This window comes from Erpetoichthys calabaricus, chromosome 12 (genome assembly GCF_900747795.2).
Source record: "Erpetoichthys calabaricus chromosome 12, fErpCal1.3, whole genome shotgun sequence".
Lineage (NCBI taxonomy): Eukaryota > Metazoa > Chordata > Cladistia > Polypteriformes > Polypteridae > Erpetoichthys > Erpetoichthys calabaricus.
In genome coordinates, this window is record NC_041405.2 from 24,163,608 (window position 1) to 24,381,231 (window position 217,624).

Consider the following 217,624-nt stretch of genomic DNA (forward strand, 5'->3'; position numbering starts at 1 on the left):
CCTAATTCACAGTACATTTAATGCTTACGGAAGTTCTTACTAAGTTTATATCTAGCCATGGCAATACATGACTCTTTATTTTCTATACCACAAGACCTTTTCCCAGAATTCTGTAGGCTCTTTTTTTCTCATACTGTAATCTGGCCATCCTTTTTTTTGGCTAATTACATAAAGGCTACTAGTGGTTTGCATCTTGCAGTGTGTCCTCTGTATTTCGGTTCATGAAGTCTTCTTCTGATAGTCGTCTCTGACACACACACATCGGCCCACTGAAGACTGTTTCTGATCTGTCAGACAGGCATTGGGGGCTTTTCCTTTACCACAGTGAGGATCCTTCTGTCATCAGCAGTGGAGGTCTTCTTTGGCCTACAAGTCTCTTTGTGATGTGATTACTGAGCTCACCAGTGTGTTCTTTCTTCTTAATGACTAGGGGGCTTCGCTCGCCAACACCCCTAATAATAATAAAATAATAATTCATTACATTTGTATAGCGCTTTTCTCAGTACTCAAAGCGCTATCCACACAGGGAGGAACTGGGAAGTGAACCCGCAATCTTCCACAGTCTCCTTACTAGCCTGCCCCCCCGCCCAACCTGCGCTACGCGCCGGCCACTTCACGTTTCTGCCACTCGCGTTGTGAAGAGGCGAGTCGCCTAAGAAGACGCGGTCGCTCCTCTGAAACCCCCTCTTAAATGGTGGGAAACAAATACAGTTTTTTTACCTCCTCTTTGCTCGATCAGCTGCTGGCTTGCTGCTGCCATGCTGCATGATCTGCATCTCGTGTGGTGCTTCGAACATTTAAAAGCCCGTACAGCAGCTGTCCTTTTGTCTCACTGCCTTGTCTCTCTTCTCCCCCAGACATCCTCTGCTCCTGTTGGAGGTGCCACTCCTGAGGCGCGCCACCTATGAAGAGGAAGATTTTCTATTCTTTTACTTAAGAGACAGAACTGTCCCCTCCAACTACACATGGAGCTCGATTCACTCCTGAAAGAGACTTATGTTTGTTTGAAGTGTTTGAATTACGTTTCTGTCTCTAAAATCTCCTGCGTATCTCTGCAACTCTGTGACCCAAGCGTGACAGCGTATGTGGATTTCACTTTCACCAAACAACAAATCTTTTAATTCTCACGGATACGCCTCTTCATTGGGAAGAAATGCTACTTTTCCCTGATGGCAACACAAATTAGACAATCCACAAGCCTCCAACTTAAAGTTTAAATCCGAACAATATATTTGATCTCTTTTCGCTGTTCTGTTATTTCACCGAGTAATAATTTCCATTTGTTTGTGCTAATGCGATCTTTACTATCATTTTAATGAGACTTTCAAATTTTAGTACTTTCATTATCTCTAACCTGCTGTGCATGTGTATCATGCCAACGTTTTGAATTCTTTATGACGTTCTACTTTGTCATCTACTCTTTGTCTTTTATTTCTGGCCCTGGATGTGGTTAAACTCACAGGACATGAAAGTATCTCTCTGAGAAAGTCATGTCACTTCTCTCTGAAAAGGTCTGGTCTCGTCCCAAGATTTTTTTATATAATAGAGAGAAATACCAGATAGTTGATTTAGGTAACCCTAAGGTTCTACCGATTTCTCTAATTGTTTTATTCTTGTTTTTTAGCCTCATAATGGCACAGCTCTTGTCCTCATGTTGAACAATGGCAACCACAGACTCCAAAGGGTAGGAGCTGAGGCAACTTATGAAGCAATCACAAACACCAATTGTCCTAAACCAGCGTTTCTCAACCTTTAAGTATTTGCGATCCGAGTTTTCATAACAGTTTTAATCGTGCCCCCCCTAACGTTTTTTTGAAACCTTAATAAAATTTATTCCTATATTTTTTGCTGCCGATACACAGCTACAAGTTTAAAATTTTCCTACGAATAGCGAAATTACGCCACATATGGCAACATTTGCGCCCCCTTTTTTGTGACTTCGGGGGGCGCACCCTACAGTTTGGGAACTGCTGTCCTAAACATTATGGTGCCCTGAATTGGGGGGGACATGCATAAACTAGATGATTGAAATGTATGCAAATATATAAAATATGGCAGAAATGTATGCAAATCCCCTTAAATGAAAGACTGCAATGTCTGAATTGTCCATCCATCCATTTTCCAACCCGCTGAATCCGAACACAGGGTCACGGGGGTCTGCTGGAGCCAATCCCAGCCAACACAGGGCACAAGGCAGGAACCAATCCCGGGCATGGTGCCAACCCACTGCAGATGTCTGAATTGTAGGATTTGTAATTTTAAACTGTGGAGCAGAGGGGTAAATCAAAGAAAAATGTGTCTTTCACCCAAACATTACCAAGGGCACCGTGTTTGCTTATAATAAACAGAATTTCTGTGTTGTCATAATCTGCAAAACTGTTTCCTCTAACTAGGAAGCAATGAAAAGAAGTGAAGAGAATGACAGCTTTGAAATGACAAGACACCATAACAGTTTGGGAATAACAGTGTGTGTTTAACACTAGCTTTGTGGGGCAGTGTTTATTTACAATACAATACAATACAGTTTATTTTTGTATAGCCCAAAATCACACAGGAAGTGCCGCAATGAGCTTTAACAGGCCCTGCCTCTTGACAGCCCCCCAGCCTTGACTCTCTAAGAAGAGAGTAACATTGTCATGTAACATTACAATAATTAACCCTTCCAGCCCTGACATCCTATTACTAGTACATAAATATACAGCCGATTTTCTAAAGCACAGGTACGTTTGCAGCTGTTGGCTACTATTTGCGCAGACTGGAGAGACTGGCATAAGGTCCGCAAAACACAAAAGTGAAAATGGATGCTTCCGGACTGTGCACACCACATAGTAAGTTAGTTCCACTTTCAATTTTATTTCCTCAAGAAGATTAAAGTACAGAGCTATTCAAAATGAAAGAGCAGATTTCAAAAATTTATTTCGAACAGACTGTATAAGACAGAAACACATTCCACACATCACTGGATAGAGGAAAATTCAAAGTTTTGTCCTGTGGTCCTTGAAGTTGCATGCACTCAACATGAGCACCATGTGTGGCATGACAAACATCAAAACGGTAGACCATTTCTTGCCACACAAAAGTCAACTAGTCTTGCAGTTGGGGAAACAACCAGTTTTGTAGCATGTCCAGGTATGAAAATCCAGTCACAGTTTGCTCCACAAAAAAGAATGGTCCATAAACTTTGCTTACAGAAATGGCACAAAACACATATACCTTCGGTGAGTCTCTTTCATGTTTCGACAATTATGCAAGGATTTTCATTCCCCCAAATTCTAACATTGTGGTGATTAACCTTACCAGAGAGATGGAAAGTTGATTCAATTTGAAAAGATGAGTTGTTTGGGAAAAACTGTCCTCTTCCATGTCCTCCAGAATTGCAGTACAAAATTCAAACCTTTTTTCATGGTCGTCAGGATGCAATGCCTGCACTAATTGCAACTTGTAAGGCTTCATATACAGATACCGTCTAATACCATTGTTTGAGGAATTCCAAGTTCAATGCTTGCCTGTGATGTGAATTTCCGAGGGCTCCGTTCGAACACACCTCGGATACACTCGACATTTTCATCTGACATACGTGGACGACCAGTGCTTTTACGTTTGCATATACAACCTTCTACATATGTTTTTATGCCACTCGTAAATTTGCTTGTGACGAGGCGGCTGTTTGTTGAACCGTCAGCGGAATTCACGTTGCACTTGAACAATGGACTCACACTTCGCAAACTGCAGCACACAAAATGATTTCTCTTGTGGTGTTGTCGCAATTTTACTATAAACAAGAAACAGCGCTCGATGGCATTCACTGGTACTTTTAGGTGGGCTTTTAAACTTTGAATTTTCCTCTATCCGGTGATGTGCAGAATGTGTTTCTGTCTTATGCAGTTTGTTTGAAATCTGCTCTTTCATTTTGAATAGCCCTGCATTTGGCAGCTATTGTTTAATAATAGTGATCATTTTATTGTTTTTTTCATTTCACCCTAACCCTAACCCTAACCCTAATTTCCTAGACACCCCAAAGACAGAATATCTCACAAAATAATTCTTTCTCATAAAAACAGAAAATCCAGGACCGAAAGGGTAAAAAATAAACACCAATACAATTAATAGTAACAAGATTGTCTTGTGCTTTTAAAACATTTGTGTAATTTGCGTTGCAAACTGCTTTGAAATGACAGGACACTGTTTCATTGTGTGTATAACGGTGAGTGTGAGCCAAAATAAAAACCATAAATAAATCTCCTGTCGTTTGTAAAAACATTGCATGAGCAGTTAGATATGTGCCAATAAAACTGGTGAGAACAAAAACAAAAATTTAATGCACGCAAGAAAATATTCATCCATAGCAGACTCTCTCTGTTTTGAGTTCTAAAATGCATAAATTCAAAATAAATACAATAAATATTAGAGTATCCAAGAAAATTCGATTTAACGCTAGTGATGTGGGCAGTGTTTATTTGCTCATGAAAACATTATGTAACATTACAATAATTAAAAATAAACATTGATGCAATAAAAAGTAACAAGAATGCCTTGTGCTTTTAAAACAAGTCAGCCATTTGTGATGCATACCTTGGCAGGAAAACCTCAATTCAGCAGTTTGCTAATTCATTCAAGTCATCTCAGGGTGATTTCTTCCAAGCTTTTGGCAGGATTCACCATAACTCCTCTTCTTCTAAATTTATTTGCTTTTTGTTCTTTTCCCCTCACACACATTGGGGGCCTTAAAGGAATGCTCGACCCAGAAATCATATACTCTTATTACTCTTAGTTGTTATTTGTAGCTTGTGTAGAAAATGGACATAACTAAGTTTCTGATATAATTGGCCTCTATGGGGACCAGTACTGAGCAAACAATCTAAGATGAAAACCTCAGTTTACTGATGTCAAGTAATCCACATATCAAATATCCAGTCGCATGCTCACATAATAAACCACTTCAAAAAATGCCACTCATGAACAGCTTTGGTGCAAGTTCACTTGGGTTTGAGGTTTTGAACTGAAGACCCACCTCTCCCCTTATGTGTTGGTCATTAAGCAACAACACCATATTTCTGGTTTTATTTGTGAACCTGTAGTGCTGAACTGATCTTCTACTTGTTGTAGCACCTTGATTATGAACAAATACAAGGTTTACTTTTGTAGATACCACATGGGCTGGTCGGGCATCCCAACCAGAAGAGGGGATGGTTCCTTACCCAGACGGGAGGCTCCTAACAGGCATCCTGGCCAGGGAGGAGAAGGGGATCAGACTCAGAAGGAAAGACTAGAAGGGATGGATGGACAGCCCACCGAAAGGGGAAGATGTCACTGGGGGCTTTTTACTCCCCCAGCATGTTAGATGGCAGTGCCCAGTAGGAAGCCAGCAGGGCATGCCGGGAGATGTAGTTCAGTAGAGCAGCCCTGCTGGGATCACTGGGTGCCTCAAGAGGGTGCTGCAGGGAGACAGGCTTCCTGTTGTAATGGACTTTCACATGACCCGGAAGTGCTTTCAGTGGCCCTGGCACAGGAAGTACTCCCAGGTCCTTACCCAGGTGAGTCGGAGCTGGGAGGACGTGCGGCAACATTCGGTTGGAGGTGGTGGTGAGAGAGAAAAAGAGAATCTTGTGCTTATGTTAACTTTGTGTTACATTTTGTTAATTTTCTTGAGGAGTGTGTGTAATAAACGCATTGTTATTTTCACCCAGGACTCTTTGCGTTTTCGTGTTGGGGTTTGGGGCTCGCTGACACCCTGTTTTGTATCACACCTTTTAACTAATAATTTTCCCATTTCTTCACCTCTTTGCAACATCACGTCACACATGTGTGTTAATGGATCACCTTAGACCAGGTATGCGATACCATTCTGGGACAAGAGGTGGCACTGTCACTAACAGTCATATCTCTTCCCTCTGAAGACACCCGTTGAGGACGAGTGTCCCCTCCCTCACCTCTGCAAGACGCCTCGCCTCTGGTTACCAAATCATATAATATAAAAGTGTCTGTTTCCAGAAGGAAGCATCTCAGTCTTGACCTGAGCCTACTTCAGGATGGAGCTCCATGGACAGAACCTTAGCAGATAGCCATCAGTTCATACGCTTTATTTTCTGTGCTTGTGTTACCCACTTCAGGCCCAGGGGAAGCTCGTGTTGCTACAGGGTGTAGCTGTAATGGTAAGGTGCTGAAAGCATAAAAGAAGCAGGCAGCAGTTAGGAATCTTCTTCTCCATCCTTTATACTTGCAGCCAGAAGTCTGAAATTATTTATAATCCAGCAAGATTAATTTCCTGTGGATATCCAAGATCAGCACCTTCTGTGGTCCGGTCATTGCCATCTCCCTTCTGTACCGGAAGCTGAGCTCTATGAATGACACACTTACAGATGTTCACCCTGAAGCTCCACAACAGGATTTACCTGGCATACTAACAACTTTCCCCACAATAGGGTACTGATCCCGAGTTGTTACCAGCCTCAGGCCTTGGGGAACCTGGCCTAGTTACAAGCGATTGATACTACAGGGTATAAGGTGCTGAAAGCATGAACGAAACAGGCAGCAGTTAGGAATCTCTGACCATTCTCGATTCTATTCTGATTTTCCCAGAGATATTTAACTGTTTCAATCTCTGGCAAGATCGACAAGTTGATTGGTTAAACAATGGGACACACCAGTTTCCTTTGCTTAACAAGAATGTATTCACATTTTCATTGGTTAAACAATAGTATTGTTGCTAACCTTTAAGAAGTGCATATACCACTGTATGTTGATTACAGACCAATATCTCCAGAACGTGTTAAGTTTCAAACCAAATACAAATATTTCCAAATGAAATGGTTACTTCGGTTATCACAGTAAGTTTGTTGAGGTTATAATAAACACAAAGCAGTTTGATCTTCAAAGCAGGTGACTCTTTTGCGAGACAGGCACGTAAATGTCTATGTCACGTACAGTAAATGGCAATCAATAATAACCTGCAACAGTGTTACTCAGGATATTTGCCTCTTCTCTTATCATCTCTTGGCGTAGTGGTAGTGCTGCTGCTTTGCAGTAAGGAGACTGTGGAAGATTGTGGGTTCGCTTCCCGGTTCCTCCCTGTGTGGATAGCGCTTTGAGTACTGAGAAAAGCGCTATAATAATGAAATGAATTATTATTATTATCTCTTATTACGGAGTGGCTCTGAGGCTAGGGATTTGCACTAGTAATTATCGGTAGGTTGCTGGTTCAAATCCTGTAAATGCCAAAAGTGACCCTACTCCGTTGGGCCCTTGAGCAAAGCCCTTAACCTGCAATTGCTCTGTCCTGGGTATGATGTTAATCTGCATCCAGCCCTGCAAGTTGGCACTCCAACCGGTAGAGAAAAAAAAATCCTGAGAGTTGGTGGCAGAATTGGCACTCCGGCCACCAAAAAACCCTCACATTGATTCCGTTATATCTGAACTTTTGTGGTGCTGAGGTGTTACCTGTTGCATGGCTGCACCCGGGTCCTAATCTGGGATGCTGAGTTGGTTTGTCATGTAGTGTCATGTAGTCCTTTCTTTCTCTCTCTCTTATCATCCAAGTGTCAGACATTACCACCTATTGGCTTTTACATTTGCTATTTCCATGTTTCTTTTTTCTACAAAACAACACACAGAACTGTCCCCTTTTTAATACACTGATTTTAGTCCATTACGCTTAGACCATTATTTTGCTGCCAAGAGATGTTTTTTCATTGATGTGTTTTTTAAACGGATTTGAACCCCCCAACTTGTCTTTGGATATTTTGTCTGTCACTCATACCCGACAGTTAATATGACGTGAAACACTATGGTAGCCAAAGAATGAGCTATTACAAGGAAGGACCCCTGACCAATGAAATAACTCAATTCAAAATTTAATTCTCATTTGAAAGTGCTACCCAGCAATTTTCTGGAAGTGGTTAATTTTATTAATATTTTAACCTAAATGCATATGTTTCTGTGCACACAGCTGGATATCTGAAACATGGATTATGCAGCCTGAGTAAATTGAGATTTATTTTTATGAACACTTTGATATTATTTGGCATCTTTTTCAGAATTGGTCTCTATTGGTTGCTCATTGCAGAAGTCACGTGCTGAGTGTCCAGTTACTTAATGGCCCTTCTCGGGGAAGGTCTGAGACAAGAGCCAATCATCTTTCCTTGCAGGGTATCACCTGATAAGGGTGGAGTGGTGGTTCTGTGGCTAAGGATCTCCACTGGTATCTGGAATGGGATTTCAACCAGAAAGGATTCTACTCTGTTGGAACCTGAGCCCTTAAGCTGAAAATTGCTCCGGGGTGCTGTACTCTGTGCTCTGACCCACCAGAAGGTCATACGAAAAGACAATTTCCTCTTGAGGATTAACAAAGTATGTCAAATTAGAAATCATAGATGTTTATTATCTTTATTATCTCCGTTTACCATAAAAACAAAAGATTTGCATTTTTTCTCCTCCATTACTATGTAGCGGTCCGGTGCCGCTAAGATTCACACCATCAAGAAGATGGTGATTTATTTATTTTTATGGTGGAGATTCTGGGGATGCACCCAGCCTTGGCCCAACCTTCACGCACTCACAAACAAAGACAAAAACCCAACGGCAGAAAAACAGCAAATAAAGAATGTATTAACACTAATAATAAAAACAACAATACCATCCCTGTTCCCCTTAAATACACAAAGCACAAACAAAACACATACGGCAAAGTCCATGAGAAACGGCAACAGATGAAATATAATGATGAGAATAGATAGTCCAGAGATCTGCATATTGAATGGAAATGTAAAGATAGTCATACCGGTAGTTCCTGAAATGGTGAAGACAGGTAGACAGGTTCAGGAGCATTCCTTTCCTTGCAGGATGGCCATGAATTCACTTCCAGTCCTCAGGTACACAGGCAAACGGCAGACAATCCAGACCCCAACAATGAAATGATGCAGGAAAAAACGAATAAGTACAGGAAACCCAACAGGAGTCAGACAGACAGGAACTTGGAACACAGATTACAAAAAAACACCTCCTTCCTTTTGGTCACCGGACCCTTTTTAAAAGCCGTGCTGACCTCCTTTGACCCCAACAGCCCCTGCACCTTTGACAGAAGACCAATCAGAGCCACCGCAGGGACTGCTGGGAATTGCAGTCTTAACTTCTAGTAGTACCGCTACAACTACAAAAAACACAGGGTAAGTAACAGATGGAAAATAATCATTTTTGCGTTGAGAATGCCTTAAAGTGTCCATACTAATACTGTTAGTGTTCTGTCTATAGAGTTAAGTAAGTCTAAATGTTTTTTGTTTTCATTATTGTGCCAAAAGATAACATTTTTGCCAATAATTAATTTTTTCAAAGAAACAGTATGAAGAATCAAAATCTGCTTATAATTCTCACTAGTCATTATTCCATAAATTTTGACAAGATCCCCTACACCATTGGCTAAAATGCACCCCAGCCCATAGCAGAGCAGCCACGATACTTCACAGAAGTCAGCAGATGGGTATCAATATGCATCTTGCCGAATCTTCTTCTGATTCACTCGTGTCTTTGTGAACAATAAAATTCTGTTTTTTGCTGGTTGTCCCACCAGTTTTTATGGTCTTCCGTATATTAGAGTCTTCTTCTGCTTGTTTTCTTTCTGCAAGAATGGTTTCTTAGTTCTTAGTGGACTTCTTTGCATGGTTTAAACATCTCCATTGGGCCAGATTACTCTACTAGACACTGAGCAGAAATCACTAGATTTTGTTTTGTCTCTTAAGAAATTGGAATGCCTGGGTTGCCCACAGCCATGGCATATTCTTTAACCTGGGATATTGATAGTTATCACCAGGACATACCAGTGCAATGAGAACACACAACAAGAAGGTTGGTGTAAAAAGTTTGTTGAGCATTTTATTCAATCATTCAGTGTCCAACATTAAATAAGGCGAGGTGCCAGTTCTTCAATAAATGAATTAATAAGCAACAAAATAAAGTGCTCTTTGTGGGAGTAAAAACAGTCATAAATAATAAATGCAAAGGAATGTCAAAACAGGAATAAAATCAAGTTAACTCTCTCTCTAATCAATACCCTTAGTGCCTGTCTTTCTGCTCTTGACCCCATTCACCCATCAGGTCTATTCAACCGGAGCCGAGACTCAGGCAAACATGGTCAACCTTTGAAGCAAGCCGCATCCCAGCCACCTCAGTTGGCCACCTGCTGGGACACCCAAACCTATCTCTGTCATCCTACCATCCTTAGGCATCCGTACAGTGACCCTCAAAGCCCTTCAACCACTCCAGCTCACCTGGCAAACAGTGTGGCATAGTAGATAAGGCTTTGGACTTCAAACCCTGAGGTCATGTGTTCAAATCTCGCTACTGACGCTGTGTGACCCTGACCAAAAGTCACTTGACCTGCCTGTGCTCCAATTGGAAAACAAAAAGAAATAGAACCAATTTTATCATAAATGTTGTAAGGCGTCAGCCAAATAAGTAAATATGAATGGATATCCTGCCCCAGGAGCATCATCCCTCTTGCTTGCTGCAGAGCCTCTTCCCGAATGCCATGCCTCATGTACACTGCAGCGGTTCACAATCCCAATCTCACTCTTGACTCTCCAACCCATCTCTCTTTTTCCTTCCTCTTTCAGTCCTTTCACCTTCCAGTTCTTTCTTCTTCTCTCTATCCGATTCAGGATTCTTAATGCTCTGTGGGTGCAAATGCTTAGTCTAATGACCCACAGAGTGTCACTGAGAAACAGTTGCGTTGATCGTGCCTGCACATTGACCAGCAGTCAGCTCATTTCCTCACTGAACACCCCACGGCAGCGCGGCTTTCCGGCAACACACAACCACGGCCACTGAACCTAAAGCACACTGTTTATTATTTAAAATCCTGGCAACCATCACAGACCTACATAAAACTTGCCTCACCACAGGAAGTGACGTTGAAATTCTATTAATCACTTGCCAACGATTTAATGAGAAATTCATTTAGGATTGAAGCTAGAAAGCACTTTTTTACGCAAAGAGTGGGACTCTGGAACAAACTACCAAGACATGGAGTAGAAGGAGACACTTTGACAACCTTCAAGAAGAATCTGGATGAGATATTGAGACGGATTAGCTATTAGCAAAACAAACAAGCTTGGTGGACCAAATAATCTTCTCTCATTTGTCGATTTTCTTATGTAACGGGATTTTGGATTTTCCACTGCATTTCTTTATGTCTTAATTGAAAAACCTATTTGAGCTCATTAGAATTTTTTTTCCTTTACATAATTTTTTTCATTTTCTTAAGATTTTAATATTTGAAAAACTGAATTTTCAAGTTTTATTTTCATGTGTATCTTAATTTTTATTTTCTTACATTAGAAAGGTTTTTAATTGTGTTGCACTACCATTTTAGAATCTCTGCAAGTGCATCATTTCTTGCTAAGAAACCTTCCGTGGTTGCTAAGGCCTTCCTCCCAAGCGACTCCTTGATTCGTGTCACAGAGACTCGCTTTTAGGTTCTTACACAACTCCATGTTATGGATTTGACCTGTGAACAAGTGTTGGTAAGTGAAACCATTCTGGCTTATAATTCATAGCTTTCTTGTTGTGGTAAGACAACTCCAAGAGTATTTTTATTGGATTTGTGTATTATTGATTTTAAAAGGTTTTAAGCATGACTCACATGGGTTTGGTTAATTATGGTATGAGAGAAGTCACGTCATTAACTAAGGAAAGCAAGTTAATTCTTAGAGATAAAGTCATTTGAGATAGAATGAGAATGAGAATGGAGAAGACATAAGAGTGATCACTCATTAGAATTCTGGCTTGATGAGTATTCCAGGTTGGAAGGACAGGACTAGCAGCATGAGTTTAGCTGAGCTACAAAGAGGGAGCAGGACTAGTAGCTGGCGTGGAGGTTCCAGGCCGTTGCGATGTCCATGTCTTTTGATTTACAGAAAGACAGTAGATGAGGATGGAGAAAGGCCTCAGGAACAATACATGGACTCATACCATTAAACCAGTAGTTGTAGAAGTTCCTTTGCAGAAGTCTTCTTGGGTAAGTCTCTAAAAGCTTGTACACTTGGATTTGGGCAGTTTAAACCATTCTTCCTGGAAAACCATCCCAGCTTCAATTAGAATAAATGAGAAGCATAAGTAAACTGCCATCTTCATGTCTCTCTACAGTGTGGCACATGGCTGGGGGTGGTACCCAATTGGGATACCCAAGGGCTCACGCCTCCTCCAGACCACGAGGGGGCGACCGCCCTGGTTGCTTCGGGGGCCACGTGGTCAATCCAGTAGGGGCCCATGGTCACCGCCAGGGGGCACCCGGATGCCTTGGCAGCCCTGGACCTCAGCACTTCCGCCACATCAGGAAGTGCTGGGGGGAAGAGGAGCAGGGACACCCGGAGTGCTTCCGGGGATGCAGCCGGCACTTCCGCCACACTGGGGCGTGTCGGTGGAAGATTGCCGGGACACACCTGGAGCAGATCCGGGGACCTATAAAAGGGGCCGCCTCCCTTCATTCAAGGCTGGAGTCGGGTGGAAGAGGACGAGGTCTGGGAGAGGAAAGAGGCGGCCTGAAGGAAAAGGCAGAGTGTGGTTTTGGCCTGGACTTGTAGGGTGATTGGTGCTGCGGCACTGGGTTTGTGCACTTTCATTCTGTAAATAAACGTGTGTTGGACTTTTAAAAGATGTCCATCTGTCTGTGTCCGGGCTTTTTCCCACAACAAACTTGTCCCGAATCCTCTCCAGCATGGCTTTGGTTGTATGCTTCAGGCCATTGTCCTGCTGAAAGGTGAACCATCTCCCCAGTATGAGGTCACGTACACTCTAGAGTAGGTTTTCTTCAAAAACGTCTCCATAGTTGGCTGTATTCATCCTTCCCTCAGTTCTAACCAGTCACAGTCCCTGTTGCTGAGATACACCTCCATAGCGTGATGTAGCCATCACAAGGTTCATCATAAGTATGCCTGGTCTTCGGTAGACACACTACATGGAGTTCCGCCCAAAGAGTTTAATTTTTGTCTCATCAGACCAGAGAATCTTTTTTCCTTAAGCCCTCAGAGTCCATTAAATGCCATTTGGCAAACTCCAAGTGTTAGCTACTGTACCGTGAATGTCTGATGGATGGAGTGCTGCTGAGATGGTCATCCTTCCGACAGTTTACAGCAGAGGATTTCTGAAGCTTCCTTCAGAACGGCCATTGGTTCTCCTTACTAACTAAGGCTGTTCTTGCCCGGTTACTCAGTTTGGCTGGATGGCCAACTCTAGAAAGAGCCCTTGTGGTCCCAAACCGCTCCCATAACAGACACTCAAAGCTTCAGAAATGGTTTTCTATCCTTGCCCTGATCTGCGCCTCACCACAAGTTGATCATGGAGGTCTACATAGAGTATTTTGGACTTCATTGCTTGTTTTTTGTCCTCACATGCATTGTGAATTATGTGACCTTAGATGTGTGTCTTTCTAAATGATGTCCAATCAATTCAATGTGCCAGAAGAGGACTCCAATCAAATTCTAGACACATCTCATGGAGAATCAAAACAATCAGAGGGCACCTAAGTGCAATTTTAGTGCCAAAGGGTCTGAATAAGTCTATGAATGAGAGTTTTCAGTTTTTGATTTTTAATAAATTTGTAAGCTTTTCTGGAGAAAAGGCATCACAATGCTGCTTGGTATCATCATGTGTTATTGAGTGTGGATTGACGGGCAAAGATGACAAATGTATCCACTTAAAATTAAATCTACAACACAATAAAGTGTGCAGAAAGTGAAGGAGTCTGAATACTTTCTGAGCCCACTATATCCACCCACACCGCACATGCTTACTCAGTCCACTTTTAATTGTATTTGTTCTGGTAAAACTAACCCATATTATACCTATAAAAAGAACAGTTTTAATAATGATGTTAAGGAAATGGCTCTTAATATTCATACTCAGTCTGGTTCCCTTGGAGGCATAGTTTTGTTTTAGAAAAAAATAAAAAATAGAGAACATTTTCAGCTTGTTTTCAAAACCCACCATGTGCCCTTAGCAAGATGGGCATAAAGCTTGACAGTTTAATTACTTAGCATATTTTCCAACATTAAAGAATCTTTTAGCATATTTTTAATAGACACTGTTTAACTTGCTGTTCAATAAGGGTCTATGAATTTTAATATATTTCTGAAAGGATAGCTTCATATTAATTTTGCATCCAGGAAAGGCGTTATTCATATCCAGTAATGGATTTCTGAACCTAAATGAGAAGAAGTAAGGAATAAAAATCCTTAAAAAGAGGAAAATCTGCATAGCTACTTCTATTGGTGCATTTTTCGGAACTTACTTTTCCATTAGAGGATCGTGTGAGGCTGAAGAAAACTCTAGAAGAGATGCCAAAGTGTCACAAAGCACACGTATCAAATCAAATCAAATAGCCTTTTATTGTCAATTCACTATATGTGCAGAACATACAGGAGAATCGAAATACTGTTTCTCTCTCATCTTCGTAGTACAATAAAATATAAAAAGTATAAAAGTATAACATATAAGATAAATAACATTAGAGCTTGTAAGTAGACCTGTGTACAATGTGCAATAGTCATTAGTGCAAAAGCCAATTACAGTAAAACAAAAATGAGAAGGTGCATTATACAGTAGCTTATGAGATGTACAAAAAGACAAACAGTTAGCAGCAGATGTAATATTGAGTCTTTATATAATACCAGCTGAGGTAGGGTACTTGGTAGATAGTGACTCTTGTTCCAGTACAGTTTGGGAGGTAATGGACAGAGTTCAGCATCCTGACAGCTTGGTGGATGGAGCTGTTAGATAGTCTTCTGGAGCTGGTCCAGAGGCTTTTCCCTGAGGGGAGGAGGCTAAAAAGGGAGTAAAAGGGATGGGAGGAGTCACCGGCAATGCTAATTGGGGTGAGACGGGTGTAGAAATTGTCCTTGAAGGAGGGCAGTGGGGCACCAATGATCTTACTGGCCGCATCCACTATGCGTTGCAGGGACTTCCTGCAAGGACAACGTTGGTATGATCTCTCAGTCTTGTAGATTCACTCTGTACAATATCTGCAAGATCAGAACATGTCTGACAGAGTATGCAGAGCACAACGTCAGGTCCTGTCATGGCTGGACTATTATAACTCTCTGCTGGCAGGAGTACTGGCTTGGGTCACCAAGCTGCTGCAGATGGTTCAAAATGCAGTGGCATGTCAGTGTTCAACCAGCCAAAGTGGCCACATGTAACTCATCTTTTCAGATCACCACATTGGTTCCTGTAACAACATGTATTAAGTTCAAATCCTTGATGCTTGCCGAAGAGAATCAATGCCTATGCACCTATATATACTGCTCATAAAAATTAAAGGACCACTTTTGAATCCGAGTATAGCATCAAGTCAATGAAACTTCTGGGCTATTGATCTGGTCAGTTAAGTAGCAGAGGGGCTTGTTAATCAGTTTTAGCTGCTTTGGTGTTAATGAAATGAACAACAGGTGCACTAGATGGGCAACAATGAATGGTTTAACAGGTGGAGGCCACTGACATTTTTCCCTCCTCATCTGTTTTTTCACTTGTTTTGCATTTGGCTATGGTCAGTGTCACTACTGGTAGCATGAGGCAATACCTGGACCCTACAGAGGTGGCACAGGTAGTCCAACTTCTCCAGGATGGCAGGCACATCAATGCGTGTCATTGTCAGAAGGTTTGCTGTGTCTCCCAGCACAGTCTCAAGGGCATGGAGGACATTGCAGGAGACAGGCACTTACTCGAGGAAAGCTGGACAGGGCCCCTCGTAGAAGGTCTTTAACCTATCAGCAGGACCCACCGGTATCTGCTCCTATGGACAAGAAGGAAGAGGATGAGCACTGCTAGAGCCTACAAAATGACCTCCAGCAGGCCACTGGTTTGAATATCTCTGACCAAACAATCAGAAACAGACTTCATGAGGGTGGCCTGAGGGCCCAACGTCCTCTAGTGGGCCCTGTGCTCAATGCCCGCCCAGCACCATGGAGCTCCATTAGCATTTGCCATAGAATACCAGAATTGACAGGTTCACCACTGGCGCCCTGTCCTTTTTACAGATGAGGTCAGGTTTACCCTGAGCACATGTGACAGAGGTGAAAGGGTCTGGAGAAGCCGTGGAGAATATTATGCTGCCTGTAACATCATTCAGCATGACCGGTTTGGTGGAGGATCAATGATGGTCTGGGGAGGCATATCCATGGAGGGACGCACAGATCTCTACAGGCTAGACAACAGCACCTTGACTGCCATTAGGTATTGGGATGAAATCCTTGGACCCATTGTCAGACCCTATGCTGGTGCAGTGGGCCCTGGGTTCCTCCTGGTGGACGACACTGCCCGGCCTCATGTGGCGAGAGTATGCAGGCAGTTCCTGGATGATGAAGTAATTGATACCATTGACTGGCCCGCATGCTCACTCGCCTGACCTCAATCCAATAGAACACCTCTGGGTGGGACATTATGTTTCAGTCCATCCGACGCCGCCAGGTTGCACCTCAGACTGTCCAGGAGGTCAGTGATGCTCTGGTCCAGATCTGGAAGGAGATTCCCCAGGACACCATCCATCCAATCTCATTAGGATGCTGTCAGGCATGCATTCAAGCACGTGGGGGCCATACAAACTACTGAGTACAGTTTGTAGTTGCTGCAATGAAATTTTGGCAAAATGGAGTAGCCTGCCACTGCATCATTTTTTGACTTTGATTTTCGGGGTCTCTTTGAATTCAGCCCTCTGTAGGTTGATCATTTTCATTTCCATCAAACGATGTGCCATCCTTTCATTCCTAACACATTACTCAGTCTATATCAGTAGAGATAGCCAGCAGGATCTTTTTCCCATTGAGATCTGATTTGTTTTCAAAGGGTTCTTTTAATTTTTTTGAGCAGTTTATGTGGAGACATTTGTGAGGTCCCATGATCCTTTATAACCACTTATATTTGCTGATGAATGGCATCTGGTCGATGCCACGCTCTCCATGCTATCAAATATCAATCCAGACTCTTATCACATGTAGCTCCTAGCTGGTGGAATGAGCTGCCCACCTCCATTTGAGCTGCTGAATCCCTTAAATTGTTCAAGAAGCATTTGAAGACTCTGTTCTTGGGTGAATTTATAACTGATAGCTTGTAAGGTTTTGTAAATCTAGGAATTGTAATTCACTTATATTTTGTTTTTGAGTTCTTCATTTGCGATGACCAATTTTGTACCCTTGTCCTGTCACGCTTGTTCCCAGACATCCCCCAGATTGCTGTTTATGTTAAATATGTTGACCTTTTGTAAGTCACTTTGGATAAAAGCATCTACTACGCAAATAAATGTAAATGTAAATAATGGATGGGATATAGGAAAATATAAACTGGAAAAACAGAAATGTCAAAAAATAATCAAGGCTCAGAATACAAGAACAAAACTAATCAATAAATCCTATTCTCAAAATAAAAGAGAGAGAAAAGAAGGAAAGATTTTATAATGAATCCAATGCTAAAATGTTTAGTAGTATGTCACAGCACCATCTTAAATAAGGATATCAAAAAGTGATATGTCCCAGTGCTACCTAAGCGATGGATGCTATTACAATCCCCTTAAATAAAAGGTCAGGTGTTTGTGTGTCTCTCTCCCTTTGCAATGTCTCTCTTATATGCCATTTACTGTAGCTAGTGTTTGTGATGCACCATCTGTTGGAATGAAAAACACAATGCATTTTATTACTACGTGCATTATAAAATACATTCCTATGGATGGCACATTGCAAACTTAGATCTTAGTAAGCAATATGGCTACCTCACATTTTATTGTTGTACAACATTGAATCAAAGTGGATTTAATTTTGCTCTTTTGACATTGATTAATAGATAAAGAAAATGGCCAGATCACTGAATATCCCTTAGATAACAATTAAATCAATCTTCAAAGAAATGGAAGGAGTATTGCACAGCTATAAATCTGCAAGAGCAGGCCATCCACAAAAAATGGAGAGATCATGAAAGGAGAAGGTGGTATGTGAAGGAGTCCACCAAGAGACCTATGGGAACTCTGAAGGGGTTACAAACAGCAGTGGATGAGACTGGAGAGACTGTACAGACAATAACTGTCAGCCCGGGTGCTTAACCAGTCGCAACTTAATGGGAGAGTGACAAATAGAAAAAAATAAGCGCATGACATCTCTGAGTGAAGTCACACTGGGGACTCGGAAGTCAGTTGGAGGGGGTCCCGTGGTCTAATTAGACTACAACTGAGCTTTTTGGTCATCGGAGCAAAATGCCACATTCATGTTTTACATATTGACCATTATTTATATTTGAACCATCCATCCAAATTCTAACCTGCTTATCCATTTCAGAGTCACAGGGATCCAAAAGCTCAATCCTGCAATACTGGGCAAACTCTGGATGAGGTGCCACTCCATCACGGGGCATGTGGTGATGCAGGTCCGCTCCATGCTCCCATCTTGCGTTTGGGAGCCCTGAACCCGACACCGTCTGTAATGTCACTGAGATGAGCTGACAAATGACACTTCTCAAATGAAGCCAGGGGATAGTGCAATCAGTGCAAAGGTGCTTTTATTAAAAATCAGCAAACAAAAACAGTTAGTGCAGTGCTCCACAGTTCCAATAAATAAATCCAAAAAAACCAAGTGTTCAGTGGGGATAAAAACATTAAACAAATAAATCCATTAAAATCCGAGGTTAAAATGCAGTGTCTCTTATTATGATCACAGCCCACCCCCGTCTCTCATTCTCCTCGGCTCACCCATTCCTCCCACAGCCGGCGGAGACCCAACAGCCACGAGCTCCTTTTGGCCGACCTCCGTCTTGGCTTTCCTACGGACATCACTGCCAGACCGTCCAAGGTCGACTATCCTCCCTTCATCCTTTGCGCTCACACAGTCGCTCCTCAGATCCCTTAGGAGGACACCTACCTTGCTCACCCTACTCCAACTGAACATTCAGTGGGACAAACTAGCCCCTAGAACACCACAACCTAACGCTTCTTCGCGGGGCCCCAGCTTGTGCTGTCTCCTCCTTACAGGTGGCCGGATCGTACTTCCAAAACCACCATTCATGTCCTTTAACCTCCTGCTTTCTTTCTCGATTCATCTATCCATTCCACCCTTCCTGGTGCCGACCCGTATATATAAATCTCCTGCGCCTCCGTGGGTGCAACGCCTTAATCACACTCCGCAGGATGCCAATGAAGCAATTGAGAACGATCGCACCCACATGTGCAGGTGCGACTCGCTCCAACTACCTCATTAACTCCCCGAGGTCGTGTAATTGCGCCCCATGGAGAACGACACGGCTATACGGATTAAAACCTGGCCCTTTTTTTTGAAGCCGCCGACCCGCTATACCACAGGGCACGCCTCACATCCACAGTCGCACCCACACATATGATGGCTTGTTATCCTTAACATAAAATGTTTCAATTATTTTTTTCCCCTCTAAACATATTAATATAGCCAAGCTTTGTTCCATCAGCATGGATTATGGCCTCTCTTTGGGTTTAAATGATCTTCAGGAAAACTTTTGATGAAATTGTTTTCAAATGTATAATTTATTACCAAAATGAGTGAAGAACTATTTACATTTTTGAGTCAATTTGATATAAAGTGTACACCAGAACTAAAAAGACTTAATATAGAATATTTCTGCCCACTCTTTGTTTCACATTATGACACACATAATAAAAATGCATTTATGCAATAATACTGACAATATATTACAATATATAATCTATTATTAAAACGAAGACATATAACACTAATGCAGTATATTAGGAAAATATACACAGTTGCAGATTTACCACTTCGATGTTCAGATTATTTTCTGTATTCCAACTCACAGAAACTATCAAAATGTTTTTGAATTTCTTAAAACATTTTTTTAATGCAGTTTTTTTTTTTTTTTTTTTGCTTAAACCATTTTCTTAAAAAGTGCATCCACAAAGTTAAATTAGGTAAAGTCAAAATCATGCCCACGCGAATGGGGACAAGTACAATCGCACACAAAGCTGGTCCCCACTTCTTTCCATGCTGTTTTGTGTCAATAGCATTTCAGGTCAAGTTCTTATTTTCAGTCGTTCTCAAATTGTCTTCCTAAAGCGGGCTTTCCTGCTGTGCTCAAGGTGTGTGGGGTGGGGTGATGGTGGATTTGTTTTGACTTTAGAAACGTGTCCATGAAGACTTCTGACTTCCTCATTAATTCTGCGCTGCGCGGCTGATCACTTTCTTCTTTCTTACTGAAACTAGGTCATAGAATGGATCTTTGGTTATGCTGGCCCTGTTAAAAGAGAAAAAAAAAGAAAGAAATAGGAAATGATTTAGATGACTTATTAAATGGAGCAGCTGAAGATCTAGAACTGACTTTTCTCTTTACGCAAGCAAGCATGAATCAGTGTGGCCACAAGACAAAAAAAGCAAAATTGCACATTGGGATTCCTGTATGTGCTGCGGAGTGAGTCATAAACTGGAGCAACAGCAGATTATTCATTCTGAAAAAAGCACTGAAGGCAATCAAGATCACCATCTGCATGCCAATAATGAATGCCCCTCAGCCGGTATCCTCGTGACATTAGAACAGTCTAGACGAGAACAAGCCACTCAGCCAAACAAAGCTCGACAGTCCTATCCATCAATTTATCTAAATAAACATCAAGTCGAGTTTTAAAAGTCCTGCTGTCTACCACACTACTTTGTAACTTATTCCAAGTGTCTGTGGTTCTCTGTGTAAAGACAAAATTCCTAATGCTTGTGTGAAATTTACCCTTAACTAGTTTCTAACTGTGCCCACGTGTTCTTGATGAACTTGTTTTAAAGTCACAGTCTCGATTCGCTGGACTAATTCCCTTCATAAATTAGATAGATAGATAGATAGATAGATAGATAGATAGATAGATAGATAGATAGATAGATAGATAGATAGATAGATAGATAGATAGATAGATAGATAGATAGATAGATAGATAGATAGATAGATAGATAGATAGATAGATAGGGAAATTCACATACTCCAGCAGCAGCATACTGATAAAGAACAATATTAAATTAAAGAGTGATAACAATGCCGATAACAATGCAGGTATACAGACAGACAGTAACTTTGTATAATTTTAACGTTTACCCCCCCCGGGTGGAATTGAAGAGTCGCATAGTGTGGGGGAGAAACGATCTCAGTCTGTGAGTGGAGCAGGACATTGACAGCAGTCTGTCGCTGAAGCTGCTCCTCTGTCTGGAGATGATCCTGTTTAGTGGATGCAGTGGATTCTCCATGATTGACAGGAGCCTGCTAAGCGCCCGTCGCTCTGCCACGGATGTCAAACTGTCCAGTTCCGTGCCTACAATAGAGCCTGCCTTCCTCACCATTTTGTCCAGGCGTGAGGCGTCCCTCTTCTTTATGCTGCTTCCCCAGCACACCACTGCGTAGAAGAGGGCGCTCGCCACAACCGTCTGATAGAACATCTGCAGCATCTTATTGCAGATGTTGAAGGACGCCAGCCTTCTAAGGAAGTATAGTCAGCTCTGTCCTTTCTTACACAGAGCATTAGTATTGGCAGCCCAGTATTGGCACTTAAATTAAACACTTCAGTCAGGTCTCCTGTTAATTTCCTTTTGCTTAAATTGATTTTAATTTTTTCCTCATAACTCATCCCCTGTAGCCCTGGAATTGGCCTAGTTACTCTTCTCTGGACTTTCTCCAGCGCTGCCATGTCTTTATTTGAAGACCAAAACTGCACCCAGTACTCCAGATGAGGCCCCACCAGTGCATTATAAAAATGAGAAGAACCTCCTGTGACTTGTGTTTCACACATCAGGGCGCTATATAACCTAACATTCTATTAGCCTTCTTAATGACTTCTGAACACTGTGTTGAGTCCATTATGACTCCATTATAAGTCCTTCTCATAAGGTGTACTCTTGATTTTATGATCGCCCATTGTGTATTCGAACCTAACATTTTTACTTCCTATGTGTAATACTTTATATTTACCGACATTAAATATCATCTGCCACAAATCTGCCCAAGCCTGTATGCTATCCAAGTCCCTCTATGATGATTCAATGGACTATCTGCTAATCAACCTAGCTTGATAGCATCTGCAAACTTAACCAGCTTGTTATTTATATTCCTATACAAACTGTTTATATATTGTGGCAGACGGCTAGGACCCTTGCCCAGCTGGGACACCCCTGTGATGGAAGGACCGGGGCAGAAGACAGGTACATGGCAATACCTCCCCCAGAACATGGGAGGGTGACCCCCCTGGATTGCATCAGGGCCATGGGCTTGGAGCATAGAAGCTCAACCCTACTGGGCCCCGTGGCCACTGCCAGGGGGCGCCTGGGCAGTCCCGGAGACCCCTGGGCTGCAGCATTTCCTCCACAGCAGGGTGTACTATAAAAGAGGCCGCCTCACTCCGTTCGAGGAGCCAGAGTTGGGAGTTGGTGGACAAAGCTTGTGTGGAGAGGATTGGAGGCGGCTGAAGAGAAAGAAAGAGAAGAGAAGGGACTGAGCAGTATTTTGTGCTATTTACTTATGTACTGTGCTCTGAAGTGGGGAGCTGGGGAATAGAACCGCCTCACAAGAAAATAAAAAGCGTGTCTCTGTGCCTGTCTGTGTCCGGGTTCGGGGAGCAGCACGCCCCCCGTTATTTCCAATATATATATATATATATATATATATATATATATATATATATATATATAGTCACAGATGACTGGGGGTCCCTGGAGGGACCGGAAAGGGACAGGAACAGCTTCCGGGGCACAAGGGGGCAGCCGCCCTGGATAAAAAGAGGACCACGGGAAAGGGACAAAGAGGTTTTGACCTGTTGGGAACCGTGGCGACCGCCAGGGGGCACTTTAAGCCTCATGGGACCTGGGGAATTGTCACTTCCGCCACACCAGGCAAGATGGCGGATGAACCTGCAAAGGGCAACACCAGGAAGTGTGGCTGGAAGATTGTATGCAGCCACCTGTAGCACATCCGGGCAGGAATAAAAGGAACCACCTCCTAACAATTGGGGAGCCAGAGTCGGGAGTGGGAGTTGAACGAAGCTCCCAGGAGGAGAGTAGAGGCGGCTAAGGACATTGTGAAGTCTGGAATTGGGGTGATTATTGCTGAGTGCATTGTGTGGTGTTTGGGACTGTGTTTATTTGTGATGAATAAACGTGTGAAATTGATAAAGATGTGGTTTCCGACTCATGGTGTCCAGGCAAATCTCACAATATATATATATATATATATATATATATATATATATATATATATATATATATATATATATATATATATATATATATATATATATATAAATATATATATATATATATATTAAAAATAGCAGCTGCAGGAAACCACTCTTAACCTCAGCCAGTTCTGATAAGGTTCCCCATAACCCTCTGCTTCCTGTGTCTGAGCCAATTTTACACCCATCTACACACACCATACTGGACTCCCATTCCTTTTAATTTTATGCCCAACCGCTCATGTGGCACCTCATCAAATGCTTTCTAAAATTCAACATAAAAAATATCATATATTTCACTTCGATCATATCCTTCTGTCGCTTCTTCATACAATTCTAGCATGTTGGTAAAACCTGACCTCCCTCATCTGAACCCATTCTGACTGTTGCTCAATCTTTCCCTTAGTGATTCCTTCCATTTGTTTACCTGTGATGAATTTTAAACTTACTGGCCTATATTTGCTTAGATCTGCCAAGTCACCCTTTGTATATAACAGGATAATATTTGATAATATATCCTAAAAATGTGTCAAATGTTCTTTAAATGTACTTGCTATCCTCCTCAAGAACTTAAGGTTTAATAATATCTGGTCCTGGTGATTTGTTTGATTTCAGCTTGTTTAATCTATGCAGTACTTCTCCCTCTACAATTTCCAGATCACTCAGTACTTCCTTCTTCGTCCCTTTTACCAATATGGGTATACTGTATAGGATGAACGTCTGGACCAGCAGGACATATCCACAAACTTAAGAATAGATCATACAGGGGTAATACCACCTGTCCGTCTCTGTTTGGTCCATTATTGGTTCACATCCATTCGGTGAGAAGTTCATCATAGAGGATGTGCTGCTTACCTGATGGATTTGATCCACTCGTCCCTTTCCTCTGCTGAAGAGGCACAGATCTTGTAAGATTGATGTTTTCCTTCAACCACCCTGCCATCAGTTTCTGTTTTGCATGCTTTGATTTTCTGAACTTTGTTGTTGGGATTGTACAGCTCCAAACAGTTCTGGAAATACCATAGCATGTTATTAGTACTTGAACTTGAAATGGCAACAAACATTGAAAACACCTCACAGGATGTGAAAGAAAGACTTCTGCCCTCTTGAACTCTTGTTTCTTACTCTTGTATGGTTTTCCCCTTTGTTTCAGCACCAATTTTTATTTTAAGAGCATTGCACAACCATTTTCCACAGAGTCGGCCAATCCATTAGGTGACATAAATGGCCACCTAGGGTGGTGTCAACTGAAGGACGCCATTTATGAAACCATGGATTTAGAAACCCCAGGGTTTAATCTCCGCAGTATGTACACAAAGCGATGCCGTTTGTGTTTTTTGAAGGCATGTGCACTCCCCGCATCTAGGTCATCAAACTATGATGAAGATGAGTGGGTGCCGTTTAATGAAAGAAAATCCAAGGTGGGAATGGATGATAAACTCTGATGATACTGAGTGGGAGCCATTACCGGCTTGTCACTGTTTATGAAAGAAAAAGTCCACACGCTCCGTACACCAAGGGGTATGTGCTCCTATGGTCAATCGTATATGTACAAGGTGCTGCCATTTGTGCTATTGAAGGGATGCACACTCTGGACGCCGAGGGGGGCACCCCTTCTCACCCCCCACAGGTCTTCAGCTACCTACTATGGATATAAAGGGGCAACGTCTGTCAACCTCACCTAGGGGTCCAAGTGGGCTTCAACTGCCACTGATCTACCACCATTGTATTCTTCTCTCTATATGCTGTTCTTCCTAAATAGAGTCAATGGAATCCTTGTAATGTAATATAAGCCCCCTTCACACATGGCATGGATGTTATTTATTTATATTTGGATTGTACCCTGATATCATTTAGCCACATTACATTAGCACCTGACATTAAGACCCATAGCTTCTCCAGATAGAAACCGATTTTGTTGGATGGTGGAATGTGGCCGTTTTTTTGTAAAAGGTCGGAGAACAGAGCCATGTCTTTTGTCGAATTATTGGCCAATGGTAATATAACGGAGTGGTTAACTGACACTTATGCAAATGACTGACAGCTCCTACACCTCTTTTCTGAGATGTTCTTATTTTTTGCATCTGACGTAGCAAGGCAGAGATAGACGTTTGGTGGAGGTCGGAGGCAGAAAGGAGGACTGCATTTTGTCAGAAATGTGGGTGTTTTCTGTGAAAGATCGTGTACTCTTTTCTAATGACTGGCCAATAATAACAAAATTAGAGGGCTTAAGTCCATCTTTGAAGAACTGATTGATAGCTACCACAACCCTTCTGAAGTATCCAGCTGGTGTTTTTCTAATCTCTGTGTATGAGGTCGGAAGGAAGAGACAGATTTTTGGTGGAGTCAAGAAGGAGGATGGTGTTTTGTCTTGGATTTTCTTTGTCGATGCTTTTAGGATGGACGCCATTTTGAAAGAGTTAGGCGGGGAGAATGGAGTTTTAACAGAAGAAATTTTGCATTTTGGTGAAGGAAGGAGAGGAGAGAGAGAGAGAGAGGTTAGGAGCGTGAACCGATACAGTGTGTTGCTGCACCCACCACATGACAAACCACCTCTGGATCCCAGATTTGGACCCGAGTTCAGCCATGCGATGGGTGATACCCCAGCACAACACTAGCTCAGATGGAATGGAACAGTGTAAGGTTTTTTTTATGGTGGCAGGAGTGCCAATTCCGCCACCAACCCCCAGGTTTTTCCCTGCAGGTTGGAGGGCCTACTTGCAGGGCTAGATTGCAGATTAACATCATACCCAGGATGGAGCAACTGTAGGTTAAGGGCCCTGCTCAAGTAAAGTACAATCACTTCTGACATTTATGGTATTTGCCACCACTCCGCCTGAAGGGAGGAAGATGACCTAAAATGAGTACCACACACCACAAGCATGTTTAGACTCAGCTTTTAAGTATGTGCTATTAAAAACATATTTGATATACTGTACTAATCCATGTAATTACATTCTGTTATCACTGTTATTTGTGTGTATGATTCGTTGTTAAAAAATTTAATAAACAAAAACATGATATGTCCCCTGCGGTGGGCTGGCGCCCTACCCAGGGTTTGTTTACTGCCTTGTGCCCTGTGTTGGCTGGGATTGGCTCCAGCAAACCCCCATGACCCTGTAGTTAGGATATAGTGGGTTGGATAATGGATGGATGGGTGATATAATAATAATAATAATTCATTACATTTATATAGCGCTTTTCTCAGTACTCAAAGCGCTATCCACACAGGGAGGAACTGGGAAGCAAACCCACAATCTTCCACAGTCTCCTTACTACAAAGCAGCAGCACTACCACTGCACCACCTGTGAGGACATGTCCCTGATGAAGTAAATAAACAAGATATAAAATGCTCAAGCTTTCAAAACAGTTAACCAAGTCTCAGAATGCATTTCCTAAACTCTTTTTTTTGCATAAAGGAGCATAGAGTATGGCTAGATCTTCCCATTCACCAATTATGCATAATCATCAATGCTTTATTGCATTCATTTGTCTGAACTGTTTTGTGCAGGCATTGGACAAAAAGATGGAAAGCACCACAAAGTCACTCAATAGTGTGCCGGTCCGTGACATGCAACCAGAACAGAACAGATGAATCCTGGTTTTTAGATCAAGTGTCGTTGCTTACAAGAAGTGGAGAACATTGCCTCAGGCAATAATTCAGGAGGCCACACTCATTTTTGAATTGGGGCATGAGCAAACTGTGGACTGGCTCAACGAGGCACTGGGGTGCCTACTCACTGTCAACAAGAACATCACCATTTTAGATGACACATCAGCAAAGAAGGTCAGGTTAGAAATGTATCAGAAATGTTAGTCTGCCCTGCATGTTCTCACTGCTTCTTTCAAATGGACCTCTTAGATGAAGTGGACATAAATCTTTTATGCCAAGAGTGACAGACAACGTCAAGCAGTTTCAAATGTCTGTAATATGTGAGGGGGGTATTGTCAGCAGACAATTGGTCATTGTGCACCTGACGTAAATAGTAAAAAAAAGGGTTCAACAGCCAGTGTGATGCATTTTCATGATGTTTTTGAATGTTTTCACCTTTTAAATTGGTTTCTTACCATTTCCTCGCATGTAGTTCTGTGTTTTCACTTTACACAGGAGAGTCATATTTTTGTGATGACACTGTTCCATTAGTCTCGTGGGGACAGACGTGATTCTACACATCCAAGGTCAACCCATTAAAAAGTGTGTATTGAATAGCTGAAAAATCCTACACTGTAATGTCTACACCTACAGGGCTTCTTCCTTAAACACCCATCCTCAATTCCTCCAGTCCATGCATTTTAAGCTGTCACCGGGGTTTCAGGGAGACAGCAAAAGACTTGACGATGAGAGAAAATAAAAAGGTATAACTGCAGTTATCCATTATATCCTTAATAATTCATTTGCATGTTGTAATGAGCACTGCCACAGTGAAAACAGACAGACAGACGTTTAAGAAGTGCCACTGTCTGCTATGATATCTTTCTGTCGTTTTAACTATTGCATCAATGTATGACATAACAACTGCTAATAGAGTTTAGCATTGTGATCTACGGATATACAACGGATGAAAGCACTGCAACTACATTATCAAGGTATTTTTGCATTTCCAATTAGACAGTAATGTTAAATTTCTTTTGTTATTGTTAAGACGTGCAGTCCGAAGGTGGATGTTGTGCAGCCTCATTTTGCTTCTACTGTTATTGTTCGTCAGATTTGTTAATTTGGTTGTTTTGAGTGCTGAAATCTCCATCGTCTGTGGGTCTTTGTTAGAAACTCTGTTAACACTTGTCCTTTTGATGGGGTGTGACACACCATTTACTTTAAATGCATATTTTCACAAGCATAGCTGTCAATTCTTTCAAGTTAAATCAACTCCCGCACTATCGTCATAACGCTGAACAGCAGAGAGTACACACAGAATCCGCGAAAAGTATCATCCACATTTACCATTTGTCCATTGATGCTGTCAAATGCCAATGAACGAGGGACTTTCAAAAAGTTCCCACACTTTTTTTTAACTTTATATATTAAGAATTTCAAAAACAAATTACATCACTTTTCTAAATAGTCGCCTTCCTTTGCGATGCAATTTTCCCAGTCACATGACACTCTCAGACATGACCAATTACTACTCCTCCCACCTTCACCGTGTTCAACGAAAATATAAAAGTGCAGAAACGTTTTGAATGTCCCTCATACAATCTGATGCTACAGTAAGGTTTCTCCCTTTATTTTTAAAACATGTAATGTGCTCTCTGCACATGTGACGCACATTTATATGTCTAATAAGGTTTTTTTTTTTTGAGAGACTTCTTGACGCAGATGGTTCATCATAAACAGAACCTCACTCTCTGTTGGCCCAGATTAACGAGAGCACCTCCGATGTTTGTAGTTCAAAATCACCACCCCTACTTTTATCACCCCCTTCATGAGTTTAGAAATGTGACATTCAGTGAGCCATCTATGTGTTTCCATCCAGTTTTCAGTAAAATTCACTCATGGCTTGCTCCTGACGTTTATATTATACGTTGTGATGGACGGCTGGCAGCTCAAACTGGCCGGGATGCCCTGAAAAGGAAAAAATGGGGGAAGGCAGCAACTTTTGGACACTGCCTCCCCCAAGACACTAGATGGCAGCTCCCCTAGAGTATAGTGGTGCACCAGATTCCTGCACGGTAACCTGGGACTTGGAGTTCGGTTTCACAGCCCTGTTGGGTGCCATGGGTACCACCAGGGGGAGCTGTCAAAGGACCGGGGGAGTCATACTTTTCCTATAGCCCAGAAGTACTAATGGATCACGTGGACAGGAGCCTCAAAGTACATAAGAGCTGACTAAAGAATTTGAGTTCTCCATCTGACCTGGAAGTGCTGGCAAGTCACCTGGAAGGAAGTACAGAAGCATTTCCGGGACAGGCACTATATAAAGGACTGCTGAAGACCCAGCACGTGAGCCTGAGTCGGGAGGAGGTTGACAACGCTTGCTAGGAGGTGTGGAGGAGAAGAGTATTGTGCTTATTACTTGTTTATTGTGGCTGTGATGCTTTGGAGGCACTATTTTGGAAAAGAAAAATTAATGAAATACTTATTAGTGCTTTTAACCTGTGTCCAGAGCGTCTGCATGTTGGGAAAAAGGTGGGCAACAGTGCCACCTAGCGTCCACTCATTGACAACGTCTACTGTTTCATTTGTCACACCAATTCTCATGTACTTGTGTTTGGAGTGTGGAGGATAAAGTATTTGCGACCCGAGTTTTCATAACAGTTTTAATCGCGCCCCCCCTAGCACTTTTTTGAAAGGAGCCCACTAATACCAATTTGTTCTTTTTTAATTAATGATATATCATAGATGCATATTTTATTATACCTACTTAACTTTTATTGACATTTATCTTTCTAGTATCAGAATCTGTTTTGGTTTCAATAGATGTATTTTTCATATTTTCGATTCTTGCTTTCTTTTTTCACATCTTTGCGCCCCCCCTTTCTGTTAATTCGTGCCCCCCTAAAGGGCCCGCCTCACAGTTTGAGAACTACTGCATTAAGACATGGAGACAACATGCAAACTAATTGCTGACAGTGTACCAGCATGCAAGTAGATGGGTGTTAATCTGTGGTATCATTTTTGGATTGAGAGAGATAAGAAACAGAGTTCCCAAAAAACAGAAGCCACGTACAAAGGTGGAGGTCATGCAAACCTCACACAGAGCAACCAAGGATTTGAATCCTGAGCTTTGGAGCCGAGAGGCAACAGTACTAACTACAATGTCACCTTATATTCCAAAATGGCAAAGAAATTTGGAAAAAAAGGTAAAAAAGTATAATTTTGTAGAAACCTACTTGTTTTCGGGGATAGTCCACCTCTCGGACACACAGGTTTTCAAGAGGAATGATTCCTCTGGGTTCCTTATCCTAGAAAAAAAAAGGATAAACTAGCACTCAAATGTTCGGAATCACTCAGATATCGTCACATTTTTAATAGAAACTAATACTTTTTTTTAAATCAATGTACAATATAATTGATTAGACATTCCTAATATTTTATATTGCTTGAAATGACTGCTTTATAATTTATCATTCATTTATGACTGCAAAGCCATTGCTCCAGTCCTAATGGTAGACTCTCTTAGCTCATCCTTATTTAATCATATTTAAATGTAAGATCATGTTTAAATGCTAATTGGTTATTAAAGAAACAGCTGGAAGATATTATACTGTTCAATAAAGCAAGTAAATTGTCATTCCTTGATTTACAGAGTACTGGTATTCCTAAACTTTAATTCTGGGTTCAAAAAAAGTGCCGAAATGCAAAAGCTTTCTCAAGAAACGTTGTTTTGCAAAATGAAGGTGACTGACTGGCAAAAAACTGAAGATTTCTGGTGTGGATGCCAGTAACTTTGCACATCAAATGCAGTTGCAATGTTTTTTGAGAAGTGACCTTCCTGTTTGAATTATTTGTTCTGGAAAGTTCCTCCACAAAACAGTCATGTCCACTCCTCTACATTACCTGATGTCTAGTCTGAGCTCATTTTATTAATTCAGCCTTATAAAGACTTACTGTGGTGTATTCAAAGTAATAGAGACAGCTGTCAGTTAAAATGAACCATCGTCGCTTCCAGGTTTTGATTTGTCCACCTGAGAGAAAAACACAAGTTAAACAAACAAAACATAAATAAATCAATGACACAAGCCATGTGAAAAAGATGCAAGTTACTTTTGGATTATAAAGTGCAAGCATAAATGTGTGGGTTGCCGTGCATTTGCGTCCGAGGGTCACCTTCTGGGATCATCTGAGGTAAGCGCTACCACTCCAGCACACCAGGGGGCACAATCAGTAACTCTTGAATCTCTCTTATCACCCACAGCTCTGAGAAGATGTACAACTGAGGGCAACTGACCATGCCACGTCAAATCTATTTAAAAGCGAGGCAGTTCTGAAAGGTGGCATCTCATTCAGGAGATGAGTGCACCACCTTACGGAGCTCCAACCCCGTAACCAGACCACTCCAGTTTGAAGCCAATGACTAAAACTTTACTTTTGTTAACAAGTTCCTGTTATTTTCAAGTAAATGGGTTGGTCTGTTGGGCACCACAACATCCAGTCTTTTCCTAGGATTGCCAGACGTCCCTTATATACGGGACATGTCCCATATTTGATAATTTTGTCCCCTGTCCTATACTGACCTTTCAGGGTCACCCAAATGTCCCATATATAGTTCATTTTCAAATTTCATAATAAAAATATATTTTTACTACCTTCCTACAGTACTTAGTTGTAACTTTATAAGTAATTATATTTTTTTTTCTCAGATTCTCTTCATGAAAATAACCCAAATGTAATGAGGAAACGACTGTTTGCTGCCTGTTTGCAACTTGTTCAGTTGCTGTGGTTGGCTGAAGACAGCGACACTCTTACCATTTTGCTCTCCAGCCACGCTGCTGTGCAGTTCTCTATCAGCATTGCAACATACAGCGACTGTCAACAAAGTGTATTGTTACTACTTGCCACGGCCCAATATATTTTCTAACTGCCTGTATTAAATAATAATAATATTTCTTCGTTGTCTGTATTAAATAAATATTTTCAAATGATTTCACTTTTACAGAATTTTTTTAGCTTGTATTAAATCATTTTCAAATGATTTTACTTTTGTTTTCCTCATAACCCATTAAAATCCTTGCTAAAGTATCTATCTATCTATCTATCTATCTATCTATCTATCTATCTATCTATCTATCTATCTATCTATCTATCTATCTATCTATCTATCTATCTATCTTTATGTTTTTAACTTTAGATAGATAGATAGATAGATAGATAGATAGATAGATAGATAGATAGATAGATAGATAGATAGATAGATAGATAGATAGATAGATAGATAGATAGATAGATACTTTATTAATCCCGATGGGAAATTCACAGTATTCACTTACAGTATGCCTGTACTTTTATATAATATATTGGTCTGGGTGTGTAGGGGGCATGCATAAATTTAAATATATAGTAATATAGAGAGAGATTTTAAGAGTGTCCCGTATTTCTAATTTTCTAATCTGGCAAACCTAGTCTTTCCCTCAACTGGCGACAATGTCATGATATAGGCATTGTGTGCGTGCTATTTTCCTGTATGACTACCATACATACTGTACATGCTCTATGAGCACAATATAATGTACAAGTAAGCCCGCGATTCGCTAGCGAATCGGAAATCCAAGAATGGCAATCAGTTTCTGTTCCATCCGATATCTGGATGGGTGACATATCATGGAGGGTGGGTGCGTCTGGGGAAATGTCATTTACTGTAACTACATAAGCATATCTGTAGTAAAGCGGTCTCGTTTTGTGGAGACGTGATTCCGTTGCCTTTGCTGACACCGACTGCTGGCAGAGTGGAGCACAGCAAGTTCAGTGTACAGGTTGTGTTGTTCGTGTGCCAGCCACTGAGTCTGGGAAGCCGCTGGGTTAGAGTATGTGACCGTTATGTGATCTATATTACTGGCAAAGTGAATTAGAGCAAGTGTAGCTCACAGGTTGTGTTGTTTGGGCGCCACGTACTGACTCTGGGAAGTCGCTGCGTTTTGGGAAGCCACTATGTTTGACTCTGGGGCGGGCACCACGGCGCATTACGTTGTGTTATTTGGGCGCTACCTACTGACTCTGGGAACCCGCCGCGTTTTGGGACGCCGCTGCGTGTGACTCTGGACTCTGGGGCAGGCACCAAACTGAATGACCATTATGTGATCTACATTACTGGCACAGTGGATTAGAGCAAGTCTAGTTTACAGGTGGCGGGCTCGTTGCAGTGCGGCAGTGCGCGTGACATCTGGTTTACAACCTTCTCATTTCTGTGTTTTCTGTGGCTGTCTCTGTGGCGGGCTCGTTGCAGTGCGGCAGTGCGCGTGTGCCTCCATGCGCCCAGCGCCCTGCGTCCATATCCGGTTTACAACCTTCGGTTAGTAATATGAATGACCAGGACAAAACCAAAAATGACTAGTGAGAGAAAAGATAGATGATAAAGTAATAAATAATAAATGTCAGCTAATGAAGGTTTGAAATGTTTGCCAATGACAGGCAGGAGACACATCACGTTTGGCAGCATTAGTAGTGCAGTGCCAATTAGGTATGAAATTGTGAATGGGGGAAAAATGAAAGATCTGTTGCTTTTCTCATATGCTTTTCAAAATGCTTACTCAAGTCAAATCACAAATTAACACTTGTCATGCACGTGTGCACAGGAGGAAGCTGAATGGACCAAATGAAGGTAATTCCATGCTAAACCAGGGGGTGGCAGGGTGCACTAAACCTTCCTCTGTTATTTCTGCAGACCAAATATGGGAAACTCTGCCTGATTCAACCCTAACGACACCACTGCCGGTTTCAGCCCTATGAACAGCACTTCCGGTTCCGGGGTCCAAGGATGACGTCACTTCTGGTTCCCTGCCCTAAAAGACCAGTCAACTGCCATGCACCTCAGTTCACTCTTGGACTCCAATTTATGTACACCAGCTCAATTTTCATGAGCCTTTTGTAGTACGGGTGGCTTCCCAAAACTCTTTGTGTGTGTTGAGACTGGTTCTTTCACACACTTTAAAAACGTTAATATACTTCTGAAAGGTTGCAAGCCATAAACTTAATGAAACTCATTCAATTGTCACATTGGGAATTTTCAAAAACTAACTTTTATATACTTTTATATAGCTTTAAATTAATATAAACTAAATTAAATTAAATTTAACCTTTATGTACATTTACCAGAAGTTTAATATGCAGCAAAGGTTTTATGCATGAGCCGACCAGGGTTCAGAATTTCGTAGGACAGCTCCTTAGATCGTCGTTAGATGTGATTAACATCTCACTGCAGTATCACATTTCACAGTTTGCACATAACTTGCTGCTAGCTGATGCATTATGTTTAATCACCGGTCACATCAGTTCTTCTCAGAACAGACAAGATCTGACCGTTCAGATGTCCGGCGACCGAGACACTCGCATCTGTAACAACGCTTGTGCTGGCCAGCTAGCTTGCTTTAGGCACATAAGTAACCCGGGAAAGGCCACTTCTAATGACAATTATAGACTTCAGCCAGAGGACGTGCAGACAAACATCTCAACTCAAGAAAGAACATTTTCAAAACCCGTTCAAGTAATTTATATTACTGCTGCTTGTGTCACTGTTGATTAGTTTTGAAATAAGAATTTACTATTTACGGGTGCTGTTGTTGCTCTCATAATGAGCTGCATACAGATAAAGGTTGATTATTTGAGATTATTGTTGTCAGTATTGTTATAATTATTGTTAACTGCTACAAAAGTGCTATGTTTGTTGAATATGTTCCTGTAACTTCAGCATGTGGTCAGTTTAGATAAACTGTTTTTTTTTCCCAGTGCCCCATGATGCTTTGCAAGGCCAGTGTGACTTCAGAGAGCTGTAAGTAGCCACTGTTTAGTGTACAGTTAGGTCCATAAATATTTGGACAGAGACAACCTTTTTCTAATTTTGGTTCTGTACATTACCACAATGAATTTTAAATGAAACAACTCAGATGCAGTTGAAGTGCAGACTTTCAGGGGTGAACAAAACAATTGCATAAAAATGTGAGGCAACTAAAGCATTTTTTGAATACAATCCCTTCATTTCAGAGGCTCAAAAGTAATTGGACAATTGACTCAAAGGCTATTTCATGGGCAGGTGTGGTCAAGTCCGTCGTTATGTCATTATCAATTAAGCGGATAAAAGGCCTGGAGTTGATTTGAGGTGTGGTGCTTGCATGTGGAAGATTTTGCTGTGAACAGACAACATGAGGTCAAAGGAGCTCTCCATGCAGGTGAAAGAAGCCATCCTTAAACTGCAAAAACAGAAAAAACCCATCCAAGAAATTGCTACAATATTATGAGTGGCAAAATCTACAGTTTGGTACATCCTGAGAAAGAAAGCAAGCACTGGTGAACTCAGCAACACAAAAAGACCTGGACGTCCACGGAAGACAACAGTGGTGGATGATCGCAGAATCATTTCCATGGTGAAGAGAAACCCCTTCACAACAGCCAACCAAGTGAACAACACTCTCTAGGGAGTAGGCGTATCGATATCCAAGTCTACCATAAAGAGAAGACTACATGAAAGTAAATACAGAGGGTGCACTGCAAGGTGCAAGCCACTCATAAGCCTCAAGAATAGAAAGGCTAGATTGGACTTTGCTAAAGAACATCTAAAAAAGCCAGCACAGTTCTGGAAAAACATTCTTTGGACAGATGAGACCAAGATCAACCTCTACCAGAATAATGGCAAGAAAAAAGTATGGAGAAGGAGTGGAACAGCTCATCATCCAAAGCATACCACATCATCTGTAGAACACGGTTGAGGCAGTGTGATGGCTTGGGCGTGCATGGCTGCCAGTGGCACTGGGACACTAGTGTTTATTGATGATGTAACACAGGACAGAAGCAGCCAAATGAATTCTGAGGTGTTCAGAGACATACTGTCTGCTCAAATCCAGCTAATTGCAGTCAAATTGATTGAGCAGCGTTTCATGATACAGATGGACAATGACCCAAAACATACAGCCAATGCAACCCAGGAGTTTATTAAAGCAAAGAAGTGGAAAATTCTTGAATGGCCAAGTCAGTCACCTGATTTTAACCCAATTGAGCAGGCATTTCACTTGTTGAAGACTAAACTTCAGACAGAAAGGCCCACAAACAAACAGCAACTGAAAGCCGCTGCAGTAAAGGACTGGCAGAGCATTAAAAAGGAGGAAACCCAGCATCTGGTGATGTCCAGGAGTTCAAGACTTCAGGCTGTCATTGCCAGCAAAGGGTTTTCAACCAAGTATTAGAAATGAACATTTTATTTCCAGTTATTTAATTTGTCCAATTACTTTTGAGCCCCTGAAATGAAGGGATTGTGTTCAAAAAATGCTTTAGTTGCTTCATATTTTTTATGCAATCGCTTTGTTCACCCCATTGAATTAAAGCTGAAAGTCTGCACTTCAACTGCATCTGAATTGTTTCATTTAAAATTCATTGTGGTAAAGTACAGAACCAAAATTAGAAAAAAGTTGTCTCTGTCCAAATATTTATGGACCTAACTGTATATTACACTAACCCTAGTAATAGGCTAACAATTAGCAAATATATTTAAAACACAAAAAGCACACGGAAAAAGAAGCTGGAAATGTGTCTGTGTTTTTGTGTCTTAAAGGTAATGTGTTTTTGTTAGGACTTGTATGTGATCTGTGTGTAATACTGAGCCTGCATTTATATAATATTACCCAGAGTGCAGTGCAGTTGATGCAAACAGCAAGAAGTCAAGAATCCACTTGTGTGTCCTGCAGTAGCAGTGAACGAGTAAAACATACAGGAAAAACAAGACTACTTTATGGTTTAAGGGAGGTGAGTATCTACTATGGAATCTGAGGAGGGTCAACCCCTCGTAAATTCTTTCTTCTTGCCTGCCACAGTCAGCAAGTAATTTTATTTTCCTGATATGTAATTCTATTCATTTAATCTCAGGGAGGCATGGTGGTGCAGTGTAAGGGCTTTGCTGCCTCACAACATGCTTTTCTGTGCACAATAATCAGTCCAGCATACTTGGCAGACGTTTTCCAGGCAGGTCAGGGTCACTTAAAAGACCACTGCACCATGACACTCCACTCTAAACTAGTTTAATTCCTCTTTCTTCATTGACTTCAATGCATTTTGATGAATTTACCAAAGTTTCTGAACATTTCCCCGATTTTGCCAAACAGGAGGTGAAGCAAATTCAGCAGGTTTTGCTCATCGCTACTTGCAAACAGAGAGCATATCTGTGGATTGGAGGAAACCTGCTTGTTCTCAGCAGACATGGACTACTCGGAGAAGAGGGTACTGGGAAATCCCTAAGAAGAACCTGAAGGCTGTTACTAAGGTGAAGGAGATCTAGTTGTTAATTATTAGTATTATTATTATCAATTCTAAACCTACCTTTCCTTTAAAGGGTTGCTGGGAGCTGAACCTATCCCCGTTATACCAGTGACCCTAGGCTCAAAGCTGGATCCACACTTAAATATGAAGGCAAAAGGCTTCCATCAGTAATTAATTATTATTATTATTATTATTATTATTATTATTATTATTATTATAAAGGATTCTGTTTAATCTAGTCCAGGGTCATGGAGTGCAGGTACCTATCCAGGCAGCCATTGACACTAAATAGAAGCCAGCCTAGGATTGAGTACTTACTCATCACAGGGTCGGCCCTATGCAGATCAACACCTACTTTTATGTGCTGATTTATGATCACCAATTAATCCAATATTATTATTAATATTAGTTGTAGTAAAATGTCCTCACACATGTATGTATATATATATATATATATATATATAAACGTGTTTGAATGTCTTTTAACTGGAGGTGGGTGTTGACTTATAATGACATATAGTAGTTTCTTCATGCAGCTGCCACCTGCTACATGAACGCATTCAGCACTACGATCAGCTGGAGTCCGATCAACCGATGCTGGTACATCACTTTCGTTTTCGATCTCCAGATCTCGAGTATCAAAATCGGAGAGCGATAAAGTCAGAGTCTGATTCATCAATAATACACAAAATGTTGTCTACGATGGATTTTGCTTTGTGCATTCACTTTGCTGTCTTGCCAGATTCGCCTTCAGCTCCGGCATCTGGCAACTTCTCTGCTGTGCATTTCTGCCAGCCATCGAAAAACTTATTCAGCACTCAAAGAGTTCAATTCCATGTCTGTTAGTTAGTTCGTCTGCTGTTCTCTCATGACCCTAAGTCATGTCGTGTCATGTCGCGTCATTTTATCACCCGCTTAATCCAAACCAGGGTCGCGGAGAGATATTGGAGCCTATCCTAGTGAGTATGGGACACAAGGCAGGAACAAACTCTGGAGTGGGCACCCATCCATTGCTGGGCAAACACACACATGGGCAAATTTTGAGTCACCAATTAACCTGAATGTCTTAATGTAGTGGGAGGAAACCGATGCAGCCATGGGGAGAAAATGCAAAATCAATGAAGGGAGGACCCAGAAAGTGAACCCTGTTCTCCATACTGTGAGGGAGCAGCACTATCACTATGCCACCGTGCCACCCTAAGCAGCAAAGGTGATCTAAAGAATACTTCAATAGGCACAAATATATTTGTTTTACTTTCTCAACCTTTGATTTTTTCATACGTTGCCACTCAGGTGCCACAACTAACCACCGTTAAAACCGGAATCAACCAGTCAGCACCCCCAGGTCTGATACACGCTTCGCTCCCATTCCAAACTTGGCTGAACTCCACCTAAATTGACTCACCCAGTTTCATTAACCAGCCCTCACGGTCAGGGTTGAAGAAGGTGTGGGTCAAGTCATTCCCATCGTCATCAGGAATTTTGAAGGGCTCATTCTTAATGCTGTCATAAAGTTTCTAGAAGAAAAATGCAAAATAAGTCATTCAGCTGGGTGGCTTTAAAGGTGTCAGCCAAGGAAAGCCGGCTGTTGTCTGTGAACAGCTAATCAAGCTATTAAAGTGCTGAAGGCACAGCCAGAGGAAAGTAGGCAAGAATTAGACAAGAGGTTTGTGTTGGGGACCGAGCAGCGAGGTAACTCATGAAAAGCAAAACGCCCGGTGCTCCTGGAGCTGTCAACACCAACAAGAGGATGGAAAAGAAAAAAGGGACAGCTGCCTACATAGAGAAGTTGTGTGACAAAGTTGCTGTTTGGATTCTCTTCTTTTCTATTACTACTGACCCGCAGCTATAGGCCGATGATAATCATTTATCAGTCCTTTGTGCTGTTCTGCCTTTATGGATTTTTGAAAACCTTTTGTAGCTGGCAGGCTGGTACTTTGTGTCCATTAGGAGTGCCCTGCGCCGCATGCTACAAAAGCTTTTGGAGAAATATTGTATGCCAACTCTGCGTGACTTGCATATTAAGAAGGAAACCTTTGCCAGAATAACGGCGGTCTTCCATTAGGTTGAAAAAGAAAAGAAAAAAATGATTAAAAAAATCAAGAAGGAGTGCAATTTTCCAGACATTTCTGTGTTCTTTGTGGGTTCTTTTGGAAGAAATTCTTTTCAACTTCTCATTCATTGGGTAGCACAGACAGAAAGACAGACAGCCTATAAAAAGTATGCCATTAGGGGGAGCTGCTGGAGACGTGCAAAGCTGACAAAGAACTCGTTATAAAGGTATGCTTATGATATAAAGGCAGAGAAAATGTATCTAAGCAGTTATTTTGTGTGTTTGACTTACTGAGTTAATATTTGCAATTAATTTAGACCCTGCTGTGGGTTGGCACCCTGCCCGGGATTGGTTCCTGCCTTGTGCCCTGTGTTGGCTGGGATTGGTTCCAGCAGACCCCCGTGACCCTGTGTTCGGATTCAGCGGGTTGGAAAATGGATGGATGGATGGATTACTTTAGACCACTTTGCAAAGATTGGTTTTCATTTTGACATTAAAGAGTATTTCTGTTGATCAAAGTCAAAAACGCCAAATGAAAACCACTGTGATGTAATGTTCTATGAAAATAAAATATGAACACTTCAGTGGGGATGAATACTTTTTTTAAAGGCAATCATATAGGGTCTATCTATCTATCTATCTATCTATCTATCTATCTATCTATCTATCTATCTATCTATCTATCTATCTATCTATCTATCTATCTATGATAACAGACAACATGGATTCCCTGGCAGGTTAGATGGCTCCTTTCCAGGCCAGGAAGCTCTTTTAATCGGAGGTTGTGGATGAACATGCATCCTGACCAGGTTGGTTTGTGGTACTTTTCCTGGTTGGGAGGCTTTTATAAGGGATGGATAGTGGGAGACTGCTTCCATGGGCTATGTACTTCCCCAGTACACTAAGTGGCAACATCCCTCTGGCGTGCATCCTGTTTGGACCCCCACAGGGCTGCACAGGAGCTGTACTATTGGTAGGCAAACCCTGTTGAGGCCCTTGGGTGCCATTAGGGGGAGCTGCTATGGCAGGCTCTCCTGAAATGATGGAGATTCTGTCTGACCCCGAAGTGCTTCATGGAAGCAATGCAATTACACCGGAAGCATTCGTGGGTCCGGAATAAAGGAAGCTGCTAAGCTTAACCTGGGTGAGTCAAAGTCAGGAGAGTAGTCGGACGAAGTTCACCTGGGTGGAGTGGAGAAGGGGAGTCTTATTGTTGGAGCTGTACAGTATGTTAAGGTATTTGTGGCAATAAATCTATTTATTGGCCTTAAAAACAGTGTCTGTGCTGTTTTGTCTGAGGTTTGGGGGGCTGCAACACCCCGTAGTGGTTCACAGTAGATAGATAGATAGATAGATAGATAGATAGATAGATAGATAGATAGATAGATAGATAGATAGATAGATAGATAGATAGATAGATAGATAGATAGATAGATAGATAGATAGATAGATAGATAGCCTATAAAAACTATTCACAGTTTTTACATTTTATTGATCAAGAGAAAAATACCATTTAATATCAAAGTGAAAAAAGATCTTAAAGTGTATTGAAATAATTACAGATATAAAACATAAAATAATTGATTCCATAAGTATTAATATAAACTCCTAAATCATCAGCTATGCAGCCAGTTGGTTTTAGAAGTCCCAGAATTAGTTAGAAAGAAAGAAAGAAAGAAAGAAAGAAAGAAAGAAAGAAAGAAAGATAGATAGATAGATAGATAGATAGATAGATAGATAGATAGATAGATAGATAGATAGATAGATAGATAGATAGATAGATAGATAGATAGATTTTGGTATAGTCAGCAGGATAAAGAAAGCAAGAAAGAAAGAAAGAAAGAAAGAAAGAAAGAAAGAAAGAAAGAAAGAAAGAAAGATAGATAGATAGATAGATAGATAGATAGATTTTAGTGTAGTAGGCAGAATTAGATAGATAGATAGATAGATAGATAGATAGATAGATAGATAGATAGATAGATAGATAGATAGATAGATAGATAGATAGATAGATAGATTTTAGTGTAGTAGGCAGAATTAGATAGATAGATAGATAGATAGATAGATAGATAGATAGATAGATAGATAGATAGATAGATAGATAGATAGATAGATAGATAGATAGATAGATAGATTTTAGTGTAGTAGGCAGAATTAGATAGATAGATAGATAGATAGATAGATAGATAGATAGATAGATAGATAGATAGATAGATAGATAGATAGATAGATAGATAGATAGATAGATAGATAGATAGATAGATAGATTCTTTCCTGCTGCAGCCTTCAGTAGAGTCAGCTTGCTGTGTTATTTTTTTCCCAAACTCTGCAGCTCCGCTAAGTGAGAAGGTTACTGACAGTACGCCTGGATGTTAATGAGAAGTGGACTCATTTTTCCACAGTGTATCAGTTCTTCCCCCTGCGGTTGTCTGATTAGGCAGTGATGTGCAATTGCGAGCATCCTGTTTCTCTGATATATCAGTTTAATCAGATCAAAGTTCAATAATAATAATAGCAACTGATTTATTTGTTTATTTTATTTTTTATTTTAACTTTTCTAGATGCAGTTTATCCCAGAGGGACATGGACATGACACACACCAAAGCCTAATGAAAACCATGAACCGAAGTTGAAAGCGACACATTTCAGCTTGTTTTTATGCCTTGATGTTTGATCAAGCAAATCACATCTTTTTGCAATTATTGATCCTGGCAGTCGCTCTTTTCACATTATTTAAGAATCATTATCAACACCAAGAAGGTTGTTTTTTCCTTCTCTGTAGGGTGTTAATGATCAGCTCATTCTGCTGTTTTAGAAAGCACATAAAACGTATTCCTCATTGTACAGATTCTTGGACTATAATTCTGTCAGACTACTTATACCACTAACCCAGTGCTATAGCAGATTTCAACAAAATTACTGGGATATGATAAACTTTAAAACGTCTCCAGTTAAAAGCACACAGCAAATTAAAAGTGTATTTGCCCCTTCTTTTTTTCTTTGCACTGACTGATTGAATGAGGCCTCTCAGCTTGTGTTGCTTTCTTCATGCATGAAGCAGAGACCTCTGTGATAATATGGTAACACAGTTCATTAACAATTCTGGCCTCACCTCTAGGAGCCCCTGAGGTAGGTCTCCTCCATTGTTGATGCCTCTGTTCATGGCCACAAACCTTTCCAGCGATGGCTTATCTTTGACATTAGGGTTGTGCAAACTGGTGTTCAGCATGATGATCGAGAAAGACAACACGTAGCATGTATCTGGAACAAGAAGAATTTTGTTACTTGGTGGGCATAACTCTTTATATGCCAGTGATTTTCTTTATGATACCCACATTATGTCTGTAGAGGGCCTTTGCAGTTTGTTCAGAAATGAGACACTACAGACTCAAATCTATGAAACACTCACTTGGGCAAAGGGTTAGCTGTTATTGTTGAAGATCTAATATTAATAAGCTAGTTGGGCAGGGTACAAAAGGGCGTTTATTTGTCAGCCTTTTCATCCTCCTATTTACTATGAAGACATAATAAAATCTTAGGGTCACAGAGGGCTGCAACCTGTGCTAACAGAAACCCTGCCTCACAGAGGTGCCAGTCCAGCAGTCTCTGAAGATGTAATCTTCTTCTTCACCATCACAATTTCTGAATAGAAGTTCTTCACAGGTTTAGTATAAATGTTGTAAAAAGCATGGATTAAGTAGGAAATGTATGCTGATTTGTACGGAGCATTTTCAAACTGGCTTAACGTAATGCTCAGCAGGGTGCTAAACATGTATTATTAGCTTTAAGGGGCAACTAAAAACCTCAGTAAACCTAGAAAATGGATGTTAAAGCAATGACAATAATGATGATAATTATTATTATTCATCCATTTTCATCTCCACTTATTGCAATCCATTGTCACCTGCATGCCAAATCCTACTCTGGCAATGCCAGAAGCACAACAGTTGCCAGTGTTCAATGGGGTACACTCGGTATTAATAGGCCAAGGCAGATTCAGCAATTTAATTAATTTGCAAATTTTTCAAATTTTGAAGGAAAATAAAAAACACCCTGAATACTGACATGGGGCCAGAAGGAGTCAATCCTTGGATAAGGGTAACACACTGGAGCATCACAAGGAACAGTCCTGTCTCTTTTTTCTTTTTTTTCACTCAGCAGAATTTGAACAATAAACAGCATTATGCCATATGATGTGTAGAAATTCTGATGATTCTGCGCTAATGCAGTGTATTGACAGGGGAGTGTGACAGAGCATAGGGGTCAGGTGGAGAACTTTAAGAATGGTCCACAGCTCAGCATCAGCAAAACCAAGGAACTGGATCTTGACTTTCACCGCACCAAAGGGACCTCTATGCCCTGTCAGCATTCACACAGTGGATGTAGAGGTGGTCTTCTCCTGCAAGTACTTTGGGGTCCACATTAATGACAGACTGGACTGGCCTCATCACACAGAGGAACTTTATGAAAAAGGGCAGAGCTGGGTATGTTTCTTAAATGTGGGTAATGACATCCATTACATGTTCTATAACTCTGAGGTGGCCATTGCCATTTTTAATGGTGTGGTTTCCTGGGCCTGTAACTTCACTTCAAGGGAGGCCACCAAAATGAACAAACTGATTAAGACGGCAGGCTCAGTTATGGGACACACTCTCAGCCCACTGGAGGAGATAATGAAGACAAAACAGAGTGCCATTATGAACAATTCTACACAACCTCTCTCTGGCACACCGACGGTGAGGACTTTTAGCCAATTAATTATTCAGCAGAAGCGCGTCAAGAAATGTTACAGGGGCTCCTTTATATTGACAGTACTATGACTGTGTAACGCCTTACACTGGGACTGTCTCTTTTATCTTTAGCCAAGTCAGAAGCTTTCTTTATTTTTACATTTTGTGTTTATAGTTATTCTGATGTATATTTGAGAGGAGATTTGTTGTTTTTCATAATATAATAATATTTATTAACTTATTTATTCTTTATCTATTTTATGAGCTTCTGTAAAAAAAAGCCAGATTTCTCTGTAGGGTCAAAAGTGCTATCAATCTTTGTTATCCTGCCAACTATACTAAAATGATCTATCTATCTATCTATCTATCTATCTATCTATCTATCTATCTATCTATCTATCTATCTATCTATCTATCTATCTATCTATCTATCTATCTATTGTAGTGGGCAGCCAGCAGCTCAACCCAGCCGGGACGCCCCTGAGATGGACGGATGGGGGAAGGCAGCTTTTCCAGGACACTGCTTCCACCAAAACACTAGATGGCAGCTCCCCTGGAGTATGGTGGTGCCCCGGATTCCTGGAGTCCAGTTTCTCAGCCCTGTTGGGTGCCATAGGTGCTTCCAGGGGGGATCTGTGAAAGGACCTGGGGAGTCATACTGCTTTTATAACCCAGAAGTACTAGGAAGTCATGAGGACAGAAGCCCCAAAATACTTCCGGGCTGATTAATGAATTGGGATTCTCCATCTGACCCGGACATGCTGGCAAGTCACATGGGAGGAAGAACAGAAGCACTTTTGGGTTAAGGACTATTTAAAGGACTGTGGAGGACCCAGCAAGTGAGCCAGAGTCAGGAGGAGGTGGACAACGCTTGCTGGGAAGTGTGGAGGAGAAAGAGCATTGTGCTTATTATTGATTTAATTGTGTTTATTGTGGCTGTGGTGCTTTGGAGGCATTGTGCAAGATGAAAATAATTGAAGAATAATTCTTGGTGTTTTTACCCTGTGTCCTGAGTGTCTGTTGGGATTAAAGGGGCAATAGCGACCCCTGGTGTTTACACTATCTATTTTATCCTGCCAACTATACTAAAATTAATATCTATCTATCTATCTATCTATCTTGCTCTGTCCTGGGTATGACGTTAATCTGCATCCAGTCCCGCATGTACAGTGCATCCAGAAAGTATTCACAGCGCATCACATTTTCCACATTTTGTTATGTTACAGCCTTATTCCAAAATGGATTAAATTCATTTTTTCCTCAGAATTCTACACACAACACCCCATAATGACAATGTGAAAAAAGTTTACTTGAGGTTTTTGCAAATTTATTAAAAATAAAAAAACTGAGAAATCCCATGTACATAAGTATTCACAGCCTTTGCTCAATACTTTGTCGATGCACCTTTGGCAGCAATTACAGCCTCAAGTCTTCTTGAATATGATGCCACAAGCTTGGCACACCTATCCTTGGCCAGTTTCGCCCATTCCTCTTTGCAGCACCTCTCAAGCTCCATCAAGTTGGATGGGAAGCGTCGGTGCACAGCCATTTTAAGATCTCTCCAGAGATGTTCAATCGGATTCAAGTCTGGGCTCTGGCTGGACCACTCAAGGACATTCACAGAGTTGTCCTGAAGCCACTCCTTTGATATCTTGGCTGTGTGCTTAGGGTCGTTGTCCTGCTGAAAGATGAATCGTCGCCCCAGTCTGAGGTCAAGAGCGCTCTGGAGCAGGTTTTCATCCAGGATGTCTCTGTACATTGCTGCAGTCGTCTTTCCTTTATCCTGACTAGTCTCCCAGTCCCTGCCACTGAAAAACATCCCCACAGCATGATGCTGCCACCACCATGCTTCACTGTAGGGATGGTGCCAGGTTTCTTCCAAACGTGACACCTGGCATTCACACCAAGGAGTTCAAACTTTGTCTCAACAGACCAGAGAATTTTCTTTCTCATGGTCTGAGAGTCCTTCAGGTGCCTTTTGACAAACTCCAGGTGGGCTGCCATGTGCCTTTTACTAAGGAGTGGCTTCCGTCTGGCCACTCTACCATACAGGCCTGATTGGTGGATTGCTTCAGAGATGGTTGTCCTTCTGGAAGGTTCTCCTCTCTCCACAGAGGACCTCTGGAGCTCTGACAGAGTGACCATTGGGTTCTTGGTCACCTCCCTGACTAAGGCCCTTCTCCCCCGATCGCTCAGTTTAGATGGCCGGCCAGCTCTAGGAAGAGTCTTTGTGGTTTTGAACTTCTTCCACTTATGGATGATGGAGGCCACTGTGCTCATTGGGAGCTTCAAAGCAGCAGAAATTTTTCTGTAACCTTCCCCAGATTTGTGCCTCGAGATAATCCTGTCTCGGAGGTCTACAGACAATTCCTTTGACTTCATGCTTGGTTTGTGCTCTGACATGAACTGTCAACTGTGGGACCTTATATAGACAGGTGTGTGCCTTTCCAAATCATGTCCAGTCAACTGAATTTACCACAGGTGGACTCCAATTAAGCTGCAGAAACATCTCAAGGATGATCAGGGGAAACAGGATGCACCTGAGCTCAATTTTGAGCTTCACGGCAAAGGCTGTGAATACTTATGTACATGTGCTTTCTCAATTTTTTTATTTTTAATAAATTTGCAAAAACCTCAAGTAACCTTTTTTCACGTTGTCATTATGGGGTGTTGTGTGTAGAATTCTGAGGAAAAAAATGAATTTAATCCATTTTGGAATAAGGCTGTAACATAACAAAATGTGGAAAAAGTGATGCGCTGTGAATACTTTCTGGATGTACTGTAGGCCCTCCAACCTGCAGGGAAAAAAAAACAGCCACCCTACCAGACAGAGACAGGCAAAGACACATGTGCAGGTGCAACACACGTATATTGTTTCTTTCTGCTGTGGGAAATGCCTTCCCCTGTTTCCCACGTGTACAGCACAGTTTGATACAAACACACTTTTTTTCTTTCTTTCTTTCTTTCTTTCTTTCTTTCTTTCTTTCTTTCTTTCTTTCTTTCTTTCTTTCTTTCTTTCTTTCTTTCTTTCTTTCCTGCATGTCTGTCTGTCTGTCTAGAGAATATGCAAAACAAACTTGGGCAACAGTTGGTTCAGAATTCCAAACCATCATCCTGGAGATGAAAGACAACAGGAGCCGGACGCATTGCACCACTGTGCTGACGCCTTGTTCATCTACTTATTAGTATTACTGTTTATTTGTTGGATGTTCTTACCCACGGTGACCCTTTCACTTTGTCTCTCTTTATAGTACGTGTATGGTAGGTGATGGGGTGGAGAGAGTGGTTTGCTTTATTATTCTTTTATGTTTATTATAATACTACACAGATTTTTTAGCCACATACTTTACATACATTTAAATGTTTATTGACATTTCTACTACAAATCTGAGAATAAAACATGAAGATAAGGGTACATTAAAATTGTTCATTCATATCACTTGTTGCCAAGTAATTTATTGAGAAGGATCTGCAGAGAGAAAGTAGACTTTGCAATCAGGTTAAGTGTTTTCAGATTTTAGCAATTACAAAATCATATGTCAACCAGCAACAAATTTAATGACTTTCAGTGATGAATGAAGTCACTAATAATTTTTATCCTTAACTGAACTTCCTACGACTGGCAGCATTCCAAAACTGAACATAATGCATACCCTATAAGAAGTATATGACACATATGAACAAATTATACTGTATATACCCTGCAATGGACGGGCACCCTATTCAGGGATTGTCCGTGTCTTGTGCCTTCTTCTTAATGTGATACGCTTCAGCTTCCTAGAGGTAGTGCTGCTGGCTCACAACAAGAAGACCAGGGTTCAGGTCCCAGATGCTCCTTAAACAGAGTTTGCATGTTCAGGAGCTCCGCTGAGCAGCCAATCAGATTGCATGTTTATGTCACATGGTTTACTAGATCAGATTGAGGATTATTTTTTGACACACCCTTCAGCAAAAGTGCTGACTGCTGAGCTTCACTCATGTTTATGCTACTCAACCAGTTGTCAACGTGTTTCATAAATTCATCGAAATTTTACCCTATGAATACCTGCACACCATAATCTTAAAAACAAAAAAAGAACTTAATGAAGTTTATTGTTTGAATGCGTGTTTAATTTTTTTGCTTGCAAATTTATACATCCAACAATTCTTATTAATGAGTGTGCCCTTCATCACCTCAGACTTTTCACCATGATCTTTTTATGTAAAACTTTTCCAGGTTTTAAGAAAATGTTAACTCACAAAAGAACAGATGGCAGCCAGAGAGAGGCTGTCAGTCCATCAGATGACGGCACCCGAGGGACACTGTTTATGTGTTCTCAAGTGGTGTGTTCTCTGGACACCGAGGGGGACCCCTGTCAAGGGACCTCAAAGTCTAGCGATACTGAGTGTCTGCTGTGAACACTGAGGTGCAACAAAAATAAAACTTTGGAACTTCTAGCTGCTATTGATGCTAGTGGGAGGAAACAGAGAGTTTGTCATTACGCAGTCAGCTTTGTCAACTCTGTGTGCCCAAGGACTACACCATGTTCCAGTTCCATTGAAGTAAAATAATAAATTTTGCTTATAACAAAGTTTGTTTTCATTCCTGAGCACTTTCTTCTAATGGAATTTGACCTGTATATATCCAGTAAGTAAGAAAGTAAGGTGTGAGTGAAAAAAGAGATGGACGGGCATCCCATAGGGTTATTCCTTGCCCAGATGGGATGCAACGATTACAGAAACTGAAAGGACAGGGTCTCCGATTGGATGGAAACAAGAAATCTTACCTGGCAGGAAGGCCACGGGAGACAACAGCACGTAGGTACTGTATCCCCCGATACTCTAGGGGGCAGTGTTCCTGGGATTCAGGTCCCTTTTGGATAGCCACAGGATATCATGGGAGTTGGAGTCACGGAGATTAGCCCTGTTGGGTTTCATGTGTACCGGTACAGGGCACTGCGGGGGGATATGGTCCCTACGTTGTGGGACTTCGATCTGACCCAGTAGTGCTTCCGACGGATCATGTCCTTGGCATGGAAGTACTCCCTGGTCAAAAAAAAAGGAGCTGCTTCCCCTTGACCGGGAAGTTGGGAGGTGGTGGAAATGGCTTGATGGAAGGAGAGTTAAAGGGGAGGATTGCATTTCTGTACTACTTACACTTTGATCGTGCTTACCTGTTTGTTACAGTAACATTAATAAAAGGCACAATATTTGAACCTGTGACTGTGATGGGTGTTATTGTGTCTGGGGTTTGGCCCCCATTTGTTACAAAGGATTTATTTAGTAGGCAAGCATTAGCAACTTATTATACAACTGGTCATAAAAAATAGGAAGGCCTTGCTGGTCTGACTGTGAACAAGCTCTTTCATTTCTTCAACTTCTCTAACCCTGACCATACAAACAGAATCCAGCTGGGTGTTTAATCAAGATCTACTTAAATCTACCATAAGTAGCACTTTAACAAAACTGCTCATCTAATTGTGGAATCCAGACAGAAGCTGACCTGATGTACTTGGTGAGCTTGTTAGGTTAATAACTAGCCGTCCCATGCAACTTCACCCACGTAGTAGTGAAACAGGACAGTGAAGAGGGCCCTGCCTGGCTCCCTACTCCTGACGTTACGATTACCCCTCCCCTCGGCCCGCACCCTGCCTCGGATTAATGCAAATATATCACTCCTGCAAGTGAACTATGATTCGTAGCGCGATGAGAGAATTCGCAATATCAACTGGAATGTTCAAGCAAATTATGGAAAAAAAACAGATATAAATCCGTTAAGTAGTTCTCTCGTTTCGCTAACTAAGCGGAGGTAAGGTATGCCACAAGGCTGGCTCATGAGGAGGGCCCCGCCACCCTCCCCTTGGCCTTCTGTATGTCTCTCGGATTCGCGCAAATAAATCAGTGCCGCAACTGAGCTGTAACACTTTTTTGTGACTTCTCTCATCGCACGTCAACCGGAATTTTCAAGCAAATTCTAGAAAAAAGCTTGATCCAAATACGTTTAGTAGTTCTCTCGTTTGCTAGCTAAGCGGATATATGAAACGCCTCAAGGCTGGCTTCCCCTCCCTTCGGCCAGCTCGATCTCTCTCGGATTCACGTAAATAAATCAGTACCGCAAACGAACTATGATACTTAGCGTGATGAGAGATGTCGCAAAATCAGCCGAAATGTTCAAGCAAATTATAGAAAAAAGCCCGATCTAAATCCATTAAGTAGTTCTCTCAGACAGACAGACAGATGGACAGATTTTATATAGAGAGAGACTAGTTGTGTGGGGTCACGTTTTCATGTGACACGTAAACTCCTCTTCCTTGTCTGCTCTGTCTTGGTTGATACTTTTTCTTTTGGTTACACCTAGTGAAATTTCATCCTACCAGCTATAATTATTTATCAGACAAACCATAAATTAAATTAATTTTTAGTTTTTCAAGTACACAACTTACCAGTAGATTGGAAAACATTAAGGTTGCATATGCAGTAGCGGGTGGCAAAAGCCTCCATCATTCTGTCAATCTTCTGAGCTTCACCAGGTAGCCTAAAGCTCCACAAGAACTGCCTGGGAATAAAATATATTTTATTATAAGGTGAAAAACATTCATCAGTTAAATTTTAGTTATTAAAAAATGTGTCATTCTCCTACCTGAGCGCCTGGACCAAGTTTAAGTCAGAAAATTCATGAAGCTCAACAAATGCATGGAGAATTTTAATATTCATATCCTCTCTACAATGGAAAAGAAAACAAACATTTTTAAAGACTGTAAGCACTTTCTAGTGCCAGCTCTACCAAATGTTAACCAAATTCATTTAGTTTAACGAAGATCTAAGAATCAACGCCTCAATTTACAAAAATAAGTTAAAGGATATAACTTTCTAAAAATGTGTTTGCAGTATAATATTAGTGTGTGCCTCCCATAGTATTAGCGAACACAAGGGTTAAAGTTCTGAAATACTCAGGGATGCCAAGGACGTTGCACCAGGATGGTGTGGTTTGTGAATCTTGGCTGTCCTGGATTATAAAGTGCCTTGAAGGTTACAGGTAAAGGTGTCAAAAGGGTAGTCGGGTGGGGATTGAGTGCCGAGTTCCATAGATTGAACTTGCCACATCACTTGTTTGTTTTATTGGATTCTGCTTTGTTACTGCGGCCCTCTTTTGAAATAAAATGATGATTAAAAACCAAAAATGACTTAGAATATGTGCGCGATACTCAGGTGCACTTGGTGACTTAGTTAACCGAGTTGAAAGTTGGAGCATGTTAATTTTTTTTTCAAAAAGAGTTAGTTATTACATTTTTTGTTTATTAGATATTTTTGTAACAATGAGGCATATTCAAAAATAACAGCAAGGAAAGAATTCAATTCAGTGTGTTAGTCGACTACATTAAATGGATGCTTTTTAACAGCACTTTACAATATCACGTAGTTAAAGGGGTATCCAAATGGAACTTTGGCAGCTCGGTAGCTTTCACAGAGAGCAGATTTCAAGTCAAGTGACGTACAAATGGCATCGATTGATGTCCTATTGCTGACTGTTGGTTCTGGAGAGTCTGTGACCAATTGAAGCATTTTGAAAGACGCAGAAAAAAATCTCCGTTGAAGTATCGTGGCAAAATTACAGACTGATTTGGACGTTGAAGAAGTGTAGGTCTGGAGCTTTTCCAATAAATGATATCATAAAAACACTAAATCATCTCTAATGAACAGATAATGCGACTGTTGAGGTTGGTTTTAGCGCAATGCAAATACCGAGCACATATCTGATTGCTGTAGACATGCAGGAATTCCTTTCCTCTTACATTCATTTATAGATTAGTGACTTTTTTGCAGTAGAAGATGTGAGCTGCTGTAGCAGAAGCTCAGTTTGTGCCCAAATCTCTCCCATTATGTGACTAAGTTGCCATCAGGAGCCACTATCAGGGCAAGTGAAAGAGGAAAATGTACAAAATATATGTTAAAGTGACCTATTTCAAGGTAAATTTGAAACAGTAAACTAATCTGTAACTGAACTCACACCAAATGTTTCTGTTTTAAAATGAACTAGAGAGCAAATTCACAGATGCGTTTCTAAGGGGGATTTTGAAATTTCACAAATTTGTATGGCATGATCTATTAGAAATACGAGTATCTCAGACATATACATACAGCTTTCCTGATAAATTTTCTATAAGAATAAGGGTGCCAAATTTTAATAAAATTGGCCCACTGAGAGCCAAGTTATTTCAAGTGGACAGAAAGACGTGGCAACCACAGTAGGTGCTTTTTTGCATTAAAGGCGAATGCACTTAAAAAGGCTATCGTGATCTATGAAAGATTATTCCTGCCAAAGTTCCATGCAATCTAGTGTGTTAACATCATTGCAATGAAACTATAACTTTAGAGTATTTTTATTGCGTCATAATTTAAAACATATCAACCAATTGATCAATTGCTTTGTGTCAGTTTAAAATGCAATACAAAGTCATATTGCACTTTAATTCATGTCCATAGATATCCTGTTATAAATAAAAGCAAATTGTATTTCGCTTTGCAGCTGCGTAACAATTAAAGACCATGCATTAAATGTGCCAAAACCGAATATTGTGACAGTGCGGGCTAGCTCCACGCTACCAGTTCATGCACCACCATCGATAACATTACCGAGGTGAGCCAGACAGATGAGGCCACATGCAGAGCAACAAGAGGTAGGTGCAAAAAGGTGCCAAAGTGCTTTTATTTAAAACAATCCAAAAACAAATCAGCATCCAAATTAAAGTGCAATGCACCATCCATCATAATGTAACCGTGAATGTGGAGGTAAATATTGAGACATATGATTTGAGCCAGGTGAAGGAATGATGTAATCACCTGGGGCCTCATTTATAATGCCGTGCGTAGAACTCACACTATAACATGGTGTAAGCACAAAAGCAGGAATGTGCGTACGCACAGAAAAATCCAGATGCAGGAATCTGTACGTACGCAAACTTTCACGTTCTTCCGCTACATAAATCCCGATCAGCATGAAAAGTAACGCACGTGCACGCGCCTTCTGTCCCGCCCCAACTCCTCCCAGAATTACGCCTCTTTGAATATGCAAATCAATATAAATAGCCCTTAAGATCAGCCTTCTGTGAAAAGACAATGGGAAAAACACAGAGGAAAACAGAAGAATTTCAGCGAATACAAAGTGGAGGCAAGGAAAAATGTACTATTTGTTGGTTTAAACAGTGGTATAAACAAGAAAAGGAAATTGATCAAGTGACAGAGAGTGTTGGAGAAACTCGAAAGCTGAAGTTCACAAAGTCGCACAGTGCCCGAAATAAAAAAGAAGCTGTCACATATCAAAGTCGCAGTGAAAAGCCGAGTCATAGCCCACTGTGTGAGTTTCATATGAAAGCTTATTAGGGTACAGAGAAAAAAAAATAGGCACACAGTGGGGAAAAAAGCACGAAATGTCAACTTTAATCTCGAAATTTCCACTTTGATCATGTAGTTTATTTTGTCATTAAAGTAGAACATCACAAACTTCATCTTAAAATCATTTAATTTACTAGTTTCTCAAATCCCATCGTAACTAAAGTAGCACGTTAAATGCTTTGTTTTGTATTTGATCTTCTATGTGCTCCGTGTGTGTGAATCACTACATGCTTACTGGCTTTCTCTTCCTCCGACAGGACACAGAATCCATTACATTCGGAATATTACAGCTGTCTGAATAATTAAAATACTGAGATGTATACTTGATATAATTTTCATGATGATAGGAGTTAAAGCATGTTATTAAACATGGGAACACAGTGATTGTGCGCGACCTTCGATGAAATAATTTATTGCAGCAGTACTGTCTCTTTCAAACGTACTAACCCCCAATTCCTGTCCTTCCTTTTCTTTCTCCAAATACCCAATCGTCACACAATCAGCACTGTAATAGACGTTAAGCCTTCTGTAAGCTTAGAATGCCGATTCTTCAAAACTTTTAAGGAACGTTGAAATATCTTCCTAGTACATGTTTAATTATTCTATCCTTCACGCCAGTCCCAGTGAAGCATACAGTGCGAGGCAGGAACAATCCGTGAATGGAGTGCCAGATCCTTGCTACCGTAGCGACACAGTGTCCTTTAATTATTAACAATATAGATTATTTAAATTAAGTTAAAGTTTTATCTGTATAATATAATAAACATATTTTGCTGCATTTCATCTTAAAAATGATATCATCCTCATATGTAAATACACACTTTATAAAGTGGCTCAGGTTGTGCAAAATTATAACTGTATCACAAGTTTTCAGTGAGGTGATTGTACTTATACGTACAAACAGTTCTACAAGGAGCACTTGATGGACTGATTGAGTGCGTTTAGAGCTCTTGGGATGGAACTCTTTCTGAATCGTGAGGTCCGTACAGGAATGGTTTTGAAACTTTTGCCGTGTAAGAAGCAGTTCAAATAGGAAATATGGCTGAAGCAGCGTGTGCTTGATGTTGTATACCGATAATTCTCTTTCCGATCAGCTGCTCCAAGTGGTGCAGTGAGAGTAATAGGGAAAAAGATGATCCGCTATGGCAACACCTAATGGGAGCAGCTGAAAGAAGAAAATAAAGGTGCAGTGAGAGTAACAACGCTACAGCAGCTATGGTATTTGGAATAGTTTGACCATTCAGTGGACCATTATATTGTTACTGGTTAATTACAATCAGATGCATTAAACTAATAAACAATATGCGGTTAATTTCAGTGTATTTATAAAGCCGCGTCAGGGATGTGGATCTAAAAAAGAAAAGGAATCCACACAGAAACAGTAGCACTGCTTTGACACTGGGTGTCGCCAGTCTGCAAAACCAAGCAGAGAACTTGCGTATGCCAGGGTATGAGGTACCGTGGAAATGTGCGTGGCTTTACGCCAAGTTTAGGTTTTATGCATCGCGATTTGAGCGTGGAAACGTTCGTACGCAACATTTCTGTGCATATGCACCGTTTATACATGAGGCCCCTGGACACTTGTCTCTGGAAGTTTATTTTGTGGACGCTTGTATGAGTGGTTGATGAAAGGGGGCACAAATCAAATACATACATAGGGTAACAGAGTTCTAATGGACATGCACAGACTACATAATCCTTAATTTAACCCGGTTAAGGGTTATTCATGGCTGTATAATCAGGACACTCAAGGAGAAATCTACCAGTGTTCACCAGGTTTCTCAGAGTCCAACGACCTGATTTCTCAAATCAGAATAAAGTGTTTACATGGCATTTTAGAAAACAGGTTTCTCTAAATAACCGGGTTATTGAAGTGTATTGTGGGAGATCCAGGTACATATTTCAAACCCCAAATTCCTGAATTCCTTTAAAATAAACACAGATAGACTGTGGGTAGCAGACAGACTTGATTTGAACCAAAACAAATAAAGTCAGGTACCTCTCCCCCAGAAAATCTCCAATGGCTGTTTTATTCAGGCCATCTTCCTTGTAGAGAAATTCTGCAACAGCTTTGGCTTCCCAAACCAGGAGATTATTATTGATCAAATATTCAATTCCCTAAAAAAAATAAAATAAAATAAATCAATTCTAAAGCTGTGAGGCCAAAAGTGACAAGAAAATAAATCTTTTTTCAGCTTGACCTCTAATCTGACAGAGTCACGTTAAATCACTTTTCAGAAATTCTCAGCACAAACATTGGCGTGCCAGCCTACATTGTGAGCTGTCAGTGATAATGCAAGGCCATTGAACCTTAAAAGATACTGCTCTCCTCGGCATGATTTATTTGAATCCTTTCACTTGTGCTTTCATTAACCCTCAGACCAGCTTACAGTAGAAGGGCAGAATAAAAAACAGACTTGCACAGCACCAATTTTCCACTCAATCACAACGACTTCTAAATAAAAGAGAAGAAGCTGAACATATATTAACAAGAGACAATTGAACTGACTTGATAACAAAATAAAACCAAACTTGTTACACATTGTAAAGAATTAAAAGGCACAGATATATACTTTAAGAAAATAAAAGAAGCCATGCCACGGCCATAGCATACACTATCTCAGAAGCAGGTGGAGAACCAGACGAGACTGAATAGAAGTGTTACACACACGCACCGTGTCCGAGGATTATGGGGAAAGCAATTGAACCAGGAGATGACTTTGGAGACCAAGAGGTGGAGTCAGGCTGAGCAAGGGGGTCAAGACTGGGAGTATGAAATAAAAACAGGCAATCGACGATCTAACAGACAAGAGAGGATTGTGAATCAAAGTCAGAAGGAGGTTGCAGCAGGAATTCAAAATCCCAACGCTAATGGCCTTCTTAGGGGAAAAAAATGGCTCACTAACACTAAAAAACAGAAGAAGGTGTTGAGTCCTACAAGGAATAAGGAATAGTGAGATCACCATAATATTTATATCATCAATTCCTGTGATGTCATCAGTACCCATCTGCAGTCACATGACCAGAATCAAACTACCGCTAATTCAACAATTCATGAACCCAACATTAAAAGTAGAAGCTGCATGCATGAAAACCCCACCCTAAGCAAAAATAGATAAGTATATATTTGAATATATTACGGAAAGAAATGATGCATAAGATGAACATCGATAAATCATAGTCAGGTCAAATTAAGTCAAGTAGAGCTTTATCGTCATCTCAACCATATACATTAAAGCACACAGTAAGACGATATAATGTCGTCCAGGACCAAAGGTGCAACGTACATCACAACAGCGCAATCAGACAGGTTACGTTTAAGCTAGGGTTGCTCCAACGGCTTATATTTAAATGGCTTCTTTTCATTATTTTTTATAATATGGTTCTGCTACTGCGGTGGGTTGGCACCCTGCCCAGGATTGGTTCCCTGCCTTGTGCCCTGTGTTGGCTGGGATTGGCTCCAGCAGACCCCCGTGACCCTGTGTTCGGATTCAGCGGGTTGGAAAATGGATGGATGGATGGATGGTTCTGCTAATTTGTTATATGTTTGATTATCTATAACTAGTTAATTCTGCTCTATTTACTTATTACGCATTATCTTTGTATGTGACTTGGTTCTCTTATGTTCCTTGCATTTTGTGGGTGGTGCCTCCCATTCATTACCATGACAGGGACCACCCCCAACTATATAAAGGCAGGTTGGGAAATGAAGTCCAGGGCGGTTCATTTTAAATGCGCTCTGGTGGATCTTGGTGAGATTTGCGAACACTGCATTTTCATTGATTTTTGACTATTTTGTTTTGTTCTCAAACTTGGATTTTCTTGTGGGTTTTGTTTAGGGACTTACCTGTTAGACAAGTTCTTTTTGTAATTTCTTTACTCCGGTGAACTATTTAGTCGTGTTTTTCCTATTACTCCAATAAATCTTTTGTTTTATTTTTATTTTTTAAAGTTTTTTCATTGCCTTGCACTGTACAAGCCAGGGTTTAGTGGTGATCCCCTCCCTTGATTGGCATTTTGCATGATTTTTTTGGGGCATTTCATAATATATTTTTTGAACTTTGATTTTTTTTTATACGAAAGGACACTGTGTGCCTTTAATATGGATAATGACATCCTTTACTTCTACAACTCTGTGATGGCCAGTGAGATTTTCTACACTGTGGTGTTTTGGGTTGGTAACATCATTTCAAGAGAAGCCCACCGAATGGACCCCCTGTAGGTCATAGAGAAGGAGAGAATTAAAACAAAACTGAGTGCCGTTATGAACAATGCTGCATATCCTCTTACTGACACACCAATATGGAGGACTTTCAGCCAACAAATCATTCAACAGAAGTGTGTCAAGAAACGTGACTGGGGCTCATTTATACCAACAGCAATACGTCTGCATAATGTCTCACTGGGACTGGGACTGCCAATCAGAAATGTTCTTTCCTTTTAATTTGCTTGCTTTATAGTCATTTTGATGTGTGTTCAGACCATAGTGTGTGTGTATTTATTTATTTTTCTATTTATGTTTTTATTTAAAGAGCTAGTGTAAAATGCCAAATTTCTCCCTGGGGACAAATAAAGTTCCATCTATCCATTCATCCAGGCATCCTTAGTGAGGCAAAGATAATCAGCATTAAAGCTGTGATCCGGTCCCTGCTGGTTGAGCCAGTTATCAGAACACTTCACTATCGTCTTCCTAGACAAGTCCTAAACTCCAAAGTCAGAGAACACTGGTGAACCCGAGGAAATGGTTCAAAAAACAACACTTAAGGCCTAACATAGATAAGACTGAATTAACATCACTAGTAGAGAGAGCCTGATCGTGGAATGTCCCTGCCACATGATTCATTAACTGTCACTTCATTTTGAGATTGACAAATGACACGTAAGAATTACAGGAGACACCAGATTTGTGGAAGGTCTCCTATTCCTGTTGTCTTAAGGTCTGTGGTCTAAAGTCACACATACAATGACAGTTTATGCCCTTATTTGATTGTCCAGAAAAACGAGAGTGAAAGACTTAAACTTGGAGTTCTGAATGTACTGTAGAATCTTTGTTCACAGTTTAGCAATATATCTTGCACTCTTACTTTGTCCCTATTACTTTTGCAATGTCCCCTTCTTCTTTGATTAATATTGTACAAGTGTTTTGTAAAGCACTATGTAATATTTAAAAAGATAATTTGGTAAACAGAGAAACGCTCTTCACTAAAACTAAAAGAAGCGGCCAAAAAAATAAAAATCTGTCAACAATGAACACCCACCTCTACATAATCCACCACCAACGCTGCTCTTATCTTGCGCTCATGTAGCAGGAAATAATTGGTACAATACCACACAAGAAATAAATAACAAAAAATTTCCAGCACCTTAATGAATATGCATACTGCAGGCAAAATGAAGATGAAGAAAATCAGAAATCCACCTTATTTAAAAAGATTATCCATTCTCCCAGCAAGAATCTCACCCCATTTTTTTAGTATGAGGGGGCGTCAAGCTAAAGTTAGAAAATGTAATGCACCTTATCAAAACTGATCTTGTAATTTCTCAATGGAGACTCCACCCTTCTCAATGCACTTGTGCCACCCTGCCTAGAAGTGCCAGTAGAATAAAAGTTTTTGTCTTGTCCTCGCAACCACTCGTGCACCCGAGTTATCGTAGGACACTACATGCCAAGGGGTACTACAGTCACTACTACAAGTCACTTGCTGAAGACCAATGAGAAGCCTTCTATTCGATCCAAGTGGTGGGGACTGCTGTCTCAAGGGGTCCTTTTGCGGCAAGACAATGACACACACTGCTAAGAACACCAAGGTTTGTCTGGAGAAACTGAAGTTTGAGGTATTGCCACATCCTCCTTATTGGCACTGTGTGATTTCCACCTTTTTGGACCGCTAAAAAAAACATCAGGGTGGTCATCGATTCATGACAGATGACAACGTGAAGAAAGCGGTGCACGAGTGGTTGCGAGGACAAGACAACACCTTTTATTCTGCTGGAATCCAGGCACTTCCAGGCAGATGGTGCAAGTGCATCGAGAAGGCTGGAGACTCCGTTGAGAAATGACATGATCAGTTTTATTGAGGTGCATTCCATTTTCTGATAAATCCCATATTCTAACTTTAGCTTGACTTCCCCTCGTATTCAATTTATAGTGCACTGATTACCTGCACACAGTCTGTGTGTGTCAAAGCTGTTTCCAGCTCTTTGGATGTTCACATATAGATAAGCTTAGCCAAGTTTAAAACCGGTGCCGTGGCCAGGTGTCTGCAGGCTGACGGACGGACTCACATTGATCGTTGGGGAGCAACGGTTTAAGGAAGTCCGGTTTTGGTTTAACTTTTTGGTTAGTGGTTCTTTGTTTGAGTGTCTTTATTTTCTGGAATATGTGTATGTCTTTTGTTTAATGACTTAGTACTATGGGTAATGCAAAGATGGAAACCATTGCCCACCTTGGTAATTGGTGACACTCAGAAGCTGAAGTAGGATAGAAGAGCAAGAAAAAGCATTGCTTTTAAAAAGGCGGTGATCGTCTGAGAACGGGGTCGAGCGATCTGTAGAGTAGAGAAGTGTGTTTGGTGTGAACAGAGCTGGCCAGCTGAAGAGAAACGGGCTGCCATAGAGGAGCTATACGTTTTCTCCTGTGAGCCATTTTATTCGACTCCTATGGCAGGAGACTTCAGCAGGGTATGCCCACAGATCACTTCATTCATCATAGCAGTTTTTGGAAGTTTTAATTTTTGGAACTTTCTAGATTAAACAACCCCCTACCCCAGAAACCCCACCATCCTCCAATAGTTTTGATCCACAGTTGGTTGACTCTGTGGTTTGTGGAACCCAAGGGTACAGAGGGCCGAATGTAGTATTGTGTGTTTTCTGGACGACCTGCACACATTTATTGTTGTGTGTTGCCATCTTTTTTGTAATTTTACAGAATAACAGCTTCAAAGTCACTAGTGCTACTGACTAATCTTACACTTCCAGTTTTTAAAACTGGTTCATATGTAGTTTTGTGCAAGTAGAATAACTTAGTTGTGAAAAGCAAAGAAAGAAAAAATCAAACACACGCATACTGACTGAAACAAAGCGGGACTTGAAACTCGTGGTAAACTGGGGCAGGAAGGACTGTGTTTAACCCCACCACAATTTCCTACCTTTGTATGTTTACCAAGAAATATGAACACATTATGTCTTACCCTGAAATGGAATAAGTCAAGCTACAGATGGATGGTTGGGGGTATGAAATGCACAACTAATGTACGATTTGCAAGCAACAGATATAATCAATTTGTTTCCTTGCTCTGTCCATTCTTATACACAATCTTCTGTTCACTGAAAATGCAATTTTAGTTTATTTCACCCTTGGGCTTTTTTTCCTCTCATGCTGTTATAGTGCCATCTAAGTGAAGAAGTGTATAAATCTGCAGCATTGTAATGCAGAAAATTTTAAATGCTATTACTACTGTTAAAAATACACACATGGAAGCATACACATACCCAAATGCAAACCTGCCAGGCTAAATGATGTCTAACAGGAGCTTTTATAAAAATCGGGAGTAGTCTCCCCTCGACTTTCGCGTATACTCAGATATGGGGATGGATATCTGAGGAGTAAACCGCAAGACAATGATGATATTTTTATATTATGTACATTAAAGAATTAATAATATATTGAACAATTATTATAAAAGTAAAGTTGAATAAATCGGACTCTGACAGTGCATAAATAAAAGGTAAAGTACCACTTCCGGTTAACTCTTTTAGGGCTAATTTTTCTCCCAGGGCTGACTATTTTCCCAAAAAGTAACTTTTTTTTAGAAAAAGAACACAAAGCAATGGTTTAACATATCAAACCAACAAAAAAATATTTATTTTTGACAAATGAGCCTGCATACTATATGTTTTCACATACTGTACATGATACACGGCAAAGTCCTGCAAAGTATGATATCACTCAAAGCAGCCAATTGCATGCATTGCCACATTGCACTGCTTACCACAGCGTTTCTCAACCTTTAAGTTTTTGCGACAGTTTTAATCGCACCCCCCTAGCTTTTTTTGAAAGGAGCCTACTAATACCAATTTGTTCTTTTTATTTTATTATACCTACTTTACTTTTATCGACATTTATCTAACTCTATATTTATTTTTCTAGTATCAGAATGTAGTTTAAGTTAATTTGTTTTGGTTTCAATAGATGTATTTTTCATATTTTCGATTCTTGTTTTCTTTTTTCACATCTTCGTGCCCCCCTTTTTGTTATTTCACGCCCCCCTAGGGGGGCCCGCCTCACAGTTTGAGAACTACTGGCTTTACAATATTTTCAATTGTCTGTTGCTGCACACAACATAGTCAGGTTTGTATTTTTTGTCCTCATATGTTGCAGGAAAGTCACCCGTTTGACATTGTGCCATGCCAATGCCACCAAGTTATCCACCCGCATGAAAACCGGATTGTCACCTCTTTTCATCTTCAATTGTGAAGGCCTGTGTCTCCTGTTCACCCTCACTGTGCCACAAGCTCCAATTCCCCTGCTCTGTAGCTCCATGAACAATTCTGGACATGTGTAAAAATTGTCTATGTACACAACATGACACAAATGTTCATAGCCCTGAAGCAGCTCCAGCACAACCTGACTTGTCAAGGGACAGTTCTCTGTTTGAAAGAAATACTTTCCTGTATATGTGATTACTTTTAGGCAGAAACCAGTGTTTACTTCTGCCAGTACAAAATCCTTTATGTCATACTTTGTGGACTTGTCTGGCATATATTGGCTGAAAAAAAGGTGCCCCTTGTATTTTATCATAAATTCATGCACAGACAAATCACGGCCAGGCTGATAAAATTGTTTATATGTTGGTTCCACAATGTCAATGTCAAGCAGGGGCTGAACTTTATACATGGGGTTATAGCCTGGCTCACCCCTTGGAATTTGCTTCTGGTTATCACAGAAGTGAATAAAACTTTGCAGGAGCATGTACCTATCACGCGGCATAACCTGTGACGTAACAGTGAGTTTTGTCGCCATTAAAAGCTGACTGTCGCCATCTACCCATGGATGTCGACTTTTGTCGACATGCGCCCTCAACCCCTCCTGTCGACAAAAGTCGATATACGCCCTAAAAGAGTTAACAGAAATAGCCCAAAAGTTGATAGAAATCTACCTTTTGCTCCTAATACTTGTTTGCAAAATTTGGTTGACCTAAGTGAAAGCGTACTCAAGTTATCGTGTTTACATACACAAACACAGACAAACACACAGACGTAATTCCAAAAATAGTATTTTTTGACTCAGGGAGGTTTTAAATGTTGAGATTCATTAAAAAATCTCAAAATCATATTTTTGGACAATTACAAAACTTTCCCTACAAGAAAGTAAAGCGGACTCAGAGAGGTTTAATACGGCAAGATTCATCAAAATCTCAAAATCTAATTTTTGGACGATTACAATATTTTCCCTACGAGAAAGTAAAGTGGACTCGGGGAAGTCTAAAACGTCGAGATTCATCAAAATTGCATTTTTGGATGATTACAATACTTTCCCTACGAGATACTAAACCGGACTCAGGGAGGTCTAAAACGTCATGATTCATCAAAATCTCAAAATCAAATTTTTGGACGATTATAAATATTTTCTCTACGAGAAAGTAAAAAGGACTCAGGGAGGTCTAAAACGTTGAGATTCATCAAAATCTCCACATCGAATTTTGGGACGATTACAAATATTTTCTCTACATTTTGTATATGAGAAAGTAAAAAGAAAACAGGAGTCACTAGGGGGCAGTAAATCAATTATTAACACTAGAATTACCAGAGTCTACGAAAAAAACTCGTAGATCAGGCCCACCTTAAAACTGTTCGCACCTCTCCGCTAGTGTCTTTTGTCATCTAAATGTGCAGATAAAGACAAGCTGTAAGCAACCGGCTAGGCCATCCCCCCCACCGACTTAGAACGTGCACGAACTTCTCCCAGCTCATGCTTTCATTGATTATCTGGGAGTGAAGTGGAGTTTTAGAGTGGAAATAATAGATTGTTATTTGGAAAACACGCATTTCATGTGTGTTCCGTTTCTACAGTAATCTGTGTAAACACATTGTTAAAACAGAAACTTTTTCATATTTTAGTAATAAATGTTACAAAATGTAGGAATAAACTATAAAATGTGTGAAGCCTGAAGTCCAAAGATCAAATAAACACTTTCGCAAACGGTTCAAGAGCAATACAACAGCTTCCGTGGCGTAGCGGTAAGATTTGCTGACTTAGAGCGCAGCAGACTTTCTGTGCCTCAGAGACCCGAGTTCGATTTCCCGCTGAGGAGAGAGTGTTGTTTTTTTTCTTTCTAACCTTCGCCACTCTGCCTGCCTGCCTGAACTCCCTGTCTATCTATATAGTAATAACAGTAATTTTATTATTATATAGCAGCTTCCCTGTCTGCCTATCATATAGTGCCTTTCCTTCCTATCTATCTACTGTATATATCTATCCCCTTAGCTGTTTTTTTTATATATCTATTATACAGTGCCTTCCCTGTTTATTTATATACAGTATCTAGTGACTTCTCTGCCTGTCTGTCTGTCTGATTGCATATAGCACTGAAAATAAACACGCGGTCACTGATTACAAACCGCAAGATGAAAGAAAGAGACTATATATATATGTATATATATATAAATATACAGTATATATGTGTGAAAACATCATCGCACTAATGCAATATTATTTGAAAACGAACAGCTGCAGATCGGGTTTGAATATACGCGCAATCTGACGCTGTTCATTTTCAAATAATATTACATGTACTGTGTGTTGAAACTGCTGCACTGAATAAGCTGACGCCTTCTGTAACAGCGTCAGTGTGTATTCATACCCAATCTGATGCTGTTCGTTTTCAAATAATATTGCATTGTCAGAAAGGCGCTATATTGCACAGACTTGACACAGGAGGCACGTATAAAATACAAATATTTTATTATTCTTCAGCTGGAGGGCATGTCTTCCCCGTAAACCCCCCAGCCACAACACAGTCCCAAGCACTTATAACTACCAGTACAAGCACAAACACTTCTCCTTGGCACCACCACTCCTCTCTAGCAACCTTGTCGTCATCCTCCTCCACCCGACTCTGGCCCCTGAGTGGTGGTCGCTGGCTCCTTTTATAGGTCACCTGGAAGTGCTCCAGGTGCTTGATCACCGAGTTCTGGCAGCACCTCCAGGTGTGATGAATCTGTTGCCCACACAGGCTCAGGAGTCCCAAACACAGCACCCCCTGGCGGTACCTGCGGGACCCAACAGGGCTGCCCCCAACTCCAGTTCCCAGGGAGCCCTGTGGGAAACCCAGGCACTACTCCAGCCCAGGGGGGTGGCCATCTAGCGTCCAGGGGGAGATATTGCACTGTCCAGGGCAGTGTGCAGGGGCGTCCTGGCTGGGTATGGATGCCAGCTGCCTGCCACAGCATGTACTGCACTATTTTAGAATAAAAACATACATTTGATTTCAGTCAGTCTGTAACAGCCAGTGTAAATGTATGATAATTGTAAAGGTTAGCTTTTTTTTTTAAAATTCAGTTTCATTCTCTCAGTCGCGTTCACGATTCCCCCCCTCCCCATCTGACACTGCTGTTTTCACATAAAGATGTGGTATAGCTCGAATGTTATTTATTTGGAGACGCGCTATAGCGCGAATGTTATTTATGTAGGGAAGAATGCCACAAAAAGTGCACGCAGAGCTATAGCGCGTCTTTATGTGAAAATTGCAGTTTCAGATGGGGAGGGGGGGAATTGTGAATGCGACTGAGAGAATGAAACTGAATTTAAAAAAAAAAAAAGCTAACCTTTACAATTATCATACATTTACACTGGCTGTTACAGACTGACTGAAATCAAATGTATGTTTTTATTCTAAAACAGTAAGAATAAGAGCAGTTCTCAAAACGGAGTCGTTTTGGGATCAAACTCATGACCTTTTGATTACCAGTCAGTTGCTGATACCATTACACCACAGAAGCAGTTGTAGTAAATGTGTCAATGTGGCATGCTAAGGCGGCTATTTTTTCTGCAGTTATATTTTTGAATAAAAGCGCACTTGTTCTGTTATATTTGTACCTTCTGTGAAAGTGTTTCTTTGATATTTGGACATCAGGCTTCATACATTATATTGTTTATGCCTACATTTTGTCATTTACTACTAGAATATGAAAAATGTTTCTGTTTTAAAAATGTGTTTACACAGATTACTGTAGAAATGGAACACACATGAAATGCGTGTGTTCCAAATAACTATCTATTATTTCCACTCTAAAACTCCACTTCACTCCCAGATAATCAATCAAGGCATGAGCTGGGAGAAGTTCGCTCACGTTCTAAGTCGGTGGGGGTATGGAATAGCCGGTTGCTTGCAGCTTGTCTTTATCAGTACATTTAGATGACAAAAGACACTGGCGGAGAGGTGAGAACGGATTTAAGAAGCGATTTAAGGTTGGACGGATCTACGAGTTTTTTCATAGGCTCTGGTAATTCTAGTGTTAAGGGGCCTGAGTTGCCTCGAAAGCTTGCATATTGAAATCATTTTAGTTAGCCAATAAAAGGTGTCATTTTGCTTGACTTCTGACTAAAGAGTGCACAATAATCAAACTACAAACTTCAGATGGAAGTCATAGTGAAACAAGAGAAAGTCCAATTTTTACCCAAATTGCTAGACTGTAGACACATTTTGCAAATTAGATGTTCTGAAGTGATAAAGGATTTTGGGTTTCAACAGACCCGAAAAATACATTTTGTGACAAACATCTCTCTTTAAGTGAACCATGGGGTTTCACAGGCACTGCCAGAAGAGGACTTTGGCCTGATTGTCTGTGGACTTTATAAAGCATCACAACACTTGCAATTATTCAAGCGGGCTGAACAAGAGTGGTCCCAAGAGAAGCCATAAATAGGCGCTGCTGCCAGTGCTCGCCAAGTTTTAAAGTCAAAAGGTGAGGTGGATGTAAGTGCACTGGTAGGGGAAAACAAAATTATGTGAGAAGATTTCAGGGCAAATAAATGAGTCACTCCATTGTGATAAAGGAGCTCATGTTTACTCAAGTCAAGTAGAGTAGCCAATGTTTCTCTTATAATTTGATTAAAAAAGCTAAAGTTTAAAGTTGGCCAGTATGCTCTGGTATGCTCTAGTACTCCGTACTGGCATTTCTCCATTTTGCTGACAGTTTATGTATGCATACTGGTGTATACTGGCACTACTACCATCCCATATTTATTAAAAAAATTCTCACTTAGCGCATTTGGCAAGATTTAATTAATAACATTTTAGAATAGGCATATTTATCCTTTAGGGCGGCATTTTCCCATCCGTTTTTTCTAGCTGTTCTTACCTATGCTGTCGGCTTTCTTCTCTTACTCTCAGATGGGGGTTGAAGTCTGTTTTGCTGCTCTCCTTTTAACAATCTGACATATATTTTGTTTTCTTTTCATTTTTGTTTTTATAGTTTTTGCTTTCTTGTGTTTATGTGCTCGCTATGAAGTCATTTGTTGTATATGTTTGATTTGATTGTTTGTAATTTTATCTACTTTAAAAAAAAACACAAAATAAAAAAGACTTGTCACTTAATGAGAAAGTCAAATGTGCTGTTAATCGTCTTGATAATCGCGCATTTCCTTCCTTTAGCTTGGCAGGATGTTGCTGGTAAAAAGACAATAGATCATTTGAGTCAAGTCATTATTTCATTGTTTACCACTCTGTAGATGTTATTTATGATGTGATTAACTAATTGGATTTAGACATATTCTTCTGCAGAGAATTATGTTTTGGGAAATGCCTTCCAGAGAAAGAGTGATATCTAAATAATCTCTTTCTGCACAGTCAGTTACACACTGTATCTGATCAAATGTTCCCATTTATTTGCATTTCAGTTATACTTCAGTCCAGAATTTGCATGACTGACCTTAGAAAGAGTCATGAATGTTGGATTTTTCCTAAACAAAATAGTCCATCTTTTTCTTGCTTACTATTTAAAGATTTTAAACATCACCATAAAGTGAAAAAATACAAGGTATCCTTTCAAAGACCCATCTTGAGTAAGTAGCATCCATGGGGAGGGGATAAGGGAGGGTTAAGGAGTGGTTCAAAGCGTATGGTTCATATTGTAATGGACAGCAAGGACTCTTACCCGGCCAAGGATGCCTTCTTAAGGGAAGGACCAGGGGAAAGACCCTTCACTGGGCAGTACCTCCCCCAGGATGACAGAGGGCAGTCCCCCTGGCTTGCTATGGTGCCACAGGTTTAATGCATGGTGCCTGTGGACACTGCCAGGGGGCCCATGAGGAATGGCTGAGCCCTTCTCTGCTGGACTGCCGCCATACCCGGAGGTAGATCACGGGACACTGGGGCACTTCCGGGTGTTCTATAAAAGGAGTCACCTCTCTCCATTTTGGGAGCCAGAGTAGGGAGGAAACAGACGAGACTTGAGGGAGGAGTGGACATGGAAGAAAGAGAGAGGGGTGACAAAGTGCTGTGATTTATTGGTGCTTATTGTACTGAATATAGGTGGGAAACCAAAAAGGAAAGTGTTTCCCACGCTGTAACGAAAGCCTTGTGTGAGTCTGGAGGAGGAGGACGAAGCTTGCCAGAGGAGGAGTGGATGTGGAAGAGAGAGTGAGGCGAAGAGAAGGAAGTACTGTATATTGATGCTCTGTGGTGTATTGTGCTACGGTATTGGTGGGAAACATAGGGGAAGAGTTTCCCACACCTAAATAAAATTGTGTGTATTGCTAGATTTGTGTCTGGTGTCTGTTGTGTCAGGGGTTGAGGAACTGGCGCGCCCCCTGGTGGTCACAATATAGGCTTGGGCTCTGATTATTACAAGGGACATTGAAAAACTTTTATATTTTCATCGTAGTACTAGGGTGTTGTACCGTGTTAGCCATTATGAATGTAGAGACAAGCCAAGCAATATGACACCTTTTATTGGCTAACTAAAAAGATTACAATATGCAAGCTTTCGAGGCAACTCAGGCCCCTTTACATCTTGCCTGAAGAAGGGGCCTGAGTTGCCTCGAAAGCTTACATATTGTAATCTTTTTAGTTAGCCAATAAAAGGTGTCATTTTGCTTGGCTTGTCTCTATATTTTCATCGGGAACGGTGAAGGTGGGAGGAGTAGTAATTGGGCATTAAAAGTTACTATGATGCTGGGAAAATTACATCGCAAATGAAGGTGACTATGTAGAAAAATGATGTAATTTGTTTTTGAAATTCTTAATGAATAGAGTTTAAAAAAGTGCGGAAACTTTTTGAACATCCCTTGTATTACTTCCCTAACCCTACTGATTGCTACTGTTACTCCCTTTGTTCTGCCACAGAAGCAATAGGCAAACAAAAATTTTTAACACAAGGCGCAGGAGATGAGAGAGAGAGTGAGGTCAAAAACAAAGTGTGCCAAAAGCCAGAAAAGCACAAATGAAACCAAATGCCGAAGCCAAATGCATAAACCAGAATCAAAGTTAAAACAAACATGAAAAGTCCTGACTCCCTAAAAGATTTTCAAATAAATGCAACCATGGTTTATTTACTTTAAATAATACAAGGCTCTGGACAGCTGCCTTGCCGTAAGGAGATTAGGGTCCTCCACGTGTTTTCGTGTTCTCCTCATGTCCATGTTGGTTTGCTCTGACAGTCCAAAGACATGCAGGTTTGGTGGACTGAAGATACTAAACTGCCCAATGTGTGTGTGTGTGTGTGTGTGTGTCCAGAGGTCTCTTTCTACCTTGTGCCTGATGCTTGCTGGGATAGACTCCAGCCCTCCGATGACCCTGGCTTAGATTAAGTGGGTTAGAAAATGACATGACATGATGCTCATGAGCCTGATACATTTTTGTGCTTACAGCAACTCATTCTTTCGGTGTGACCACCTATTCAATAATTGAACCCCAGTATTTTTTTTTAGTGTTTTTAACTCAAGATGAAGTAGTATAATAACCTCTGGGGAACTGTGACTTTAATTTCCTCAGATCACATTCAGAGATCCCACTTATTGAAAAACTGCCTTTTCAACTAACAGAGCAAAAATAGCATACATCTCTTTAATGGCCGGGTGTTGTTTTTGTGTTATTGTTCTTTGAAACAAAAAGCATGGTCATTGGGAGAATTTGTCATTATTTTTAAATTAACTTCATGCTGTCTTTGACGATTAGAATAGAAGTGCATTAACATCCCAAAAATGAACTGCATGTACCTCAGGGCCATCAACATATTACTGCTCCTGGTATCTGTGACCAGCTAGTATGCCCTTCCATAAAAAGAGCATATGATTGATTGTATTTCATGTTTTTCCAGGGGGAAGAAGTTAAAAAATCAGAACCATAGAAACATGAGGACAATAATTAATTGTGCAAACTACCATAATGGGGGATAAACAAAAAAAAAAAAAAAGAAAGAATAGATGCTTGTTCAGGAACCTGAAATTCATAACAAGTGACATTCATAACAAATCTTACTGAAGAGCCAACATGTGTGTTTTTTAGCATTTTCTAGTGACCACAGGGTGACACTAGTGACATGGCAGCAATATCCAAAATGTGGCAGGATGGCAGAATGCAGCCTGTTAAACAAGTCAACAAAACAAAACAAAAACTGATTAACTGGCATGAAAGCTGAAAGGGATCAATGAGAAGAAGTCAGCTCTGTTATGTTACTTAATTTAACAGAACGGAGTCCACAGAACATTCTATATTAAGTGCCTTGAGCATGGGAAAGGTGCTATATAAATAACATGCATTGTAGATGCGTTTACCCAAAATTACCAAAATTCTGCAGCTCCATATTGTAAATGGGATTCAGCAAAAACCTGACGCGTCAAAAAGATTCCACAGACAAAATATCTTAATTTTTAAAAGTTTTAGTTAAAATTCAAAGTAAAACAGTTCACACAAAAAAGAAAAAAATTAAAATAACAAAACTTGTTTAAGAGAAGTTCTGTTCAAAGCTTATAAATCTTGTTACATTTCTAATAGTTATAAATCACTTCTAAACGTTTCTGAACCATTTAAGAACGGTTTGAAAACTGTATGTCTATCCCATTTCTATGTTGAAAATGGGTCTTTTAAGTCCCTGTGCACTGGGACCTGTTCAAAACAACAACTGACTCAATTAGCACACTGTATCTTAGTTATAGCAAAAACGTTCTATCTCATACTAACTTACAGAGGGAAAAAGGCTATACCATTGTCTATGGCTATGGAAGAAATTTATATTCCATTCAAATTAAGCAAACACTAACTGAAAGCTTTAACTTTCTAAGATTGGCTCTTGCATGTATTATCCATATCACTAACCGAGAATGGTAAACCGGATATGGACGCAGGGACCTGCCCGTGGACGCAGGAGACATAGTGTGCAGGCGTCACACAAAGCCCCCCTCTCCAGAGTGAAACAGGAGAGACTACGCACGTGCGCAGGTGCCACACAAAGCCCCCCCGCCCCAGAGCAAAACAGGAGAGACTACGAACCGTCTGACATGCCGCAAGCAGGATAAAGTGAGGTCAGAAATAAAAGACAGAGTAGGAAACAAAGTAAAACGCCATAAAGAGGTTAAAGAATGGGGCCAAACACATGGAGAGCAGGTTACAGATGATGAAAACTGGAATGCAACAGCTTCAAAAAAAAAACCTAGGCACGAAACACATGCACAGCGAGATACAGAATATAAAGGCAGAAAAAACGACAGTTAAACGTCCACACCACACAGCGGAGGCAGACCCGGAAGGTGCAGGCGCCTACATCAGGCGTGGGAAGGTACGAAAGGCAAAGGCGCCTAAACAGCATGGTAAAACCCGACATAATACGGAAGGCACAGGCGTCGCCACCATATTGTGAGTGGCACTACTGCGTAGTGAAGGCGCAGGCGTCACCGCCATATTGTGCGTGGCACTACTGCGGAGTGAAGTTAGGAATAATGTGCTGCTTGGGATCGAACAAAACGCTGAACGCGACCCAACGTCTGAAACTGCGGAGGCAAAGCACGCATGGGTTCAAACCAAACGAGCTCGACTGACGGATATATGCCTACAACGCACGTCTCAAACCGCAGAAGCAGGGCAAGCACGGGTTCAAAATAACGCAAGCTCCTACAATGCGCATCTGAAACTACGGCTGCCCAGTGGGCATGGGTTCAAAATGCCGGGGGTAGGCGAGCGAAGCCCCCTTGTTATTATCTATATTACTAAACGAAGGTTGTATATATGCACGGATACCAGACGCACCGTAAGCGCACATGCACTGCTCCTCAGCGCCCCAGAGTCAAACCCAGCGGCTTCCCAGAGTCAGTAGGTGGCGCCCAAACAACACAACACGACCTGTAAACTAAACTGGAGGTAAAGCGTGCACGCTGGGTTGTATATATGCACTGATGCCAGAGGCCACAAGCAAGCCGTACAGAGTACAACCGCCGCCCCCTTTGTTTGATAATGTAGATCTACAAGCCCGGATCCGCCGCCGTCAGCAAACGACTTCTAGCTAATGACACAGCTGTAGAAAAACAAAAACGAGACCACATGGATAAAAACAATGAACATAGACACCTACAAAACACACTTCTGAAACACCAGAACCAGATGAGTAACGGCTCCAAAAAGAAACCGCTTTAATACAAATATATTTATTTAATTAAATGAAAAATTTCCCAGGACGCACCCACCCTTCATGATTTTTCTTCCCTCCAAATATCGGAGGGAACAGAAAGTGATTACCATTCTTGGATTTGCGATTCTTTCGAGAATCGCAGGTTTGCTGGTTATTACTAGGAGGCTCTACCCCCCTGATCGCTTTGCTCACTAACTCCCTGGGCCACTTCATGTCTCTGCCGCTCATGTATGTGGGTTTCACTTTCACCAAACAACAAATCTTTTAATTCTTGCGGATACGAATCTTCATTGGGAAGAAACACTGCTTGTCCCTGATGGCAACACAAATCAGAAGATCTACAAGTTTCCGACTTAAAGTTTAAAGCCGAACAAGATCTACATACTTCTGTCATATCAGATCTCTTTTCGCTGTTCCGTTATTTCATCGAGTAATAATTTCCATTTGTTAGCACTAATGCGATCTTTACTATCAGTTTTTTCAGTCTTTCGAATTTTTAGTACTTTCATAATCTCTAACCTGCTCTGCATGTGTATCGCGCCAACATTTTTGAACCTCTTTATGAAATTCTACTTTGTCTTCTACTCTTTGTCTTTTATTTCCAACCCCGCTTGGAGCTGAGTGCGAGGAGCTGTGTCTGACAATAGCATTTACACGAATGAGAAGTGATTGGACCGTGGGCATTGTTGTAAATGTTTGAGAGGAGGACGGGACATGTCAAAATCTCTTGGCAAAATGGCTTCTCTCGCAGGACCTGAAATTATGTCTCGCAGGAGTTGAAATTATTCCGAGAATGTCTCGTCTCTCGTCTCGCCTTTTATAATAGAGAGATTATTATTATTATAATGAATATTATTATTAATATTATTACTATTATTATTATGTTTATATATGCATTGTGGCCACAAGGGGGCGCACCAGTTCTCCAAACCCTACACAGACAGACACCAGGCACAAGTCCAGCAACACACACAGTTTATTTTCCACGGTGAACCCCTTTATTTTGTTCCCCAATGCAAAGCACAGTGCAAATGTACCAATAAACAGCACTGTACAACAGTCTCAGTTGTAGTGCGACGCAATCTCGTCGTCGTAAGTGGCTGTCCTCCCATGCGAATGTTACCATAGGCGCAGAACCTACTCGAAGGTTTTCTGCACCACAATTAGCTGATGCTGGTACCTGACTTTAATTTTCAAATCTCCAGATCATTTGCATCAAAATCGAAGTCCGACAAGTCAGAGTCCGATTCAGTGATGATGCACAAAATGTTATCCAGAGAGTATTTTACTTTTGCTTTTGTCTCTTGCCAGGTAATTATGTATGTGCAGGGAATCAAGGTCAAATCAATGAAGGTAACTTTCCTCCTAGTGAAGAGAGTCGAACTAAAACATACACTGCCCTCTACCCCTGAATTTTGACAAAAGTCGACCTCCACCCTGTTAGCGTCTTGCTAGGTAGCCTACAATACATTAAAGACTGCAGTTTATTCCCTACATGTTAGAAAGTGTTTCAAAGCACAAAGAACCAACTTCATATGTAAAGAACCCATTCCAGAATGAAATGGTGTTTAGTCAAGCAATAGTTCTATGAGGAACCACAAAGTGTGAAAATAAAAATTATTCACCCCCATGAAAGATTCCACACATTGAATCGCAGTGGATTTAAGCAGTCTTTTTTTGAGATAGATCAATGGAAAAAGACTCTTTAATTTTAAAGTGAAACAAGATCTCTATAAAATAATCTAAGTTTATTACAATTATAAAACACAAAATAACTGATCCCTTAATTATTCGCTTCTTCATGTCTGCATTTAATAGATGTCCTTTGGCAGCCATAACAGCCTTTTTTAGTGCGGTCACAGGTCTCTATCAGCTTTAGACACTTTCATATTTTCCCCTTTCTTCTTTGCAAAATGGCTCAAGCTCTGTCATGTTGCACGCTGATTGTAAGTGAACAACTCTCGTCAAGTCCGGCCACAAATTCTCAATTGGATTGAGATGTGGACTCTGACTTGGCCACTCCAGGACATGAACGCCGTTACTGTGTAGCTTTGGCTTTATGTTTAGGGTCATTGCCATGCTGGAAAACTAATCTTCTCCCAAAGAGATTTCTTGCAGACTGCATCAGGTTTTTGTTTCATTTTATCATCACAAGTCATTGAGGGTTGCTGCCACCACCATGCCTCACTTTGAAAATGGCGAGGTTTTGATAATGTGCAGTGTTCAAACATAGCATTTAGTTTGAAGGACAAAAAGCTCAATTTAGATTTTATCAGATCATAGATCTTTTGTCAGAGCGATGTTGATTGCTTAATCTCATGGCAGTAGCCCACCGTGACCCACTCTGCAAACCATCCATGACCCATTTACCATTAAATATAACAGTAACTCACAATCCAACTGGGGCAATCCACAACCCAAATAGTTTAAGAACCCCTGATTTATAGTATTGTAGAGTTCCTTACCTATGTTATACTTGTCCTTTGTTTATGTATATCCCATGAGCCTCCTGGCAAACTCTAGCCAGGGTGTTGTTTCTTTTTTTTAGCAGTGGCGTCCACTTTCCAACTCTCTCATAAACCTGTGACTTTCGAAGCTCTCAGGCAGTAATTGTTGACTGTGCAGACTCTTCAGTTATCCACTGTAGCTTCTCATAGGTTTCCTGGTGGCCTCCCTCACTTGTCGTCTTCTTCTTGCACAATCACTCAGTTTTTGTGGCTGGCCTGCTCTGGCAAATTTCCAGCTGTTCCATACTTTTTCCAGTTCTTAATGACTGATTTAACTGGATATCCAGTGACTTGGATATTTTCTTGTCTCCTCCCCGTGACTTGTGCTTTTCAATCCCCTTCATGGAGTTACCAGAAGTGTTCTTTTGTCTTCATTGTGTAGGTTAGGCCACCATACTGACTGGCCACTTGTTAGACCTATCAGATAAGTACCAGAACTGATTTAACTGGACTCCAAGGGATATTCAGTGACTTGGAGGTTTTCTTCTCCCCGTCCCCTGACTTGTGCTTTTCGGAGAGTTGCTTGGAGTGCTCTTTTGTCTTCATGGTGTAGGTCAGTCCACCATACCGACTCGCCGCAAGATAGACCTTTCAGATGAGATACATTTATGCTAACAATCAACTGAAACCCCAGGCAGGTAATCACCATTGAGCTAATTCTATGACTTCTAAAACCAAATGGCTGCACCAGTGATGAATTTGGTGTGTCATGTTATTAATTATTATTTTTTACGTTAAATATTTGTAGTTAAATGAGGTCACATTGCAGAGATTTGACATTAAAGAATCTTTTTCTGTTGATCAGTATCAAAATTTATTGTGATTCAATGTCATATAACAATAAAATATAAAAACTTCTAAAGGGTGAACACTTTGTATAGGCGAACTATATCAATGCATATCATTATATTACACTACATTGTATGTTACAGTTATTAAATGACTGAGGGGTGCACTTTCAAGCCACAAATGCTGGGATGGAAAATGCTAGGGAAATGGGGTGCATTTTTGGGAAACAGATCATCAAATATGGGTTCACGTCCCTCTCTTTCCATTGCTGACTTTCATTTGCTTTTGCCAGGTTTTGGTTGGTCCCATTATGGTAATAATAACAGAAATCCTAAGAAAATGAAGCAGGCTTAAACTGTACTTTGTCTGATATTTAACTAGTCAAAAGAATGAGTGTTGTAATTCCATCACAAATTTCACATCGATTTGACCAGAGCATTTAGGCAGCTCGCGTAAACACATTTGTTTTCTTTATCATCCCATGAGCACTGTCTCATGTCTAACAGTGTTTGTTCTCCTCTGGTACAAATTTCAGCATAAATATCTCTAAACGATTTACATCTTGAACACAGGCTTTAAGATTTGTTTTTGCATTTTATTTTACTTGCCTGATGGAAACCAAGATAAAGAAGTGTTTTCTCTCTTCGGGCAAATAACATTTAGAGTGAAAACACAAGGAAAAAACATTAAACTCCTGTCAGGGGAAAGCACTGGCTTATAAAGCATCAGAGCTTTTTTTTTTGTAATAATTTAATAAAACGGCAACAAAAAATAATAACTGTAATGAAACATAATCATAACTAGAGGGGGAAATGACGTTTGCAGCTTCCTAGATAGCAATCATAATCTAATGCCTAAAATAATGTAGCAGACATAATTTCAATATTTTCCATAGCCACCTTAATAGGTTTGAATTTAAATGACTAATTTTTTGGACCATTAAAGAAATGTTTTGGTTGCTATTAAAAGAAGACAAGGAAAAGTCACATCTCCGAGAGTAACCAAGTTCAAAACATGACATTTCATTCTCAGTTCTATTCAGTGCAATCATAGGGGCTTATCTGCCCACAAGGCTGGGACCAACCCCGGACAAGGCGACAGTCCATTACTGTATGAACTGATGCCACGCAGTGGCAATTTATAGTTTATACATGCCATACATGTACACGAGCAATGGTACTCAGAATGCATTCAGACTTCTTTTTTTGGGCACATACACTGTCAGCATGGCACTACCAGATCTAAACACCACACAGGAAGCTCTGCAGTCTACTTGTGACTTTATGCTGTAGGAAGATAAGTAAATAAATCAAGGTAAATAGGTAAACAACATTCAATGTGGCATTTATAAAAGTAACATATTAATTGTTTTCATATAAAGACCATCAAGAAACATAATTTCAAACAGAACATTGCACGATACATTGGCGAGCTCTGTAAACCGTGCTGTTTCATTGAATGACACATGTGGCAGATTGATTGGCAGGATGTTGTTGCATCCAAACAGCGCCATCTTTTGCCTTTACTCCTGGTGCAGCTGCGATGTTCCAATGTGTGATTGGACTTTTCTCTTTCTCCGATGTAGAACCCTCATCCTCATCTGAGTTCACCTCTGTTATAGCACATCTTTATTTGAAAACAGCAGTGTCAGATTGGGGTGCGCGTGAAAACGACTAAGAGAATAAAACTGAATAAAAAAACAAAACAAAACACTAACCTGTGCAAGTACCATAAATTTACACCGGCTGTTACAGACTCAAATTAAATGAATGTTTTTATTCTATAATAGTAACAATTAGAGCAGCTCACTACTCAAAATGGTAAATCTAGGAAGGGCCAGGAATCAAACTCACAACTTCTTGATTATGAGTCAGCAGTTCTTACCGCTGCACCACCCAAGCGGTCGTGTCACCATCGTACCCAAACCCAATTTCTTTTTCTTCGATTATATTCTTGAATACATGCGCACTTTTTTTGATATGCGTGTACCTTTTGTGAAAATTTTTATTTGATATTTGCACTTCAGTCTTCCTGCGGTGGGTTGGCACCCTGCCCGGGATTGGTTCCTCGCCTTGTGCCCTGTGTTGGCTGGGATTGGCTCCAGCAGACCCCCGTGACCCTGTGTTCGGATTCAGCGGGTTGGATAATGGATGGATGGATGGACTTCAGTCTTCACACATTACATACTTCATGTCAAAATTCTCTCATTAGTACTATAACATGAAAAAATGTTCTGCTTTAGCTATGTGTTCCACATTTCTTGCCTTGCATTTCCTGTCATCCTATAATTACAAAGATCGTTGTTGACATGAAATGTATGTGTTCCAAATAACAATATATTATTTACCCTCTACAACTACGGGCGCCTCACACCCAGATAAACAGACTTGAGCTGGGAGAACTTTTTGTCAGACTTGAGCTGCGACAGTGGGGGAGATGAGATAGCAGTCTGCTTGCTGCTTGTGCTGATCAACATATTTGCAAAACAAAAGACACTAAATGGAGAGGTGCAAAGGAATTTAAGGTGTCCCGGGATTATGACTTTTTTCAGGGATTCTAGTGTTAAATTATTACATCACTTCCCACTCATAACCTTACAAAATTGAAGTTTCCAGCCATTGTAAGTAAAACATCTATAACTGTAGTGCTAATTCCACAGTTTACCTACACCTTATTGTTTTGAAGCCATCGGGCGGGACTGAACAATACTGCAAAATGTTAAAAAATAAAATAAAAAAAATCAACTATTACATTATTGTTATAAAGTATGGCGTTTGGCTGTTAAAATGCTATATTGCATTCCTCAATACCACATGGTAATGTTTTTCATTCTTCCCTCAAAGATGGCCGTACTGCTGTATCACAACAACAGTTTGTCTTTCTGGAATGTCCAAGTTCAATTGTGTACAATTTGATGGACAGACTATTATCTACCAAATGAGAGCATGTTTCAACTTTCACATGACACCACTTTCCACTTCCTATGTTTTCCACCTTTTATATTTTTTATATTTTTTTGTATAAATCTTTTTGAATTTTGCAGTTATCGATGTTGTAATTTGGATACACATTATAATGTCTTTCCCATTTATATATGTAAGATCTGCCCTTTAATATGATACATAGGCCATGGGTCTTCAACGACAGATAAGTACTCTATGGATACTTATCTGTAAAAAGTAAAAGAATCTTTTTTTTTGTACTGCTTCAATATTAGATATATTACTTGTAAATATTTTATAACATTTTAATGGCCATCCTGACAGATATTTGGAAGCTAAGCCTATGGAAGCCTATGGAAATAAGAATAACTTTCAAAGTGTATGTTTGCTGTCAAAATGTTACTCTATTTTGTCATTTATTCTGCTCTAAAATATTTGCACAATTTACCAAATTATCATGCTATAAAAATGATGAAGAAGAAGTGTTTTTATTTGGAGGGGTAGAACAGGACTATTGAGTGAAGGATGACGAAGTTATAGCCAATTAAAACAAAACAAAAATGGAAGAAAACGGGGAGAAAATTAGGCCAAGTTTAAAAAGTTAAGGATCACAATTTCTCTGACCCATGTAGATATTCAAAATTAGAGAGGATGTTCTTTCTTCTCATCAGCACATTATAGTTACTCAAATTATTTTTTATTGATAATAACTTATTATACCAAAGCTATCGATAATGTCAGACCAAGTTCCTCGTATTTGGGAGTGCAGATCATTATGCCTCATAAACCCAAGTTATAACTGATGAACTTACTTTATTGATGAAAGTCGATGAGAAGAACACAATGATGATGACAGCATTACATTTGTATAGCACTTTTCTCACTACTCAGAGTTTTACATAGTCAATTGGGAGCCACGTCAACCACCACCAATGCATAGCACCCACCTGGATGATGCCATGGCAACTATTTTTGTGCCAGTTTTCCGACCATACATTAGCTATTAGGTGGTGAAGTGGTGAGAGAGAAAGAGATAGTTAACCAGTTAGAGACAAGGGATGATTACGGAGCCAGAATGACTAAGCCGTGGTGGACAATTTAGCTAAGGACATTAGGAAACACCCTGTGCCCTGGAACCTTTTATGAAAACACACCACAGTTTTACATCTATTCAAACAACGGCGCAATTTTTAAAGCAGAGTGTCCCTGTCACTTGCACTGAGGTACTGGGATCTATGCATAGACCACAGTGGAAGTGCACCCTGCTGGCCTCACCAACACCTCTTCCAGCAGCAACCCCTGCTTTTCCTAGATGGTCTCCCATTCAAGTATTGGCCAGGCCCAAACATGCTTAGCTTTTGTTATGAAGTGTATGTGGTATGAGGACATTAAAAAAATAATTTCCACACAAATTGATATTTTAACTCTTTCAGGGCGGATATCGACTTCTGTCAAACGGAGGTGGCAATTAACTGTAAATGGTGACAAAACCCACCGTTACATTTTACCTGGTAGTAGGAAAGTTAGCTACATTGGTTTGACTGAGATTCCCTGAGCTGATGGCAAAAATGGCATCGACATCTGGCGAGAGATCGAAGCGAACGTGTACAGCAAAATACTTCATAGATGACATTTTGCATGTTATCGTTGAATTGGACTCTTACTTGTCAGACTCCGATTTTGATACAAGTGATCAAAAACGAACGTGAGTTACCAGCATCAGCTTATCACACTGCTGAACCACCACTTAAAATGAGATTGCGACGTACTATGATAGAATACAGCTCCAGCCTGGCACGCATTCCTGACTGATGACCACAGCGTGTAGCAACAAATGTTTTATGTTGATTTCTGTGTGTAACCATTGCTTTGTGTGCTTTTCAGAAAAGTAGTTTTTTGGAAAAAAATATTCAGCCCTCAAAGAGTTAATAGAGACCGATGCTTTGCAGAACATTTCTGTAGGAACATTGAAGGCAGCTTTAAACAACAAACAATCCAATGTGTTTTAACATAAAGATAAAATGCAGAATTGAAAATCATCAAAGCTGATAAATGAGATTTTTAGAACTGATCTGGAAAATGCTGGATTGCCAAGTCAGACAATCTATAGGAAAAGTTTACAAAATACAAAAAAAAAACTCTTGACAATTTTTCATTAATTTTATCACCATGATTGTGAACATGGAGAGAAAATATCAATAAGATTTTATCATAACAAATACATAAACAGGAGGCCTAGAATGCAGGTATGGAGATCAAGAGTGTAGTAGGAAATACAATTTGAGAAATAACAAACACATTTAAGGTATACTATAAATCCTTATATTCCTCACAGTGAAAAGATGGTTTTATAGTGTGTATTTATTTTTTGTAATGCCATTCAAAATCCAAAACTTAAACCATCTATATCTATATATATATATATATATATATATATATATATATATATATATATATATATATATATCTCTCTCTCTCTCTCTCTCTCTCTCTATATATATATATATATATATATATATATATATATATATATATATATATATCCATGGTTTTAACACATTTCTATAAGGGAATTCAATAATGAAGGCATTTATTGTTCAGCATCCAAAGAGCTATTATGCACAGTTCCAACTGGTTTGTCTCTAAAGCAATCCCATGATTACAAGCACATTTTATCAAACACTGCAGACCTGAATGTAGTGTATGATTATTTCTCTCTATGGGCTAAATGCAGAAAAACAGTTGAAAGAACGGCACAGTCTGCTATTGGCTTTCCAGACCAGCGGTGCCTTGGGGTGCCTTTTGTTTTAATTTTAAATTGGTGCTTTCTGTTTTATTCAATATGTTTTAATGAAATTTGGTTCATGCTGAAGGGAAGACAAATTTTATCTGTTGTGAGTAAAACTGTATTGTCAGAGTTCATTGCAGCTGCTTATGTAGAGCATCAGGGGAGCACCAGGGAATGCTTATAAGGTGCAGATTGGAACTGCCGCTACTTCAAAGCCCTTTACAGGTAGGAACTGTACAGAGACGGGGGCACAACTGAGAGGGGAAAAAGCAACCACCAGAGGACTGGCAGAACCATGTGTAAGAAGGGCAATCAGAGGTATGTTCCATACTCCCACTTCCAACCCAACACCGTTGGTAATGTAACCAGATGAGCTGGTCTGATGGGGACAAATCAAACTGAACAAGGGGATGGTGCAAAAGGTGCAAGTACTTTTATTAACAACAATCCAAAAAAAAATCAGTGTCCAAATAAATTGGGCAGTGCCAATAAATAATCCATAAAAAGGTAAAAAATCCCAAATGTTTAAAACAAGGCTAAAATACGAGAGTAAAATCCTACAGCACTCATTGGGGTCACACCATCCAAACACAGCTCCTTCCCAGTCTCTCCAGCTCACCCAAGGTTTGCTTAGCTGAAGAGACTTCAGCAGTCGAGGTCCCCTTGCTACCGACCCTCGTCTTGGCTGCCTTCGCCAGCATCTGCCAGACCGCTCAGGTTCGGTTATCCTCCCGTCTTCCTGCTCGTACACGTAGTCATCCCTCAGATCCCTAGGAAGGACTCCACCTCAATCATACCCACTCCTACGCATTGTCAGTGGGCGCGATTCGTCCCTTGACTGCTGATTCTTCGCTCCACCCGGGACTCCTACCCACAGTGACCTCTCTCTTTAAGCTGGCTGGCTTGTCCACTCTGTTTCACCCCAATGCCTCTCTCACTCTTGTTCTCCAAGCCTTTCCTTCATTTTTCTTTACCATTTTTCCTTTTTCTGTGGTGGCCTGTTCTTATATGGCTCCGTGAGTGTAGTGTGTCAATCACGCACCGCTGGAAGCCAATCAAGCAACTCAGAAAGATCACACCCTCACCCCAATTACCTCATCCACTCCCTGCGGCTGCACGATTGCATCCATGGAGACTAACACGGCCAAATGGATTATTTTAAAAACTGCCGTTCTTTTGGAACTGCGGACTCGCTATATCACAAGGTTCCACTAATTTCTAGAAAAGGGTTAAATGGCTACTCTTTTCACTTACACCCTCCTAATAGGATACAATTCAGTTCACTTATATTCATCCTTGGAAACAAACTTACTGGACTGAAAACTCAAGATGCATTTTTGGAAGTATAGTTTAGGAGAATGAACCTCCTAACCTCCGGGAGGGTAGCAGGCCCGGATGGCATTCTACTGTAGGGTGCGTTTTCAAGATCTGTGCTGATCAGCTCGCCTGACAGGATTGAAAAAAAAAAAAAGATCTCCCATAGTATCTTATTTATTTCTTGTGGACAACAATAAGATGAAAAAGAGATAAAATGGAGACATTTTCTATTACCTCATGCTTCTCTGATTTTTCTCCTGCGAAATAAAACAGTGTTCTGTGTGAGACTGTGACTCTTCTTGAGTCTCCACCGAGATGTCAGCAAAGTAAAACACTGGGCTCAGATTTTCTAAGTAATGTCTTGACTAATTTTATTTTTAAACTTCCTGACAGGCAGACTTCAGGTGGTTTAAGTGTATGGCCACAGTTTGTTATCCTTCACTCTCAACACAGGAGCTCCACAGGGCTGTGTTCTGAGTCCTCTGCAATGTCTTTTATCCATTCTTGCTGCTTGCTTTCAGTGTCACTTGTTGAACTGTTCCTTCTTATAACTGAAGTGTTATACCTGGGCTTTGGTTTCCTGAGGTCTGCATTGATTTATCGTTATTTTCATTCATCCATTGCCCACCATGGGAAGTTATCAGTCAACAGCATTACAGCTATAAACCTTGTTCACTTGGTCTGAGAGGTGTGCAAGAAAGTCACTACCATACTGCTCTTGCAGGTATATAACATCAGACAATGGAATAGCCCTGTAAGACCACTTTTCTTATTTTTAAGGCCCTTATTTGGAATTCCTATTATCATTTTTGATTTTTTTTTTTACCGTTCTGCTACATTTTATGTCTATTTTTAGAGTTTTCTTCCTAACCCCTGCAATTGAATGGAAACACAAATGCACAGACACACACATAGACACTTGTCCTTTTATTAAGGTGGACCGGACAAGCTGCCATAGCGCCATAGTGCAATGTATCAAAATTATCAAAATCTACTATATCTTTCAAAAACTATATAATAAGAGCAACTCAATATGAATAAAATCAGATAAAATTTATTTGATAAGTTATATGAAATAGCTGATAAAGTTAATTACACTAAAATTTTACAACTTCGCACAAAATGATTCACATACACATGTACTCCAGTCAATGTCATCAACTTTTATCTGCCTTTAATATAACAAATTACACAAAAAAGTCTCAGGCCCTCTATTTGATAAATATATATATATATATATTTTGGCAGTCATGCAGGAAATAATGAAGCCATTCATATCTTTAGTATCACTGAATCTGGGAGGGTGTGGTAGGCATGACATAGTGTAGACTCAGTATATAGTTGACTCAGTGTAGATTCAGTGTATAGCAGACTAAGTATCGACTCAGCATATAATCGAGTAAGCGTAGACTAAGTATATAGTACACTAAGTGTAGATTCAGTGTATAGTCAAGTCAGCATAGACTCAATTCAGTATAAGCTGTCTACATTCAAGTGAGTGTAGACTCGTATATAGTCGACTCAGCATAGTACACTAAGTGTAGATTCAGTATACTGTATAGTCAAGTCAGTGTAGACTAAGTATAGACTCTGTATATAATCAAGTTAGTGTAGACTCCTATATAGTTGATTCATCATGTTTTTTATCAGTTTGAGCCGGTGACTCTATCTTATTTACATGAGATTGTTGGTCAATCGAAGCCCTCAGGTTTCTCCTTTTGATGTTGTCCCACCTTCTCTTTTTAAAGAGATTATTTCTGTTTTAGGGCCATCTGTTCTTGCTATTATCAATAGCAGCCTTTCCTCAGGCGTAGTTCCTAATTTGTTTAAACATGCCATAGTGCAACCATTGATCAAAAAACCAAGCCTAGATCCTACTGTTCTATCCAATTTTAGACCAATTTCCAAGCTTCCATTTCTGTCCAAAATTTTGGAGAGAAGTGTGTATATTCAATTGAAAGCCTTTTTAGATAAAAGTGATGTGCTCGAAGTGTTTCAATCTGGTTTTAAGCCGCTTCACAGTACTGAAACCGCATTACTGAAGGTTTTTAATGACATCCTTTTGGCAACAGACTCAGGGGATTATGTGATTTTAGTTCTGCTCGATTTAACAGCTGCTTTTGATACTATAGATCATAGTATTTTATTATCTCGTCTGGAGCATTGTGTGGGCATTCGTGGTACTGCCTTGGCGTGGTTTAAATCATACTTGACTCAAAGAACTTTTTCAGTGAGGCTAGATGAATTTAGATCCTCCTCTGCTTCACTATCATGTGGGGTTCCGCAAGGCTCCATACTTGGTCCTCTGCTATTTTCTTTGTATCTCCTGCCTCTTGGCTCTATTCTTAGAAAGCATAAAATTGCTTTCCATTGTTATGCAGACGATACTCAGGTTTATGTACCCCTCAAACGCAAGGATGCTTACTCCATACAAACTTTGGTTATGTGCCTAGAAGAGGTGAAAGCTTGGAAGGCAGTAAACTTCTTAAATTTTAATGAAAATAAGACAGAGGTTATAGTTTTTGGTCCTGGGGGCACCAGTGGGTCTATTTCTACTTCTGCTCCTGTGGATTTGGGTCCCCTTGCACAATATGGTACACCTGTTATTACAAATCTGGGTTTTAGGATAGATGAGGATTTTAGACTGGACGGTCAGATCAGCGCGGTGGTGAAATCTTGTTTTTTTCAGCTGAGACATTTGGCGAAGATAAAAAACATTCTTTCCAAAGATCAATTTACAACAGTAATCCACGCTTTCATTACAACCCGGTTGGACTATTGTAATTCATTGTATGTTGGTGTTAGCCAGTCCACCCTGTCTCGGCTCCAGCTGGTGCAAAATGCTGCTGCACGTTTTTTAACTGGCACACGAAAAAATGAGCACATTACACCTGTGTTATCCTCACTGCACTGGCTGCCTGTTCAGTTTAGAGTTCATTTTAAGATTCTTTTATTTGTTTTTAAGTCCTTAAATGGGCTTGCTCCGCCCTACCTCGCTGAGCTGCTGCATATGCACTCTCCTTCCCGCTCACTCAGATCAGCTGGTCAGCTGCTTCTGGATGTGCCTAGGACTCAGCGAAAGCTCAGGGGGATAGGGCTTTTTCCGTTGTGGCTCCAAGGCTCTGGAATTCACTGCCGATCCACATTAGACAGGCCTCCTCACTGCCCATTTTTAAGTCTGCTCTTAAGACTTACCTCTTTGGTTTGGCGTTTGATCCTGTGTGAGCAATTGATTTTACTCTGTTTTAACTCTGTTTAGTTGTGTTTACTATGTTTTAATTAGTTTCATTTATTGTATTTTATTTTACTTATTTATTATTTTGTTTTTGTTTAAAATTTATTTTAGCCTATGTTCTGCACTTTGGTCAGCGGCTGTTGTATGTAAAGTGCTTTATAAATAAAGTTGACTTGACTTGACATCCACCCATCCATTATTCAACCCACTATATCCTAACTACAGGGTCACGGGGGTCTGCAGGAGCAAATCCCAGCCAACATAGGGTGCAAGGCAGGAAACAAACCCCGGGCAGGGCACCAGCCCATTGCAGGGCACACACACACACACCCACACACCAAGCACACACTAGGGACAATTTAGGATCGCCAATGCACCTAACCTGCATGTCTTTGGATTGTGGGAGGAAACCGGAGCACCCAGAGGAAACCCACGCAGACATGGGGAGAATATACAAACTCGAGAACAACCGAACCCGGGTCTCCTAACTGCGTAGACTAAGTATAGACTCTGTATATAATCAAGTCAGTATAGGCTGTCTACAGTCAAGTGAGTGTAGATTCATATATAGTCAACTCAGCATAGTACACTAAGTGTAGACTCAGTATATAGTCAAGTCAGAATAGACTCAGAATCTCTACACAGATACAGAAAATCTACACTAAGTGTAGATTTAGTGTATACTCAAGTCAGCGTAGACAAAGTATAGACTAGATCAAGTCAGTGTAGACTCGTATATAGTTGATTCAGCGTAGACTAAGTATATAGAAAACTAAGTGTAGATTCAGTATATAGTCAAGTCAGAGTAGACTCAATATATAGTGGACTAAGTGTAGACTCAATGTATAGTGAAGTCAGCACAGATTAAGCATAGACTCAGTATATAATCAAGTCAGTATAGGCTCTGTATTTAGTAGACTGAGCGTAGACTCTGTATATAGTTAAGTTAGTTCTCACACATACATGTCTGTGGGTTGCCTTCCAGGCTCTCTTCCAGTATGTAGTACCATTGCAAAGCAAAAGGCAACACTGTTGCTAATCTTTGGACCTGTTTCTACCTCCACAGCTCTGACAAAACACTCACTGAGGGCAATTGACCCCACTCCTTATGAGGGAATTCTTATAAAGCCACACTTCGCTGCAGGAAGCCATCTGACTTGGACCGGAGCTAACAGCAAAGACGAAGCTCCACAGACAAGAAAGAAATGTTCAGATGAGCGACATTCCATTTAAAGGGAGAGACAACTGCCTATGTTTCCGGATTTTGCACTGTTATCACGTGTTATTTTATTTTGAAGTGGAAGAATTAAACTGGACAACCAAGTTGGTGTTCTGTTTCTCCAACATTTCATGTTTGATCCCAGGTTTCACTGACATTTGACCACGCAGTGTAGACTCGGTTTATAGTCAAGTCACCAATGCAGACTCCAATCTTCTTTTTGGAATGCATACATATTGTAAATCCATGAAGCCATCAGTATCTGAAGCATCCCTGAATCTGAGAGGGTGTAGTAAGAGGAATGACTCTTGAATGTGTAGTCTCAGTATTAAACATTTGATATGTCTTGTAAATTTATTACAGCAAAATTAAATGTGATTTCATTATTTGTAAATGTGATTTGATAACAGACCTGCATAGCCTTAACTTATTCATTTCTTTTACAACAGATCCCTGAAGAGGACAGAGTTCTTCTTTATGAATCTTTATAAGGTGCAAAAAAGTGTAGCACAAGTGACAGGTTTGAGTAGCTATGCTCCAAAGTGACAGTAGACTCACATTCGTCACACATTTAACAGCACATGTCAGTGTCACATGTATCCAAAATGAGTGGATCATCTTGTGCCAATTTGCTATAGAATTCCATAACCGTTTAGACTTTAATGCACAAGTCATGCAACATTATTTTTAAAACAATTATTAACTTGGTGAATCACACATGGAATAACATTAGAGGTGAGTTTGAACGGCACTGCACAAAACACAAGACTATAGTTCATTCAGATAAGTGACAGAAGAAGATGAGGCATTGTGACAGTGGGGTCCCATTTACTGCATGCATGGCGCACTGATTAGTCCATTCATTAGCGCCATGTGTATGTGCTGAAGTGAAACAGCAATTGCTTAGCAACCGGAATACTGAAATCCTTAAAAGATCGCTGGCTGAGGAAAATTGGCTTTAGTGAATGAAAAGACAGCACTGCCATTACTATTAAACAGAGCACATGGCCCGCAACTGTTACTAATGTAGTAATAATAATAATAATTCATTACATTTATATAGCGCTTTTTTTTCTCAGTACTCAAAGCGCTAGATAGATAGATAGATAGATAGATAGATAGATAGATAGATAGATAGATAGATAGATAGATAGATAGATAGATAGATAGATAGATAGATAGATAGATAGATAGATACTTTATTAATCCCAAGGCGAAATTCACATACTCCAGCAGCAGCATACCGATAAAGAAAATATTAAATTAAAGAGTGATAACAATGCAGGTATACAGACAGACAATAACTTTGAATAATGTTAACGTTTACCCCCCCCCGGGTGGAATTGAAGAGTCGCATAGTGTGGAGAAGGGGACTATATTTGTATATACTATAAATATAGTGGGACTATATTTGCAGACAATTTTGGCTTCATAAATAAATTAATTACTTATATAAATACAGTATATTCTTTTTTTTAATGTTTCTCCATTTCAGTTTTAGAAGTGAACGGTGCCCACGGTGGTGCAGTGGTAGCACTGCCACCTCGCAATAAGGAGACCAGGGTTCATGTCCCTTGTCCTCTCTGCGTGCAGTTTCCACATTTTCCTCGTGTCTGTGTGGGTATTCTCTAGTTTCCTGCCACCATCCAAAGACCTGCAGGTGTTGTGAATTGGTGATGCTAAATTTGCCTCTGTGTATGTGTGTGTTTGCCCTGAAATGGACTGGTGTACTGCCCAGGGTTTTTTAACCTGCCTTTCGTCCTATGCATGCTGGGATAGGCTCCAGTACCCCCTGCGACCCTGGTGATTGAGAAAATGACAAGTGAATATGATAGTTTTCAATGCTTAAATGTGGAAGACAAGCTGAATATGCAGTTCTGTACACACAAGTCTGGTGAGTCACTTATGGAGGGCACACCCGGGTGTATGTGGAATGGTGGAATGCTTGGTCATTCATTTTCTGTTCCCTTCCATTGGAGAAACACAAAGAGGAGAAAGTCTGGCGTCATTCATGCTCTCATCTTTCACTACGTCTTTTCCAGCAGACAAAAAAAACACATATAGTACAACCAATGTAGTCAGTTAACCAGAAGTAACCCCTTGCAGCAAGCACTGTTTCCAATTTCTGACAGCAGAGGGCACCATATCCTGAAATTGCTTGATTTTCTAACATTTCTTGAAAGTGGCAGCTTGCCAGTTAAACCCCCTGTTCAATTCACATACGTTACATTCAGATACAGATGCCCTTAGTGGTGTTTGATTCAATATCTTGTGCTCACCAATAGATCATAATATACTGTGAATAATTACAGTCATCACTTGTGATACCACTTTGACCACAAAGAAAGACAGCACAAGATTCAATGCATTTCAAAGTTGTAGATCTTTATGAGGCACAACACTTCCAAAGACAAGCAAAAGAAAAAGGCAAGCAGAGTGATGTCAACTGCACTCGAGATGCAGACTTCAGCCTCTGGGAACCGTAATTGGCTAACTCAGATTGAACAGGTCTAGTGCATAACAAATCTTCAAGGTGAATGACTTCAAACCACTTCTGTTATAATGCATACAAATAAAGAAGCAACGTTCAAAGTCCTACAGTCCTCCATAGACCCAATATGATAGTTTATCTGTATTCGAATCCCAGCTGATTTAAGTTTCCAAAGTATCTTTGATAGATGACAATAGAAAGAAACACATTGTTTACTTCTATCTATGCATCCATTTTTTGAGCCTCTTTTTACATTATAGGGTTATGATAAGCAGTTATATAGGAGCAACCCTGGGTATTAGATTAGCCCACTATAGGGCATTTCCTCTTCCTCTTCCTCCTTTCTCACTTCTACGTAGGGTCGATGTTCCTCCATACAACTCAGTCCTGCACCTCCTCTCTAGTCAGACCCTTTTCCGTCAAATTTTCTATAAATCCCTACCTCGCTTTCTCTTCCCTGTTCTTCCACTCAGATCACTCTTTTGCCCACGTATTGATTTTGTCTTCGCATCACGTCCATACCTCTTCAGAATATTTTCCTGTACTTTCTTAGATATCTCTCCTACTATTATTGTACATCCAATTGTCCCATTTCTTATTCTGTGCTTCTTTGCCAACCTCAACATTTTCATTTCTGCCAAATCCAACTTCTTCTCCTGTGCTCCCTTTACTGGTCAGCATCATTGTTACACCTAGTTACTCTGTAATTATACAGGTAATTACTTGGTAAGTACAATGTAATTAGGGACACCTAAAGTGATACCAATAAATATCATAAAATAATTTGAAACAATTTTGCCATATTTTCGATAGTACATTATTATAGAAGAACTGCTTCCACACTGTATCATGACCCTGCGAGAGCTGTAAACAGGATGTCATTGGTCACTAGTGACCCAAAGTATGCATATAAAAGGGTTATTAGTGGGTGGAAGGTTTCCTTGTTAGTTTTTGGACAGTAATTACCAATACTGTTATAGGAAGTACTTGGGATCTGCTTCATCATCAAACACAGAGCAGAAAGGGGGATCGATCTGGCAACCTTTAGTTTTAGGTTTCAGAGTCTTACTTTACACAATTGCAGCTAGCCTTAATGATACAGAAGCATTCATATTGTAAGTACAGCGTAATTAGGGACACCTAAAGTGAGACCAATAAATCATAATAAAATAATTTGAAGCAATTTTGCCATATTTTCAGTAGTAAATTATTACAGATGAACTGCTTTCACACTGTATCATGACCATGCGAGAGCTGTAAACAGGATGTCATGGGTCACTAGTGACCCCAGGTATGTACGTATACAATGTTTCAGCTTGATGCATCATTGCTGGCCTTACCACCGTCTTAAAAAACTTACCTTTAACCTTCTCCTTAATTCCTCATTCACACAACGCTCCTGACACCTTCCTCTAGTTGTTTCTTCCACACTGCACTCTAAGGATTATCTCAGCATCTAATTTTTCCATCTCAGACTACCAATGATCCTAGATATTTAAATTTATCCACTCTTTTAAACAGGTCCTCAAACTTGCAAGGAGAACTCTGGGGTTGGTGGCAGGGATCGGAACTCCAGCCCCATTAAAACCACACACTGTTCCATTCCATTTGAACTAGTGTGGGTGCTGAGGTGCCACCCATCGCACAGCTGTGCTCAGGTCCTAATTTGGAATCCTGAGGTTGTTCGTTGTGTGGTGGGTGCAGCAACATGTTGTATCAGTGCATGCTCCTAAACTCTCCCTCTCTTTTTAATAACCTTCCCGGCAGGCTAACTTCTGAATCCTGATCATCATTAAAGTACCACAGTGCACTTCTGCTCCCACATATTGGAAAGATCAAAGGCAGACCTTCATTTTGGGGGCCCTGAGGTATCAGCTGTTATGGGAGTCCCTTCGTAACCAACAACAAGGTCTGGGTAACCACTGTTATCTTCTTCAATGGCGCTGTTCTACAACAGATCACCGCATTTTTTTTTTTAATGCAACCACTACATGTACAATACAATACAATACAGTTTATTTTTGTATAGCCCAAAATCACACAGGAAGTGTCGCAATGGGCTTTAACAGGCCCTGCCTCTTGACAGCCCCTCAGCCTTGACTCTCTAAGAAGACAAGGAAAAACTCCCAAAAAAACTTTGTAGGGAAAAAATGGAAGACACCTTGGGAAAGGCAGTTCAAAGAGATGTTCATGTCATGCAATAGACACCAAAAATGTTTCAGCATTGTGGACAAGGTCACTTCTGGAGCCTTTCCAGTATTAGAGGCTCAAGAGATTAAGCTTCATTAGTTTTGTAGTAGATCTGTCTCAGGGGAAATAGTCTTAGGGGTGTAAGAGAAAACCAGAGAGTCTGCAGAAAATGCAGAGAATGTTTTAAATACAAACAGTTGACACCCCAGCCAAGAATCAAATTCATATTTCTCAGTGTGTAAGGTAAGAGCTTAACACAGCATCACTGTCAACAATCTACTATCTGTTGTTAAATAATAAAAAAAAAAATGCTTGTTTAATAAAAAGTACTCTTCCATTTTAGTGCGCCCAATTCCCAATTAATTAGACCAAACCTGTGGATAAATAATCCTTTAAAATTTCACAAACAAAAGGCATCTACATAAATTGCCCAAGATTGTGCTGAGCATGTATGAGTTACACAGCTATTATGAAACATTTGGGGGAAACACACTATACATCATCATCCATCCATCCATTTTTCAACCCGCTGAATCCGAACACAGGGTCACGGGGGTCTGCTGGAGCCAATCCCAGCCAACACAGGGCACAAGGCAGGAACCAATCCCGGGCAGGGTGCCAACCCACCGCAGATACATCATCATGCCAAAATATAAAAAATACATACTTTTACAAAAGTAATTAGTATCCTTCCTCTGAGGAAATTGCTTTTCTTCCTTTAAATAACTCACCCACCACTAACCCAAGTAATGGCCATAAAACACTGGACCATTAAGGCGTACAAACCCAACCCTTTGTCTTTCAACCTGTACTGGTCTAATGCAGAACAGAGAGAGGTGGATAAACAAGGGATGAACAGAATTAAAATATTGCACATTTATGTAAAAATAACTAGGGGACTAATTAATGAACACTTTACCTTTTTGGGGTCCATGTTAAACTTCTTTTTCCCATTGTAAAGCTGTTTTCCACGCTCAAGGTTTTTACTGTGGATGAGAGAAAAGACATTTCAGACAGAGAGAAACTGATAGCACAATATGAAGGTTACAGGATGGCGTGACAACTTCATTAGAAATATTATTATTAATGTAGTAAATGCTAAGGGTCGCTGTTGCCCCTTTAAACCCAACAGACAGACACTCAGGACAAAGGGTAAAAGCACCTAGAAGTATTTAAATACTTTTTCTTCTTGAAAGCAGTGCTCAAAACACCACTGTAGCAGTGCTACTTTATAAGAACTGCATCTCCCAGCAGTCCTTGCTGGGGCTGCTGGGGTCAAAGGTGGCCACAGGTAGTTAAAAGGAGGGCAGAGGGCAAAAGGAGAGGAGGAAAAAGTTTGTTTTGTTTTGGTGCAGTGTGTGTTGCGGTTATCTGTCGTTTCAGCCTGCTGTTATTGGAACTCTAATCTTTGTGTCCTGGACAGTATTCGTTTGTTGGGGTCTGGATCGTCTGTCTACCTGTGCACTGAGAACTGTGTTGGATTCTGTGGTTTTCCGGAAGAGTGGAGCGCTCCTGAATCAATCATCTGATTTCATCCTCATCATCAGTAACTACCGGTAGGACTGTATTTTTCCTTCTCCCTTTCAACATACAGATTGCTGGACTTAACTTGGTCACTTTTCATCTTCATCCGGTTTGGTTTATATGGACTTTGCTATGTGGTGTTTGTGTTTATATGTAATATCGCCGAAGGGGTCAGGGGTGATATTACTGTTTTCATTAATTATTTTGGGTCATTACATTTGTAATTGTTTGCCTTTCCCAGTGTGCTTTATTGTCTCTGTTGTGAGTGTGTGTGGGTCGATCCAAGGCTGGGGATGTTCCTGGGATCTCTTCTATTAAAATAAATAAATCACCGTCAGACAGTGTGAATCTTAGCGGCCCCTGACCGCTACACCACAGCCACAATAAACAGGCAATAAAATACAATAAACAAGACAATTCTCTCTCTTTCTATCTCCTCCACACTTCCCAGCAAACGTTGTCTTCTACCTCCTGACTCTGGCTCTTTTGCTGTGTTCCCATCAGTCCTTCATATAGCCTTCGATCTAATGAAGAACTGGAAATACTTCAGGGCTTCTGTCCTCATGACTACCTCGTACTTCCGGGCTATAGGGAAAGGATGAGTCCCCAGGTCCTTTGACAGCTCCCCCTGGCGGCACCCATGGCACCCAACAGGGCTGTTCCAAGTTCTAGGATGCCCTGTGGGAATCCGGGGCACCGCTACACTCCAGGGGAGCTGCCATCTAGCGTTTTGAGGGAGACAGTGTCCCAAAATATCTGCCTTCCCTCCTTTCGGCATCCTGGCTGGGTTGAACTGTTGGCCGTCCCTCACAATGTTTATAGCCATATTATTATTATCATTTGTATACATGGGGCTTCTATTACATACCATGGGTCGTTAGAGACCTGGCATATATTGATATTTGAATCAAGCCGAACATAATTATAAACTTCTTCCCTGAACACTTTACTTCTGATTTTTAACACCTAATTACTTTTACTTTTGAATATTTACATATACAGTAATTACACAATTATAGTCTGTTACTCAGCAAAATAATCCCACGTACATACTCTCACACACGTGCAAATAGGAGGCAGCTGAATGGCTTAAAGAATACTGTTAACACGTCCACCATGGGGGTGGCGGGGTGCACTGACTCTTTTTCTAAGTCTTCTGCAGACCTTTCCTGGGAAATCCCGCCAGTAGCCGGTGCCTCAACTCAGAGCATGTCACTTCTGGCCCCGATCCCGAGGACGACATCACTTCCGGTCCCGGCCCCAAGGATGACATCACTTCCCCCAAACTCCCTATAAAGCCTCTTTCCCCTCCTCTGGATTTCAGTTCTGTTTTGGACTCAGTCTTGTAAACTACTCTGGTCTTACAATTCTTTACTTTTGCAGCCAGGAACATATTATACGGGTGGCTGCCCCAAACCTTTATTATGTCTGGAGTCTCATTTTGTACTATACATATAAAAATTGTAGCACAAATATTACAATTGAGTACTTAATTATAGTGTTACACTGTATTACACACTAAGTATAAAGTAATAACACCTAGTTACTCGGTAATTATACAAGTAATTACTTGATAAGCACAGCATAATTAGGGACACCTAAACTGATACCAACAAATAAAGTAATTATAAACAATTTTGCCATATTTTCAGTAGTAAATTATTATAGATGAACTGCTTCCCCACTGTATCATAACCCTACGACAGGTGTAAACAAGATGTCATGGGTCACTAGTGACCCAAGGTATGTATACAAGAGTTATTAGTGGGTGGAAGGTTTCCCTGTTAGTTTTTGGCTTGTAATTAGCAATACTGTTATAGGAAGGGTACCGCTGCTGCCTCGCAGTTAGGAGACCCGGGTTCGCTTCCCGGGTCCACCCTGCGTGGAGTTTGCATGTTCTCCCCGTGTTAGCGTGGGTTTCCTCCGGGCGCTCCGGTTTCCTCCCACAGTCCAAAGACATGCAGGTTAGGTGGATTGGCGATTCTAAATTGGCCCTAGTGTGTGCTTGGTGTGTTTGTGTGTGTCCTGCGGTGGGTTGGCACCCTGCCCGGGATTGGTTCCCTGCCTTGTGCCCTGTGTTGGCTGGGATTGGCTCCAGCAGACCCCCGTGACCCTGTGTTCGGATTCAGCGGGTTGGAAAATGGATGGATGGATGTTATAGGAAGTACTTGGGGTCTGCTTCAGCATCAAACATAGAGCAGAAAGGGGGATCAATCTGGCAACCTTTAGTTTTAGGTTCAGAGTCTTAGTTCACACAATTGCAGCTAGCCTTAACAATACAAAAGCATTCATATTGGACCAAATGTGGTCATTTATCATCTCTAAGCAGTATGAGCAGACAAGCAAATTTACTTTGTGTCCATCTTCTGTTTGTTTCTTTAACAAGAACTAAGTATTAAAATATTATTTTTTTCCTGCACTGCATTTGAATGACTACTTAAACATCAGTGAGAATGGGGATGCCCAAAACCTAAGTTTCATTCTTTCATGAAACTGTAATCCTAAAACACAAGTATTAATCATGGCAACCATAAAATAACAAAATGAAGAAAATGTGACTATACTCCTAACCAAAAAGTGAAGCACCATGAAAATAGCTTCCCCTTTACGCTAAATGTTCTTGTTGACCTAAAAGCAGGAATTTCTTAAATGAACTTATTTTTTCTTTGCATTTACTCAATTTTTTAACTAATGAAAACTGGTCATGAACAAAGAAGGTTGCATCAGCTATGGCATAGGTTTTACTTTTAAACAGTGCTATAATTACCTGAAAACCTCAACCCTATTTTTTAATACTTTAATTAAGCACCCATGTTATTAATTGGTTTTCTTTACAGAATACATAACTCAACACAACTAGAACAACTGATATTTTCATTGATGTTCTATGATTCATTAACTCTTAGAAAGAGGCATGGCTCCTCTGTTAAACCAATATTATCACAAGTTATATCTACTGTGGAATACCGTGGCACTCCAGCCACCCCAACCCTGACACAGACAGGCAGAGACACAAATCTTGCACGGCACACCTTTATTTTCACTTGGAGAAGCGCTTTCTTCACTCCCCGCAATAGCACAATATCCACAGCAAAACACAGGACCAAAGCACAGTCCGTTCATCTCCAGTCCTCCTCAGCAGCTTCGTTCTTCTTCATCCCGACTCTGGCCGATGAGTAGTGGCGACTGGCCCCTTTTACAGGAACACCTGGAAGGACTCCAGGCATCCAGCGACCTTCTTCTGGAAGTGCTTCCTGGTGTGGTGGAAGTGCTGCCAAACAGGGTCCTGTAAACATTTAGGCACCACCTGGTTGTGGCCACACGCCCCAGCAGGGTTGAGCTTCCATGTTCCAAACCTGTGACCCCACTGTAAGCCAACGGGGGCAGAGAAATGTCCTGGAAAAGCTCTCTCCCCCAGTCCTTCCATTGTCGGAGCATCCCGGCCGGGGCCACACTAGTGTCTTTAATAAATATTCAGAACCGTTCACTTTTCTCATGTTTTGTTATGTTACAGACTTGTACTAATCTCATTTAATTATTTTTTCCCCCTCATCAAGCACCACTCATTATCCCAGAATGACAAAGTGAAAACAGGATCTTTCATATTTTTGCAAATGTATCAAAATTTAAAAACTGAAAAATCATATTGACACAAGCATTCAGACCCTTTACTCAGTACTTAGTTGAAGCCCCTTTGGCAGTGATTACAGGCAGGAGTCTTCTTGAATTTGACATGACAAACTTTGCACGTCTGGATTTGGGGATTTTCTACCCTTCTTCTCTACAGATCTTCTCAAGCTTTGTCAGGTTGGATGGAGACTATCAGCAGACAGGTATTTTCAGGTCTCTCCAGAGATATTCAATTGGATTCAAGCCCAGGCTCCTAGAGATGTTCATATCCATTGCTGTGTTTGCATTGCCTTGTGCTTGGCATCATTGTTCTTCTGGAAGATAAACCTTCAGCCCAGTATGCTCTGGAGCAGGTTTTCCTTATGGGTACAGTATCTCTGCATTTTGCTTTCCCTCAACCCTGTTCCATGACCAAGTCCACAATATCACAGCCCTATTGGAATGGTACTGCACAGGTGAGGAGCCGTGCCTGGTTCCCTTAAACATGACCCTAACCTTAGTTTCATCAGACCAGAGAATCCTGTTTATCATAGTCTGAGAGTCCTTTAGGTGCCTTTTTGCAAACTCCAAGTGGAATTCCATTTGTCTTACTGAAGAGATATTTCTGTCTAGCCACTATGTCATAGAGCAGAGAGTGCTGCAGTGATGGTTGTCTTTCTAGTAGTTTTACCCATATGCACATATGAGCTCAACCAGAATAATCATTGTGTTCTTAGTCACCTCTCTTACTATCTCCTTTCTCCCCCATCTGCTTGTTTTAGTCGGGTGGCCAGATCTAGGAACAGTTATAGTTGTTCTAAACTTCTTCCATTTAAGAAGTATGGAGGCTACTGTGCTCGCAGGATTCTTTAATGCTGCAGGATGTTTTTATAGCCTTCCATAGATCTGTCCTGCGACACAATCCTGTCTCTAAGCCTGCAGGCAACTCATTTGACCTCTTGGCTTGGTTTTTCCTCTGATATACATTGTCAAGAGCAACAGCTCTTTGACTTTCCTATTTATGTCTAATCATTTGAGTTGACCACAGGTGAAATCCAAAGAAGGTGTAGAAACATCTCAACGATGACCAATAGAATGGGATGCAACCTGAGCAAAATTTCAACTGTCACAGGAAAGGGTCTAAATACCTGTGTCAGTGGAATATTTCAGTATTTTTTATTTTTGTGTATTGTGTGTTGCTTGATATGGGGAAAAATTTAGATGCTGCTGGAGTATGTGAATTTCCCCTTGGGATTAATAAAGTATCTATCTATCTATCTATCTATCTATCTATCTATCTATCTATCTATCTATCTATCTATCTATCTATCTATCTATCTATCTATCTATCTATCTATCAGTGGCAACTGCTCTAAGACTACAAGGGAAGCTCCGCTTCCTCTACTATGTCAGAAAATAAATGCTCATATATGCACTGTCGTATTTATATTGGTTTTAATAAAAGTGCGCTAGAACGTGTTCAACTTCATGACTAGCTCGTTCAGAATCAGGTATTTATTGTAGATTGTTTGACGCGATTTTCTTGTCATACATTTCCGTGCAGCACAGCACGCTAAACCCTCCTGAATCCCAGCTTCACTGGAGCTCTATGGGCAAGCTGCACAGAGGAGCTTTTTTCACTGCAGAAAAGCTGGACAGTAATTGGATAAATGCACCAAAATCGTCACTCTGAGCTTCCCTGGGAGTGAATGGAGCAGTGGGCGGGCCAGGACGCTGGGCTGCTGCATGATGATTGGAGGAGCTGTTTAAAGGGCGGAACCCATTTTTTTAATTGACAGCATTTGAAAGTGTGCTGAAAAGTTATGGCCATTTCTTTGACTCAGGGAGACTGAGATCTGAACTTCAAGTACTATATTCAGATCATGGCTTACAGGGAAGCAGAGGTAAGCTGTGTGATTTCTTGGTGTTTTTTAAAGACATGGAGTTGGATAGTGCAATGCCTCAGCTCTACAAGCTGTTGTCGTTAGTGGCAACAATTGGCGCTACATCAGCAGGTGTAGAGAGGAGCGTCTCCTGTTTAAAACAGGTCAAGTCATACACCCGCAACACGATGGGCCAAGATCGTTTGAGCAACCTTGCTCTCCTGGCCATTGAGAGGTAACTGGTTAAGTCCCTGGAAAAGATGGCCAATTGGTACAACAGGGTCACAGACCATTTTGTGCAAAAGGAATGGAGGGCAGAATTTACGTACAAATAACATAATGAATTTTATGATGAAGGCCTAATATGAGCTTCACCTGTTTCAAAAGCTAGCAGCCGCCACTGCTATCTATCTATCTATCTATCTATCTATCTATCTATCTATCTATCTATCTATCTATCTATCTATCTATCTATCTATCTATCTATCTATCTATCTAGATTATTTGTTAGCCTGAGGCTGCAACATAACAAAATGCGAAAAAATGAAGGGGTCTGTATACTTTCTGAAGGTACAGTGTATATTGTCAAGCATGTATGTCTGTGGATCACCCTCATGAGTAGTCTTGGGTAAGCAATCCCACTCCAGGATGAGAGAGGGCACTGTCGCTAACGACATCATCACTTTCTATTTCCACTGTGGAAGAAGACACTCAGTGAGGACCACTGACTCCACTCCTTCTGGTGAGAGGACTATAGAACCAAGGCACTCACAGAAAGCTGCATTCTAGACAGATGTTCAAGAGAGATGGAGCTCCTAACCAGACCTGATCACTTTAAGCAACCAGCTAAATTCTAGCTATGCTTTTTTAGGAGTGCCATTGTGCTCCATTTTTGTTTGAATCTTCCCGTTTCTATTAAACAGGATGTCCCGGCTGGCACCCCAACATTTCTTGGGATCAGTTGTCATACCTTGCACGATCACAATATACTGAATGTGTATATTGGGAAATACCAGCAAAAGATTGGCCTAATTAAGAGATCACTTCTCATCTGCCTTTTGTGCTGGCGTTGAAACTGGCAGCAAACACAATATGCTGTCAATGACAGGAGGCTCTAAGTTCAACGAGAGATGCGGGAGGCCTTCTATTCATTCCTCCTAGATGACTTGACAGTTACAGGAAAATGTCAAAAGCCAAACAGAACTTCTGTGGCCACAACTGTTCTGAAGAATGAAAATGGGTTTGCAAGTGTGACCTTCACCTGAGTTCTCTTCTGCCAATAAACTACATGGAGCAACTTTAAGATTCTCTGGATTGCAACATCTGGAAACATGACTCTCATATTGCCAATGGCAAGAAACCTTGTTGGGCCCTTCAGGAGGAATGGGATACAATCTCCCACTAGTCGATTCAGAGGCTTGTTGGCTGTATGCACCAGTTGTCTCAAGGAGTGGTGGCTACAAGAGGTGGTCAAGCTTGGTACTGTTGATCTTGGCTTCCTGTTTTTGTACGGTTATGTTTTCCTGTTACTGTCATTTGTTTACCGTTATGTCTGCAACGAAGGTTGAAATTGCAATCCAGCAAAGAGTGTTGCATTTAGATTTTAGTAAAAATAACAAATTGTATATGAGGATTTGTAAAAATATGCACTGGAGGCTGAGGTCAGAGAAACCATGGAGTAACAGCAGAAATGGGCATGAAGAAATGACCAAGAAGACAATGGCAGGAAGAACTTGGACGTTTAAGTGAATCAAATAGCTAATCCAGGCCATGCTATTTTGGGTGGTGGGTTACAATGCTGTCTGCTTGTGACTTTCATTTGTGAAGCTTTCATCTGGTGTTAGTTGCTAAAATTAAATTTTGGTCGCTTCACTCATTGTGAAACTCAGTTTGGGGCTGAGTGAAGAGCTGGTAAAAGACATTCACATCACTGTGGCAGTCTTTCTGAAAATTGGCAGAGATCATGCTATGTTTCTTCAACAGCAAAACATTTATTTTCAGAGTCAATCCAGTACTGCCCAAATTAAAGTATCATTTTGATTGATACTCTGATATTAAGTGGACAGTTATGAAACTTCAAAATGGACCTGAAAAAACTAAAAAAAGAAAAAAGGGGCCTTCTGAACAAACACATAACAACAACAAGCTGTGACCACTGCATACTAAGATTACAAGTGGTGCACGGCCATTATTAAGTCATGCTCTTTATAGATTTGTATCTCGACAGAAATGGAAAAAATGACATCTTGCAAGCATACGGTAGCTCCCATAACCAGTAAAAACACACAACTCATCAAGGTATTTAAAACAGAAAGGTATATTTTAAAATTTAAAAATACGTATGTGTAATCATTCAAGTTCCTGAACTTACTTCGAGTGACATGATAAAAATGTGGATGGATGAAGATGTTCAGGATGATTTGGTTGTGACCTATGCCCTGTCTCAATTCCTTGCCTTAACACCAGTTTCTACAGTACTAGGGTGTTGTACCATGTTAGCCATAACACCTTTTATTGGATATCTAGAAAGATTACAATATGCAAGTTTTCGAGGCCACTCAGGCACCTTCTTCAGGCAAGATGGCATAATCTACTAATAAGGCATATAAAACTAATGACTGCAAAGTGAATCGTAGAGCATATGAGAACATGAGAGCAACCATTAAGAAGGATATCAGGGAGGCTAAAAGACAGTTGGAGAGGAATATAGCAAATAAGGCGAAATAAGACCCTAAGAGATTCTTTCAGTATTTTAGTAGTTAAAGAACAATCAAGGAGGAGATGAAGAGCATCAGAAATAGTAAAGGGGAATTAAAAGATACCACAATGAAATAACAAATACCCTAAACTTACATTTTTCTGAGGTGTTCACAAATGAGCAAGTGGATAACCTCCCAGAGGTAACAGGGACTACTAAGGAGGTACTGAGGGATTTGGAAATTGTAGAGGGAGAAGTGCTGCTCAGATTAAATAGGCTGAAATCAAACAAATCGCCAGGACCAGATAATCTTTACCCTCGCGTTCTTAAGGAGGCTAGCGAGTACATATATAAACCCTTAACACATATCTTTAGGAAGTCACTGCACGCTGGAGAGATTCCAAAAGACTGAAAAATGGCAAATATCATCCCATTATATAAAAAAGGGTGACAGGGCAGATTCAAGCAACTATAGACCAGTAAGTTTAACATGCATCACATGAAAATTAATGGAAGGAATTATTAAGGATAAGTTTGAGCAACACCTGGCAAGGAAAGGAGTTACAGTAATCCCTCGCTACTTCGCGGTTCACTTTTCGCGGATTCACGACTTCGCGGATTTTATATGTAAGCATATCTAAATATATAACGCGGATTTTTCGCTGCTTCGCGGGTTTCTGCGGACAATGGGTCTTTTTACTTCTGGTACTTGCTTCCTAAGTTGGTTTGCCCAGTTGATTTCATACAAGAGATGCTATTGACGGATGGCTGAGAAGCTACCCAATCAGAGCACGCAGTTAAGTTCCTGTATGCTGCTGATTGGCTCAGCGACGGAGTGCTGCATTAACCAGGAAGTCTCATCTCAGTCATTCAGCATTAACGTGCTATTGCTTCAGGGGCCGTGTCCAAGCGCCAACAGAAGATGCAAATGATTGAAGAAAAGGTAAAAGTTTTGGATATGTTGAAGGAAGGGAACAGCTACACCGCTGCAGGACACCATTACAGCATCAATGAGTCCACGATGCTTTTTATTTAAAAAGGAGGAAAAGCATATAAGATCTACGGCCGCAGTGTCCTTTAACCAGGGCGCAAAACGAGTTGCAAGTGGATGTGATAAGGCAGTAGTCTGGATGGAATCTGCTTTAGGAATCTTTGCAACAAGGTCGACGACATCATGACCACCTACAAGCTGCTACGTGTACTTTGCTATACAGTAAGTGTAAACTTATCTACCGATTTCATATTGCTTAGCAGTTGTCCCTGTTATTAATAGAGTAAAGGGTGGGTTGTAAACAATACAGGGAGGGTTTAAAAACGTCCAAATACACGTTAAATAATTAAATAAATATGGTGTCCCTACTTCGCGAAAATTCAGTTATCGCGGTCGGCCTTGGAACCTATCTCCCGCGATAAGTGAGGGATTACTGTATTAGGAACAGTCAGCATGGGTTCTGAAGAAGGAGGTCGTGTTTTACTAACATGCTGGAATTCTATGAGGAGGCAAGAAAAGCATATGATCAAAGTGGAGCAGATGAGATTATTTATCTGGACTTTCAGAAAGCATTTGATAAGGTGCCACATGAGAGGTTGGGCATCAAATTAATAAGAAGTGGGAGTTCAAGGTGATGTTTTTAGATGGGTGCAGAATTGGCTCAGACACAGGAAGCAGAGGGTGATGGTGCGAGGAAACTCATCAGAACTGGCCGATGTTAAGTGTGGTGTTCCACTGGGGTCAGTGCTAAGGCCACTGCTGTTTTTAATATATATATAAATGATTTAGATGGGAATATAAGTAACAAGCTGGTTAAGTTTACAGATGATACCAAGTTAGGTGGATTAGCAGATAATCTGGAATCCGTTATATCATTACAGAAGGACTTGGATAGCATACAGGCTTGGGCAGATTTGTGACAGATGAAATTTAATGTCAGTAAATGTAAAGTATTATACATAGGAAGTAAAAATGTGAGGTTTGAATACACAATGTGTGGTCTGAAAATCGAGAGTACACCTTATGAAAAGGATTTAGGAGTCATAGTGGATTCTAAGCTCTCAATTGTCAGACAGTGTTCAGAAGCCATTAAGAAGGCAAACAGAATATCAGGTTATATAGTGCTCTGATGTGTGGAGTACAAGTCCAACGAGGTTCTGCTCAAGCTTTATACTGTAACGCACTGGTGAGGCCTTGTCTGGAGTACTGTGTGCAGTTTTGGTCTCCAGGCTACAAAAAGGACATAGCAGCACTAGAAAAGGTCCAGAGAAGAGCAACTAGGCTGATTCCAGGGGTACAGGGGATGAGTTATGAGGAAAGATTAAAAGAGCTGAGCCTTTACAGTTTAAGCAAAAGAAGATTAACAGGTGAGATGATTGAAGTGTTTAAAATTATGAAGGGAATCAGTACAGTGGTTCGAGACTGTTATTTTAAAATGAGTTCATCAAGAACATGGGGACACAGTTGAAAACTTGTTAAGGGTAAATTTTGCACAAACTTTAAGGCATTTTTCTTTACACAAAGTACGATAGACACTTGGAATAAGTTACAAAGTAGCGTGGTAGACAGTAGGATTTTAGGGACTTTCAAAACTCAACTTGATGTTTTTTTGGAAGAAATAAGTGGATAGGACTGGCAAGCTTTGTTGGGCTGAATAGCCTGTTCTCGTCTAGAGTGTTCTAATGTTCTAATGTAATGTAACTAATGTACATTTTGCCAGAAGAAGGGGCATGAGCTGCCTCAAAAGCTTGCATATTGTGATCTTTCTAGTTAGCTAATTAAAGGTGTCATTTTGCATAACATCTTACTACACCAATATCTGCTAAACAGTGAAAAGTTCAGAGATGTGTATTTCACCAAAACATCCATCCATCCATCCATTTTCCATTTTCCGCTGGAACCAAAACACCACACCATAAAATATACATATACATATCAACCAATAAAAAAAGGTATAGTAGAATTGGGGACTTCATGCTATGCTGAAGAGGAGTCTCTCTCTCCCTGTATTCACCAGAGAATACCACAACTGGCAGCTCTGCCATTGGCACCCAGTTCTCTTTACAGATGAGAACAGGTTCACACTGAGTGTAGGTTTCAAACTGCACGGTGATGGGTTGTGTGCACCGGTCCCAGTAGTGGATATTGGGCCCTCATGTCACCATCTTAAAGTCTGTTTATGACAGTTTGGACAGAAACATGCACACCAGTAGCCACTTTGAGGTAATTTTATAGGGCTCTGGCAATGCTCCTCCTGTTCCTCCTCGTACAAAGGATCAGATACCAATCCTGCTGCTGGGTTCATGCCCCTCTACAGCCCTGTCCAGCTCTCCTTGTGTAACGGCCTGTCTGCTGGTATCTCCTCCATCCTCTTCAGACCTTCTTGTGATGGCACATATGGATGTGCCATCCTGGAGGAGCTGGACTACCTGTGCACTCTGGATTGGCTGCAGGTACCACCTCATCTTCCCAGTAGTGACAAGAACACTAGCAAAACACAAAACTAGAGAAGAATCAGTCAGGAGGGATAAGGAGAGAAGAACTGTCTGTGGCCACCATTCCCTTTTTGGGGGTTGTCTTGCTGTTGCCTCTTCAGTGCACCAGTTGTCACTTTCCTTTGCACCAAAGCAGGTGAAGATGATTCACAATTGCTTGTGCTTCCTAACTGGACAGACTGATATCCCTGAAGCTTAACTGACTTGGTGTTAGACTGTGATGATTAAGTGTTCCCTCAAACTATTTGAAAAGTACATACAGTATACATACATATGTACACACTATACACATACATACACACACACTATATTTAAATACACAAAACACTCACACACACATATAATGTGAATGCATCATGATTAAGAAATCCCACCAGTGCTTCACTCCCTCACCCACCTTAAACAATAATTGAAACTTAAACACCACAATGAACCACCATACCAATCTAAAGTTCAAAATGTCAGTAGACATTAAAATAGAGTTGAGAATCTGGGACACATAAGAATGAAACTAACTTGTATGATGAATACTGTGGTCACATCCAAATCTGGATATAATCAGTTAGCATACCTTTACCATAGCTGATGAACACCAGTTTAAAATTTGATTTTTTCCTGTGTAAGACAAAGTGTCTTAAAACATAAATGATGTTTGTATCCATATGACCCTTAAGTAACCAATTTTGGTATACTTTGTCTACTGACTCAAAGAAGACAGTGAACATAAGAGGACCAGGCAAAGAAACATAATCAGGATCTGTGTCAGGTTTGGAAATGAGAACTCTGAATCTTAGTTAGTGTTTTGGGTTTAATGTAAGTCTAACTACCCAATATTTTATTCTTTTATACCAGAAATAATACCAAATATTTGTTTGGCAACACGCAGGATTATCCATATCTGGGGTGTTTCAGCAATACATGTGCTGAACTTCATACAGTGGCTACAATGACACCATGTGGCGTGTACACCCAGTGCACTTTGGGTAAAATTGCTACGGGAACTACCAACAGGAGTGTCAGAAAATGCCGGCACCCATAATGAAACAAAAAAAAGCATCATAGAACAAAAAGAAATTTCAACTTTTTCAAGACACCTCATACAGAACAACAATACTTATTTCTTTAGTACGTTTTCATACAAATGATGTAGCTCAAAGTGCTTTACAAGATGAAGAAAGGAAAAAATACAAATGTTAAAGCAAAATTAGGCAATAATAAGTAACAAAGAATAAAGTAAGGTCCAATGGCCAGGAGGACAGGAAAAAAAAAACTACAGAGGGCTGGGGAAACAAAAAACAAAATCTGCAGGGGTTCTGAGAGCACCCAGCCCCCACTGGGCAACAAATACCAAAACTGAATTCCTTGTGTTTAAAAACTCTAATTGTCCAAAACACCTCAGTAAATCATACAAAAAAATACCAATCAAAACACTTTGCCTGATAATAGGGAATAACAGCCCTAGTGGGAAAGGTTTCTAGGACTGTTGCTGTGCCTAATCCTGTTTTTCATTTTGAAAACCCAGAAAATAAAACTAATCAACAAGGTACAAATCCAAATCCAAAACTCAGAGTTGAATAAATCATTCCTGAAAGGTCCTGGCTACTTAATAAGCGTTTTCATAAATACATTATGCAGAATCATATTTTTTATATGCAGTATTATTCTCGTTTTAAAGTTCTCCCACAGATAAGGCGGGACTTGACTTTACCGTATAATTTCAGGTATTTTATAATGTCGGTCATATAAGTCGAATGCGGAAAACTGACACTATTGGTCCAATGATATGCTAGCGCCCACCTGAGAGAGTAGTCACGGAGCACACTTTCCATTTTTTTTTCCTATTTATTGTGCCACGTGGTAATACCAGAACTATTCTGAAGCACTGATTTGTGTTTTTAGTATCTCACACCCTCATGTACCTTTATTGTAAGAGCATCCCTTATCTACGATGGAGCATTCGATGAGAAGATAATATGAAGCTGGTTTTAAATTAAAAGTCGTTGAACTGGCAAAAGAAATTGGTAACTGTGCTACAGCAACGAAATTCGATGTGTTTTTATGATTGATTTTTCGGGTTTCAAGGCCCAATTTATACGCAAGTATATACGGTATATTTTTAAGTATCTTTATCCAGTCTTGGACACCAGCTGTAGTGTGTCTCAACCTTAAATAGACCATGAGTTATGGTGTCCCATTGAGCCTCTTCTTGGTGTCACATGCTAACAACATGGGAGGACTACTAACATCAACACTGCCGTCTATACTAAGAATAACACCAAATGGTTGTGGTTAAACTAAATTAAATAGCAGCCAAAATATAAACACACACATAAATAAAAAGTAATAGCAACAAGAACATAATTAAAACATCTGCTGAATTATGCAAAAATGAAAGTTACACATTTGAAAACAATGAAATATACCATTTAGGGCCACAGTTTCCTAAGGGCTTGGGGAAGACACCTGTTGCCACTGCCTCTTTGCTGTGGCTTTATCTGTCCGTGCACAGCTGTGTATTTCAGCTTCCTTCTGTGCTTTGCTTTTGTTAAGTCTCACAATCCTTTGAAAATTTTATTTTGAGGATTTTGTAGACTGATTTACAAATGTTTTCCATTTTTACGTGTGGATATTAGATTGTAATTATCCCCAGTTTACTATACTGGTTTATTGATTTCACTTTCCCGCTTTTGAATTTCATCCTTAAGGTTCTTTTTGATTTGGAGAAGTTTTTCTTGTTAGACCTTTTTTGTAAAACATTTTGTTTTCTTAATGACTTACAATTACTATTATTATTATTATCATTATGTTCATTAAGAATTACTTATGAACACTTTGTAATCACTTCAGTTTGTTTTGTCTGGTGCCTTCTAAATCACCGGTATGAGGAAACCCCCACATATGAATGTGTAAGCAATTATTTTTCTCATTACACCTAAATTTGTAGCATTTCAAGTGGTGTTAATCAGGAGGTCCTCTTATTCCTCATTATTGGCTGAACACTGAAATCTTACTCTGGTGCTTTAGAATCCGTGATTTAACTTGTTTCATTTTCTTTCTTTTTGTCAACTGAGGAATTAGTGTTGAGGTGGACATGAGGTGTTTAAAGGTAAATATGGTTTGGTGTAACCAAATCTTAACTTCACCCGAGCTTCACCTTGAGCGGGTCTCTTGCCATCCTTAACATTTGAGCCTGATTATTAAAAAAAGAAGAAGATCTGCCAAAATGAATATGTTTTGCAGCTATATATCCTCATTAAAACTGAATTTAATGCTTGTTTAAGTGCCAAATTGGATGGTCTGGCATCCAGACTAGGGTCGGGATTGACTACCTCCCTGGCCTAGAGGCCATAATGAGTAGAGTCCAATACTGGGGATGCAATCTGATCTGGTTGATCCAATAATGGATAGAAATGGGACAAGTAAACCTTTTGTCATCCAGCATGAAAGGTAACAGTGCTCTCCTGGCAGGAACCAGTATTGACACCCACAGGGCTGAGTTGGTGTGGTGGATGGCCAGGACGCCTCTACGCTGGAAGAACCAGGGGAGCAAGCGTGGGCAGAGCGTTACCTACCCCGGAGCAGTAGATGGCAGCCCCCCTGGGTTGCAGCGGTGCCTAGGACTTCCACAGGGCTTCATGGAAGTTGGGGTTTGGTGCAGCCCAGCTGTTACTGAGCCCTGGAGAGCAGCTCTTCCGCCACAACCGAATTAGGTCAATGAGCACCCGGAGCACTTCCAAGAGCCTTATACAAGGAGCCAGCAGCCACTGCTCCAGGAGCCGGACTCAGGTGGAGGGAGACAAAGCTTGCTGAGGAGAAGTGGAGGAAAAAAAAGAAAGAGAAGGAAAGAGAGAAGAAAAGTAGTGTATTGTGCTTAATTGGACTGTGTTGTTGTGCTTGTGGGAGAGAGGGAAGACGTTTTCCAAAAGAGAAGAAAAATAAATCACTGCTTTTATAACTGTGCCTCTTGCGTCTCTCTGTGTCGGCTTGGGTGGCTGGTATGCCCCCCTACTGGTGTCACACTGAGTGTTATAGTCTGGAAGGGCGAACCCGTCTGGTCCTTGGGCTCCACAGGGTGGTACTTTGAAAAGTGGACATCACTATTTGGGATAGCTTCTGTATGACCCGCAAATGCTTCCAGCATGGAATGCCATGGCACCAGAAGTGCTCCTATGTCCAACATAAAAGGAGCTCCAGGGATGAGAATTGGGAGGCAGAGTGCAGGAGTGAAAGGAGAAGAAATGTGAATGTGCCTCGGGGTAATAAAAAAAAACAAAAACTATTTTTTGTCCCTAAACTGTGATTGGTGGAGTTGTGTCTAGTGTTTGGGGCTCAGTGGTGCTCTCTTGTGGTCACACATGTTAAACAGAATAAAGAAAAGCAACAGCTTGTCAGATTGCTTGGTAAAGGCTATGAACTGGGCCAAGCATCATTTCCACGAATTATTTAAATTAAACTGAAACTGGAATGAGATGAAAGGTGAGCTCTCATCGATCATTGGTGGAAACTTGAAAATGGATGCTGACAACAAGCATGCAACACAGGCCTTCATCAGCTTGGTCACCAGAAGGCTCAGTAGTGATTATACTCTAGTTCTATTTTTGACTTTAGGCTTAATCAAACTACACACTTCTTGTTTTGTGTGATATCTTTTTAAGTTTCAGTTTAAAGAATCTGAATGACTGTTATTTTATTGTATTCCCTTCCTTTGTCAAAAAGTGAATGCAGCCTTTGAAAAAGGGAAGTGGAAGTTATGGTCAAGCCATGAAGGTCTAGAAAAACGGCTTGTTTGTTTAATGCATTTGCAAACCTACATTTAGATTCAGTGATTTAGAAAACAAATGGATGGATCTGAAGATCGGTTTCCTGTTTGTTCTCTAATATCAAAATATATTGGTGGTCTTGGTCAGAGTTTCTTTACTTCCATTAGATCCAAAGCAAGGTGCATTCACTTTCCTTCTGAGATAGGTCACAGTTGTAAACATTTAAAAGAATGAAGTCAACAAAAGAAAAAAGACGGACTGCTGGCAGATATCAAAAATGTTAAGAAGGAGACCTGGAGGCTAAAAAAGTTGCAAGGGGGGGCTATAGAAATAAAGTGGCTTTGAGATCCCACTCAATCCCACTTATGCCTCTGAGTAACCTTTCAAAAGAGCTGACCTAAGTATAAGGATTCAAATATGTAAAATAATCCTTTGGGAATACAAATGTTTAAATAAAATGGTGACTGACAGGTTTCACATTTTTTCAAGTCATTGAAGAACATATTTGAAGGCTTTTTTTTAAGCCTTTGTGTATTTCCAGAAGATTTAAAAAAAAATTTTTAAATACAATAATACTTTGTGCAAGAAATAATTCTTAAATCTTCGATCTAATTTGATGCAGGGTTTTGAGGCTTAGAAGTATCAACAATTTAAATCCAACAGGATAATCTATTGTTAACATTAAGCCGTGTGAGAACTTTCAAAGGAACCTGGCTAGGAATTAAAACAAAAACCATATTCAATACAGAGAATCTTTTAATATACTGATGGAAATTTCTATTAGTTTCATAGTGTTATCTGAAAATTTTGAGGAGCTTAAACCAAACGTATCCGCTAACTGAATGCATATATAATTATTATTCACAGGGTCTATCAAAACTTACAAAGTTTCCATTAAGGTAAATCCAAAATCTATACCATAAGGAATTAGATATAGTAACCGGTAATAAGGTTCTTATAACCATAATGAATTAGAAATAATAATTGGTAATGAGGTTCTTATAACCATAATGAATTGCAAATAATAACTGGTAATACAGTTTTTATAACCATAATGAATTGCAAATAATAATTGGTAATAGTAATAAGCAGATATAAATAATAACCGGTAATAAGCTTCTTATAACCATAATGATTTACAAATAATAACCGGTAATAAGGTTCTTATAACCATAACGAATTACAAATAATAATCGGTAATAAGGTTTGTTTAACAATAATGAATTACAAATAATAATCGTTAATAGTAATAAGGTTCTTATAACCATAATCTATAATAATAAAAGGCAAAGCCCTCACTGACTGACTGACTGACTCACTGACTCACTCATCACTAATTCTCCAACTTCCCGTGTAGGTGGAAGGCTGAAATTTGGCAGGCTCATTCCTTACAGCTTACTTACAAAAGTTAGGCAGGTTTCATTTCGAAATTCAAAGCGTAATGGTCATAACTGGAACATATTTTTTGTCCATACACTGTAATGGAGGAGGCGGAGTCACGTATCGCGTCATCACGCCTCCTACGTAATCACGTGAACTAAAAACAAGGAAGACATTTACAGCACGAGTCACACGCGGGAACGAAGGTAAATGACGTTAATTTTTGACTGTCTTTTAATACTGTGTAAGCATACATATTAACACATGTGCAATTAAACGTGTGCATTTACGGGGTGATTTCTCAGGCTTAAAAGCTCGCCTTTTACTAAAAAGGTAAATGCAAAACTATTTTCAATCAGTTTATTGAAACGCTCCCGTTAAGGATTGCAATAACATATTCGCGAGATAAAAGAACGAAGTAGGGGGAAATGGAGGAACAGCCGCAAACAGCGAAGAGCAAAAAATTAATTAAACAATTGAAAACGGAGCGAGTTAAGCATACAAGCATGTTCATAAGGGAAACAAAGCACGGTGTAAAACGTAAGTTTCAATTAAGTTTATAGAAACGCTCCCGCTGCGGATTGCAATAACATATTCGCGAGATAAAAGTTTAATGAGAAGACACGAGGTATAAATGAACCACACGCCGTGGCGCAACGTTAGGGGCAACAGTTTCAACCATTCTATGATCTGCTTCTCGCAACTGAAAGACGGCACATGGCGGATGTTAGCCGACTTGCTGACCGCAACGTTAGGGGCTTCAACTATGGCGCTGACGCCACATCTCAGTGCCAACACTTTGCAGACTGTACTTAAAAGACACGCCCTCCTCACTGGACAGTTAAAAACACCAATCAAACTAACGATGACATCAAGTATTACCCAATCCAAAGTAGGAAAGGAGGCATCTTCATAAAATGCGTGTGGGATGATTTGCATGAGACGCTGCTTTAAAAAAAAAATGATAAAAAAAATACGGGATAAATCCCGTCCAGTATTGATTCAAAACGGGACGCGCAATTTCATTCTCAAACGCGGCACGATTCCGTATTTTAAAGGACGGGTGGCAACCCTACAGGGCCAGATAAGCACCCATACAATCACATTGTGATTCAGACTAGGAATGCAATGAATGTAATTACCCCGATCTACATACGAGGCGAAAGTCTTGCAACATTCAAAGATGATGGTTTGGGATAAGTACACCATACAACATAAAAGAGCTTATGAAGCCTTGAACCGAAAAAAGCAAGATCTCAGAGATCGTAAAAAAAAAAATAGGAGGTAATGTCGTTTTACTCGCTGTAGATTTTAGTCAAACATTACCAGTTATTCCACGAGGGAGACCAGCAGATGAACTCAACGCGTGTTTAAAATCCATGCTTCTCCCACGCTCGGTTATATGTCGCGTGTTCTCGGGTAGGTGCACCAAAAAATGTATACATTTAAGCATGTAATGGGCAAACAAAAAATGAGGTATACCCGAAGGCACTGCAGTAGTACTTCATGTAACTTTACTTCTTAAATGTTAATGTTTTACTGTTTAATAATTTATACGCTTCTTATATGTTGTTCAAATTCTTTTATCAAAATACCAGTGACAGCGCAATGCACGATAACATGGAGTGAATCCACCATACGCATCCGCCCACGGCTGCCCTGCTGTGCGCAGATAGGAGTTGATTCTACAATAAAATAAAATAAAGATAAAAAGAGTAAAACAATCATCACCCATAAAGCGGATAGTAGACGTGACGTACTATATGTGTACCACATTTCAAGTGTATAGGTGAAACGGTTTGCGAGCTACAGGTCATTTAAAATCCTGGACAGACACACAAATTGCCACGGTAGCAAATTACAGAAGAAGATTTTACTGTTTAATAATTTATATTTATATGAAAAGTGCTTCTTATATATTACTTCATATTCTCATATGATAATGATGTTAATGTTTATATTGATTTCTGTGTTATTAAAACTGCATGTATGTGTGTATATGTATATATATATATATATATATATACTAGCAAAATACCCGCGCTTCGCAGCGGAGAAGTAGTGTGTTAAAGAGGTTATGAAAAAAAAAGGAAACATTTTAAAAATAACGTAACATGATTGTCAATGAAAGCCCATTTCAGTCAGTAAGTCTTATGTGTGTGTTTATGTATGTGTGTATATATATGTAGATGTGTATATGTAGATATGTATATATATGTATATGTATATAAATGTTTATGTGTGTGTGTATATTATATATATAATATATATATATATATATATATATATATATATATATATATATATATATATATATATATAAAACACAGCAACAGTTATAACAATGACAACACAATTACATTGACAATCATGTTACGTTATTTTTAAAATGTTTCCTTTTTTTTTCATAACCTCTTTAACACACTACTTCTCCGCTGCGAAGCGCGGGTATTTTGCTAGTGAATTATAAATAATAACTGTTAATAAGGTTCTTATAACCATAATGAATTACAAAGAATCTGGTCATAAGGTTCTTATAATTGGCTGGCAGTAGCAACATTAATTTGTAACATGGAGAGCAGAGTGTCTTAGTTCAGACCCTCAAGGTGCTACAGTGACTGTATTTTATTTTCTTACTGAAAGTATTATTTTGATCAGAGGCTGGTTTGTGATTTTAGGTAAGACTATGGAGGACAAGGAACATGGGAAAAAAAGTCTTCTAGCTATCACCAGAAGCCATAGCAAATGCACTTCAGAACAGCTAATCCACTTGAAGCTAAGCATGTTTTGGCCCGGCCAGTACATAGATGGGAGACCATCTAGGAAAAGCTTGGGCTTCTGCTAGAAGAAGAGTTGGTGAGGCCAACAGGGGGTGCTTACCCTGTGGTCTATTATGTGGATCCCAATGCCCCAGTGCAGTGATGGAGGATACTGTGCTGCACAATTTGGTGCCATCATTCGGATGAGACATAAAATGGAGGTCCTGACTATCTGTGGTCATACAAGATCCCTGGCTGTATTTTGTAAAGAGAAAGGTGTTTTCCTATGGCTCAGCTAAATTGCCCATTATGGCCTCATCCATTCTGGCCCTTTAATCATCTCCATCTCTAATCGGCTAACTCTTTCTGTAAGCCATTCATCACCTAATAGCAAATGTGTGGGGAGCATTCTGGTGCAAGAACAGCTGCTGCTGGATCAGCCAGGTTGTTGCTGCACATGGGTGGTAGTTAAAGGGGTGGTACAGAGTGTCTAGAAATTACTAAATAAAAGCAATGTCATCTTCTTCTTAATAGCTTATAGCTCCAGGGTGGAAGAATATAAACTGGGTTTTAGCTTTAAGAAGACAGAATACTGCAATCACTGAAACAGGCCTTCATGCAAGACAACCAGCATGTTAATTAGCCTGGAAAAATGTTACGGTGTAAGAATTAGCTCTTCCATCACCACCCATGGTGCAAAATTAAAAAAATGAAATTAACTGAAAATCATGAGGGACCATCAAGGTTTAGCCATTTGTGAGGTACATTTCATAGTCTGTGTATAACATTTTTAAATTTATATGTATATTTTTGCCTGGTTTAGGGTTTTTTTATGTGTAAACAGTAAATCTGAAGTAGTTTCACATCTTAAAAATAAACAGTTGATTTTTGTTATGGTTCTATTTTTTTTATTTACCAAGAAGCCATCTTGGATTAAGTCATGTCATCATGTCAGTGACACAAATGGATGTGACATATAAATAAGGTGACCTGAACACTTGTCCACATTCCTTGGTGGATAATCCAACAACTTTGAAGTTCTTACTGATAGTTAGTAGGGCTTTTTGTTAACAACTTTTTGATTTTGAACTACAGCTTTGTCTTGTCCTTTTGTTTCCCCGTTTGCTTAATTCAATTTGACTTCCCATTTTTCACCCTCTCAGTTGAGGGAATCTGGAACAAATTACCAAGAAGTGCAGTTCAAGCAGAAACCTTGGCAGCCTTTAAGAACCATCTAGATGAGATGTTGGGGCAGCTTAGTTGTTAGAGGAATAAATGAACCTGATGGAGTGAATGGTTTCCTCTCATTTGTCTGTCTGACCCCATTTGTTAGCTTCAAAGTCATCTTCTGGCTCATTTTAACTCACAATAATCATCCGACACCTTGCAAGTTGTCTGTGACACTATGTAGCTGATAAAAGGATGTTGTATTCCTTCAAGCCAGTTCCTCCAAAGCAAATTTAACTGCTAATAACTCCCTGTTACACACATCACAATTATTTCTTCTGCATCAATAGCTCCATAGATAATTTTGGACCTTGATAGAGGATGTGCATATTGGACATAATATTTCACCTACATGAAGTTAATGCTTCCACCTCAGCTATAAAAGGAAGTATTGTGTCCAAATGGCATAAAAATGAGCAGAAGTAAATAAACCAGGAAATATTTTTCCTTAATTTTAAGCAAGGGGAGGGATTACAGTCACGACCACACTTAAGTTCTTGATAAACTATGAGTAATAGTGAACCTTAATGGGTTTTGCATTTGTGTTGTGGTGGAATTTTCAGTGACTAGGAACAGCAGACCATTTATGAAGTTCACATTTTGCAAGTTCTATAAAAAGCTGCGAGGTTTTAACCTTCTCATGAGCAATATGGGTACTCAGGGCTGGCTAGCGACAAAAAATAAAATGTCGTCAATTTAAACAGACACCAAATTACTCAGGACATCTCTAAAAATGCCACTAATGAATGACTGAAAAGCTGTGGGTGAACTCGGCAAACCAAAGGGCAAAAACAAATGTCTCTTTGCTCTGCATAAGCATATGAAATAAACTGAAGGCATTCCTGAAGTATACTTTCGTAAATATAATAGCCTGATTAATAATAATCGTAATTAAAAGTACAGAGGTTTTTATTTTTAACTATATATTTTTTTTTTTGATTTGTAATGAACAGGCAGAATTAGTGCGGATCATTAAGCTTTATGTGGTATTTTGTATTACTTCTGATTAAAATTGTTAATCGGACTTGTGTAATTCGGACAGTGACTTCATAATGTTCAAAACATCAAAGCCATAAGTTGGACAAATACCACAGCTGTTTTTTTTCTCCCAGTATTCTGCTCTAAATATTGACCATCTACTCACTTTTCTTCTTCCTGTTCGAAATCTTCAATTTCAGCAATGACGTTTGCAATTTCCTTTTTCAGCTTCTGCAAAACATTAAGTAGAAAAGCAGATATGAACAGATGTTGAAGTAAAAAAAAATATTTAAGAATCAGAAGAAAAGACTGAATATTTGCAATTAAATATCATGGGGGTTTCCATTTAGGATGTTACAAAAGTAACTATTTAAAAAAAATAATGTATGTTTTAACTGTAATGTTTTTTCCACTTCTTTATGCTTAGATTAATTAAAGAAGAATGGCCTCTTCCACGTAATATTCTGGTTATGCTTTTCTCATGGGATAGCTCTGTTTCATGTTTCGCAAGTGACGCGATTAGTCAACACCTTTCTTCAGCAAGGTCGATGTGTTTCTTTTAGTATGGTCTTCCTCACTGAGCCATCCCTGAGCCAGGTCCAGTTTCACTCCATTGTGATTGATACAGTCTTACTAAAACTAAGATGGGATGGGATATAAAATGCTAATAAAACAGAAAGGGGCCATTTGTAAATGCTCTTTTACCCATTTTTAATTGAAAATGGTACAAATTAGAGATATGTAAAATTTAGATTAATTGGACTCATTTATTTTAGTATATATACACTCGTTATAAATGTTCCAAAAAAGTTGTGTTTACCATTGTGTTTCTATTTAATACTGGAAACTAATTGTAATATTGAAAGTGGGTCTTCTTTTGTCCCCCCATTCTTCCTTGATATTGGGCTTCAGCTGCTCAACAGCCCTGAGTCTCCATTGGCATAGTCTGCTCTTCATAATGTGCTATGCATTTTCAATGGGAGACAGGAAGGACTGTAGGCAGGCCCGTCTAGCACCCGCACTCTCCACGGTTTTATTATACTCTGAACATGGATTGGCATTGTGTTGTTGAAATTAGCAAGGACGTTCCTGAAAAGTACATTGTCTAGATCACGGGTATCAAACTCCAGTCCTGGAGGGCCGCAGTGGCTGCTGGTTTTCATTCTAACCATCTTCTTCATTAGTGACCAGTTTTTGCTGCTAATTAACTTCTTTTGCCTTTGTTTTAATTAACTTGACTCAGGCCCCTTAGTTGTCTCTTTTTGCTTAATTAGCAGCCAAATGAGACACGAAAAGAGCCGCCGCATGACCAGCTCACCTGTGCCCATCACACAATATCTGAAAATAAAGAAAGGCGATGGTCTCAGTAAGGTTCATCCCTCAGGTCACCAAAACATTTTGACAATGTTCTTATAAAAATCAGAAAAATCAACATTTTGGAATGTCTGCTGTGGCAGAATGAGAACAGCAACAAGCCATGGAATTAAATAACGGGTTTAATGAACAGCAAGAATCAGCTTCTCATTAATAGACCGGTTGGAGTGAAATTGGTTGGAGTTTGAAATCCCAGTTTAGCTGGCCATCTGCTGGTTCATTTTACATCTCATTTCTGTTTGACTGCCATTCAATTCAGAGGACTGAATCCTTAAAAGCAGGGCTTTTAAAATGAAGGTGAAAGGAGTAAATTAGCAGTGAGAACCGCTCACTGATTAGGAAAAGGGTTAGAATGAAAACCTGTAGCCTTCCAGGCCTGGAGTTCAACACCCCTGGTCTAGATAGCAATATATAGTTTGTTTCTCCAAAATGCGTATGAACACTTCACTTTCAATGGGTTCACCGACAAATGCGCGATAGACAAATGCGCACCGACAAATGCGCGGCTGACAAATGCGCGATAATTAGTAGTATAAAAGCATAAAAAATTCTACTTAAATATAGTTTGTAAAACTTAATTTAGATGTCAATATTATGAGATATGAGAAATAAAACATTTTGCTACATATTACATGATACCTGGCTACATATTAGTGTGTCAGCACAGTCAATAGGCTTTCCACAGCTTTTTATTTTTATTTTCGAGATTTTGTCGGCGCGCATTTGTCGAAAATCAGTTTGCGGTTTTGTCGTCGCACATTTGTCGCGTGCATTTGTCGAAAATCAGTTCGTGGTTTTGTCGTCGTGCATTTGTCGTCGCGCATTTGTCGGGTCACACTTTCAATGGTGCGTTACAGATGTGCACATTTAATGTGACAGATATACTAACAAACACACACACACACCACGACAGAAACTGGTGTTTGACCACGACACTGGCTCATCCCGTTTGTTACCTTTTCCTCTTTGGCCCCGAGAACACTGTGTACGTTTTCTCCACAAACAAGTCGAAAGGTGGAGTTGTCAGATCACAGCACACACTTCCACTTTGCGTCAAACCTTCTCAGTTGAGCTTTCACCCAAAGAAGATGCCAATGTTTCTGGATGGTGATGACGTATGGCTTTAGCATTGCGTATTATAATTTTATGCTGAATTTGTGGATGCTGTGATAAATTGTGTTTACTGACAGCTTTCCAAACTACTCAAGCCAACGTGGTTACAATCATTACAGAAGAATGTTGTTTTATGCAGTGCAATTGGAGGGCTTGAAGATAACGGGCATTCAATACTGGTTTGCAACCTTGCCCATTACACACACCAATTTCCTTGAAGGTTCTGAACAAAAGTTATGGATGGTAGATGTTGAAATTCCTAAATTTGTTGCAGGTGTACATTGAGAAATGTTTCTAAATGGTTCAACTATTAGGTGAAGCAGTGTGGCACAAAGTGACGAGTGTCCGCGCATCCTTGCTTGCTCGTTTAGAGGATGCTCCTCTTATATCCAATCTTAATAGTGCCACCCATCACCTAATCACCTATTTACCTGTGAACAATTCCAAATAGTTTTGTTTTGGCCACGTTACATTGGCAAAAAGTCACTTGTCTTGACTTTTCAAAATCGGAATTAGCTTATATTTATAGATTTTATGTTTAGGAGATAAAACATTAAATATTTTGTCTTTATACAGTTTTCAGACCAATAGGAGTAAAAGATCTTTACAAATCATTGCAGTTGGTTTTTATTTGTATAAAAGTGAGAAGCAAACCTCATTGTATTTGCTTCACCTTGAGTTCTGCAAAAATTTTGAATTGTTCAGGAACATTGCTAAACTCTGCCAAACATATTAAAGTCAACAGAAAACAAGACACAACTAGTTTTGAGCAGATTGTAATGGTGAAATGGTGTTTAAAGCATCCATGATGGCCAGAGAAACATCTGCCAACTATACTGGGCCAAGAATTGAGGAGAGAGCTATGAGTCAGTAGTGCTAACCATTGCACCACTGTGCCTACTGTCACACACATGCACATGGGAGGCGGACCAGCTACAAGAAACGATAACGTCATTTCCTGTACCGTCCTCAATGACACCACTTCTGTTTCTGGCCCCAGTGATGACATCACTTCCGTTCCCGGCCTCAATGACACCATTTCCGTTTCTGGCCCCAGTGATAACGTCACTTCCGGCCCACGGGCCCAATAGCACCACTTCCGGTTACGGCCCCAGTAATGATGTCAATTCCTTCGCACTCCCTTAGAGCTGTCATCTTTGTGCCAGCAATTCAGTTCAGTTGTGGACTCGAACCTGTACAAATCTGTACCTTACAATTAACCGTTATAGCCAGGAACAATATATGGGTAGCTGCCCCAAACCATTTTTTTTTTTGTGTGTGGCTCTTTGTCGTGCTTATGACACTACCTAAGATCAAATTTAAATATCAGAACAGTACAGTTTCTTGTAGATGGTGGCAAACAGAAAGCATGAATTCACGAAGACTTGCCTCCCGCGGAATTTATTGGCAGGTACTTCTCTGTCTCAAAGTTAAAACATATAGTTTGTTTTTTTCGCTGATGGTTTTGCTCATTCACTGGTGCTATGAGGGGAGTTCAATCATCTATCTACTTCAGTAGGCAAGAAAGCAGTTTTAAAAAAAAAATGTTTTATTTTTCAGTATAGTTCCCTGGTAGCTCCATACACTTCATCCACTTTTCCTGCAATGACTTTAACCCCTTCTGTTTGAACTGCTAACCAGGACGTCACAGCTGCCTTGACATCTTCATCACCTGAAAACTGACATTCATGGAGAGATTTCTTCAAAATTCATAACTGGAAATAAACTGAGGGAGCAAGGTCAGGACTGGAGGGTGGATGGTTCAGCTGCTGGAAACCACATTCTCAGATGTGATTAACATGACATGTGAACCGGCACGTTGTCATGAAGAAGCTTACTTGATTTGCACGAGGACTCTACTGATCTCCTGTCTCTTAGAATATTAGACTCGAACTGTGCAGGAGTAACCTTGAGACATGTCACAGTATGTTTCAACATGCTTGCTACTTTCTTTCATACTCAGGTAGATAAATTATTGAACACCCCTCATACTAGCAAATAAGTGCAACACTAAAGCACAAGGATTCTTAACTCCTTTGTGATTGCATTAACTGCATAGCACTCTGGGCAATATTAAAGAGGTAGGCTGAAATATTATATGCGGGTCACATACAAGTTCATAGGAAAAGGCTTTACATTTGAAACACAAATACATCTATCTATCTATCTATCTATCTATCTATCTATCTATCTATCTATCTATCTATCTATCTATCTATCTATCTATCTATCTATCTATCTATCTATCTATCTATCTATCTATCTATCACCACATTTCCAGATTCCTTTGCATGATTTGTGTTTAAATGCATTCGCAAGGTTTCCACCAAAGTTTTGTGTTGCTGCCATCACATTCAAAATGAGCTAATAATTTAAATGAAATAGTTAAATGTCTCACTTTCAGCATTTGATATACTTTTTATTTTCTCTTGTGAATAAAATACGGGACTATGAGATTTGCAAATCATTGCATTCTGTTTTTATTTACATTTTACAAAGCGTCCTAACCTTTTTTGGTATTGGGGTTGACCACGGAGGGCTGTCCAATCGAGCATTCAGCTCTGTGTTGCCACACTAGCCTTGCAGAGAGCATCATGGGGCGGTGGGAAAAAAGAAAAAAAACATTTAAATGGGCTGCACTGCGAATTTCCAAGAAAAAAAGTAGTTGAACAAGGCCACTAGCATGAAGAGCATATCTGGTAAGAAAAATGTTTTGGCAAATCTCACTAGTCCCAACTTTTTGGGAAATGGGTTTGTAGATTTAAATCTTGAAAGTGAGGTGAGGTGAGGAACAGTGCAGCATTTGTGAAACTTGTACTTTAGCTAAATTGGCTTTGGATGTTAAGTGTCAGTGAAATAGCAGCTACAGTTTGCAGCTATTAGCCATATACAGTATTCCATGTTATAGAAAAAGTCTATAATGTCTGCCTGCCTGCAGGTAAGTGATATTACTGTCCTCTTCTGACCCTCTAGTAGGAAAGCTTCTTCAAGTCCATACATTAAAAATGAGCTAAATATGTAGAAGGTTGTGAAAAAAATGTAAAGAATATTTTGAGCTCTTCTGAAAAACAGTGCGACTGCTTTGGTTTCCTGGAAAGTTCAGTCTTCTGGGATCAATGCATTTGTTTCATTGAGATAGAAACTACAATTGTGATACCCCCTAATTATGCCTGATTTTGTTCTACTTCGACTACTCAGCTACGGGGTGAAGATTGCAGAGATCGGCTAAAAATAGCAACGCAGTGACTTCATTTCTCTCGCACACTGCTGGTTTCGGAACTGAAACAAGAAGAACAAGAATGTGGTATGAGGCAACACATGATTCAAAGTAATTCATTTTAGTCAATGGAGCATATTGATTAAATTCTATGCTTATTGGAGCAGCTAGTTAAGTCAATTCCCTGTCAAGGTTTCAAGAAGATTTAGCATTTTCTAGCGGCATCTTCATACAGTTAGCCAGATATCTGTTTCCTGTTGTGAACCAACAATAGTCCCCACCCTGAATATTTCTGCTAAGAACATACTCATCTTTATTTTCATATACTGTAAAGAACATCCATCTTTTTTCTTAAGGTGCTTATCTAAGGCAGCATCACAGGGCAGCTGGAACATATCCCAGCAATCATCAGGCATCAGTCCATCGCAGGGTGAACACACACGTAGGGTAATTTAGCTCATCACAAAAGGTATAGGAAGAACCCGAATATAATATAATACATTTTTGTTTTATATAAATCAACGAACCAACCAGAGTAAAATGTATGCATTGATTGACACTGTATGTAAATTCAACAGTTTATAAAATGAACCTCTATATTCTTTGCTTTCTCTGACCATTCTGACCATGCTATAATGGACTGCTTTTGAAGAATGCTCCCTTTAAGGCATTTTGCTGAGGATTAATTAAAAGATACAGTGAACAGCTTTTCTCCTGCCTGATTACTGAATTCTTCTTTTAGGGGACGTTTCTTTCTTTAATAAGATGTTAAATTTCTACCACACGGAGCACCACTTTTTTATTCCAGTCAATAGCAGCTTCCGATTCACAGCACATTTTGCTCATGGAGTTGGCCAATACAACCAATTCAGCCTTAATACAATGGAGGATACTGAGGTTTGTCATCAATTATTGACCTCCAGATTTTTTCAGTTGCATATCATGCAAACCCAACATTTTTTTCCCCTGTGTGTTGCTACCAAGAGTTGAAGTCTTAAAAAGTGGCTACTGATTTTTGTAAAGTTACAGTGTTTTGATATAGTGAGGGGGCAATTCCGAATCAGACCGGGATGTGGCAGAGTGCACTAATTTTTTTCTTGCTTTTCTGCAGACCATTCACAGGAATTTCCGCCTGGTCCTGTTGACGTCACTTCTGGGTCCGAACCTACGGATGAAGACCTTTCCGGTTCTGGCCCCTTTGATGTCATTTCCGGGCCCGAGCCTATGGTTGAAGACTCTTCCGATCCCGGCCCCTTTGACGTCACTTCCTATACTGACCTTTTAAAGCTTCCACCTTTCCCCAGTCCCCTCAGTTCTGTTTTAAACTCTGGTTTGTGCACATCAGTGCTATCATTTGTTTGCAATTTTGCAGCCAGGAGAACAATATATGGGTTTGAGTTTGTGACAAGAGGCATATTAATGCCAATTGACTATCTGAGCAGAAGAGAACACAAATATACTTGTAGCTGATGATTCACTTCAGAGTCCAATTTATGGAAAGCATGTTGACTCACTAGGTGAAGTGACAGCATAACAGCAAAAGCATAACTGATGGCATTGTGTGTAAATAAACAGCCTACACATTTAGACAATAAGCTATCATTGACCACAACCGATGCACTTTAATTGGTCCCCAATTGAGAACTGTTGTTGGATCCCTTTGAGAGGAAGTCTCCTAATAAATTTGAAACCAAAATTAACAGTATGCATAAGTTAAGCCATGCACTGTGCAAATTTGCAAGTCATATTTTATAACTAAATTATGCATGCAGTGGTTTAGGGGTCACTCACCTGCATCAAACCACATAAGAAAGTGGGTTGACTCCAAACAAACCTGACACTCTTCCAACCTGGCTAGGTGCTTTCGAAATACATGGAGTTACATATTTTTTAGAAAATGGTGAATTACAAACTGGGTCATAGTGCAACTGAGGAAGCACACCGAGGTGAGCACAGAGAGGTGTTATTTTGTTTGTTTCAATATGATGTTTCCATTCTGCGTAAACTAAGGCTACATTCACACTGCAGGTTAATTCCAATTTTCTCCTTACTCATTTATGACACAGTTCCAATATTTTTAGAGAAATGTAAACATCATAAAAAATAATAATGAAATCAGAATGTTTTAGGTCATACTTACACCTCTTTTATATGTGGTACCAAATCCATTGCAGATGTATGTGGCATTAATGAAACCTGCATTGGTATGCTTAAATCATTATTTTTTTACCCAATGCCCTGGTCTTCTCTTCACATCCCAAAGTTTTACCCTTCAGGTTAATTGACGTAACGCTCTTCAGCCACTTAATGCATTCACGGTTATAGAATGCCACAGCCTATCCTGCTGGTATCAAGCAGCACAAGACAGGAAGCATCTCTAGGCAGGGTGTCAGTCCATTGAAGGAACAAGTCACACACAAACCCAAATTCACTGTCACACTGGGACAATTTAGAATCTCCAATCTGCCTAACAAGCGTGACTAGGGGTGTGGAAGCTGTGACCTTTAGGGGGTGTCACTGGGCTCAGAACTCACAGACACAACAGCACCAATAGAGTCTCAGCTTCAAAAGAAATTGATTTTTAGTTACTACAAGAACCTTCATGGGTTCCTTCTTCCAGCACACAGCCAAAATCGATATAATTCTTTTCCTCACTCCTTCTACTCCTCTCAAGCCTCGTCCACCATCTTTTGGCGTCTTTTATGCTGGACCTAGGAGTATTTAGGTGCCACAACATTGAATGTCCGTAAAGATGGGCCCATTAGGGCTGCCCTCCTAAACTACAAGCACCCTTTTGTTGTCCAAACTGAGACCATGCCAGAAGAGCACCATCACTTATCATGTTGGTCTATGAAATGCTGTCTATTGGAAGCATCAACCAGTTCACCCAATACTTCTTCTCCCCAATTGGCAAAGGCATTCGAATCCATTACAGCCAGGGTCTCAATCTAGGTGGTTCATCCATTATAAGGTATTGGCCTCCAACCCATTTGGGATTCTAGTCCATTCGCTGCAACATTCACAAAGGATAATCGGAATACTCTGAGGAAGGCCCATGCTGGCACAAGGAGAACATGCAGATTCAATACAGATAAAACTGCACACAGGAATGAAAAGTAGGACACCGGCCCATAAGGCAGTAGGGGTGTGAATGCGTGTGGAAGGTGTGTGAGTGAACCCTAAACGGGACTGGCACCTCACCCAGGACTGTTTTCTGCCTAGTGGCCGACAGTAATGTTATGTGTTATGATCACCCTGAACTCGTGGTCTGAAAATGGGTGGTTAGGGGGATTTTTTCATTTGATTTTTGGATCATCATTTCTCATTATATTATAGACTTTAAAACAATGAGGATTACTTTGTGAGAAAAACAGAACTCTTGTCATTTCTTCAACATGTGCAGTGGTTATACATACCCATAAACTTAATTTTGTTTTAAATTTAATAAATTTTCCAAATATGAGTAATACAACAAGTAATGTATTAGCTTCGATGAGAAAGCATCTCAGCTCCTCATGTATTAAATTAGATCTTTTATGATAGCATTTCAACAATATCTTTCCTCATTAGGTTTGGGGATTAAGCATTCCAGCTCATCGTTTTATAGCTAAATCTGATGAGTATGCATTTTATCTCTAATCTAGAGTAAAAGACCTGGTCGGTAAATCTAATATTGAAACTGTCATTCGTATTAGCAAAGCTGCTGAAAAAAGAAATATGAAAAGTGACACAACAGACGTCTCAGTTACGATGCATACAGTAAGGGAACATGGCCAAACAGGTAAGCCTCAGATCTTAAAGCCACGTTTAGTTAATGGCATGCTAAGTGGTTTAAAAAATAACATTGAACAAGACAGGTCATTACTCCGGGGCAGAGAAAAAAAGTTAAATGGCATGTTTAACCAATGGTTAAAATAGGATAAGTGTACAATTTAAAAAAAAAACAGATGTAATTTTATAATGTAATTTTGAAATGGATGACCATAAAAATAAAAAATAGTTCTTTTGGGTTAGTGTTTGACTACCAATTTTGTCTGTACAACCACACACTCCTAGGAAAATAGTGCATTGGATAAATAAACAAAGTACAGTTCTCTGTACGTTCAATATAAAGAGTTATGATTTTTAATATTTAATTAATAGATAGATAGTGTGGCATATGGGTCCTTACCTGGCCAGGACACCTTTACACTGGAAGGACCGAGGGGAGGGAGCGTGTCCAGAGCATTACCTCCCCCAGAGCGCTAGGTGGCAGCCCCCCTGGGTTGCAATGTTGCTATGGAATCCCGCAGTTCTCCATGGGAGATGGAGTTTGGTGCAGCCCTGTTGGGTTCCGTGGGCACCACCAGGGGGTGCTTAATTGTAGCACTTCTGCCACACCCGGAAGTGCTCCAGGTGCTCATTGACCTAGATCAGGCCTTATAAAAGGAGCTAGCCGGCACTACTCCGGGAGCCAGAGTCGGGTGGAAGAGGACGAAGCTTGCTGGAGGAGGGGTTGGAGGCAAAGAAAGAAAGAAAGAAAGAAAGAAAGAAAGAAAGAAAGAAAGAAAGAAAGAAAGAAAAGAAAGAAAGAAAGAAAGAAAGAAAGAAAGAAAGAAAGTGTGTTTGTACCAAACTGTGCTGTACACGTGGGAAACAGGGGACGACGTTTCCCACGGCAAAAGGAAAAAATAAATGTGTGTTGCACCTGCACATGTGTCTTTGACTGTCTCTGTCTGGTAGGGTGGCTGGTGTAACCCAACCGGTGGTCCACAATAGATAAACTTTTATTTTTCCCCTAGGGGAAATTTGGCTTGTTAAAGAGGCTCTTTACTTATATACTGTATATAATTATACCACATATGTAATATATATACTGTATATAATTATACACACACACACACACATCATAGTCTGAACACACCAGAATGACAGAAAACAATTTAAAAAGAAAGGAAATTTATGACTTTGCAGTCACAGTGAGGCATTATGCAGGCATGTTGCTGTTGGTAAAAAAGAGCCACAGTTTCTTGACAGATTGATAGATACTTTTTCATGTTCATCTCTTCCTACTTCTATGTGGGGTTGATGAGCCAGATCTTCATTCAGCTCAGTCCTGCACCTCCTTCCCTAATAGACCCTCATTTCCTTCAAAGGTTCTTTTACTTTATCCATCCGCCTCCACTTCAGCCTCTTTTGTTTTCTCCTCCCCTGTACTTCCATTTCCATCACTCTTTTGCTCACATATTCATCACCTCTCCTCATCACATTTCCATACCACTTCATCCTATTTTCCTGTACTCTTTTTAGATATCTTTCCCTTTGTACTTTTGTTGTTCTTCTGATTGTCTCATTTCTTATTCTGTCCTTCTTTGTGAATTTCCCCTTGGGATTAATAAAGTATCTATCTATCTATCTATCTATCTATCTATCTATCTATCTATCTATCTATCTATCTATCTATCTATCTATCTATCTATCTTTGTAACCCCTCACATCCATCTCAACATTTTCATTTCTACCACATCTAAGTTCTTCTCCTGTGCTCCCTCTATTGTCCATATCTGAGTTCCATACATCATTGCTGATCCTACCACTGTTTTCAAAACCTTACCTTTAAACTTCCCCTTAATTCATCGATTACTCAATAACCCCTCATACCTTCATCCAATTGTTCCCACCACACTTCACTCTGCGGGTGGTCTCAGCATTTCTTTCTCCATCTTGGACTATCATTGATACTAAGTATTCAAACTTATCCACCCTTTTCAATAGCTCTCCCCACAGGCTAACTTCTGGATCTTGATCATCATTAAATCTCATATATTCTGTCTTCTTCCTATTAGTTATCAATTTTCAATCTTTCAAAGCCCTTCTACATTCTTCCAACTTCCTCTCCACTTCTTCTTTTCTGGTGCTACACAACACAATGTCATCAGTAAAAAGTCTGCACCAGGGGAATTGGTCTTATATGCCATGACTCAACACATCCATAACCAGCTCGAAGAGGTGACCACTTAAAAGCAGATCCCTTGTGCAGACCTTCTCTAACTGGGATCTTGTCTTTTGCCCCAGCACTGCTTTTAACCAAACTCCTAACTCCCTTTTTCATAAATCCTAATAATATTTAAACCTCCAATATTTCGCATTCTTCCTATTTATGTTCAATCCTGTATTTTTCCTAAGCCCTTCCCTATTCTTCCAGCTTCCTCTCCACATCATCTTTTCTAGTGTTACAAAACACAGTTTTATCGACAAAAATTAAGAGTGCTTCCGGACTTTGCTAACAAGCCACCTGGAGTACTCCCAGGAGCAGTATCAAAGGAGTCGCCTGCCTTCATTCTGGGAACCAGAGTCGGGAGGGAGAGGACAACGCTTGCCAGAGGAAGAGTGAAGGCGGAAAGAGAGGAAGACAGAGAAAAGTAGCGAAGAAAAGTGCTGAGTGCTATATTATTGTGCTTATTGAGGCTGTGTTTATTGCTGTGGGAAACTCTTGCTTGAGGTATCTGTCTGTGTTGGATTTGGGGAGCTTGTGCACCCCTGGTGGCCACAACAGACAGAAGCACATTTAATTATTCCCAAAGAATTGTGGAACTTAAGGCAAAAATCAGATAAAAGCACAAACCACTATAAAGAGCAAGCAACAACTCGATAACCTTTAGAGATTAAGAGATCAGCACCATCCCAGCATTAACAGAAGTCATTAGAGGTATAATGGTTGCTAGCAGAGATAACCACTCTTTACAGTGTCAAGTTGTTGCTTGAAGGTTCTTCTCTGCTTAGCTAGAAGGGTGTTCAGAGAGCAAATATCATGGTCTTCAGTAGTTTGTCAAATGTCCTGACAATCCAAACTAGCTCCCAGAACAAAGACAGACTTCTTTATCCATTTATTGAGTTTACTGGCCTCCCCATTGCCCCTACACACTGCCAAATAGGATGGTTGCACCTGTTTTACCACACTGATAAAGCAGACCTGCATACTCCAAAGGACTTCTTGTAAAATTGAGGTAACTCTGATCTTTCTTGTACAGGACATCAGATTTGTCCACATGCGTCCTCAGGTACTTGCAGCCTCTCCATAAATGGTGACAGAAGATGGAGGGTCTTGGATCTCCTGAAATCCACCACCATCTCCTTTGTTTTAGTAATGTTGACCTACAGCTGGCTCTGTTGCATCATTCAACAAAGTCCTCCACCAAAGTCTTGTACTTCTCTGCCTGTTCCACCTTCATGCACTCCACTATTGGTGTATCATCAGAATAATCCATCTTATTATAAATTAAGAGGCCCAGATGCACCAGACATGACTACATTACTGCAAGAAAGCCCTAGTTAAACACAAGATTATTTTATGCAATTTCTTACAATTCAGGCAGATGACTAAAATCAAGTACCTTTTTACAGGGTGTTAACTGGATTGTCTGGTAGTGAACTTTCCGAAACCTGTACATTATCAATTTAGTCATCTTCTTCTTTCTAAATGAGTCACAAAGGTCAGAGGAGCCTTTAATGTTGCCTACTCACATTAGTTACTCACTTGAAATTGATTCAGCTGCTTAACTTTATAGTTCAAGATTCTGGGTGACTCAGTCACAACTGCTGTTTATGGGCGTTTGTGCCTCATTGCGTTTGTTGCCATTTTTTATGTGAAAAGAAGGTGCTGTTCTTATAAAAACATCTAGATATCAAATCTATAAAAAACTTGGTCCATCTCCTGAAAGACTTCTTCTTCTTCATCTTTTCTCACTTCTATGTGGGGTTGATATGCCTGAACTACCATCTCCGTACAGCTCAGTCCTGCAACTTCCCCTCAGCCAGACCCTTTTCCTTCAGATCTTCTTTTACTTTATTCATCCACTTCCAATTAGCCCCTCTCACATCCTCTTCCCAGTAATTCCATCCCCATAATTTTATTTCCCCACATATTCATTGTCTGTCCTTATCAAATGTCCATACCACTACAGCCTAGCTTCTTGTACTTTTTTAGTTTTCTCTCCCACTTTTGTTGCACCAGTGATTGCCTCATTTCTTATTCTGTCCTTTTTTGTAACTCTATTCTTCCATCTCAAAATTCTCAAAAGTCTTTTGTCATCCCTTTACTGTTCATGTCTTTGCTCCACATATCATTGCTAGTCTTAAAAACCTTAGACCTTCACATTACTTCTTCAATCACACAATATACGTGATATCTTCTTAAAACTGTTCCATTCACACTATACCCTGTGGGTCATCTCTGCAACTAATTTTCCATTTTGGGCTACCACTAATGTTAAATATTTAAACTTATCGACTCTTTTCAATAGCTCTCCCTGCAGGCTAACTTCTGAATCCTGATCATCACTTCTTCTTCTTCTGGCTGCTTCTCTTAGGGGTTGCCACAACGGATGATCTTTTTCCATATCTTCCTGTCCTCGTCATCTTGCTCCGTTACACCCATCACCTTCATATCTTCTCTCACCACATCTATAAACCTCCTCTTAGGCCTTCCTCTTTTCCTCTTACCTTAGCATCCTTCTCCTAATACACCCAGCATCTCTCCTCTGCACATGTCTAAACCAACCCAATCTCATCTCTCTGACTTTGTCTCCAAACTGTCCAACTGGAGTCGACCCTCTAATGTACTCATTTCTATCCTGATCATCACTAAACCTCATATATTCTGTCTTCTTCCTTTTCATCTCCAACCCTATATCTTCCAAAGCTCTTCTCCATGCTTCCAACATCCTCTCCACTTCTTTCCTGGTGCTACACAACACAACGTCATTAGCCAAAACCAAGGGGAATTGGTCTTTTATCCCATGACTCAACACATTCATGGGCGGAAGATCCCTGGTGTCCCTCCTCTAACTGGAATTGTGTCTCTTACTCCATCGCTGCTTTAACCCAACTTCTCACTCCCTTATTCACAGGTTCATCTCCTAAAAGACAGTTTGCTTAATAAATCCAATGACTTGGCAGTAGAGATGGAGACAAATGGTTTTAATGCCTTTTTGGAATAAAGGTCTTATTTTCTGGTGAGAAGAGAATAGTTTCTATCTTCCATAATGATAAATGGCATTTCAGCTGACTACTATACTATACTATGCTATACTATCTTTTTTTTTCTCCTGTTTATACTGATTTCTTTGTACTGGGAGCCTACTAGGTTCCTTAGTGTCGTGGTTCAGCTTGTTTATGTTCTGTTTAAATTTCTTTTTTACATCACCTTTGTTTAATTTCAAGTAATTTCTATATATACAATGTATATAATTTTTCAATATTTTGTAGTTATGTTTCTATGTGTGTATTCATGTTCTGCTATGTCCCTTGTAATTTGTGGTTGGTCCCCCAAGAAACGGGACCACCAGTCAGCACACCACAGCATGGAAAATCTCACTGGCCATTACAAAGTTGTGGAAAATGTAAAGGATGCCATTCTTCCATTAAATGAGTGCAGTCTCCTAACAAATTAAAAGCCTGCTCTGCTCTTTTTTCCACAGTTCCCGTGTGTTGCCACACCATTCCAACTTGACATTAAGGTGGACCTCTTCGTCATCCACTTCCTAAAGAGTGACCGGACATACAGTAGAAGTTCTTTGGTGCCACAAAAGTCAATAACCAGTTCCTGAGTTTTTCTGATGCTAAGTTGCAGTCAATTCTTTCTGCACCAAGAAACAAAGTTCTCCACCTGACTCCTGTACTCTGTCTCATCCCCCCATAAGTGCAGAATCATCCGAGAAATACGACATTCTTGGAGGATTTAGGGAGAAAGACAATGTCTAATCTCAGTGATGTTGCTGCGATTTCTGAGAACTTGAGTTGTCTGTGTACAGTAGATCAATTCTTAGTTCCCATTCAAGTACTGTGACCAATAAACCTGCAGAGACAGAGTTGGAGGTCCTAGTTGCTGTTGGAGGCTTCTTTCCTGCTCTAATAAAGGTAATGGTCTTTGCTGGTGTTGCCTGGTGACAATTTTTCTAAGTGACAGTATTGCTGATGGGGTCTACTATGTACCTCAAAACATGATTGTGGCTTCCATGATGTGCTCCAGGGTGCCTTTCCAGGGGCACAGCAGACATGCCACCATACCCCCAGCAGAACATGTTGGAAGGACTTGGTATAACATCATAGACTGCCTGGATTGGGAACTTCAAGAGATGGGACTGTCTTCCAAAGCTCATGTCTTGAGACTTTGCACTCTTCTGCATGTTGCCATTTACTTCAGGCTCCCTGTTGTCTCATACCAACCGTCCTTCTGGCTTGCTACTCCTTGGTCACTGCTTGCACATCCTTTTGTACTATGAGCCTCGTCTCCTTCCCCTGTGCCTTATCATATCTCACAATTGTGTTGTACCTCAGACAGAACGTCCTTTACATTTCTGTGCCCACCAGTTTTCAAGTCTCAGGCAGCCTCTAAAGAACGTCCCTTCTGACCCTCCTGACTTAGATGCCAGTCTGGGGGTTGTAGAAATACCAGTACTGCTCTAACACTCTTGTACAGCTCACTTTGACTTCCTCACCAACACTACTGATGGGGATCTTAAGATTGTTGGGTTTTTTTTGCCATACAGGATGATTACAAATACTATTTTAAAATAAACTGGTGAAAACAAAAATAGTTCTCATTGATTATTCTAAAGATTGGCTAATCTGAAAATTAAGAAAGCAGAATTAAGGGATACAATTATTAATAGCAACAATTTTAAAGTTACAATTAAGCTCTTTCGTAATTTTTTTATATAATTACATATTTTCCTGAGTGTTATTTTTGGCAGCTCCCCATATTATTAATGTAGAATTATATGTGATTTATTTTGTAATGAATTATTGGTATATAGTGATGAAAATTAGTTACCATTATTTTTGGAATCGTTTACCGTTGTATTTGAGCTCTTGACATCTGCTCCTCATTGCAGGGTCATGTCCTCAATTAGGTCAGATTAAAGATTAGATTAGACTTTTATTGTCACACTGCAAGAGCACAGTGAAATTTTTGTGCCAAAGTTGCGGTGATGCAAAAATAAATAAGAGTAGCACAACATAATATATGAATAAATAAATGAATGGCATGAATAAAATACACTAAATAAGATAAGTAAATAAAAAGCAACGTACAGTACTGTAGCTGCTGGTGAGTAAGGTAGGATCAAACACAGGTCAAACGCGTGCCGAAAGAAATCTCTCAGTACAAAAGTTTGTTTTAAGAGATTTAGTGAAAATTTAAAGCAAACAGTCCACACAAGAATAAGATTGTTACACACATAGAATAAAAGGCAAAAAAAAAACTGTAAAAAATATCTCTTCTCTAAGCTTAGCTTTTTTTGCCAAACTTCAGTTGTTTTTATATTTATAGATGCTTTACTTTGCCCTCAGTAAGCTCTAAACGTAAGGCACTGCACGTTAAGTAATGCTCGTTGCATTACATTCTATTGGGCACGTTAATGCCCGATTTAAAATGGTGTGCCTGCCATGCCTTACACACGGCAAGGCAGGTCACTAATCTATAGTCAAGGAGACAAGAAATAGTTAGAATATAGCAATTCAATTCAGCTTGTGGAGGTTATGAACTAATTACCCATAAACTAACAGGTGGGTACAGTGCAGGACAGGTAGGACTGGATTACTGGGAGTTCTGTGACCCAATGGCCTAGGGAAGAAGCTGTCCCTAAAGCGGATGTAGCGAGTGGTGAGGCTCCAATAGAGCTTCCCAGGAGGCAGAAATGAAAATGGGGATGAGCTGGGTGGCTGTCATCAGAAATGATGGATTCAGCTCTTCTCAGACATCTTGTTGAGTGGATGGAATGAAGCTATGGAAGGCCACCTCCAGTGACTTTAGAAGCTGTATTGACAATATTGGGAAAGCCTGTGATGCTGGAAAGACTGATTACCATGATGCATCTAGTCAGGTTGCTCTCAATAGTACAGTCGTAAAGTGTTTTAGAAGCTGTATGGACAATATTGGGAATGTTTGTGATCCTGGCAAGACTGATTACCATGATGCATCTAGTCAGGTTACTCTCAGTAGTACAGTTGTAAAGTATTTTAGAAGCTGCAGGTACAGTATTGGAAAAGTTTGTGATTCTGGCAAGACTGATTACCATGATGCATCTAGTCAGGTTACTCTCAATAGTACAGTCGTAAAGTGTTTTAGAAGCTGATGTGGACAATATTGAGAAAGTTTGTGATCCTGGCAAAACTGATTACCATGATACATCTAGTCAGGTTACTCTCAATAGTACAGTCGTAAAGTGTTTTAGAAGCTGATGTGGACAATATTGGGAATGTTTGTGATCCTGGCAAGACTGATTACCATGATGCATCTAGTCAGGCTACTCTCAGTAGTACAGTCGTAAAGTATTTTAGAAGCTGCAGGTACAGTATTGGAAAAGTTTGTGATTCTGGCAAGACTGATTACCATGATGCATCTAGTCAGGTTACTCTCAATAGTACAGTCGTAAAGTGTTTTAGAAGCTGTATGGACAGTATTGGAAAAGTTTATGATTCTGGAAAGACTGATTACTATGATGCATCTAGTCAGGTTACTCTCAATAGTACAGTCGTAAAGTGTTTTAGAAGCTGTATGGAAGGTATTAGAAAAGTTTGTGATTCTGGAAAGACTGATTATCATGATGCATCTAGTCAGGTTACTCTCAATAGTATAGTCATAAAGTATTTTAGAAACTGTTTGGACAATATTGAGAAAGTTTGGGATCCTGGCAAGACTGATTACCATGATGCATCTAGTCAGGGTATGTTCAAATAGTGCAGTTGTAAAGGTTCACTTGTGTTTTAGTTACCACCCTAAAGCTTTATAATCTCCTTAGGTAAAAGGAGTCTTTGATGTGCCCTTTTAAGTACGCAGGTGGGGTTGACAGACCACTTAAGTTAGCCGGTGGTCTGGAAACCCAGAAACCTGAAGCTGCTAATTGTGTGGAGAGGGAAACTGCTAATGTGGGGTGGAGTGTGTCTGCCTTTCTTCTTTCGGAAGTCAACAAATCGCTCATTTTGACATTCAGGGAGATGTGGTTGTTATAGCAACATATAGACAGTTCGTGTTTCTCCCATGTGTAGGTACTAACGAGGCCAACCACAATTGTGTCATTTGCAAGCTTTATGAAGTATAAGCAGTATGTTGATGCAGCAGCCTTGAGGAAAGCCAATGTTGGTGTACAGCACAAAGGAGGAGTTATTTTTCTAGTCCTCACTGAATGGGGTTTATTTGTGAGTTAGTCAAACACCCAGTCACAGATGGAGCTGCTTAGACCTCATAGCGCAACAGTTTAAAAACTGACAGTACCAGGCAATTATTGTCCAGATTTTGACCTTTACTAATTAGTTTTTGAAGCATTTCAGGTTTTGAACTGAGGCTACAATTTAAGAAAAGTACTTTCAGTCTACGACTGTGGTTTACGTTCTGGTTCAGACAAAAGATAGGACAGATTTCTCTGTTTATCACCTTTAGCATGTTCTTGACTTTGTCTTTCCCTTGTGGTCTATATTTAATTTCCCTTGTGGTCTATATTTAAGCCATTTCTTTTTTTTAACTCAATAAATATGAAGGAATTTCTACTATTTATTTCTAAAAAAAATCAACCATCTATTCTTTTAACCAACCTACAAATTTAGAAAAAAAAAACAGTTACCTTATGCAGAAGACACTACGCTGTACTTATTAGTTAAACCTAAACAAAGCCTCTCTTTGCATCATCAATGGAATATTCCAAAGATTTTGAGCGTGAGCGATAACTGTAATTTGTTCATACACTCCAAAAAAATGAAGATGTCAATGAGTGGGCAGAATTTCAACACATAGTAAAACGAAGAAGCCTGAATATTAGTTAGGTGTTATCACTGACATTTATCTGTCCTTTAGTTCTTTATTACACTTTAAAGTGCTTATATAGGAAACTGAAGACATTTTTTACAAAGTCAGATGCAGGATATTGAAGTCATTATCCTAATGGCCTGTGTTTAACTCAGTTTGCTGCTTCAGGGATCATTACCAGATCTAGGAAGTATTACCTTATAACTCTTGTTCGTACTTGTGGCGTCTATATTGGCTTCAACATTCATTTGGATCGGATAGCAAAACTCCCTTAAAGCTGTCAATGGCTCAACACATTTATTCTACAGGAAAATATTAGAGTGTGCATTGCATTCATATCATGACACAGAAATTGTAATAATTCCAAACATTTAAAATGAGACCAGTGTAAAATGTTAGAATCTTTAACCAAAGGGCCTACTAAATGAATGGATAATTTAAATTTACTGTACAGTATATATATATATATATATATATATATATATATATATATATATATATATATATATATATATATATATATACTAGCCATCCTCTGCGGCTTCACCCACGTATTAGTGAAACAGGACAGTGAGGAGGGCCCTGCCCAGCTCTTCCCCCTTCCCTTGGCCCGCAGCCTGTCTTGGATTAGCGAGAGTATATCACTCCTGCAAGCGAACTATGATACCACTGCACAACAAAGTTTTTGCTTCCTGAACACTGTTGGGTGTTTCTTATAGATTTTTGGGTGCTGATTACAGATATCACATCAAAATTTCCACATCACGTACCGTTTCAGAGAAATCTTCAGTTTTGTTATGATTTTTTCTTATATTTGTATCCAACAATTTTCACTCCCGTAAGTGACTTATCAACAACGTTTTGTGCAGCCAGAGCATGTCTAGGCATGGAATCAGGCCAGGTTGGAAGCTGTTCTGTGGAAGTTGACATTCTGGGCATGCCTGAACGAGCTTGACACTATCTCAGCATGCTATAAAGGTGACTTGCATACACCGACCCTGCTCATTTGGTTAATATAGATAGTCAGTGTGTATGTATAGTATCAGTATAGTAAAGTATAGTATCTGTAGCAATATAAAAGTAAGTAAGCTTGATGCTCTAGACGTTTTGGTGTCGGGTAATATGTCTCGTCAATGTCGTAATACATTCTGCTATATATGTGGCGAATATGCACTTGCGCCTCAGAGCCGTTGGATGACTGCTCTTGTGAAGAAAGCTTATCATCTGTATTTTGACTGCAAAATTGGTGATCAAGACAAGGAATGGGCGCCTCACATTTCCTTTGCGACATGTGCTGTCAGCCTGAGAGCCTGGCTCAGAGGCACTCAAAAGACAATGCCGTTTGCTATTCCGATGATATGGCGAGAACAGAAAGACCATGTGATGGACTGTTACGTCTGTTTGACTAATGTATCTGGTTTCTGTACCAAAAACAAGACGTCAATTGAATATCCTAATCTGCCTTCAGCAATGAGACCCGTGCTACATGACAACAGTCTTCCAATTCTGAAACCACCAGAGGATTGGACCTTAGACGAACCAGATAAAGAAACTGCAATGCAGGGTACTGACAGTGACATTGACCCGGATTTTGAACCGTGCTCATCAGGTGATCCACATCTGATAACACAGTCCGAATTGAACAATTTGGTCAGAGATTTGGGTCTGTCAAAAGCAAGAGCCAAGCTGCTGGGTTCTAGACTGTAGGAACGGTGTTTGCTGTCACCAGATACGAAAATTTCTGTATTTTGAGGCCGACATCATGATATAACCACATTTTTTGCACAAGTCGACAGTCTCTGTTTCTGTTGTGACATTGAAGGATTGTTCTCGGACTTGGGTTGTGATCACAACCCGGAAAAGTGGCGTCTCTTCATTGATTCGTCAATGTTAAGCCTGAAAGTTGTTCTGCTACATAATGGCAACGTTTATCCTTCAGTACCTGTTGGCTATGCAGCATACAGGAAAGAAACGTATGAGAATATGGAACTGTTGCTGAAGCATGTCCAGTATAGCAGGTACAACTGGAATATCTGTGGCGATCTTGAAGCCGTTGCTCTGTTACTAGGACTGCAGTTCGGCTATACAGAATACTGTTGTTTCATCTGTGAAGGGGACAGCTGTGCCAAAGAGTCGCACTGTTCTTGACAGAACTGGCCACTCCATAAAAAGTTAGTTCCAGGACAGAAACATGTGGCACATGAATTGCATGTCAACCCGGCAAAAATATTTTTGCCTCCTCTTCACATAAAACTGGGACTCACGAAGAATTTTGTGAAAGCACTGAACAAGGAAGGCGAAGGTTTTCGTTATTTAAGATAGATGTTCCCAAGAATAACTGTTGCCAAGATCAAAGAGGGCATTTTTGTTGGCCCCCAGATCAGACATGTTATGAGTGACAAACGGTTTAAAGATCTGTTAGCTGGGCCAGAAAAGATTGCCTGGAAAGCCTACAAAGACGTTGTTGACAATTTTCTAGATAATTACAGAGCCCCAAACTACATTCAGCTGGTAGACAAACTTCTCAAAGCATACAAGACAATGAAGTGCAACATGTCACTCAAGATTCATTTCCTCCACTCACACTTGGACATCTTCCCCGCAAATCTCAGTGCTGTCAGTGACAAACACGGTGAAAAGTTTCACCAAGAAATTGCTACGATGGAGAAACGATACCAGGGCAACTGGAATCCGTCACTGCTAGCTGACTACTGTTGGACACTGCAACGTGATGCACCAGACATTGAATACAAAAGAAAATCAGGAGCAAAACACTTTGAATTCTGTTGAATTTAATAACTTATGTGAAACATAAACATGACTAAATATGTTATTGTCAGTAAACATATAAATATGTATTTCTCAGAGTTCCTCCGTGATGCAGTAAAAATCAAATCTATATTTGTGCATACCCAGTTGGTACCTGTCACAATCAACAAAAACATTTCAGGAAGTAAGACTTTTCAAAAATATTGTTATGCAGTGTACTTAGTGCAATGACAGAAGTCGCAAAATCAACTGGAATGGTCAAGCAAATTTTAGAAAAAAAAGATCTAAATCTGTTAAGTAGTTTAATCACATAAAATCCAAAAAAAAGTGTTTTTGTGAAGGTTAAAATCAATAAACAGAAAAATCAATTAAAAATGAGGTTAAAACCACACAGTGCAGGAGACTCATTTTAAAATCCCACAAGTCCTGGTGCCTTCCTTTAAGCTTGACATCTCTCCAGGTTATCTTATCTGGACCTCATAGCCCAGGGAGACGTCAATCAGTAGACTTCCTTCTTTTCCGGCCCGTGTCACCCGCTGCCAATCCCACCAAGCCTTACTCCGCCTCAACTACTGCCAATCTAGAGTTCTGCAAAAATTTCCCTTTTTTTTTTAAATTGTGCTGTACTGTTTTGCTTATTTACCTACACTGATAATTAAGTGGTTCTCAAATATTCTGTTCTTCTACTGTGCTCTTCTCTTACTTTGATTACTGCTGATTACATTAAGTTTGGAAGTCCAGGTCAGTGTTCCTCCTGACAGTTTTAATGTAAGTTTAAAAGGCAGAAATGATAGTGATGGATGCAAAGGATAATCTAGTGGAGATAGGACCTTATGATTCCAAGGTAAGAATTTAGCATTTATTCTATTTTTATATTTTCAGAATCACAGGACAAACATGTGATGTGGTAAAGCTGTTGATGTAAGTCTGGAATAAAAAACAGTGGCAAAAATAGAGAAGTGTACAGAGGGAACATGGATTTGATTGACATATTCCAAATCATGTTTTTGTTGAATTATAAAAGTAATATGCTTACTATGCTACCTCTATATATATATATATATATATATATATATATATATATATATATATATAGTGAGTCTGTATAATAAATGGACTGTCCATCAAATGGAGGGTGATTCTACGCCCAGCTGGGATGCCATAATGATGGTCAGGTTGGTTGTTCATACATTTCTCGCTTGGGAGGCCATAACAGAAGGCCCTGCTACCCAGGGTTATATCCATATTACTAACCGAAGGTTGTAAACCGGATATGGACACAGGGCGCTGGGCACAGGGCACACCGAGGCGCACACGCACTGCCGCACTGCAACGAGCCCGCCACAGAGACATCCAGACTTCGAAGTGCACGCGCACTACCGCCTACAACGCGCTATTGAAACACCACAGGCAGAGGAGTCACGGCTCAAAAAACGAAACAGCTCCCAGGCAAAGGAGTCACGGCTCAGAAACGAAACAGCTCAACTAATGGAAATACAAATCCGAGCCCATAGCTAACGACACAGCCACGGAGAAAACAAAAATGAAACGATTCAGCGCATATTTGAATCACATTACAGTATTACAGTACGGAATCCACAAAGGTCCAGACTACACAGCATATTTGAATCACATTACAGTATTACAGTAATACATTATTAACAGTCCAGCCACAGAAAACACAGAAACGACACCAGATGGAAGAAAACAATAAACGAACGCTCCGTATTAAACGTAAGTGCAATTATAATTCCTAACAGTAAACGACTTATAGCTAACGGAGTCACGGCTCCAAAAAGAAACAGCTCAACTAATGGAAATACAAAAACGAGCCCGTATGGATACAATGAATGAACGAAGGTGCCCACACAAAGACACTGCTTTAGTACAAATATGTTTATTTAATTAAATGAAAACTGTACCATGGCTACGACCTGTACACTAACCCTGAGGTAAGGCGTGCACGCCAGGTTGTACAGCCGTCCGAACGCGACCGCCCACACCCCCGCATATACCACGTTCGTTTAGTAATGTAGCCCTCCATGCCCAGATCCGCCGACATGGCCACTTCAGCACGCAAATTCGCCGCCGTCAGCAAACGACTTCTCGCTGACGACACAGCCATAGAAACACAAAAACGAAACTGCATGGCTAAAAACAATAAACGAAGGCGCCTACAACTGAGTCACAGCTCCAACAAATATGGTTATTTAATTAAATGAACTTTCCCAGGACGCACCCACCCTCCATGATATTTCATCCCTCCAAGTATCGGAGGGAACAGAAAGTGATTGCCATTCTTGGATTTGCGATTCTTTCGAGAATCGCGGGCTTGCTGGTATTTCCTCTGTACACTGGGTGGCAGCATTTCCTGATGGAGCTCACAGGGAATGCTGGGAGTTTTAGTCTGAATAGTCAGCTTTGTTGGGGAACTTGGTTGCCACCAGAGGGAGCTACAAGGGAGTGATGTCCCTATCTTGGGGGGCTTCTGTTTGACCTGATAGTGCTTCCAACATGCAGAGTTGTGGCACTCTTGGGTCCAACATAAAAGAAGCCACCTCGTCTTCATCTGGGAAGAGGAGTTAGAAAACACTCGCCTGGGAGGAGTCAAGGAAAGAGAAGAGAAAGGGTTTACTATGCGATGTTGTAAATAAAGAAGCCTGTTAGAGGAACTTTGGAAAATAAAAGGACGTGTTTGAACCCGAATCTGTGTCTGTGAGGATGAGTATGGGATTTGGGGGGTGATGGGCCACCTCTTACTGGTATCTCAAAATTTTATATATATATATATATATATATAGTGTGGCACTACTGGGAGGCAGTCTAAGGGTTTAACTGAGCATGAGCTACAGTCAGGGGTTGATGAATAGAGACCTCTTCTGCAGACCTCCAGAAGGGAAGTCCCACCTACTTTTGGTACCAGACTACGCTCCTCTACCGACATCAATGCCACCCATGTCCTGCCTCTCCCTGGAGAGCATGTGTAAAGCCTAAGACCTCCACTCACCAAATTAGTCACATTCTGTCTTTGATGGCTACCCTTTTTCTGATTGTCACAGTTGTGATAATATACAGGGTGGATCCCTCAAAACTTCTTCCTTCTTTTTATCTTTCCACTATATATATATATATATATATATATATATATATATACACACATATACATATAGGTGGCACGGTAGCGCAGTGGTATTATTTATTATTATTTACCCCTTGGAAGTTTTCACATTGTATTATTATAAAACACTGTATCACAGTAGATTTACTTTGACATTAAGGATCCTTTTTCTGTTGGTCAGAGTCAAATTAATTCCACTTTGACTCAATATTGTACAACAATAAAATGTGAAAACTACCAAGGGGTTTTGGACACTTTACATGCAAAGACTGAACTATAAAGAGAAACAGTTTTATTTTTAATATAATCTTTATGAACACTAATGCATGTCTTTTAATGTTATTCCACTTAGATGAAATGTTTGTCTTGCTTGTACAACTACTCTTCCACAGCATTGTTTATTCCACGGTGGCAGCCCTCCAGATTTAGTTACAAGGTGCCATGTCTGAAGAAGAAGGTGAGTGTGGTATCTCTTTAAATCTACAGCAGACGGAGACTGTCAGCAGATTTCCTCACTGCTTTTCCCTTGAATGATTTCCATAATCATCAAAGCATATCAACATAACATCAACTGATTGGGTGGACTTTTTGAGCCATGTAATCAATATGGACTAACCTCTCAATATCATAAAAATTGTGTAAATCATGTTGCAGACACTAGTGGACCTTTAATTTCTTTTGTGTGGTAGAATTAGCAGTCTTCCATTGTTTCAGTTGTTGTTTGGTTTCCAGGTCACTGAGGTGTATCAAAGTTTCATCCCAAGTTATAAAACACCTTTTAAGTTTCTCCCTATCCGTAATCATTAGTTTAAGATACCAAGCACTTAACATGCAGAGACCTTGCTCCCGTTTAACTGGTCATAAAGAATGGCATCAACTGACCATAACTAACCCCTATGCTGCCTTAATTATCATCACAGGTTGATATGTTCCAGAGTCATCAATTTTGAAGGCCATTCAGTCTTTTGGTCATCGTTGAGAGACCTCCTGCAGCTCCATCTCTCAACTGTGCCATATAAAGAGAACTGGTCTTATTACAGATAAGAATGAATTCCCCAAAGATGTCATGTTCTCTAGCATTCAAATTTCAGTAATATCACAGTACTTAACTTTGTGGTTTTAGACGTCCATGTTGATTTGCATTTTAAAGAACTCTCATGCATATGTAAAACCTGACTAAGTGTGTCACGTGTCTATTAAAAATATATCACTCTAGCCTTGCCATACTGTATATTGAGCGCAAGGAATAGATTTACTGTAGTTTTCAGTGTGAAGAAACAGAAACCCCCTTCTTTCCTTTTGTCTTTTTAACATGTGTTCATTTTGAACAGAAAAGAATTTGAAAATGTTGTCGTTCTTAAAAGAATGTAGGAAAAAAGTCATCTGATGTATGACTCATTCACCAACTAAAGGATTTAAAAATAATTACCTGGATGTCTTCCAGAAGTTCATTTCTGTGATTCCTCATAGTTTCTATCTCAGACTTCTCTGTCTCTGTCAGATTTGAATGATCTACGAAGAAAAAGGAAGAGATAAAAAATGTACATTAGCTAAGTAATGACCTTGATGAAAGTGAAGTAAGCATCCTTGTCTGAAATGAAATGACATGGTGAGAGAAGGGGTGATGGAGAGCTTGTCATCTCTGGGGGTTGTGACAAAGTGTGACTGAAAACTGGCTTTTCAGATCATTTGGTGCTTAGAGAGATAGTCTGTGGAGAGGAGAATTCTGGGAGTTTGATACAAAGTGTATTTTTGTTTTTAATTCATACTTTCTTTATGAAATGTACATAACCTAACAGCCTTATGCTATAATCGTTTCAATACTTTTTTTTCCTCAACATTGAGATGAAGACTGGACTCCTTCGGTAGTGTGTCTCATCAGAGAATCCTTGGGTACCGCTGGTTTGACTTTGTGTTTCACATGGAGTCTTGAATGAAGCACATTACCTGCATTGTGAGCGGCCGTCAGTTACGGCACTACAGCCATATGGTGCGATTCCCCACAAGATCCTCATTGTTGAGGAACCCAGTGGCTGGACCAGGCCAAGGGGATGCCCATGTAACACCTGGCTGTGGCAGATAGATGGTCATTTCCGGAGGGTGGGTCTGGACCACGTGTCTGCCAACCAGGATCCCAAGCTATTTCATCATATGGCGGGTGCGGCAACACGTTGTACCAGTGCATGCTTCCCAACCTGACCTAACCTGAATCAACATTCAATACCCCTGAATGACAACGTGAAAGCATATTAGATATTTTTTACAAGTTTAATAAAAATAAGAAGCTGAAATATCACATTGATAGACATGTTCAGGCACTTCACTATGAAGCTTAAAATTTGGCTCAGATGTATCCCATTCTGTCGATCGTGTTAAGAGGCTTCTCCCCCTTGTTTGGAGTCCACTGTGGTCAGTTCATTTGATTGCACATGACTAGGAAAGGCTCACACTTGTCTCTCTATGGAAGATCTCACAGTTGACAATGTGTATCAGAGCAAACACCAGGTCAAACAAATTCTCTCAGAGATTAGAAATAGGATTGTGTTGAGGTACAGATCTGGAAAGACTACAGAAATAGATTACAGTTTCCCAAAAGCACAGTTAAATGGAAGAAGTTTGGAACAACCACAACTTTTCCTAGAGCTCTCCATCCATGAATAATCAGAGCAGAAGTGCCAGAGTAAGAAAGGTGACCAAGAACCCAATAGTCACCTCTAACCTGAAATCCAGAGAACTTGGGTGGAGATGGGAGAAGCTTCCACAAGGAAACCCAACACTCCATCAATCTTGGCTTAATGGCAAAGTGACCAGACGACACATGAAAACTCACCTGGAGCTTGCAAAAGGTACCTAATGGACTCTGGATTGTTTGGTGTGATGAAGCCAAAAAATTGAACTGTTTGACCTCAATTGTAAGCATCGTAATACCACTTGATTTATACAGTGCTCTCCATACTGAGGTGGAGTGGTGCCTCTGAGGCTAGGCATCTGTGCTGGCAATCGGAAAATTGCCAGTTCAAATCCCGTAAATGCCAGAAGTGACTATACTCCATTGGGCCTTTGAGCAAGGCCCTTAACTTGCAAGTGGTCCATCCTGGGTATGATGTTAACCTGCATCCAGCTCTGTAAGCAGGTCCTCCAAACTGCAGGGAAACCTTGGGGGTTGGTGGCAGGACTGGCACTCCAGTCACCATAAAAAACCTGTCACAGTTCCAGTGTGGTGCTGAGGTGTCATCCATAGCATGGCTGCACTCAAGTCCTAATCTGGGATCCTTAGGTGGTTTGTCATGTGGTGGATACGACAACGTGCTGTATCAGTGCCTGCTCCTAACCTGTCCTCTCCATAGTGTTTGGGACAAAGACACATTTTACCTGTCTTCGCCACTGTTTAAAATTACAACAATTACGTTCAAAATTCAACCTCCCAGCTACACATTTCTTTCACTATCTTCAAATTAGAAATTTTGTTAAACAGAAATTGCCCGATTTCCCCCACCTCGCACCCTCCACAATGCTGGAAAAAATACTGCTCAATTCCGAGGAATTAAACACCACTTCCGCATTATATAAAATCCTATTAGAGTCCCTACCTTTCAAAGATCCAAGAGGACATTAGGAAGAAGATCTCTTAATCGATATATCAGAAAAGGAGTGGAAGGTAGCAAAGCAGAGAATTCACTTGAGCTCCATATGCACAAAGCATAGAATTATTCAACTAAAAATTATATATCGAGCACATCTATCTCGCTTAAAACTGTCCAAAATGTTTCCAGGGCAGGATCCAACCTGCGAACGCTGCAACCAAGCTCCTGCCTCACTGGGTCACATGTTCTGGGCCTGCACCCAACTAATATCATTTTGGACAAAAATTTTTAAGTGCCTTTCAGACAGCCTTGGGGTCACAATCCCTCCTAATCCATTAACAGCTGTGTTCGGTGTTCTGTGGAGAAGGACAAGCAAACGGTGATTGCATTCACTACACTTTTGGCATGCAGACTTAGTGTATTAAACTGGAAGAATCCTAACTCTCCTCTGATAAGTCAGTGGGCAACCGATGTTTTATATTATTTGAAATTGGAAAAAATCAAATTCTCAGTTAGAGGATCTGTACAAAATTTTTTTCAAAACCTGGCAGGATCTAATCAATATTATTTTAGAATAAGAGAAATAACTATTACCACATTTAATTCCCTTCTCCATCTCTTATTTACCTATATATTTATTTCTTCCTTTCTTTTGTTTATTGTTGCCTTATTAAAAATCCCTAAACAATTCTCCTTTGGCTAAGCTCTCCTTCTCAGGGCTGGGGTTTGATTTGTTTTCAATTTTGTTTGGTTATAAATTGATCTATTTGTATGGAATGATTACAATAAAAATTAATAAATAAAAATTACAAATCAAACAATTCAGATGTGCACATTGCAGACTTTCAATTCATTTCATTTTTCTACACAGTCCTCCCCCTTTCAAACTAGGGAGAATGTTCAGTCTCTACAAAAACTGTGATCCCATCCGTGTATAAGATAGCAGTGCTGTTTCAGATTTTAATGAAATGTGACTTTCTAAATATTTAACTGGAATCCTCTCAAAACTGTAACAGCAAGCAGCTGAATTTGGCAAACTCAGTGATAAATAAAGGCCATGACTCAATTACAGTTTTTGACGAATGAGTAAAGTTCCTCTTTTTTGCATCTTTGCCTGAAAAAGTGCAAAGTTTATGTGAAAAACATTTTGCCTCTTCTTGCTGTAAACCCAAACAGATCATAATTTAAAGTAATGAATGCCGACTGAGCGTTAAAAGCTCTGCAATTTCCGATAAGAAGGGCCTCTATGACAGAAAACCAGACTAGTTCTGTTCCTCTTCTAACATGTTGCTGCTGTGTTAATGTATGTGGATGCAATGTAATATAAAGGATAAACACCAGAACTGCTGTTTGGATATGGTATGTACAGTATTCATAAGACAACATTTATTTACTAAACCACTTAATCCAATTCAGGCCGTACCTTATGCCGTCAACACTGGGTGCAAAGCACAATCTAGCCCTACACTGAGTCCACTCACCCTCACACACACTCACACACACTCATTCACACAGCTCTGATTAGTCAACTTTTTTTTAACATTTTATTGAGTTTATTAAAAGTAAATAACATTCCATACAAGCAAGTCCAATTTTACAGTTCAAATCAACCCCCACCCATGAGAAAGAGAGCTAGGCCAACAGAGTTAAACTTTAATAATAGGAAAAATAAGTAAATAAATACTTAAATAAAAAAAATTCAAAATAATTAAAATAAATAAGGGAAGAGAATCCACTTATTCAATTTAAATGCTTATTCTAAAACTAGCTGTGTAAGCCCGTGCTGTAAAAAACCTGGGGTCCTAGAAACTATTGAAATCGTCAGAAGAAAACTGAAAGGAACTACTCTGGCCATCTCTCTCCTAGGAGGTTTCGTTTTGCCGACTTGCTCACATCACTTGTGCATTAGCGATATCAAATATTTTTCAATTATTAAATTATCGGTCTTTGACAGGTACCGTAACTAGCATGTAATAAAGATCCAAAACAGGTTGGGAGCATGCAATGATAGCGTGTGGCTGCACCCACCACACAACGAACCAACTGGTCCAAAACTGAGAATCTAAAACCCATGTAGGAAACCAGAAAATGAGAAACACTTTTCATTTCCTTTACCACCTGTAGCTGCTGGTAAGTAAGGCAGAAGCAAGCACGGGTCAAACATGCGCTGAAAGAAATCTCTCAGCCCAAAAATTTGTTTTAAAAGATTTAGTGAAAATTCAAAGCAAACAGTCCACACAAGAATAAAGAAAAAAGGTTGTTATACACGTAGAAAAAACAGGCAAAAAAGTTGGATAAAGGTCTCTTCTCTTAACTTAGCTTTTCTTGTCAAACTTTAGTTGTTTCGATACTTAAAGATTCTTTACTTCACCTTCAGTACACTCTAAACATATGGCACTGCACGTTCAGTAAAGCACATTATGTTACATTCTGTTGGGCACGTTAAGGCCCGGTTTAAAACCGTGTGCCCTCCAGGCCTTACTCACGGCAAGGCAGGTCACTAACTGAGACTAACCTATAATCAGAGAGGCAAGAAATAGTTAGAATATACCAATTCAATTCAGCTTGTGGGGATTTTAACAACTTCCCATAGACTATGAACTAATATATAGGCTCTTACAAGAACAATTACCCATAAACTAACAGGTGGGTACAGTGCACAGTGCAGGACAGGTAGGACTGGATTACTGGGAGTTCAGTGACCCAATGGCCTAGGGAAGAAGCTGTCCCTGAAGCGGATGTAGCGAGTGGTGATGCACTAATATTTAGACAAGCCTTCTAATTTAACTTCAATAATTAGCAAATGGCTCTTACACCACATTTACCTGTGGGCAGTGTCATTGTAGCTGCATCCTTTCTGGGTCCCCAAAGTCGAGCAGATACTGAATTGGAAAGGCAGGATTCATCAGGAGGCAAATGTGTAATAAAAGAAATTTCTCAGTCCGATAAAGTTTGTTTTAAAAAAGGTGTAGTGAAAATGTAAAAAGGAACAAATCACAGAAATTCAGAAATGTTAATACACACGCAGAATAAAAGGGAAAAAAGGAAATCAGGCCTCTTCTCTGTATCATTACAATCTTGGCTTTCTCGTGATAAACTCCAGTTACTTTTTATATTTAATGGTTGTGTTATTTCTCAATGGAAACTTCACTTAGTACATTCAGTTCATTCAGTACGTACGCTTTGAAATTGTTTGCCCTCCATGTCCTACCAACTTGAACTAGTCTGTAGTCAGAATAAAAAGAGATAAATAGAATATTCCATTTATAATTAAGCTTGTGAAGGTTATACTAGAACCTCACATTGACTATGTGCTAATAAATAGGCACACACACTGAAAATAATGGCAGGTCAGATTATAATAAAAAAATATATGTACATCGGTTCCACAAAATAACATTTTTTTCTCAAAAATAATTGAATTATGCTTAATGCACAAAATTAATATATCCTGCAACAACATGATATTTTATATAAAATTAATTAATTTTTTTTTTAATTATATTATGTTAAATGAACATGACTCATGTCAATAAAGCATAATATTTTAACAATTGTTTTATAAACTTTTTTAAAATGCACCTCACCGAGTTGCTTAGCTATAACCTTTTTATGTTGTCAATTATACTTGTTCCAGTATCATGTTATAGTTCATGTTTAAAGTTAACAATAAGAAATAAACAGGTTGGATTATACCAAAACTAGTTTTATTTGGTAAAACAATACAAACCAACAAAAATACAAAAGATTTGTATTCAAAAGCTGAAATGTACAACAGTTGTATGAGAACACAACTTCTTTAGCTGTGCCAGAATGACATGACCAATGTAGAACTAAATATGAACACAAAATGCACCTTGGATAGAGTGTTATATCTACCTTATATATAATTTGCCAGTCTCCTAACTCACTCACTCGCTCACTCACGTCCGTCTGAAGCCGAATGCACAGTTGCCTTCTGCGCAGCTGCCCGAAAAACCTTACGAGACCGACATTGCAGCAGGCGGCGGATTTACGGCCACGAAAATTCAAAGAGAAAGGCAACTTTGACCATCATCGCGGCATGCGGCGGATTTACGGCCGCGAAAATGCAAAGAGAAAGGAGACTTCGACCAACATCGCGGCAGGTGGTGGATTTACGGCCGCAAAAATTCAAAGAGGAAGGCGACTTCGATTAAAGCTCTAGAGGCCTGAAAGGCGATTTCGACTACAGCTCCAGGCCTAATTACGCATTCATTTAATACACCTATATCAGGTTTATGGTGCTTATACTTATTACATACTATTCCACCCGTGCCTGTTTTATCTTACATCGTCGAAACGGGCTCTTTGTCTAGTCTATTATAATTAAAAAATCTTGGGTCAAGACGTGATCATCTCAGAGAGACACTTTGAAGTCCCGCGAGACTACCTGCACATCACGCCCTACTTACAAACAATTTCTTGAAGATACTTTAACGTCCTGTAAGACAAGGAAGTGAGACAAACACTAAACACAGAACAGCTGCTGTACAGGCTTTTAAATGATCGATGCACAGCGCGACAAGCAGAACACGCAGCTCAGTAGCAGCATCTGCAAGCCAGCAACTGGTCCGTCCGCATCTCTTTAGCGTGCATTCAGCCCTCCTCTTCACAAAGCGAGCGGTAGAGACGTAAAGTGGCTAGCGTGAAGCCCCCCAACCACCCGATTGGGTGAGTGAAGCGAATTTTATTTATGTAACTGTATCTATTATGGAATAAAGGTTAAATATTAGTAAAATATAAAGTGAAAAAATTGCTGCTTGGCATCTTCTTTCACAAAATATATTTTTTTGTTTTATTTTCCAGCGAGCAAATTCGACAACTGCATTGAATTGTAAATTGGGTGTATTATTTATTTGTCTGTATTAATAATATTTATCTGGTTGAGCAATGATAATACTAATGAACAGCAATGTGGAAAGTTGTTGACCCGTAGCGAAAGTCACTTTATTTTTATTAAGTACGTAAACGTACCTGTACTTAAGGTAGTAAATCTAGACGACTTAATAGTACATTGACTGACTTGTGATGGTAGTTAGTGAGCATAGTTTGATAAAACATTAAAAGAGAATACAAGGAAAAATGCAATACAGAGTCACGTTAGTCTGTGTGATTAAGTGTTTTAAATAGAATATCTGAGTATTTCTCGTATGTGTGTGTGTTTTTTTTTTTTTAACTTTTATTTCATTAACCTTTTGCTCTTAACTGGTGACAATAACTCAAAACCACAACCTGTTGTTTCTTTGAAAGTCACCTGACTTATCCAGTCTCTGCTGACGACGAATCTGCTGGTGCGTATTAATTTCTGGTGAGGACTAAATAGAACTATTTTGAGTTCTACCTAAATGACTGAAATGAGAATATTGTACATCCCATAAGATTCAATAAAGTCAACATGATCGAGTTATGTTCAAAAGTAGAACATAAACAAAACATGTATTATAAAGTAAATACATTTTTGTAAATGAAACAACCTGCCATTTACCTTTTATCAGTGCATTCTAACATAACTAAGAAAATACTTTGAACAACTCAACATAACCTAATTAACAAATGGCTCTTACAGTCATTAATAAATGTATGACTTTAGTGCCAACAAAACAATTCAGAATGTGTAATGCAAAAACAAAACCCTCTACTTTAAGAAAAAAAAAGCTCTTAAATCAAAACTGTCACCCTCACTAGTGAATAAAAAACAAATAGGCTCAGCAATCCCCTGGCCAGGGCATGGATTTGTCCTCTGGCTACTGATCGAGCTGACCCTGTCAGTACTGATAACTGATGTTGTGTGGCAAGGGTGTTTCTTCTTTAAGGTGTCTAGGAGTCCGTGACTTAATTCCGTGACTACTCATCAAACTCCAGCTTTCTGACCTTTGGAGGGCACAGTCCTGTGCGGTGAATTGATTATCTGATACTTGAAAGCTTTGATGTGAAAACTGTTACATAAAATATATATTGATTGAAAAGAAAGATTCAAAACATACTGCTCCACCAAGCGTGCCATATCAGGATATGGCAGGGAAGTGGCAGTCTGGCTTTTCTTATGAGCCATTAGTCTTGTGCAAATGTAAATTGCCCATCTCTCTTCTTCTATTTTAGAGCACTTGGCTCTACAATTTCATCTGTCCTGATTTATTTGGTACTCAGCAGGCAAAATCACCAATTACTTCAATTTCTGATTATTCTTAATAAGTGAACTTTTACTTAAGAGTAGTGCACTATTCACTAATTACAACTACAGCATAGATAAGCAGAAAACCTAATACTCAAAGCAGACATCATGCATAACATAACATCCAATTCTTAAATCCAATTTAGTGTTGCCGACCAGTGCCAGTCCTAGCAACACTGGGTAGAAGACAGGAAATGGCTTTGAATTTGGCACCAGCACCTCCCATTCACACACTCGGTCACACAGGGTTTCTAATATGGAGAAAAACACACAGAAACATGTAAGCTCCACGCCCATAATGACTCGGCATTGGATTCAAACCCTGAATCCTGGATCCTTAACACTGCAGTTATCCACTATACTGTCATGCCACTAAACATTATGCTACCTTCTTCTTTCGGCTGCTCCCATTAGGGGTTGCCACAGTGGATCATCTTTTTCCATCTCTTCCTGTTTTCTTCAACTTGCTGTGTTACATCAACCACTTGGATGTCTTCTCTCACCACATCCATAAACCTTCTCTTAGGCATTCCACTTTTCCTCTTGCCTGGTAGCTCTATCTTTAACATCCTTCTCCCAATATACTCAGCATCTCTCCTCTGCACATGTCCAAACCAACGCAATCTCGCCTCTCTGACTTTGTCTCCAAACCATCCATCCTGAGCTGGTCCTCTAATGTACTCCTTTCTAATCCTGTCCATCCTCATCACACCTAATGAAAATCTTAGCATCTTTAACTCTGCCACCTCCAGCTCTGTCTCCTGCTTTCTGGTAAATGCCACCGTCTCCAACCCATATACTGTAACATAGCTGGTCTTGCTACCATCCTGTAGACCTTCCCTTTCACTCTTGCTGATATCCGTCTGTCACAAATCACTCCTGACACTCTTCTCCACCCAATCCACCCTGCCTGCACTCTCTTTTTCACCTCTCTTCCACACTCCCTGTTACTCTGTACTGTTGATCCCAAGTATTTAAACTCAACCACCTTCGCCAACTCTATTCCCTGATTCCTCACCATTCCACTGACCTCCAGTGTCAGGTGTTATTTCTATACATGATTTACCTGATTGTCCAAGTTGTACTGTGACATGGGGTACAATACACAGTATATAGAGTAGATTGGTTTCTGGCATTGTTTGGTGCCTGCTGAAATTAAAATATTCGGTAATGGACAGGCTAAGGATGTTACAAAAAGGAGAAATTAGTAGACCAGAGTGAGACATACTACTTAACATGATGAAGGAGGAAGTCAAATGTATTTCAAGAGTGTCGGATATTAAAATGTAGAGGAATTTATTGGATGAAAAAGTGATGGCCAGGCAGTATTACAAATTATGTAAGTCAGTGGAGGAAAGACATATTTAAGTGGAAATAGGAAAGAGGAAACGCTGTTGACTGATTTGAACAGAGCTTTAGCTATTTTGGCAAAACATGATAAGAGCATGTGTGGGATTTGTAAGTTAATAGAAACCATTGGACATGTTGTAATAGTTTGTCTAAAATATGGTATGAAAAGTGTACAGGTACATAGGTGTATAAATGGAAGTGTGGCAGTATTTAGAGTGGGACAGATTTTAGAAGTGAAGAAAGGGTGAATGTTATGTGTAGGGTGGAGCAGAATTTTAGGTAAGACAGCTGTGGGTGGTAGCTGTGGAAGCTGATTTTGGCATATCTCTGTCACACTCCATTACAGTACTTGATGGTATTATGCCTTCCCACTGGACGCAAACTGACATAAAATCCACAAAGAAGAAGAAGAAAAAGAACAGAAGGACATTTCTCTTCCAGAAGCTGTGGGTGAAGAATCTCTGCCTAGTTTTTGAGAGAGTCTCAGCCCTACAAACTATGAAATAGGAACTGAAATGTTTCTACACTGCTAATAAAGAGTGTTGAAGTGTGAAATGTTGTATATAAGTCGGTAAATGTTGTGTATGTCTTTCTCTGTAACTTAGACAAAGCAATGTAATGTTAGTGTTACATTATTGATATGGTTTGATGGTTAAGAACACCCCACCCCATGTCTTTAGGGCTGAGTCTTTGTAATTTTATGACAGGGTCGGGAGAAGTACCTAGAACCAGTTTGGCAAGTGATTCTCTACAGGACTCTCTCAATCAAACCCCACATGGAGGCCAACTACCTAGCTGGCAAGCTTCACCTTAACAAATGGTATCGGGGGCAGGTGTGAAACCATTGTGCCGCACCAAAATTCTATTGGTCTAAAGTTGCCTGTTTGGTTTTAAATCAGAAGCCATTAAGTACCACACGCTCTATTGGCTGTAGGGTTTGGACAGAGAGTCTATAAATTTGCTTGCTTTACCCTGCCCTCTCTCTCTTACACTATCATCATGAAGGAGCATCTCACACACCATGAAGCTCGGCAGCCATATTGAGACAGGCATGCGGCCCGTTCTGAAAAAAGCTCACCAAAAGGAAGACTTAACTAAAGACATTTAAAGTAACTGCAAGTCTGTGTGCCACCTGAAACTACACATTAGCATTTATCAGGTTGTATGGTTGCCGATATTCACTTGTATATTGCTTATTGTTATTATTTATGAATATTATCAATAATACATTATTTAAAGTGTATCTTAACTTCTACTTGTCTTTTATTCTATGTAATTGCCTGAGGTTATAATTGTAGAAGGAAAGGTGGGGAGAAGTTATAAAGTACAATACCTTATAAACAGTGGGAAGTCAGTGAGATCTGAGGCATTCTGACAAAGGATACACATTAATCATACTAAAGAGGAACATAGAGTAATATAGAACTCTACTAAGATGAAAGAGAGGACATCTATGACAATTGGATATGGGCAGGAAGTGGTTTTTGTTTGTGTTTTCACTGTAAAATTCATCCCATTGGTGGCAACCTTACAAACGGATTTGGAGGAGTGTTTGGTTGAGTACTTCCCAGAAGTCGCAGTATACAAAGGATTCAGAAAGTAATCACACCCCTTCAGTTTCTGTGCACTTTATTGTGTTGTAGGATGGATAGATTTGCTATTGTTGCCCATCAGTCAACTGCCTATAATGACAAGTTTTCAGAAACATTTTCAAACTTGTTACAAATCAAAAACTGAAATAAATCTCTCATTCATATAATCATTCAGGTCATTTGTTGTGTTCAAGTGCATCCTGTTTCCTTTAACTTTCCTTGAGATGCGTCTACAACTTCAATGGAGTGCAGTTGTGGCCTGTTGAATTGATTGGACAGTTTAGAAAGGCAGACACCTGTGTATATCAGGACCCACAATTCAACAGTGCATGTCAGGACAAAAAAACAAGCCGTGAAGTCCAAGGATCTCTCTGTAGACCTTCACGATCAAATTGTGGCGAGGTATAAATCAAGGCAAGGGGAAAAAATATTTCTCAACATTTGAGTGTTCCAAGGAGCACAGTGGCATCAATAATTGTTAAAAGGAAGACGTTGGGACCACAAGGACTCTTCATAGAGTTGGCTGTCCAGCCAAATTGGGAAAGAAGACCTTGGTTAGGGGGTTGAACAAGAACCCAATGGTCACTCTTAGAAAACTTCAGAAATTCTGTACTGATGGGAGAGCTTGTCAAAAGGATGAACATCTCATAATGCACTCCATCAATCAAGCACGCATGGTAGAGTGGCCAGCTTCATCCTGGAGGCAAAAACTGAAGTGGTTGGGCAGAACTCCAAGCACTATGTCTAACAAACACCAACCACTGGTCATCCATCCATCCATCCATTGTCCAACCCGCTGAATCCAAACACAGGGTCACGGGGGTCTGCTGGAGTCAATCCCAGCCAACACAAGGCACAAGGCAGGAACCAATCCCGGGCAGGGTGCCAACCCACCGCAGGACACACACAAACACACCCACACACCAAGCACACACTAGGGCCAATTTAGAATCGCCAATCCACCTAACCAGCATGTCTTTGGACTGTGGGAGGAAACTGGAGCGCCCGGAGGAAACCCACGCAGACACGGGGAGGACATGCAAACTCCACGCAGGGAGGACCCGGGAAGCGAACCCAGGTCCCCCAACTGCGAGGCAGCAGTGCTACCAACTGCGCCACCGTGCCACCCACCACTGCTCATCACCTGCCTAATACCATCCCTAAGGTCAAGTGTGGTTGTGGCATCATCATGCTATTTGGGGTTCGCCTCAACAGCAGTGAAAGGGAGAATGCTCAGAATTTAGGGAAAGTTGACTGCAGACAAATATAGTGAGGTCCTTGGAGACAATCTGCTCCTCAGACTGGTGTGATGGCTCACCTTTCAACAAGACAATGACATAAAACATACAGCTAAGGCAGGACAAATCTCTGACTGTCCTTGAGTGACTCAGCCAAAGGCAAATATTTACCCACATAGAACATCTGTGGAGAGATCTGAAGATGCCAGTTTACAAATGCTTCTCATTCAATCTAAAGAAGCTTGAGAGGATCTGCCAAGAAGAATATAATAAACTGCCCAAATCCAGATTTGCAAAGCATGTGGGGATTTACCCAAGAAGTCAAAAAAATAGGCTTCTATAAAGTATTGAGTTAAGGGTCTGAAAACTTACATGAATGAGAGATTTTCGGTAAATTTGCAGCACATTCTGGAGACATATTTTAATTGTGTCTTTATTGGTTTTTGATTGTAGTTGGGGGGGGGGGGTGATGTCAAATTCATCAATTTAAAGTTAAAAAAGTGTGCAGAAAGTGAAGGGATCTGAATACTTTCTGAATCCATTGTGTACAAGGCCTGCTTTAAGACCAGGTGTGCTCTCAAGCAGGCCTCTGCACCAGCATATGACGACAATTGCATGCTAATATAGGAATCTGGAAACAGGTATTGATAACACCATCCTGTCCAAAGCAGATCGATTGCTACTGCAGACACAGGGAGAAGAAAACTGGGAAAGATTTAGAGAATCCAATCAAGAACAATTGCTTCAGTTAAGTAAGGCGCAATATGAAAAACGAATAAGAGCAGTTCTCAAGAAAAGGCTATATTAAAATAATGAGTTTTGAGCCTTGATTTAAACGCTTCTCAAATATTGGTAGGCTGCTAAAAATGCTTGAACATACTGAGCTAATGACACTGCTTCTCCTTTCCATACAGGACAGAATCATTTGTGTTGCTGATTGTTATCCAGATACATTTTCAAAACTTTTTGACACTGTTTAATGATCTGTGGGCCACTAGAGCCTGAGTATGAACTTGTTGTATGGAGCTGCCCATGGCGGACTGCCAGAAGAATCATTCAAATAATTTAAAATGACAAGGGGATGATAAGGATGGATAGAGTTTTATAGAAAACAAACAAAAAAGCTAGAATTTAGGACATGATCAATTTATAAACAGTATGTTAGATATTTGCAATGTATTTATTCTGTTGATAGTGTATTGTTAATGATATTGCTGATTTTCTCACATTAGGTTATATAAATGAAGTCATCTATCTGTAATGCTGTTGTTAATTTTCTCACATTAAGAGATATAAATGAAGTCATCTATTAAGTTCTTCTTCTTCTTCTTGTTCAATTTCTTCTTCTTATTATTATTCTATTTATGATTTTTTAATTTTTGAAGTTATGCATTGTTATTGCTCCTTTATATTTGACTCACGACACAGTCATAGGAGTTTCATAGTGCATTTCACTGCATTTTAATAATAATAATAATAATAATAATAATAATAATATATTTTATTTATTTGTAGGCGCCTTTCTAAACACTCAAGGACATCGAACAATAGACAAAACACAGATTATAAACAAAAGTAAAATACAAAAGTTAAAATCAGGCAGAGCAATTGCAATCAAAGAGAAAAAGCAGTCTTAAACAAATGAGTTTTAAGTTTAGATTTGTAAAGTGAAAATGATCCCATATTTCTAAGCTCAGATGGTAGTTTGTTCCAAAGCTGGGGAGCAGAGCAACTGAATGCTGTGCTCCCTATAGTAGTAAGATGGACGAAGGAGACAGTCAAGTGGATGGAGGAAGAGTATCTAAGGGTATGGGAAGGAATGGCAACATGGAGGAGGTCAGACAGATATGGAGGGGCGAGGTTGTGGAGAGCCTTAAAAGTTAGTAGGAGAATTTTGAATTGAATTTGGAACTTAACTGGAAGCCAATGAAGCTGCTGCAAAACGAGAGTGATATGGTGAATAGAGGGGGTTCTAGTAATGATGCGGGAAGCTGAATTCTGGACCAGTTGAAGCTTATAAAGAGATTTGCAAGAAAGACCAAAGAAAAGGGAATTGCAATAATTGAGACGAGATGTGACACGGCTATGAACGAGGATAGCAGTGGTGTGGGGAGTGAGGGAGGGGGGAATACAATTTATGTTACACAAGTGGAAATATGCAGACCAGGAGATGTTATTGATGTGGGACTGAAAAGATAAAGTACTGTCAAGGATGACACCCTGTGGGGAAGGGCAGACAGAGGAATTATCAATAACAAATGAAAAATGATCAGTTTTGGATAATGTTGATTTTGTACCAATGAGGAGAACCTCAGTTTTGTCATTATTTAATTTAAGAAAATTTGAAGAAAACCAGGATTTGATTTCTGCTATGCAATCAATAAGTGAGGAGGGTGGAAATTGAAGCAGTAGGTTTGCTAGTGAGATAGAGCTGGGTGTCATCAGCATAACAGTGGAAGCTAATGTTATATTTACAAAAACATGCAACAAACGTAACAAATTACATTTGATTTAATTTGCATAAACACATTTTAGAGGTATAAAATGCAGAAAATAATCATTGGATTATTGCTAAGCACATTACAGAAATGGAAAAAGTGAAAGTGTGAAATATCGAAGTATCTGATGGTAGCGGCTTCTTTAAGATAAGCTCCATAATTGCTGCATTAATATATCTCAGATTTAAAGGGATTGCTCACAGCATACAATAATTTCATAAACAAGCAATTTACGTGTACAACAAAGTCAGCAAGAAACACAACACAGAGACAGGAGCTCCACATAATCACTCCTCTAATTGTTTTGCGGAGCCCTCAGCACAGCTTCTATCTGCAAGAACATTAGAACGAATCTTGAGATGCAATCTCACACATCATCTGTGCTTCCAGAGGGACAATGAAGAATTCCAATGTTTGCCTTCTGACCATTTGGAAATGTTTGTTAAATGTTTTATCTCTGCAGTTGAAAGCAACTTTATTTTTTTAAGTCATTGTGTATATTTTTGCTAGACTTTATAGTCCTTTAAATTAAAACAAAGTGTTATTTCCAGAGAGGGGTGGTAGAAAGTGTGTATCAGCGTTCCCTCCCTGTTGAATTTTTGTAAAGTGGGAAAAGTGCGCTCCATATATACAGTGCCTTCCATAATGTTTGGGACAAAGAAACCTTTCTCCTTGATTTAGCCCATGGTGTAAAATTATAAAACAAATGATTCAGATGTGATTAAAGTGCACAATGCAGACTTTCATTTAAAGAGATTTGCATATATTTCAATCAGACCATTTAGAATTGACAACACCCCAATTCAAGGCACTATAATGTTTGGGACAATTGGCATTACATTTAATTCCTCAGGTGTGTTTCGCTTGCCTGTACCCATTGGAGTCTGTAGTTGCCCTTGTTCAACATGAGGACAAGAGTTGTATCAATGAAAGTCAAAGAAGAGATTATGAGGCTGCAAATCAAGAACAGAACTGTTGGAGACATTGATAAAACATTAGGATGAGCAAAATCAACTGTCTGGAATAACATGAAGAAGAAAGAAAACACTGATGAGCTCATTAATTACAAAGGGACTGGTAGGCAAAGGAAGACCTCCACTGCTGATGACAGATGAGTCCTCACTATGGTAAAGAAAAAGCCCCAAACTCCTGTCTGACAGATCAGAAACAGTCTTCAGGAGGTTGGTGTAAAACTATCAGCAGAAGACATCATGAACAGAAATACAGAGGCCACACTGCAAGATACAAACCACTAAGGGCTCATTTATACTTTATGGTCAGAACGCGTACGCGAACGCATCATGGCTGCCATGCGTGCCCAGCGTCCATTTGATGCGTCCTCTGAGCAGGTCCTCTGAAATCAATGAAACACATGCGCGAGTTAAAGTACCAGCGAAAAGTCGTGGGGCGCACTGTGATAAAAGTCGGAATGTGACGTCAGAGTCTCTGTTTACTGTATATATGTGACAGAAAGCTGCTTTGAGGATCTTACGGGATCGATGTGCACGCTCCGATTTTTGATAAATGGTTCGATGTGGTGAAGCAAAATGCCAACATACAAATGCATTCCTGGTGCTTTTATAATCGCATTCGCATATTCCTGATCGTAATGACACGATACATTTTAAAAGTCTCACATACCATCTTTTGTGCCGTCTTTTTTTTCTGTGGCTTCCTCCTGACCTAACAGCAGCAGCAAACAGCAATAGATCACCACACAGAACATATTAAATGTATGATATTCCAATTCTGTGCACATTTAAAATCCTAAGATTTATACTTGTTATCACTTTCATGATGAAATGCATTAAAGTATGTATATTACATTTTACAGATAAATTGTTAATTTTGTTTCAATAATGATTACTGTTAATAATTACACATATGGGGGTGGCACAGTGGTGGAGCGGTAGCACTGCTGTCTCGCAGGGAGTCATGTCGCTGGTATTCCCTGCCTGGAGTTTACATGTTTTCCTGCTGGGTTTCCACAGTGTGCTCCGGTTTCCTTCCAAAGATATGCAGATTTGGTGACACTAAAATGACACTAGTGTGTGTGTGTGTGTGTGCTGGTATTCACCTTGCGATGGAGCTGATGCCCCGACTAGGGATTGTTTCTGCCTTGTGCCCAGTGCTTGCTGGAATGGACACATCCCTGGACTGATGTATTTAATCATTAAACATCCTTTTCAGAGATATTGCGGTAAGGTGTCATCAGAATTTAATGGGTGTTTCAGGCAATTCACAACACAGAGAAGCCAAACCTGTTCTCACCGTGATTATATCTCGCACTGCCACCTGGTGGATTCTTCCAGATTTACGTAAAGTACGCGTGCAAGTATAAACAGTAAAATGCTTGTGTAGCAGGAGCGTCCACTGGAGCATGTGTTGCGTTGCGTGAAGTATAAACCTGGCCTAATTAGCCACAGGCTAAAACAGGACAGCCTGATTACAGTAGAGTGAAAAAGGACTTCAAAGAACCTACAGAATTCTGGGAAAGGTTCTTGTCAAATTTATGTCTGTCAGTGTGGACTAAAGCTATGATTAAAATCCTTCATTGTTTCTTTCTTCCAAAGTTTGAACTTATATTACAGCCAGGGATTGTTCCCATTTGTTTAGTCTATCCTGGTCAAATGAAGTTCTTAGCTAGCCTGTCTGAAGTTTTTGCCTGTCCTAGATGACCTACCCAATGGCTTAATTGCAAAACTCTTTACCTTAAGTTCATACCCAACGCTAAAAAAAATCCAAATCATATTATGTAATACAATATGTATATTGTATTGAGGATTGAGTACCTGGGAAGGGGTCTCTCTTTGAGCTGTCTTTCCCAAGGTTTCTTCTAAGTTTTTTTCCCCTACAAGGGTTCTTTTGGGAGTTGTACCTTGTCTTCTTATAGAGTCAAAGCTGGGGGGGGTTCAAAAGGAAGAGCCTGTTAAAACCCAGTGCGGTACTCTTTGTGTGATTTTGTGGTATACAAAAATAAATTGTATCTTACTGTATAATTGTACTAATCTCTAACCACATACGTCCTTGTGGTAAATCAAGTTATTGAGAATGACAAACTACTGTCCCGTCTTCGTCTGAAATCCCTTTTCCGCCATGTCAAAACAGATACACATGGGTACCACGTTGAGCGGCAGTCACGTCACTCGGCCAGTCAAATATATCGACTGAGATGTCAGACACCAGTAAGGACACACTCTCTTTCTGAGGTAACACTCTTTGAAAGACATGTTTAATATGTAGACCTTACAGGACCTGGACAGGTAGGTCGAATTTCATGTTGAGCAATACTTTTCTTACCAGGAATTGTCACAAACAGTTCTTCTGGAAATACACTTTGCATGTCTTTCATTTGCTCCTCTGACAGGTGCCCTAGTGAAGGCAAAATGTCACCCTGGTTTTCCTCCGGATGGCAAGTAGTGCTCCTCCGTGTCTTCCACCTCCAGGATGCTGCAGACTGCAAAGAAGGGTTTGTTTGCTCATGCCATTCTTTCAACATATTAATATGAAAATTCTGTTTAGCCTTTCTTGGGGATGATCTGTCGATGTATGCAGGCCTTATTGCTTGGCCATTGGGATGCTTTCTGAGGTAGGTAATAATAACAGTATCTTCTCTCCTGACTTCAAGGTGCCTTGTCTGGTGGTCTTATCATACCAGGTCTTCTGCTTGGCTTGTGACTTCTCCATGTTCTCTTGAACCATTTGTGTCAGGTGCAACAGTTTCTCTTTTATCTTTAAAAACATACATTGGCATATCCTTTGCATCATTCTGCTTCTCATCTCCTTCCAATGCCATTTTTAGGGCCACCAAAGGACCCCTTACATGGCAACCATATAACGGTTTGAATGGAGAAAACCCTGTCGACGCCTGTGGCACTTCTCAGTATGCAAGCAACATCTATGGCAGCAATTGATCCCAGTCACTTCCAGATTCTGACACAAACTTGGGGTGCATTTACTGTATATACTCGCGTATGAGTTGGGTCTTGAAACCCGAAAAACCAATCATAAAATCAGACCCCAACTTATATGCCCATTCAAAAATGCGACACTTAAATTTTTTTTTATATATCTTCTTGCCTCCTCCAATCTCGCATCAGTTTCTCAAACACATCGAATTTTGCTGCAGCAGTGCAGTTACCAATTTCTTTCGCTACTTCAACTAGGTTTAATTTAAAACCAGCTTCATATTTTCTTCTGATTGAACACTCCTTCATGGATAAGGGATGCTGTTACGATAAAGGTGTATGAGGGTATGAGATACAAAAAACACAAAACAGTGCAAACGTCGCTTCGGAATAGTTTGGGTATTACAGTGTGGTCATGTAGGCACAATACATAGAGACAAAAGTGTGCAGTGTGCTCCGTGGTTACTCTCTCAGGTGGGCGTTAGCATATCATAATCTCTTGGACCAATAGCATGAGTTTTCCGCATTCAACTGATACAACAGACATTATAAAATATCAGAAATTATACGGTAAAATCAAGCCCCGACTTATCCGTGAGTATATACGGTACATACAGCTTTCCTGATACATTTTCTAGAAGAATAAGGGTGCCAAATTTCAATAAAATCATCCCACTGAGACCCAAGTTATTTCATGCAGACAGAAAGATGTGGCAACCACAGTAGGTGCTTTTTGCATTTAATTGCGAACGCACATAAAAAGGCTATCGTAATCTATGAAAGATTATTCCTGCCAAAGTTAAATGCAAAACGCAATCCAGTGTGTTAACATCATTGCAATGCAATCCATAGACATGTGGTATACTTGATCGTAGATAAGGGATGCTCTTACGATAAAGGTACATGAGGGTGTGAGATACATAAAACACAAAACAGTGCAAACGTCGCTTCGGAATAGTTCGGGTATTACAGTGTGGTTACATTACCACAATACATAGGAAAAAAAAGGCAGTGTGCTCTGTGGTAACTCAATCAGGTGGGTGTTAGCATATCATAATCTCTTGGACCAATAGCGTGAGTTTTCCGCATTTGACTTATACGACCAACATTATAAAATACCGGAAATTATATGGTAAAATCAAGATCCCGACTTATCCGCAGGAGAACTTAAACCCGAGTATATACAGTATTTAGTCCATCCTGGCGAACAGAAGTCCTCAGTGCGGACTTGGCTTATCAGAAATGTGTTGTCTGTGTTTTGTGGGAGGAACCTGAAAAGAAAGGACTGCCATGATGTCATTACAGTGGGACTGCCAGAAGTCTTTATATTATGATTGAAGAGATGGTCCCATTAGAGTGTCATTAAAGTTTGTGGAGTGTTACGCTTTGCAGCCAAAATAACAAAGGGGTGAGGCCTCAACAAAACAATTCTCACTTCAAGGCAGTAAATATAGTAGACATCCTTGAACTAACAGATGTCCATTCTACAGAACTGAGTGAAAAGTGAAAAGAAAGAGAAAAGAGGTGCAAGCACAGTATAAAAAACTGGACTGAAAGCACCAGACATTTAAAAGCATTTGGGACGTTAAAGTAAAGAGCTTAGGTCAATTCTGAGAGTAAATTAGCAAAACACTAACACCCCCAAACACACACACATATAAATAACACAATTTGTTCTTATCTGTTTAACAGGCCCTACACTCAATCTGCAGTGCTGCTCTTATCTGTTGCCAATGTCTATAAAAAAGGAACAATGACGCAACCATGTAATGCAGAATGGGCAGAATTTATCGTATTCACAATTAACAATTATGTCTGAAGAGTCTAAAACAGAAAGCTTTGCACTTCACAAAACAAAGTGGCATGTGGTGAAGAGGGGAACAGATTGGAACGAGCAAATGATGAACGCTCGCTACATTTATAGCTCTGCGTTGTCTTTGTAACACCATCCATGAATTTATCCCCTTTATTTACAAAATCCTTTTGTTCCAAGTTGTTTAAGGAGCTCAAGTTTATTCCAGTCAGTATGGGTGCAGGACATTCGCACATATGCTCGACATTATTTGTAGGTGGTCAATTTTGAGTAGCAACCAGGATTTAGAATATGGGAAGAAATGGAGGCATTTGGAGAAAATCCACGCAGATTTAGGAAGAAAGTTCCAGTTCAGCAGAAGTCACAGGACTTTGTAGCTGGCAGCTGCATACGAGAAAGTAGCATCAGCTGTCTTTCCTGTAAAGACTCGATCTCTTTAACAGATAATAGACTGACCTCCATAGATAGTATATCACTGCTGAACTATTGTTTAACATTTTCTTATCACACTTGTCCTGACATATGGCAACTGTTAAGTTTAAATAGAATAGCTCTAGATAAATGGTATTTAAAAACCCTAATACACATGTGACTGTGCAACACCTGCAATGGGACATCGTTGCCATCATCATCGATAGCCAACACGATGAATCGCCACCATTGTTTCGGTTTTTGGCAGCTTGTTTTGCAGCTTCAAGTGATGATCTGAGAAATGCCAAATACACAATGTGATGTCATCCCAGGGAGTTTGTGGTCTGCTTGGTGTCTTCCTCTTATGCGTCGGGTCCCACTGCATTAGCTACCATGGTATTCTGTTGTTTTCCATTTGCAGTAAGTGGCCCAGCCACTGTAACTTCTTCTGCCTTATTATGCCCCTTGCTGCTGGTTGAGCTGTTCTTTCACACACTGCAGTATTTGTAATTTTCATTGTCTATAGTTAATCCTGAGGATACACTGAAGACATCGCTGGTCAAATTTATCTATTCATCATTCCATGACATTTGCTGAGTACCCATGATTCACAACTATTGGTCGGTACTGACATTTAAGTGCATTATGGAGCCGTCTTTTGTGATGGACAGCCATGTCATGATCTTTCCAGGTTTTGTCCTTTGTTGACATTGGCCAACCTGGTGCACACTTTATTTTAGTATTGACTCATCGTCTGTCACGTATGAACTGAGATATCTGAAGTCGGGTAATTTCTCAACAATCTTGCCCTCATGTAGGGGTAACTGCATGGCACACATTATCATGCAGTTGGCCGATCAGCATAGCTTTTGTTTTGTTGTAGTTGATCTTCAGCCCAGCTGTGGCTCTAACATCTTGTGGCAGCGATCAGTCCAGGTATAGTACTTTCTAAAAGGACAAAGTCGTCAGCAAAACCAGATCTGACAACAACCATGCTGAGTATCTACTGCTTCTTTGTGGCTGAAGCACCATTCTTTGTTTGTTGGCATCTTGGGACACCTTTAGCACCCAGTCGACTAATATGGCAAGTAGCAGAGGGGACCAAACACATCCTTGTTGTACACCATCAACTATTTTGTATAAAAACAGAAACAAAGCTTTAAGATTCTGTACTTAAAGCATGTCTATCCAGCTATTAAACCATCTACTGTATCTATTGTGACCTGTAGGGGGCACCACAATGACAATTATACAAGTCCCACATTATTTTTCAAAACACTCACACAAAGCTTCTCTTTTCTCTTCCTTCCTCTCCTTGCACTTCTCCAGGTGAGCTTTGTCCTCGTCCTCCGAATCCTGACTCTGACAATCCAAATGGAAGTCAGGTGACTGCTTTAATAGAGAACCTGGAATTGTTTCTGGTGTCAGGGCATAGCCTGTGAAAGCACGACCAGGTCAGGAGGAAGCTTTCCAAAATAGGGGTGGGGTGGGGTGTCCTGACTGGGAGCTGACGGGAAAAGCACAGCCACCTCCAGGATTAGGGAATAAGATGTCCAAGTCGAGATGTGGGTCCTCCCGTGTCACCATTAGATCTATCTATCTATCTATCTATCTATCTATCTATCTATCTATCTATCTATCTATCTATCTATCTATCTATCTATCTATCTATCTATCTATCTACGTAATACCTTGTAATACTGCACTGCCCCAGGAATTTCCGCTGCAACCAAATGCCTTTTCTCTTCCCCCCTCTGCAGATGAGAAGCTTGACAGCTATAACATTGCTCATGTCACTTCCAGTGTTCGTCCACCTCGACCCGCCTCTACCTGCCTGGAGAACTTAAGACCGGAAGATCTGCCATCTTGAGGCAGTTTAACTGGGAACTTGCGATTGGAAAGATGTTTCCTAATATATGGTAAGTTTATTTTTGTGATTGTTTCATTTCAGTTATACAGGGTCATCAGGGTGTTGCCCCAAACTTTTTATCATGGTCTATCTGTTCTCCTACAACATATACATTTCTTATCTATTCTTACGTGGCACGGGAGATACCATGATCACTAAGGTGGTTCTCCCAGGGCGAGGCTCATCCATTGCACTCCGGGTGTGCTGACACCTGCAATTTCCCCAAATGCAGGAAACTCAACTGCATAATTTGTGGTAGTGGGGGACTGTGTTCGCGCTTTGTGGCGGAGTGGTGGCTCTGAGGCTAGGGATCTGCACTGGCAATCGGAAGGTTGCCAGTTCAAATCCCATAAATACCAATAGGGACTCTGCTCTGTTGGGCCCTTGAGCAAGGCCCTTAACCTGCAATTGCTGAGCGCTTTGAGTAGTGAGAAAAGTGCTATATACGAGGGCAATCCCAAAAGTAAGGTCTCCAAAGCGGTGGGGATGTAGAGAAACTGTTCGTACGGCTGTTGGCCACACTGTTGTGATTGGTGCTTCCTCCACTCCCAAACAAGCATGCGCGGCTTCGCTGGGATGCTCATTCTTGGCTTGGCAGCCCTTGAAAATGGAGCTCCCGTTGAACGCTACCGCCAAGTGCAAAGTTCACGCAGTTATTCGATTTTTGAACGCAAAAGGCGTTAAACCGGTTGAAATTCATCGCCAATTGACAGAAGTGTATGGACAGTTGTGCATGGATGTCAAAAACGTTCGCAAGTGGTGTAGAGAGTTTACAGCCGGTCGTACTGAAATTCACGACGAACAAAGGAGTGGGAGACCATTAATTTCCGACGAGAAAGTCGCGAAGGTTCAGGAAAACATGCGTAAAGATCGACGGATCACTCTGGATGCTCTCTGCACCCAGTGACTACCACCTGTTCCCTAAGTTGAAAGAACATTTGTCTGGAAGGCGATTCTGCTCCGACGAAGAGGTGAAAGATGAGGTTCAACGCTTCCTGAAGGACATGGCGGCGAGCTGGTATGACATGGGCATTCTAAAACTACCACAGCGTCTACAAAAATGCATCGACGAAATGGCGATTATGTGGAAAAACAAATAAGTCTTTAACCTTTAAAATGATGTAAATATTATAGAAAATAAACGGTTGTTTGTATTTCTAAAAAAATAGGAAACCTTATTTTTGGGATTGCCCTCGTAAATGCGAAGAATTATCTATCTATCTATCTATCTATCTATCTATCTATCTATCTATCTATCTATCTATCTATCTATCTATCTATCTATCTATCTATCTATCTATCTATCTATCTATCTATCTATCTATCTATCTATCTTTCATCACAATAATGGCTTACAGAGGACAAAAATGCTGTGCCAAAAACATGAATCACAGGGCAGAAACCAACCCTGAATAAAATTTTGAACTGTTACACAGCCACCTTCATTCATTTATACAGTTCTAATATTATGAGACATAAATCAGCCTGTTCTGTATGAGTGTGGGATCTGGGAGGAAAGACAGTAATCAGAGGAAAGGCATGTGGCTATATAAAGTGATCAGACTAGGAATAACTTGGGGTTAATGAAGTCATTAGGTAGCAGGTCTAACCAGTGCTATAATTACATACACATAAACATTCACATGTATACATTTTAAAAAAATGAAACTGTGAAGGTAGAGGAAACAGGCAAAGAAAACAACAAACAAATAAATGGCTTGACTCTTTCTGTGGCTCAAATGTGTGACAGTCAGAGATACTCTGCACGTTAGAAAAGTGGCCAACTGAGTAGAGATGTGCACTGAATGCAGAACATCCATCCACTTCTGAACCCTTTAATCAGGGTCACAGGGACCAGCACCTGTCCTGACAGCATTGGGTAGGAGTCAGGAAACAAATAAAGAGTTAAGTATTACATGGGGAATATTTACGGTATCTAATACAATAACAGAGCATTAAGAAAACTGTATAATCCATCTCAGGGTGCCAGGATGTGGCTCCTATGCCCGTGTCATTAGGCACAAGGCAGGAACTAACAGCAAGATTGGGGTTTGCATAGGAATTTAAGTACTACAAGAATGCATCTATTATTCACTTACTTTTATGTGACCAGACTCTAACACTTACAAAGCATGAGTTATCCGTAGATAGTATTATTAGTATTATTATTAATAGATGGGTTATTCATCCCTGTGCACTTTGGCATGTAATATGCTGGTAAAATTACTTATAAATATGGAGAATTCACAGGCCATATTTTGAAGTATGCAATATCAAGGGAAATATATCTGACTTAAGACACTTGTGACCACTTCAAAGTGAAGTTTTGTTAGTAAGTCACATTGCTGATGCTTTGTTAGTGTTATGAAGACCAAGAGAAGCCTTTGTTAAAGTCTTATTACACACAAGTAAATGGGTACTTTTTGCAGTACCTAAACCAAAGTGCTACCAGTATTTTTATTTTTGCAATGATACAAGTTTTTGGTATAACCATTACTGCATAAGGATAAGAATAAATTTGGAGACCCTTGAAGCCATTAATACATTTTGGTACTGTCAACAACTCTATAACCCCTCTGAAATTTGTTTTGGTGTGATAATGACAAATTAACCATGTGATATACAAATCATCCTCAATTATAAAGACTAATAAAATAATTCTCCTGGTTTCATAAAGCCATAGGTTCTCTCCTGCCCATCCTGGCACACATTCTTAACCCATTTTCCACAACCTGGCCCTTTACATTGGATGGTAACATTGCTTTCCAGCCCGGGACTAGGAAAGGTACAGCATGCACACTCATACATTTGATGAATCAGGCCTTTGAATATTTCAGTCTCTAATATCTTCCTTTTCTGCTCCTGTTCTTTCTTTCTTTCTTTCTTTCTTTCTTTCTTTCTTTCTTTCTTTCTTTCTTTCTTTCTTTCTTTCTTTCTTTCTTTCTTTCTTTCTTTCTTTTAATTTATATCTTGTCACATACGTGCACAAGAAAGGCAGGTAGAAAAACCAAAAGAAGGTAATTCCACGCCAGGCCAGGGACTGGTGAGATGCAGTAAACCTTTCACTTTTATCCCTGCATACCAAACATGGAAAATTGTGCTTTCCGGTTCCAGCCCTGCTGACCTCACTTCCGCCAACCTGCCTTAAAAGCAACACAGCTTCCCACTTTGAATTGAATTGTGTTTTAGACTCGTCCTGTACACTTCTTTGCTACCAAACCTCAATTTTACAGCCTTATTCAAGTATACGGATGGCTGCCCCAAACCTTTTTGTGTCAAGGTTTTATTTTCATTTTTATAATCTGTATTTAAAACGTGTGGGGTCCCTGTCTTCTCTGCCCTTGTCTGCTATCCTCTGTATAATTGTTCACTTACACTTGTACCCTATCTGGAAAACAGCATAAACCCAATGCAGAATGTTTCATAAGGCATCCCATCGCTCATCAATTAAGCCAGTTGGGCTTTGTACCAAGATCTTTTCTGTAGTCTTTATGTTTCAAGGAAATTAGTTCTTAAAAATTATTTTGTTCACCATTTATATTCTACCCCACATAAACAATATGTGTGAGGATTGTCTTCTGATCCTAATTGTCACCTCTGTTCCCTAAACACCCCTGGTGTGTTTTGGGACGGCCATGCTGTGTTCAGTTTTTGGTTCGGTGTGTCTGCATTTCTTTCACCTGTTTTCTATTAACATCCCTTTGCTTCTGCACATTTGTCTACTTCTAGACCTTTCTTCACTACATGTATCTGTTATCCAGGAGAGGCGATTTGCTTTAGGGACAACTGCAGTAAGAGTCACCATTACGTCAGATTGGAAATCCTGATTCCCTTTCTCATTGTCTTTGAGACTTTAGCTTCCATGTAGTAGCGGTACATTTTGGTGTCTTGTATGTCTGTAGTACCAGAGTGTTGTACTGTGTTAGTCACTATGAATGTACTGAGAAGTCAAGCAAAATGACACCTCTTATTGGCTAACTAAAAAGATTACAATATGCAAGCTTTCAAGGTAACTCAGGCCCCTTCTTCAGGCAAAATGTAATATAGAAACTGAGGTTCCCTGTGTTTATATACACACTAGGACAAGTTTAAAATTTTCAGCAGGGTGTCTGACTTTTACATGGATAATATAGCAAGTCTGAGTGTGGCTGTCCTGTAGCCCTGTCCACAGCCCAAATCCTTAGCTTTTCTTCTCCTTAATGGTTGCTAATGCTGTGCTGTTCTATCACTTGCTGCAACACATGAGCTCCTTTGTTTTCCTCGTTGTTGCTTTCAATTTTGAATGTGGTAGGTTTGGGATATTGCGGGATTCTGTATAGTGGTATCTGCACATAATACTTATGTTTTTCTCTTTAAGTTGTTCGCTCTTGTATTGATCAAAAGAAAAAAAAACAAAACTAGAGGTGCTATGACCTGCGAACCTGCCTAATCTGCATTTCTAAATGTCCAAAAATGTGCAAGATAATTATTTCTTTGCCACATCCTTCCTCTCTGCCTGTCTTGCTTCGATGCACCTTTCGAGTGCTGTATATCTATTAATAGTTTTTTTTTTAGTATGATCTGCTGTGGTTTTCTAACAGGAGCCTTAAATGCTGATTCTGTTTGCCTCCCAACATCATTCAGGCCTGTCCAGTAATCCAAGGAGCCCAGAGAACACCCTGGTGTAGCTGTCCCTGCTGAGAAGATAGCTGTGAAAGGCACTATATTATAGATAGATAGATAGATAGATAGATAGATAGATAGATAGATAGATAGATAGATAGATAGATAGATAGATAGATAGATAGATAGATAGATAGATAGATAGAGCTAATGGTGACACAGGAGGACCCACATCTCGACTTGGACATCTCATTCCCTAATTCTGGAGGTGGCAGTGCTTTTTCCAGTCAGCTCCCAGTCTGGACACCCCACCCGCAGTGTATCATAGGACATTGTGCTCTCGAAAACTTTATTTGATAACCAAGAAAGACAAGTACTACTAGAATTATAAAGGCATAAATCAAATAAATCAACAGCACCAGGTAACATTAATCCTACAGTGTTTAGAGAAGTTCATGATTAGCTGTATGACATTCATTTTCAGAAGTCACTGCACCGAGATGGACTGGGCAATGAGGACGCATTAGAACAAGATGTTTGTATAAAAGTGCCCATAGTGTTTTTATTCAATCAACAGCATTCCAAAACAAAGTACAATGCAGTCACAATCAATTGATAGATTATCCTTGGTAAAATCATTGTAAACAATATTAAATAAGTTCTTTCAGCTTCTAAAATCCAACCAACCATCCATTTTCCAACCCGCTGAATCTGAACACAGGGTCACGGGGGTCTGTTGGAGCCAATCCCAGCCAACACAGGGTACAAGGCAGGAACCAATCCCAGGCAGGGTGCCAACCCACCACAAGACACACACAAACACACCCACACACGAAGCACACACTAGGGCCAATTTAGAATCGCCAATCCACCTAACCTGCATGTCTTTGGACTGTGGGAGGAAACCGGAGCGCCCGGAGGAAACCCACGTAGACACGGGGAGAACATGCAAACTCCACGCAGGGAGTGTCTCCTAACTGTGAGGCAGCAGAGCTACCACTGCGCCACCGTGCTGCCCAACTTCTAAAATTCAAGGATAAAAATATGGAGACATTGGGATACCTTTTCCTGACAATCCTGCCAACCCAGCCACCCCTGCTCAATCTAGCAATTCTTCTGAACTGTAATATATCTATGACTAGCCGTCCCCTGTGGCTCCGCCCTCGTAGGAGTGAAACAGGACGGTGAGGAAGGTCCTGCCCGGCTCCCCACTCCTGATGTCACACTTCCTCCTCCCCTTGGCCCGCAGCCTGCCTCTTGGATTAGTGTAAATATATTGCTCCTGCAAGCAAACTATGATTCTTAGCATGATGTCACAAACTCAACCGGAATGTTCAAGCAAATTACAGAAAAAACCTGATCTAAATCCGTGAAGTAGTTCTCCTGTTCGCTAGCTAAGCGGAGTTAAGGTTACACCCCGAGGCTGACATGTGAGTGAAGAGGCCCCGCCCCCCCTGCCCTCGCCCCACTGAATCTCTCTCGGATTCACACAAATAAATCGGTACCACAAGCGAACTATGATACTTAGCGCAATGAGAGAAGTCGCAAAATCAGTGGGAGTGTTCAAGCAAATTACGGATCTAAGTCCTTTAAATAGTTCTCTCGTTCACTAGCACCTCGGCTGGCACGTGAGTGAGGAGGTCCCCACCTCCCTCCCCTTGGCCCGCTGTGTGTCTGTAGGATTCGCACAAATAAATTGGTGCCGTAAACAAACTTTGATAAATAGCGCAATGAGAGAAATCACAAAATCAACCAGAATGTTTAAGCAAATTACCGTATATACTCGAGTATAAGCCGACCCGAATATAAGCCGAGGTACCTAATTTTACCTACAAAAACTGGAAAAACTTATTGACTCGAGTATAAGCCTAGGGTGGGAAATGCAGCAGCTATTGGTAAGTTTCAATAATCAAAATAAATACCAATAAAATTACCGTACAATTACCGTACATTAATTGAGGCATCAGTATGTTAAATGTTTTTGAGTATTTATTTAAAAAAAAATGTGTGTGTGTGCGTCTGTCTCTCTCTTGCGCGTGTCTCTCTCTCGCGCGCATGTCTCTCTCTCTCTCGCGTGTGCGTCTCTCTCTCGCGTGTGCGCGTGTGTGTGTCTCTCTCTCTCTCGCACGCGTGTGTCTCTCTCTCTCACGCTCTCTCTCTCTCTTGATCGCTGCATAGGGAATGCACAGGGAGAGACTGAACACATGTGGAAATCATCGGCCAGCACAAACCGAAAGGGAAACTGGCTTGTTCGTATACCGGGGGGCAGCGGGACCTGACTCAAATTGTAGCTGAGGGTGACTTTTTTCAGCACATTTTGGGTGCTGAAAAACTCGGCTTATATTCGAGTATATACGGTATATAAAAAAACCTGATCTGATTCTAAAATCCGTTAAGTAGTTCTCTCGTTAAAAGCGGATAGACATACAGACAGACAGACATTGGATTTTATAAATATAGAGATGAGATTTTGAAGTACAGAGAATCGAAATCTGAGGTTTGTTTTTGTGTTTTTTGCCACCTGACAAAATTGTATTTTTGTTTAATTTCTAACGGGGCACCATTTTGTTTTTACCACAGTTGCCGAGCATCATGCTGGCTATTGTCATGGAAACCCATCTCGGATCTCCCCAGGATGTGTTTGTTAGTGACGTCAAACAAGTGACAGTAATAAAGTTCGCATTCATTCTGGGGAAATAACAAATAGTCAGCGTTTACTTAGTGAGAAATTAACACTTTACTTCTGAATTCCTGGTCTCAGTTCTTAGCTCATTCTGTGACTCTTGATTGTGTGATTACATTTTGAGCTCTGATGAAAGGTTCTTTCTAATAATTTGGTTTTAGCATCTTCTGGTCATTTTCATAGTTTGATATCTGTCCCTGTTTTAGGATGAATACTGGGATAAGATCAAGATGGCGAGGTGTACTGTTTAAAGCCTTTGGGACACTCTGGACAGCACTTTTCAGAATACTCTTCAAATCCGCAAAATCAGTCAACACTGCAATTTATCACAAAACTTAGAGATTCAGTTGAATCAGTTCTTGAGACTGTGTGTGGGTTGGCAAGCTATATTGAGCTGAATGGCCTGTTCTTAATTTTTCTAATGTGCATTGTAGGTAACTATATATAGAGGTTGGGAGTATACACTGATAGCGTGTTACTGCACCCACCACACAGCGACCCACCTGGATTGGGAACTGAGTGCAGTGGGTGACACCTCAGCGACACACTGGAACAGTGGGAGGTTTTTGAATGCCAATCCTGCCACTAACCCCAAGTTTTTCCTGTAAATTGGAGGACCTGCTTGCAGGGCTAGATGCAGATTAACGTCATAGGCAGGACGAAGCCTTGCTCAAGGGCTCAAATGGAGTAGTGAGCGTTTACAGGATTCAAACTGGCAACCTTATGATTGCCAGTGCACATCCCTAGCCTCAGAGCCATGACTCCATCCACTATATATAAATCTTCTAAAATTTGTATTTGTCAAGTTGTAGTAATGATATTTGGGAAAATATTTGTGGTATGATTATAAAAAGGATGTTAGCAGGTTAGCAGGTCTCAAACCTCTGTTAGGTCAGTGGTTCCCAATCTTTTCTATACCCCACACCCCTTGAAAATGTCTGATTTATGTTCACACACCCTATAAAACTAAAATCACATTAGAAGATGAAGAAGTCCCATTCTGAACCACAAATTGAACCACATTCAGTACTGCGGGTGAAAAAAATGAACTCAAAACAATAAGCTGTTAACTCCATGCATAACATTTGAATTTACATTGGGCAATTTATCTTTATCAATCTCAATAATCTCATAAATGTGTACCCTGTGAAGCTTAGACATTCAGTTGACGATGGAGAGGTTTGGGGAATTGAAGACCCCCATGAAGCACTGGGAACCGATGTGCTGCTACGCAATGAAACTCATTCGACGAGCTTGGTCTCCCAATAACATCTGCACTGCAGTTCAAAAACAGACACGCCGCACAGTTGAAATTGCCAGGACCGAGTGTAAGCAGCAGGTGTTGCATCCAATTCAGTCCCCCTTGTCCACCCCTGGCAAAAATATCAATCAAACCTTGAAATCAGTGATGTTTTACGATCAGGGCTTGCTCAGAAATCAATGCTAGACCTTGCCTTTCTCTGCGGATCATTGCAAGGTCTAAGTTCCATTCTCATAAAAAAAGTTATTCACCTTTATGAATGCTCCTCCTGCAGCAGGGAGCACTGAAGAGCGTGCATATCTACAGCTCATTCACAGGTGATAATTGTTTGTGTAATGCTTGACTCATTTCATATCACAGAACAGGAGCATAGACTAATAAATGACCTACGAATAAGAATATAAGTAACAAGCTGATTAAGTTTGCTGATGATACCAAGATAGGTGGATTAGCAGATAATCTGGAATCCTATCATTACAGGAGGATTTAGATAGCATACAGGCTTGAGCAGATTTGTGACAGATGAAATTTAATGTCAGTAAATGTAAAGTGTTACATAAGTTTGAATACAGAATGTGTGGTCAGAAAATCGAGAGTACACCTTATGAGAAGGATTTAGGAGTCATAGTGGACTCTAAGCTAACGACTTCCCGACAGTGTTCAGAAGCCATTAAGAACTCTCACAGAATGTCAGGTTATATAGTGCCTTGATGTGTGGAGTACAAGTCCAAGGAGGTTCTGCTGAAGCTTTATAACACACTGGTGAGGCCTCATCTGGAGTCCTGTGTGCAGTTTTGGTCTCCAGGCTACAAAAAGGACATAACAGCACTAGAAAATGTTCAGAGAAAAGCGACTAGGCTGATTCCAGGGCTACAGGGGATGAGAGGAATAAGGAAAGATTAAAAGAGCTGAGCCTTTACAGTTTAAGCAAAAGAAGACTAAGAGGAGATGTGATTGAAGTGTTTAAAATTATGAAGGGAATTAGTCCAGTGGATGGAGACTGTGACTTTAAAATGAGTTCATCAAGAACACGGGGGTGCAGTTGGAAACTTGTTAAAGGTAAATTTCACACAAACATTAGGAAGTTTTTCTTTATACTAAGAACAATAGACACTTGGAATAAGCTACCAAGTAGTGTGGTAGACAGTAAGACTTTAGGGATTTTCAAAACTCGACTTGATGTTTTTTTGGAAGAAATAAGTGGATAGGACTGGCAAGTTTTGTTGGGCTGAATGGCCTGTTCTCATCCAGATTGTTCTAATGTTCTAATGTGCAAATGACAGCACACTGCACTGGGCCACGATAAAGTCAGACAATGCACCTCACTCAATTTTGGCCAATTGCAATGCAGCTTTCCTCTTTGTCACACCCCTGAAATGCCATTAGCCCCTTCTAGGTTGGGAACACATTCGCTAGACGAATCCATCTTACTAACCGAAGGTTGTAAACCGGATATGGACACAGGGCGCTGTGCGCTGGGCACATCGAGGCGCACGCGCACTGCAGCGCATCACACGGCGTAAACCGGATATGGACGCAGGGCTGAACTTGCTGTGCTCCACTCTGCCAGCGGTCGGTGTCAGCAAAGGCAACGGAATCACGTCTCCACAAAACGAGACCTCTTTACTACAGATGTGCGTATGTAATTAAATGACATGTCCCCAGACAGACCCACCCTCCATGATAGAGAAGACAATAACGGAATCACGTCTCCACAAAACGAGACCGCTTTACTACAGATGTGCGTATGTAATTAAATGACATGTCCCCAGACAGACCCACCCTCCATGATAGAGAAGACAATAACGGAATCACGTCTCCACAAAACGAGACCGCTTTACTACAGATGTGCGTATGTAATTAAATGACATGTCCCCAGACAGACCCACCCTCCATGATAGAGAAGACAATAACGGAATCACGTCTCCACAAAACGAGACCGCTTTACTACAGATGTGCGTATGTAATTAAATGACATGTCCCCAGACAGACCCACCCTCCATAATAGACAAAACAGAAACGAGAGGATTCAGCGTGCAGGGCGCAGGGCTGAACTTGCTAGACTACATGTACCAGACTTGGCTGTTTGCTTAGGCTGTACAAATCCGAGCCCATAGCTAACGACGCAGCCACAGAGAAAACATGACCGAAACGATTCAGCGCATATTTGAATCACATTACAGTATTACAGTACGGAATCCACAATGAAACCGCTCAACTAAATACAAACACAAGCCCGTATGGCTACGACCTGTAAACGAGCCTGTATGGATGAAATGAATGAACGAGGGTGCCCACACAAAGAAACCGCTGTAGTACAGATATGTTTATTTAATTAAATGAAACCTTAACCATGGCTACAACCTGTACACTAAACCTGAGGTACAGCGTGCACGCCAGAGTGTACAGCCGCCTGAGCGCGCCCGCCCACACCACCGCATATACCACGTTCATTTAGTAATGTAGCCCCCCATGCCCGGAGCTGCCGCCGTGGCCACTTCAGCACACGAATCCGCCGCCGTTAGCAAACGACTTCTCGCTGACGGCACAGCTATTGAAAAACAAACGCGCGACTGCATGGCTGAAAACAATAAACGAAGGCGCCTACAACTGAGTCACTGCTCCAAAAAGACACCGCTTTAGTACAAATATGTTTATTTAATTAAATGAACTTTCCCAGGACGCACCCACCCTCCATGATATTTCATCCTTCCAAGTATAATGGGGAACTGAAAGTGATTGCCATTCTTGGATTTGCGATTCTTTCGAGAATCGGGGGCTTGCTGGTTAAACCTAAACTGGGCAGTAGCAGGAAATGTGATAAAATTAGCAAATAACTACAACAGTGTTTTTCCAAGATACCAAATCATCCATACCAAAAAAAAAAGATGGTCGTCATCTGGAATTAATACACTTAAGCACAAGGTATGGTTTGTTATGCAGCAGAGTTTCTGTCCACCCATCATTAACCAGAGCAAATTCTGCCCTTAAGACAGTAGCTTTGAGAGATTCGAGCACAGAATGAAGACTGCTGCACTTGCTTTAAACTGTAATATTGACCACAAAAACCAAACACTGACAGTAAATGAGAATCTGCTGGGTCACAGCTTGTCGTCTGGAAACACAAGCAAACAAACAACTTCTATCTGCCAACATGTTTAATGTCTGTATGAGTAATTTTAAAAGTAGATCAGCTTCCTTCTGGTCTCTTTAACAGGCCTTACCGGTTCCTCTGAAGTTGCAGACCAAAGAAAACGTGGATCTCAATTGCAGGGCACTGACCCTTCCGGCAGTTTCATAATTCAGAAGCCAAGATCACAATGTGGATTCTCTTTATAAGAAGCATAATTCAAAATGACTTGAGCTTAATTGTCTCACCATAAACGCCACAGGAACCATAATATGTAATAAAGTAATAAAAATGACATCAGTTTTATTTAAGTTTGCATGCTTAATAAGCTTTGGTTGGGTTTAGCACTTAATGAAATTACTTGCTTCCACCTCGGTGCCAGTCGAAGCCCAATTGGAGCTCTAGGATGGGGTTGACAGATGTTTCCCCTCGTTGTCCATAGCAGGTAGTCAGCATTTTTAGACTTCAATGGCCTTTTTACACTCAGTGTCCGCAGTGCACGGCCCTTCAATAGCACAAATGGAGCCCCTTTGTACATACAGTATCTCACAAAAGTGAGTACACCCCTCACATTTTTGTAAATATTTTATTGTATCTTTCATGGGACAACACTGAAGATATGACACTTTGACACAATGTAAAGTAGTCCGTGTACAGCTTGTATCACAGTGTAAATTTGCTGTCCTGTCAAAATAACTCAACACACAACCATTAAAGTCTAAACCACTGGCAACAAAAGTGAGTACACCCCTAAGTGAAAAATGTCCAAATTGTGCCCCATTAGCCATTTTCCCACCCCGGTGTCATGTGACTCGTTAGTGTTACAAGGTCTACGGTGTTTTAAATTTGATGTTATCGCTCTCACACTCTCATATACTGGTCACTGGAAGTTCAACATGGCACCTCATGGCAAAGAACTCTCTGAGGATCTGAAAAAAAGAATTGTTGCTCTACATAAAGATGGCGTAGGCTATAACACCCTGAAACTGAGCTGCAGCACGGTGGACAAGACCATACAGTGGTTTAACAGTACAGTGGTTTAACACTCAGAACAGGCCTCACCATGGTCAACCAAAGAAGTTGGGTGCACGTGCTCAGTGTCATATCCAGAGGTTGTCTTTTGAAAATTGACGTGAAACAAACTAAGCATAAGGTTTACAGTAGCTCAATCATTGTCTGATGAGAGTAAAAGCCTCCATTATAAACAATAACATGGAGCTTTGCCTAGACAACATCATCAGTTCATTGCTTTAAGGGTGCAGGCTCATCCAGATCCAGAATTATGGAGCAGGATAGAGCATTTAATTAAACTGAAATTCATAGGAGAGGTAGTCCTGAAGATGTCACAGTGTAGGGAAAGGTATCAAATGTTTTAAGTTCAACAAATCTGAGTAAAACATCTAAATGAAGATTGCATCCATTTTGAATTGCAGGTCCCTGACAATAAACTTGATTATCAATGGCTATCAAATTAAAACAAGTAAATCAATAAAGACATGCAGGTTAGGTGGATTGGCGATTCGAAATTGGCCCTAGTGTGTGCTTGGTGTATGGGTGTGTTTGTGTGTGTCCTGCGGTGGGTTGGCACCCTGCCCGGGATTGGTTCCTGCCTTGTGCCCTGTGTTGGCTGGGATTGGCTCCAGCAGACCCCCGTGACCCTGTGTTCGGATTCAGCGGGTTGGAAAATGGATGGATGGATGGAAATCAATAAAAAGTGGAATGCAAAACAAGAAAGCTATTAGTCATGTATAAGATTTAACATTCCGTGCAATGTCAAATTGGGAGACTAATTGCCGTGTAAGCTTATGGTATGTTATTCATGCCTACATGCCAGGGAGTGGGTCTTTTTTGTAGGCCAATGGATACAGTGCCTGTGAAAAGTATTCAACCCATTGGAAGTTTTCGTGTTTTTCTATTATATTTAACATTGCATCCCAGTGGATTTAATTTGGCTTTCTGGGCACTTAGGTGAGGTTAGGTTAGGTTGGGAGAATGCGCTTTTTAGAGCGCGTTGCCACACCCACCACACAGCGAACCACCCAGATGGAGATCTGAGTGCAGCCGTGCAACGGGTGACACCTCAGCACCACACTGAACAGTGTGACTTTTTTTTTTTTTACAATGGCTGGAGTGCCACTAATGAGCAAAAAAGCCTCCTTAATGTCAAAGTTAACTCAGATCCCTGAAAAGTGGCCTAGTTTAACTACCAGCTGTTTATATAGTACCTTGCAAAAAGTGTACATCCCCCTAAGCGCTTGTTCTGTTTTGTCGCATAATTAAAATGGATTTGAGGTGGTTTGCACTATTTGATTTACATGATGCGCCTACCACTTTGAAGATGCAAAATATTTTTATTGTAACGAAAGCAATAATTAAGACAAAAAAAGAGATCCTGAGTGTCCATAGGTATTCACATGTCAATTCCAGCTGCAAGTCTCCCGGTAAATATCTCTATTAGCTCAGCACATCTGGCCAGTGGGATTTCCTCCCATTCTGCAAGGCAAAATTGCTCAAACGACTTCAAGTTTGATGGGTTGTGTTGGTGTCCAGCAATCTTCAGGTCATGCCATGGATTCTTCATTGGATTGAGGTCTGGGCTTTGACTTGACCATTCCAAGAAATAATAATAATAATACATTTCATTTTTATAGCAACTTTCCCATGCTCAAAGTGCTTACATGTAAATAACACTCTCTAAACCACTCCAGTGTAGATTTAGCAGTATGTTTATGGAACATTTATTGTCCTACTGTAGGCTGAACCTTCATCCCAGTCTTAAATCTCTTGCAGACTGAAACAGGTCTTCCCCAAGAATTGCCCCGTATTTAGGACCATCCATCTTTCCTTCTATCCTGAACAGATTTCCTGTCCCTGCCAATGAAAAACCATGCCACCACAATGTTTCACTATGTGGTGTTCTCAGGGTGATGGAAAGTGTTGGGTTTGCACCACACATGGTTCCCACAATGGCTAAAAGGATCGATTTTAGTCTCATCTGACCAGAGAACCTTCTTCTGTGTGTTTGGGGTGTCTGCCACATGCTGCGGGGTAAATTCCAAATGTGTTTAAGGAATTTTTTTTTTCTGGCCACTCTCTCATAAAGCCTTCCTCTGTGGAGTGGATGGCTTAAAGTGGTCCTACAGACAGATACTCCTAGTTCCTTTGCAGTTCTTTCAGTGTTATCCTTGGTGTCTTTGTTGCATCTCCTTGCCCGGATTGTGAGTTTTTCTGGAAGGCCTTCTCTTGTCAGTTTTTTGTAGAGGTGCCATATTCTTTCCATTTTGTTATAATGACTTTAATGGTGCTCCTTGGGAAATTGAAAGTTTGGAATATTAATTTATAACTCAAACCGGATCTTTATTTCTCCACAACTTTGTCTCTGACCTGTTTGGAATGCTCCTTGGCCTCCATGATGCTTGCTTAGTGGTGTTGCAGAGTCAGGTTGCAGGTCTGGTTATACAGACATCATGTGACACTTTGACTGCACGCAGGTGCACCCCAATCAGCTAATCATGTGACTTCTGAAGTTAATTGGTTGGACCAGATCGTATTTAGGGGTTTCATAGCAAAGGATAAAAATACATATGCACTCACAACTTTTCAGTTTTTATTTCTTTTGTGTATATGTAGATACTAGCTGTCCCCTGCGGCTCTGCCCGCGTAGTAGTGAAACAGCACAAACTTAAAAAATTAATTAAAAAAATGTAATAATTTGTATTGAGAAGAATTTAAATCTATAGCTTCCGTATCTGAGGGCCTCTTGATATACAATATTTTTGGTTTTGTTATCAGGGGTGAGAATGTAGCTATGATCTCTTTGCCAAAAATGTGAAAAGTTGGAAAGGTATCTCTGGCCAAGCGGAGGGAAGGTACACTCCAACGTCAAACATTGCCACTGTATCTGATCATCTTCAGCTCTGATGTGAGAGCGTCCCCCGCGTGGGGAGAAGAGCACGTGGCCGTGATATCTCAGTCAATGAGCAGGTATCCTCTAAAACACACCGTAGCTGTGATCTCTCTCAAAAACGTCAAACGTTACTCTTTTACAACCTCTAGATGATAATGTCTGCTGAACAAACAGGTATCACTAGCTAAGCAGAGGCAAGATACCCTCCAACACGTGGAGAAAGGTAGAGCGACTCCAACGGAGGCTGGTACGTGAGTGAGGAGGACCCCGTCTGTACTCCCCACTCCTGATGTCCCATCTCCCCTTCCCCTTGGCCTGCAGCCTGTCTCTTTCCAATCGTGTGAATAAATCGGTGCAATAACCTATCTATGATACTTAGCGCGATGAGAGAAGTCGCAAAATCAACCGGAATGTTCAAGCAAATTATAGAAAAAAACCGTTAAGTAATTCTCTCATGAAAATCAGACAGACACACAGACAGACAGACAGACAGATAGACATTGGATTTTATATATAGAGAGATACAAGGTGTTTTATTTTCATTTCACTTCCACAATTTGGACTCTATTGTTAAGTTTTTACATAAAATCCAAATGAAAATCCATTTTAATCCCAGATTGTACGCGAAAACACAGGACAAACACAGACAGACAGACAGACATTGGATTTTATATATAGAGAGATAGAAGGTATTTTATTTTCATTTCACTAGTGCAGTGAGAGAAGTCACAAAATCAACCGGAATGTTCAAGCAAAGCATAGAAAACAAACAATCTAAATCCGTTAAGTAGGCCTCTTGTGAAAATCGGACAGACAGACAGACAGACATTGGATTTCATATATAGAGAGATACAAGGCATTTTATTTTCATTTCACTTCCACAATTTGGACTCTATTGTTAAAGTCTTTACATAAAATCCAAATGAAAATCCATTTTAATCCCAGATTGTAACGCGAAAACACAGGACAAACACAGACAGACAGGCAGACATTGGATTTTATATATAGAGAGATAGAAGGTATTTTATTTTCATTTCACTAGTGCAGTGAGAGAAGTCGCAAAATCAACCGGAATGTTCAAGCAAAGTATAGAAAACAAACAATGTAAATCCGTTAAGTAGGCCTCTTGTGAAAATCGGATTTTATATACAGAGAGATACAAGGCATTTTATTTTCATTTCACTTCCACAATTTGGACTCTATTGTTAAATTCATTACATAAAATCCAAATGAAAATCCATTTTAATCCCAGATTGTAACGCGAAAACACAGGACAAACAGTCTTTCACAAGGCACTGTAAAACACAATAATTATTCACATAGTTAATCACTGAAGTATTCACCTCAATGGGTTAGAAAATGGATAAATCGCCACATACTGTATATACATTATCAAATCTGCTAACTCCAGTTCAGGGTTGCAGTGTTGAAGAGCCTATCCTAGCAGCACCAGGTGCAAAGCAGTGGACCCCATTGTATGGCCAGAAATGAAATCTAACTCTTCTGTATTTGAGAAGCTGTGCATCCCTGTAGACTGGTAAACACAATAAACTCAACTGAATGACACTGAATATCTTTCTTCCTGTGATTCTTATGGTTATTAATGTTCTCGTTACTGATGGTTTCTTAAGATACTGGTATAAGATGATCTCGCTTCTCGTTTTCTTTGCAGATCAGAATGTCTTTCTAAAAAAGGGCCCAGACCAATTTTAACACTTGGTGCAGCGTGCCATCCTTAGCATGAACTCCTGCAAAGTCCTTTGCAAAGCAATTAGCTCTTTGACCTGCTTATTCATCACAAGACAAAACCAGAAATGCCATTCCATGGGTTTATACTGCAGCTCGCTGCAGAAAACGTCACCTTATTTCTTCAAAGCAAAAAATATCACTAGCGTGGTTTTGCTCAGTAGATGATTCAGTTAGTGGCGTCGTTTCGTGTAGTGTGTTTACTTGCATTTAAATGGCAGGATGCCATCTTAAGCTAAATGATCTTTGCCAATTCCTAGAAATAAGCAATCCTAACATGAGGCAGTAATGATCTCTTTATAATTAGCATCCTCATCTCCACTGATAACTTTCTGTCAATTAGGATGTTTTGCTGCAGTCAGCTAAATTTAAAAAAAAATCTCCATACTGCCAGGGACTCATGTTTTATTTATAAGATTTAAATGAAAAAAAAAGGAAACTGGATTTTAATAATATTGTATATTTAGAATGGTGAGAAGCTGTACCTACCGCTTTCTTGAAAGCAAAATTTAGATATGCTGACTTCAATTAAAAATGATGTAGTATATTGTAAAAATGGAAAATAATACGCATTTATCCCAACAAGTGTGTATAAACCTATATGAATATTTCAACCAGCATTATATTTACAAAGTAATCATTCTTTCTTCCTTCAATAGTACTCCGAAAGTATGCTGTTGAAAACTGCCAATTAGCAGAACTCTTATAATGTTCAAAGGTCTCCGCATAATGCCATCGAATGGGAGACATTTTTGGAGGGATAGCTAAACCTTCACAAGCAAAACAAACTTCACGTAACACCACTGGACAAGAACAACGATGTGCGTACAACTTCCTCTTTGAGCTCCAGATAATAATCCAGGGGAAGACTATTGTGAAAAAACTCAAGCAATCAGCTATAATTAATACATAAGCACATCAAAATACTCCCTGCATGGAGTTTTCATGGTCCCCTTGTGTCTACATGGGTTTCCCCCCTTGGTGCTCCGGGTTCCTTCCATTGTCCACTGACATGCAGGTTAGGTGGACTGGTGATGTTAACTGTCCGAAGTGTGTGGTTGGGGTGTGTGTGTGCTTGCCCTGTGATCGACTGGCATCTCATCCAGGGTTTGTTCCTGCCTTGTGCCCTTTGATAGCTGGGATAGCAAGCACCCTCCACAACCATGTTCAGGAACTAAGCAGGTTTGAAAATGACTGACTGACATTTACAGTATATACATTGTCATGTGCATGCGCAAAGGGGACAGCTTGTGATACCCTGCCACCCCAGAGATTGCCGCTGCATCCTAATGTTTTTTCTCTTCCTCCCTCTGCAGACCGGAAGCTTGACAGCTATTATATCACTCATGTCACTTCCAGTGTCCGTCCACATGGACTTGCCTCTACCTGCCGGAAGGACTTAAGACCGGAAGATATGCCATCTTGAAAGGCAGTTTAGTTGGGAACTCACGATTGGAAGATGTTTGCTTGATTATGGCAATTATGGCAAGTTATTTTTATGATTGTTTCACTTCAGTTATACAGGGTGACCAGGGTGGTTCCCCAACTTTTTATCATGGTCTGTCTGTTCTCTTTCAATGTATACATGTCTATCTATCTATCTATCTATCTATCTATCTATCTATCTATCTATCTATCTATCTATCTATCTATCTATCTATCTATCTATCATCTATCTATCTATCTATCTATCTATCTATCTATCTATCAAATCAGTGCACATGTAACAGGTGCTTAAAATAATAAGTTTAGTTGTTTGGAGCTTCACCAAATGCTGATAACATTCATTGTGTTGTAAGTTTTCCTGTTATGTTCCTCTTATATTTCCCTACTCCGTTTATTGTGTTATGTTACGTCATCAGTGTGAACCTCTCCCAGTATTCGTTGCGTTACTGTGAGAGGAGGAGGAATCACAGAGCTTGAATAGTCTCTTTTTATGTTCTTATGAAATAAAGGTTGTGTTTGCATTACTACTTTGTGGCGATTTGTACGACACATTGCATACATATTACAATGCAGAAGATTTGAGGGATAACCGAATCCAAGGCCAGGACGCAGCAGTACGGCGTGCGTGGTGGAGACCGGTTACACACAGTGTACAATTTCATTCAGAGAAGTTCCATTCTTTCTAACTTCTGTGCCGTCATTGCCTTAGAAACTGTTCCTCGTGAAGCATTAGCTAGTTGAGCAGTCCTAATCACTGAAAAAGCCGTGAAAATTATCCTTCTCTCAAAGTGACTGAGATTTGCTCTTTGAGCCATAGTATCCAATGTAATGAGCCACTCTTTTAATATTTGATCCTATGGGTGATGGGATTTTAATGGCTTAATTATCTCAATAGCCTCATCTACACAGAAACTCTTCTTGTCCCTCATTTGCTTAGTTGTTTCTCTAATTTGCCAAACACTTATATGCCAATATGTACAACACTATATGTACCTGGCAGCCAAAGTAAGGATAGCTTATTCTGAGAACTCGTTTACTCACCAAAAACGTAACCAAAAATTCTGTATTTAATTTTTTCCCATAGGTAACACTTCACTTGTGGTCTCATAACAAGAACTTTTTAATAAAGCGGTTAATAAAAAGCACATTGTAAATATAAAAAAAAATTTAAGAATAAAAAAGTGCGTAACCCTGAAACTGGACTGAGCAGTGTATGAAATAAGAGGATGGATAGTCAAGGGATTTAGCACATTTAACTCATTGCTGTCATGTTAGTGTTTGTGCCCTAACAATAGTGAATTAGTACATTTTAAAAAATGTCTGAATCAAAGAAGTGTAATATTAAGCTTATGTATAGATTTAGTGAGTCATTTTTAAGTCTGGAATGTTGGATTTTTATCTTCTAAAGGAGATAACTTTCATGAATAACCAGTTAACTAGTATGCCTATTGTTAAAATTTTGACATTATTATAAGCATCATTGTCTATTATCTATCATTTATCCATATGTCCATTCTCAAGCCCACTTAATGTAGTTCAGTGCTGTGGTGGTCCAGGGCAATGTTAGAAACATAAGGAACTAACCTTGGACAAGGTGCCAGTTCATCACAGGGCACACTTACTTAGCACCAAACCAATGACAGTTAACACATCTTTGGGAAGTGGGAAGACAACTAGAGTTTCTGGAGAAATGCCCATATAGAAACGGAAAGAAAGTTCAAACTTCACACAGTCAGTGATTGGGAGCTGTGAGGCAGCAGTGCTAACCATAGACCACTGAACAACAAGTACAAGTGATGAGGCAGAAATTCCATCAGAAAAGAATTGCAAAACTTTGCCATTAAGCAACCAGTTAAATTTACGGAAATTGAGCTAGGAAGAATGGTATACAATATATATATATATATTGTGGAATAGGGCGACCCGGACACAGGCAGGCAGACACGTCTAAGTCCATCACCACACGTTTATTATACATACTATTATTTACAAAGTCAATAAGTGCACCAACACTACTCCCCACAGTCCCACAGTCCTGGCTCTCATTAGCCATCTCTCTTCTTCCCAAACTCTTCTCACACACAGGGCCTCTGTTCGCCCCCTTCTCTCACCGACCTCGTCCAGCTCCTCACCCAACTCCAGCCTTGATTGTCGGGAGGTGGACCTTTAAACAGCTGGTTGCCGACCACACCCAGCCACCTGTGACATGACTCCCCCGCAAGCTAAGACCTCCAGGGGCCAGCGGACCGATCCGCGAGGACTGGCCTTCCTCGGCGGCAAGCTGACACACTGTAGCCTAGGGCCTGATCCTATAAACAAAATAGAAAAACAAGGGGCGGAGACGTTGCCCTAACGCAGCCCCTCGGCTCGTCTTCTCGTTTGGGCCAACGCTTTCCGCTCCGATCGGCACCCCGATGCTCCCTTTTCCGGCTTCCCTGCTCGAGCAGTCCATGATCCCCGCCCCGGGACCACCAGCGGGAGCACACTTGCTCGTCTCCTCTCAGAATACGGGTTATTTCTCTGCCCCCGCAGAGGACGGCCCTTCGAGGGACGTGCGCACCCAGCTGCACGTCCTCCCGTATCGGAGGAACTGGCTTTCTCTAGCTGCTTCCTCCTTTCACTTTGGAACGCCGTGACGGTTCGGATCTGCCCATTGCAAAAGGACAGACCCAGCCCCACTGGCGTCCGGAGCTTCACGGGGTCGGTCTCGCTTACCTTCCCCGCTGTGCCTCTCCAGTCAGAAATTCCCGCAGCACGCCGATCCTCCTTCGCCAGCGGCTCTCGGTCGCACGCCACTGCTGTCCCTCCTGAATCCTGCCGACTACGCCACTGTGGAATAGGGCGACCCGGACACAGGCAGGCAGACACGTCTAAGTCCATCACCACACGTTTATTATACATACTACTATTTACAAAGTCAATAAGTGCACCAACACTACTCCCCAGTCCCACAGTCCTGGCTCTCATTAGCCATTTCTCTTCTTCCCAAACTTTTCTCACACACAGGGCCTCGGTTCGCCCCCTTCTCTCACCGACCTCGTCCAGCTCCTCACCCAACTCCAGCCTTGATTGTCGGGAGGCGGACCTTTAAATAGTCAGCTGATTGCCGACCACACCCAGCCACCTGTGACAAAATATATATATATATATATATATATATAGTGGAAACTAGGGGTGCATCTACCATCCTGAACTGACAGAAACAGAGACATGCAGAGACACTAATTCAGTCCAACTCAAAGCCTTTTATTCTCGGAAAGGTTCTCTGACCCATACCAACAGTCACAAGTAGAGTAAAACTCCATCCCCTTCCTTCTCCAAACCTCATAGGAGAGCCTCTTCCACCTCCTCCCGCTTCAGGGTCCCTTCTGTGAGGTAGCTGGATCCTTTTAAGGCGCACCTGGGAGAACTTAGCTCTCCCTGGCGACATCCCTGAAACCAACAGGGCTGAGCCGACCAATACCAAGTCCCATATAGCCCTGTGACACCCGAGGGGCCATTACACCCCAGGGGGACTGCCAAACAGACAGCAGTTTGGGGGAGATTCCTTTTTTAACTCTATTTATTAAGAATTTCAAAAACAAATGATGTCAATTTTCTACATAGTCACCTTCCTTTGCAATGCAATTTTCTTAGCGTCGTACCAATTATTTAATGCACAATTACTACTACTTCCACCTTCACCGTTTCCAACGAAAATATAAAAGTGCGGAAACTTTTTGAATGTCCCTCGTATTACTGTATACTGAACAGTATATATAGTCCACTAGTTATATAAATAAAAGTGAGTTATAGTGTCAGTCTCATTATTTAATAGACAGACCTTGTATTACTTAGACACCATCTGTCAAAGGCCATTGTAGTTTTGCTTAGACTGTTTGAAGTCTGAAACTGAATTTTTTTTAAAGTATGGTATGTGCTGATCTCCCATTGGCCCTTGCACATTCATGCTTAATGCTGGGAGTTGTAATTCTCTTACAATTAAGAGAATGGGTAGCTCTGTCCCAGGATCATCCCATTAGTTGGCTTTTTTATTGAACAATTAAATACAGCAATGCCCTCTTTCTCGAACCCTCATGATTTAAAGGTGGCAGACTGCTGCCGCTCAAACATCCGGCCCTGCCTGTTAATGTAACACTGGGATGGAAACAAGTACAATGGAATGACCAGGAGAGGAATGTAACTAGTGTAGATGTCACATGGACAGGATGGGCATCCCAGCCAGGAGAGGGAGCAGACCTGGAAGGAAGGATCGGAAAGGGTGGTGGATGGACAGCCAATTAGAAAGAAAAGATATTGGTGTTTTTTTTTTTTTTATTCCCCCAGCATGCTAGATGGCAGTAGCCCTGACAGTGCCCAGTGGGAAGTCAGCAGGGCATGCTGGGAAATGTAGTCCAGCAGGGCAGCCCTGCTAGGGTCACGAGGTGCCGTAAGAGGACGCTATAGGGAGACAAGCTCCCTATTGTGATGGACTTCCAAGTCTGAAATAAAAGGGACAGCACTCCCTTATCCAGAGCTGGGAGACAGAGAGGCAACACTTGACTGGAGGAGGGCAGTGTGGTGGTGAGAGAAATTGTAGTGGTGAGAATTATGGAGAAAGAAAACCTGTTTGGTGCTTTTGTTACTGGTTGGAAGGTGAATGAACCAACCTTTATTTGAACCCAGAACTCACTGTGTGTTTGTGTTTGGGGGTTTGGGCTCACTGACGCCTGGGTTTCCTTCACACCAGAAAAGTGAGAAAGAGAGAGAGTTAAAACCAAATCGTACCCAAGGACCGTAATTGAAAACAAAAGCAATAAGTCAGGAGCCATGAAGTCGAAAAAGTATATATAAAAAGCAAATGTGCATATTTTTAATTTGGAATCTATTAGACTCCGATAATTACGTTCTGTCTTCCCAATCTTTATACCTTCGCCCCAGTGACACAATTCATGTAAACCCACCGGAACCACTCTCTGTTTCGGGAAACAGCTACCGTGACACAAAATGGCAACGATCGAAAGTAAACAACCATTTCAAAATAAATGATATATACATATGTAAACAAATAAAATATAAACACGAAGGGGTAAAAATGAGTCAGAAAAGGAATCAGGACACCCCCAGCCTGCTCCCAGGCTCTCATCTTGCTTCGTCCTCGCAGACCACCGGTTTTCAGTCCTACCTGTAAAGAGCTCTCTGTACTCCATTACAAGATTTTCTCGGAAACTCACTAATGGACACTGAGAAATTTAAAATGTCACATGACGCAACACACCAGTTTCACACTGTTTCACCTAAAAATGCACAAAGTATTTATTTCTGTTTTAAAAAATATATATTTATTTTTCTGTGGCAGACTTTTTATAGTTCTGGTATGGGGGCCTTTCAGATCTGGTAGCCCTTCCTCCCCGCCGCCCTAGTGTACCTAAACCAATTCATTTTGGTACTGGCATTAGTACCCTTGGAATACAGTGGCATGCAGAAGTATTCAATTCCCTTGCAAGACCACATAATTTTCTGCACGACAAAAGATTTGTACTCATATTTATCCATTCAGCATTTTTAACATGAACACTTATGGTGTAACAATATATTTCCAAAGTCCAAATAAACCATTTTCTCTAGATACTTAACTGAAGAAGAAAAACTCCAAAGTTTGTGTTTGCATAATATCACACACGTGCACATGCGAAACAGCAAAAGGGCCTAAATAATAATAATTCTACGCCAGAGCAGAGGGCAGCGGAGTGTGCTAACTGTCTCTCTGAGTCTCTTGCAGACCATTCCCAGGAAGTCCCACTTGATTTCGGCACCACTGATGACATCACTTCTGGTCCTGGCACCGATGATGATGTCACTTCCGGCTACGAAGACGGCACTTCCGGTTCTGGTGTCAATGATGATGCCACTTCCTGTCATGAAGACAACATTTTCGGCTCCGGCGCCAACGAAGATGTCACTTCAGATCACGAAGATGTCACTTCTTGTTCCAACACCAGTGATGTAATTTCCCCTACTCTTGCTTAAATGGCCATTTTGTCTCAAGGCCAGTCAGTTCTGTCTTGGACACTGTTCTATGCACATCGTGCTTATTTCAAATCAGCTTTTTGCAGCCAGGAAACAATATACGGGTGGCTGCCCCAAACCTTGATAATGTCTTTGACTCATTCTAATGACAATAAGTATTCAAGCCCTACTCATTCATACTTTGTCGAGGCCCATTTTTGCTGTAATAATAGCCTTCATTCTTTTGGGGTAAGTATGTCCCAGTCTTGCACATTGTTCAGGAGTGATTCTTTCCCGTTCTTCTTGGCAGAATTTCTAGAGATCCCCTAGGTTGGTGGGATGGTACTTCTAGAGAGTAGTTTTCAAATAGTGACCCCAATTCTCAATAGGGCAAAGATCAGAGCTTTGACTTGGCCATTGAAAAACATTCATCTTTCTGTTTCCATTCCAGTGTCGCTTTGCCCTTATGCTTAGGGTCATTGTCATGTTGAAAGATGAATCTTCCCCTAAGCCATATGTTCATAGCAGATTGAAACATATTTTGCAGTATTTGTGTCCATTCATTGGCATTTCAGGTCTGACAAGATTCCCAGTCCCAGCACATGAAAAGCATGCTATAAATTTGTTTTCTGTATGATTCCAATCATTTTGATCATTTTTATAGTCAAAATCGCTGAATTGGCGCATTTCCTGTTCAAATACAAGGGGAGAAACGTGAGGTGCGGCAGCAACGAGCCTCACCTCACCTCACCTTGGTCTGTGCTCTCCCTCACACACAGGGTTGTTGCATACAATTGGCGCGTGGCTGTTGCTGTCTCTCTGTATGTCGCCAATATAATGTTTGCAGACAAGTTTATTATAGACCCTGACTTTCCACAATCTGGCTAATATCTTCAATGAATGTGTGTGACATATTTAGTCTTGCTGATCGGACATAAAACTGGAGTGAAAAGGCACAAGGTGAGTAAGGCAGACAGTACCGTGCCACCCTGAAGGGGGCACATGTGAGCCGAACAGGCGCTCGTTGCTGCTGTTCTTCTACGCAGAGGCACCAATAAGTTAGCGATATCAGAAAGTCAAGAGCGCTGCAGCGGCCCGTTTATTTTCATTTTTTGTTTATGTTATGCTGATGAGATATGAAACATAACCAGTAATCCAAGTGCATGCTGCCAACTGAATAGTGAATAAGCTAATCTTTTGGGTTCATATATTTGTAAATCTGACTCTGAAGGAGTCAGGGCCTCACCAGCCATGAACCTCATGGCACGTCACTGGCTGAAAAGTAGCAAGCCAGTGAAGGATATGGATAATCAGTAGCATTTTGTGAAAATAGTAAAACATTTATCAGCACCTGACACACTGGTAATGAGAGCATTTTGGGTTCACAAGTGCGCACAAGCACTGTGGTTGTCATTAAGTCACACTTCACCATTCATTTCATGGGGCAATTCAGGAAGTCTATGACTAAGGCCACACAGGAAATGCTGTCACAGATTTACTCACCATCTGCAGTGGGTTCCCGCTTGTCTCCAGTTGTTTCCGGGAGAGGCTTTGGTTTCCTGTGACTGTGACCAGAACCAGGCTCTGTAAATGGACAGATACATGGATGAATTCATGTTAGTATTTACTGCTTGTTGCCATCAAGTCAAGCAAGTAAGACAGAACTTGAATAGTTTCTTGAGTCAAGTCGAACTTTGAAAAGCATGTAACATCCACTTACAGTGGAGCAGTAAAAGTATAGGGGAATATGTTTTTAAAAACTCTCATCTATAAAAGTTGGATCTGACTTGGCGGACAGCTGGAAAAAGTGAAATTTTATTGTTCTTTAACAATACACCATAGAATATAAAATGGACGACTACCCATGCAAACAGCTACAGAAACAAAACACATGTAGCATCACACTGGGTTTATAAGATTCCAGTCAGACATTCATTGTAAAAGTACTTTTAAATTACAGGACTATGGAGAGCTGAAAGTTATCTTGGAAATATAAAATAAAAGAAAGGAACCAGATGGGATGAAAGTCCATCACAATGCAAATTCATAGAAAGATCCTCAGCAGACCTATTTGTTGAAAACCTTCAACCCAACATACACTATATGGCCAAAAGTTTGTGGAAACCTTGAACCTCACACCTCTATGAGCTTGTTGGACATCCCATTCCAAAACCATGGACATTACTATAGGCTAGAACAGCCTCCACTTTTCTCAGATGGCTTTCAACAAGATTTTGGAGTCTGTGGGAATTTGTGTCCATTCAGCCAAAATGTGAGGTCAGGTACTGATGTTGGATGAAGAGACCTGGCTGCACAATCCAATCCATCCTAAAATGTTCAGAAGGATTGAAGTCAGGGTTCTGTGCAGGTCACTTGAGTTCCCCCGTGTCTTTAGTGCACCGTGGCACAGTCATGATGGAACAAAAAATGGTCTTCCCCAAGTTTGGTCTCCCCTTTGTTGCTACAAAGTTGGAAACTGAGAATGGTCTAAAATGTCTCTGTTGCATTAACAGCATTAACATCTGAATGGATGAGTAGTAATTTTCTCAAACTAAATAAGGAGAAAACAGAAATCTTAGTGATTGGCAAATATGGATATAATGAGGTTATTAGAAATAAACTTGATGCATTAGGCTTAAAAGTCAAGACAGAGGTAAAGAATTTAGGGGTGATTATTGACTCTGACCTACATTTGAAATCACATATTAATCAGGTTACCAGGACAGGCATTTTTTCACTTAAGAAATATAGCAAAAGTTAGACCTCTTATAACATTGCAAGATGCTGAGAAATTAGTTCACGTTTTTGTTTTCAGTCGGCTAGATTACTGTAACGCACTCCTCGCAGGATCACCCAAAAAAAGACATCAATCGGTTGTAACAAGTGCAGAATGGAGCTGCCAGAATCTTAACTAGGAAAAGAAAATCTGAGCACATCACGCCAGTTCTGATGTCACTACACTGGTTACCTGTGCCATTTAGAATCGACTTTAAAATTCTGCTTATGGTTTACAAAGCCTTCAATAATCTGCTCCCTCCTATGTCTCGGAATGTCTTTCACCTTACATTCCAAATCGTAACCTTAGATCTTCAAATGAGGGTCTGCTTAGAATTCCAAGAGCTAAACTTAAAAGAAGTGGTGAGGCGGCATTCTGCTGTTATGCACCTAAAATCTGGAATTGCGTACCGATAGAAATTCACCAGGCACTTTAAAAACTGCTAAAAACTCATTATTTTAACAATGCTTTCTCATAGCTTCATTTTAGTTTAACCCTGACATTCTGAATACTGTATGCATTTAATTTTTGTTTTTTTTTTTGTTTTTTGGCACCGAAATCCATGATAATCCCTACTGTCTCTGCTGTTCCTTTTCCGGTTTTCTGTGGTGGTTATCTGCACCACCACCACCTGATCAAGGGCACCATGCAGTCCCTACATTGATGGATTGAAGGCCATCATCATCTACTTCTTCCACGTCAAGCCTGAAAACCATGAGGACTAATTGAGGTCATTTATGTTAGGTTGAATACCTAGTGGGGGCTGGGTGGTCTCGTGGCCTCGGAACCCCTGCAGATTTTGATTTTTTCTCCAGCCATCTAAAGTTTTTTTTTGTTTTTTTCTGTCCTTCCTAGCCATCAGACCTTATTTTTTTTCTATGTTAATTAGTATTGCTTAATTTTATTTTAATATTTTTGTCTTTTTTTTCTTTCTTCCTCCTGTAAAGCACTTTGAGTTACATCATTTGTATGAAAATGTGCTATAGAAATAAATATTGTCGTTGTTGTTGTTGTTAACAGTACCCTTCACTGGCACCAAGGGGCCTGTACCAAACCCTAAAAAACAGCCCCAGAACATTAGGCCTCCTCCACCAAACTTTAAAGTCCTGAAGGTAACCTTCTCCTGACATACACCAATTGCAGATTTGTCCATCATACTCCCAGACAGTGAAGCGTAATTCATCACACCAGAAAACATATTCCCACTGCTCCAGAGTCCAATAGTGTAGTGCTTTCCACCACACCAGCCAATGCTTGGTATTATACCCACTGATCTTAGTCTTGTGTGCTGATGTTCGGATATGGAAACCATTTCATGAAGCTCCTGATGCTAAGTTCTTGTGCTGATTCTGCTTCCAAAAGCACTGGTTATATATGATGGATACAACACAGGACAGGCAATTTTTACACACTTTGAGCTACGGTACTTGGTGAGTTTTGATGGTCTACCACTTTGTGGCTGAGCTGTTGTTGCTCCTTGACACTTCCACCTGACAATAATAGGACCTGTACTTGATCAGAGCAGATCAGGCAGAGCACAAATCTCACATGGGGGAGAGGTGACATCCCATGACAGTGCCAGTGTCACGTTTAAAGCCACTGAGCTCTTCAATACAGCCCACTCTACTGCCAGTGCTTGTCAATGGAGATTGTATGGTCGTGTGCTTGATTTGATGCACTTACCTGAGCTCAATAATTTGGAGAGATCTCTGCATGCTTTTTGGCCATATACGAGATGTGATCAAAAAATAAGGTGAATGTTTTCAAAAAGAAACGTTTATTGTAGTAAAAGATTTACAACTACTAGTCACCCTCAAGATACTCTCCTCCACTTTGAATGCACTTATCCCAACGCTCCTGCCACTTTGCAAAGCAGTTCTGGAAGTTTTCTTTCGAGAGTGTCTTTAGTTGGACTATCATGGCTGTCTGGATGTCATCAATGGATTGAAATCATTTGCCTTTGATTGTCATTTTCAATTTAGGGAACAGCCAGAGGTCGCATGGTGCCAGATCCGGTGAATAAGGTGGATGCGGACACAGTGTAATGTTTTTTTTTGACAGAAATTGTCGTACTAGAAGGGATGTGTGACAAGGAGCGTTGTCATGATGAAGAATGAAACCGTTTCAACATTTTCCTTGGTTATTGATGATGAAGGACGTCCTGATCTTTTCTCGTCTTCAACCGGGTCAGATCCATTATGAAATCGTTCAAAACACTTGTAAACAGTCTTAATTGTCAGTGCAGGGTCTCCATAAACCAATTTTAACATCTGATGGGTTTCCTCAGCTTTTTGCAATTTGAAACAAAATTTCATGTTAGTGCATTGCTCGATGTCCATTATTAACGACAAACTTGAAAAACACAGTTGAACTCAACAGTGGCTCACAAACGACTGACAGTATGAAAGAAGTTGAAACTTGTCACAAACTTGGCTCTAGGATGGACATGTCAGACCCTGCATTGAATTGTTTTGCGTTGCTCTTGGATGGAGCTCTGCATCAACATTCACCGGACTTTTTGTTCACACCTCGTAGTGGGGATGTGTGAGGGAAAAGAGTATCTGGAGAGAACATGAGAATTCTTCACTGATGGGGTCAGCATGGAATGCAGATCCAGTACCCTTCTGTACTAACCATTGTGCCTTCCAACTCCATATATCAAGATATATACTAACATGTATTCATATGCATCATATCAGAAAAAGTAAAAATTGGTGTGAAAGGACCTATATTATTAAACTAGCAAAATACACGTGCTTCACAGCGGAGAAGTAGTGTGTTAAAGAAGTTATAAAAAAGAAAAGGAAACATTTAAAAAATAATGTAACATAATTGTCAATGTAATTGTCGTAGGCTTATTTTAGTCTTGAGAGTGAATTTGATGATTGTAAAGAGTTTAATTTATAATTTTAAAAGTTGTGTATGAGAAATGCACATTTTTAGGCAGGGAGCCAACCACGTGGTAGCTACGCAGACAGCGGCCGCGCAGAAAAAGGAAGGGGGACCGGGGGCAGCTATTGGGCATCTCTGCTGTAAAATAAATCCTCTGTTAACGGAAATAAGGAATGAAACCGCCAAAAGGAGAGGTCAGTTACAAAAGTTCCTTACAGCATGATGGTGAGAACTGCCAAAAAGAAGATGTTATTTTTGAAAGTTCGTTACGGGGTATGGCGCGAAATGAAACATACTTAACGTTTGTAAGTACAGTGTAAAGGATAAGCATGGGAAATTTGGGTTTCCTACATGTATTGGAAGTCACAGAAATAGTGAGGAGGGGTTTCCCCTATTTATATATACAGTTTAGGGGGTACACCCATTTTCACCCCTTGGGTGTTGCAATAGGACATGAAACATACCTAACTTTTGTAAGTACACTGCAAGGAATGAGCATGCGAAATTTCAGCTTTCCACCTATATGGAATGTTAACATTTATTTCCATCCATCCATCCATTATCCAACCCACTATATCCTAACTACAGGGTCACGGGGGTCTGCTGGAGCCAATCCCAGCCAACACAGGGCGCAAGGCAGGAAACAAACCCCGGGCAGGGTGCCAACACCACCGCAGTAGCATTTATTTATAACCAAAAAAAAAAACAGACTGGGGCTGGAGTTTCAACTGAGATTATTAAACAAGGATGCTGAAATAGTCTCAATTGGGCCATAGACAAATATAAACTTTCATTTTACAGATTACTATTAAGAAAATGTAATGGGTATTTTAACCATAAATAATATATTCCAATAGAATCTAATAGTATGCATTATAATTTTAATAAAAACAGAAATTATAACAAGCATCCATGTAATGATATTAAAAAACAGACTACACAGTGACTGGACAAGGATTTATACCCAGAACTCCAGAACTGTGAAACAGCAGTGTTAACAATGATACCATTCATCTACCCATCAAACATCAAAAGTAAAAGTACATTAAAATGTATTTATAAAGTGCCTGTCACAGAGAAAAGTCAAAAAATTGCTGAACAATAAAATGAAATATCAAAACAACATCAAATACAAGGACAAAATAAACGTCACCCACAGACGGCAAAGCTACCCAAATGCGTCTTAAGATGACACAAAGCTAGTTACTGGTACAAAGAACTGGAGCTTGGCAGAGTAGTGATGGGCATATGCTGGGGAAAAAGCCCTGGACTTAGCACCAGTCTACCAAAGGGCGCACACACACACACACACACTTCTATGGAAGCAGTTTGAGGTCTTCATAATTTAAGAGGAAAACCAGAATACCTGTAGAAAACCCACACAGGAACTGAGACACAGCAGATGCTAATCACTGAGCAATCATTCATCTCAAAATTAGTTCAAAATATTTTACAAGGCTAATAGATTTATATGATGAGAAACATCTCTGCAGTAACATTAACGTGTATTGTATCGAACTGTACAAAATTAGTGGCTAGGCTGGAATTGAAATCAAGATCCCTGAATTCTTTTCAAATAAATATTTAAGACATTATTTTGAAATACACAAATAATACTTACATTTATTTAAAACATTATGATGATGATTATTATTTTATTATTATTATTATTAGTAGTAGTAGTAATAGTAGTAGTAGTACTATCATTATTATTCCCTGTCTACCTCACTAGGAAATGCAAGAATGAATAATACATCTGTTATTCATCTTCTTAATATTTCATTCCTTCAAATTGAACACTATTTACTAATTTTACCTTATAAAGTATGTTTTTATAAGAATATTAAAAGTAAATATCAAAATGAGAACAGACCATTCAGCCCAACAAACTCATCCATGTATTTCCCTCCAGTAGGTTATGCAAAACAAGACCAAGTCGAGATCTGAAGATCCCTAAAGTCCTACTCTCCACCACACTACTTGGTCACTTATTCCATGTGTCTGTGGTTTTTAGCATGAAAATTCTTGTAACATTTGTGCAAAATCTGCCCTTAAGTTTTCAACTGTGTTCCCATGTTTTATTTTTATTTTTTTATAACATCTGAATAATCCACGTCATTCAGCCCAAGAAAGCTCGCCAGTCCTATCTACTTAGTTCTTCCAATAATATCGAGTTCTGAAAGTCCCTAAAGTCCTACGGTTTACCACACTTGATAGCTTATTCCATGTGTCTATGTAATCCAAGTGTCAACAAACCTACTAAAGTTTGGACAATATTTACCCAAGTTCGCAACTGTGTCCCCGTGTTCTTGATGAACTCATTTTAAATTAACAGTCTCGATCCACTAGACTAATTCCATCAATAATTTTAAACACTTCAGTCATGTCTCCTCTTAATCTTCTTTTGCTTAAACTGAAAAGGCTCAGCTCTTTTAATCTTTCCTCATAATTCATCCCCTGTAGTCCTGGAATCAGCCCAGTTGCTCTTCTCTGGACCTTTTCTAGTGCTGTTATGTCATTTTTGCAGCCTGGAGACCAAAACTGCACAGAGGACTCCAGATGAGGCCTCACCAGTGTGTTATAAAGCTTGAGCAGTACCTCCTGTGACTTGCACACCACACATCAAGGCGCTATATAACCTAACATTCTGTTAGCCTTCTTAATGGCTTCTCAACACTGTCTGGCAGTTGATGGTGACGAGCCCACAACAACTCCTAAATCGAACTTCCCATAAGGTGTAGTTTTGATTTTCAGACCTCTCATCGTGTACTCAAACGTAACATTTTTACTTCCTATATGTAATACGTTACATTTACTGACATTACATTTCATCTGTCACAAATCTGCACACGACTGTATGCTGTTAATGCCCCTCTGTGATGGTTCAAAAGCTAGATGGATGAGAGATAATCTACATTACATTATTATTATTATTATTATTATTATTATTATTATTATTATTAATAATAATAATAATAATAATAGCAGTAATTAACACCAGACATTTTCCTTTGAGATGACCCTGATTAGGCACCCTAATCCTAACTAGACCTAAATTCTGGAATTTAACCCTACCCCATACTTTCAGCTATGCCCTCCATTATGTCTCTTGGGTGGGTATAGTTTTCATACCAGTTGAAAGGTTGTGAGATCCAAAGAACTGAAATATAATAATAATAATACATTTTATATAAATAAAACATATTATTATTATTATTATTATTATTGTTATTATTATTATTATTATTATTATTTATTAATACATTCTAGATTATATCTCCAAATCCACCTACCTTGGTATCATCTGCAAACTTAACCAACTTGTTACTTATATTCCTATCCAAATCATTTATATACAGTATATTACAAACAGCAGCGGCCCTAACACTGACTCCTGTGGAACACCACTCTTAACATCACATCAGCCAGTTCTGATAAGTCTCCTCACATCATATCCCTCTAACGTGTTCTTGTTGAAGAATGGCTTTTAAAGTAACAGCCTGGATCTCCTGTAGTAATTCCCTTTAAAATTATAAACACTTGAGTCATGTCTCCTCTTAAACTAAAAAGGTTCACTTCCTTCCTCCTTATAGCTTCTTCTTCTTATTATTATTATTATTAGTCCTCCTTATAGCTCATTACCTCTCAGTCCTGTATGCAGCCTAGTCGCTCTTCTCCGGAACTTTCTTTAGTGCTGCTGTGTCTATTTTTTTTTTTTTTTGTAATATGGAGACCAAACCTCCACACAGCACTCCAGATGAGGCCTCAGCAGTGTGTTCCATAACTTCAGTATAACCTTCACTGGACTTGTACTCCACTCGTCATGATACTGTGTGTAACCTAACATCTTCTTAGTCATGTTGATTCGCTTCTGTACACTGTGTGGATGTACGCAGTAATGAGTCCCCTGTGACTCCCATGTCCTTCTCATAAGCTGTATTTCATGTTTGAGATCTCCCCTTATGTACTCAAATTTCGTACATGTAATAATTTACATTCACTTATATTATATCTGCCACAAATCTGCTCAAGCCACCGTGCTGTCCAAGTCCCTTTGTAACAATTTAGCTGATTTTCCATTAACTGCCATGTTTGATTTTATGTAGCTAGATATGGCAGCACAGTGTCATAGTGGCAGTGCTGTTGAGTGGGGTACACATCTTGGGTGCTCCCTGCATGGAGTCTGTATGTTCTCACTACGTCTGTGTGGATTTCCTCCAACAGTCCAAAGACATGCAGGTCAGGTGAATTGGCCTGTGTGTGTATTCAACATGTGGTGCCCTGTCCAGGTTTTACCCCTGCCTTGTGCCCGATAATTGGCTCCAGCTGCCCCACAACCCTGCCCTGAATAAGCAGGTTGTGAAAATGGATGGAAACAGCTGCATGTAATCTGGCAAATGATTATTTTTTGTGTTATTATGTTATCAGTTGGGCATCATGGTGGCACAGTGGTAGCGCTGCTGCCTCACAGTTAAGAGACCTGGGTTCGCTTCCCGGGTCCTCCTTGCATGGAGTCTGCATGTTCTCTCCGTGTCTGCGTGGGTTTCCTCCCACAGTCCAAAGACATGCAGATTAGGTGCATTGGCGATCCTAAATTTTCCTGTGTTGGCAGGGATTGTCTCCAGCAGAACCCCGTGACCCGGTGTTAGGATATAGCAGGTTGGATAATGGATGGATGGATGTTATCAGTTACAGCACAAACAAAGAAACTGTACTGTTTTGCATTTCAAGTTGTGAAGATAATTTTCTGAATAATTTAAAGGTTGACTGATCCACCAGTAAAGGCAGCATGGTGAAGCAGTGGTAGAGCTGCCGCCTCACATTTAGCAGACCAGGGTTCACATCCTGGTGTTTGCATGTTTTTCCAGCGTCTTGGTGTGTTTCCTCTGGGTCCTCCGATGTCCTCCCACAGTCCATTGACATATTAACATGCAGATTGAGGTGGATTGGTGATAATAAAATTGGCCCTAGTGTGTGTTTTTGGTGCCCTGTAATGGACTGGCACACTGTCCATGGCATGTGCCCTGTGCTGGCTGGGCTAGGCTCTGGCACCCCCCCCCCCCCCCCCAAGTGACCACATTCAGGATTAAGTGGGTTAGTAAATGACTGTCTAACTGATCCACCAATACATTTTAACAAATGAACTATCCGTTTAATTAATTCACTTAGATAACATGAGGGAATGCCCGTCCACTGCTGGGCACACTCCCTTATGTTGTTAATTATTTATCTCAGGGATGCTGGTGAAAACGCACACACTCACAACTCCATGGGCAAGTGAATCATCTGCAAGGAGACACTGACCACACCAGCATTTGAACCCAGTCTCCTGGAACTGTAAGGCAGCAGTGCCAATCACCATGCCCACCCCTACTTTAGCAAGTTTGCTTTAATTTTGGACTTTTGTTAAAAGTTCACGTTGAACCTAACATAATACAATTGTCGAAACTTCAGCTCATGGAGTGTCTCCAGCACTGGACACTAAGAAGAAGCCGATGCTGAACAGCACAGCAGTCCCATGGATGTCCACATCCGCACCTCACACCGGGTCACCTACAGTATGTGTCCGTGTGCCATTAGGTTTCCCCATATAATATTTTTATTAAAGCAAATCCACATACAACCGGTGCTCTGGTTTCCTTCCACAGTCCAAAGACATGCAGGTTAGGTGCATTGGTGATCCTAAATTGTCCTTAGTGTGTGTGTGTGTGTGTGTGTGTGCCCTGCGATGAGCTGGCACCCTGCCTGGGATTTGTTCCTGCCTTGCACCCTGGGATTGCCTTCAGCAGACCCCCGTGACCCTCTGTTAGAATATAGCGGGTTGGAAAATGACTGCTGCGGTGGGCTGGCACCCTGCCCAGGATTGGTTCCCTGCCTTGTGACCTGTGTTGGCTGGGATTGGCTCCAGCAGACCCCCGTGACCCTGTGTTCGGATTCAGCGGGTTGGAAAATGGATGGATGGATGGATGGAAAATGACTGACTGACTGACAAATCCACATACATAGGAATTCATTCCAAAAGCAGTATGTGAGATGCCTCCATATTTATGAAATAAGTAATCTCAGTAGCATCAATTTAGGACTTTATATTTGAAATAAACTGTAACGTGATGGAGAAACAGAGAGAGAGAGAGACAACAAACAAGGCAAATCAAAGAGTAAACCCACAGACTGACGAAGTGTAAGATACACACCAGATAAATCTAAATAAGCTGAAAGAACTGCAGGAGCAAACATCTAAAACTTGTGGTAACACTCCAGCAATAAAAAAACATAAATACAACAAAGTCCACCTATTATAATGGATAGTAGAATTAGTAAAAACGCTGTTAAACAATTCAATCATCGCACTCGGATAACCATGTGAATAAACTGACAAGTGGCAAAGCAGAGAAAAGACGACTTCTTCACACGAGCTGTGGACCACGCACAGCAGACGGAGGACACCTGAAAGCCAAGCCGGTGGCTTACGGAACAACGGTGGAAGTTACTGGCCCCACTACAATCTGCCCACCCGGGGTGCCCTACCTGGATGGCAGCAGTCCATGATGGAGAGTGGGTGCCGCTTCCAGGAACAAAGGTCACTCTTCTGTTAGTCGATAAGACGGCACTTCACAAGACGGCTTTGTTCTTTGACGCTGCCGGGTGTCAAAGACTCCACCTCCTGTGTGGTTTTACGGACCCCATTTTGACAGCTGAGCTATTACATCAGGAGCTGAAAAAAGAAAAAAAAAAAGAGGAAGAAGGTAACTTCCTGAAACTTTCAGTAGATAGCGCCTAGAGGTCTGAATGTAGCGGCAAGCGGAGGCCGGTGGGTCTTGAGACTTGAGAAGTGCTCTTCCCTTACTGGTCTGAACCCCCTCTGCGCTGTTCTTTACACCACCAGTCTTATTTATTGTCATCTTAATGGAGCGAGGAGGAATGTTCAACTTAACTCCTGTCACCTACCCGCTTTGAAAAAAAAACATGTGACCCCCCTATAATCTTCACACCCAAAATTCAAGCATGTCCCTTTGAAGCAAGTGCAGGACGCTTTTCCACGCTACCACTACACTGCATCAGCCCCCTGCAGGCCATGACTTCTAGTCAACTCTGAACACCACATGCCCTCTGCTGTCTGTGCTTCATGAGTATAATGGGGGGGGGGGCTTCTTTTACTTACACCACACAATCCCACCTCTGCTTATCCATATTGATTCCCACACCCCTCCATCGCCTGCAAATTAGGAACATCCAATGGATCATCCACTCTCACCCTAGACCCCCTTGGGTAACCTAAACCTCATTTGTTAAGAGTTCGTGGTCCATATTAAGTTTATGAATGGTCCAGGAGGGGGGGGCGGGAGGCTTCTAGGGAGGGTTAATCTATTGACATAGCAGCAGAGCTTTCTTTGAAATGCGCCTCACTTCCGCTTGCTAATGTTAACCGCAGAGCAGCCTAAATGATAACAGGCGTTCTGGTGGTCTCATGCATCTGCTCACACTGAGGCGAGGGTCGGCCTGCTTGACATTTCATATAAAAGGCCTTCGCTTCAGAAACATACAGAGCAATGGTGCCAGAAAAAAGACCTTGTTTATTATCTTATCTTTACAGCTTCTTCCTTCAGCATGCAACACAACGGGCCATGATTTCACCAGAAGAGGGTTTTTGTTTCATCACGAGACACCTCATCTTTGTCTACCTGCCTTTCCCATGTGTATTCATAATCCGAATGCCTGATTTTCTTTTCTTTGACCGGGGCAGAGCCACTGTACAATCCCTCAAAAGTGAAAACGGCGACATTTATTGCTAGTATATGAAAAGAAGAATGAGCGTCCAGCAGTCTGAAGCTGGAGTAGCATTTATCTCAAAAAGACATTTCTTCAGACGTCAAAGGGATTGTTTTGGACGTTAATTAAAAAGCTTTTTGGCTGGGTTTATGGGCTGAAATAGATAGATAGATAGATAGATAGATAGATAGATAGATAGATAGATAGATAGATAGATAGATAGATAGATAGATAGATAGATAGATACTTTGGAGCACTGCCTCTCGTCCTGTGTCTACCACTGCAGGCTTACAATTAAACTGTGAACCGGGGCCGGGGGGGTTCAGTCATTGAATCTGTAAAATGCAGTGGGCCATCCTGATTGCAGATAAAAATATAAATAAATGAGCAGCGAACGCCAAAACACAACTAAATCCCCGTCACTCTGCTGATGCCCACCATCTTCCCTTGGAGTTAAACAATTACACAGTGCCATCATGTGGCCACATTTACAAACTGCACCCACACTTTGGTGTACTTTTCAAGTTTGGATAGATAGATAGATAGATAGATAGATAGATAGATAGATAGATAGATAGATAGATAGATAGATAGATAGATAGATACTTTATTAATCCCAAGGGGAAATTCACATACTCCAGCAGCAGCATACTGATACAAAAAAACAATATTAAATTAAAGAGTGATAAAAATGCAGGTAACAACAGACAATAACTTTGCATAATGTAAACGTTTACCCCCCCAGGTGGAATTGAAGAGTCGCATAGTGTGGGGGAGGAACGATCTCCTCAGTCTGTCAGTGGAGCAGGACATTGACAGCAGTCTGTCGCTGAAGCTGCTCTTCTGTCTGGAGATGATTGTTTACTGGATGCAGTGGATTCTCCATGATTGATAGGAGCCTGCTGTGCGCCTGTCGCTCTGCCACAGATGTCAAACTGTCCAGCTCCTTGCCAACAATAGAGCTTGCCTTCCTCACCAGTTTGTCCAGGCGTGAGGCGTCAGTCTTCTTTATGCTACCTCCCCAGCACACCACTGTGTAGAAGAGGGCGCTCGCCACAACCGTCTGATAGAACATCTGCAGTATCTTATTGCAGATGTTGAAGGACGCCAGCCTTCTAAGGAAGGAGCTGCTGGTAATAATAATAATAATAATAATAATAATAATAATAATAATAATAATAATAATAATAACTAGACATTAAGCCCGTTACAATAACGGGCGCTAGAACAGTAGTCCATAAACATTAGTAGGAACAGTCTATATTAAATGGCAAGGGACCTTTTACCTCATTAAATTTTTTCTGTAAAATGCCTGTAATTTTCTCGGACAGTAATACTGGCTTTGCTGTCCGTAATATGCATTTAATTTTCTGTCACAACAGTGGGCAATCAGCAGATTCTTCCCAGCAGCTGATGTAATGTGCGCGAAAATATATCCACTTTTAAAAGTCGTATTGTAATATCATGAAAATTCGTTTATTTAGGAAAACCCCTTCAACGACTGACACTTTACACTTTACCGGGCCAAACTTCTTAATCGCAAATGTGACATCCTCAGAATGAACACTTGCACAACAACAAACACTAATCCAACCACTTTGGGGAAGCTGGTTTTCGCGTCTCAGTACCCGATTGGATTTTTCGTGTTTTATGTTTTAGGTCTTACCTCATTTACCAAAATCCGATTGGATCGGCCACGCGATATTTTATAGGTCCCGCCCTCTCTGTCTTGTGTGACGCGTCAGGCGGCCTTTGAAGCATCTGCTTTGAAAGCGTCGCGCCGTGCCCCGTGCATGCGCACTTCACCAGAAGACACACACGCACACTGGATGCACACAGGGGTTTTATTAAAGAGGATAATACATTTTATTTATTTGTAGGCGCCTTTCTAAACACTCAAGGGCACCAAACAATAGATAAAACACAGATTATAAACAAAACTAAAATACAAAAATTGAAATCAGGCAGAGCAATTGTAATCAAAGAGAAAAAGCCAACTTAAACAAATGAGTTTTAAGTTTAGATTTGAAAAGTGAAAATGATTCCATATTTCTAAGTTCAGATGGTAGTGAGATCCAGAGATGGGGAGCAGAGCAACTGAATGCCATGGTGGTAAGACGGACGAAGAGGACGGTCAAGTGGATGGAGGAAGAGGATCAAAGGGTACGGGAGGGAATGGCAACATGGAGGAGGTCAGACAGATATGGAGGGGCGAGGTTGTGGAGAGCCTGAAAAGTTAACAGAAGAATTTTGAAATTAACTGGAAGCCAGTGAAGCAGCTGGTGAATAGAGGGGGTTCTAGTAATGATGCAGGCAGCTGAATTCTGAACCATTTGAAGCTTATAAAGAGATTTGCCTGCCTGTAGGGCAGGGCAGCTAACAAAATCAGGACACATTTTTAACATTTGCTGCAAGTTTTCACCAGTGCAGCACCGACAGGCCCTGAGCCAGCAGTCTTTTGGTTTAAAGTATAAGATCTTAACTACTTTGCCATCACTAAGATATCTCATAAAAAAACAACATAAAGGCAGGCTAAGTGACTTGCTTAGCAAGGCAGATGGGGGAAATGAAGCAGAAACTGTGTGCTTTAAAATATAATGTCCTAACCACACTGCCTAAAATTGCTCTCTATTTATTTATTTATTCCATCCATCCATCCATTATCCAACCCGCTATATCCTAACTACAGGGTCACGGGGGTCTGCTGGAGCCAATCCCAGCCAACACAGGGCGCAAGGCAGGAAACAAACCCCGGGTAGGGCGCCAGCCTGCCGCATATTTATTTATGTATGTATGTATGTATGTATGTATGTATGTATGTATGTATGTATGCAAATATTTACTCATTGCACAAGGAAGCAAAATAAATTGCTCAGGGTCACATAGTGAGTCAACGGTGGGCACTAACTTAGTGCTCTCTTAGCCACTAGGTCGGGATGTCTAAAGTAGCTCACATAAAGCCAATTTATTTACAATAAACAAGCATCCCATCCAGGGCTGGTTCCTGTAAGGGTCCCGGTTGTACTGGGATTAAGCATGGCAGTTCTGTTTACACACTAATTATACATCAGTTGCATGGATTTAAAGGGCAGTGTAAGTGCCATGGAGGAAGAACGGGCATCCTGGCAGAGATAAAGGATTGATTCTTGTCTGGACAGAGGCCATAATGGATGGAAAGGGTGAACGGGCATTAAGAGAAGCAATTCATTCCCCCACATGACAGGTGGCTGTGTCACTGTGCAGACAGTTGGAGTCCGGAAATGCAGCACTGTTGTGGTCTTTGGGTACCACCTGAGGGTGCTGCCAGGGGGAGGACTGCCCTGGTTTTCCACACAAACTGGATGTGATACTGGAAGCAGAGCTCACGACTTCACTTAACCAAGCCAGAGTTGGGAAGCAGTGAGCAACACTCTACAGGAGTTAGATGAAGAGGATTTATATTTGTGTATCATGGGTGGTGATTCTGTAAGGAAGGTGTTGCAGGTGAATACAAATCTTTTATTTGAACCTGGAATAGGGCCTGGGCATTATTGTGTCTGTGGTTTGAGGCTCAGTGGCACCCCCTTGTGGTTACAACAAAAATATTTAAGGAATCACCAAGACTGGAAACCATCCATCCCGCTGAATCCGAACACAGGGTCACGGGGATCTGCTGGAGCCAATCCCAGCCAACACAGGATACAAGGCAGGAACCAATCCCGGGCAGGGTGCCAACCCACCGCAGGACACACACAAACACACCCACACACCAAGCACACACTAGGGCCAATTTAGAAACGCCAATCCACCTAACCTGCATGTCTTTGGACTGTGGGAGGAAACCGGACTGGAAACAATTTTGAAAGTAAATGGAGAGAAAATCACTGGACCAGATTTGAAATACATGACCAAGAAATGTTGAATACAATATCATATTAAAAATTATAAAAACTATTATGTGGCTTTTCTTAACTTCGACCTATTTATCAAACCCTATTTCAAATACAATACAATACAATACAATTTATTTTTGTGTAGCCCAAAATCACACAAGGAGTGGCGCACTGGGCTTTAACAGGCCCTGCCTTTTGACAGCCCCCCCCCTACCAGCCTTGACTCTCTAAGAAGACAAGGAAAAACCCTAATAGGGAAAAAATGGAAGAAACATTGGGACAGGCCGTTCAAAGAGAGACCCCTGTCCAGGTAGGTTGGGCGTGCAGTGGGTGTCAAAAAGAAAAGGGGGTCAATACATACACAGAACAGAACACAAGTAATCCTTATAGAAAATTAAAAGTCATGTATGAGCACAAGTAGATGTAAACTTAATATGAACCTTCATAAGCATTAAACTTAGTGTGAAAAATTACACGAATCAGGTATGCCAAGTAAATAGTTAAATCAAGGCATATACCATATTTCTTTTTTAATTGAGCTCGGAGAGAAACCACCAATATTTAATAATCCAAGAGCACAGAGAAAGGGGAGAGTGATGAATGGAGACAGCCTGAGGTCAGAGAAGGGGGAGCACCTGCCGGTTGGCAGCTGGCCAGGAAATGAGGGTGGCAAGGAACAATACCGAATGACGAGATACAGGAAATATTGGTGGCTACAGTTAGGGCCTGCAAGAGTCCAGCCGGAGTGGGCAGTCAGAATAAACAGCATATGAGCTGTTTCAAGCGAGGTCAAGATGATAAGAAATGATTACCGTATTTTTCGCACCATAAGACGCACTTTTTTTTCCCCAAAAGAAGGTTGGAAATGTCTGTGCGTCTTATGGAGCGAATATTGCGTCACAGACCATGATGTGTATTACCTGACAAAAGTCGACATCCAGGGGTAGAGGGCGACAAAACTCACTGTTACGTTACAGGCATTCCCTCTGTGCTTGGAGGAATGTTAGACTCATTGACTTGGCATCTAATCCTTGCGTGTGCGAGGGTGGCGAAATGTAAACAAATGTAAACAAAGGCAAGATAGCATCTACATCTCATGAGGGAGCTAAGCGAGTGCAGAAAACAAATGTTTTGCGCATTATCACTGAGTCGGAATTTTGTTGAGAGTGATCAGGAGATCGAACAACAGAGTGAGGAACTAGCATCAACTGATCGGGACACCAGCCGATGCCGCCCCAGCTGAACGCATTCGTGCACCTATGGCAAGGTTTGTGTGGGAGGAATACCTAGACATTGATCCGTGGGAGCCAAACTGGCTGCCGGACTTCACAAGACAGTATGGCTTGCTGTTGGACTCGACAGATTACCAGCTGCTGGACTACTTCAGGCTGTTCTTCCCTGAAGCTGCCTTTCAGCTACTGTCAGATGAGACAAACAGGTATCTAGAGCAATTTTTTTTGTGCTTGCACCACATTCTCGTTTTCAAACTGGAAACCCACAACAAAACACAAGATGAAGGGCTTTGTGGCATTACAAATATAGATAGGACTAGACTGGTGATATAACTTCAGGGAGCATTGGTCCAAACGTGCTTTGTCCCCTGGTGGCTTTGGACAGGTTATGCCGCGTGATGATAGGTACGTGCTCCTGCAAAGTGATTGTGAGCAACTGAGCTTCATAAATTCTGACACTAGCGATGAGGAGTTCTTGAGGTTTCCATAAAACTAGAAGAGTGCTTGAACCTTAAAGTCTCTCCTTATTTGTTAATGACAGTGATGATGTTTCTTAATACCGCTGTTGAATTTACATGGTTGAAATATTATTCTGCTATATTTTATTAAACATATTAGTACACCATTTGATTCAGAATATTTTTCTTCTTGTTTTCCTCCTCTAAACCTAATGATGAGGTGCGTCTTATGGTGCAAAAAATACGGTATATAATCTAACTGTTGGCTTGTTCGGGGCTCAGCTCAGTTTGGCCTAATTAGGTTGAGTCCGTCTGATTGTTTATTGCAATTAAACTAATTACTCTGTTTGCCTATCCTTCGACTCCTAGAGCCTTCTTTCAAAGTGAGAATCTCCGGTGCATCCCTCAATACATTATAAAACTGCAATAGAAATACAGCATTACAAGTACAGAGTAGTATGATGAGTAGATCATCTTTATTTATAATACGCTACCATGGCTGTCCGTTTGTCTGTCCAGGATTTTAAATCGCCTGTAGCTCGCAAACCGTTTGACCCATTGACCTGAAATTTGGTACACATATACTACGTGACGTCTGCTATCCATTATCGGGGTGATGATTGACCTCCAAGGTTATTCCTCTTTTTATTTTTATTTTATGTTATTGTAGAATCAACTCTCGGCAGCCGTGTGGCGCATGCGTATGGGCGCCGTTCTCGTCCCTGCCACTTTCGCCATCACTTCCCCTACCTCTTCATATCTTAAATCATTCATGAGGCAGATTGAAGACTTAAGTGCCAGCTTAAGTGAAAAATTAAAGAAAACGTACTAAGTAATTGCAACACAAACACTGACTTAATCAGTTCTAACATGAAAAGATGCCAACAAAAGAAGGGAAGAAGCGGGCCGCTAGGTAGGAGAAAAGAAGAGCTGCTCAGGAAACAGCAAGCGCATCAACCTCTGAGCAAACGAATGCTAAACTTACAGAGAAAGAGGAGGAAAACTAGGAATGCTCAAGTCAAGTGGATTCACTGCAAGTTATCGTGCAGTGCACCGTTACTGGTATTACATAATACAATTAAGATTTGTTCAGATTCAAACAAAGCCTTAAATGTCCATAACATTGACTCCAATAGACTCAATACAGTGCATTCAAGAAAGTATTCAGACGCCTTTACTTTGCCCACATTTTGATATTATTTTGCTCAAAACATGGTATGCCAGAATAGGACTCTTCATGTTCCAATAGAAGGTCAGTCAGTCAGTCAGTCATTATCCAACCCACTATATCCTATCATATGGTCACGGGGTTCTGCTAGAGCCAATCCCAGCCAACACAGGGCACAAGGCAGGAACAAATCCCGGGCAGGGTGCTAGCCCACCACAGGACACACACACACACACACACACACCAAGCACACACTAGGGACAATTTAGGATCACCAATGCACCTAACCTGCATGTCTTTGGACTGTGGGAGGAAACCTGAGCACCCGGAGGAAACCGACGCAGACACGGGGAGAACATACAAACTCCACGCAGGGAGGACCTGGGAAGTGAACCCAGGTCTCCTTACTCCTTACAATAGAAGGTCATCGTGATTTTCTTGTTGGAGGGCTGTCATATGAATTTCTTCTTTACTGAAGAAGACAAGTGTTTCCACTTCATGCCTTGCTCAAAGAAATCTCACTATGGTGTGTTGTTCAATAATGGTGCAATCCTGCAGCTAGGCCCTTCATGTTCATTTCACTTTGACTTCAACTAATAAGAATGGCAGAGTGCTCCAGTGTGCATGTTTGAACTAACCATAAGCCATCATAAACGTGTTGTATTGCATCAGCTTCTATCCAATGTGGGGTAATTGTGTAATTTTCAAATTGCCTTTACTTTTACTATTTGATTTTCACTCGTGTCTACTGATGCTCCCTCACAATGAAGGCAATGTGCCTCATTCAAGACTCAAAGTCAAACCAGCTGTACCCAAGGATTTTCCGGTTAGACACAGTACCAAAGGAGTCCAGTCTTTGTCTCTGGTCACTGGATAGCGTCCATGTCTCACAACCATATAAAAACAGGAAGCACCAGGACTGCAAAGACTTGGACTTTTGCAAAGATATTGAGATCACCACACACCCCTTTCCAGCAACCTCATGACTCCAAATCCGTCTACTGACTTCAAAGGAAGTGTCCCCAGAGACATGAATGTCACTGCCAAATTAAGTAAACCTCTTGATGAGGTTGACACTCTCTCCGCAGACAGACACACTGTTGATGGCTGTGCCTAAGAGGTCATTAAAGACCTGGATGTTGGTTTTTATCCAGGAGACTCACAAGCCCAGACACTCAGTCTCTCGAGCGCCCTGATCAAAGCCTCCATTGACTCTGTGAAGATCACAGCATCGTCAGCAAAGTCAAGATCAGCGAATCTTTCACCATCAACAGATGCCCCACAGCTGCTGGACCTCATGACCCTGTACAACACCCAGTCCACACAAGCATTGAACAGAGTAGAAGCAAAAACACACCCCTGACAAGCTCCAGAATCGAGTGGGAAGAATGTGGAAGTTCTGCCTCCACTCTGCACAGCACTCACAGTACCAGTGTACAGGCCGACCATGATATCCAGCAACTATGGGGGGATCCCCCAAAGTCCCACATGGCAGCTCGATCAAGTGAAACGAAAGCTTTACAAAAAGCAAGAAAGGCTGCAAAGAAACTCTGCCGGTATTCACATTGGCCTTCGATGAGAACCCTCAGTACCAGGAATTGGTTGATGGTAGACTTCTTAGGCGTAAAACCAGACTGCTTCGGTCGCTGGTAGGTGAGCAAGTGATCACGGTTCCTATTGAAGATGACCCTAGAGAGGACCTTACCCGGCACCGAGAGCAGTGTTATCCCCCTGCAGTTGCCACAATCCAGAAGATCACCCTTCCCTTTCCACATAGGGACAACAAGTCCCGTTTTCCAGTCAGTTTGCTTGCAATGCCAGGATTGACAGTGATGGCCAAATCAAGAGAATGACTACAATAGATACCACAAGCTCCATAAGAGATCTCTGTTCAGAAGAGTGACTGCGTAGAACCCTCAAACTCATAAACACATAGGTATCTTGTAGAGGAACCGAGACTTTGAGGAAAGCAAAACAACAATGAAAAAATACAATACAGTATATACAGTATATGTATACACACTGATGAGCAATAACATTCTGTCATTTATTGAACCCACCAAACTTCTTCCATTGATTCAAGATCTAGTTCCAATGCTCTCTTGGCCATTGTAAGCATTTTTCCAATGGTGGACAATGATTAGCATGGGTAGTCTGCCTGGCTAGGCACTCCTATATGTAGCAAAGTTCAATAAACTGTTTGTCATGACATGTTATTCCCAGAATCATAATTTCAATTATCTGTGATTTGCGCTACAGTAGCCCTTCTATTGTATTGTACCAGATGGGTCAGCCTTCATTGATCTCACACATGGATGAGTCCTGGCTGGTTAACACCCTTTCTGTAGTTTATGATTTTTCCCTCCTCAGGTCAGGTACTCACCACAGCTGACTGTAAGAAACCAGCAACTTTTGCTGTTTTGGAAAAGCTGTGACCAAGTCATCTGACTATAATGATATGGACCTTATCAAAGTTATTTAGATCTTTACACCTGCCCATGTCTTGTGCATTCAACACATTAACTACGAGTACCTATTGTCAGCCTACCGTCAAATATATCCCTGACCTTAACACGCTCTGTTGTTTCGAGATAGTCAATGTCATTTGCTTTATAGTAATAATAATAATTCTTTACATTTATATAGCGATTTTCTCACTACTCAAAGTTCTTTATGTAGTCAGTGAGGAGCCAATTCAACCACGAAACCAGGTGTCACTAGATGATACGACAGCAGACATTTTGGATTAGTACGGGTACCACACATTAGCTATTAACACTAGAATCCCTGACGCCTGCATAAAAAGTCGTAATCCTGAGCCACCTTGAATTCCTTTGCACCTCTCCATTAGCATTTTTGTTTTGCAAATATGTCGATCAGCACAAGCAGCAAGCAGCCTGCTATCTCATCCCCCCAGTGCTACAATGAAGACCCTTTGGCTGCAATTTGGAAGACAGCCTGGAGTGTTTTTGGGTATGACACGAGACGCTTTGCAGACTTGGATTTGGGGGTTTTCTGCCGTTCTTCTCTTCAAGTCCTTTCAAGCTTTATCGGGTTTGATGGAGACTCTCAATGAGTAGCTGTTTTCAGGTCTCTACAAAGGTGTTCGAATCTCTGGCTGGGCCACTCAAGAACACTCCCAGAGTACTCCTGTTCTGTCTTTGCCTTATGCTTAGGGTCATTGTCATGTTGGAAGATGAGCCTACAGCAAAGTCTAAGAGTTTACTCACACTAGCAGTTTGCTCTGTGCCTGAGCACGTTTGTCCACCTGTAACCCCACAAAGACTAGTTCGTTTGACTAGTGTGATTTCTCTGGTGCCAGGCCAACCATGCCATGCCATGGCTCACGTGGAAGAGATGGGACTGAACACGGTTCAGTAGGATTCGGGAACAGTGTGCCTGAGCATGGGAAACAGACATGACGTCAATGATAGTGCAATTCTTATTTCATTCAATACCGTTTGAGTTAAAAACAGGTTCTCATTATCACCTTACACATGAACGTGTAGTTGGCAAGAAAAGCTGCAAATTCCTCCCTTAACATCATTTGTCATTGTAAAATCTTCTCGTACGTGCAGCATGATTACACATTCACTAAATTTGTAAGAGGGTAGAGCGTCATCCTGCCTACACAAAGTCACATGGTCATGACGAAAGCGGGCCCGGGCCCAGATCATTAAGCAGTGTGAGTGTAGGATGGCTGGGGAGTAGGGAGGGGGACGGGCACCTAAGCAGCAGGTTTTCATGAAGTACTTTGTTGTGTTCACCTTTCCCTCAAGCCTGACTAATTTCCCAGTACCATCTGTTGAAAAACAACCCCACAGTATAACGCTGCCACCGCTATGCTTCATTGCTGGAATGGCATTATGCAGATGATGAGTGACACCTGGTTTCATGACTCCTAAAATCGAAGCCAAAACAGTTCTAGCTTGGTTTCAGCAGACCAGAGAATCTTTGAATTCTTACATTCTGAGAGTCCTTTTGGTGCCTCTCTGCAAACTCCAAGCCCACTTTGTTGTGTCATTTAGCCGCTCTGTCCTAAAGCTTGTATTCCTGGAGGGTTTGAGAAGTGGTTGCCTTCTCCCCTCTCCACACATGCTCTCTGGAGCTGAGCCAGAGTGTAACTGAATTCTTGGTCACCTGTCTTACAAAGGTCCTTCTTCCATGACTCTTCAATATGGCCGGGCAGCCATATCTAGAAACAGCTGAGGTTGTTCCAATTTTCTTTTATTTAATTTTTGCCAACTCCAAGAGAACGTTCATGTGCTGGTTAGCCCCTCTGCCATAAAGCCCAGATTAGAGGAGTGTTGAAGTGATGGTTGCCCGTCTGGAAGCTTCTCCCATTTACACACAAATTATCTGGAGCGCAGCCAAAGTTACCATCAGATTCTTGGTCAGGTCTCTCTTTCCAAGGTCCTTCTCCCCCAATTGCTCTTGCTTGGCAACAGTTATGGTGGTTCCAAACTTATTCCATTTAAAAATATGGAGGCCACTGTGCTCTTGGTATCCTTGAATGCCACAGACATTTTTTTTGGCCTTCCCCAGTTCTAAGCCTCGGCACAATACCTATCTGCAGGCAATTTGATGTCAGGGCTTAGTTTTTTGCTCTTATAATAATAATAATAATTCATTACATTTATATAGCGCTTTTCTCAGTACTCAAAGCGCTATCCACACAGGGAGGAACCAGGAAGCGAACCCACAACCTTCCACAGTCTCCTTACTGCAAAGCAGCAGCACTACCACTGCACCACCTGTGAGGACTATGCACATTGTCACCTGTGGTGACAGGTGTGTGACTTTTCTTGTCATGTCCAGTCATTTCAACTGATCACAGGTGGACTTTAGACAGGGTGGGAAAACCTCTTAAACACAGTCAATGGAATGGGGTGCAGTGTCATAGCAGGGGGTCTGAATGCTTGTGTCAATATGACATTTTTGTTTTATGTTTTATTTTGTTTTATTATATTCATTGATTTTGTTTTATTATTTTGTTTTTTTTGTAGAGAAAATTGAAAAATCCTGTGTTTGATATATCATTCTGGGTTATTATGTGTTGCTTGATGAAGGACAAAATGAATTTAAAAAAAATAGCATATGTCTGAAACAACAAAAAGCTAAAAATGTGAAGGGGTCTGAGTACTTTCTGAAGGCACTTTCTATCCATAATTATTTTGACTTGATTTTTGACCAATGTGCTGCTTATATTCTTGCCTGAAATACATACAGTACATAACATTCTCAAACCTGTTTAATCCGTGGGGGGGCTGGAGCCTATCCCAGAAACCCTGATAGCAAAGTGGGAAAGCTAGAGCTGTAATAAAATAAACAGGTAATTTGCCATTTTCCCCTATGCCTAAATTAAACACATGTTTACAGTCTCTTATTCACCCCGACTTCCTCTTTCATTCCAGCGTGTGTGAAACTTGGACTTTGTGAACTCCAAGCCTGACTATGAGCTCCCTCTTCTGCCCAGCTCAGTACTGCAATCAGCTCTAACTACTGCAGGGGAAGTCAAACTCCAGTCCTTGGAAGGCTGCAGTGGCTGCAGGTTTTCATTCTAACCATTTTCTTCATTAGTGACCAGGTTTTGCTGCTAAATAACTCCTTTTGTTTTAATTAAGTTGACTCTGGACACTTATTTGTTTCTTTTTATTTAATTAGCAGCCAAACAAAACTGAAACACAAAACAAGCCACCACATAACCAGCTCATCTGTGCCCATCACACAATATCATGAAAATAAAGAGAGGTGAACTTCTCAGTAAGGTTGATCTCTCAGGTCACCAAAACATTTTGATGGTGTTCTTAGAAAAAACAGAAAATCACCAATAAGGTCCTCTCTTCGGATGGGGTGAGGATGGAAGGTGAGGGGTTGTATTCATGGTCAAGTGCAGCATGAAAAAAAAAAAATCCAGGAGGCCTATTAAGTGTGAATGACCTGTGAAATCGGGAAATAACAAGTCTGTTATGCTTTCAGATGTTCAGGGGTACACACACTCTGCCCTAAACGGGTAGACATGTGTCTACACGGGGATGGCTGCTGCACCCCATTCATGCAATTGCAATTGTTCCCAAAAAACATGTAATTCCCAATAAGTGCGGGTCATAAGCTTGCACTGATTAAGCATCTGGCCTTCGTACACACTGCCCGATGGTTTAGTGAAGTCGAAGGATAGGCCCCAGTATGGTCCCTGGATGCCTCTGGCAGAGCACCTAGAAGATGGTCGAACTTGACTATGGAGGATGTTAAAGTTATAAAAAGGTTTTCTGTAATGGAAGGATCATTACCGAGCCAGCATCTATCTATCTATCTATCTATCTATCTATCTATCTATCTATCTATCTATCTATCTATCTATCTATCTATCTATCTATCTATCTATCTATCTATCTATCTATCTATCTATCTATCTATCTATCTATCAATAGTTGATTAAGAAAATCCTCCCTAACAATGGGACAGGTATCTGTATTGTAATGGTGGGCATCAACATCATGTAGTTATTATTGTGCGGAGTAGGAGGAGTGTACAGAGGAAGTAAAGGTGGTCTTTATGTTATAATGAATTATTAACTGTTAAAGTTCTTATTTATGTGCGGAGTAGGAGGAGTGTAACGGGGGAGTAAAGGTGGTCTTTGTGTTATAATGAATTATTAACTGTTAAAGTTCTTATTTATGTGCGGAGTAGGAGGAGTGTAACGGGGGAGTAAAGGTGGTCTTTGTGTTATAATGAATTATTAACTGTTAAAGTTCTTATTTATGTGCGGAGTAGGAGGAGTGTAAAGGGGGAATAAAGGTGGTCTTTGTGTTGTAATGAATTATTAACTGTTAAAGTTCTTATTTATGTGCGGAGTAGGAGGAGTGTAAAGGGGAGTAAGGGTGGTCTTTGTGTTATAATGAATTATTAACTGTTAAAGTTATTATTAATGTGCGGAGTAGGAGGAGTGTAAAGGGGAGTAAGGGTGGTCTTTGTGTTATAATGAATTATTAACTGTTAAAGTTCTTATTTATGTACGGAGTAGGAGGAGTGTAAAGGGGGAGTAAAGGTGGTCTTTGTGTTATAATGAATTATTAACTGTTAAAGTTATTATTAATGTGCGGAGTAGGAGGAGTGTAAAGGGGGAGTAAAGGTGGTCTTTGTGTTATAATGAAT

At 40.5% G+C, this 217,624-nt stretch overlaps 1 protein-coding gene and 1 non-coding gene across 3 annotated transcripts; one reads left to right on the forward strand and one right to left on the reverse strand.

Annotated features, from left to right (window-relative positions):
- Positions 1 to 20,075: 20,075 nt before the first annotated feature.
- LOC114661965 (cytohesin-4-like) lies at positions 20,076 to 202,660 on the reverse strand. 2 transcript variants are annotated; one of them, XM_028815237.2, is made up of 14 exons: positions 202,498 to 202,660; positions 191,805 to 191,885; positions 142,472 to 142,554; positions 115,835 to 115,899; positions 92,284 to 92,350; positions 55,262 to 55,380; positions 50,510 to 50,590; positions 50,313 to 50,425; positions 42,273 to 42,421; positions 38,513 to 38,624; positions 30,760 to 30,836; positions 30,042 to 30,113; positions 24,065 to 24,219; positions 20,076 to 20,244 (listed from the first exon to the last, which is right to left on the reverse strand). In XM_028815237.2, exons 1-14 carry the CDS (start codon positions 202,514 to 202,516, stop codon positions 20,163 to 20,165), a joined length of 1,275 nt encoding a protein of 424 aa, XP_028671070.1. In that variant the 5' UTR covers positions 202,517 to 202,660; the 3' UTR covers positions 20,076 to 20,162. The 2 variants fall into 2 exon arrangements, with proteins under 2 accessions (XP_028671070.1, XP_028671071.1); XM_028815238.2 differs by lacking the exon at positions 191,805 to 191,885.
- LOC114663285 (U1 spliceosomal RNA) lies at positions 165,662 to 165,825 on the forward strand. Its single transcript, XR_003718102.2, has one exon. It is a non-coding gene; the product is annotated as a U1 spliceosomal RNA (small nuclear RNA).
- Positions 202,661 to 217,624: the final 14,964 nt, after the last annotated feature.

Excerpts from the sequence above, each read along its gene's own strand:
- LOC114661965 (XM_028815237.2), bottom strand. Across the intron at positions 115,900-142,471 it reads AACTTCTGGAAGACATCCAG|AAGCTGAAAAAGGAAATTGC; the intron begins GTAATTATTTTT and ends AATGTTTTGCAG. Across the intron at positions 24,220-30,041 it reads TGGACTATCCCCGAAAACAA|AACTGTTTGGAGCTGTACAA; the intron begins GTAGGTTTCTAC and ends TGGTATTTCCAG.